Source organism: Cyrtonyx montezumae, unplaced genomic scaffold, assembly GCF_038088225.1.
Source record: "Cyrtonyx montezumae isolate F1298 unplaced genomic scaffold, pur_monq_1.0 scaffold_9, whole genome shotgun sequence".
NCBI classification, from domain to species: Eukaryota; Metazoa; Chordata; class Aves; order Galliformes; family Odontophoridae; genus Cyrtonyx; species Cyrtonyx montezumae.
The window spans coordinates 2,698,820-2,935,531 of record NW_027072100.1 but is presented as its reverse complement, the minus strand read 5'-3'; the positions used below and the strand labels follow the sequence as shown (position 1 = coordinate 2,935,531).

General features: G+C 51.4%; 8 protein-coding genes across 11 annotated transcripts; 4 read left to right on the top strand and 4 right to left on the bottom strand.

Annotated features, from left to right (window-relative positions):
* Positions 1–18,207: 18,207 nt before the first annotated feature.
* SNTA1 (syntrophin alpha 1) lies at positions 18,208–26,084 on the bottom strand. The gene is made up of 8 exons (XM_065754067.1): positions 25,603–26,084; positions 23,894–24,079; positions 20,851–21,040; positions 20,572–20,779; positions 20,377–20,507; positions 19,057–19,253; positions 18,777–18,964; positions 18,208–18,611 (listed from the first exon to the last, which is right to left on the bottom strand). Exons 1-8 carry the CDS (start codon positions 25,862–25,864, stop codon positions 18,519–18,521), a joined length of 1,455 nt encoding a protein of 484 aa, XP_065610139.1. The 5' UTR covers positions 25,865–26,084; the 3' UTR covers positions 18,208–18,518.
* A 15,713-nt stretch (positions 26,085–41,797) lies between these two features.
* On the top strand, positions 41,798–89,199 carry CBFA2T2 (CBFA2/RUNX1 partner transcriptional co-repressor 2). 3 transcript variants are annotated; one of them, XM_065754091.1, is made up of 11 exons: positions 41,798–41,858; positions 78,130–78,273; positions 80,696–80,937; positions 82,476–82,565; positions 83,067–83,245; positions 83,781–84,034; positions 84,603–84,688; positions 85,627–85,819; positions 87,212–87,280; positions 87,429–87,619; positions 88,832–89,199. In XM_065754091.1, the coding sequence occupies exons 1-11, from the start codon at positions 41,831–41,833 to the stop codon at positions 89,096–89,098; spliced, it is 1,743 nt and encodes a 580-aa protein (XP_065610163.1). In that variant the 5' UTR covers positions 41,798–41,830; the 3' UTR covers positions 89,099–89,199. The 3 variants fall into 3 exon arrangements, with proteins under 3 accessions (XP_065610163.1, XP_065610165.1, XP_065610164.1); XM_065754093.1 differs by lacking the exon at positions 41,798–41,858 and adding an exon at positions 60,011–60,039; XM_065754092.1 differs by lacking the exon at positions 41,798–41,858 and adding an exon at positions 66,222–66,466.
* A 1,718-nt stretch (positions 89,200–90,917) lies between these two features.
* NECAB3 (N-terminal EF-hand calcium binding protein 3) lies at positions 90,918–112,849 on the bottom strand. Its single transcript, XM_065754099.1, has 13 exons — positions 112,757–112,849; positions 109,159–109,183; positions 108,045–108,153; positions 100,868–100,893; positions 100,462–100,559; positions 94,636–94,772; positions 94,351–94,472; positions 93,984–94,063; positions 93,618–93,671; positions 93,077–93,189; positions 92,006–92,083; positions 91,582–91,673; positions 90,918–91,112 (listed from the first exon to the last, which is right to left on the bottom strand). Exons 1-13 carry the CDS (start codon positions 112,847–112,849, stop codon positions 91,084–91,086), a joined length of 1,056 nt encoding a protein of 351 aa, XP_065610171.1. The 3' UTR covers positions 90,918–91,083.
* Positions 112,850–115,498: 2,649 nt separating this feature from the next.
* On the bottom strand, positions 115,499–119,202 carry E2F1 (E2F transcription factor 1). The gene is made up of 7 exons (XM_065754098.1): positions 118,872–119,202; positions 118,536–118,626; positions 118,018–118,237; positions 117,718–117,870; positions 117,455–117,569; positions 117,157–117,358; positions 115,499–116,653 (listed from the first exon to the last, which is right to left on the bottom strand). Exons 1-7 carry the CDS (start codon positions 119,061–119,063, stop codon positions 116,406–116,408), a joined length of 1,221 nt encoding a protein of 406 aa, XP_065610170.1. The 5' UTR covers positions 119,064–119,202; the 3' UTR covers positions 115,499–116,405.
* A 6,541-nt stretch (positions 119,203–125,743) lies between these two features.
* On the bottom strand, positions 125,744–129,309 carry PXMP4 (peroxisomal membrane protein 4). The gene is made up of 4 exons (XM_065754012.1): positions 129,204–129,309; positions 128,887–128,949; positions 128,206–128,404; positions 125,744–127,295 (listed from the first exon to the last, which is right to left on the bottom strand). Exons 1-4 carry the CDS (start codon positions 129,302–129,304, stop codon positions 127,032–127,034), a joined length of 627 nt encoding a protein of 208 aa, XP_065610084.1. The 5' UTR covers positions 129,305–129,309; the 3' UTR covers positions 125,744–127,031.
* Positions 129,310–129,806: 497 nt separating this feature from the next.
* On the top strand, positions 129,807–149,644 carry ZNF341 (zinc finger protein 341). 2 transcript variants are annotated; one of them, XM_065754087.1, is made up of 15 exons: positions 129,807–129,883; positions 132,785–132,895; positions 134,198–134,385; positions 135,472–135,624; positions 136,305–136,541; positions 137,891–138,086; positions 139,035–139,119; positions 140,042–140,232; positions 141,172–141,365; positions 142,463–142,671; positions 144,327–144,423; positions 145,901–146,033; positions 146,460–146,571; positions 147,321–147,391; positions 148,038–149,644. In XM_065754087.1, the coding sequence occupies exons 1-15, from the start codon at positions 129,853–129,855 to the stop codon at positions 148,550–148,552; spliced, it is 2,523 nt and encodes an 840-aa protein (XP_065610159.1). In that variant the 5' UTR covers positions 129,807–129,852; the 3' UTR covers positions 148,553–149,644. The 2 variants fall into 2 exon arrangements, with proteins under 2 accessions (XP_065610159.1, XP_065610160.1); XM_065754088.1 differs by lacking the exon at positions 129,807–129,883 and adding an exon at positions 131,956–132,657.
* Positions 149,645–153,429: 3,785 nt separating this feature from the next.
* CHMP4B (charged multivesicular body protein 4B) lies at positions 153,430–170,179 on the top strand. The gene is made up of 5 exons (XM_065754096.1): positions 153,430–153,739; positions 165,709–165,886; positions 166,621–166,735; positions 167,114–167,240; positions 169,355–170,179. The coding sequence occupies exons 1-5, from the start codon at positions 153,544–153,546 to the stop codon at positions 169,420–169,422; spliced, it is 684 nt and encodes a 227-aa protein (XP_065610168.1). The 5' UTR covers positions 153,430–153,543; the 3' UTR covers positions 169,423–170,179.
* A 323-nt stretch (positions 170,180–170,502) lies between these two features.
* LOC136060174 (perilipin-3-like) lies at positions 170,503–212,003 on the top strand. The gene is given in 9 exon segments (XM_065754505.1): positions 170,503–170,607; positions 209,654–209,849; positions 210,348–210,430; positions 210,621–210,682; positions 210,684–210,820; positions 210,823–210,867; positions 211,039–211,238; positions 211,374–211,505; positions 211,630–212,003. Coding segments are annotated over 9 exon segments (1,320 nt in total). The 3' UTR covers positions 211,990–212,003.
* The last annotated feature ends 24,709 nt before the right edge of the window (positions 212,004–236,712 follow it).

The window sequence follows — 236,712 nt, the reverse complement described above, 5'->3', positions numbered from 1 at the left end:
ATAGTTGTAAGTAGTTTACTAAGTGTTTTAGAGCTGTGCTAAAGACATCTTTAAGATTTTTTTGTGAAAAGAATTAGTAGTTTACTTTATAGTAAAAGCATTTTATATTAATTGTAGCACATTTTTTAGTTATACATAGAAGGGAGATGTGTATAAAAAAAAACAACAAAAAAAGCCTGCCAAACTTGTTTCTATTATTTGTACAGCAAGAAATGGACAATTTATATCCATGTTGTATGGCGTTAGTATATTTTTTCTGCCATATGTCCATCTATTTAAAAAATTGCTGACAATGATTTTTGTCTATTTATGAAAAATTAGCATAATTACGGTTTCTCATAAGGTGCATTTTTCTTTTTCTTTTTTTGTTTTTTTTTCTTTTTTTGTTTGTTTGATGGTGCTGTGTTCGCAGCACCTGGCACATTCGGTTCACAATGCTTATCTTACCTTTCTTTATAATAAAATATATGAAAAGTAGAACTGAAGCGGTGTCTCCTTATTCTGGGGTTGTCACTGCTCCTTGTTCTCACTCCTCTTCCACCACATCCTCATTTGCTTTCCTTCTTCCCCTTGCTTTGGGTCAACAGGACTTAAATCAGTTTGTCTGAGACCACCTCTGGCAATTAAAATGATCGCTGAGCAATGATCACCACCCCGACAGACAAGCAGTTTCCATTTGCTTTCTTGAAAAATGCCAACCTCTTCGAGCAGCTGCCCAGCACATTTATCTACAGGAATCATGGAATCATCACAGAATCAGCATCACCATCACCAAGGTTGGGAAAGACCTCTGAGATCATCCAGTCCAACCATCCACCGATGTGTCCCACTAAACCATGTCCCTCAGTACAACATTTAATTGCCTCTTGAACACCTGCAGGGTTGGTGACTCCACCACCTCCCTGGAGTAACCCATGCCCCAGTCCATGGGTCACCAGCTGCCCATGAAAGGTCTTTCCAACTCTTCCTAGGAAACACCAGTGAGAAGGATGAGAACAAACAGCAAGGATGAAAGATTTGAATGGCATAGAAACTAGCATGATGTGAGATTTCACACCCCAGGCCACCTGTCTGGAGGAAACCCGTTAATTAATGTACCATGTTAAGCCCATTTTCAGAGGCAGCCTTGGCAGTAGGAGTCTTGCCATGCTCTGTTAATAGCACACAAGTTGCAGTCCAATATCTTCCAGTGTGCATTTAAATGGAAAAATGGGAAGCAGCAGTGTGGCTGTGTTTCTCGTGCAATCTGGGGCATCAGGTCTTGTTCAGGTCCAAATGTGGTAGTTAAGGTCCTACTATTCCCACTGTTATCTCTTTATGACGAAGGTGGCTTTAACATTTATATCCTCCAATGACTTAAAATAACTTTTTAAGCCTTCAGACCATTTTAACCATCCAGAGGGAGCTCATTCTTCAGGCTTAAGGGTTTCTTTTTATGAGATAAATGATATTTTTTATTGCTCAATGGTTTTATATACTCTTCCAAAATGCTGCTGTGTCCTGTGCCTATTGCATGAAGTCCGTCCAGCTATGGTCTGTCACACAGGGCAAGGAGTTTGTGCTGGGAGTTGTCCTGCTATGTCACGTCCAACAGGAAACACACCAAAATCCCCACTCTTTGCCACTCAGAAGCTGTCAGTGGGGCGGTGAGGTAGCTTGGGACACGCTGGGTTTGGGATCAGCCCACCCTGGATGCTGGGAGAGGTGGAGGCAAAAGCAACATGGCGTGGGGTGGTGAGTCCCTGGGACACCAACTCCTGCAATCAGCCTGACAGGAAGGATGTGCTCTCCTACTCACCCATGGCCATCCCAGTTTTATTGCCAAGTGATTGAGTGGCAGCTCCCTCTGCTGAGAACATTCGCTTTCTCTGCATGAAAGTGAGACGTGAAATCAAGGTGTGACTCTGTGAATCAACTTTCATTAGAGCTGTTACATGTTTTAATGCCAACCTTCCTGCTCTCTGGTAGAAGATAGAAAGCACCAAGTGCCTCTTCCTTGTGCCATTATCCATTCTAGTATAAGCATCAGTGATGCTTGAGTAGAGCTGAGTGACATCAGGGCTCCCACCCACACAGCACAACAGCAGAGGAGATGGGTGTTGCATCTGAAGGTCTCCACCAAGATTTCTTCTGTTCATGAGACCACAGTGCCTGGAGCCAAGGGCTGCTGGCTGTAGCCAAACTGGGAGCAGTGACCCCATCTCTGATGTGGGGCCGTGGGAGCCGTCTTTGGGGCCGAGAGGCAGTGGTTGTATTACAGAACCTGGGACATGAATGTTCCTGGCTGCTTTAGTCCAAAACAGCTCGGTAGTGTTGGCTTGGCCTTGTGACTTCTCCATGGTCCAAAGAGTTCATTTTCTATTAGCTTTAGTAGAAAACACAGTAACTGGCTCTGAGAAGTTACCTGACCTCCCCGGTACACCTTGGCGCAGGGCAGACCTGCCTGAACCCTCCCTGTGCCCCTAACCTCCCACTGAGAACCTTTCAATTCCAGGCAGTTAACCTAAATCCCTACAAAGCAAACCCCTCACATCTGAACATCGCAGAGAACTTACTGCTTTCCTTGTTGCAGGATTTTTTTTTCCATATTTGAAGAAGGATTTCAGCTCCCTCTGTTCTCCTCATGCCTGAGCAGATGCAATTGCTGCTCTCTGCTCATGTTCCGGTGCCAGACCCACTGCAGATCTGCTACTTGTAGACAAGGAGCAGTGCCCTTGTCCTCATAGAATCACTAAGATTGGAAAAGATGTTGAGATAACCAAGTCCAACCGCAGCCCACCTAAGCCAGACCCAGGCAGGTGCTCCCAGGCACAAGGCTAATGATGGAGATGAAAGCCAAGAGGCACTCAGGGAGAAACCTGCTAATTGACTTGGGCTTGTGAGGCCATAATTAGCAACACAGTGAAATGTGATGGGAGTATCTAAGGCTCATCAGCGGGATCTTAGTGGTGTTAACCCTTTGGAGCAGGGATTTGCATGAAGGAAGTTTCCACCCCCTGGTCCAAAACACTCAGCATCACACAGTATTAGGAAGCACACAGCACGGAGTGCAGCAGTCTTCACCCCAGTACATGAGCAGTGCAAAATTATCTGTCTGAACAATGATTGTTGCAGCAGAGAGATGAGAGGAATAACAATTCTCATGGATGAAATGCTGTGCTGTCCAGGAGGGCAATTTGGAGCCTGATTTTAGATCAGATGTTTTATCACTGTATCCTCAACTCTTCTTGACTTTCATCTGCAATTTGGTCAATCAGCATGATACCTGGCACGGTAACTGCTTTAGGCTTTATTCCTAGTGGGGCTACTTTATTACTCTGTGAGCACATTAGAGAGCTTTCTGTTGCTCTGCCAGCGTTATTTGTGGGGACAGGAGGTCAACTAATGCAGAACATATGAGGTGGGTGTTTCTGCAGGTGATACTGGGGAGCTGGTTTGCAGTATGAGTGCAGCTGAAGGACTCAGTGCTCAGAGTGCTCAGCTCTCCACCTCAGCTGCTCCAGAGCTCCTGTTAGCCCTGTTTTGCTCTCCTACCCATGCTCGTGCCCCTGTTGTGCCTAAAAAGCAGCAAAGTTCTGTGAGCCTGTGGCAAGACTCTGCCCAGGACTGGATATAACTTCTCAAGGCAGTGCATTACCCGTTGCCCTCATTTGCTGGAGTGGGATGGTCAGGTTTCCCAAAGCAAAGGAACATTCTGGGGGGCTGTGTGCTCTCCCCTCTCCATGCTGGGTTCCAAGGGAGTCTGCTTACCATCCCCACCCCCCTTCACTGGGAGAGCCTTGAAAAGAGTGGGATCCTGAACACCCTCTAGTCCCTGGCATGTTCCCATCCTCACCTCCCAGAAGCCACACTTAGCAGCAAAAGCAATGCCAGGAGGTGCTGCAGGGCTGTCCCTTGCATGTAAGGTCACCTGCATGGCCTTGGGTCCTGGCAGCACTCAGCCTTGCTGGGAGAATTGAATTCCTCAAGCTGGAATCACACTACAACTTTATTATGAACCAAGCACCTTGCACTGCAAGTCCACAGGAAAGAATAAGACATCTACTGATTTTCAATACGTAATTAACGTACGTCTTGTTGCTTTACAGATGAACTTTGGTCACAGGAGACAAATATAACTACAGAACAGACTACAGAACTGTAGGTCACTGGTTTCTGCGAAGCTGAGTGGCTGCTCTGCATGCTCCCACAGGGAGCCCCAGTGCCACCATGTGCATCCAAGGCAGGACAAGGAAGGAAAGGAGAAGGCTGGCAGGAGCTGTATGGGCATTCAGACCCACATCCTGCTTCAACAACTCTGTGCAACATCCCAAGCACCTCTCATCCCATTGGGGCACTCAGGTAACGTGCACTCCTATCTGTTTCCTGGTTTGGAGCTTGTAACGCCTGCCATGAGAGCAGGGCTGGAAGACATCCCAGGGACTTGGGACTTCTCCAGAAGACAGCATGGCTTGGGGGAAGTTAGCAGAGAAACAGGATAGAGGCATTTCAGAACATATTGAACCTTTTTCTTTTTCTGGAACGCAGACATTTGCTAGATGCTGTCTCCGGAAGCACTACACTGCAAGTAGATTTATTGGCTTGCAGCACAGTTTATACTAATTTTTTATCCTCCAGCAATTTACACAAAATATTTCTGTAGTTATGCGTGGCGTTTTTGTAATTAGATCCTCATTTAACTGCTTTAATCGTGGCTGGTCTTTTGGCAGAGGAGTTGGGTAGTACCACCCATTATAGGACTCATGCAATCTCCCACTCACCTGAGTAACTGTGGGATACAGGGAAAAATAGACTGCAAGCATTTCCCAAGCTGCCCTGCCAAAAGCTTGGAAATGTCACATGGAGAGGCTGTGCCAGCTTCTAAAATTATCTGAGGAAGAAGGTGGGACAGGATGGACGTGAAGGCCATTTCCATCCCCAAAAGGCATTTTCTGAGGGTTCTTCACATCACCTCGGTCACTGAGTGAAGGTGGCAAAGAACCATGGCCTTGCTGCCTTCCCTAGGGACAGCCAGCCTGGAAAGAGAGGCTGAGTTAATAAGACTCAGAGCACATCACGCTAATTGCCCCGAGAATGAGCAAGATGAGTTTCATCCCACCAGGGGTCCCACTGGTAGCTGGGTGGGCAGGTCCTGGCTCCCTCACTCAGGCTTTGGGGAAGTGATCCCCACCCCAAGCTCCAAAATGTGGGCTCAGAGCACATGGGGGAAAACAGCTTCCCCAGAGTTTGGGAACTGTTCAGCCAAAGCTCTGTGGACATTCAGGGCCCCTCTCAGCAGTCAGTAACAGCACTGGGAGCACTTCCAGACCGAAGGCCGAAGCAGGTTTGGGGCTCCGTAAATCATGAGAAGAAATAGCAAATATCTTACTCTGAATAACTGAAAAACAATCTAAATTTATGATGCAATACAAATGCATAGTTTCCATTTGAAAGGTGAGAAAAATCTGGTTTCTCAGACCCCCTCAGCAATGCAAGACTGCCAGTTGGGCCCCATGTTTCTATTCGTTGGGTTTTTCCTTTGACCCTTACATAACACTGAATACATTAAAGAAAGAAACATCCAAGGATTGATTTCCTCTCTTTTCTCTGCCTCGGCACTTCAATTTTGCCTTTTCAAGTTGCAACTTTTACACAGTTGCAGCATTATTTAGTGATGCAGAGCTGAAAAGACTGGAAAACCTGGAGCAAACGTCTTCCCATGAACATCACCCATCCGTTCCTTTGTGTTCTCGTGTTTGGCAGAGGGGGAGAGGGAACGACAGAAGAGAGAGAGGAGGGAGGAACTGAAGACATGAATAATTTCTTCTTTCTCAAACCCAAAATGAAAAGAAAATGTGAATACAGAATGAGACATAAACTTTAATTTCTTTTCTTTCATCTGAAAGTTTTCCACAAGAAGATAAACGTGTGCCTCTACTGTATTCTTTGCAGCCTCCTCCGATCTGTCCACCCTTGGTTCATGCCCACACACACTCCATAGTCAGCCCCAATAATTGCATGGGTTTCCCACAGAACACAAAGCAGCCCTGGTTGAAAATGGGAACAGCTGATCCTGCAGCGTGTTTGGTGAGTTTTAGACTGAGTCTAAATTGGTCTGAAGTCATGGTAACTCCGGGATCTCCACTCAGTTCAGTGCACCACGAAGTGGGGAGCAGGTGTGGGGAATACGAGACCTATCCTGTGCACTTGGAACTGGGCAGCACTCCAACATCATCATGAAGTGGACCAAAATATCATCTATGTCCCAACCCCACTGTCATGGGCAGCACTGAAGCCTTTTCTTGTCTAATCAGGACTGAAGCACTTCCTCTGGTATAACCTCAAAGTACCTCAAGGAAAAACCTGAAGCCTGTCTAGGAACTGGCTCGACATTCCTGAATGCCTCCAACTCTGAGGAACAAGGGAATGGATTAGAAGTGACAAGTAAACCTGAGTGAAGGATTTCCTTAGTGAAGGATTTCCATGTGTGCCTGAAGTGCCAGTGTTCAGCTGGCAGCTCCTGGAGTGTCTGCTAATTCATCTTTCCTTTCTCCTTCCAGTTCTTTCCCAAAGTTCAGCTGCATGGGACTGTCTGCCACCATGTTTTGCGCAGCAGTGGGTCAGCGACTGCTGGTCCTGCTCTGCTCTCCAAGTCCTTAAAAACCCCTTACTATGTTGCCCAAACAGCCACCAGGCAGCTACGCCTGAAAACAAACCTTGGTCCTCACCTGCCCTGGTTCCTCTGGTCTTGTGGTGGTCACTGTCCTGCAGTGGTCCTTGTCCCATGGTGGTCATTTTCACACAGTGGTCATTGTCCTGAGGTGATCATTGTCCCATGGTGCTCATTGTCCTGTGGTGGTCCTTATCCTGCTGTGGTCCTGATCTTGTGGTGGTCACTGTCCTGCAGTGGTTACTGTTCCATGCTAGTCCTTCTGCACCCTGTCCCACGGTGGTCACTGTCCCCCAGTGGTCACTGTCCTTGAGTGGTCGTTGTCCTTCTATGGTCCCAGGTCCTGTGCTGCCCCAATAAGCCAGGGATGGAGGGCAACAGCCACACTGCACAGGACAGCATGCACCCAGCACCGGGGGCCATGCTCAGCACCCAGCCCACCACTGCTGGTGCCTAGAGAGAGGCTCAGATGCACCCACTGTCCAAAGCCACAGTGACTTGAGAGTGCCACAGCAGCTAGTTCTCAGCTGTCCACTCCAAAGGTGCTGGGCATAGGGATGTTCACTTTGGGACTTGTGTTTGAGACATCTTGAGGGTCTGCAAGACTGGCAGCTCCGAGTGCGTCCCTATCTCACGGTGTGTCCATGCTGGGCAGTGGGCTACCAACCTGCTGCTGGGACCAAGCACCTGAATGAGCCCAAATACCTGCTGGTAAGAACCCAGCGAGGAGCCCCTGGGAACAGAGCATGCCACGAGCCCTAGGCTGCCAGCCCAGCCACCAGGCCTGGCCGAGGTCACGATGGCCACAAAGAGCTGGGGAAGGCTGGGGTGTCAGCCAGGCACCATGGCCTTGTTCCTCATTATGCAATAGTCAGGATGGAGGTTTCTGTTGGTATTTGCAGTGGGAGGTGGAGCCCACGAGGCGTGAAGGTCCACCTCCCACCGCAGACCTTTGCACTCAACGTTTGACGGCGTTTGCTTCTCAGTTTATTATCTTGTGGTTTGAAACAATACAGGAAGGATGTAGGTGTTTGCAAGAAGAAAGAGAAGGAGGAGGAGGGCTGGCAGGCCGCTGCCGGGGGGGCTTCTCAGAGGGTGTCACTTGCTGGGAACTGCTCTCCCACGCACGTTATTAAAGGTGATGAAATTAATTTGGGGGAGAATAGACCACAAAAGGGTCGTGTTCCCACCAAGGCTGGGCTGGGAGGGGCAAAGGTGCACTTGTGAGTGTTCCCAGCCACGAGTGAGAGCAAACCTCCATGGGAAGTTCCTCTTGAAACTCAAAAGGAAGCCGACAACCTGAGGTCCTGAAGGAGGCCTGGCAGCATGTGGAGACCATGGGCAAGGCTCTGCTTGGAGCCCAGGGTGCTGTAGGCCCTCATGGCTGTGCACAATGCTGCAAAGCCCACAGAACACCTGATGGCCAAAGGGATGGATGGCTGCAGGCAGGTATTAGCTCCTAACCTGCCCTGGGCAGTACCTCCACTGAAGCTCAGGACCTTCAGAAACAGCTTCTCCACCACCGTCTTCTCTCCAGCACACCCATCTGTGCCATTCACTCCTCTCCCACCCATGGAGCAGGCACAACATCTTTATCTACAGCATTTTATTTTCCCTTAGATAGTATTGAACAAACCACACACCAGCAGCACATTTTGCAGAATCACAGAATCACAGGTTGGAAAAGACCACTAAGATCATCCAGTCCAACCCCAACCCATCACACCCCATCGCCATGCAAAACATCCATAACACCCAGGAATCTCCATAGCACCCAGGGAGCACCTCCAGAAGCAGTGGATTGGGGTCACCCCAGCGCAGAAATGAGCCTGGGTTGTACCTTAGGCTCATGTCTACCTAGTGCAATGAGAAATGAGGAAAGACAACAAGGGCAGGCAGGTTGGGATGCTGCTTGGGTGATCCAATGGGTTCCACCTTCAACACAGCAGAGTCTTTTCACACAGCCTGCAAAGTATGCCCAGTAAGTTAATTCTGCCCCGCACTGACCACTTAGGGAGGAGTAAAAGCAGAGTGAGTGTCACAGTTTGGGAGGTGCTTGCTGGCAGAGCCCTGTGATAATGGGGAGCATCACAGGAATGTGACATCGTGCCTGAACCAGGGCCACTCCCATCAAACCCCTATTTCCACTATGCAGCATTGTCAGCAGAATGAAGACAAACATTTGTGCAAACCTCTTCATGTTACTTAATTTTTAAATTTTCACTGTGGAAAAAGTATTGAATCAGTTTTTGGAGAAGTGTCCTCCTTTCCAGAGCAATGCTGTCGCATTGGCTTTAGGTCAGAGCGCTTCCTCTTTGCATCTGAAGTCAAGAAATGATCAAACCAGGATATTTTGTGCAGGGAGAGTCTCCCTGGGCTGCACAGGTTCTGCTAGTGACCTCCAGGCACTGGGAACCTCACATGGAGTGTCTGCGTGTGGGTTTGCCCCAGCTCTAGAGCAGGAATGGCATCGAATCATACAATCACAGAATCATTTGAGTTGGAGGGGACCATTAAAGGCCGCCTGGTTCAACTCTCCTGCAGTGAACAGGGACACCTTCAGCTCCATCAGGCTGCCATGAGACGTGAGATATGGGACATGGCTCGGCACTGTTGCAGATTCCCTGACACCAATGCCCCATTCCCACAGGGACATGGCACATCGGGAAGGAGCTGGCAGCTCCTGGGGGCTGTGAAAGGTGTATCGCTGCCGCAGTGACAGGGAAGCTGTGCTCTTGAGTGGTGCTATCTCATCTATTTTGCAAATACAAATGTGATAGAAATCTGCAAAATAAGGAATATGCATTAACTTCTGAAAAGTTTTGACTACATATCATTATCCGTAATTTTGCTGCTTTGATTTGCATATTCATAAAAGAAACATACAGCACGGATGTGTCAAAGGCTTTCAGATGAGCATGAACAAAAACCAGCAGACTTGCAATCTCAGTTCTAAAGTGATTGCTAAGAAGATTTTGCTTTCCCTGATGTTTGTTCAATGGTTTGCTCCTGAGCTCACGAAGCTGGGAACAGGAGCATCCCAGGAGCAGGAGCGTCTCAGGATCTGGAGCGAGTCCTTGGGCAGTGCTGTGTGCACAGGACTGACCCATCGTGCAGAACATGGGATGAACCAGCACCAGCAGGACAGCTTGATGGCATTTCAGCTCGGTGCTGTTTCTGTTGGGCTGCCCCAGCCCACTCCAGCAGCACTGAGCATCCTGCAAAGAGCAAGGTGAGCCAGCTGCACTGCTCACATCGAGCTGTAGGAGCTGTGCACTCCCTACCAAGCTCCATCAGCATGCACTACAGGTGCTGCTCAGCCCTTATTTTTCAGCAGTGGGACACGAGCTGATAGACCTCGGGTGGTGGCAATGCCTGCAGTACAGCTGATGCCAAAGTGATAAAAAGAGCACAAAAAACGTCACTTTTAACTTGTTTCCATGCTTTCAAGCTGTGGAAGAGGTGAAACAGCAGCAACTGCCACTCGCAGTGTTATCCCAGATCTGCAATGCTTGCGGTTTGTATCACAGCCTCCCCTTCCTCACAGCACACCTGTGCCAAGCTCCTCCCATCCTGCTCCTCAGCCCTGTGCAGAGGAAGGGCTCGGTGAGACAGGATCCTGTGTTGTCACCCCTGCCCCTGACAAGTGAGCAGAGCAGGGCTCAGGTACACGCTGGCATTCTAAGCCATCCTGGGTGCAGAGTGTGGAATTTTGGTTATGAAACTGACACACTTTTGAAAGCCAAGTGCCCCTTTTTTCCCCACTCCCACCTCGAACCACCTGAAATCTGTGTAGGTAAAATGCAATGAATGTCAGCACCAACCCCAGGCACTGACCCGCCCTGGGGGCAGGACGCCTGCAGGCAGACAGCTCTGTGTGCCAGTAGCAACTGCAATAGTTCCTGACCCAGTGGGTTCTGATGGCATCATGGTACATGAGGACAGATCAGCACCCTGTCCCCTCCTGCTGCAGCACAGAGCAGAGGCCCTCAAAGCACTGAGTGAGCAAGGAACGTTCCCTTCATGGGACATGGCCTTCCCTTTTTCTTTCCACCTTGGTTGCTGGACGGAGACAGAAGAGGGAAATGCCTTGGCTGTCCAAGGAAAGCTTGGAACTGCACCCTGAACACCCAGCACTCTAACTATACTCCTAAAAAAGCAGATTTTGTTAGTGACCCACCCAACAGGGGCCACAGATAATGGGTTTTGAACACTAGGCATTGTTCAGCATCTGCTTGCCACTGCTCATCGGCAGGGCTGGAGGGTACCTTGGTCACCAGCACCATGGGTAGTGCTACTCGAGATGCCCTGCTGGAAGGTGGATATATGGACTTCTTGTGGCCAGGGCAGAGCGAGATGTGCAGATAAGCAGAAGCAGGTACGCACTGAGCTTCTCAGAAAGCTCACCTGGAACTTTCCCTTTTCTCGTGGTGAGCAGCAGCCCAGGAGAGGCTACAGCAAGGCACTGGGCTGAGCAGCAATGGGGGCTGCAAGGTTTAGGTGAAGCCCCCAAGTACAACCAGGAGGTGCTCTCTGGAGAAGGCAGAAAAAGGCAGCCGACCATGCAGTAGATGTGCTACGTGCTCCCCTCCACCCCCACTCCCTCCCAGCTCCCATTCTCTACCTTCCCTCCAGCTCAAGGTCCCCCCTCCCTGCAAGCTGCTGATGGACATGGTGAGGGTGGGTGCACTCAGTGATCACCCATCCCAGAGCCATCCCAGCACAACTCTCCTCTCAATCTGGTACCTCCTTCCCTGTGGTCCCATTTGGACCTCTTTCCTACTCAACAGGACAGGCTGTTGAGACCAGGTTATGTGTTCACCCTTTTCTTTCCTTCCTATGTTCATTCCATCCTGACTCACCTCCATCCTTCTTCCCATAAACATCCCACCATAACTCCTGGCCTGGGACAGGTATTTCTAGCCAGGGCTGCAGTTCTGTGGCAGAAGGAACAAATCCAGCTGGTGATGGGAACGATCAGAATTGTTGTTTTCAAAATCATTCTCAATTTATTCACTTTCTGTGCAACTCAGATGGGAGCTAAATTGATTTTTTACACTGCCTTCATGTAACGTACACAGCTATTTCACTCTCTGCATCACGGGAAGAAACCTATGGCAATCAGCACATCTGTGCTCAGAGCCCTGGGAAGGCAGAGTGGGTATCTTGCTGGGGAGACCAGGGAGGTGTGGACCACCCACCTACATGGGGGCTGCAGAATACCACGTCTGGAGGAAGGTGTGTAGATCAGGGACTCACACTGCGACACGAGCTGGGTGCGAGCCAAGGACATCACAGCAATGAGCAGCCTGGTCTTCTGCTTCAGATGGTGCGTGCCAGCACAGCCACCCTGTATCAGCATATCTGGAAATGTCACCGAGCATCCTGCATGGCCTTTTCTATCACAACATTCAGCCACTGCAGGCCGAGCTGTGCCTCCCTTAGCATCACCCCACAGCCTTCCTGCTAAGCTTTTCTGGGGATGGACAGAGTTAGGTGGCAAGCTCAAGTGCCAATATGATGTCCAGAGAGGTCATTTAGTCCCTGCAGACATGAGGGGATGGGAAACAGGTGCTGAGCAGACATGGTAGAGGCTGGAATTTCCCTAAAACTACCCCTTGGGTGAGATATTTCACCCCAGAAGAATGAAATGACACGGACAGCATTGTTGGGAGCATACTGCTGAGTGAGCATGTACAGCCTCACCATGTCACCATGATGGAGCATCACAAGCTGCTGCCCAGGGGTGAGGAGCCATCGGGGAGCCCAGAGCCAGCAAGGGCTTGCCCCACCCCAGAGCACAGAAGCAAGTTGAGCAGGACAGGATGGATGGCAGGGTCAACCAAAAGCCGGGAGCGATGCAGTACGGTGGTGATGAGGAAGGCCTGGGGCCAACCCTTGGAGCTGAACCCCAGGTGAAGGTCAGGCTCAGCAGTGTCCAGGAAAGTCTCTATTGAGGATGCAGGGTCAAAGCCAAGAGGCCAATCCTTAAGTTGACACCCAGCAAGGAAGAAATGGCACAGGCGTGGATATGAGATCACCACTCCATTAGCACAGCTTAGAACTATGGGCCAAATGCTGAAATGGAGCTCCTGGGGCAGGGGTGTGGGTGGAGGCCCTGGGTGAGGCTGATCAGGGCCTCCAAGGATTTCCTGGGCCCTGACTACCTCCTTGGAAAAGGACGGTGTACTGAGCTGTTCTGGAGATGGAGGTGCCCAAGGACTACGCAGGTTCCACTACCAGAGATGGAAATGAACCCTCGTGTTTGCCCACTCGGGCCTCCACGACTCGTGCACGCAACTGCAGATGGTTCTGAAAGAGTTTGGAAGGGCACAACACTTCTCCTTCAGTGCTTATTTTCTGTCCGGAGCATAAATGATTGTTGGATGGATAAGGCACTCCTGGAGGTATGTACCTAATGGATCTCAAGGAGACCTTCGCTGATGGTTTATAGAGAAGCTCACCTATTCAGCCACCAGAGAAACACGAACAGGGACTTCACAGAGACATATTTCCAATACACAAAAAATTAATGAATTTGTATGGTATCCTGCCTGCAAGATGCATTAATTTAGACAGACAGCACTCAAGGCTCTAAGAGCCAGTACTGCAGGAGATGGACGCAGCGAATGCAAAGGAGAGTAAACAGAGAAGAGATTTCTAAGTGCCTGTGACATTTGTTCAAATACTTTATTTCAATCAGCTTAAAAGGGAAACATAAAGCTCAGGTTGTTCGTAGCAAAGGGGAGGAAATTGAAAACTGAGTAATGCACTCAGAGCAATTCAAAGGGAGCGGAGGGAGCTGCTGCTCTCCTGGTGGGAGTTCTGTGTCCAAACGCTGTCTCACACGGTCTCAAGAGAAGCCACTCCAAAAAACAGGGTGTCTGAATGACACTGGGAGAGCTCCACTTGCACACAGTTCATTTGTTCCACGTTTATTTTGCCAAGGAGCCCCAGCAGTTGGGAGGGGGCCCAGGCTGGGTGGCAGAGCTCGGCCCTCAGGGGTACATCCAGCATTTAAAGCTGATGCTCAGTGTGGCTTAGGAGCACCAGAAATGGTGGCAGGAAAGGGAATAAATAAATAAATAAATAAATAAAACAGAAGGACCTGAAATACGGTCTCAGAAAGAGTGTGAATTTTCACCACAGGGCTAAAATTTTTATTATTTTTCCCCCCCTTTTAGAATATGGAAAGCAGGCAATCTGGAGAAGCAGGAAGGCTCTTTCTGACCCAAGAGGAGTGTGCAGTAAAACGTGTATTTGCTCAGCAGTGTAATTTACCTCTGGAAACAGAAGAGTGAGGTTGCTGGTTTATCATTATTTCATATTTGCTTCCTTCTTTTTTACCTCCATTAGCTCACAGTGTTTCTTTCATCCCAGAGCTGCCTCTGATGGTATATTTCATTTAGCATTTCTATAAATATGTAAATATAAGATCTGTATGTGTAAACACACACACGCATAAATAAAATGGTAATGATGCGTACATCTCTGTTCGTGTATATAGAAAAGCTAAATTACCTCCAATTTATCCAGTGTCCTTTATCTCCCTTCCTAAGCCAAGCTCTGTGATCCAAAGTGCATATGGTCTTCATATTTACGTGAGAAAGGCACATATAGGACTACAAAGCATCTCTGATGGATAAGTAACTGCTAATTCCTGAATTTCTTTCCACGTGCCACCCAGAGCCAGCAGGGAGGGCCTGCACACATGGCTCCTCCTTGCTCTGCTGAGCTCAGGGGGTCTGTGCCACCGGGTTCAGGGGCTAACTTTGTCCCACGCAGTGCCAAGCCTGGAATAGGGGCTGGTCACATCCCCATAGAACCGTCTGAGTTGGAGCAGACCCTTAAAGACCATCTGGTCCAACTCCCCTGCAGTGAACAGGGACACCCACAGCTCCATCAGTGCTCAGAGCCCCATCCCCTGACCTCGGCTGTCTGCAGGGCCGGGGCACCACCGCCTCTCGGAGCACCTCCGCTCCTCTGGGGACAGCCGGCCCCCCATCGCATCACGGCAGCAGCCGCTGAGAGGCCTCGGGGTACCTGGGCTCTGCTACCCCAGCCCAGCACCCCGCTGCATCCCACTCTCCCTACAGATCGATCCCGGTTCAAGCTGAACTCCCACTGATCGCTGGGAGAGAAAACACTGCGGGTGGAACGAGTGCAAGGAGGTGGAAAAGCAGCGGATGTCAGCCGAGGATGCTGTGCCGAGCCGCCGCTGCCTGCGGGGCCGCGTGGGAGCGCACGGAGCTGCGGCACTGCGCGAGCTCCCCCTGCAGCGCCCGCGGGGACGCGGAGCTGGGGATGCTGCCCTCCCCGGGGCAGATGGACGGCGGTGAAACGCCCAAACTCCGCTCTGGGTGATGGATCGCCCGGAGGGGAAGCCCCTCAAGAATCTCTGCGGCCGAAAGGATGCCCGCGCAGGGTTGTGCGGGTGATAGTGCAGGTTTGCTTTTCAGCCCCTTATCAGCGCCGTTGCAGAGGGGCAGCACCCACAGGTGCAGTTCCTTTCTCTCTGCGCCCACTGGGCTCCAGAAGTTTCCCAGTGCTTTGCCGGTGGAGACGTGCTGGGACCAGAGCTGTGGTTTCCTCCAGAGACGGCTGTGGATGTTACCCCACAGGTCCTCCGCCCAGAGCCCTGGCTGCTGGGGCTCAGCAGAGCTCTCCAAACCTCCTGCCTGTCCCCGGGCTCCCCTTACCTGTGGCAGGAGGGGCAGAGGGATGAAATGCCAGAGCTGGTGGGATATGGGCTCGGCTGCCCGTGGGCTGGCTGCCTCTGAGCCACATCTAAAGCACCGAGCACTGCTGCAGTGGGGTGCCCCTGCTTTGCTGCAATCAGCATCGAGGCGAGCGGAGCCCTGCCTGTGGAACCAGCCTGGGTGAGGAGGACCAACAGCAGGAACGTCCCTAACCTGGCTGCTGTCAGCCACCCGCTCCCCTGGGATGAGGGGGTTGAGCCTGGGGACCTGGGGACATCACCGAGCTCCCACGCCAGCCTGGCACAGGGCCACTCCAATTTGCCCATCCACAAAGGGCCCATTTTCCAGAGAGCTCCTACAGCTTGCCTCCGGCCAGCCCATGGCACACTGTGGGTGATCCCCCATCTCAGTGCTGCTGGACAGTGTGGCTGCTGCAGGCTGCCAGACCCAGAACTGCCTGCACTTGCCATCCCATTTGTACTGCCCCAGGGATGCACACTGAGGACATCCTCAGTGGGGTCATTTGCACCCCAGCTCCACAGCCCCCCACTCCTCATCGCCTCTCCCCTCCCTCTGCGTGCTGAAGAACAGCCAGGACCACTTCCCAGGCTCCTCCTCCTCATTCCTCACTCCACCACCCAATATTTCATCACCCACCTCAGTGAAATGTATATTTCCCTTTTAAGAGCTCTCCTAGAATAATATATTTTTTTATTATCGTGACAGTGAGGGCTCCTGTTGCCATGGTTACGTGCCCTTTGCTGGAGCAAAAGCTTTCTGGGTGTTTGAAATTCTGGTATTTCTCCTGACCTAAGAGGTTTGATTCTTTTTTAATTTGGTATTTATTCCCATTATCATCATTTGAAACAACAGGTCATTTATATTGCATATGGATATGTCACCAGCACAGTGAAGCCCTCAGGAATCAGCTTCTGCTGTGAAGTTTTCTTTGGGGGAGGGGGTGGGATGGGGTGGGGAGATTTACTTTGCAGCACTGATAACACACAGTGTAACAAAAACAGAAACTCTGATAGGACCTCATCTGTATTTCTCCACATTATACATCAAATCACCTTCCTGGCTGTAGAGCACACCTCTGTCTTCTGGCTGGCAGCTCAGCTGTTCTCAGCTCCTTGGCCACCTGAGTCCTAATCTGGTTTAGAACATGGAGGGAGAAATGAAATGGATATGTTTAATAGAGATAGGTAGATAGATAGATAGATAGATAGATAGACAGACAGACAGACAGACAGACAGACATGGATAGAAATTGATTGATAGATGGATAGATGGACAGATGGATAGACATACAGACTGATTGGTTAGATGGATAGATTGATTGATCGACTGGTTGATAGATAGATGGATAGGTGGATAGATAAACTGATTGACTGATGAATAGATAGACAGATGACATAGATAAGTGGTAGAGCTGGGATAAAAACATTTGGATTTCCTTGGCCTTCTGATGATTTTTTTTTCCCCAGTAGTTTTAATGGCAGCATCTCTATCAGCTGCTTCATTCTGGGGTGAGGAGGACAGAGGTGTTATCTGTGGACTGGCTTCATTCTGTGTCACCTGGACCAGAGATGCTGCATGAGCCCCATTGGCTTTCCTTTGCTTTAACTGAAAACCCTGAGATAAGGGTGGGTGTGGGGAACGGGGCGTGGGGGGCAGGGTAGGAGGGGACCCAGTGCACACGGTGTGCTCAGCACTCAGCTGAGAGCGACTGCCCAACACCAGCGCTGCAGCACTGACGGCCAGCAGAGCGATGGGATGCTGCGGACACAACGCGACGCGAGGCGGTTCAGGTCCGGCCGACAGGGGCCAGCACACGCGTGCTTGGGCAAATTAGTTGTTGGATCCCCGCTCCCCGCAGTGTCTGCGAGCAGATTTTCATTTGGCCACTCCAGCGCGAGAACCAATCGTAAATGTCAGCGCTAAACGCTCAGATTTAAGCGTTAGGTCGTCTTGTTTGATTACAGCACCGAAAGGTCAGCGCTGACTAACGAGGAGCACGGAGCCTCCTCCACTCCCAGCTGCCATCCCTCTGCTCAGCACTCACTTCACCATCCCCTTCACCTCTGATCCCGTCGTCCTGGTGTCCTCAGCTGCACCACTCCGCCTGGGCCAGGAAGGGCTGGAAAAAACCCATCCCCAGCACCGAACGTGAAAATATCCAAGGAGGTAAAGGTCCACCTCCACACAGAGCGATGGAGCGGGACGGCAGCTGAGCTCTGTGAGGTCAGCAGGTCTGCCCAGGACTGGGAGCAATTCCCTCTTTTGTTGGAGTGAACCCCAAAGAGCAACACCTGCAGGGCAGGAAGGGAATGTGCAATAACTTTTTGCTTCATGCAGACACACTCTGGATCATAAAAAAACGCTCCATCTGTTTCTGAGTCGTGGTAGGGATTTAACAGTCAGTCATGTAGTTGAGGGTTTGGTTTCTTTTCTTTCAGACATGGGACAGCACTGTGCCATATGACACGGGGTCTGCTCACCTGCATCCCATCCCAAGACCCCACCCAGCACCCCCCCCTCCCCCAGAACCAATGCTGGGTGTGAGCTGCGAGTTTATTTGACCGAAATCGGACAAGAAGAGGCATTTCCATGCAGAATCTTTTGGTTCATGACATGTTTCCCAGCAGCCACCTGGCAGCCCCTCTCCCCGTAAACCAAGAGATAAAATGATGTGGAGTCGGCAAAGTAAACCGAAGCACCCAACCATCCCAAAGAAAAGCAGTTCCCATCGCACGCTGCAACGGAACAGTTTGGCAAACGGTGCTGATCTGCAGCTCCCACCCATCCTGCACCCGGAGCCGTGCTGTGCTGGGGGAGGGTGGACCCCCATCCCTGCGCTGGGGGACCCGGATGGATGAGTGCTGCTCCATCAGCATCTGCAACCAGGGACAATATAAATATAAAACTTCCATACAAACGGGTTCTTTGTACAGAAAATATCATCTCAAGGCACTCGAGTGGTGTCCGCGGGGCTGCTCTGGCCGAGCACTGTGAGGAGGGATGGAGAGATTGGGCGCTGCTATCCCTGGGGATGGCTCCAGGACGGCATCACCCTGTGGGGGGGCTGCGTCCCAACCGGGGGCTTCGGGCTGGAGGTGGCCTGAAGGGAGGTGCATAGATGTGCTGGGGGCAGGGGCACTGCTCCGGATTCACGCCAGCAGCCCCAGCCGGGTCACCTTGGCCGAGAGGAAGGAGTGGATGATGAACACGATGGTTTTGGGGCAGGAGTGAAGGTCCAGTTGCTGCAAGAAAGGAGCAGAGGGACGTCTGCAGTGAGAAATGTCGTGCAGGCGGCTTTGTGCTGGTGGAGGGGAGGGCCCTGGAGGAGCCGCGGAGGGTGAGGACCCCCAGAGCTCCCCCCCAGCCCCCCCCAGCCTCCCCGGGGCCGTGGGGCAACGCCCACTCACGATCTCTCCCTCGGGGCCGCCGAAGTCCAGGTAGAGCATCTTGGTGCCGTCGTCCGAGGACATCTGCAGCTTCTCGAAGGGCTGCTGGAGCAGCACGGTCCTACTGAGCCCCGGCTCCGTGGCAGAGAGGGTGAATCCCTTGTCGATGTGGATGGACAGGGTGCACTCCTGCCCCTTCCACGTGCACGCTGCGGACGGGGACGCGCTCAGCGCCGGCATTAAGGGGCGCACCCCTCCATCCCTCTCCCCTCCCGTTCCCCCTCCCCACCCCCCCCCTTACCTGCGGACACCTCCTGGGCGAGCTCGGCGGCGCCGTGGGTGCCGTCCACCAGCAGTCGGGTCCAGAGAGCCAGCTCGCGGGGGCTCTCCAGGCTGAAGAGGTGGCTCTGCACGCCCAGCCGTGTGCCGGCACGCAGCGCGAACGCCAGCTCCGCCTCGAGCAGCGCCGAGCCCTTGGCCGGACCCGAGTGCACCAACCTGCGGCACCGCGCTCAGCACCGCGCGGCCGCCAGGGGGCGCCACGACACCGCCGCTGGGCCCCGCCGCGCCCGCGCACCGAGCGCGCCCCCGCGCCCCCAATAGCGACCGCCGTTGGTGGCTGACGCCGCACCCCACGAAGCCCGGCTGGGACGCCGGGACGCCGCCACCGCTCCCAACGCCCTGCCATCACCATCCCCAGGGCCCTGACACAACTCACAGTCCCTACGACACTGCTGCCCCCCCCCCCCCCCCAGGGCCACCTCACCACCACCCGTGGTCATCATCACCGCAGCTCGGGGTACCACCACCACTCCTGGGATGCCAGTGGCACTCCTTGGCACTGCCATCACCTCTGGGACACCACCACCCCCACTACCTCAGGACACCACCCTTGGGACACCACCTCCACCATCACACTTGGGACATCATCACCCATACCCACCACCAGTACCCCAGGACACCACCATCCCCCTTGGGACACCACCACTCCCCCTTGGGACGCCCCCACCCCCCTTGGGACGCCACCACCCCCCCTTGGGACGCCCCCACCTCTCTTGGGACACCCCCACCCCCCTTGGGACGCCACCACCCCCCCTTGGGACGCCCCCACCCCCCCTTGGGACACCACCACCCCCCTTGGGACGCCCCCACCCCCCCTTGGGACGCCCCCACCTCTCTTGGGACGCCCCCACCCCCCTTGGGACGCCCCCACTCCCCCTTGGGACGCCCCCACTCCCCCTTGGGACGCCCCCACCTCTCTTGGGACACCCCCACCCCCCTTGGGACGCCCCCACTCCCCCTTGGGACGCCCCCACCCCCCCTTGGGACACCACCACCCCCCTTGGGACACCACCACCCCCCTTGGGACGCCCCCACCTCTCTTGGGATGCCCCCACCCCCCTTGGGACGCCACTACTCCCTCTTGGGACGCCCCCACCTCTCTTGGGATGCCCCCACTCCCCCTTGGGACGCCCCCACTCCCCCTTGGGACACCCCACCCCTCCTTGGGACACCCCCACTCCCCCTTGGGACACCCCACCCCCCTTGGGACGCCACCAAACCCCTTGGGACGCCCCCACCCCCCCTCGGGACACCCCCCCCATCCTGCCTGCAGCCCTACCTGGTGGCGATGAGTGGGTAGCTGTGCACCGGCTTGCCCAGCGCCTCGCGGCTCTGCGGCAGGCTGCCGTACAGCAGCAGCTCCTTCTCGGTGAGCACCGCCAGCAGGTTCCTGGTGCCAGCACCGGGCAGCTGCGAGGGGATGGGGTCAGGGCCGGCAGGGACACAAGGCGAGGGGCAACAGGGCCACGGGTACCTGCTCGGTCAGCCAGCCTACGTGCTTGACATCCTTGCCACTCACTGCACCAGCAGCCGCCAGCTGCGCCCGCAGCTCATCCTTCACCCGCGGCAGCAGCGCGCCCGCAGCGCTCTGGACGGCCCCGAGCCACGACTGTGCCGTGGCCTCGTCCTTGGCCCGCAGGAACAGAGCCACGCGCCCGTCTGCCGAGCACACCTCCAGGTACCTGCAGTACACGGCCCCTTTGGGTCCCCGCTGCCCCCCGCGGGGCCGCCCCGCAGCGCCGAGCTGCCCTACCTGTGCTCGGGGTCAGCAGGGAGGCACCTGCGGGACGCGCAGCACATGCGCAGCGGCACGGAGCGGCTCTCGCGGGGCGGCAGCACGGGGGATGAGTGCTTCTGTGGGGCGGCAGGAGAGGGGTCCCAGCTGACTGTCGGCCCCGCCGCCGAGTTCTTGAAGTAGGGTGAGATCTCTTTCATGTATTTCACTGCGAGAGAAGAGCCCGGGCTGCACAGCGTGGCACGGCCACATCCTGCCTGCAGCACCCATCAGCTCAGCATCACCCACAGCACTGCCGTGGGATCTCTGCAGAACCCCACATGTGATCTGGGGCACGGTGCCACGCACCCCAGAGAGCCCAGCTGGCCAAAACCACCCTTTGTCCCCTTTTTCTTATGCCTTTTTTTTTTTAACATGGCTTGGGTCACAGCTCCAGTTCCAGCCCTGACCCCATTGGCCAGGACGGCACACGGAGCCTGGGGTGGGGAATGGGCAGGAGGCCCAGGCCAAAATTACACAGTCCAAACTGTGCTGGTACAGCTGGTCCCGCGGCCAAGTGGGAACAAAGCAGTAATAGCTCTCAAATACCATGGCTTGGCCCCAGGAAAAGCCTGGAGCTGCGTGCGCACAGCTCACATAACCCACCCTGCCTGGTGAGCTATGTAGCAGGGGCAAGAAACCAGTGCTCAGGACCTGGCAAGTCGTGAGCAAACCTCAGAGTGGTCCCCGAGCCTTGGGAGACGAAAAGTGATGGGGCCCTCCAGGCACAGCCACAGAGCCAGGGGTCTCAGGGCTCACCAAAGCCAGGGCTGGGCAGGGCGATGCCCTGCAGAGCTGTGTGGCTCTGGGGAAGGGCTTTCCTTGGGTGGCCTTTGGGAAAGGACCAGGGGACACGTGCCTGGCACCCACCTTGTGCCCACTGGTATAAATAGCAGCCATGCTGCCACAGGCATGCGAGCTGTGCTGCCTGGGCAGCACTCCCAGCAGCGGGGACATGTCACTACCCAGTGCCTGGCAGCTCGTAGCATTTCACAAGTCAATGTTCAGCTGTGGGCACCCGACCCATGCCAAGGGCCAGCTGCAGGGGACAGCACTTACTGCATGGGGACACGCTGCTCACCATGCCCCCACCCCCCCATCTCCTAGCCCACAGTAACTGCAGCATGCCTGCACCACCTGTCCCATGTGTCACCTCGGGGCAGTGGGACACCACAGGCATCAGTGGCCGCACAGCAGCTGGAGCACATCCTAGCAGCAGGGGAAGGAGTAAGAGATGGGCCAAAGGCTGCTGAGCCAGGAGAAATCCCCACAGCCACACAGGAGAGCTGCAGCAGCACCAGCAGCGCTTTGCAGCGCTGGATACAAAGGGATGTGTAAATCAATTAAAAAATAAATTAAAAGTAGGGGGAAAATAAGGTCAGGCAGAGAGCAGCTCTCCCCAAATAACAACGTAACATAAATACAGTCACACTCTGCAGATAGCAGTGAGCAGTTTGGCACAGCTTAGTGCCTGCTGGCAGGGCACACCAGGAGCCTCTGCGTGTCACCACGTCCAGCAATGCCAGCACTGCAGGGCTGGGCTCTGGCACTGGGGTACAGCTCAGCCTGGGGGTGGCACCCCAATTCACTGCCCCCACCAGCCAGGAGCGTGCAAGCTGATGGTTTCTCAGTGACAGCATGGTCAGGGCTCTGTTTCTGCCTGGCATAGTGCTCGTGAGCCGCCCTAAAAGTGCTCCAGTTCTGAACACGATCTTTGCTGGGGAGGAGAAAGGTGGCAAACATATGCTGGCTGTGCTCAATGACTGCACGGTGGTATTTATGGTAAATGGAAGGGATGTCAGAGCTAACCAGGGAGTGCCCGGGGGCTGTGGTTTGCCCTCATTCCCTCCCACCTCAGCACCAACATAACCAAGCTCTGTGCCAGGCTGTGGCACACAGAGCAGCACAGCGCTGACCCAGAGCTGCATGGACAGGGGTCAGCAGGGGACAGCCAGCCCTGCGTGGGGTCCAGGCATGGGGCTCTGGGGGGGAATGTGGTCAGGAGCAGAGGGCACCTGCTGGATGCTAAGGTCATCATGTCACTTGTCACTGAGCCTTGGAGCAAGCCCAAGGATGAGACTGGAGCGGGGTTGTCCCCAGTTCGGTGTAAAGCAGTGCCACCTCCCCAGGCTCTGCCTCACGGGAAATGGAGAGGAAGTGGAGGTGGCAACGGGATGGAGATGCCACACATATATCACTGAACCACAAAGGTTAGAAAAGACCTTTAAGATCATGCACTCCAACCACAACCCATCCCTCAGGGCCAGCTGTATCTCCACAGCTCTTGAACACCTCCAGCAACGGTTACTGAACCTGGGCAGCCAATTCCAACGCCTCACTGTTCTTTTGGATTAGAAATTTTTCCTAATATCCAACCTGAATATTCCCTGTTGGCAAGGCGTCAGTACAAAACCCAAAACATGACAGCGGGAGCCAGCCTAGCTCTCCTCTGAAGCCCAGCCCCACTCCTGCAGAACCATACACAGGGATGGGCAACGGGGCAGTGCCCACCCAGCTCCCTGCAGAGGAAGAGGAGGAGGAAGGTCGCAGGGAGAAGTGCTTCTCTCAAGGAAGGGCAGCTCAGCACCGGCTCCTGCAGCACCTCTAGCAGAAGGGAAGGCCGTGCCAAAGTAAAGGATGAAAAGAAAATAACAGAGAGAGGGTGGTCTGAGTGCGGCGGCTGCGGGGAGGAATTCTGCAGACTCCCAAAGAAAGAGGCTCTTGTATTTCTCTTTGGTCAGGAAAAAAATAAATCAGCCCCTATCTGCGCCCAGCAGCTGTGCAGAGCAGCACATTCCTCAGGCTGCAGCGTGGTTCTGTGGCTCCCAGGAGAGGAGGAACCCACAGCAGAAAAGGGCTGAGCGCAGCGAAAACCAGAAATCTGGAGATGACACAATCGGGGGAAGGCGCGGGAGAGCTCCGGCTAAGGAGGAGGATTTAAAGTTCTGGGAAAAGCAGAGCCCAGGAGCAGAGGACACGAGGGTACCCGCAGGCTCCCAGCACACCCCGGGGTGTCCCCTACCTTCCAGCACCACCTCTTTGCCCGTCTTCTTCAGCGCCTGCACCGCCTCGTCGTGCGTCGCCTCGGACAGGTCGGTGCCATTCACGGACAGGATGGCATCTCCCACGTACAGCGCCTCGGTCTGGTCCGCCGCCAGCCCCTTGAAGATCTTGGAGATGAGGATGGGCATCTTGTTCTCCCTGCCACCTGCGGGCAGAAGGGGCACACAGGCTGCTCGGGGCTGAGTGCTGCCTGCGCAGTGCCCAGACACCGCAGGGCTTCGTCAGGGCGGATAAGCCACCCGAGTGGATGCAGGTTTCCTCGCAGAGCACGCACGTGCCCTGGCTGCCTCCCCATCTCTTCTGGCAGGAAAATGTGTCGCTATTTGCACTATTGAGTGTGCTCAAGACCCTGTGGTCTCAGTGGGGCAGCAGCCGAGTGCTGGAGGGGCGAAAGAGCCACAGAGCAGCAGCCCGGACACAGGGCTACGTGCTCCCCGCTCCCCTGTGGCTCCATTCACCCACTGCTCCCCACACTTCAGCCCACCAGGACGCCGCTCAGGCCTCTGGGCAGCTCGAGGAGATCAATTTGCACGTTAACTTTTGAACCTGCAGTCGGTGCCAGCAGCCTAGCCTGGCGCTGCCCTCACTCAGCACTGGGACAGCGTGTGCCGGGCACCCCCCCCCCCCCCCCCACCTCCCAGCAGGGATGGGCAGTGTGACACCGCTGTGCTGCAGGCACTGCCCCGCTCAGATTTCTGCAGAGCCTCTCCGGGAGCTGAGGGCTCCTCTGGCTATCAGCTGTCAGAGGCCCCTGCGGGGGCTGCTGCTGGCTGCAGTGCCTTGCAGCCACCCGTTCTGAGCTGCTTGCGTGGAGCTGAGCTGTCCGGAGCACCGTGCATTACCCTGACCCTGCAGGAGTAGGATCTTAACCCTAATCATCCTTAACCCCAACCCTGCAGGGCTGGCTGAAGCACTGGAAGACCCAAGCAAAGCACTGCCTGGGGTTAGGATGCAGCTGCAACACCTCAGCCTGAGGGGTCTGCTTTAGGTTCTGACCCACGGGCCATGGACAGGAGCTGGTTGGCACGGGGGTATCCGTCCTTCCACGCCCCGCAGGGACAGCAGGGTTTGGCTCTGAGCTGAGGGCTCTGTTTAACGGGGAATGGTGGTCCCCCCGCAGAGCAGCAGGCACAAGGCAGCCCAGCACTGCCCGCACGCCCGCAGCTCCCCGTTTGGATCACGGCTCCTTGGTTTCCACCTACGTCACTGCAAAAATAAAGTTTAGCTGAACCGAGTAACGTTTCTCCTTTCCTGGGAGAGCCGCGGAGCCGGCAGCGCCTGGCAGCCCACGGCTGGTTACAGAGGGGAGCTGCGCTTCCCCAAAAGCACCCAGAGTGCCACCACCACTGAGGTCTCACCCCGGACCCCACACGGGGACCCGCACCCCACAGACCCCCCTCCCCCCGCGGCGCCCGGGCAAGGAGCGCGGTGCAGGCTGACGCGGCCACGTCAGAAGGCGGCAGCCCCCTCCCCCCCACCGCAAAGTTCCCGGCCCGAAGTTCCCGCAAAGTCCCCAGGAGCGCGTTGGGGGCGGTTGGGGGACACCCGACGTGGGCAGAGCGCTGCGATGGGGGCGGCCCGGAGGGGGCACGGCACCGGGGTCACGCAGGACAGCAAGGACGCGCGAAAAAGCAGCGTGAGTCCCACCTGCCGCCCCCCCCCCCTCACCTTTGATGCTGATGCCGAGCCCCCCCACGTCCTGTTTGACGACGCGCACCGTGCGCCTGATGTTGGCGAGCGCCTCGGGCACTCCGGAGCTCTGCTCCCCTCCGTTGAGCTGCGCCGACGGCTGCTCCCCGGAGCCGGGGCCGTCCGCGGGGCTGACGCTCAGAGTGTCGTCGCTCAGGGTGAGGAGGACGCGGAGCCATTGCCCTCCGGGGCCGCGCAGCTCCAGCAGCCCGCTGCGCGCCCCGCGCCTGCCCGCCGCCATCTTCCGCGCATGCCGAGCCCGGCCCCGCCGCTCCGGCACCTCCGATCCGCGCTGCCCCGCGGAGCTCCGCGCCCCGCGCACCGCCCCCGGCCCGGCCCCCGCCCGCCCCGTCGGGGCAGCGCCGCGGGGCTCCGCGGCCGTGGAAGGGACGGGCGGCGGCCGGGAGGGGTCGGTGCGGAACGTCGGGTGCGCCGAGAGTTTGGGGCGCGGTTCAGGGTACCCGAGTAACTGCTTTCATGGGAGCGAGAAGCGCCGTCGGGCAAACACAAAAGTCGCTCGAAGAGGAGTCAGGGCTTTTTAAGGAAAGTTGCGGTGATGAAAAGCAGTGGCAGCTTCTATTTTTTTTTTGGGGGGGGGGAAGGGGGCCGCTCAGGAGCTCTCCCGCAGACGTCGTGCGACGTCGACGCCCCAAAGATGGGCACAGGCAGCAGAAGGGAGGATTTCTGCAGACGTTCAGGACAGTCTCTCCCTTTCTTTTCCCCGTCCTGCTTCTTGAAAACAGGAACGGTGTTTGTTTCCTTTGGCAGATCCGCATTTCCTTCTGCAACCGAGTGGCGGCAATTAGGGATAAAAACATAGCTCTGGGTACATCGCCTGTCCCCCTTCGGGCAGCTCCAGAGCCCTGGGGTGGGGCTGCGGGTCCCCCAGGCTGTGCGAACGCAGCCTTAAAGGAATTGAATCCCGTCTGCCCACGGGGGGAGAGGTTCAGGGGAGGGGGCTGCAGCCCTCCCCACCCGCTCACAGAGGAAGCTGCGGAATTTCTCCAGACTGCAGCAGAGGAAACCCTGAAGGTTTGATTTTTCCCCTTGCAGAATATGGCTCAAATATTCCAGTTTTCAATCTGCAGTTCGGTTTGGAGCGACTTTTTGGGTCTGTCTGACAGCGCTGCTCCCAGTGGGTGTCACCCCCGCCCCATCCCCTGCACATCCCGCAGGCCCTGAGCGGCTGTGCTCACGGCTGTGCTCACGGCTGTGCTCTGTCCCCTCTCCACCAGTCGGGGTCACTTTGCCCTGTGCCACTCACTCACTGCCTTCACTGTCTCAGTTGCCATCGGCATGGGTCTATGCAGACGCATTATTGCTTCTTTGCAGCGTTATTTCCAGCACAGGTGAAGGCTGTATTCTCATCGGAAGCCACGGTGGAAAGCGGAGACGCTGCTCTTTGTGCTGCAGGATGGCACCGTCGGGGGCTACGTCTGCTTCCCCAGCCCTGGCAGCACTCACTGACACGAGGGAGCAATGGGAAGCAGGGCAGTGCCATGTAGGGGGAGACCTCGTGCCACACCGTGCTGCTGGGACAGCGGGGCCGGGTGTGCGGCCCCACATCATGGAGCAGTGCCCATGGGGGGTGATTTTGGCACGCGGCTGAGCCCGTCCCAGCGCTCTCCGTGCAGAACGTCCCCGCTCCCGGACGTGGTGGGTGAGCTGCTATTATTAGCCTCAGCTCTCGGCACACGCAGGAGCTGTGTCAAAGCCCACCCGTCTATTTATAGAGCGCCGTTAGCTGCGTGAGTTAAATGAATCACTTCTGAAACAGAATAAAAGCTCGTGTTTGGGTCTGGAGTGGCATCCCCAAGACTGATGGCAGCACCTTGGGTGTCAGCAGGGTGGGGGGTGCACAGGGCAGCCTGGGGCAGCAGGTCTGGCTCTGCCCACATGGATTCATGGGAATCAGTGGCTGGAAATGCACTGGAGAGGACAGGCAGGGGAATAAAAGAGATTCAGATGTGCACTGTGTACTTAACTGAGTGATTCATCCTCTGGTATACAGGAAATGCAGTGAAATGGCATTGTCTGCCATGCAGGACAGAACCATGCAGTGTCTGACTCCTCTGGTTGACTTTGAGATGCTTTGCTTTGGGGCACAATCAGTCCTGGCCAAGCTTCTTCCTTCTCATGCTGGGTTCTCCCCTCTGAATCCCCACAGCACAGCCGCACCAGCTGGGCTCTGTGCTGTGAAGACGCTTTGCTGCTGCACAGCAGATGGGTTATCAAGGGTGGATGAGTGCTGTCAAAGAAACGGGAAAAAGAAGCACCTGGGTGCTGAGATAAGTGCAGGGAAAGCAGGAGCTGCGGGATGCAGCAGGGCGGGCAGAGCCCTGCCACCAGTGATGCTCAGCCTGCAAAGGAGAACACCATGCCTGTCCTATGCGGGGTCCTCATGCAGCCCCTCTCCTGCATGGTGCTCGTGGGGAAACTGAGGCCAGGAGCAAGGTGGGCAGGTGCTGTCCCTGCACGGAGCGCAGCCCCGTTGCTGCCGTGCTCCTGGGTTCATGCCATGACAAGGGGGACGTGGCAGCTGTCCCCGCACAGGGTGCTGGCAGTGTCCCCGCACTCACGGCTCCCGTCAGCTTCTATTTGAAGTCGGTGAATGGAGCTCCCATAAATGTCACCGCTTGCCGCTGTCACCTCGTGTCTCCAATGAGCTGTGAATGTGGCAAAGCCGAGGTTGTCCCAAGCAGGAGGAGACCGTGGTGGAGGAGAGCAGCCGACGAGAGCAGGAGGATGGCTGCAGTGCTGCTCCTGAGCTGTTCCTAGTCCGGAGGGGCAGGAGAGGGGCATCTTGGTGGTGGTGGGTGTGCAGAGGCGTGCAACAAGGTCGTGAGGCAACTGAGAGCAGGACTTGAGGAGGGGCTGTAGGAAATGGGGAGAAGAGGAGGCTGAGGGCAGAACCCATCACCCTACAGCTGCCTGCAGGAGGCCGCAGAGAGGAGAGGTCGGTCTCTTTTCTCAGGTGCCAAAGGGACAGAACGTGAGGAGATGGACCCTGTGCCAAGGTGGGGTATTGTGCAGAGGTGGTGGGACGTGGGAATGGGCTGAGTCCCCACCGTGCGGGTATTTGAGACATGAGGACATGGAGCGTGGGGACACGGCTGAGCAGAGCACTGGAGCAGTAGGCAGCGGCTGAATGTGATGTTCACAAAGTTCTGAGCAGGAGGAGTCTGCAAGAAGGCCCCGATATCCCAGAAAAGTTAGCCCAAGGGATGCTCCCACCCCTGGCACGCCTGGAGCTGTGTCTTGTGTCTGTTCCTGTGCCCCTATGTCCCCGTGTCCCCTCTCCCCCACCCCGCAGCTCTCTCCTGCCGCGCGTGGGCTCTCCCCACGCCGCGGCCGCTGCGTTGCCGTGTGCCGGCAGCAGGTGCCAGCAGAGAGCCGTCAGCAGCGTGGGGCAGCCCGGGCCGTGGCGACAGCCGGGCGGGACAGCTGGGTGAGACCCTCCAGGTGGGACCCCCCCATGGGTCAGCCCCATCCGCGTCCCTTCGTCCATCGGACGTGACAGCATCGCTCCACAAAACAAACGTCGCAGAGGTGGCCCCGCAGCACGAAAGGGGACCCAGGGACAGCAGCACGGGTGTCTCCCACCTGGATGCTCCCCCCGGTCTGGGCTGTCTCCCACGGCTCCCTGCTTGCCTCGGGTGCAGCCTTTTGTTCTCTTCCAAACAGAGGTTTTAATTTACCCTCTCGGCTGGCAAATTCCTCTCCAAAGCAATTCCCCAGCCGTTCCTCCAAATCACAGTAATTACCTCATTACTTTGATATTAATAGAATTCATATGGCCTGGAGAAGATAATTGAAATTAGCCCTGCACCGCTGGCAAGGGGGAGGCCAGGCCGGATGTGAGACTGCTGGCACCACCCCAGGGCAGAGCCACTGCTGGGGGTCTGTCCGGGTCACAGCAGCAGGGTGGGCCCATCCCCATCCCCATCCCCATCCTCATCCCCATCCCCATCCCCATCCCCATCCCATCCCCATCCCATTCCTACCCTATCCCATTCCCACCCCCATCCCATTCCCATCCCATCCCATCTCCATCCCATTCCCACCCCATTCCCACCCCACATCCCACCCTATTTGGCTGCCGTGAAGAGCAGGAAGATGCATGCACTGGGCTGGGGCTGGGTTTTTTTCTGAGAAAATAAAAAAAAAAAAAAGGTAGAGGGGGGAGGTGGAAAAGTAGAATTAATGAATTATTCACACAAGCAACAACGCGGCACTCTGTGGTCTCGCAGCCGTTGCTGTGCCCCCCCAGATGCCTGCTGCCCTCTGGCCCCATGGCCCCATCCCAGCTGCTCCCCGCCAGCCACAGTGACCCCAACAAAGAACTCTGCCACCCTCGGGCTGTGCCCTGTGCTCTGTCACCTCTACTGCGGCCAGCTGCCACTGGGACCCTCCTCTGTGGCCCAGTGCAGGAGGTGCAGCAGACGGAGGCCCCCCAGCTGGCCACAAGCCCTTCTGTCAGAGGGCCCTGCCTTGGCTTACAATGGCATTAACACCCCAAGCTGCTCCTAACCCCGCTTCCACCCCTGTGTCAACTGCCACCAAATCCCTGCACCCTGGGGACGTTGGGCTGCTGGTGGCAGGGGTTCATTGCACAGCTCGACCAAGCATTGCTGCTGTCCATGTACAGAGCAGGTCCAGGCTGGGTGCATAACCTGTCCTCCTCTCCTGACACCGTGGCAGACAAACTGTGGAAATGCTGCACGGAAGTGCTGTGCGGTGGAAATGTTGTGTGTTATAAGTACTGCATGGTGTGACTGTTGCATGGAGTGAATGCTGAGTGGTATGAACGCTGCATGATGTGAATGGCGGTGTAAATACTGTCTGGTACGAATGCTGCACACTCATGCTGCTTATTGGTGCTGCAGACAAATGCAGGGAGCCATAGGGGATGGGGAGCAGCCACATTGCACCCCCACCACAATGGGTCTCATGAGTGATGCCTCCTGCCCAGCACTGCTCAGGACAGGCACCAGGCGGGACAAGGGCAGGAGGGAATTTGACCTCAGGGCCATGAGAAGTCCCCACACTTGTTTAGCTGCTTTGGGGCTTCCCTAAAGCTGACCCCAATTCACCATGCTCGTTCCAGGACCCCCAGCAGAGTAGGGAGAGGAGGGGACCCCATCACTGCCTCCTCTGCCAGACACCCATCCCCGCGGAGGGCCTTATCTGCTGCTAATGCTTCACAGCAGCCTCCCAAAAAGCTTGTGGGCTTGGCAAGATGCTCCAAAACTGCATTTGCTCCAAATGGATTGTATCAGAGGGAGAACAAAGCACTGGAGAGTTTTCAAAGCGAAGCCGCAGTGGCAGCCCCACGGCAAGGCCAGCAGTCCCCAGCACGGCGTGGTGCAGTGACTCAGCTGGTGGCCCCCGTCCCACTGTGGAAGTGGCTGCAGTGGGAGCCTTTCAGCAGGAGCTGGCCAGAGAAAAACAACTCCGTTATACCAAAACATAGCATCCTGCTGCAAAACCTGGCCTCGCTCCAGCTGGGAATCAAAAAATATTTTATTTCATTTTTTTAAGTTTTCCTTCCCCAGCGTTTTGTGGAAAGCCCACACGGCACTGTGATGGGATCTGTGCTCCTTGAGAAGCACTGGAGGAGGAGGAACAACCACACGTGGGAAAGGGAGGAATGGGAGCAGAAAGTGACGGTGCCTCAGCTCTCCCTCGGGTACTCAGAGGAGATGGTGTCAGCAGTGAGTCAGCTCCAGGAGAGATGTCAAATCAGAGAGGAACAATGCTGAGAAAGCATCAAGATCTCACAGATTCCCTCTCAGGAAAGAGCTGCAGATCCAGTGCAGGTCCCAGAGCTGAGGGCTGTGTGAGCAATGGGACATCCTTTGACTCACAGAGGGAAAGCTGCAGGATGGCACCGGGCTGGCAAGGAAAGCAGGGCACCAGGGTGCTGCTCAGCACAGGCTGAGGTACCCGCAGTACACCCCCAGGGGGTGTCCCAGCCCTGCTCAGCACACCACAGATGTCACATCTGCCGGTGTACCTTTGACCAAGTGCCATCATGAAGCTGGGAAACAGCAGAAGTGCATGGTGCCAGACCAAGAGAAAGGGCACAAGGCCAGAAATTCAAAGAGAAAGGCATAAAAGGCACAGAAAGGTGTGAAGGGACAGAGTCTGAGCAGAATCGTGGCACTGGAGCATCCCGCAGTGGTGGGATGGGGAGGTGAGGGGCCCAGCACCACATTGCCACCAGCTGCACACACACATCCGGCTAAGCCCTGTGCTGGACAGGGAAGATTAACAAAAGGGTTTTGCATAATCTGATGCAATATGCAAAATGTACTCTGCTCCACATGCAGGCACATGGTTTTCCTCCCTTTTGCACCCTGTTCTGCCTTGTCCATCACTGGATGTGGGGTTTTGCCCAGAGCAGGAGCCAAGCCTCAGGACACAGTGCACATGGCCCCACTCGTTCCTCCTCCTGGCTGCTTCTGGGGATGCTCACAGAGGCACCCACAGCCCAACAAGCATTTTTGCTCTGAAATAGCTCTGTGCAAGCCCAACTCCATCCTCCTCCATCCATGTGGCGGGTGCAGACCCACTGTCTACTCTGATACCACTTCGTTATTTCTATGTAACAGCGTAGAGTTGTCCCTGCTGCTTTCAGCACAGCCCCACACTCAACCAGCACACAGAGGCACATCACACCCAAACCAAACCCCACCCGTCCCAAACTGAACTCCTCCAGTCCCAAACTGAACCTCACCTATCCCTACAGCCGGCTGCTGTGAATGCAGAAGAAACAATGCCTGGTGGCCATGAGCTGATGCACTTGTGCCTCTTTCCCTACAAATCACCCCGAAGGGAGGGGCCGTCCTACTGCAGCAGTGTAGCACTCGTGGGTGCAGCCCAACAGCACCTCCAGGGGCTCCAAAATGTTTGGGAGAAATTAGACAGAGCTCAAAGGAGGTGAAAAGATTGAAGGGAAGTGGCCGTTAGCCACCCTTCATCTGCAGTACGGTCACTGGCCGTGCCCAGCTCTCCAGATCTAATGGGTTTTTAATATTCTTGTGGCATGCATGGTGGTGTGTATGGTAAGAGGCGTGTGCAGCTCCTGCACGAGCACCAGCACTCGGGGGGCTGCTCTCCAAGCCCAGGCTCTTCCTGTCCCCACCAGCTGTCGGGTACATTTCAAGGTTTCAATTATTCCATCAAGCTGTACGTATCAAATTAAGGCCAGAAAATTGTCTCTGCCTTGTATAAAAACATATATGTACATATACCCCTAAAAGGAAAAGAAACAAATTCAGAAATTAATAAGGCTGATTGACAATGCTGTTTTGGAAACCCCAGTACCATATGGCATCCTTGAATGGCTGCAGTGCTGTTCGGCTGGGGCTGACCAGCTGGAGAGTTACTGTGCTTGTTTGTAATTGTAATAATGGATATCAGATGGCTGGTGTGGAGCAGTTTATAAATGAGAACAGACAATGAGCCACACTGTTTGTCAGGAAATCATCTCTGATACGGTCTGTGCATTACCACTGCTCCCCGTTGGAGCTGGCTGCCCCACAGGATGCGGCCCCGGTGTGTGGCAGCACTGGGGCAGAGCTGCCCCTGGGCACCAGGGACGGCCTTGGGCAGAGCTCTGAGCGCTGGGATGGGGCCAAAGCAAAGGGATCGGGAGCAGAGATGCAGCCCTAGGCCCAGTGGGATGGCAGTGAGAGGCTCTTGGGCTTGCAGAGGGTGTGGGGGCTCAGCTGTGGGAATTTTCAGGTGGGTTTTTGCACTGAACAGATGGGAAAATCATGACATTTCAAAATTTGCCATTTAAATGATTTTTTTAAGTCAATAACAGTGAAATTCATTATTTCAACTCCTGATCTCCAGCTCTATGGATTATTGTATGCAACAAAGCTGAGTTTGGAATGAAAATCCACATGCTTGTTCTCTTGTCTTTTCTAAAATGAGATCTTATCCAAATTAACACATGGCAGTGCCCAGCTAAAACCTCCATAGCGGAAGTTATTTGGTGCCATGCATCCCTGAAGCACCAAGGGCAGCCACAGACAGCCTGACTGGAGGACACAGCACAAATCTGAAGGGGCTTTTCTTCCCCACACTCATCCAAAAAGCCACTCTCAAACACCTATGACTGCAAACCCATAGCTGGGTGGGCTGGTGAGCCCTATTTTCAGCTCAGCAGCTCCAGCACAAAGATGGAAGGAGTCCCAGAGATGGGTTTTCTTCCACTTTAGCAGGTCCCAAGACACCGTGCTCCCACCTCTACAGTTCCAGGCATGGAGTAATTGTCCCCAGTGCCCCCAGTGCAGCCAGAGGCATGCAGTGGGTGCCCTGGGAACACTGAGCAGGAGCCAGAGGCACGTGGGCATTGCCAGGAGCAAGTATCTGAGCCCTTCTGCTGTGTCTGTGTTGGCTCAGAAAGAAGGACTGAACTCTCATCTTCCCATCTCCAGCCTAGATTTGCCATGCAAGAAGGAAACTCCCATTTTCTCAAGTGGTTTCCTTATCTGTGTTTCTTCAGGGCTTCAATGCAGTGTATGCTATCATGTTTTAAATCCATCATTACTATTGGGCTTCAGCATACACTGTCAGCACTTTAAAAGTGAAGAGGTTTATTTTTAAGAAGAAAGAGGTATTCAGGCTGAAGACTCACTTAAATGAACTTCTATTCCCAGCACAGCACTCTGGAAATGCTTAGCACCCCAGGCTGGTGCAGTGCTTCCCCAGGTATCCAGCATCCTGTAGACCCTGCAGTTCTTACCGATGGAAATAATTCCCTGTGGTAGTGCTGCTGAATCTCTTTTTGCTGGGGTGACTGCTTGCTTCCCCAGGACAGGACACAAGGGAGAAGCAAAGCTGCACCATGCATTGCTGTGTGTGCTCATGGTATTTCAGCAACATTTTTGGTACACTGCTGGACACTTTTCCTGCCCTCCCCTCCCCCACCCCAGCAATATTTCCTCATTTCTCAGCACAATGAGACCCAAAATTCCCCTGTCCATGCAATCATGCCCTCATCTCTTTCCAAGCTGTTCTAGGAATGCTGTTATTGGTTTGTTTTACTTTTTACAGGGGCAATTGAACCTCTCCACATCCTTCCAGCCCCATCCTGCTCCAGATCCCACCCACACACCTCCTGCATTAATGGGTTTACTTTGTGGGTACCAGCCTCCAAAAGTAACTCTCAGTTTGTCCTCCCAAGCTGGCAGCTGCGCAGCGGGCAAGGAGCAGGTGACAGTCCCATGGCCACTTGGTGTTTTGCTCATGGGACTGGTGCATGCTGGAGGGCCAGTTTTGGGACATGCAGGACCAGCTCTATCCCATTCACCAAGCCCCCCACCTCCAAGCCCTGTGCATCTCTATCTCCACTGAGATAGGGACACTTTGAGTGCAACCCTGTGCAGATAAAACAGCCTGAGCCCCTTGGGCAGCTGTTGGGTGGTAAGGATGTCCCCATGTGTCACGTGGTAGAAGAGGATGAAAGTATAGTGCTGGGGATTAAGGCAAGAATTGGAGCAGAGGAGTGAAACAAAGACAATCCCTGGGTGAGGGCAGCAGTGATGACATGAAGGATGCCCCTAAAATCTCCCAGCCCCAGACACAGGCAGCCATCCCATGGGCTGAGAAATGCCACAAATCCACTGCAGTGAGATCCCAAAAAGGTGAGGTCTGTAGGTGTACATGAGAGAGCCCTTAGAGCTCTTGCAGCTCTTGCAGCACAGGAGCAACAGCAGGCTGGGGAGCTCTGAGGGCTCTGTGCTGAGCTGAAATGGGCTGAAGCTGCAATTTACAAAATGGCCATCCCTTAAAAAAAGAAAAATAGTGAGATTTTCCCCATGGATGCAGGTACCGCTGGTAATGGAGAATGGGACAGCTCTTCTGCCTCCCCCAGAACCCTTCCAGACAAGAGTTTGCTTCGGGCATCCCCAAAGTCTTCATCCATCTGCTGCGTGAATTCCCACTCCTCAGGTCCTGCTTCTCATTAAGGGTTGAGCCCCTGAGCAAAGATTAATCTGGTGTTTGTGAGAATTTATCTGCTTGAAAAGAGAGGTACCGGCTCTGACCTCACAGTCTGGAGGCTGCCAGGGAGTTTACCATCCCTCGAGCTGTCAAGCCAATTCCCTGCAGCACCAAGCTGTTGTTCTTAGCATCTGCTAGGCAGAAAGACTACGAAATACCCCAAATATCTGTTTGCTTTAAAAGGTAAATATTAATTTCAGGATGCTGTTTACATAAGCAGACTCTTCAAGCTTGAAGTCACTGCCTTTTGCTAGTTGTCACATGGTATTAATGTGTATTTAACATTTATTTAACTCTGCTCAGTCCCACTCATGCCAGATGGCAGGCAGCCTGTGCGGCGAGGCACAGGCTCACCATGAGAGCAGGGGGTGTTTGGGGACCGCTGTTAGAAATGTGAGTGGAGCTGCAGCTCTCCAGGTGACATGGATGCTGTGAGCAGGCGCAGTGCACACTGCAGTGCAAAACCTCAGCACACAACCATGGTCATCCCTTGCAAATACTGACACAAGGAAGGAGCTGTGGTCCCAAGTGGTTTCAGAGGTGATGTCCCCCTTTCTGCAGCCTCTTCTGGCAGCCCCACTTGCTGGCAGGGTCTTGGCATCATGGTTCTTGTGCATGGAGAGGGAGAGAGCAGAGCATGCAGATAATGGAAGCCAAACCATGGGGCTCAGCTCACAATCAAAGCAATACAATGACCAGAAAAATGTGATCCTTATAAGAAATCCAGACCATGTATGGGCTTGGCTGTCCTCGGATCTTGCTGCTTGTCACTGGCTGTGCATCACCTACAACTGCTTTGCATCTGTTTGGCCAGATCCTGGTGCTGAATTTGCTCATGCCACATCACTGAGCAGGGCAGTGGAGCTGGGCAGAAAGCTGCCCCTATGGATGGGGCAAGATATCCCAAGATACAGAAATGAGTGCATGGCCAATGGGGACCCAGAGGAGCAGGTGACATGGAGCAGGATCTGCCTGTTGTATCCTGAGATCCTCAATAGCCACAGTAAGCTTCTTCATCTCAGAGAAGAGATGGAAGATCTCATAAGGAGATGTACATCTGGCACTCAGCACTGACAAACTGCAATGCCCCCATATCACTTTTCCATCCCTCCAGTTGTTCATCCTACCACACAGGGCACTTTGGGGTAATGCAGCAGTGCCAAAGTCACTGCTTTCTTGAACAATTAAATATGGCACCACATAGCCTTTGGAAAACAAATGTGATATTAAAGGCACCCTATTTTTATTTCTGCAGCAGGCATACCCACCAGCTTGAATATACAAAAGAGGAAGATCTAGGTTGGCTTCAGGGACAGGATTATAGTTTCTAAGCCAGGCTCTCAGGTTCACATGCTCGCACTTGAGGACCTGTGTCACAACTGATGGTCTCAGATTTCCCTAACTGGAAGTATTTTAGCACAGAACTGTTGCCTCTCCAGGCTCAAAAGCTGCAGTATGCGCTCACTCCCACCTGATCTCATCCCTTCCCCCCTCTTCTCCAGCAGTTCTCTCTCGGTGAGAGCTTATCTTCCTGCAGTCAGCCCCACTGACCGCTCTGGGCAATGCTGCATTTCCTTAGCAAGGAATTCAGGAATTTCCTTAGTGAGGAACTAGGAGATGAGTAAGAATGGGCACACACCTTTGCCCAAGAGAGCTTGTTTCAGTGCAAGGCTGTTGACACTAGGGCCCTCACTGAGAAATGCTGGAAACAAAACACCAGGACTGGCCTTGGGAAACTCCAGCAGGCCGTCCCCTGATGGAGAAGCAGTGCTGGGTGCCTCCAGCATTTGACAAAGCTCAGGAAGAACTCCTGGACAACTGGTCAAGCTCTTGTGACCAAAAATCCAGGCATGACCACAGGAAAACTCAAGCTTTGGACCCTGACACAGTTAAAACATGCACATCAGACGTCTAATGTAGAGCTCTGATGTAGACTCAGGGTTGCTGGTTTTTTTTCCATAAAAGGAAAAAAATTCCATCTAAATGATTTCCTCCTATGGCCAAACTGCCTGAGTTGGGTGTGAGGGAGGGGCTGGGCTGCAGAGAGCACACTGCTGGTGAGGAGGTGGGAGGGAGCCCCTGCGGAAGGATGAAGGAACAAGCAATAAAGTGGATGTTATTGTGGGCCCTCAGAAAGGTCTCACCTATGACAACGCTTTCTGTTTCCTTAACACAGGTGGTTGCAATACCACCAGGGATGCAGAGGCTCTCACACCAACCACAGGCTGCTGGGGCTGCTGAGGCCTTTCTCTTGCCTTGGTGCTGCGCTGCAATGAGAGAATGGGGCACCGCTGCTGCCCTCTGTCCCCCCTCGGCCTTCTGTGCCCGGCACCGAGCACAGGCCGTGCCCGCAGCCTGCCCTGGGCTGTTGTGCCCGGGCCCCTCCCCAGCGCTGAGGCCTGGGCTGGGCCCTCACCCCGCGGGGCAGAGTCGTTCCCACTGGGGACAGCGGGAGGGGACGTGGGAGTCCCCGTGCAGACCCCCAGGTACACAAATGGAGAGGCACGGACTCATTTGTGCTCTTTTTAAAAAGTAATTGCTTATGTTTATTATTTTGTGTTGTCCTTTTAAGTTGGTTATGGCCCAGTGTTGAAACATTAGTCCCAATGGAGTAACTGGAACAGGCCTTCGTGCTGCACTTCATCCCTTCTTCCCATCCAAACCAAAGTCCTCCACTTCTCCAAAGGAACAGCCGCCTTTGTATCTTCTCTGACGGCGCCTGGAGGCCGCAGGGAGCTGGGGGCTGTGCGCTGGACTCGTCCTGCTGTCCTGGTGCAGTGACTCAGAGGATGCTCATCCCAGTCCTGCCCTCTTCTTGAGGCTCACCTGAACGCCGCAGGGAGCCATGTGCTGGATTCCTCCTGCTGTCCCAACACAGCAGCTTGTAGGACAGCAGTTCTGGTCCTTCCCGTATCCTCAGAGCTTGGTGAAGAGGTGAGAGGTGTTGGGGAAGGATGAGGATGGAGGACGGGGAAGAAAGGGCGGCAGGGAGCAGCAGCTGGCGCAGGGGCTCTCTGGCGGATGGTGACTGCTCAACGCCAAGATCGAAATCGAGAGCCCCTGGTGCGCTGCCAATGGATGCAGCAGCGTCTCCAGGCAGACACGATGTCGGGGTGCCTGCCCCGCCTCGATGATGGTGGATCCACCTCCATGGGCTCCTCCTCCTGAGGGACGTCCACCTCCATGGGCTCGACGCTGCTCTCAGGTGGATCAGCATCCATCGGCTCCGGCATGCTGCTGCTCTCCTCAAGCTGTGGCTTCTTTGGATGGATCCTCCTCCTCCACGAAGGACAGCACAAAGTGGGACGGGACTTTATCAATTGCTCCTTGTGTCAGCAAGCTGCCAGCAAGGGGCAGGTTGGTTAATGACTGGTGTTCTGTTGTCAGGGTCATCAGGGAGGTGGCTCATGACATCAGAAAGCCATGGCAGTGTGACTGTTAGAATGTCCCATGATGACCAGAACATGGATGGCTGTGTGACTGGGGTCTGTCACCTGATATTTGCCCTAGTTTTGAAGGGGGAGAAGGGGTGTCTATGATTTGAAGGATGAGAAGGGATAAAATCAGTTTAGCAGTGATATTGTGGCAGAGCATGCCAAACTTTGAGGGACCCTGTGTTATTCAGACCCTTCAGTCTGCTCCATGAGTTGTACAGTATGATGAAGCACATTCAAAGCGTTTGTACACCAGTGCGTGCAGCAGGAGGAAGTAGCAAGTCTTGGCTCAGTCTCAGAGCTACAGCATCACTGACATGAGCAAACCCTGTAGGGAAGAGCCCTGCGCCCGGTGTGTCACAATGAACAGCTATGGGCCCTTCAGCAGTAACAGGTAGGGCAGTTGAGGGAAGAGGAAGTAAAGTGGATATCACTGTGGGCAGGGATGCTTGTGGTCTGAGAGTTGACCTAGTTTTGAAGGTGGAAGAAGAGTACATATGATTTGAAAGGGATAAAACCAGCTCACCGGTGATAAATCTGGCTACCTGGGCACAGTGCTGGCACATGTTCAGCTGGCTGTCAGCTCATGCCCTCAGATCCTCTTCCCCTGCACAGCTTTCCAGCCACCCTGCTCCAAGCCTGCAGTGATGCATGAGGTTGTTCTGTCCAAAGTGCAGGACCTGGCACTTGGCCGTACTGAAGCTTATACAAATGGCCTCAGCCCATCAATCTAGCCTATCCAGATCCCTCTGCAGGGCCTATCCTACCCTCAGGCAGATCAACACTGCCCCCCAAATTGGTGTCATCTGCAATCTTACTGAGGGTGCACTCAATCCCCTCATCCAGATCATCAATAAAGATATGAAACATGGCTGGCACCAACACTGACCCCTGAGGAACACAACTGTCACCATGATGCAGGCTCTGACGGACAGGCTGGCACAGTGGTGCCTCTCAACTGGATGAGACAAAGCTTCCACGTTAAGTTGAGGAGGATGTGACTATAAGCCTGCTCCTGTCCTTAAGTAAGCTTGGATCTGCTTGTGGGACTTCTCAACCCAGGAGATGGCTGCTCCTGGCTAGCAAACTCAAACCAAGCTGCACTCAGTCACTGCACAGCAGCTCACCCGCAGCTGTGCTTTTGACAGGTGCATGACCAGCAGTAACCCGTGCCGAACCACAGGGATTCACACCCAGTTTGCTTCATTCCTGCCCTTTCTTCCCCAGCACTGTGCAGGGCTCACAGCTCTCATCACCTTGCTTATAAAGACAGAAAGTTGATGGTGCTTAGAGCAGCCAGTTTGAGCACTCTGCTGCATCCCAAGAGGTCTTCTCCGCTGGCTATGAACCCTGCAAAGGTGGAGCCACTGGGCTACAGGAAGCAAAGAGCCACAGGCACACTGTTACCAGTGTGATCTGCCAACTGGTGGCAAGGATTTCTGCCCAGGATAGGAGACGTGATCTCAGCCCAGCTCTCAGGACCACATAAGTATTTTGCTTCTGAGAACAGAAACGCCAGCTATAAGTCAGTTTGCAGACACACAGCTACTTTCCTTTAAGACTATTGGCAAGTTCCTGGCCCAGCCAGCCCACCTGCAGTGTCCCTAGGGAGCACCTGTCACAGCAGACTCCTTAGCACAGGGGCACTGCTTGCTCACTGTTTTCAGCTGATGCTGCACATGCAGCTGTGACAGAGCCCAGGCAGAACTTCTGGACACTTGGGTGAAGCTCTTGTGGTCAGAAATCCCAGCACTTTTGGGCTCAGTGGTACCTCCCAGAGGCAAACCCATGCTTTGGACTCTGAAACCAAGCTTTGGACTCCACCGCAGTTAAAACACGCACACTGGAGGTCTGCCGCAGACCTTTGACATAGCAGCAGGTTTTTCCATATTAGGTAAAAATGCCATCTAAATGGATTTGTTTGGCAGGCAGGCTCTGAGGGGCATTTTTCAGAGGCAAGGTGCTGGGGAACCAGGCACAAGGGAGAGCTGTTGGTACATGCAGTTCTCTCACAGAGCTGCCCCAAGCCAGACAGGCTTGTGATGGACTGGGCAGTCAGCTGCAGCCATCCTCACTGAGGAGTGCCATCCTTCATCCCAGTCGTCCTGTGGGTACCACGCAGCTCCTGAAGCACGTTCTGTGGGATCTGAGCAGCGGTGCTCGGGTGCGACAGCATCCATCCTTACAGCCAGGGCTGTGGCACTTGGATGTTGTGTTGAGGAACACGGTTTAGTGGGAACTATTGGTGATAGGTGAACGGTTGGACTGGATGGCCTTTTAGGTCTTTTCCAACCTTGGTGATTCTGTGATTCTATGCATCTCTGAGCTCTCCTCCCCAGAGGTGCGAGGGGCTCAGCGTGGCCAGGAGAGCAGCACAGCTCTGGGCTCATTTTGGAGGCTCCATAAGCCTACAACAGAATACAATCGATGGCTATATCCTCATAACGTCTTCAGCTGCACTAATATCGCCCCACTGCTAATTCTCATTAATTCTGGGTTACCCAGAACAAGCAGAGACCACCGGTAACCATCGGTACAGCGGTGCCAGCGCTTTAATTTTGGAAAGGGGTACCCGGGGTCGGACAACTTCGTTTTTCATTCCCCAAACCGCCCCCTAGGAGGATAGGGGGAATCCGCGGGAGCACAAAACCCGACCGCCCAACCCCCGGCCCGCACGGCCCTCCCTCTGCCGCGTCACCGAGAGGCGGGCAGGGCCGGGCAGGGCCGCGCCGGAGCGGGAGGCGAGGAGCCGGGCGATGGTGGGCATCTCGGGAGGCTGCCGGTGTAAGAGCCGCGGGGCCGGGCGGGGAGCGGGGGGCTCCGGTGGTGGGAGATGGGCCGGGCCTGTGCCGCGCGGGGTGCTGCTCGGCCGCGGTGTGTGCGCTGTGCTCGGTGCGGCCGGCCCCGTGCACGCAGCCGGGCGGCGAGCCGTGCCGCCGTGCGCTGTTTGCGGGCCGGGTTTGCAGCCCTGGGTCGCGGCTCAGCCCGGCGGACGCTCCCCGCTGCGTGCTGACTTTCTGCCCGTGCCGCGGGGGCCGTGGCTGAAGCGCTGCGGCTTTCTGGGGGTGTGTGTGATTGTGAGGTCTGTCTGTGGCAGGGACGCTCCCGGCGTGCCCCGTTGTTGGAGGGGGGGAAGGTGAGTAATTGTAGCTCCGCTTGCGTTAATTTCTCAGAACAGGAGGTTTATTGTGCGCTGGAAGCTGTGAGCCCGGCAGCGGTGCAGGGATGCGGAGCTCTCTGCCGAGGAGCAGCATGTGCCCGGCACAGTTCGGCCTCCTGCTCCTGCTGCCCATCCCCGCATCTGCGCAGCGCTTCTCTGCGTTGGCAGGGAGCTCAGAGCCGCCCCGGGCAGGGCAGAAGGAAACCTAGTGAGATGTGCTGTCTGCTGGCTCTGGTGCACTGCGCTGTGCCCTCAGAATCACCTGTACGTTGTGGTTCAGAAAAGCACTGAGAGCACGTCCCGGGGCTCAGAGGAAAGGAGGGATTTCGCAAACGAAGCGTTGCGGCTTTGCAGGGAAGCAGCACGCGTGGTTACTGATGTTTCAGAAATGGAGCGGTTACTGCAGCTAGGAGGCTTTCCGCCAGGGTGCTGGATTTCACTTTGGGCAACTGAAGGAAGGAGTTCAAAATCACCTGTGGAAGTGACAGTTTCCTGTTCTGAGTGAAGTGCTAATGAATTCTGTTGTGCTAATGAATTCCCTGCCGCTCTTTACTCTGATTTAAGGTTTACTCAGTTGTTCAGTGCGGTGTTAATCCACCTAGTTTCACAGTCAGCCTTCTTGGATTGCTTTAAATGTGTGCAAGCCATGATACTGATCAATTAAATGCATTGGTTCCTAGTGATCTGCACTAAAGAAAACCTTATATCAATTTTTTTTTGCACTTTTTTTATGCACCTGGATGCACGTTTGATTGTTTAAGAAAGGCTTCAACCTCAACGCAATCTCCTTCATGTGAATCTCCTTCATTCAGCCATTCAGTCTCCTTCACTCAGACTTGTTTGTGGTTTTCCAGGTCTGTGTGCAACGTACACCTTTCCATCTGTTTTACTTTGGCATAGCACTGTGTGCACTGCAACCAGTCTGCTGTCTGGGCACTTGTTAAACTACTTCTGCATAGAAAAGCATTTAGAGTGATCCAGAAATGTTTAGATGTTGTACTAATGGGTGTAGTTTAGTGGGGAGGTATCAGTGGTAGGTGGATGGTTGGACTAGATGATCCTGGAGGCCTTTTCCAACCTTGGTGATTCTGTGACTCTGATTTAACACTCCCCTGGGTTTGGAGGTGTGGGCATTTACAAGCTTCAGCTGTAAGTTGGTGGTAAAGAAGCTTGCAAGCTTTGCTTGAACCCCATAAGCACTGAGTGGCTGAGTTCAGAGCTAAGGACATTCACATTGCAGCAGCTCCAGAATCCCTTTATCTTCACAGCAGGAATTCACAGAAGTGTGTTGAAGTCAGGTGTGCTGAATGGAGGCCCTTCAGCCACCTTCTCAGGAATTCAGGGAAATTGGGGTTTAAAGTTTGCGCAGTGTTTGCCTCTGAGTGATGGAGCTGAACTGCTTTGCTTTCAAAGCCAGTGGAACTGAACTCCAGGGAGAAGCTGAGCGTTGGTTATGTTCACGTTCATCCTATCTGAATGAAAAGATTAAGGAGTGTTTTTCAGCATTAGGGAAAGTTTGCTCCTACTCAACTTGGAGATTATTTGGGGTAGGAAGATATCCCAGGTGGCAATTTTGCAGTCCTGCTTCTTCACCTCTGCTCAAGCGAAGGGTTTTTCTGAGCGAATGATTTCCCGGCGTCCATTGTAGCTGTCAGGTGAGGAAATGCAGCTCTCAACCTGTTGTGATGCTTTTCAGCTTTGATCTGATGTGTTAATCTTCTGCCGCGGTAAATACCACCACTTGTTGCCCTCTTTTAGTGGTGCTGGGACACTTGCTCGCTTCACATCCTCCCCATTACCTCTGCCCTGCCGTGACTTTGTGAGACTGCTTCAGATCTAGGGGCAGAAGCCTGCTGAGCAGCAGTTAAGTGGTGTGATTGCAGCAAGCCCTGCCTCTTGTAATCATTAGCCTGTGGATTTGAGGGTGAAAAAAGCCACCAACGTAATACGAAGTTTCTTGGCTTTCTACAGACTATATATATATATATATATATATATATTTGAAGTGATTTCCCTCCCCAGCATCTCTTGCTTCTCTCCCTCGGCAGGAATCTTTCCATGAGCTCACGTTTGTATGTGAGGAGGATGCAAACAGCTGCACGACTCAGGCTCTCTCTCTTTGGATCCCGTAAATCAGTCTTTGCATATGCTTTGCTGTCCTATTTATCAGCCTGCAGCTAATACTGAATTACATGGCAGAATGCAGCTTACAAACCGCTTGTTCCCTCAGCAGGATGCAGACACAAATTAAAATGGAGAAGGGTTCAATTGCTCATTTCTTTAACTTTCTCCTTTCCTTCCTTTATATTATGGCAAATGCTGCTTTTCTTTCTGCTGCTTCTGAGTTCTTGACCTGGCCCCTGTGAGCAGTGCAGACAGTATCTTATTCCCACTTACTCAACATTACAATATTATTCAGGCTTTTATCCCAGACTGCTCACTAAATGTGAGCAATATTTCTCAGTATTTTCCATGCTTTTGAAGCAGAAGTTCTCAATGTAAACACTTAAGTACTTGCTCTTGCATTTTCTTATGCCGTCACTCTTCTACTAAACTTAGTCTGCCACGTACCTTTGCTCCACTTGTCAAGCCTTGCCAAATTATTTACTTTTGATTCCTTATTTTTATATAAATATATATATATAAAATAGGTGACATGGGATTTTGGTGAATTGGTTTTGTGCAAGATGGTTTGTCCATTCAGAGCTCAGCCTGTGGAAAGTTCTGTGATTCCTGCACTCACAAACCCACAGATTCTTTAGGATCTTGTTTGTACACGATATTTTTGTCCCAATTTCCATGTATATATAACACAGAAAGTCCTAGAGCAGTACAGTGCTTTCTCAGTATTATTTTCAGGATACAAAATTGGGGTTATCCACTTGATGCAGGTATGGAATTATGTATTTGAAGCTTCAAGAGTGTGAATCTTGACTTTGTAAGTGTCCTCTGACAGCTGAGTGCTCTGTTTCTTTTCTGCTGCCTGCTAGGAATGGGCAGGAGTACCTTAAAGACTGCGTGGATAGGATGGCACGTGAACGTAGATGAGGCTTTGCTATTGGGAATTGAATTGCACACCAACAGTAATTAGGAAAAATATATGATTTCTCTTCAGTACCTTTTCTCTGCGTTCATGGTCTTCTCAAAAGCTCTGCTGATTGGATATAATTTAGCATTAGTTAACACTGCATTTATTCAAGGAGTCTGAAAAAACTCATTCCATTATAGAATGAGTGTCAAATTTGTTTTAATTCCTTTTTCTGTTTCTTCTGTGGAATCACTTCACTGTTACAATCTCAGCAGAAGGATTATTGGTATCTCCTGGGCAAAATAAATAAAAATAATAAAAACCTTTCTATGCTTCATTAAAGCTGTGAAGGTTTCAGCAGGAGCTAGGCTGTTTTGTGTCCTAAGAATGCCTTTCAACCTAGAGGATCTGAATTTTCCTCGTGCTTCCACTCTAGGTAAAACAGTTGCATAGTCTTAAGAAGGTGTTATAATTTTTCACGTCTTGTGTCACTCAGAGATGTACTGATGGAAAGAAGCAATGTTTAATCTAATTTGACGTCCTATAGTACTATAAGCTGAAGAATGTTCATGTCATTCTTGCATCCTGTGTGATAACGGGTGAATAAAGCAGAATGGTTTTTGAAAGAGATTAATCATGATCAAGTGTTTTTGAATGATAACCATAATATCCACAGGTAAACTGTTTAAATAGTTAGGTATCTTCATTGCTTAGTGGCTGTACCTTATTCTAACTCGTGTTTCCAGCTTCAACAGCTGACTATCACGCCTTATTTAAACAAAAAATGTCAAGGATGGAACGTTTGTCATTGTGGAGATCCTTGTATTGACCGTGAGCATGGCTTTGTTCAGTGTCCTGTGGAAGTGCTGCTGCCTGTGCTGGGGAAATAGCTCAAGACTGGACTTCTGCATATAGTTGTGAAACATTACCTTTTGTTTTCATGATGGATGCCTTCCTTACCATGTCTGTTTTCTTTCTTGAGATGGCAAGGGAAACTCTGAAGCACCATGGTTGTTTTTTTGGTCCCTTTAGAAGCGTCTTGCCTATGACAACGCTTTCTGTTTCCTGAACACAGGTGGTTGCAATACCACCAGGGATGCAGAGGCTCTCACACCAACCACAGGCTGCTGGGGCTGCTGAGGCCTTTCTCTTGCCTTGGTGCTGCGCTGCAATGAGAGAATGGGGCACCGCTGCTGCCCTCTGTCCCCCCTCGGCCTTCTGTGCCCGGCACCGAGCACAGGCCGTGCCCGCAGCCTGCCCTGGGCTGTTGTGCCCGGGCCCCTCCCCAGCGCTGAGGCCTGGGCTGGGCCCTCACCCCGCGGGGCAGAGTCGTTCCCACTGGGGACAGTGGGAGGAGACGTGGGAGTCCCCGTGCAGACCCCCAGGTACACAAATGGAGAGGCACGGACTCATTTGTGCTCTTTTTAAAAAGTAATTGCTTATGTTTATTATTTTGTGTTGTCCTTTTAAGTTGGTTATGGTCCACCAGGACTCCTCCTGCTGTCCCAGCACAGCAGCTTGTAGGACAGCAGTTCTGGTATCCTCAGAGTTTGGGGAAGAAGAGGTGAGAGGTGTTGGGGAAGGATGAGGATGGAGGACGGGGAAGAAAGGGCGGCAGGGAGCAGCAGCTGGCGCAGGGGCTCTCTGGCGGATGGTGACTGCTCTACGCCAAGATCAAAATCGAGAGCCCCTGATGCTCTGCCAACGGATGCAGCAGCGTCTCCAGGCAGACACGATGTCGGGGTGCCTGCCCCGCCTCGATGATGGTGGATCCACCTCCATGGGCTCCTTCTCCTGAGGGACGTCCATCTCCATGGGCTCGACGCTGCTCTCAGGTGGATCAGCATCCATCGGCTCCGGCATGCTGCTGCTCTCCTCAAGCTGTGGCTTCTTTGGATGGATCCTCCTCCGCAAAGGACAGCACAAAGTGGGACAGGACTTCATCATTTGCTCCTTGTGTCAGCAAGCTGCCAGCAAGGGGCAGGTCGGTTAACGACTGGTGTTCTGTTGTCAGGGTCACCACAGAGTTGGTTTGTGACATCGCAATGCCATGGCAACAGTAAAACTTGCAGGGAAGAACCATGTGTCTGGTGTGTCGTCGTGAACAGGAACCCTTCAGGAGTGACAGCTGTAGGACAAAGAGTCTAAGGAGGTATCCTGTTTAATGTTCTCAATTCCTTTTTATCACAAGGTTACCCAAGGGAAGTTCATCAAGGGAAGCCAAGGCAGTCATTTGGGATTTCAGCAAAGCTTTCAATGCTGTTTCTCCCAGTATTCTTCTGGACAAACTGTCCAGCATACAGCAAGACAAAACCAGAATGCCTTGGCTGAAGGGTTGGCTGTTGGGTTTGGCTCAGTGGGTTGTAGTTAATGGGGCAGCCATCAGGCTGGCAGCCAGTCATTAGTGGGGTTCTGCGGAGCTGCATTCCCAAGGCAGTTCTTTTCAGTGTTTTCTTACATGACCTTGATAAAGTTCTTGAGGGTACACTAGGTTTGTGGATGATTATAAATTGGGAAGAGCTGCTGACACGTTTGGGAGTAGAAATTTTTTGCATAGATATCTTGACAAATTAGAGGGCAGTCACCAACTGAAGTTTAAGAAGAGCAAGTGCTGGGTTCTGCTCCTGGGTTGGGGTAATTCTGTCTGTGTGTACAGACTGGGGCATGAGGCACTGGATAGCAACTTCATGGGAAGGGACTTGGGGATTTGCTTGGTGGCCAGTTTTCTGTAAGTCACAGAAGCCAGAAAGGCCAACCATACCCTGGATTCATGGAACAGGCTGCTCAGGGCACCAGGCTGCTAGAGCTCAGGGAGTGTTGGGACTCTGCACTCAGGGTTGTATTTTGGGTTTCCCTGTGTGGATCATGGAATTGGATCCTTGTAGGTCCCTGCCAACTCAGGATGTTCCATTATTCTATGAAGATAGATGCCAGCTGTAATGTGGAAAACACCCTGAGAGCTATGTTCTCTCTAGGAAGAAGGAATTACCCAGTGATGGAAACTGTGGGAGGTGAGTGAATGCTTTATCTCACTGCTTGATGCAGTGTGTGGGGGTGTTCTGAGTGAGGTTGTTATGCCCTAAGGCAGCTAGAAATAGTGTTCTGTCAAAGCAAGCAGGCTGGAAAGAGCCAGCGGTGAAGATGGCTGCTGAGGGAGGAAGGAGTTGCACTGAGCAAGCCGTATCAGCATCAGTGTGGGCTGCAGAAACCTCATACCTGATTCATCCACTCTCTGCAAGGGAGGGCTCTTCTCTTTGTTTTTTTTTGTTTTTTTGTTTTTGTTTTTTTTTTCCAAGACAAACACAAAACTTGAGTGAGATCATCATTCTTTAGCTTCAAAACCCACAAGTCACCCTTGTATAGCTGTTCTCCTTTCTCTAACTTCCCATTGCAGAAGAAGCAGGCACTTGTGAGCGTGATTGATCTCTCCTTCCCTGGACACCAGCTCTCTTTGGATTAGATGAATTATTTGCTTCACAGACTGCAAGGGGAGGCCAGGCTAACTGATTCCAACTGTGGCAGCTCAGAGTTAGATGAAACAAATCTTGCTCAGGGTGCAGCTAGGTGTTGTACATCCCTGTTTCTGTTAGTCTGGCTAAAGTCAGCCCGTTAAAATCCAACTGAAGAACAAAAAAAAACCACTGAAGGACGACAGTGATCTTGTGCTTGATATGTAAACCCAGATCTTGCCTCAGCTATGGTGCTTTCTGCAGCCTTGGATAAGTGGTCTGAATATTTTCTGGCTGAAATGTGTAAGTGCAGCTGTTCGGTTTTGCAGTATGAACTATGTCTGCTAGAAGCACTTCATGTCTGGATCCTTTTGCCAGAACCAGGCTGGAAAGTGACTGCACAGAACCACAAGGCCATAACCTCTGACAGGAGAAGGTGACCAACGCCTGGCATGCCACAGGGAGGGGGTGCTACAGATGGCTCAGGTGCGGCCAAAGCATCGCACTGCGGCTCGGCTTCCACCAGTGAAGTGCTAAGGATAATGCCAATGAGCCATACTGCTGTTTTATAAGGATAAATACGAAAATGTATCGTGTCATTAGCAGCTTTATGGATAGGGAACAGGTAATAGTGTTCACTCAATGTCAGGTATTGAGCAGGCTGGTTGCTAGCACAAGGCATTGCTGGTTCTTGTCACTGGGCTCAGCATGTGCCCAAGGAATGCTGCTGGATTTTATCACTAGTCTCTAGGAAGTGAATAATTAAGATAGACTTGCAATTTGTGCTTAAACAAATTACATTCATTGGCTTTGTTATCAGTCTAGAGATTTCTACTGTATTATGAGTACAGTTGCTAGATCTGTTGGGCAGCTTTTTAATGTCTTTGAGTATTTATTACAGAGAAATACTTCATACTTGTTCTGAAACTAAAGAACCAGAAAGAAAGGAGAAATGTGGGACTGCTTGGAAACTTAGGGATGTTCCAAATTAGTTTAAGGCACAAACTGATATGCGGAAATAAAAATCGGTCTTTGAGGAACTTGATCTCTATCTTTGTATGCTGTAAGCTAACTGGCTTGAGGTGTTGGTTCTTCCTTAAACTAGTGCTAGGGAGAGTGAAAGGAACTCCCTTTATAAAGCTGTCAAAGCAAAGAGGTTTTTTTTCTGACTTGGAAGTGGGGATAAAAAAGAGCGTGTACTTCAGGTAGAGATGTTCCTGACTGTCAAAAGCAAGACTGGAGTATGTGAGCTGAGCTTCCATCAGCCAGCTTCACGTCTGCCTCAAGGTGTTACCACCAAATACACTGTGATAGAAGAAGTCCTGGAGGCAGTGCTTCCACCCAGACAGATGATTTGCCTGGAGCCCTTCCAGACTCAGTGCCACCTTCCTGAGGACTCTTGTCCAGCTGGTGTCAGCAGAAAACTTCTCTGTCACTGTTGCCCTCCCACCCCACGTGCACACTGGGGTTTGATTCAGCTGTGACGGTATCGCTGGATGTAGTTTTGGCCTTATCCGTGGGCTCCACGTTAACCAACCCTGGCCTTTGAGCTCAGCTAAGGCTGTCTTTGCTGTTTCATTCTCTTCTAGCAAGTGAAGCATTAACTTCTAGTGTCTGGTGACTGGGCTTTGAGGCTCAGTCCTGCACAGATGTTTTCTTCAAAGGCATGCTTTGAAGCCTTGGTAGGACATAAAGGATTACAGTATTCAGATGGGGATTTTCTCCAGTGTAGGCTTAGGGTGGAATTTAAGGTGGTATTTGGTAATGGCTCTCAACTTTGAGTTGCAAGGCTATTTTCACAAGATAAATGGCATGCTGTTGTCTTGACTTTGGGTACATAGGTGACACTTGAAAGCTGTACAAAATGTTGCAGAGTTCTCTCATTACCAGGTATGGTTTTGAATGGAAGAGGTAGCAGTAGCTTTTATTTTTCCTGTGGATATCATAAAATATTAACTCGATTGCTTTGTATTGTTTCTGTAAGCATTCACTGCCTTTCTTAAAGCAGATGTAACAGACAATGTTGGTTTGCTAGCATCTTCTCCCTGAGCTAAACGTGGGCTTTTCTGAAACCCTGTGGTCTCTTGGGAGTTATCAGCCACTTCCTAACAGTGCACTCAATTGCTGTAGCAGCAGGTTCCCCTAACTGTTGCCACCAGGAGCAGTCCCACCTGGCTTCTCTGGGTGTGTGCATGGCAACTGCTGAGTCGTGGCCTGATCACTGATGGAGCACCTGGAGAAAAGACCACTCAGCCCTGAGAGCACAGGTGGAGCCAGGGTGCACCCCTCTTAGACCTCATTTAAGAGCTGGCTGCCACTGGAGAAGGATCTCTTGTTGGAGATCCCTCCTTTGTGGAGTTTTTCCCTGTGAGCCTCCATCCTCAGGTACAGTCTTTCATTTTCACCTTTATAGCACCTTTATAGCATCTTCTTGCTGTGCTTGTTCTGTTGCCCTTGTACCACTGCAGTGTTTTATCTAGCCATTTCTGGCATACAGGAGGTGTAGATCTTAGATTTTCCCCAAATCCAGAAGTAGCAGTGTGTAAGGGGTTGGCTGTGCTGTGGCAGAGCAGGTCTGTGACCCCATAGCCTGCTGCCTTCTGTATCTCTGCCCTGCTCCTCAAGGAGCATGGCATGGAGGCTCTGGTCATATTGCCATCAGTATTTCTGCTGCTGCTGCATGATCTGCCTTGACAGTAGTTGGGTTTTTTTTGTTTTTTCTTCATGCTTTGAGATGTGCATGGTACTTACCAGGGTGCCTGGGAGTAACTGTCTCCCTCCATAGTCCCTTCTGTAAGCATCCCACCCCAAAGTTTGGCTGCCTGTGCTGTGAGGATCTGTGGCCTGGCTCTGATACGACACAGCTGTGTAACCTTGACTCAGACTGCTGAGAAAGAGCCACGAGGAAATCTGCGAAGATAAGAGAGATTGAAAGTACAGCCAGAGGTTCTTTAGTCACTCCTGACTTGAGAAGGAAAAGAATTAAAATGGGGTGGTAACAAATCCCAGAGGGAAGAGAAGAAGGGGGCTGTGTGTGCTGATGTACTTGGGGCACGGTGCTCTGCTGGAGCAGTGGTGGGCTCTGGTGGACCTGGCTGGTGGCAGACAGCAGCTGGGCCTGGGACCTTGCCTGTTGACTGCCTGCCTGCCAGCAGAGACTCTTTGGATGCCTTATCAGGAGTGGTGAGCACACAAATGCTTCTCCTAATAACTCATTACATCCCAGTTATCTTCTGTGTGCGTTAGCCAACAAATATTTGCTTTATACTTGTGAGTTCTTGTGTATCCTGCTTGCACGCTCTCTTTGCATCTGGCCAGAGGTGCCTGAATGAGCTGGGCTGGAAGTGCTGGGCCAGCTCCTGCAGCATCTTACAGGCAGCAGCATGGGGGAAGCGTTCAGTCTTTTCTTGCCTCCACACGAAGCGAGGAGGTCAGCAGCTGCTCCTTCGCACCCACGTTCAGGGCCGGCTCGTGTCACTGCAGCCTGCCCCCTCCTCGAGGCCCTTGCTTTGCAGTCAAGTGAGTGTTGCAGGAGATGACGTTGTGTAGTGGTGGTGTGGAAAGCAAAGCTTTCGTTGGCTTTTGGTTTGGCAGAAAATTATTCCAGCACTTTTTTTCAAGGATGTGAACACACTGCATGGCACTTCCAGGTGCAGATGAGGATGCTTTGTCTGGTTTAGGTGATGGCAGGTAATTGCATGTGCACAATGGGCCCTGCAGTGAGATGTTAAAACACAAAGTCATCACGTGGCTCCCATCTTCCTCCCCCTCCGGGCAAGCTCCTTTCCATCAAAACAGCCAGTCAAGCAGATCTGCAGTCAGAGCCCTCCCTCCTGTTCCCTCAGTGGCTCTGGTGGGGGCCAAGGAGCCTCTGATTAATTGTGACTGTAGAGCACTGAACTTGGAGGGGAGATGAAAAACTCTTCAAAATGCCTCCCTGGCAGCGTATATGTGGGTTGGTAATTGGGTTTATCTTGTGACATCATTAGGATCTCTGACATTTCCAGCTTAGAAACAATAACTCTCCTTATCCGTCGTCATGTTTTTCTAATTAAAGACAAAGCTTAGTAAATATTTTTTAAATGATTGAATTTCCCGAGTATGGAAAACACATGTTGGGAGTCGGGCACGCAGAGTGCAGTGTGCCTTTTCCCATAGCATCCCTTTGAGTGTACGAGCACAAATACAGATTTAGAGCTGTGGGTGACAGGTTTATCTGGGATGATTGGCAAGGATTTATAAACCAAGGGGGGATTTACTTAGCTCTCACTCCCTCCTCTTCCCCCCTCACCTCCCCCCACTGCCCCCAGTCTCAGAAATAGGAAATTGGGATCACATTAAACCCTAATTGGTTTGGCTCCAGTAATAGTTCGGGGGCTGCCAAATAGTTAATTTATTATGTGAGAGTTTGGCCATGTGTTGAGAGGCAAATTTGCTTTAAGCAAGGGATCTTTGTGCCTCCATTCATGTGCCAGGTCCTGTTTACAAGGCGGGGAGAGGCCGGGGAGGTGCAGGCGGCAGGAGGCTGCTTTCCATGACAATCAGGGCATGGCGAGGGGGGGACCGAGCAACTGTGCTCTGACATCTCCAACCCCGAAGCTTCTTGTTCTTCTTTCCTTTCTCCCCTCTGACACGCTCTCAGAAATAGCTGCATAAAAGAGCTTAAAGTGGTTTTAGCTGGCCTGTGTGATAGGCGTTTGGAAACTGCCAGCTAGATAAGATGCGGAAGGTTCTCAGGAGAATAAATGCATCTGTGTTGGAGATAACAGCAGGCCTGGGCTGTCACCTCTGAGCAGGGCCAGGTGGGGAGTCCCCGGGGTGGTGAGATTGCTTTTCCTGTACCAGGCGAAGAGGGGCCAGGGGAAGCCCACGTAGCTGGCTGCTTTCCTGCGGCCCCCAGGAGCCCTCTTTGTTCCAGTCCTGCTGGGGCTGGTGGCTGTGTTGCTGCCTGGCTCTGTTGCTGCAAGCTGCTTCTGTTGGACCTGCAGCATCTCCTGTCCTTGGCTCGTGTGTGGCTTTCTGCAAGCTGGGCTCCAGCAGGAAAGCTTGAAGTGCTGGCAGTCCTTTAGACTGACCCCTCTCACTTGAATGGGACTAAATGAGATCAAAGAGGATGGCCGCAGCCTGAGCGGCGGGCCCTTCTCCTAGCGTGGCTCTGGTTTTGTAGTATGCAGGAGGCTGTGTAAGGAATAAATTCGTGGCTGTAACGTGTTCTTTCATTTCTTGCTGTGTTAAATAAGAAAATTCATGGCAGAGAGCTCCTTCCAGCTCCGAGGTGACAAACTTGTTACTGCCGTGCTCAGCAGTGCCCTTTCTCTGTAAGCTGCTGTTTCCATTGTGCACTCGATACCTGAGGCTCAATGTTGTGACCCTTTAATTTTCAGCTGCTAAAATGTGCTAGGCGAGTTGGCTAAAAGGGAAGAGCTCAAAGGGGAATTTGAAATAGTTATGCTGTGGAAGCAGTGTGTTTCTTTGGATATTTAAGTGCTGAGTGTTTAGGAGAAATTGATAGGTAGCAACAGTGCTCTCTTAGCAATACTTCTGTCTGTAACTCTTGCTTCCTGGGATGTAATAAAATCCATTAAGTTCTATTTATGTTCCAAGGCCCAATATAGTAATAGTTTTATTTGGATAATTGTGGCTGTTCTGCTGATAATCAGGAGACTGCAAACTTGCAGCCTGGCTTCTGCAGCAAGGCTGGCTACTTCAGGGGTGCAGTGCTGGCACAGTCCGCCAGTTTCTCCAAGAGAGATTCCAGTTCACCAAATGGAAACGGGATCAAACAGAGCCTCTTTGGGATCCCACACTGCTGCCTGCCCCTCGGACACCGGCTGTCACGGCGGGGCTGTGCTGCCCAGGTCTGGCACCGAGGTGCTGGCGGGGTAAGGCCACTCTGAGTGCTTTATGGAGACAGATTGGACAGGGTCTAAGCAAACAGCAGTTGTTTGTTCTGGAGAACGTCTTTTCATCCCGAGGTCTGAAAGCAGGTTAAACATTTATCAGGGAGCCACTCCCCGCTTTCTCATCTTCTGCTTAGTTTGAAATGCAGCCATTTCTCGTCTGAACTGCTGCAATTACTTTGAAGTACGTGGTACTTCCTCCACTTTTGGCAGGAAGTGAAGAGGAATACTGTACTCTACTGCAAGACAAAATAGAGATCAACAACTGGGATTTTTCTCAGAGAGCAGATCTGTCTTCCCTGCCATTAAACCTGAGTTGGATGGGAGCCTTATGCCCATTTTGCTTTTGGGATGCAGGCGTGGCGGTTCCAGCACACAGCCTATGTTTATGTGATGATTTAAAGCAGCAAGTTCTAGCCAGAAATTCTTTTTAGTTCTTTGCTTTCCTTCTCGTGCTTGCTTTCCTGTTTGCACTGCAGACGCCAGTGGATCACTTGCCCGTGGTGAGTAACGATACAAGCCATACTTGATGTTGGGCTGAAAAACTGTCACCTTCAGGAAGGTTCTTCCAGAGATCTGATCCTGCTCTCAGGTCAGGAAGTGCTGAAAAACCCTGAAGCCTGATTTGCGATCACTTGTATCAGCTTAAATACCCGCTGCCTCTATGAGCACGGACTGCTGCTGGAGGATGTCTCGGTGCTTCTGCCATGGCTGGATGTACGTGCAGGCCGATGCATCCAGGTCTACAGCCTTCTGTGCATTCCCTGTTCCCTCCTTCCTCCTCTGTTGTAGCTGGAAGCTGTTATACTTGATGTTGTTATCACCGAGCCATTCTGGGAGGAAGTCTTGCTGGGTTATCTGCTTAGATACAAAGAGGAAAGGTACCAAAAAGGATGTGGCAACCATGAAGGAGGCTCATTTAGCAGTGTGGGAGAGTGTTCCCAGGGCCATCGTGGGGAGGAAACAGTTCCATGCCATGCAGTGGAGGAGAGGTCTCTCACTTCATGCCAGGTGTGGTGGCTGTTTAAAGGCCCTGGTTAAAGGCCAGCTGCATTCAGCGCTGCGCAGAGGAGGGGAATGCACGTGTCCGTGCTTGTCTTCCTTTTATCTGGTCTTCATTTCTTCAGCCAGGCTAGTCCACACTTCCAAATGTGTGCAGAGAAAGGAAGAATTTGAGCATAGGGATGCTGGCAGTGGCTTGTCCTTAGGGGTTGTAAATCTGACCACAGGATAACAGAGACGGCCAGTCAGCGATGTGCAAAGAGGAATTCTTGGTGAACCACCTGCATCCATTTACCACTGTTCATTTATCCCTCTGCTACAAGATGTCAGACCCTAGATTACAACTCTTAGTCCACAGGAGTCGCCAGCTTTTAGAGCTCACTGACAGGTGCCTTATCCAAAGGTGTGTTTTATGTCTATGGAAGTGCAGCCAGCCCTCTGTATCTAGCTGTGCCTGGCACCGAGGAGTTAACTTGGAGTCTCCTGAGGAAGATTCTGACTGCAGCAGATGCCCCTCTTTTGGAAAACTCGCAGTGCTGTAGCATAGAAACATCACTAAACTACAATCTCCTTGCTCTGAACGTGTACTGATTTCCCACGCTGCAGGGTATGGTTCATGGTTCTCATCGCTTGACAGGATGGATTTTTCAAGTCTTCCTCTGTGTCTTTCTGGTCTTAACTTATTTGAGGATAAACACAAGCCTGCAAAATTTTTCCATCCTCGTGCTTGAAATGCTGTTTGTGTTTTGGTACTCTTTGGGAACTCTCCATACATTTGTGTTTCCAGCAGCTTCGTCTGGCTGAAAGTGAGAGAGGATCCAATGGCAGACACAAATCCTGTCTGTTTAATCTCCTGGCTTTCCATGCCAGCCCTCTTGCTAACCCAGGATGCATCCCAATGTTTTAAATATTTATTTTACAAGGGTTTGTACAGCACTGTGATCACAGACTTGAGCTCTGCTCCTGGGTTTGTATTTGTGGGTTCTCTGTTGCTGAAATGAGAAGTGGAGGCACCAAAGGATTGGATACCAGTTGTGGTACAGCTCAGTGCTGGATCTGAAAAGATGCAGAGGATGCTTACAAGCAGCAGTGGGCTCTCCCAGTGTTGAAGGACCAGACTGGATGCTGTACCAGAAGCACAACTCGTGGCAGAGACAAAACCTATGAACAGGACGAGGCTGGGAGTCCTCTGCAGAATATGAGCAGACTGGGGAGGACCCTGTGCCTCAGCTCAGCTCTTGCCCATATAGAGGCAGCAGCCACAACACCTTGTGCCTGCTCTGATAGCAGTGCTGCCTTCTCTGCCCCTGCATAGAGCAGCACCTGCGTTGCCTAGTGATGGCTGTGTGTTGGGGTGCTCTCTGAAGATGTTCACAGGCATGTCTCCTTCCTTTTTTTATCTTGCATGCACTTGTCTTATTGAACAGCCTTTTTCTTTTGTAGTATTGCTTTTTCAAAGGTATTTTGAAAGAGGAAGAACAACAACTTTATTCTAAGGCATCTTTTTGTGTGCGAGTCGGTACATGAGTGTAGTAACATGGGTAATTTGTACAAGTTTCTTGATTTGCCTTCTCTGTTTTATTTAAATGTTAAGTCTTCAGCCACTGCAGCTGCCATTTCATCAGATTTTATTTTCCATTCAGTAATTGCAGCAGTTTCCCTGGAGCCCTGTATCTCTAATTAAGAGAGTTAAGTTAGCTTAAAGTTATGGGAATAAAATTAGATCTGTTTTTATGATAAAGTGTGCTTGCAAAAACGAAGCTTGTGGGCTTCATCCCTGCTCCTGCATGATGTGTGTGTTGCATCCCTGCCTCTCCTCCACCCTCGGCCAGTGCTGGTGATACCACACAGGCACTGGCAGTGCCATGCTGAGGGCTGAGGCTGCAGAGCTCTGAAGTCCCCAAAGAAAATCACAGCATTCAAGAAGGCTTTGGGTTGGAAGAGACCTCATTGTCTGTCCCCACCAGCCTCTCCTGTGCCATGTGCTGGCTGTTCCCCAGCTCAGGCTGCCCAGGGCCCAGCTGTGGCCTCAGATGCGGATGGGGCACCCACAGCTCTGGGCAGCAGTGCCAGCGCTGCACTGCTCTCTATAAAGAATTTCCTTCTCTCATTGGTCCTAACTCTTCCCTCTTTTTAGCTTAAAGCACTTTTCCCTTGTCATGTTGCTCCCTGCCCATGTAAAAAGCAGCGATGAGCTTGGTTGGGTGAAGCCATGTGGCAGCCAGCACTGTGCTGAATATTCCTGTCTGTGATCTGGAGATCAGGGTGAGGGCAGCACAGAGTGCAGACTGATGGCATGCTCCATGTGGCTGCGCTTCCCAGGGTGGCTGCTCTGTGAATGGAGATGCACCTCTCTGCACCTGTTTTGTAACACTAAGTCAAAATATTCCAGGCATCCGAATAGTTTATACCCTGATAAACATACCCTGGCAGCACGAGCGTGAGTTTCCATCTCATTGAGCTGCTGGCAAAGCCCTGGTAATTCCAGTCCCTGATATGGCACGGGGATGATCCCCAGCACAGTGGTTGTGTCAGGTCACAGCATCACTGCTTTTCCTCAGCTGTGTGTGTGCACTGAAGGGTGCAACAGAGTGCTGAAATGTCCCTTCTCTGCTGCTGGACCAAGGTAGCACAAGGTCAGAGAACAAGTGTCTCGAGTGTTTTTGTACAGTGAGCATAAAGTGGCTTTCTGCTCCTAGCTTGTAAAGAATTGCTTTTGAATATTGTGTTGTTATTTTTATTAATGCAAACCCTGGCCCTGGTTCTCAGTTTTGCAGTGGCTGATAATAGCAGAAGCAAGGATGGTGCTGTGCTGCAGCCCTGCTGCCTCAGCACGAGGGTGGCTGCAGGTTTCACTGTGTCCCCAGTCCCACTCGTGGCACTCTGTGGGGCTGTGCCCTGTGAGGTGGAGCTGGATGGGATGGCCGTGTCCTCGGGCTCCTTTGAGCTGTGTGTTGTGGTGGAGGCAGCATGCTGATATCTGTAGGCATGGGAAACTTGCCTTCAGCATTGTTACGGGTTTTATGGTGTCTTGCATAGGAGAAAGAGAAGCCTGCTCTGCCTGCCTTGTATTACGTTACACGGCTTAAGGCACGCACATAAAACATTCATTTTAGAGGTCCATCGTCCATTTCCAGAGACAAAGGAATGTTTTAGTGGGGCTTTTATAAAATTTGTATGCTTCATCAAAGGTCCCATTGTTCCCTCATTAAAGCAGGATTATCCCTCTGGGGTTACCCATTCTGCATGGGTCAAGCAAGCAGCAGCACTCTGTTTCCACAGCCAGCTTCTGGCCGTGGGGCTCTGCTGGGTCACGCACGAGGGAGCACAGCAGCACAGACCAGTGCTGGCACCTGCAGAGGGTTTGCACTGACATTGGTCATGTTGGGGTTGGCCCCAGAAGTTGTGTGAATGTCAGCCCCAGGGCTCTGATGCTCCCAGGTCCTGCCCCATGCTGTTGAGTGGGGGGGGGGGGGGCTGGAGCTTTTCACTTTTTCTGAGGTGAGCAGTCAGGAAAACCACTTAATCTGCAGAAGGATCTTAGACTCTAAGTTGACCCCTGGGCTTTCTTGAGCTAATTCCCTGAATCTGTCAGCTTCGTCTGTGCAAAATCTAATTTTTGGTCAGATTATCTCTGTTCTTCCAAAATAAATTAAATCTGCTGGACCTTTTTTCCTTAATGACTGTGATTCTGGATTAGGTTCAGTTCATCAAAAAAATCACAGCTAAGGACCAGCCACTCAAGGTGTGGCCTCAGCAGCCCTGAGTACAGGGGGAAGATCACCTCTGGTCCTAACCCTGATGTGCTCACCACGGGACTGGGGCTGGCAGAAGGGTGGGAGCTGGGTGCAGGCTGGGTAGCACAGCCACAGGGCATGATCCTGGCTGACAGCTGCAGCAGCAAACCGTGATGGAGCCGTAATGCTGCCCAGTTCCCTCTCCCACTGGGCAAGCAGTCTGCAGGAGCTGACTGTATGCAGACAACCTCGCTCAGTGCAAAGATCAGCACGGGGGGCTTCAGGTGGCCTGGGCTGCGTGGGGCAGTGCATTGTGCTGGGCACTGGTGTGGCTGCTCTAACCCTGAGCCCCTGCTGCAGCAGGGCCAGGTGTTTGCCTTTAGCTGCAGCTGCTCCATCTGCAGGAACAGGTGGAGTCGTTGGGGATAGTCAGCAAAACACAGCTGGGAAAAGTTAAGAGGAATGATGTGCTGCTTCACCTGGGCAGAGCAGCCTGGGGGCCAAGTGCCTGCAATAAACACTGTGTGGTGACAGCGTGGGCTCTGGGTGGATTAATGAAATGAAGAAGTAAGAGTATGCTGAGCTGATGTTGTTTTTTTTTTTCCTAGGTAGCAGTGCAGCCAGATCAAATCAACTATTTCAGGAATGCGTGCGTTCACATCTAACTTTGCTTCATAGGAGCTTTGCTGGTGAGCATCTCTTTTTCATCTCTTGCTCTGAGCTTTTGCTGCTGATTTTTTTTTTTTGAATTAGGAGGTTTCTTTTCCCTGAGATGTATGGTGGTGGTGGTTTTCTTTAATAACTTGTGGCATACAGAGTGAGGATTTTGATAGCTGTTCAGGTTCCACGTTGAGCCCAGTTCTGGACTGAAGGTCACACTCACAGCCTGTGTGAGTTCACAGACCACGGTCATGTGCTGTGCACTTCTGTCTCCTTTCATGCGATTCTCAAAGCAGCAGTTGACATGAGGCTGTTGAAAGGCCTCTTTGAATGGCCTGAAATGTTTCTGTGCACCTTGCTAGCTTTGTGGGTGCAAGTGGGGACAGGCATCGTGCGGGCAGCGGAGCACTGGGGATGGAGGAGCAGGCACTGCTAACTGCGTGCTGCTCTCTCCATCCCTCTCATCCTGCTGGGAATCTTGTTATGCTGTGGAGGAGTGGGAGCGTGGCCGTGTTGGTGAGGTGGGATGGGCACTACGTTTTTGCTGGGTGGCCCTGGATGGGGCTTTGGGTGCGTGTGTGCCATGCTTGGTGCTGCTCCTCGGTGGGCGTGCATCGAATCCTGTGTGCTTCCGAGGTGGAATTTCCCCTAGGCACTCAGTAGTATTTACTAAACTGTACAGCATGGCCTAAATAAACACACAGTGATGTGAATATGGCTGTTCGGTGTCTTGGTGGAACGTGGGCTGCTTGGGGTCTCCCAGCTTTGTGCCTTACTTCTGTGACAGGGCTGTGGTTCTTAAATATCCATAAGGAAGGGGAGGATGTAATGAGGGGCAGGAGGAGAAAGCTTCGTGCTAATACCTGAATATAAATGTTCACCCTCTTTAAAGTAATCAAAGTGTGATCCCAAGATACTAAAAATTTCCTTCCCGACGTGGTTACGGTATCTCAGTGTGTATTTTCCACTGAACTGCTGAATTTCCTTCTGGCCTTGGCTGTTCTGTAGCTGTATCTCTTGGGCTAGGTGTTTTGGATGGGCAGAGTTCTGCACAGCCCTGGGCTGGGGGCTCCCACGTGAGCAGAGCTCTCACTGCAGGATTACAGAGGACAGGAATGCTGGCTTTTTTTTTTCCTGGAAACTTGTAAACATGAACTTCCTGTTGCTGTGAACTGCAAGTCTGCAAGTAGGCTTTGGCTCTGATAAAAAGGAAGGGAATAAAACTTAAGGTCTTCTTTCACCCTGGACCTCCTAGGGCCGTGCACCAACCTCCTGCAGGCAGCAAAAGCAAGTCAAGGAGCTCTGCAGATAGGTCTTGTTTTATTCTTCATTCCTGCAGGCATCCAAATATGGATGCAGTCCTAATGGAAGCCAGTTGGAGAGTCTCAAAACGTTTGTGACTCTAAAATGGTGTTTCCTGACTTGTTTCATTTCTCCTACCACAGATCTGATCTTTGGTGGCAGGGAGTTAACCCTCCCACATCCAAAGCAGATGTTTTTGTGTGATGAGCCAGCCAAACTGGCAGCTGTTTGGCTTTGCATGTTAGCACCCGTGTCACTTAACCCTGCTTTTGTTCCTGCCTGCATGGGGAGATCTGCTGGTGGACATAAAGCACTTCAGCTGGTGGCTTGCACCTTCTGCACTTAACATCTTAACATCTAGTATCTGCATGACCAACAGCAGTGCAGGTGGATGTTGTCCCAGCTCCCTGTGCCTTTTGGCTTTCAGGTTTGCATCGCTGAGCTGCTGCAGCTGGCGGCAGTGGTTGGGTGCAGGCTGGAGATGTCCTTGGGGCAAGTGTGTGCTGGGGAGATGCTGAAAGCAGGGAGCAGAAATAAGGTGAAAAAAGATGAAAAGCATGGAGTGGAAAGGGGAAGAGGATGTGGAGAGGAAGGGGGAATGGCTACAGGGCACCAAGATGTGAACAGAAAGAGTGGGAGCAAGGAGCATCGGGCAGGATGAAAGACGAGGAGGAGGGTCTGGATGCAGGCTGAGCTCTCTTAATGAGCCTCCTGTTAATTAACATTTCCCTATGCAGTGCTGGGCCGTGGCTGTGATCAGCCGCTCTCCTCCTGCCTTTCTGGCTGCCGCTCCCTGCCTGTGCCCCATGCAGCTCTCCCGTGGGAAGGAAGGGAGCAAAAAATCCCAGCAGTGCCCATATCAGCCTGCATGGAGCCGACATGGGAGCCTGGGACACTGACCAGGCACTGAGAGCTGTGCTGGCTGTTGTGTTTCCCCCCCCCTCAATTGTGGGCTGGCTGACAGCTGTAGAGGAGCTGGTGAGTTGAGGCGTTGGGAAAGAAAATGTTGAAGGAAAAAACGCAACCAAGAAGCTATGAAACCAGAAGGGAAGTTGCCGTTTAAGCCGTGTGGTTTGGGTTGTTCGGTGGGTGGGAAGGGAGGGAGCCCTGCTCAGCTCTAAGCCTGCAGACCAGCAGAGCTCTGGCAGCAGCTGAGCAGCCCGGCATGAAGGCCTCACCCAGGGGCTTTGCTGGGAAAAGGGAACACAACAGAACGGGGGATTGTTTTTGTCAGCCTTGTGGGCAGCAGCACGGTGTGGAGGTGCCACCTCGATGGGATGCATGGTGGCACGGGGACAGTGTGTGCCACGTGCAGATGAGTGCCTGCAGCTGCACTGACCGCAGGGCACAGGGGAGGGAAACGCATGGTAAAGGGGGAGAGGTTCTGTGAAAGTGATGCGAGACAAAGAAAGAAAAACAGCTCCCGGGGGGAGAGCACCCGAGCACCGGCCTGAAGGGGGAAGCTGATGGTAGGAGGGCAGGAAGCGAGCCAGCACGGCCTCTCCATGGGGAAGGGGCTCAGGGTCTGCTGCCCTTGTTTTATTGCTTGTGGTTTTGATTGTAAACGCTGCGCTTCCTGGGACAGGAGTAAAAACATGCGTTGTGTTGCTTGGAGATGTGTTCCCGTGTGCTTGCTTGGCTCGCAGGCCCTGCTGGTCCCAGCACAGACCAGCTGCTGGTCCCTGCGTGGCTGCTGGGCAGCCACTGTCCCCAGAGCTGCCCTTGGAGGGTTGGGTGCGTGCCTTGTGACAGACCTCAGCCATCCAGCAGGGCTGCTGTTGATCTCATACCTTTTGACCTTGCTCTTTGGAAAATATTGTCAGGCTGTGGAGCTGTTGAAGTAGACTTAATCCTCTGGAGGCTCGGTTTTACTCTATCCAAATAGGCTTACTCATTTTTTCCGTATTTCCACGTTTGGTTTTAATACCCGTGACAACTATGGACTGGGATTTCTAATTGTTCAGTTTAGGAACCTGTCTTCTCCTGTTTTTGGTGGTGGTGTTTTTTTTTTTGGATGGGACATCACCTCCTGAGTACTCCCTTCATGTATGGGGTCAGAGGAGCGAGGCAGCCTTTGCCTGAGTCCGCCTCCTTTTTCTCCGTGCCATCAGTCAGCAGCCACTGGTGAGTCTGCAGGAGCTCGATGAGGTTGTGCCTAGCTGGTGAACCTTTGCTCCCATCAGTTGTTCTGTGTTTGATCATAGATGTTGTGGGTATAAATTCAGCTCATCCAGTTAAGGCCAGCCATCAACACGTGCTTGGCCCCTCTCTGGGCAACACTGAGACGATACAAATGCTGAACCCTGCACGTGTTTGCTGTGAGGCAGTGTGATTAGGTTTACTTGACAAATTAAGCTTGTTAATGTAATGTGCCATGTGCTAACTTGATGGAGGCATTGAAAAGGAGGTACTTGTTAAATGTGATAAATTTGGGAGGGATGGAGCCTCTGAGGAAGGCACAGAGGAGGCAATGAGACATCGGACTCACTGCCAAACTTGGGCCTGGGGGAGGAAGAGGTTCCCAATTGGTTTCCATTGGATTCCAGTTAGCATGAATTTACAGTTTCCATATAGCTTGGTAGATGGCTCTGGCCACCTTGGTGTGCTTGGATTTATCTTCTGTGCAAATGGAAAGTGGTCAGCCCAGAACAGCAGAGGTTTCCTGGGCTGCCATGGGTGTGAGCTGGGCTTATTTCCAAGGTAAGAGCACAGTGGGCAGAAAGGAAAGCCTCAGTGGTCCTGAAATACAGCGGCACCAAAGGGGAATCAGGAGAAGTTCAGGTCCCGTGTGCTCTGTGGGAATGGGCTGCAATAGGCATGCAAATTCCACTGCAAACTGGAAAAATTCTTCAGATTTCCCCTCTTTCCTCAGAAACCACAGTGAGCAGCAGGTATCAATAGCTCCCACTGTTCAAACTTCGTTTGCATCGTTCTTTCCATGGAACATTGCCGTGAGAAGAAAGCAGCAGCAGATTGAGTCGGGGAAAGCAATTTCCCTGCTGCAGCTGGATGGCCTCGCTCTTTCCATTGCGCTGTCCACGGGCAGTGGGGTCTGGGCTATGGGATCTGCTGTGATGTGCATTTGGGGGGGCAGCTGCCTGTGTGTTACACAGATTTGCTGCTTGAAGGCAGTGGTTCAGGGCCTCCAAACAGTGCTCCTCCTTCCCCTGCTCCATTAGGGAGGAGTGCTTGCAGGAGGCTCAGTGCAGTGTGGACTTGCTACAGCACCCAGATTCCCCTATCTCTAGGTAATGTGACTTGAGGGCTTGTGCAGCTGGGCACAGCTGTCTGCATCATCCTTACCCTGGGGGAGCAGCCAGGAGCAGTGGGGATGTTGGGTTTGTATACCAGCCAGGATCTGGTAAAGCAAAAAGTGTGTAAATTGTTGTGTCTGTAAACAAGTAATTGTAGCCACACTTAAAATACAGGAAGTGACCTGAGACTTGAAATTTCAAAAACTACTTTAGATTGTGAAAATAGGAAAAGGATTTATTTGGACATGTGGTAGCAAGTGGCTGTTTCAATCCAGATGTTGTCATGCTTGTCTTATGTCCAGGGTCTACACTGAGGACCTTGCATTAAAAGAAGATTAAAGAAGAGGGCTGGGGGTGCCAGTTAACCTGCTCCAATTAGCCCTCCTGGGCCCTGGAGCACTGCCTGCCTCCTCAGAGGGCTTTCTTTGATGGTGCTGACCCAGAGACCCAGCAGCCCCAAACCTGTATCACCTTACAGTGGATGCTCTGTTTGTTGCAGCATCCTCCTCCTCCCCCATGCTCTTGCAGCAGTCTTGTGGTTCCTGGATAGCACTGGAGCAGCAGTGCCTGGTGCTCAGTGCCATCAGCACGGGGCTGCTTCCCTCTGCCTGGAGCCAGTCCTGCAGGGCAAAGCTGCAGTGTGAGCTTGTGCCTTGTAGAGCCCCAGAGCGATGCTGCCAGACACCAAGACATCAGGCGTGGGGCTGTGGAGATCAGCTTAATGAATCCTAGTGCCTGTGGGGCTGTGCTTTTTGCCTTGCTTTGCTGTCTGTGTAACTCAGAGGTGGTTTTTCCATCCTGGCATCAGTATTTCGCACAACCTTCATTGCAAGTGTCAAAGCCCCAGCAAGCCAGGGCACTGAGCTGGAGTGCGTTGGTGACTGGGCTGGGATGCAGTGGGCTGGGATGCAGCTCTGTGGGGCGGCAGGGCTGCAGTGGTGCAGGAGGATGGCAGCAGTGTGGGGATGTGAGTGGCAGGACATGGAAAGGCCCTATTTCTGCAAGCAGAATTCCAACATCACTTCTGCTCTTCAGATGGGACGTGGGTGCCTGTGCTGCTGCTGCTGCTCATGGGGAAGGGGCCGCTCGGAGCTGTGTGTGTGGCAGAGCTGCTGGTGCTGCGTTAGGGCATGGCACGGTCCAGCAGAGCAGTGTCCAGCAGCTTAATCTTACACGCCTGCAGCCCTTGTGGGCTTCGCTCCACCTATAAAACATTTAGGATTTGCTTTAACGCTTCCTCTTCGATCCCGGCTAATACGTTACGCATTTAATTGCTCTTCCTTTGAATTTTCCAGCCCTCATTTGGTACCCTTGCAACATCGGTCTCTTGTTATCTCGCTGCTGCCCCTAATTGCTCCCACATGCTGCCTCGCAGACTCGGCGGCGGGGGCTCGCAGGGGAGCACGCGGCAGAGCTCTGAGTGCGGGGTTACAGACCGCCAGGAAATCGATCGGCAGCTTCACCCACCAGCTCGCCCCTGTGTGAGAAAGGTGACTTACTGTGAATCGCATCCCAGCTTGCTGGGCGCTGTCCCGGGGGCTCAGCCCTGTGTACGGAGGAGCTGCTCCGCGTCCCGCGTGGGGCGGTGCTGGCAGCTGGCGAGGCGCCCGGCAGCGCGGGCAGGAGCGGGTGCTGCGAGGTGGGAGCCGGGCAGCTCGGCGGGACCTCCCCATCTGGGAGCCATCTGTGTTTCCCTGGAACCGGACAGGCAGCTCCAGGCAGTGAGAAATCGCAGATGTGAGGGACCTGACACATGTCCAGCTAATGAAAGGAGAAGGAAGGCTGGGCTCAGCCTGCGCTCCCGGATTAAGAGCAGCAGAGGAAGAGCCTTTTTATTTATATTGCAGCGAAACGAGGTGTGTTCAACAGCAGCTGGATTGCGCTAACCTCGCCGTGTAGGGTAAGCTGTCTGCTTTGGAAGGAGCTGGGGGGGGGGTCGTGGTGCTGGGGAGGCTGTGGGGCACCCCAAGCCCGTGTGCTGGCAGCGGGAGGGGGAGAAACTTGCATGGGGATCCTGCAGCTGAAATAACATGGAGCCAGGGGAGGCTCGCTCTGTGTTGCCGTGGAATGGTTTCAGTTTGATTTTTGTTGTTGTTGTTTTTTCCCCTTACTTTTATTTTTCCTGAGCACGGGGCTGGGATTGGTGCTTTGTGGGGAAATGCAGAGCCGGGGAGGATTTTTGTGTGCTTTAGCGAAGCGCGTTGTTCTGCTGCGCCTGTCTCGCTCTCGTTTGTCCGTGCAAATACTGAAGCTGGGGGAAATCTGCAGAGGCGCGTTCGTTCCGTCAGCCCCCAGCCCTCCTCGGCTCCCTGCGTTTTCGCCTTCCTCTGCATTGTGTCACAATGCTCCTTTTTGTCTCTGCGCTCCTCGTGCAGCAGCCGATGCTCCCAGCATGTCAATCTGCGGATCGATGTGGCACAGGAGCGCGCCTCCCTGCCCTGACGCTTTCACTGCTGGGCTGCAGCTGCTGCATCTCGGTTCCTGCTTTACCCCGTTGCAGTTTGATGTACCCCCTCCTCCAGACCTGTCCTCTCCCCTCGGTTTTGGGAAGGCTCAGCAGTTGCAGACACTCCTGCACTGCAGCCGATGGGAGCACCCCTCCGGGGCACGCTGCGTTCCCACCCCAAGGTTTGCTTTCCCTTGGAGTTTGCAAAGCGCTGGGATATGGTTTTATCTTTGCTGTTTATTTTTTAATACTATTCCGAGTAGCAGACAGCAGCTATATGAGCTGGGTGCCTCGCAGCACAGCAGCACAAAGGAGGAAGCAGGAGCAGAAAAGCTCTGATAAGGCTGTGCCAGGAGCCAGGGGCAGCACCCTGTGCTGCAGCCAGCCTGGGGCAAAGCCCGGCATGTGAGCGCAGTGCTGGCTGCAGGAGCAGCTGCTCTGGGTGCTCGGGAGCAGGAGGAAGTTTTGGTGGTGCAATTGGGTGGTGCAATTGGGCTGTTGGGCAACTTCAAGCCCCAGGTTTGTTGCTGGGGAAAACTTTTCCTTTGTGGGTTCTGTAGAAGGAAAAATGAAGGTAAGGATATGGGGTACGTGAGGAGCTGAGCGTGGTGTTTGGGATGGGGATGGCTTGGAGCTTGGTGGCTGGCCGTAGTACATGGGTGGGAGTGGAATTGCACCTCTGAGCGCAGATGTTTTCAGAGCTGCTCTCTAGAGGATGGTTTTCCGTTTTATATGGAGATGGAGTGATTTTTGGGGGGCTACGGAGGCTTCATCAGAATAATTGCAGGCCCCCTGCCAGGTGCCTGGAGCACTCCCAGTACTAGCAGCCAGCAAACCCTGCAGCCCAGGGACCCTGGGTGGGATGCCAGGTGAAGAGGACAAAGCAGAGCCAGGTTGAGCAAATAATGACTGCCAGAGAGTGCAGTGGGTCTGGAGGGGTCTTCTGCAGGGTCTAGAAGGCCTGAGGGGTCATCGGGGGGAGGAGGGTTGCTAAAAGCAAGGAGAATAAATTGTTAATCTGAGAAGTGTGTTGCACAGAGGCTGCCCCAAGGAAAAGAGCAGAAAGTAAGTTCAGGAGTGAAAAGGCCACGGTGGAGCTGCTATGTGGGGTCCTGCACACTGTGATCTCTGCAGGCTGCCCTGCCTGGGTGGGCAGGGGGTTGTGAAGCTAACAGAGCCCAAGCCCCTTCGGGATGGGGCACTCAGGGGTCCTCTGGCTTGTTTGGCTCTGATTTTTTTTTTTTTTGTTTTTTTAGAGTTTGGAGGAAAAAAAAAACTAAAACTGTGAGTGTACCATGCTTATAGGATGTCTGGGTAGCTGGCTGGAGTCATCTGAGGACGTGTGTGTGTGTGTGTGTAAGAGGTTTCAGGCAGCATTGGCTGGTGTCTTACACCTTGAGGTGGCCGTAATCTGTTGCTGCTCGGGTTTGTTCCCCTTAACAAGCTGACTTAGCAGTACCACGACGTTGCAAGCTTCCCTGTGCGGTGTTCAGTCCTCCCACGTGGGGCTGCAGGCAGCAGCTCACCGTGAGGTGGGCTCAGACACAGCGTGGTCCCTGGGGCAGCACAGGCCCCGCTCTGGGAGCAGGAGGTGCGGGATGGGGGCTTGTGCTCAGCCCCTGAGCCTCGCGCAGCTTTGTCTCCAGACCTCGGCCCCAAGCGTGCACGGGGACAATGGCGATTCCCACCGGTCTCAGAGCGTTTTTAAAGCGTAGCCGCCGTGCCTTGGTTTGGATCTGTAGTGGTGTTTTTATTCCGGAGCTGGAGGTCTGCCCCTTCCGAGGGGCTGCAGAACCACACAGTGCAGCCGTGTGCTGAGCCCGACCTGTTGCCGCGCTCCGCGCTGTGTGGCGCGGGGCGAGCAGATGCCGGGTGCCGCGTGCCCGCCGTGCTGCGGCACCAGGTGCGGCCATTGTTCCCTCCGGGGCCATTCACCGCTCTCAGCGGCTGTGCCCCGCGCGCTCCCGCATTGTTTCCCAAGGAAATTAGCATTAAAAACCCATCCGAAACCCCCGCCATGTCCCTCAACTGCAGGTGACTGTTATTGGCCCCAGCTGCCGCCCTCGTGCTTGATTACTTCCATATGGGGTTGTGGCGAGAAGTAGGATCCACTCATTGATTATTTTATTTCTTTTCTTGCTCCCTCCCGCCCTGCACGCACACTTCAGCACTCCCAAAGAACAATGCCCTGAAATCTATTAAGCCCCCGACGGGCTCTGCATCCCAGCCATCGTTACCCCCACCGTGACCACTTCACAAGTGGAGCTAATGACACCCTCTCCTGCCTCCTTCCCTTCCTCACCCCCACCCCAAGATAAAACAGCCGGAGGGCACTTGGCAGTAAATTAAATCTTTGCAGTGCCCTGAGAGGAGGTTCAGTGCTCGCAGGAAGGAATCTGCTCTCTTTGGATGTTCGTTGGGGTTTTTATTGCTAACCAGAAAATGGGAAAGTCGTCTCCCTGGCACGCTCTTGTGCCACTGCTGTTAAGCAGACAGGGATGGGCTGGGGGGAAGAAAGGACATACAAAAAAAGAACAGGTTGGTTGTTAATTTGTTGTGTGGAGAGGAGCCAGAGGGAAACTGCGTGCAAATATTGGTTTCAGAGTGCACGGAGGGCAGCAGGCTGCACCCAAACCCCAAATCTCTCCTGGGGTTGTAACCAGCAGAGCAGCACAGAGTGCTGCGGGTCTGTGTCTCTCGCTGCCTCCTGGGGATAGATCTGCTCCTGTGGAACATCTCCAGCAAGGGGCAAGGCCCTGAGCTGCCCTGGGACAGGCAGGGATGGGTGGGCACAGCTGGCTGTGTGGCATTGGAGCCGTCAGGTGCAGCATCCCACGTGCTGCCCTGCCCTGGTAATGCAGGTGACCGAGCGTGGTGTCTGTGGAGGGAGGCTGGGCTGTGTGCTTGTATGGAGTGCTGATGGCTTTCCCATAGGATGCACTTCTGGCCTCCCAGATGGAGTTTGAAGAGCTGCTGAGGATGGGCTTTGTGCTGGGGGCTGCTGGCCCAGCAGCTCGTTGATGTAATGATGTACTCACATAGATCTGTGCCCAGCACAGCACTGGGCTGATGTTCCCAGAGCACCCGTGAGTGAAGTGCTATGTTGCCACCCAGGGCTGCAGAAGAAATCTGTCAGCTTCAACCACTGAACCTCAGGAGGCATTTCCAAGATAATCACTGGGTTTCCTGGATAAACCCTGTCTTTGCCTGCTCCAGGTGTACCTGCTTCCTGCTGGTGATGTCCAGAGCAGGGAATTCCTGCAGAGCCCTTGCTGAAACACAGCCTTGTGTGTCTCAGCCTTGGTCTGACAACTGTCTAAGTTAGAGAAAAAAGGACGTACTAGTTTTACTTTCCTTCTCTTTTTGTTCTTCTAGACTACAGCCAGCCCCTGGAGCACAGCCCCAGCAGTGGCAAAACCCCGTCAGGATGCTTGGGATGCTCATGTCTCTAGACTTGCTTTCTTTTCCCAAGTCAGGGAAGGGAAAGCTCGTTTCCCTCATCTGCTCGCTGGAAGACGCGTTACAAACAGAGAAATCCTTTTAGTTGTGCTCACCCTGCCCTGTGGGCAAGGCATCCCCCTCGTGCTGTAGGCTGGGTGCTCCTGCCTGCAGGTGAGGGCTCAGCAGGACGGCTGCAGGATGGCTGAGCAGGACAGCAACCTCACGCTGTACGCTGAGCAATTCTCCTCAGAGTTGTTTTAAACCGTTCAAAGTCAAATCTCAAACTTCAGGGGTTTCTTCTCCCTAATTAAATTAGCAGACCATATGGTGTTTACTGTGCACGCCTGCAATATGGAAGGAGCTGCCTCCTGGATCACTTTCTTTTTCAGAAGCTGCTGCTTTACCTGATGTCACCGTTCTGAAATGTTCTTTTCAGCAGCAGGTAGGAGGGGTCACTTTGGCCCCTCACCTGGCTCCATAGTGTCACCTTTGAAGCAGAGGGTGAGCTGAGCTGGGACCTTCCCTGCACCTGCAGACCCCTTTGTTCACTCCCCGTGCCTGTGCTGCTCGCGGTGGTGTGCAGGACATAGCTGGGTTTTGTGCATTTTCCCATGCAGGTGACAATTGCTTTGATCTCAGCTTAGCAGTGCGGAGAGCAACTCAAGGTTAGGGGGAGACTGACATGGCTTTAGCAAGGATTACTGCTGTTTATTGAGGCTACCATTGCTGTCTCAGAAATACGTAAAACTGGGAGGTTTTGGAGTTCTGCTCTTGGTTAATGGAGTGGTTGAAAGTGGTTATTTTGCTTTTATCCACATGTGAAATCTGGAGGAGGAAATAAAGACTCAAGGAAGCCAATCACTGATCTGTTGTTGGACCCTTGTGTTTAGGTGAGGAGCGGAGTAGGGTAGGACTCTCAAAACCTACAGGGGGAATGAAGGAATGAAATCTGAGTTTGCTGCCGGTGTTCAGCTGCTGCAGCTCCTTCAGTATGGTTTTGGTAAGCGTTATTCCTGTGTTCCAGTGTGCTTTGCCATGAGCAGTGCTGGATGTTAACCTTTCTGTGCTGCCTCACTGATGGGTCTGTCCTGCAGGGCTCGGTGTTAGCTGGGTTACCCTTCAGCTTCAGCCATGCTCGGTTCATTCTGGGGTACCCGTGCCCCCGAGCAGACCTGTGTGCATCTGCTGGGGGCTGCCACGTTAGCATATCCCTGCAACGTGTGCTCCAAGGGTGCTTCTTTGCTGAAGAGCCTCTCTAAAGATAGCATCTCCAAGTTCTGTGTTGTCAACCGGGGACACTTGATCTAAAAAACAACATTTGATACACAGACAAGGTTTGCACAGTGCCATCTGGATGCTGGGAGCTGAGCTAGGTTGTCTCTGTTCTGCAGAAACTCACTGGAGTGGAAAAAAAAAGTCCATGCAGGCAGATGGATTCCTCAGATCACCTGAGCAGGGTGGTCTGTGCCACTCTGTGTCCCTGGGTGCTGCCATGCTCCTGGAGCTCAGCAGCCACGCTGCTCCCCCTCGTGCAGGGAGAAATGCCAGCAGCAGCCTGGTTGTTTTGAGCCAGTAATATTTTGGTCTACTTTGGATAGATTAAAATAATCTGTTCTCCCACTGCAGGGCAGAGCCTGGCAATGATGGGGGCTCGGCAGAAGCAGCTGTGTGATTGAGGAGCGTGCAGGGCACGTGGATGTCCTTGGCCTTGAGCTCTGCGTGCTCGGAAATCCAGCAGCAGGAGCCCAGGGAGCACCCAGCACAGTTCTGCCCTGTGCTCCGGGCTCGCACAGGTTGCAAAGCACATCTTACTTTCTTGACTTTCTAGTTATCCTCTCAGATGCAAATCTCATTTGCCTAATGGGCTGGTGAGTGTAATTGGAAGGCAGGTGCACTTATACGTGGTGAGAAGTCTCACCTGTGCCCAGGCACAGATGGGGCTCTGCCTGCTGCATCGTTAGAGGACATTTACAGGCACTGTGTCACAGCCTGCCCTGTGACCGAGGAAGGAAGGAGAACAGCAGTTTATTTTAAACTTGGGGATTTGCTTGAGGGTTTTTGCTTGGTGGTTTGTGAGGTGGAGCCGCTCATCCCCAGCGTCCGGTGCTGGTGGCCGTGCTTCTCGTTTAACCAGCAGCACTGCAGTGCATGGAGCCCGGGTTTGCTGCGTGCTGGCTGTTGTCTAGATTGGCTTGTAATGATGGGAACCATGTCACTGAGCAGCAGGGCTAGGGAGAGGGGGGAAGGGGAGAGGGATGCAATCCTAAACCGTGCTTTTGAAACTCCTAACTTAAACCATCCTCCTGTATGCCTTTAACAGTAAGGCTTAAAATCCTTAAGTCGTTTGGTTACTGGGTGACTTTAAGTTTGTGGTGGGTTTGAATCTTATCTTATTTGAAATGAGAATTCTTCCTCCTCTAACTCCTTCCAGCCTGCCTCCCTTTTACCTTCTGTTGGATTTGCTTCCCAGGAGCTCCAAGCTGACCCTGCCATACGTGGGCTGTATGTTTCTGTACATGCCTCTTTGCTCAGGCAGAGGAGAGCAGGGCTGAAAACTCCCCAGCTTATTTGAGAGGTGCATATGGAAAATACAGTTATGGAAAATTGTGCCATTGCAAAGGTGCCATCTGATGTCAGGGATGCTCGGGTAAAACGTGTCTGGTGAGGGGTGTCCCTCCTGATCAGGGCTCCTATTTGCCTCCTGCCCTTCCCTCTCTGTTTCTGGGCCTCCTCAGGAGCACAGACCCCGCAGCCCTGCCCTCTGCGTGCCCTGTGGTGTGGGGCAGGGGCTGCAGGGGGTTCTGGATACCCCTCCTGGTTCAGTATGCTCTTAGGAGTGCAGCTGTGAACTTCCAGCTTTGACACCTGAAGCCCTCTTGGCTGCGAGTGAGGTCTCTGTGGCATGCTGGAGGTTGGAGGGGGTTTCCCTGGCAATTTGCAAGCATGAGCATCAGGCTGGGCACGGGGATTTCCTACACGGACGCAGCACCCCAGGCAGCTTGTGTTGTGCTGACGTGCAGGCCAGCTGCTGCTCTGCTCCGTCCCTTGTGATGGGGACACGTGTCGAGGTCCTTTGACCCCGATGCAGTTCCCATGAAGCAGCACGCCTGCAGGTGCTCGAGGTTAAAGCACATTGTGAAGCGTGGCAGGCCCTGCTCGAGGCTTTCCTGAGGGCACTCCCCATGTGGCTGCTCCTCACGGCGGGCACCGGGCTGTGCTGACCTAGAAACAGCAGCTCTGTCAACATCTGCTGCGTTTCGTGCAGAGCTGGCTGGAAAATCACCTCCTCTCCCACGTCCAAACCAAGAGCTGGGCAACAAAACACCGGGTGGGGGAGAGGAAGGGTTGGCAGCCTGCGAGCTCAGCGCGGACCAGCTGGGCTTCGTTCTGCTGCCAGGGATGGCCAGACCGCTGCGTGGAGGCTGCAGGGCAGAGAGATGCCTGTGGGATGCGCGGGCTGTGAGCACTCGCCATCAGCATCTCATCTCTGCTCTGAAGCCTGCTTAAATCAGTGGATGCGTTTCTATTGAGCATTAGGAGCAGAGAGCAGTAAGAGGATGCCAGTGAAGTGGAGCTCCCTGGGCTGTGCTGGCCTTACCCACGGCTGCTGTGCAGCAGAGGAGGGCACTGAGGTGGAGCTGGGCTGATGTGCTCCATCTGGAGGGTAGGAATGGCTGAGCTGATCATAAAGAGGAGTCTTAAAGCCTCTGTGAAGGTAGGAAACACTTGCAGAAGTTAAAGCTTGCTGCAGTTAGTTTTCTCCCTTCTGGGTCGGCGTTTGCAGGTATGGAAAAGTCGCACCTTTACCTGCTCTGCTGCAGGAAGGAAAAAGGATTCTATGTAACATACAGGCTTTTCCATAACACTTGTATTTTTATTTTGCTTTAAACCTCAGCAGATCCTAACTTTGGTTTAAAACCACCCTGTGGTCCACTGGGAGAGCCCTGCTTTTCCTGGGCTGTGCACTCAGTGCTGCTCTCACCCTGTCCCATGGGCTGGTGCTTTTCTGGGGGGGACCGATGCCGGATAAGTTCTGCACGCAGACCTGCACACCCCACACAGAGGCGTCTGGGGGTGTTTCAGACTGCGGATCAGATGGGTGGGGGAGGAGTGGCGGGGAACCGCTGCGGAGCTCAGCAGCTGGCGTGCAGGATGGGAGCACTGGGGGCATCGCAGAAAGCACGGAGGGCCAGGCGGGTGGCGGTCTGACAGGAATCAATCCTTAGTGCGTTTCCCTTGTTAACTGCTTTCTGGGCTGCTTGCGGATGATAACGTGCTTTGCTCTTTCAAGTTCCCCTGTCTGAGCGCGGCGCCGAGTTGCGATTTCAAAGCGAAGCAGCTGTGTGTGGGAGAGGAGGAGATGGCACAGGAGATGCACGCGGTTATTTTTGCTGCACCAAGTGGTGGTCCCGGGCTCGGCAGCTCTGCACGAGCCCTCCCAGCACAGCCAGCAGCACGGGCTAAGAGCTGACTCCAGAGCTCTCTTTCCCCCCTAAGGAGGATTCAGTGCCCCAGCCCCGCGCTTCCTTGGGCTGCTGCATCCTTCCTCGGTTTAGCTGTGAGCAGTAGGAGCTGCTGGGAGCGTTGTGCTGCGTGCAGGTTGCGCTGTGTGCAGCCCCGGGGGATGCAGAGGGGCTCTGCAGACGGCTCAGCGCGAGGGAACGGCGACCTCGGAGGGGAGGGAAGATGTTAATAAAATTTAAATGTAATTCTTCCCGTTTCTCGGTGCCTAAATGTGAAAAATATTAGCGTGGTGGAGACTGGAAACAGATGGTGAGCAGTTGGAGCAGATAAGCATGTTATTCAAAATAAACATTCGGCGGAGCTGGGAGGTGGCGAGCCATATTTCACTTCACCCTATTTACACGAGCAGGTCAGGTTACATGGGTGCTGCCTCACTTTGCATGCAAATTGCCCACCAGAGCTGCAGAGCCAGCTGCAGCACGCTGGGAGCACGCTGCTTGGGCTGGGAGCCCTGCGGCCTTTTCTCTAGGGCAATGCATGGGGCTGTGGGCGCAGGGTCCTGCCTGTCCGTGGCACCGAGGTCCTTTGCTTTGCTCTTTCAGGTGCTCTCCTTTGGCACCTGGGCAGGCTTTGCTTTATCCTTGAAGCTGTGTTGCTGGGGAGGCTTTGCTGGGCTGAGCTGCGGGTGCTCTGTGGTTGTGTTACACGTGAGGTGCTAAGGGCAGAGGAAGGAGCAGTGCCCCTGCAGCATGGCATCCTGGTGGGGTGGAGTGCCTGAGCCCGGCAGCCAGGGCTGCGGCGGAGCGGCTGGGCTCTGTGCAGCTGTCATCAGCTCTGCTGCAGCAGGTTCATCCTGAGCTCCGGCCGAAGGCATCCCACAGCTGCACCAGCACCACCTGGGGCTGCCCCCATCCCTGCTGTGTGTGCTCAGCCACCGGCTGGGGTCTGCTTCCCATCAAGGAGCAGGAAAGGCTTTGCAGTCTGCAGCTGACAGCAGGGCTTAACAGCCTACAGATACTGCCCGTGCTGGTGCGTAGGGTTGGCGGTGTGGCCTTAAGTTGTGCACGTATAAATATGATCACAGAAATGCGTACGGAGCATCCACGTGCTGTGTGCTGTATCAGTGCTGCTGCTCTTTCCCTGTGCCCTTTGCTGTCTGTGGGCTGGTGGCTCAGCACCTCACCCACATTGGGGCTTTGACGCTGCATTGATCTGCACGGCAAAATGCAGTGGGGCAGTGGCTGCCCCAGGATGCGTGGATGGGGAGGCACTGCTCCGTCCTCGCCTTGCAGTGCTTTTCTTTTCACTACTTTGTTCTCTGATGACCAAAGTTGTTTCAGTGCTAATGTCAGTTCTGGGGCGTTGGAGATGCTCCCTGACTTGTGGCTCTTTTTGCTAGTGCCTTTTCTCAACCTCAGGGAGCAGGGAGAGGTAACTGAAGCAGCTTCTTTATACAGTTTACAGCACAAGCAGATGTGAGCCATTCTTCAGAGGTTACCTATCCTGGCAGCACTGTCTTTGCACTAAGCACAGCAGTCGGAGGGCTGCTGTAAGGGAAATCACTGTGTGGTCTGTCCAAGCTGGGACGGGAGCAGCATCGCCGTGCTCAGGTTTCTCTGTGCTCCTGGTGAATCATCCTCTGGTGTGACATCCCAGCATGAGAAAGAGCCCTCCCATGGGACCACGGTGCTGCAGCCCCTCCGTGGTTCGCATTCACTGCTCGTGGGTGCAGAGTCACTGTGTCACCACCAGGCTGGGTTGGTTGGCAGCACAGTGTTGTGCTGTAAACGCGCTCTGTCCTCATCCTGCGGGCACTGCTGGAAAAGCAGACCCGGTGTTTGTAAGCATTTCAAGGAGAGCTGTGTGGGAGCACCCGGGCTGGAACAAGCCTTGCTTATGGAAAGCCTGCCAGTGTCCCGGGGCAGGCAGGTGTCCTGTGCAGGGAGTTTGGCCATCGGCAAGAATGGCCCTTGGAGCATCGTGACCCAGGGAGCTGCTGTGGTGTTCAGCTCTCAGCCACAGTTTCAGCTGTGCTGGGACCTGCAGCATCTTCTGTGCCTCTGGAGGCAGCAGTGCAGTGTTGCTGTTGGTGAGCTGGTAAACATTCCTAAATAGCGAGATGTGTGCGAGGAGGAAGAGGAGGAGGAGGGGAAGGCAGCGTCTCCATGGGACAAATGCTCTGTATTTCAGCCCTGGTCAGCCAGGGGCTGGCTCACATCCTCCTGCACAGCCTGTTTGGCAGGCACGGTTCTCATGAAATGGATGTGGTTAGACTGAAAGTGAGTTTCAGAAGAATGGGTTTGGTCCGGGTTTTAGAGGCCCCAGGCCTTTAGTGGAAAGCTTTATGCTCATCAGCCCTGCCTGCTCCTTGCTGTCTGTTGGAGCACACCTGCAGGTGAGGTGCTGACTCCTCCGGACTGGGTTTTCATAGAGATGGAGAATGGTTTGAGTTAAAAGGGATCTTTAAATTGAATCCCATCGCTCTGTGATGAACAGACATCCGCAGCTCCATCTGCTGCTCAGAGCCCGGCCCAGCCTTGGTGTCACCAGAGATGGGGCACCCAGTCCCAGTGCCTCACCACCCTCGTTGTGAGTAACTCCTTCCTCACTGGGTAGCACAGTGCTAGCTGGTTTTGTTCTGGGGAATCAGAGCTGTGAGGCTCTTTTATCCCCTCTGCAGATGAACCAGGTTAGCCCTGCTTTCTTTGCTGGTGCTTCCACGCTGTGTGCAGTGTGCCCTAGGAGTGCTTTAGGAGAACAGATGAAAACCAATAAGGATTGGTAGCAATACTCAGTTTCTCTCCATGCTGAAGTTGTGGATGCACACAGTGGAAGAGGGGAAGGAGAGGAATCAAAGTGGGCTGGTGGCCACATTCTGGTGTCCAGAGCGTGAGGCTGGGGGCTGAGGACAGGGGGCAGGTGGGTACTGGGGCTGTGCACCAAGCAGCCCCTGTGTGTGTGGCAGTGCTGCTCCTGCAGCAGCAGGCCGTGAGTGGTGTGAAAGAGCAGCCAGGTGTGTGTGAACAGTGTTTATTAGTGTGATTTTAGCATTGTTATTTTATTATGGTTAAAAACAACAGTGGCTTGCTGTGGCTTTGGTATCTCCCCACAGTTTTCATGGAGCTAAAGGCCTCATAGTTCTGCTTCTCCTGCCCAGCAGGTAGGTCCCCACTGAGGACTGTTGGTAACGTGTCCACGTTCTCTTTGTGCAGTTGCTGCTGAGAAGAGGGTGCCAGTGATGCCCGGCTCGCCTGTGGAAGTGAAGATACAGAGCAGGTCCTCTCCTCCCAACATGCCCCCGCTGCCTCCTGTCAACCCCGGCGGCCCCCGGCCTGTCTCCTTCACCCCGACTGCACGTAAGCCCACAGTAAATCACTTTGCCATGGGACTGATCCAGTGAGGAGGAGCTCTGCTTGTGCCAGTGTCTGGCAGGGCTCCCTGTTTGCCAGGCTGCCAGGCAGCACAGTGAGCACTGTGAGCTGGGGTTTTCCTGCTGCTTTGCTGCTTATGTAGGACATGCCATGGGGTCTGCAGTGTCCCCCTGCCCGCTCCTGCTTGTCCCAGTGCTGTCACAGTCTCTTCAAGTCCCTCTCTGTGCAGGTGCAGACGTGATGTCTGCAATAACGTCCTTAAGAAACGGAGGGCTTTTATCAGGTTGGCTTCAAAGCAGCCAGGAGCCGTGCTTTGTGCTGTATCAGGCAGAGTTAATTCCTGCTCTGCTGTATCTCGCTTTGCAGGCAGCATTTCTGCAGCTGAGATTAGAAAGTTTTCCTCTTTTTAATTTCACAGCCTCAGAAATCCCTTGCTGTCTGTCCAAGCTCTCTGTTCTCCATCTTTGCTCCGTAACCTCTCCCATTAAGCTGCAGGGTGCTGCTCGGAGGCAGCTCCCCGGGTCTGGGGGCTGTTCAGCCCCACCTCACAGGAAGAACACAGGCTTTTGCTTTTTCCATTTAGACAACATTTAAGCCATCATCTTATAGTCTCATCACCTAAATATGTTATTCTGGAGCACAGCTGTTTTACTTCACTGTCAGGCATGGCATTGCCTCACCCCACTCGTGGCACGGGGGTGTTTTGTTCTCCCCTCACCCTCATTCCCGTGCTGAGGTCCCCTGGCTGGGTGTGTTTGCTGTGCTATGCACAGCAGTGTCTGGGACACCTCTGTTTTATCCTGTCAGGGGATTTCACAGCTTTACAGATCAGCCTCTTTCAGGACACAGGCTAATGCACTGAGTGATGCTGGCAGCAGAGCTAATCACTGGGTCACCCCACCAGACACGCTTTGTGCACGGAGGGTTTTTTTAATGGCTCTCCTTTTGCTAAGGCAGGAAAAGACTGTGAGCAAAGTGATAGAAATTAATTCCTGCAGCAAGGCTGTGTGGCACACTGTTAACGTCCACGTTGCCTGAATCTGCAGGCTGCAGATGATTTCTCTGCCTCTGCTCAGCAGAGTGAGCACAGTGAGCTGTGATGAGGTTCATTTGTGCTTTCACTTCTCGGCTGTGCCCGGGGCAGTGGTCAGAGCCACCCTGTGTGTGCCCTGCACAGGGCTGGAGAGACAAGGATAGCCTTCATTTGATCCCTAATGCACGGTTTAGTGGTGGCTTGTCTCATGTACCCCTAACACACAAACAGCTGTGATGTCTTTTCCAATTCCTGCTCACCCTGTGCTCCCCTGCAGCCCCCGCTCCTTCCTGCCCGCCCGCAGCAACCTGCACTCCCCTTCTTCCCTTGGTAAGAGGAAGAGAACCAGGGAACGGGGCACAGCTCCTTGGCTGCAGTCTCAGGAGAGCTCGAGGCTGTGCAGCACTGCTCTGCTTGGGAGCAGCTCCTCTGGGGTGGCTTTACTCCCCTTTATTACACATTCACTACAGAACAAATGCTTGCTGTGTTGGTTGTTGCCATTCAGGTGAGCTCAGCGTTTGCTGCTGTGGCAGGTACTGCCGATCCCTCCAGGACATCTCTGTTCCTTCCCTGGCCTGAGAAGGCTCGTTTTGCCTTCACAGCTCTGTCCTCAGTCTTTAGTTTTATTTCATCATTTCTCTGTGCACAAAGGAACATGTCTTTGTGTGCCCCTTTCGCCCTGGTTGTTCTCTTCAGCCTTATCTTTCCTTTGGATCTCAACTGACTGTGCTTCCTCTTTCCGTGCTCGCCCCACAGCTCCAGGTGTGTGGATCCTGCCCTCCTCGCCGTGTCCCCGCGTGCTTTAACTCCTGCAGTGCCCACGTGCTTTTCTGAGAAGCCCTCCCCAGCGTGGTTCTTGGGAAGACCCAAGGAGCGATCCTGGGAAGTGCAGTGGCAGTGTGGGCAGCTTTGTCAGGCTGCGTTCCTTTGAGGCCAGCGTATGACTCTGTTCCTGTGGCAGCTGTGCTGGGGGGGGCTCTGGGGGCTTCTCCCCCCCTGCCCCATGTGCTGGCTGGTACTGGAAGGCCGCAGTGATGTCTCCCTGGGGTTTTCTCTTCTCCAGGCCAGCAGCCCCAGCTCCCTCAGCCCATAGGAGAGGTGCACCATTCAGCTCTGGGCTTTTAAGGCTGATGCAGTGCATCAGCTGCAGCTGTATTTACCGTGGTAAATACATGCTGGGTTTATCTGGAGTTTGGCCCCCCATGCACAGCTGCTCTCACCATTTCCCAGACATGACTTCAGATTGCACAACAGCACTGAGGGGATGTCAACAACTTATCCCCATCTCTTGCGGACTTCCCGAGCTGCAGGCAGGACGCAGCCCTCGGGGCCCTGCCCATCTCATGCCGTAACACTTTTGTCTCCGCTCTGCAGTGCCCAATGGGATGAACCATTCCCCTCCGACTCTCAATGGGGCACCATCCCCACCCCAGCGCTTTGGCAACGGCCCTGCCTCCTCCTCCTCTTCCTCGCTGACCAACCAGCAGCTCCCGGCCACGTGCGGTGTGCGGCAGCTCAGCAAGCTGAAACGTTTCCTCACCACCCTGCAGCAGTTCGGCAACGACATCTCCCCGGAGATCGGGGAGAAGGTGCGGACCCTCGTCCTGGCCCTGGTGGTAAGCTGTGCCCTGGGAAGCACAGGGGACATTTCTTTTTGCAGAAGCGCTGTAGCGTTGGCTCCCAGCACGTGCCTGCATTGCTCAGTACCGTGGCCCTGTGTCCTCGCAGGCAGGGCTGTTGGCTGAGCACAGCTGTGTTGTTTGTGCTTTCTGGTCGACTCACTGGCTTCCCTGCACGAGCACCTCTGCAGGTGCAGACTGGTGGCTCTGGGTGCTGTTTTCTAAGGGGAGCTGCTGGGCCTTGCGTGCAGGGCCACCATCCTTCAGGCACAACTTGCTGGGGGCAGAGAGAGTGGTGCTGAGCAGTGGGGTTTGTGAGAATGCTGTGCAGGGCTGCAGTCTGCGTGTGCTTGTTTTCAAAAGAAGTCCAGTTCAGAGACTCGAGTACACAGAGGATGTCTCGCTGCTTTAAGCAGCTCGTTTGTGACACGCAGCACTGAGCACGGGGTGCATTTTGGGGGCTTTTCCCTCCTGTGTACTGTAGCACAGCCCTGCGGAGGCCTGGGGAAGATACAAAGCCTGACACTGCAGCAGGAGGCCTCGGTGCTGTGCCTGCATCTGCAAGAGGTGGATGGCTGTGCAAACTGTCACTGAGCCGCGTTCGTTTTTACAGCAGTCTGAGCACAGCAGCAGGAGAGGGCTTGGGAAATGTTTGCTCCTTCTGTCCTTGGGCTTGCAAGAGCTGGGCTTGCTGCTGGTGGTGCACACGTGGCCTGCTGCCCCTGTGCGTCTAAGGAGAGCTGGAAACTTCCTTCAGACAAGAAATGAAGGGGGCTTGCAAGTTTGGATCCTGTACCTACAGTGGTACAAGCTGACTGGTAGGAACACTGCCCAGCTGAGGGCCTGGAGCTCAGCCCTGTGCCAGCTGCTGCCTGCTGCACGGCTCTGGGCTGATCTCTGCTTCTTGGCAGCCCCGCTCACAGGCTGAGCACGCAGCAGATGCAGTTGGGCCACGGGCAGCCTGGAGTACTGCTGCTCTGCAGGTTGGTGTGGGCAGAGCAGACACAGATCTGTTCGCAGCCTCGGGTTGTGTCTGTTTCCACGGCCGTGAGGTGGCACGTTAGCTCACCCACTGGTGAAGGACGTCACAGTCTGTTCCTCTGCTCACGTTCTTCCCCCTTACAGCAGTTCTTGCTGCAGGGATGAGCTTTGTGTGTGCAGCTTGTCCCGGCCTAGCAGCCCTGGGCACAGCCAGGGACACCAGTGTGGGAGCAGCAGGCGGATGGGTTGGGTGAGCTGAGCAGAAAGGAGGGAGGGAGCAGCTGGAGCTGCTGCCCACCCCCGGCTTGGCCTGGGCCTGGGCTGGGCTGCAGGAGGTGCCAGCTGTGCCCGCAGCCCCCCATGCCCGGTGCAGTCGTTCTGCTCCGTTGGCCTGGTTCTGTTTGGCTGCGTGAGGCAGGATCTGATGCGAGCGCTGTCAGTGCCGAGTCGTGGCAGATGCGGCCTCCCTTTCAGTTCTGCCCGTTTTTGAGCCGTTTTCCAGTGTTCTAAAAATAAGAACAAATGGTCATTTCACTTCTTAATTCCTTTCTCAGAACTCGACAGTGACGATCGAGGAATTTCACTGCAAGCTGCAAGAGGCGACCAACTTCCCCCTGCGGCCGTTTGTGATCCCCTTCCTGAAGGTGACAGGAGCTGGGGGGCTGGCAGTGCATGCAGGGTGTGCTGCTTGGCAGCCCGGCCCTGCTGGGGAAGCTCTCGTTACAAACACCAGAGCTGTTCTGTCCAAGGCAGACTGCGCAGACCGTGGCCGTTGCCAATGTGCTGCTGGCTCACGGAAAGCTGACATTATAATGAGAGCCACAGACGTCTGCTTGTGTGATAGGGGAAATGAGACAAGCCAATCTCTGTTCTGCAGTTGGGATCTAGAGTGCTTGAGGCGTTGGCTTATAGAGTGTGTGTGGGGCAGCCAGATGCTGGAAGCACTGAGCACTTTTGTGTGTACCAGCCCCAGGCCACGCTCAGCCCCTGCCCAGAACAGGTAGGTCTGCCCAGGGCGGATGTGACAAGGTGGAGAGTGCTGAGTGTGGCCCCAGGCTCCAGCTCTTACTGCTCTGGGGGATTACATGCTCTGAACCTGCTCGTGCCTGTGCAGGCTGTGAAGCAGAGCTGTGTGTGTTTTCCAGGCCAACCTCCCTCTGCTCCAGAGAGAGCTGCTGCACTGTGCCCGAGCTGCCAAGCAGACACCGTCCCAGTACCTGGCACAGCACGAGCACATCCTTCTCAACACCACCTCCTCCCCCAGCGACTCCTCAGAGCTGCTCATCGAGGTCAATGGGAACGGCAAGAGGCACAGCCCCGACAGGTGAGAGGAGCCGTTGCAGCTCCATTTGTTCCCCAGGTCATGTTTTTGGACAGCAAAACTTCTAACAGTGTCCAGGGCCAAACATGGGATCTTAGCACTCCTTACAGCTGCTGATGACTGCTAATTTTGCTGCAGTTCCTCTCCGTGTGCTCCAAGGCAGACCCTGCTCGCAGGGACTCGTTTGGGAGCAGGGCACTGAAGTGCCTGAGCTGGGAAGGTTTTTGTTTTCTCTGCCTTTATTTAAAAGTCGTTACGTAATTATGTGGAGCACACTTCAAATGTACAGAAGCTGTGAAATCTTAATTTGGTCGTGCTGGGAGAGATGAATCACAGCACTTGGGCATTTTGAACCGCTTTTAGCAAGGTCGCTCCGTGCATTTGTTCACAAAGTCGATCCCTTCAGTTTCCTTCTCCTGCCCACCCCCCGCCCCGGTAAAATCGGTAAAATCATCGCCGCCCAAATTCTGCTTCAGTTTCTCCATCTCCCCCTTCCCGCGGCGCTAAGGAAGCCCTGTGTCCGTCGGTGTGGTTACAGGAGGGATGACAACAGCTTCGAGAGGGAACCGCTGCCGCCGGAGCCGCCGGCCAAGCGCGTGTGCACCATCAGCCCCGCGCCCCGGCACAGCCCCGCGCTCAGCGTCCCCCTGCTGACCCCCGGCGGGCAGTTCCACCCCACCCCACCGCCCCTCCAGCACTACACCCTGGAAGACATCGCCACCTCCCACCTGTACCGAGAGCCCGGGAAGATGCTGGAGCACAGGGAGATCCGGGACAGGCACGGCGCTCTCGGTGAGCAGCTCCGGAGGGTTTGGGGTTGTGATTCTGGGTGCGTCCCCGCGAAGAAGGTGAGAGTTTTTGCTGAGAACAAGTTAAATAGCAGGAAGATGGAGAGGGAGGCAGAGCTGCCGCGTCCCTGTGTGTGTGTCAGGTGGCCAGGAGCAGGACCTGGTGGCGGTGCTGACTGTGGCAGAGGTGAAGGCTGTGGAAGTAAATAGGAATTAACTTTTCAGACGTCCTTAGTTCAGTCACCTCTGTGGTGTGTGGGGAGGGCAGTGTGTGACTCTCCACTTCCTGGTGCTGCTAGGGCTGAGTGGAGCTCGGAGCCCCCGTGGCTTTACACACAGGGAGCTGCCCTCTGAGCAAGGCAGGTCCTGACCTGCGAGGAGACCTGAGCACTTGGAGGCTGTGACGTGAGCACGGAGCAGAGCACCCTGTGCAGCTAACCACGCCTTGGAGCTGTGCTTTCAAATGACAGCTGTACGCAGTTAGAAACACTGCTGTGTTATTGCCTGTGGGCCGTGTTCCTCGTGCAGCACTTGCTGCATCTCATCGCCCCTCCGGCTGTGGTTTGTTGCAGGTCTGAATGGAGGTTACCAGGACGAGCTGGTGGACCACCGCCTGACAGAGAGGGAGTGGGCTGACGAGTGGAAGCACCTCGATCATGTAAGGAGGTGGGAGGTGTGGGAAGCTCTGTGGGACACAGCAACCCCTGCTCACCTGCTCCACTCAGTGCTTTTCTCCTGGTTGATATGACACCTTATCCCGGCTTTCCAAGCAATGGGACAGGCTGCCACGAGTAGGTTGACAGGGGGTAGGGCAGACAGGAGCAGGAGCAGTTCGCTGGTGTTTTTCCTCTGCCCATGCTCAGTGGAAACCAAAACCAGTTTGGAAGAAGTGTCTGGAGCTGGAGAGCTGCTCCTGCTGGCTGTCAGAACAGCCTGAACAGGTCGGAGCAACCTGCACTGGTCCCCCAGCAGCTGCTCAGGCCAGTGCTGTGCCAGCAGGCATGCACACATCTTGTGTGCAGCACGGGTATGAAGCTTACAGATTAAAAAATGGCACTGGGGTTGGTTGAAGGCTTTTTCTCCTGGGTTGGCAGCCTGTATGGGGCTCAGCTGGGTGTGGACAGACTTGGTACTTGAGCCTGTTTTTCTGTGCTGAGCAAGGCTGCTGATCCAAGCACTTCTCTGGAGCGCTTCCCCTAAAGAGATGGGATTGAAATTCAGCTTTGATCAGAAACGCAGAGGGGCCCTATGCATGCTTATGCCCTAAAGCTGATGCTTCATGTGGGCGGCTGTGGAGCAGAAGGCCTCATAGGTGAACATTTTAAGTTGGGATGTGCCTATGGAGCGATGGTACCAGGACCAATTCCTCTAGGCTGGAGAGAGAGATGTCATAAAATAATCATAAAAGCACATCCCCAACTCCTGCGTCTGTCTCAGTACCGTTGAGGTCCCACGCTCAGATCCTTTGGCTGTGAAGTAGCGGTGGCTTTCCCTTATTGGGACAGCCCCTGGGGCAACCCCCCCCCCCCGTGGGAAGCTCAGGAGCCAAGCTGGCCTCGCGAGCAGAGGCACAGCTGACAGCCTCCCTCCTTGCAGGCGCTGAACTGCATCATGGAGATGGTGGAGAAGACGCGGCGCTCCATGGCCGTGCTGCGGCGCTGCCAGGAGGCCGACCGCGAGGAGCTCCACTACTGGAAGAGGAGGTGCAGCGAGGCCGAGCCGCGCAAGGCCGGGGCAGAGCTGGGCACGGCACGGCACAGCCCCAGCAGCTCCGACTCCATGGGCAGCGGTGAGCGGCCTGGATGCTGCGTGATGAGAAGTGCTCTGTGTCGAAATGGGTCTTTGAAACGTGGGCGTCCGGTGTATAGCGGAGCTCCTGTAGCCCCCAGCCCAGGGCCGGACACCTCCAGGGATGGGGCTCCCACAGCTCTCTGGGCAGCACTTCCAGTGCCTCACTGCCCTCATCGTGAGCCACGTCTTCCTTACATCCAATCTAAACCTGCCCTCATTTGCTGTCAAACCATTGCCCCTTAGTGCTGATACTCCAGGGCTTGATAAATGTCTTTCTTCATTTCTAAGCCCCTTTTATGTGTGGAAAGTCAAGCTTTCTCCATTCTGGACAGGCCCTTCACTGGCGTGTCATTCATGCCCGCACTGGGCAGTGGTTTCTTCTTCCAGCAGTGACTGACTGCTGACCCTGAAACTCTTCAGGCTGATAATGAGTGCTTAAATAGAACATATTGGAAAGATGAGCTTGACTTCACTTAATGAAGTGATGGGGAGGAAGCTGTTAGTCGCTTTGGAGGATGATCTGTCTGTCGTGGCAGTTCTGAGCAGCGCCTTCCAGGTGGAAAGCCGTCCTCACCTTCCCCAGTTTGAGAGCACATAGCTCTCACTGAAACCCAGGTCATTTCTGACCTTGAAAAGTTAAAGGCATGCCATCTTAAAGCTCAGAGTCCCAGTTTGACCAACATGATGGAGCTGTGTCCCTGCTCATCACAGGGACGGACCCGCTGACCTTTAAAGGTCCCCTCCAACTCAAATGGATTTATGATTCTGTGATAAATGTTTATCTTGTGTGGATTAATACACAGAGTGAATCCTGCATGCCCGAATTGGGCTGGGTCAGGTGTAGCCATTTTTGGACAGGTTTTGGTAGTTCTCGGACAGCAGGAATGAGCATTGCCTGTGGAACATCAGCACGTACCCACACAGCAGGAACGGAAAAGCAACCTGTCATTGAGCATTTGTGATTTGCAGCCTTAAATCCAAATGTACCCCTGGGGCTTTGCCTCAGCTTGATGCCAGTTGTAGCACAGATTCAGTGCATGAGCAGCAGTTGGGATGGAGCGTGTTGAAACCAGGGTGGGAGAACAAACTAAGGACAAAGGTCCTTCTGCTGTAGCTCAGCCGTTGTCCTCCTGTGGGAATCCCACGCAGATTTGAATTCCAGAGCTGAAGGGATCAGTGGCTTTTAAAGTTGCACCCAGAGAGGGTGGGTGAGGTTTCAAAGCAGTAAAAAAAGGGACAGGGATGGAAGACCTCGAAGGTTCTGTAGTGTGGGTGCCCCATGGATGTGTGTTGCTGTCGGAGCGTCCGACGAACGGCCCCGGCTGGAGGGACCCTCTGCTGGGAGCTGTGCCCAGCTATAACCCTCCCTGCCTCGCTCTTCTTCCAACAGATTCACTGCGGGAGTTCAGCAGCAGGTCAGGGACGGGCTACGTCACCGAGGAGATATGGAAGAAAGCAGGTGAGGCGGGAGCTGCAGCATGCTGGCTGCAGGACAGCCCCAGGCTGCACGCTGCTGCCTGGCCGTGGCGCGGGCTCTGCTCCCCATCCCTGCATCCCGCGTGGCTGCAGAGCCCGGGCGGGCTGGTGAGGCTGTGCTTTCCTTCCAGAAGAAGCCGTGAACGAGGTGAAGCGCCAGGCCATGTCGGAGGTGCAGAAGGCCGTGGCAGAGGCGGAGCAGAAGGCGTTCGAGATGATCGCCTCCGAGAGGGCGCGCATGGAGCAGACCATCGCCGACGCCAAGCGCCAGGCCACCGAGGATGCTTTCCTGGTCATCAACGAGCAGGAGGAGTCCACAGAGGTAAAGGCACTGGGCAGGCCCATGAATGGCAAGCCCTGCAGTGCCTGGGTGTCCCCTGCCTTGCGTTCTTCTTTTGTAACGGCTCTGTGTGCTGCCAGAGGGGCGTGGGGAAGCTGTGGGGATTTCTGCAGAGAGAAAAGGGTTTTGCTGGAGAATCTGCTGCTGTGGAGCACTGATGTGTGCAGATAAGGAGGTGCTGTGCATGCGCTTTATGGCCCCATTGGGTCTGGGGGAAACGTGCTGTTCCTGTACTGCAGAGTCTGGGGGCATCCAGTGGGTATGGCAGCTCAGAAAGGAGCGGGTGCCTCCTGGTTTGTCCCAGCAGCGCGTGGGGAGTGAGCGCCAGAGAAGTGCTCTGAGCCCTCAGCCATTAGGTACCACTGCTGCCCTTCGGCTGGGAACACGTTCCTTTTGGTTCTGGAGGTCTCAGTGGGGCTGAGTAGGAACTGCTCTGCGATGTCACAGCCACGTGTGGCTGCCTCGGAGCTGTCGTTTCCCTGCACAAATGCTTTGGGCTTTGCCTGGTGCTGCTCAGCAGAACGGCGAAGGGAGCGGGCAGTTGTGTGGCAGCAGAGCGGTCCTGTGCTGATCCCGAGGGAGCTCTGATCCCCACACGTGGCAGCAGCCACGTGGACACGGGGCGTAGTTGCAGACGTGTGCGCTCTGATACTTCTCCATGAGATCAGTGAAGGATGAACCAACACAGCAGTGGGTAAACAGGCTGTGGGAGCGGGTGGGACTGCTCAGGGAGGAATGAGGTGAGCAGTGGTTTTCTGTAGGGGAATCCTGGGGGAGTATCCCCTCCTCTGCCTGCATCCCTTGCCCTGTGCTGCTGCAGGGAGTGCTGAGAGCAGAGGGGCCTTGGGGAGCTGATGCCATCCCCGATTGACCCTCAGGCACTGAGGGCTCTTCTCTGTGGGTGGGTGTTCACCCAGCTGCAGCCTGGCTGCTGCCCCCTGCCCTGAAGCGGCCGCAGATCCGCACTGGGATCCACACAGTGATCTGGGAACTGGGAGTTGAGAGCAGGACAGGGGAAATGGGAAGACCAGACAGCAGCAGCTGCAGCGTGCGTGCGTCAGTCCTTGCGTGCTGCTTCCTGTGGGAGGGCAGGACCCGATTTGGGGTGAGCACTGCCCTGCGGTGCCGCTGGGGCAGCAGCTGTGCTCTGCTGCTCCGGCCGCGTTTCAGCGCGCTGTGTCCGCTCCCTTTCAGAGCTGCTGGAACTGCGGTCGCAAGGCCAGCGAGACGTGCAGCGGCTGCAACATCGCGCGCTACTGCGGCTCCTTCTGCCAGCACAAGGACTGGGAGCGGCACCACCGCATCTGCGGGCAGAGCCTGCACGGCCACGGCAAAGGGCTGAACCGCGCGGCCAAGGCCACGGACGGCGCGCCCAGCCCCGGCCTGGAGAAGAGCTCGGCCGCCACCTCCCGCTCCTCCACGCCCGCGTCCGTGACAGCGATAGACACGAGCGGGCTCTAATGGGGAAGCCCGGCTTCGGCTCATTGTCCTGGTGGTTGTTTGGTTTGGTTTTTCGAGTCAGGAAATAAAACCCACGGGAACTCGAGGCAGTTGACACGTGGTCGGACGGAGCCGCCGCTCCTGCCTGGCTCTGAGCACACGGAGCCCACGCAGCCGCTGCGGGAGCGGCACTGAGCGCGGTGCTGAGCGGAGCTCCGTACTGCGGCTCACACACTGCCAGCTGCTGCCCTGCGCTGTGTGGAGCGCTCAGTGTCCAGCCCCCGGAGCACGGAGTGCATCTGTCTGTTGTTACCCTGCACCCTGCTGGCTGCGTGCTGCTCTGTCTGACACAGATGCTCTCCCAGCAGCACTGTTGGGTCTGACGTTGGACCTCTGGATGCCCGCAGACCAAACGTGGATCCCTCGTGGGCAGTCATAGCCCTTTCCACCCGGGGCTGCTCTCCCCACGGCCCAACCCAACACCGTGGGGTGCAGGACCCACAGCTCCAGCACCGCTGTGCCACCGTGGGGAGAACTGAGCATACCCGTGCTGAGCTGTGCCCGGCCTGCAGGGAGGGCTGCTGCAGGAGCTGCTCCGTGGCCGCAGGGTGTTCTGGTGCCAACACAGCTCAGGGGTCCCGCGGTGCCAGGGCCGGGAGCTGCACGTCCGTCGTCTTCCGTCATCCTCGTGCAACTTCGGTGGCTGCGTATTAAAATCAACCCCAGTATAAATGAGTACGATACTAACAGTCATGATTAGAATTGTTGTTATTATTTTTTAATGTGCAACGATAAATGTGAACCTGGGACACGGGCAGAGTGAGGCGTTTCAGTTTTCTGTTTCCCCCTTTTTTTTTTTTTGTTTTGTTTCTTTTTGAGGTTTAATTCTGGAATAGGACTTCGTTACTTCATTCCTAACTTATTTAATGTACTGTATAAAGGAACCCAAACTGTTACAGATGTATTTAGTTTGTTCTACCCAAAAGTAGTCAATAAAAAGACTCCGTTCATCGCACAGTGCCTTCCCCAGCTGCTGGGGGGGACAAAACCCATGGCCAGGGGCAGCTCAGGTGCTGTGGCCGTGTGGGGCTGGAGGACAGTGTGCTGCTGTGGGCTGGGAAGTGCTGGTGCTGCCCTGGTTGCTGCTGGCTGCACCCCAGCACCGCTCAGCAGCTGTGACCCCCAGCATCCTGCCCTCCCTGGCATCCCCCACCCTGAGCCATGCAGCAGGCTGCGTGCCGCTGCTGCTCCCCTGCTAAGGAAGTCCTGCCCCCACCTCCGTGGCTGGGGTGAGCTGGGCCCCTAAACACCTCCACATCCCACAGCCCTGCCCAGGGTGGGATGTGCCCCCTTCTGCCACAGGCCACTGGCATTTTAATAACCACAACTGGGGACTGGGGTTAGAAACATTCAAATGAGCATCTCTGGTACAAGCCAGCAGGGAAAAGCAGTGTGGGGTGGGCCAGGCACGGTGCTGAGCAGCACGCTGCCGGCACAGGACAGGCAGTGAGCTGTGACGCTGTCCGTTTCCCTGCAGGGCTGTGGGCACGGTGCCCAGCCCGTGTGCCCACGCTGGCTCACAGCAGCCCGGTTTCCACGGGCTCTGCTGGCAGTGTTGGCTGTGGCAGCACAGTGCTGCCCCCGCTCCCGCCCCGCAGCACGCAGTGACCACACGCTCTCAGTGCCAGCACTCCGGTGCTCTTTATGTTCGTTCAGCAGCAGCGCAGAGCCCTGAGCTGCACTCGGGTGGTGGCACCACAGTGACATGCAGGGACCCGGTGCCGCGCTCACCCGCTCCAGTAGGAACAGATCAATTCATTAATTACACCCAAAAAAAAAAAAAAAGAGCAAAAGGGCAAAAATGACACTGCGGTCACCAGGCGGGCAGCCCCAGGGCTGCAGGAGGTGAGCAGGGAGCAGAGGTGACAAACGTGAGCTCAGGAGGTGGCAGTGCAGGGGCTCCGCGTCCTTCTGCGTGGCAGCGGTGTCTGGAGCGGCTGCCGGGGTCAGTTGTTGTTGGTGATCCACCAGGATGCTGAGGAAGGAACAAGGAGGGCTCAGGGGATGAGGGCAGGGGGGGCAGGACACGGTGCTGAGCAGAGGGAGGGGGATGGATGTGGGGGTCCACAGCCCTGCTCAGCGTGAGCTGATGTTTCCCTGCAGGAATCGGGCTCCAGCACCACCCACATGGTAAAAGGGACAGAGAAATGGAGCACCATTTGGTCCCAGCTGCCTCTGAACTCCCCCAGCTTCTCGCTTCATGGGCAGATTTCTCTGGGCACATGCATTCCCCTCAGCAGGTTTCTCTCTGGGACCTTAAAAATGAAGCTGGGACGCAGCCCCTGGGCCAGTCCAGGAGGGCACGTGCTCTGCAGATAGCTCTGTGGGATGTGGGGAAGCACAGCGGGCAGTCAGTGTGACCTCCAGCCAGGGCAGGACTCTGTGTGCCATCAATGCAGGCTGCACAGCACGTCTGGAAACAGCTGCATCGAGCCCCCACTCACCTGGGAAGAGCATGGTGGTCAGCAGCTCCGGGGACTCCAGCAAGCTGATGGTGGCCCGCTGGAACGCCTTGCTGTGGCTGGACTGCAGGTGGCTGTTGGGCAGTGCACGGGGTCAGGGCCAGGGCCCGTCCTGCTCCAGCCCTGCATGGGGTCTGAGGGTTCCCCTGGGCTGCAGCAGGGCTTCGTGCCAGGAAGGGCACAGGGCTGTGCTGATGCTGCCCGGAGCACTGCTGCTCCCACCCCCCTCTAACACCCGGAGCTGAGTGCTCAGCTCCCCTTGCTGTGTCAGTCCTGGGGCACAAGGGGATGAGGCAGCAGCACGGGTTGGTGGGGGCCCCCTGGAGTCCCGAGAGAATCCCCTTCCACCCCCACCCAGCACGTCCAAGGTGCCTGTCCCACTCCACACGCAGGGAGAGCCCCTGACCTTCTCCATGAAGCTGCGTCCTGCCAGAACTCATAGAGGATGAAGCAGGCCTCGTCCGTCAGCTTGCAGGCAGACACGCTGTGGGGACAGGAGCAACCTGAGCTGGGGACACTTGGGAACAAGGGGAACAGCTCTGCACACAAGCCCCCTCCCCCCCCCCACCCCCCTCCGGCTGTCAGAGGGCAGCAGCAATGCCAGGACACAGACACAACCTGGGGCTGCCAAGGGGAACCTCCACCAGGTCAGCTCCTGCAGCCAGGAGCTGAACAGCCATGGGGTGACCCTTGCTGCTGCCCAGGAGCAGCATGGAGGTGTTTCACTATTTCTCAGGGAGTGGGGCAGAGCCACAGGACAATCTCCACTGTGTCAGCTGCAGGAAAGAAGCTGGGGCAGCAAAGCCAAAGGACACTCCGGGATGCCCAGGCAGCAGCTCGGGGCTCTGTCATGGGCAGGGCTGTACTGCTCTGTGATGTTCCCCATGGTGGAGCACTGAGCGGGGTGTTCTCAAGCTCCACTTCTGCTTCCCACTCACATGGAGAGCCTACAGCACTGCCCCCGTGTCACACTAACAGTTCTTATAATGGAAAAGCCTAAAAAATACACATCATTCTCTCTGCCACACATGTCAAAACAAGCTTCTTCCTTTTGTTTGGACTGAAATGCAGTTCTGTACTGTTGAAACGGAAGAGCTGAAAAATGGCACTTTAAGTGGGAAAGCAGCCTGAAGCCTCCCATGGGAAAAGAGGGATTCTGCCAGCAGCCACAGTCTGCAGGGACACAGTGGCTGTGTCTCCACCTGACCCAGGGCTCTGAACTCTGGTGGAGTGCTGGGGCACAGCCTTGATCTTACACTGTGGGGCAGTTTTAGGAGGTCAGGGTGCTTCCACCAGCACATGCTTTATGTGAAGCAATGCTGTGACATGAGCTCTACCCTGACTCTTCTCCCTTCCTCTCAAGTCTCTCAATGCTGGAATAATGCAGCACTCTTTCAGGTGCACGCCACCGCCATTCGTGTTGGCATAACCCCCCTCACCTCCCAGCACAGCCCTGCTCCTTCCCCACCATACTCACTGCAGGCAGCTGCTCTGTGCCATGGTGACCTCCACGTAGGACCTGAGTGCCTGGCGGAACTCCTCGATGCCACCCTTGGCCACCAAGATCTGCCTCTTGGCCACCAGGATGCTCTGCAGGGAGACAGGCAGTCAGCGGCGGCGCAAGCAGAGCCGTCCTCTTGCTTGCCCTCCTCACTCCCTGCAGCAGGATGGGGCAGTGACAGCAAGCACAGGGCAGCAGGGGAACCAGGCTGGCACCACGACTGCTGCATCTCCCTGTGTGCTTGCTCCAGATGCAAGGGACACCCCAACCACTGGGCATTTCTGTTGGGGCTTGGAGCAAAGCTGGGTGGCTTAGGGGCTCACAAGCAGAGCACTGCCCTCCTTGGGCTGGTCACAGGCACACATGCACCCAGAAGCTGCACATGCCTTGGGCTGCGTGTGCCCTGGGCAACAAACACAGCTCTGGACCAAAGCCAACAATGGTTTCAGTGCACAAGAGAAAATCTGTGCACACATTAGTGTTGCTGCAAGTGACGAGCAGCAGGAGCAGCACTTACTTCATCTCTTCCTTTGCACGTTGCTTCCTCCTTCAGAGGTTCCAGGCGTGGGCTCTGCATTTCACAAAGTCATTGTTAGCTGAGGATTTTGTAATAAAGCAAAACGAGCAGCCACCCACAGCCCAGCACAGCTCCATGTGAGATGAGCACCACCCCAGAGGTGTTCAGGTGCCTGCGGATATGGGGATGTGACACACACACCTGTGGGGCTCTGGGGGTCCAGACTGACTTGCAAGTCAGAGTCTGGTGAACTGGTGCAGCTCTGTAACGAAGCCAGGGCTGAGTACCACAGCCCCTGGCACAGGGAGAGGTCCCAGTGCTGCTCTGGCAGGCACTGAGGTGTGGGGCAGCCCCAACCCCACACACCTTGCACTCCAATTTCTCGATGAGCTGCTGGAGCCTGGAGATCTGTGCCATCCACTGGCTGTCAGCTTCCACACAAACACCTGCACAGTTGAAGGCAAAGAGATGTCACCACAAAACCTTGCTGAAGACTCAAAAAACCATGTGAGTTTCTAAACCTCTGATATAAACCAAGAAACTGCTTTTTGTGCTGAAAGCCTTCCTGCTGCTCAAGAGATAGAAAATCTCACAACAGCCTGGGTTGTAATTTCTGTGTGCAGCAGTCCAGATCCTGCTGCAGACTGCTCTCGTACCCAGGCTGGGCAGAAGCAGGGTGGGGGCAGACCCCCTGATCCACGGACACGCCCCGGGAGGGCTGGGCTGCAGGTACCTGTGTTCAGCATCCCAGAGTAGGGGTCTGTCGGAGACAGGCAGATGTTCTTCTGTCCTCTGTGCCCACATCGCCGCCCTGACCTCAAGCCAACCAAAGTCTCTGATTTCTTTATGTCTTTTCTGAAAGAACAAAATGCAAAGCAGAAGCCGGCGTCACTCCTTCCCAGGGCCAGCTGCATGCTGTGTCACAAAGGGCAGCTCCCACCTCAACAGATCCCTACCAGAAGCAACTCACATCCCAGCACCCCGTGACCCCATGCTGGTCCCAGTGAGCACCCAGTACCTCTCCCGTCCTGCCTGCTCCTCCATGGTGTCCACAGCACACTCGAGTGAGCCCTGCAGGGACTGCAGCTGGTACATGGTCTCCCGCAGCAGGAAGCGTGTCAGGAACTGCTCCATCTTGGAGGAGGTCTCGTAGCTCTGTGGGGAAGGGGAGAGGAACCATAAGATGCCCACGGCTCTGCGTGAGGAAGCAGAGACATCTGAAAGGGGCTCGGCCCTTAAATAAGCTTGAGCTGCTCTACCACAGCTCTCCCGGGCTCCACCTGTTGGCTGGCCTTGCAGAGCCTCTGGAAGGTACCTGAGTACACCAGAAAGGACACAGGGGGTAACACCAAACTGTCAGGGGACCCCTCCATGTTTCCTGGCTTTCCCAAGAGGATGTGCTCAGAGCTGCACACCTCGCTCCAATGCACAGGCTGCCAGCTCCTGGCTACTCCAGACAGAAGCATGGCAGCAAGGGCTGAGGGCTCAGTGGTAGCATTACTCATGTCCTCCCAGCACACAAAGATGGGAAAGGAGAGGTACCTGGAGCATGGCCCCAGTATGCACACAGGACACTCCAGTGGGCAGATGGAGCATCCCAGTATTGCAGAGAAGCCATCACTGCTGCAGGAAGGTGATCGAGTCAGCCCTGTCCTGCTGCAGGAGTCCAAAACAGATCTGAATGCTCCAAAAGAACTGAACTGCTTTCCCTTGTTGCCCCAAGTTGTTCCTGGGCTCATCCAACGTCACTGCAGTACACCCACACTGTGAATCTGGGCGGATTACCTGGCCCAGCTGCTCTGTGGCACAGTACCACAACAGGGCCGGCCTTCCTGGATTCCCTGCCAGCACAACAGGGCCCCACAGATCTGCATGGGGAGCCACATCCACGGGAGGAATGAGATGAGAAGGTCTACACAGTGCTTGCACTGCAGCAACGTTACTGCAAGAGGTGATCTCTGGCCATGGCAACAGAGCAGCCCAGCTCTGGGTACACAGTATAGCTGGGGAAAACTAGAGAACTGAATTCTTTGCAATTCTGGTGTAAAAGTAATGTCATGCTTCAGGGAGCTGAGTGAGCCCTGCTCCGGGCACTGAGCTCAAACTCTCCTCTCCAAAATAGACTCCAGTGATGTGGTTGCATTATTGAGGTCAAATACTTCCAATTCCTATTCTGTTTCTCTCCAACACGCAGAAGAACTGAGGATCCCAGATTCCAAAAGCTCTGCATAAATCCACTTGGATGTAACCCTTCCAAGGCTGCTGCCAAAACGAGGCAAGGCACCGGTCCCGTCCCAGGGCCAGGGAGAGGCACGGAGCCAGCGGTCCCACACAGAAGAAACAAAGTCCCTGAAGTACCCAAACAGACTCACTCATCCTGATGCTGGAAACGGCTCTGCCTGCAGCTGTCACCTTGCAGGGCTGCAGCAATGCCAGCTCCTGGCCTTGAAAGCAGAGCAAGCTCATCTGCAGCGCGGGCACAGACAGCCGCAGCTGCTCTCTGTCCAAGCACACAGCTCTCCCCACAGCAGCTGCACTGTGCATGGGTTTTTCTCTCTCAAAACGAATCTCTCTTTTCTGTCAGAGCGTGGCAGAGGAGCAGGTGATGGTGCTGTGGCCTTGGGAAGCAGAGCTCCAGTTCTGCCCCTCTGTGCTGCCTGCAGTGAGTACCCCATGCACCCTCAGCCACACCCACTTGGAGAGGGGCTGCATAGCTGCACAAAACAGAACCCCCGGCCTCACTGCAAGGCCTGGGTCGGGAAAAGTGATTCTCAATGCCCAGGGCACTGCTGGGTACCTAGTGCTGGGACAGGCTCAGGCTGCCCTGCTGAGCTCATCCCCAGATACACACAAGTTCAGAGAAGAGCACAGGCTCCTGCCACACCTTGCTGGAGGTTGCAATCTGCTCTGCACACAGCAGCTGGGATGAGCCCTCCACTGTGCTGCGACATCCACCTCTCACTGTGTACCTCCAACCTCTCCAAATGGACAAAGCAGGGTCTCCTGCAACTGCAAGCATTTCAGATGTGCATGACAAGCCACATCCCTCCTGTGTCTTACACAGCACGCCCCTTGGAGCATACAGAGAGAAAAAGGGATGCTTCAGAAGCCCTATGGAGCTCCCAGAAATCCAGCAGAAAGCAGAGGAGCCCCCAGGCCTAGGGCACACCTGCAGGCACAGCGAGGAACTGCCAGGCAGCACTGCATCACCAAAGCACTTTTGGGTTCCACAGTGACAAATGCTCCCTCTGCCCAAACACCAAGTGATGGGCATCTTGTGTCTGGGGTCAAAGGAAGCATTTCAGCAGACATCAAACACAATTTCATCCTTCCACACCACCTTGGAAGATTTCATAGCAGGAAGGGAACTGATTGAAAATACACTTCGTCTTTGATTCAGCCACACTGCTCAATTCAGGGTAAATAAAAAGGGAGAACCCTCCTGTGGGTACTGCAGTAAGCACTCCAAACCCCACCATCAACTGAATCTCAGCAAAATACATCTCACTGAGCACACAGCAGCTCAGCACTCCTGGAAAGCAGGAAATAACTCGGTGAGCACAAGACAAGAACTGTGGCTGCAGACTGGTATTCATCTCTGTTGACCCAAATGAAAACCCCAAAGCTGCCAAGAACTACTGCAATTGTGCTTTGAGAGGTTTTATTTGTTTCTTATGATGGCAGTTAAAATTGGGATGCGGAGAGGAATAGGTGAACATGCAGTTCCTGTCCATGGAGACATAAGAACATCTGATTTGGAGGGGTATTTGTAGCTTGGTTTGCAGCATTTGCAGGCTGGAGAAAGAAGATGCTGGCATACAGGATCCCCATCAGAGATATCAGCCTGTTTGCATCTTACTCTGACACTATTATACTGCAAATGCAAAGTTCAGCCACAGAATAAGGTGTACGTAGTACTTCATAGCACAGCCACCAGCAGTTATACTTTAAAAATACATTATTATAATATTTGGAAACAAACAAACAAACAAAAAACCCAACTCTTTCCTTGAACAGGTGTCCTTCTTCACCATGTTTCTACCACAGAGGAAGGATGGGAATGCACGAACCCCAATGATTTCTTTTTTTCTGCCAGCCAAGGATGAAGCAGAACGAGCTCGTGCAGGTTTGCTGCCCACGCAAACGCTATTTCCTACAGTCACTGCTGTCACACAGTGAGGTGGAAGCTGGCTTCCATTTCCCACGCTCCTGCAGCACTTTGCAGCAGCCCACAAGGTGACTGCTGCCCCGGAGCACAGCCTGTCCGAGGCACTGCCAGGAGACACTGCACGGCTGTGCCAGGCATCCTGCCCGCAGTGACAGTGCTGCATGCAGGGCTGGGAGCCAGTGCACTGAGAAGGCTTTCAATGGCACCACTTCAAACCACAGCTTCCAGCACAGCCTCACCATGCTCCCTCTGAGCTTTGATTTCTGTATTCCCTTTCCTCCCCTGCCACTGCCCAGTGCTGTCTGAGTGAGCCAAGCCCATCTCCCATGAGCCATGTTTTTGTAGTGCTCAAGAAGCACCCCGTAATCTGTTTTCCATCTTGAAAAGTGGGCTTGTATTTACCTGAGGTTTTCTGCAGCTGTGGAACATGTGCCTGGAGGATACAGGGGTAGCAATACCCTGTCAGCAGAAGGAAGACAGATGACAGCCACAACCAAGGGATGCTGTGATTCCACTGGTGAGACTCAGGCCAAATTAGAGATGTCCTTCCTTCAGCTGGTCAGGGTATCCTTGAGCATCACGTGAAGCTCTCTTACATAAAGTCTGGGAAAAATCCTCCACCAAGGTGACCCCACAGCCCTTCTCTGGAGGAAGCTTCATAGTGAGGGCCATTTCAACAAGCTGGAACCTTTCATCCTGCACAGCACCCAGCACTGCTGCATCTCCTGCAAACTCCCAGGAGGAAGCTCCATTCAGCTCAGGCAGGATCCTCTGACAAACTGGAACTCCCAGTCCTCAGCAACAGGGGCACTAGGGATGTTTGAGACAACAGAAATGACAGGCAGATGTAATATGGAAACCTCCATCTTCTGCCCATTGTCCTGGCTCAGACAGGTGTGAACTCTGGCTAAGATCTTCCCACCCAATCCTAACAAACCCATTACTCACAGAATAGCCTATCTGGAAATAAAAACATGGGAAGGCATTCAGGTTGCAGCAGATAAGAAAGCAGTGTTTATCATCTCTGCCAGCCTCTAGCTGTGGCACATTTCCCACAGCTCCAGCACCAGCCCGGGCTTCTCCCAGAGCCAGCCAGGGCAGGGCATGGGAGCAGCACCCAGCAGCACCAGCTCTTGCACCAAGGCACAGCCACACACAGCACAGGTTGCTTTATATTTCCTCAAGCTCCAAGAAAAGGGCAAGAGATAAGGAAAACGAGAAGTTAATTTAAGAAAATGAGTGGTTCAAGGTGTGTGCTGAACAGGGCCTCAGAGCAACGTGTAATTATAATGGAACACACTGGGATGTTTACACCAGAAACTATTAAATGAATGAATACATCATGCCAGCACTGTGAAGCAGACAGTAATTGTGCTGTACTTGGGAGAAATACATGAATATACAATGAATTCATTATTAACATTAAATAAATAAATAAATAAGAAGTTAAATAAAGCACAGCTCTCTGCAGATGAATCATTCTTTCCCTCTGGATTTGCACTTAGTAAGCTTGTATGGGGTGACACTGCTGAGGCTGGATGTGCCCAGAGGGAGGCACAGAGAGCAAGATCCTGGGTGAGTTTACAGAGACACAAACACCCTGACAGCTGCCCAGGGGTGCTGGCAGCAGGACCTTTACTTCCCTGACCAGCAGGGAACTGCCTTTTTTTCCCTCCTCACCTTCCCTGCCATGGCTGACTCAGCCTTGCCAAAACCCCCTAGAAGAAGCAGTCCATAGCAGGTATATGAAAAATTCTGATTGAAAATTGCCCAGTACAGCACAAAGAGAGACAGAGATAGGGCACCTAGTTTCTCCTCTGAGACGAGAAGAGCCTGCTGGAGGTTCATGCAGTGCAGAACTGGGGCTCTCACCCATGTCCCTTCTCTCTCAGTCTGCTGAGACAGAGCAACATTGAGCTCCTGGGCTCACTCCCACCTCCACCACACAGAGAGGAGCAGCTCTGGCACATCTCCCTCACACCTCAGCCCTGTCCTCCATGTGTCATAGTGATTGGTGCAAAATCCTGCTCACATCCTTGTTCCCACAAGCATAAGTTCATCCACCTTACATTGGGCATCTGTAACACTGAAGAAAAAGAGAGGGTCAACTCTTCCCACACCCATACAACAGAATCAGCCCCAAGTACAAAGCTAAACCATTTCATACTCCTCAGAGGCAAACGAGATGCTGGGTCCCTTCCACCATGTGCTGCTGCTCTCCTGCAGCTGCACTTCAGCTGCAGTGCTGTGAGCTGCAGACCCCTGCCCTCCAACACGCAGGCAGGAAGGCAGACAAAGCAGGACACTGCTTGGCCTCATTAACAGCCTCAGATCTGCTTCACCTCAGTATAAGCTGCAGGAAGAGGGAAGGCATTCTCAGCAGGGGTGAACTCAGCTGGGAGTCAATGAATTTCACCAGTCTTTTCCTTCTGAACATTTGGCAGTTTCCTGAAGTAGCAGCTTCCCTACATCCACTCCTGTCTCCTCTCCGTGAGCAGAAACTCACATACACCAAAGCTCAAGCTTGAGCTGCCTGGCACAGGATCCACCCTCAAGTAACCAAAAAACCTCTTTGCAGCAACAGGTGACATCTGCAGCCTCTGAAACTCACATTTAATGCTGAACAAGAAGACGAGAACACCACTTCTGCTACCCACCCTCCTGCCTCATCCTTACCAGCTTGGTTTTATCCATAGCTGCCAGGACAGCAGAGTTGAGCGTCTCCAGTGCAGAAAGCACGTTCCTGTACTCTCCAAGATATGCTGAGAAGTAATCTGACATGGGAGAGAAGACACAGTGAGGTCCCAAAGCGTCTCTTTCCTTGCCTCCCCTGTGCCAGCTGCTTCCAGCACTGCATGGGCATTCCCACTCCCACCCAGCAGTCACACCTCCTGCCTGGAACCAGATGGACAGCCCATTCCTGCCCCAGGGACAAATGCCCACCCCTGGAAGAAAGCACAGATACCTTCTGTCACCCTCCCTTGGCCAGCTGGGATTCACACACAGGGACCCACCAGTGCCGCCCAGCCTGCCCAGCCCAGATGCACAAAGCCCCTCCGGAACAGAAGATCAGCCTACTTACCACACAGCTTCTCTGTGTCCACATTGCTGCAAGGAAAACAGTTTTGTTAAATGGTGAGGCTGGTTTGAGAGAAACACTTGTGGTGAATGGGGTCTTGAAGGCTTGTCTGGAGCCCCCAGTGAATTTACTGCTCCTCCAGTGCATTTTAAAGGCTGTATTAGAAAGATAAAAAGCCACACAAACTCAGGAGCTGTGCTCAGCACCTGCCACACCACAAAGGTATAAAGAACACCACCACTGCTCAGGTCCTTCCCGTGCGACCTCAGCCCCCTCCTGTCCTCTCTGCTCTATATGAGCCCTCTGGGGCAGCTCCTGCAAGGCTGACAGGCACAAAGTACCTGCAGACAGCGAACAGATAATGAAGGAAAAAGAAAACCACACTGAAAAGCTTGTTAATTCCCTGGACCTTCTTGACATCAGGTGCCAGACAAGGCAGGAGTCCTGTGGGAAAACCACCACATGCCAAGGTATGCAGGGACAGGGTCCAACTCCTGCAGACAGGATCGTCTGTGCAGAACAGCCCAAGCCCTAAACCCATGGCTGTCACCCTATACGTGTAGCTCTGCACACCCAGCCTCTGTCCCCTGGGCAGAGAGCTCTCAAGCACTGCAAACGAAGGGCAGCCTTCCCTCCTCCTGCTAATAAAGGCACTTCTGGGGTGGAGAGGAAGGAGGACACATCCAGAAGTACCTAGCAGCTTTGGGGAGAGGATGTTGGACACCACCTGGAACTGGCAGATGCACTCAGGCAGCCAAAGCTGCAGAGCAGTTCTGCTTGTGATGCCTCACATCACCTGCATGCCCCCCCAGGGAAAATGCCCCAAGATGTCATTTATTCAAATCAGCCTCCTCAAGAAATTCTGCTGTCTCAAAACCCCCTAAGTGTCTGGAGCCTTTTTTACACCTGACTGGAAAAGTGGAAGACAGTATAAAAATGATCTTTAAATGCCTAAGTGCTGTCACATGTGGAGGAACCGGCGATACCTGGAGCTTGCTGGGCTCCCAGCATGAGAATGGCTGCAGCACGGCTGGTTTCTGCACCTCTCCTTCTGCCAAGCTTCCACTTCATCATCTTTAACAACACATAGTGCCTCCAATGATGAAAATATGCAAACTTCACTGGGAAAGGCCACATCCCAGGCTCTCATTTTTGAGCTGACAGATGTCAATTTTAGGTTTCCCCAATCTACGTGGGAAATGCAGCACCTTGTCGCTGCTCCTGCTCTAAGCAGATCAATCCACATGAACCAGCTATGCCTGCAAAGCTCAGCAGACTGCAGCACATTGCTGTTTCACAGCCAGGAACAAAAAGGCAGCCCATGCAGAGCGCAGGCTGCAGGCTCAGGCATGGGGCAGCTGGTTGGCAAAGTCCCATGACCCTGGCTGCCCAGTCCCCATGGGACCTAAGAACCTGCACAGCCCCAGCAGATCGAAACGAGCAGGGGAATACTGGGACTGGTGGCAGGTGAGCATACCAGGGGGGATGGACTTGAGGACGCTCCTGCACTCGGGGTTTGCTGGAGAACCCAATTTCAGTGTGCAGGAACACTGGGAGGACAAGTACTGAGGTTATGAAACAAAAGTCGCATAACCGAACTCAAATCTCTTTGTGAGTAAGAAGTCCCTGGCAGTGGGACTGCAGCCCTTGCATTCAGTTACTTGCATCAGGCATTGCTTATGCAGCAGAGGCAGTACTGAGATGTGATTCGGTTCATCCACATTACACCACTGCAGGAGCTGATCAAGGCAGAGCTCTGGAGCACTGTCCAGGCAATGCAAATAGCTTTTAAAGTGGATAAAAATAGAGTGTTTCCAGTGCAGAAATAATAATACAGATATAATGATGATACAGATAATCAACAAAACCAATGCCCCTTCACCTGCCAACTCCACTGTGTCAAGTTTTACTGATCCCACCTCTGAGCAGCTCCACGCATACCACCACAGCTTTGCCAAGCTGACTGGGGTTTGAAGCACACATTTAAATTGAAAAACTTATTTTTTTCTGCAAGTTTCTGAAAGCTGTCTGGAACCTGCAGAGCTGCAGGAATTGCCTTGCTGCTGCACTGGCACAGAGATCTGGCACTGCAGCATCCATGGCACAGCTTGCATAACCTGTGCTCCAGGAGAATAACTGCAGCCACTGATTCCCACCTAAGAGAGGGGCAATGCTCACAAAAGGGGAGATGTGGACTCAAGCTAATAAAACCAAGTGGCAAACTCTGCATGGCCATTGCTTCCCAGATCCCGCATCTGTGCTGCCCTGCCTCACAAAAGTGCAAAATCACACTTAGTTCTTTCTATGTCAGCCCTGAAACGTCAGCTGCCAGGGCACAGAAACAGACTGCATTAAGAAGAGAGTAAGAAAAGACAGAGTGCAGTATCAACAGCTCTTCCCTCTGCTCCTCTCTCTGACATCCCTTCTTATCACTGCAGGACAGCCATCCTCTGACTGAAGCACTTTTTCTGAGGCTTTCTGCATTTCCACGTAGCTGTGTTTTGACTACTTTCAAACCTCTGATTAACTGTAATTAAGCTTGAACTGATGATGGAGGATCTTGTCATCATTATGTTTTCAGGATTTTGTCAGAATGTGCCTGGAACCGATGCAAGAAAACATCAATCAGCTTCAGCAAAGCAGATGGGCATTTTTTTTTTTTTTTTTTCACCATTTAATGTTCACATTGGAAACCTCTGCTGTGATCATAGATCTGGTTCCAAACCCTTACGCTGCACTCTTTAGAGTTGCAGTCACTCTCCAGAGTTGAAAGACTGGCTGATGCTGTGACTCTGAGCATTGGAGCAAAGACAGAAGGCAAAGTGACACAACCAGTTCTTCCACAGCACCAGAGGCTGGAGGGAATTCCATGAGAGATTTTATAAGGTCAGCAGACCTTCAGAGATCCCAAAGCACTCACGGCTCAAGATCAGAACTCTCAGCAGACTGCATCCAAGATGCCATCAGCCTGATTTGACAGCTACCTCCCACACAAAGGAGGATGTGCTGGATCTTTTTTTACTTTCCTACATTTTCCCAACTGATGCAGAACAGAAAGGTACATGAGGTACACCTGACACTTCCTGGGGCAGACTGCATCAGTCCACACACGGAGCAGTGAGCACACAGCACACACTCCTCAGTGCTCTGTCCAAACCCCTCCCTAGCTGGGTATCAGCCATGCTGCCCCTCATCCCACCCGTGCTGAGCAACCCATGCAGAAGCGCTCAGGAGAGGACGAGGCCAGGGCTGGGGATGCTGCAGGGGCACCTCAGAAGCAGCTGCCACCCAGGCTGCACACAGACACAGGGCTGCTCCGCCAGTAACCTCCATGCTGGTTCTTCCAGGGCACTTCTGCAGCAATGGAGCTTTTCCACTCCTTTCAAAAACATTTGGCTTTTCCTCTAGAAGTTTTGGTGGATGAAAACAGAACTCAGGGAGATGCAGTCTGTTCTGCTCCAGTGCCAGCTTTGGTGCTGCACTCTGACAAGCGAAACACAGCAGTGAACCTAGCTGTTGGACTGAGTTACTGCCAAAAACTACATTCAGTTTCACTGCAAAACATTTTTTTAAATGCCAAAGAATTAGAATGAGGAGATATTTTAAAACCAAAACGCAGTATTTATGAGAAATGCAGAATAAAAACTGCATTTAGAGGATAGGGAAATAGAAAAATCTTCAATCACTCCAACATGTCTGAATTAGAAGTTTTTTGTGAAGAATATTCTGATGGGGTTCCTCCATCCAAATCAGCAAAGACGCACTGGGTTACACCTCAGCCCTTATTCCACCAGCTCAGAACTGAGCTGAACCTTACAGAGGCAGCTATAACAAAAGCCAGCAGCATCCTGCCTGAGCACCGGGTGACACCGGAGGTGGAGCACAGGCAGACAGGAAGGATGGAGAGGAGGGGAGGACAGGAGGGTGTGCTGCTGTTGGCTCTCTGGAAGGAGAACGAATAATGCATGAGACCTCTAAAATATTAATCTTCCCAGATGTCAGCTTTGTGAGCCAGGGGAGCAGATGCAGGCTGGCAGTGATGAAAGAGAGCCAGTATGTGTCTGGGCAGCACTCCATTACCCAGACACAGATAACGTCTGGGTATAAAAAAATCTCTGTTGCTGTGTTTCCTTGGGTCAGGCTGTCACTGAAAATGAAACAATCTTTTCAACACAGACCCAGTGAACACAGCGCCCTCATGATCAAATCCACCCACTGGATTGAGTGAAACTTTCCCACTGTCAGAAAAGCTACAGAATGCAGAAAGAGAAAGCCAGGTGTGCCAGCAGAGCTGACCACGCTTACGCTGAATTCATGTGCAAGAAGCACACCAGCAGCAGGTTCACCTCTGAAGGCCCCTGCCCACCACTGCTCTGCAAGCCTTTCATTTCAGATACAAGCAGACAGTGCTGAGTGTATCTTTGAACAGGGAGAAGGCTTCACCGACAGCCTTGCAATACCTCTCACAGTGACCTGCAGAATATCACACAAAGTTGGCAGACATCGGGATTAAAAGAAGCTGGAGTTTTACACTATACAGCCCAACTGTGGAACTAACTTTCAGCCTGTGTGGCTGAAGCTGAAAGTCTAAACAGTTTCAAAACAAAGTTCAATTTGTGGAGGACAAAAGGCTCTGGTGATGATGTAAGCAAGTCCTAAACTAGTGATCACTGGAAGGGTGCTTTCCACACAGTCTTGTTAAGCACTTTCTGTTGACACCAGTGGCAGAAAGATACTGGGAGAGACAGAGTCCTAGTCCGGCCCAGTCTGGCTCTTCTCCAGGGGACGGCAGGGCTATGAGCACAGACCTTATGAGGCACCAGAAGTTCCATGAGGTGAAAGTCTCCCTGAACACCCCAAGAACACATTGCAGGAAGTCCAACTCTAGATGCAGAGCTATGGGAGGCTTTCCTTGGTCCAGCACATCGAATTTTGACTGACTACTCCATTACCTGCGTTGTAGAGTGGGTAAGTAGATCTGTGCACAGCCCAGTGCATATTTATTGGTTCCATTTTAAGCAAACCCTGTTTCATCTCTGAACTGAAGTCTCTGGCAAGGTCAGTGAAGTGATAAACTATCTAATGCATCCTGAAGCTGCCCAGAGCCAAGCCTGCTTGCCTGCCCTGGACAAGGTTTCTGTGTGGCAGCAAACACCACGGTTCACTGCCAGGCCAAATCCAGCCTGGAGTGGAACCAAGTGAAAGCTGACACTGCCTCGTGGAAGGCAGTGCATGAAGCCAGCCACAGTGGAGCAGGCCCCAGGGACAGGCCTCATCCCAGAGGAGGTGGCAGTCCCTGGGTAATTTCTCTGTGGGGACGGGGTTCAGCCCAGTGAGCACACAGCTCCAGGCCAGGATCAGGGCACTCTGACAAACACATTGTTTGCAGGGGACTGGATGCTTCCTACCAGGTGATTAGCTGAGTGCCAGGATCCCACTCCTGGAGATGCCACCTCCTCCTTCACCAGCTAGCCATCAGGTTGGAGACATCAAGCACAGCTCCCTTGCTGCCACAATCCCAAATGAATCCTTCTCCCACCTGCTCACTATCCCAGAACTAACCCTGTGCACGTGCACAAGGCTCATGTCCCAGCCAGGGACAGAAACAGGAAGTGTTCCTGAAACATCCTCACAGCTGGGCCTTCCCATCTGCTCTCGGAGGACTGAGGGCATCCTTGTAGGAACAGGGGTCTCCTGTGCTTCCTTGAAGTTACTGAATACAAAAATCTGGAAACTAACTTTGTCTGCAAGGACCCTTCTGCTCAGCATGGTGAACCAAGATCAGAAACGCAATGGTCATGCCCTGCTAATAGATGTCACCAGCTCAGTGCTGCAGAGGTTGTGTTGTCATAGCTACCATGCCGTCATTACAGGTGACAGCGCCTCAGCAGCCAGGCCACTTATGACTCTCAGAGTGAGCAGTGTGGCTCAGGCAGATTGAAGGGGCTCAGCACAGCACCCTGCTTCCTCCACAGGCAGAAGGGCTGAGGGTTGGTGGAACTGCTGCACAGGGACATCGGCAGCTCAGGGTCTGGGGACTTACAAGGCAACACGGTGCCACCCATGTGACTGCTGCCAGTGCAGAAAAAAAACTCATTTTAAAAGCAATGTTAGACCAGGAAATCGCTGCCAGTCAGATAAAACCTTCTGCTTTGCTCCAGTCTGTTTTCCAGTGGTACTGTACTGGTGATGACTCCAAGATCACCCCAAACTGAAGCTCAATGGAAGGAGCACAGAAAGGCAACAGCTCCCTGCTATGTCTCTGGGTTCCCAAAGAGATTAAGGAGGTATCTGCTGGTCAACTCCTGCTGCATTCATCCAGTGAGCCCACCCAATTGTGCATACACAGCAAGCAGTCACTGGAGGAAGATGCCCTCCAGCCCTCACAGAAGTGGTAACGACACCTCCTCTGCAGCTGCCTGGCCTGGCTGGTACGATACAAACCATGGAAAGAGGCATGGGGGCTGCAGAGGCACCAGCTCACTTCTTTGGCCCATCACTAGATCAAGAGCATCACCTAACCCACCAACCCAGCACTTGGTCAGAATCAGTCACTCCACTCATGCAGCTCCGGGTGGATGGCTCAGGGACTTGTGGGCAGGGACTGCTCAGGATTTGCAGTCAGTGGCACAACAAACCCAGCAAAGCCCAGCTGATCTCCTGAGGTAGCTCCAACCTACCAGAGCCCAGAGTTAAGTGCAATTAAAAAAAAAAAAAAAAGAAGCTGACCTAAATTCACAGTTCCACTGACACTCATAAGGCTCATTTCTGGTAGAAAGTTCTTACATAAGTGAAAACCAGTTCCCTGTGTCAGCAGTCACAAAGACAACTGCTCATCATCCTCACATCACCACATGCTCCTCCTGCAGATACACAACCTGCTCTGTAAAGCTGTGTATTTCTGGAAGGCATTTTTCAAACCAACATAATGTATTTTTAAATGGATGCCTGCTCTTATGGTGCAAAAGTAAATCCGATAGTGCCTGTTCTCAGAAAATCTGGTTTCTCTCATCACCAGTACTCATAGTCAGTGTTTAATGGATTTTAACATCTGCGTGTTACAAGAGCTAGGTTTATCTCACCCTATTTATTGCACCCGCCTCCAAATGTCCTCCATCTACAGCCAAGCAGTTTTATATCCTCCTTCATCTCCTCTCCTCTGCACCACCACGGTACTTACTCCGAATGACGCCTGTCAATGCCACTGAACAACTCCCACAGCTCCTCTGAGCTGAGGATTCCATCAGCAAAATAGTTCTTGAACTCCTCAAATGACAGTTTCCCATCATCTGCATTTAAACAAAAGGGAAGAATAATTATATATCTGCAGAAAGAAGCATACGAGCCCCAGCAATCCTCTCAGCAGCCTCTCTACCAGAAGCGTGGGATAGTTGGGCGTGTTGTGCATGATAATTAGAGTGGAGATCTCATTGAAAGCACATCCCACCACCCAGAGCAACCCCATCAAATACCTAGCAGGGTTGGCAAGCAGAGCAAGTACTGCTAGGTGGGAATTTCAGCTACCCTGATCCTTCCAAAAGACCTTCTGTAACATTTTCAGAAATGTATTTCAATCTGTACTTAAATAACTTCCCAGACTGGCTTTCCATTCAGTTCTCCTCAGCACAGAGCCCATTATAAGCATCACAATGAGGATAGTATCAGGTTTTTATGGAAAGAAAATCTTTAACTCAGGAGCTCTTTCTTTTCCATCTGTAGAGAACTTCAGCTCCTGAGCTGCATTTTGATCTGCAACAAAGGTGGCTTCTGGAACCTGCAATCTACCATGACAGAGAAGAGCAAAGATGATGGAAGGAAGACTCGGAGAAACCCCTCGTGGCATTGGACTTCTTGGTTTAAGTATGCCAAATATAACTCCAGCCTAACAGACAACAGGGGCTCAGTGGGATCAAAGGGCAGAATCACACAGAGGGCGGAGTCAGTGCTGCAAGGTACAGAGTAAAAGCCCCATGGATCCCAACCAGCCCTGCTCTGCCTCCCATCCCACTGCCATTGAGCAGTGAGTGGTGTGGATGGTGACACAGCTGGGTGAGAGCCCGGTGCTCACAGTCTCTGTGCTGTGTGACACACAGGGCACAGTGAGTTTAGGAAAGCTGCTTTCCCAGCCCCTGGCCAGTGCCTTCACCTCCTGGCAAAGCAGAAAAGCAGTTTTCTTCCAGGCAGAGAGCTGCTCGTCCTCATCCTTCACTCTTCTAGTGAACTTCTCAGTGAGGAAGGGTTACAGCATTACCCAGGGCTGAGAGGGGGAGGAGGCAGCAGAACAAAGCACTCACCATTCTTGTCAGCTCGCCGGAAAATCTGAAAGGGAAAACAAGACAAGGTAGAGAGTGGTGGCAAGGAGAGCATCGAGCACAGTGGCTGCCAGCCCTCCCTAGCCACCATGGGGGAACCTCTGGCCCTGCATGAGCCATGGGGGAGCACATACCACCAGGGCTCAGGACAGTGTGCACAGGCAGCTTGGTGGGAAATTTCCCTTTGCAAATGCTTGGAACCATTTCTGTCAGTTGCACAAAGCTCTCAGCGCTCCTGCTGATGCCTGAGCAAGCCCAGCACTAGCACAGAGCATCTTTTAGAGAACGCAGGGGGAGACAAGGTAGAAAAGGCATTACTGCAGCTTTGCTACAGCCTTGAGATGGAAAGTGTTTAATTTTTTAAATCCCTTAAATGAAAGAACATTGAGCAAAAAACACTCCATAATGTGAGTGCTTTGCACATCATCACCAACATTTCAGCCATCTGCAGCTCTCACCCTGTATGTTGTAATCACCCTTCACAATTCTTCTGTTTAGGACACCTGGACATGTGAACCCCTGCAATGTAACTAATAATTAATTCATTCATCTGTAACTAATTTTGTCCCAGAGCACAGTTTGAGCACTGCTCTGGTTAAGCATCTTGACTCAAACCACGGGACCCAGGAGAAAGCCAGGTTTTTTCACTGCTTCCTCTCACCCTTTTCACCAACAACTGTCTGAAGGTCTTGAGCTGATTCTGGTGAGGAACAGCACAATTTCACAATTTCTGAAGGCTGAGAACATCTTGCTAGACAGAACAGTACAGGCTTTTGGCCAGCACATCCTAGCAGAGCTGACAACAGCAAGCTGCATCTGTCATAACTTTCCTCTTTTTAACCGTGTCTTTCAGGTCTGAAGAAAGATCAAGAATGGAAAAGGGCAGGGCAAGGGGAAAGCAGGCTTTGTTATGCTCTTTTCCAAGCACCAGCAAAATAGAACCCGCAGATAAACCAGCCCCGGGGCAGCTCTGCTCCTCACTGCAGGAAGATGCATCCTTGAAAGCCGCTCTTACAACCCCAGCTCCGTCCCGCGCTGCTTGCTGGAGGCTCTGTTACACAGCCCATAGCCAGCCCTGCATGCACAGCCACAGAAGACGTTCCTGAAATTTGCTTAGACAGAAAGACAGCTGGAACAGTTAAGCGGGGAAATCTCATTCTCGAAGCTGCCGTCTTTCAACTGGGCAGAAGCTCTTCTGATGCTGGTCCCTGCAGGGAACCCATCTGTCTGCCCCATGTCTGAAAACAGAAGCAGGGACACCTTGCAGGAGAATGCCCTTCTGAGCACAACCAGCTCCCTTTGCAGCACTGCCCTGAGCTGCCCGGCATTAGGTAACGGTGCCTATGGGATGCCGCTCCCAGCCAGGCCAGGCTGCTTTCCACACATGAATATAGGGCAGGGCACTCTGAGCACACATTAGGACTCTCAAAGCTTTCTTGCTACCAACTAAGTACAGAAACTTGCAGTTTGCACACACTAGGGATTTCTCTGGGTTTTAAAGCAAAACTTTCTCCAGGCAAAAGGGTCTGCTTATGTATCTGCTTTCACTCAGACTTCCAGGGCTGAACTTCAGTCATGGAGGCCAGCTAGCTCACCCCACCTGCACCCCCCAAAACATTGCCAGCGTCACCCAGGCATTACTGAACTCAGAATCAAGTGAGGCCAAACATTTCCCCTCTCAGGCTGGCCTGATTCATCATGGTAGGAGGGATCATGCACGCTAGGAGGGATGCCATGGGGCTGGGAAGGCTGCAGATCCCTAATCTGGGGTGTTCATCCTGGATTCAGCACTCATCACAGCAAGGAGGTGCTCTTCATGCACATACAGAAAGCTCTTCAGCAATGTTTGAGAAGTCCTGCCTGTGTACGCAGCAGAACTGTCTGAAGTTCATCTTAGCAAAGAAATGGAGCCATAAGAGCCCTGTGAAGGAAAGGCAACATCCCCTGAGGTCGTGTGATGCTGGGGACAGCAAGGTTCCCCATCCCAGCTGTTCTCAGCCCGGGAAGAGAAAAATAGATCTGGGTCGGCAATTGCAGAGCCCTACCTCCATTATCACATGTATTCAAGTTGCTGGGCAGTTACAGAAACGCAGGGACACTGCCTCAAGCCTGAGAGAGACATGCCCCTTCACCCAGGGCCTTGGGCTTAAGCCCAAGGGGCCACGGCCCTGCTCAGTGCCCGCAGTGACAGATAAAACAATGGAAGAAGCTCTGAGCCTACTTTTATTTTGGGATTAAGCCCTCTGAGCCCTGGAGAAGGGCATTACAGGGCTCCTCCTGCATGCAGGACTAGAAGCAATCTCTGCTCCCAGAGGTTCAGCAGGGGACATCCTGATTGTGAGGTGAGGACAGTCACTCAGGGAACTAACCTGCAGGTTAACGCAGCCTACAACCAGGCAGGCTATGCAAACAGCTCTTCTGAATCTCTGGTATACAGAGGGGAAAGCAAACAAGCCCGGGGCTCCAGTGTGGGAGGCAAGCACCCTGAGGCTTGAGATGTCTATGCAGAGTAATAATTGCAACAGCAGTGCTGCAGTTGACACAGCACCCACACTGAAGCATCACAGGCAAAGTCCTCCTTCTCATCTTACAAAAACATCAGTGACTTCCAACAGGGGTGAACACAGGCCAGTAGAGGTGACTTGGCTCATCAGGGTGAGCCTTGCACAACCTGCCACATGCAGACAGGCAGATCCCACTGTTCTCCCTCTCAGCTGGTCTCCCCTGTCCCTCCCTGCTTTCCTTATCATCTTTTCCACTCCAACTCCCACTAGTGAATGCACCTGAGCTGCCAGGAGCCCCCTCCATCATACACGTCAGAGGGGGATACACCAGCGCTGCTCTCACCCTGCTGCCAGCCTTCCCTCCAGCCCAGGGCTCTCAGCTCCCTGGCACTGCCACCACATCCAGGTGTGCCCATAGAGTCACAGTCCCCTGACAGCATCTCCACCTTGGGGGAAAAAGCAGGCACACATCCTTCCAGAACTTGGAAGTGCCTAAGGCAGTGAAGATGTCAGTAACAGAGGCAATGCCCAGGGTCCGCGCTGTGCTCACACGGCACTGCGGTGCATGGGACCAGCTGGGAGCCTGCCTGGCTGCGGGAGGAGGGAGGCACGCTGCTGGGCCCCATGAACCCGGCTGGGAGCTGGCCTGACGTGCAGAGCTAGCACAGGAGGCATTCAAACCATCCTGACGAGCTGCAGAGTCGAGGCAGGAGCACGGCAAAAGAGAGAGAAGCCGAGAGAGCCGGGAAAGCGGCTGGCGTGCCACGAGAGCCGCCGGTAGCACTGTTAACACTCCATATTTTAATTGCCTTAATGACACTCCGAAGGATAGATCTGGGACAAAGCGACCGCCCGGAGGAGCCGAGCTGTCACCACCACACCCCTCCTCCAAGCCGCGTGCCCTCGGCCAAGCAATCAGCACAGTGAGCGATGCCGGCTGGAGAGCCGTGCAGCCAGAGCCCCTGCGGCAGGAGGGGGACCCGCACCTCCACCTCCCACCTCCCGCGTCCCACCGAGGAGGAGCCGGGCCCGGTCCTCGCCACCCCCCTCAGCTCCAGGCCCCGCGCGGCACTCACGTCGTGGAAGATGGGCAGCGGCTCGCGGCGCGGCTCAGGGCCGGGCTTGGCCGGCAGCAGGCACACGGCCAACAGCTCGGCGCACGCCATCATGGCCGGCCCGCTGCGTGCCCGCGAGGTGCGGGGCGCTGCCGGCGCGGTGCCCGTACCACAGTTACCGCAGGAGCGGCGCGGTCCCACCTGCCCTCAGCGAGCGGTCCCGCGGCCGCCCGGCAACTTTGCCTCAGCGCAGGGCCCGCCCCCGCGGCGCTCCGGTTGGTCGCGCTTGGTGATTGGCAGCTCGGAATCGCGCCTGTGATTGGTGGAGAGGAACGAGGCGGGGTGGGGCGGTGCTGTGAGGAGCGCGGGGGCAGCTGTCGCCTCAGTGTTGGCGGCCGCGGGGAGGCCGGGACGTGGTCTCGGTCGGTTCGGTGCGTCCACAGTGCCGTTCCAGTTGGCCTAGTGAAGCCCCAGTTGGCTCCGTGTGTCCCTGTTGCAGGCCCAGTTGGCTCAGCGTGGCCCCGGTGTCGGCTCAGGGCACCCCCGGTCACCCAAGTGCAGCCCCAGTTAGCTCAGTACAATCCCAGTATGGTCCCAGTGAGTCCTTAAAGCAGCCCCAGTTAGCTCAGTACAATCCCTGTACGGTTCCATTAAGGCCCTAACGCAGCCCCAGTTAGCTCAGTACAGTCCCGGTGTGATCCCAATGAAGCCCTAATGCAGCCCCAGTTGCCTCAGTATAGCTCCCGTATGGTCCCAGCGAGGCCCTAACACAGCCCCAGTTGGCTCAGTATGATCCCAGTGAAGCCCCAGTTGGCTCAAGGTAACCCCAGTATGGTCCCAGTGAGTCCTCAAAGCAGCCCGTTAGCTCTGTACAATCCCAGTGTCGTCCCAGTAAGGCCCCAGTTCAGCCTCAGTTAGCTCAGCACAATCCTAGTGTGATCCCATTGAAGTTCTAATGCAGCCCCAGTTGGGTTAGTATAACCCCAGTGTGATCCCAGTGAGGCCCTAATGCAGCCCCAGTTGGCTCAGCATAATCCCAGTGTGATCCCGATGAAGCCCTGATGCAGCCCCTGTTGGGTCAGTGTAACCTCAGTATGGTCCCAGTGAGGCCTTAAATTGGCCCCAGTTAGCTCAGTGCAATCCCAGTGTGGTCCCAGTGCAGCCCGTTGCCCCGCAGCAGCTCTGGGGGCCATGGGCACAGCCCGGGACATCTTCAGAGGTGGCAGCTCTGAGAAGGGCTGCAGGGGTTCAGCACTGCCCCACAAAGCCTCTCCTGAATGTGGGGTCCCCTGAGAGCACACACTGCATTGCATAGGCAAAGCAGGGCACAAGTTGGTGCCTCCTGCGTCAGTGATGCCGTGCTTCACCTCCCCACGTGGTTTGCCTTCTGCAGAAATTCAAATGGGCTTCAGAAGGTGAAGAGCTGCACCGTGGCATGACGCAGAGCGTGCAGCACTGGGCCCTGCTCCTCGGCTGCCCCGAGCTGGGGCAGAGAGCCAGGCTGCCTCCCACCCACCCTGCGGAGCTGGGGGCTGCAGGGCCATGCTCAGCGAGTCCCCTATGCTTGTCAGAAGTGAGAACTCCTACACGAGCTCTCAGCTCCTTCCCCAGCAATCCAAACTAGAAGCAGGGAAGCCCTTCAGCTGCACCGTGACTCATCCCTGGGACACAGACAGTTCCTTTTGTAGCACAGAGCAGCTGATATACTGCTCTGGAGATGGGCTGTATGGCACATGGGGACGTGCCCTGTCCCCACCGGGGCTCATGCTCTGCATGACCCCAGTGCTCAGCTCCGTGCTGGTGGTGGGTTTGCCCTTGCTGTGTGATGGAGGAGCAGTGCTGTTGCTGTGGGTCAGCTGCTGCAGGGAAAAGCAGTGCTGCCCCACCCGCTGCAGCCAGCAGGAAGGCAGGAGAGAGCCCTTCACGGTGCCTCAAAGAAAGCAGGGAGCCAGCACTGGGAGGGGATAAATATTCACTCTGCATGTCATGTGTCCGCCCAGGCTGGGCTTGGCAGCCAGGCACTCCCAGCTGGGGCTGGTTTGTCAGCAACCATCCCTGAACCTCCACAAGGAATTCCTATCTGTGCAACCTGCCCCCTTCCCAGGGCTCAGCCAGCACCCTGTGGCTGCCCGCTCTGCAAGCAGGAGGGGAGCTGGCTGAGGATGCTCCATGGCCACCAGCTTTTCCAGAACCACCTCCACAGGGCAAGGGATGGACCAGTGCACCCTCAGAGGCAAAGCACCCCTCCAGCCCTCACCCAGCTCGTGGGTCAGCCCCAGGAGCCATGAGGATGCTGCACCTACCCCAGCGGGGCTGCATGTGGCACAGCCCCAAACTGGGCTCCCAATGGCTCTGAAGCCTGAGCAGTAACAGAGGGGTTATGCAACTCAGGCTGGAGTGAAATATTTATCAGAATTTAAATAAGGAAGCCAGGCAGAAAGAAAGAGGAGTGACGGACAAAGAGGGGAAGGAAGTGGCTCATCCCTTCCCACCACCAAAATGGGGCACAGCTGCCTGCAGCCCTGCTCCAGGGCTGTCCCCACTGTTCTTAACACGTGCAGATGTCCCCAGCCCCACAGGGACGCCCTCCCATCTCCCTAGGATGCTGTCACTGCCCTGGGAGAGGAACACCAAAGTGCTTCCTGCAGGTTCTGACACCACAGCATTTCAAGTTAAAAAAAGTTAAGTCCAAAGGCCTTATTTGTTTGCCTGTGGGCACTATCTCAGCTCCCCACTGCTCGCAGTCCCAAAGTGAAGGCCACAGTCAGTAGAAACCTTTATTAAACAATGAAGCTCAGCGGAACACAAGCTTGTTAAAGGCAGTAAGTGAAAGTGCGGCTCCAACCTGGCCCCGGGGCCCCTCCATCCTCCCCACAGCCCCTTGGAGCCAGGGAGGAGGAAACAAACCCAAAACGCACTCAGCCTGAAGGGCTGCAAAGGAAATTAAAGAGAAAGCCTGGAGACAACATTTGGTCCTCACTGGGGCCTGGGGGTGCAGATATTTCCTGTCCTCACACACCCTGGGGCACCCCCAGCCCTCCCCATTGCCCTTCCCGCAGCCATCAGCTCTGGGGCCAGCACATCCTGCTGGGAACCTCCTCCTGCACCATCTCCCCCTGCACCCACTCCCGCTGTCCTGGGAGAGCCCCCCCAATGGCATAAATAATAAATAAATACCCCACGCTCTGCCGGCGTGGTGCCACCCCACAGAGCCGGCCCCTCCCAGCACAAGGAAACCTCCCGGCACTCCCACAACACCACATACCCCCCAACCCCTCCCGGGAAACTAAACGCTGTCCCCAGGAAACAATAATAAATTAATCCAATCTATACACAGGACTGCTTAAAGCTCTGCCACGGGCACCCTGTGGCTGCCCGCAGTGGGGGGCACCCATTGGGGACCCCATGCCCCTCAGCATCCTCCTCCCGAGACAGGCGCAGCCCCCAAGCACCAAGCTGGGCTCTGACCCTTTGCGGTGCAGAGATGCCAGAGGGGAAGGAAGAAAGTTTTGCAGAAGGGACGGATGGAGGGGGACCCAGGGCTGCTGCAGCACAGGGACCCCAGGAAAGGCACCGGAGCCACGCCGGGGCACAGGGCACCACATGGCCGCCCTCAGCCCTGCCCACGTCCCCTTGGCAGTGGGGCAGCTTCAGAAATCAGGACAGAGCCTCAGAAGTCCAAGTGCGTGAAGTCCCCAAAGTCACAGTCAAAGAGCTCGCTGATGCCCTCACCCTCCTCCAGGCCGAAGTGGTAATCCTGTGGCTGTGGTGGCGACAGTGCAATGAACTCATCTGCCAGGAAGCCTGGGAAATCGTCCTTGCCTTGCTCCAGGAGTGTGTCCATGGAGGCCAGCGGCGACAGGCTCACGTCCTCCGTGGGGCACTTGGTGGGCAGCGCCGTGCCTGGCAGCAGTGCCTCTGTGGAGACAAAGCATGGCTGTCAGCCCCAGAGTGCACACCACAACAGCGGCATTGCTGCGTTCTGTGCCACTGAGGCCATGCAGATGGCATATGCAGCACTGGGAGAGCTCAAAAACATCCAGGTGAACTGCAGAGCACAACCCAGAACACTTGATGGGTGGTGGGATGGAGAGGGACAGTGTACTTTCCTAAGCAGAAAGCTCCAGGGCTGCCTCTACTGAGCTCAGGTAAGAGCAGAGCCCACTGCTGGACAGATCAATGAATATCCCAACTTGTAAGGGGCTCACTCATAAGGATCACTGAGTCTAACTGCTTGGCACTGCATGATGTGAGTGTGGGCCATGCTGCCCCTAACACACAGCCAAGAGCTCAGCCCCACGCTGCACGCAGACCCATGCCCTCGTGCTCCTGGGACTGGAACAACGGTGATGACACTATCCCCACACCACAGAGCCCAAGCATTGCTCCCATCACGTCCCCATTCCCATCCCTATCCCCACCTTTCTCACCAGGCAGCAGCATGTTCACATCCTGGGCAGGATGCAGGAGTGGGGAGGCTCTGTGCTGTGATGAGTCGGGGGACAGCTCCTCGCCAGGTGCCTTGAAGGGGCTCTTGACGGGGCTGCAGACTCCCGAGCTGTCCTCCGGGCAGAGGAACACATCGATGGGGCCCTGAGTGCTTTTCACAGAGACCTGGAAAGCCTGGGTGCAGGGAGAACAAGTGGGACACAGAGCCCCAAGGAGGAGCTGTACCGAGGGCTCTGCAGACCCGTGGGGGGAAACAGACCCCTCACTCACCTCTGCCGGGTCTGAGACTTGCAGCTGAGTCTCTGGGGGTGCTTTTATAACCATCACCATTTGCTCAGAAGGGTCCACAATGCTCCGGAGGTCCTGGCAGGTGACGTAGGCTGCGGTGTGGTGGGTCAAGGAGCAGACACAGGGACACATTCACACACAAAACCCCACACGGTGATGCAAGGTGCTGGGGGGAGGGGAGGCCCTCCATTCCCCGCAGCTCTCCAGCCCAGCCAGCCCCACCCCGGCCCCGCACCGAAGGATATTGCTGGTTGGCAGGATCCTCGGTGAGCAGCCGCAGCTGCACCGTGCACGTCTGGATGAGGTCGTCCAGCTGCCGCTCAGCCGCCTGCAGCTCCCGCAGCTCCTTCTCCAGCAGCCGCTGTCGGCTGGAAGCCCCCGCGGCCACCTGGCTGCCCCTGGGGTACACAGCTCTGTCACCCCCAGCACCAACATCCCACTGCTGCCATCACTGCCCAGCCTTGGGGCCACCAACACTACTCTGAGCTTTGCCCTCCCTACCCCACCCGGTGGCTCTGGCGTTCCCCCCCGCCCTGGGGACGTACAGCCACTGGATGTTGTTCTTGGACTTCTTGGTGATGAGCTGGATGCCCTCCAGGACATTGGTGATGTCGTAGATGCGCCTCTTCTGCACCTTCAGCACCTCGGCCGCCCAGTTGAGGTCCACCACGCCATCGGGCGACTGGCTGAGCAGCTCCAGGAAGCGCTTGGTGGTGAGGTTCAGCGAGGTTTCATAACGGGACTTCTCCCCAGGAGACTTTGCCCCTGTCAGGGACAGGTGCAAGGATTCAGCCTCACCGTGCAGGTAAGCAGTGCCCCAGCAGCTGCTGGCTGGGGGGCAACGGCCGCCGCAAGGCCCTGCAGCTGAGATCTGACAGCGAGCAGCCAGGCAGGGCCGGCACTCCCATGGGGACGGCAGATGGCAAATGGCAGAGGTGGAGCGGGAAGTGACACGGCCCGTTCTGAACGAAGGGACCGATCCCGCACAGCACCCGCGGCCGGGCGGGGACAGCCGTGCCCCCCAGCGCTAAGCTGGCAGCTTAGGGGAGGGCCGCGGCCGTACCTCTGCCGGGGATCCGGGCCCTGCCGCGGGCCGCGGGCAGGCTCTCGGCTATGTACTGGTGATCCGTCTCCAAGTTCAGCTTCCGCTTCACCTGCGGGACAGGGCCTCCTCAGCGCGGGGACCCGGAACGCAGCGCGGCGGCAAACCCGGCCCTGCGCAGCGGCGCGGGCAGGCGGAAGGCGGCCACGGCTTCCGGAGCGGCGGCGGCGGCGCCCCGCGGGGCCGGGCTCTAACGGATGGCAGCGGGGCCGCCGCGAGACCCGGCCCCGCCCGGCGGCCCGCACCACCCCGCGAGGCCCCGCCGTTCCCCCCCCAAACCCCCGTCCCGCGGGTTACCGGCGGGCGGCCCAGCGCGGGGCGGCGCGGCGCGGGGCCGGGGCGGGAGGGCTGCGGCGTGGCGAAGAGCAGGAGGTCGGCGTCGGGGCGGCAGCCGCCCGCGGGCTCCTCGGAGGCCGACACGATGAGGAGGTGCGGGGAGGCGCCGCCCAGCAGCGCCGCCAGCCCCGCCGCGCCGCCCGCCGTAGCCATGGCTCAGGTGACGGGCGGCGCGGGGCGCGGGGCCGCGGCCGGGGCGGGGGCGCGGCCCATGTCGGGCGCGGGGCCGCTCCGCGCCGCGCCGCCGCCGGGCTGTCCCGCGCTCCGGCCCCGCGCGCCTTTGCGCGCCAAATCCTTTTTGCCGCGAAAGCGGCGCCTGCCTCCCCGCGCCCGCCCATTGGCTGCGCCCTCTGCAGAGCGCCGAGGCGGGGGGCCGGGGGCGCCGTCTGATTGGTCGAGTCCGCCGGAGGGTGGGGCGGTGCCGGTCGCCCATTGGTCAGGGGCGGCGGCGGCGGACGCGCTGACAGGCGGCCAATCGGAACGGCCGCGCCGAGGCAGGGGCCAATCAGAAGGCGGCTCGGGGACGCGGCCGTGGCGCCGCGTGGGTGAGAAGCGCGGCGGGCCTTAAAGGGGCCGAGGGAATCACGGAGCTGCCCCGCGTGGGGTTACTCTAACCGGGGGTCTGCAGCGCTGGACGCTTCCCACGTTTGCGGCCTTTAGTCGGCCGCGCAGCCGGGTGGGTCAGCGTGGCTGCGCTTCGTGTCCGTGGCGGTGCCGGCAGTGCAGGGCGGCCGATTGCTCCCCCACTGCGGGACGTGGCGTGGGCGTCTCCCGCCGTCGCATCCCCGCGTGCGGGGCGCTGATAACCTGCTCTGCGTGAGGAGTCGGAATTATACTGAGCCCAAAGGGATGTAATGACGGCCTTCCCCCCCGCACCGCTGGTCTGGAGGAAGCGCCGCGGTCGGTGGGCACAGGGGAGGGCCGGGTTAGTGCTGGGCGCGGGCGGACCCCTTCTCTAAGGGATGTTCCGGGCTCTCAGGGATGTTTTGCCGCTCGTTCCGCCCGTGGCTGCCGCGGGGCAGTGCTGAGCACGGCCGAGCTGTGCTGCCCCAGTGCCTTGCTCCTTCGCGGCCCTCGTGATAACCCACCCCGGACACTGCTATATCCCCGTCCCTGAGCAGCACGAGCAACAGTCACACTCCAGATGAGGGCCCGTCGGTGTCTCCCCCGCCCGGAGGCGCGGAGCCCACCCGCGCCGGGTGCGGGGCCGTTGCGGGGCCGCCACGGGCTGTGGGCTGCAGCTGCCGCACCAGCTGCTCCCAACGCGCTCACAAAGGCCGGGGCAGCTGGGGGCACGCGGCCTGCAGCCCGGGGTTTGTTTTATTCGCCTCTCCCTCATTCATGCGGCAGTTTACGCAGGGGGAGCGGGCTCCCCCCCCCACCCCCCCGGCTCACCCTCCCCTCCCCCCGCACAGCTCACACGGCCGCGGTGCCAATTCTACGAGGTATTCAGTGCTCGTGGTGCTGGAAAAGGGCAGATGCAAAGACAAATGAAAGGCAAAACCGTCACTGCAACAAATGCTGGGGGGGATCGGGGGCTTTTCCCTCGCGTGGATGAATCCCACTTGGGACAGCTGCGGGGCTGTGATAAGCTGCTGCTGGGTGCTGGGCACTGATAGCTGCCAACACTGCACTGCAGCTTCCTTCTGGGCTGGGCAGGCAGAGGGCTTTGCACATCCTGGACCTGGACAAAGTTATGCTGCCGAAGTCATGATTATGAGCAACCTGTGGGTTTCTGAGGCCACACATGGTCACCTTCTGGTGATGGGAGCATGCAGGGGAGCTGGGAGGATGCCAATCTGCTCATGGAACAGGGCTGGACTCGAATCAGCACTGCCCCAACATTGGGAAGGGTTTCATCACAGTACTGCCCCTGGCTTGCAGTTGGGACTCATTTGGGGTCCCCAGACTACTGCTTTAGATTCTCCCAAAGGGACCCAACCCCTGATCCCAGTCCTGGTTTCTTTCTTGCTGGAACAAGGTCTTGTGTTTAGTGATCTTCTCACTCATTGCTACCATTTTTGGTTGGGGTCAAACCAGCTTCCTGCACTGCTGCAGGACCAGCACCTGGTGCTGGGGGAGGCTAGAGGGGCTGTCCAGACGTGGGAAGTGCTCTCAAGGCTTACACATCCCTCATGTGTGCAGCTCAATGGAGATGTAGGTTCTGCGCATGGGATTCAGGCTGCAGCATCCCTGTGCTGTTAGCATGTAGCAGCCCCAGGAGCACATTTACAGTCCTGGTCATCTGCAGCTCGGTCTGCCTTCCAGCAGTTCACCATACAGACTGTGCTGAGCTGTTGGTCCACGTTGGCCGCATCCACGTGGGAGATGTCACAACTGCATCCTGCTTCCCAGGAGTCAGGAGCTGCTCCTTTCCTTGCATCATTATACAGAACCCTACAGCTGCAGTTTTGACCCTAGGACACCAGCCATTGTCTTGGACACCAGACACAGCAAGTTCAGCTGCATTACTTCCTCCTCTCTTACAGTGCTATCCAACACTGGAGCTCAGTGTTAACCTGCTGGGTCCCACAGTGAGGGCAGCAGGGGCTCACCCACCAAACCAAGGCAGTCTGATCCCTCCTCTGTAAGCCAATGCCTGCCTCCAAAGTGAGATGCTGAAAGCTGCTCCATCCCACCAGGCTCTTGGGCTGCCTTCAGCCCTGGGGCACTGGCTTACAGGGGAAGAAGAGGTTGGGATGTATTCTGCAGAGACCCAGAGCCATCCAGGAGTGTGTCTGGGGAATAACCTCTTCTCCTGAGCTTAAAGCTTCACACAGTGGTGTGCTCGGACTCTGTGACTTTGCCCAGCCCAGGCTCACTTCCCAGCAGGTGCACAGTGCAGCCCCTGGCACTGCAAAGCCAGAGGGTGGGCGAGGCACCAGCTCAGAACCTCACCTGGGAAGGAAGTATGGCTTGGTACAACATGAAGGGAAAAACAAACATTTGAAGATAAGGCTGAAATCAGCTCACAGGTGTTAGTCTGGCTTCTGCCAGCTCTGGGCTGGAGGCTTCATGCAGCAGCAGTCATACAGCAGCAGGCTCTTTGCTGGGGCTGCTCAGTGCTCCTCACCCTGAGGGGCTCCCAGACCTCGCTGTGCCTCAAGGAGCTCCTCGCTCAGGGCTGCCTTTATCTCCAGGGCCACAGCTCTTACCTCTACCACGTACCTCCTCTGTAGCGCTCAGCTTTGAAGTGGCACCCAAATCCTTTGTGTACTTCTGTTCCTCAGCTAATGGGAGAGGCACACGCGGGCTCGTGTTCCTTTGAACAGTTGCACGCACTCTGAAAGCACCTGCACGTGTTGATGATAGGCTGCCAGGCACTGGGGAGCAGCCTGCCCTCTCACTGACTTCTCAGGCTGCAATACAAGAACCACTCGTGTTCATTCACCCAGAGCGCATCCACGTTGCACATGTTGCCAGCTGTCAGTTTGACCAGCTGAGATGCAGGTCACGGGTAATGCAGCAATTATGGATCCAAAGTAGATACAGTGAGGCCAAAAGCAGAGGCAACATTCCCTGCATTATAATGCATGTTTTCCCCCTCTTCATCACCAGACTCACGAGGAAATGAGAGAGGTGAAAATTCTAAGTAAAGAGAAGTGACCTCCTCCAGCAATCTGGTGGGAACGTAACAGGTTGAAAGTTCAAGATTAGCACCCCTAAAACACTAACAGCAGCAGACAGACACTATGCCACACGGCATCGTGCCTGGCTTTCTCTTCTCCTTATCTGCCAGGTTGCAAAACCACCATCGAAAATGGAACCGTCTGCTCAGGTTGGTGTGATCCAAACACCACCTGACAAACGGGAAACAGCACACGACTTGGGATATCATCCAAAGGTCAGATTTGCGCTGATGCAGTGAAAATAGGCTTCCTCATACCAGTTTCTTCTCAGAGAGGGTATCTGTAGTGGTTACCAGGACCCCACTGGCACCAGCCAGCCATGAAGGCTCCAGCAGGATGCATGGGACATCCTTGAGCACCTGCTCCCTGTCTGCTTTGGAGGCAGACACCGTCCCCCCACTTCTGCTTCCACCAGGCTCAGTGTAGAGCTCCTACCAGGGCGAGGAAGTCCTGCAGCACTGACTCCGAAGTTCTGCAGTTTTCCTTTCAGAGTTGCCCAGCACCTTAGCCAAACCAAATACTGCACACTCATTGGGCTTTCACCTTTGTTAAATAATAAAGTTGTCCCAGAGATGGTTTTTCAGCAACCCTGAAAGAACAGCAGTAACATAAGAGCTGCAAATAACCCTGAGCTTACTTTGTTCACTGGTAAAATAAATGATTAATAGCTCAGGACAGTCAGCCTGTTCTTCGAGGCTCAGTGAAAACTTGGTAAGTTCAATTCATTAACCTTTAGAATTGCCTCTGTAAAAGAGACCTGAAAAATTCAGGAGGAGCACCACTTTAAAACGAACGCTCCACTTTAATCCAGGACTGTCAGTTCTTGATGACATGAGCTGAACGCCGAGATGCTCTGCCCCTCTTTAGAGGCACTCGGCATCTCAGTCCCAGGAAGAAATAACAGCAGAAAAGAAGGCCAATGTAGACAAAAGCATGTTCATCTTAAAATTCAAAACCATTGGTGTTGGGGGGGAAAAATGGCACTCCCTTTGTGATTCATAAGCACTTGGCCGATTTGCAGGTGGCTTCCCAACTGCCTCTCTGTTCCTTTTGGTTTCAGTACTAATAAGAAAGGAACACAAACGGGGGCTTCAGCTCCTCACACAATGCGCTGGGGGAGGGCAGGGAGTGTCCCTAATGGATCCAAAAGTCTGACTCAGACAAATTACTTCTAGTTCACTTCTTTACTACACGCCGGCATTGTTCGAACACATCGGCAACATAAGGGGTCCATCCCCAGCTATCTGGTCACAGGAACAGCAATGCGCACTAACGCTGTTAGAGAACCGTTCCAATTACTTCCCTGGGGAAAGAAGTGACTTGCAACTTAACGTCCTGCCCGCTCGCAGCAGGAACACAAACCGCCCCATAGTGCAGCTAATGACTGCTGCTGCACAGGCCCTGCTCCTGGGATGAGCTGCAGTTTGTTTTCCAGGGACAGCAGCTGGGTCCTGGGTCAGAAGTACAGATGGTTGGAGTCTCAGGCGCAATTTACTTTGAAAGTGACGTCTGGAGGAGAAGGGCACTCTGAAGCAAGGACGGCTGACGGCCGCCGTTGCCAGCCTGATCCTGGAGCGCTGCTCTTGGCTTCATTCTGCCATCTAGAGAGCACGGAGATACTGTGGCGGCACTGAAGGGGGACAACAGGTCCTGACCCCTCAGAGCTGGAGCAGTACTGCACGAGCGCTGAGTGACTGCAGCCATAACACAACCACCAGCAGAAGCACAACCAGTCCACGTTTAAGAGAATCTGAAGTCTTTCTCCAGAAGGGAATGCCAGCAGTAAGGCCGAAAGGTTGGAAACCTTTCACAGCCAGCAGTCCACAGGGCCAGCCTGCACCGTGCCTCAATCTAACTACACGCAGCCAAGGATTTGTTAGCCTCATGGTTCCAGGAAGAAATTCTCAACTCACAGTCTTGAATTCTGGAATGGTCTTCTTGCATCCAATCAAAGGTTATAGCAATATTAGCTGAATATTAATTCTTCTTTTATCCGACTCAAAGATTGTGTACAGTGCTCTCCTGCCAGAACACTGCTCCAGGCCTCCACCAGTGGAGCTAAAGCATATTTATGAAGAAACCAGAACTGAGCTACAGTTCCATCTTTGTTTTTTTCTGTACTTTGACCTTTAAGTTCATCTACACCAAAGAAAATGTTTAACTACAAAAAACAAAGCAAGAGCAATTCCTAATTTCTACAGGCTCCGGAAAAACTGATGAAATACTGATCCGTCTTCCAATTCAAATACTGCACACAGAGCATAATAGCAGGTGAAGGTACCACAGCCAATCACAAGGGCAAAACAAAACCTTCTTTTGAGCAAAAGACAATAGGTGATGGGTTTGCATAAGCTGAGCATGAAGAAGCCTCCATCTCTGTGCTGTGAGACATCTCAGTGCCTCTAGTGCTCTCCAGTGCCAGGTTCACATCAAGGGCTTAAAAAACAGCCTGGGCCTCTCTGGGTGGGAACTGATCCTGCCCCACAGAGCAGCAGACAGTCCGTGAGGAGGGGAACATTTCACTCTCCCCCTTGTTGACACTGTATGGTATATGAATAATGCCAAATAGTATTGTATCTATTTTACAGACGGCAGTTAGAAAGTTTATCATGATGTAAAGAGACAACTGAAATAAAGGAAAGTGCTCACCCATGTCCTAGGCTCAAAGTAAGAAACTACAAAGGTGTGATCTCCAACAAGAGGTCCTTCCCCAGCGGTGGTCAACCCTTACATGGGGTCTGGGAGAGGTGCTGACTCCACTCCTTCTGGTCACACAGTGCATTGCCTTCACCTGTGCTCCCACAGCTGACTCAGGCCGTGATTCAGCAGATCCCATACAGACGTGGAGTATGAAAACACAAAGGGAAAAGCAGCACTGAGATGATGCATAGTAAAAGAGCTTCAGATGTGAGTGAAAAATGCCTCAAGATGGAAGGAACCACAACAAACATGCTACTCTGGTCACACTGTTGAAGATGACAAACTGCTGGAGCTTGGAGTGCAGAGGAGAGACTGCAGAAGACGAAGAGGAGCCCCAGTGGGATTATGAAATGACAAAGTTGGGTCGAGACAGAAAAGTGGGTGCATCATATATGGAGAGCTAAAACAGGAAGTAGAAGAGGAGGAAACAAAGCAGTCATCCTCGAGACAAAAGGGGAAAACTAGTTGCCTAATGACTCTTATGGCATCACCACACAGAACTAGTACATCAGGAGTTATTTTAATTCATATCACTATGTGAATGGTATAGTGTCATACAGCAGTATCAGTAATCAACAGTATGAAAAGTTTGACTGTATTAATTTTAAAACAGCTTTTGTTTCTGATGAAATGGGATACTTCTCAGCTGCCCAGTCAGCCCTCTGAAAACCCAGCGAGTGCTGTTCCTGGGACTCAGCAGTGCAGTTTTAAAAGGGAGATCCATTGGTATTTCCATGCTCCATGGCCCAGCAACAAGACTGCACTAACAACAGGGGCATCCAAGATTGCTTACAGTTAACACACCCCACTGCTGCGGTGGGGGAATTCCAAACCTCAGAGAACCCAGCACTGATCTTCCACCAAACTGGAAGTGCTTGTGAAAGAGTTGCTCACTGCTACGTATAAAGTACCCAGTGTAACATCTGAGGGCACCCAATGTGCCTCAGCCTGTTTTCAAACGAGTCTAAGTTGCACAAGCAGTTTAGGTGTTTAGTTCAATCAGCTTTTAAAAGCCTCATCAAAGTTTTAAATAATTGCAGGGTATTAATTAGTGCACTGTGCAGAGGGATAATTTATCCCAAGCACATGAGAAGAACTCAGCAAAAATATTCCTTCCAAGCCTGATTTATAGGGCTTGCATCAGAGAGACTTCATAGTTTTATTCTCAGACACTCTCGTCCCCCTGAGAGAAAACTGCAGAGGATCTCTTTAAGGGAGTATGCAACTATCCCTGTACTGGTTTATACTGGATTTCATGTCTGCCATGGAAATCAAGAAATCACATCCCTGCTTTCAGAACTGAACAGGTCCCCAACTCCTATCTCACCACTGCAGCGAAAGCAGCAGCACAGAAGCAACCCTTCCTTCCACCTTGCAAGCATTCAGATAATCCCCAGAACATTGCTTCCATGATTACATCTATTCCCCACTTGCTGTCAAGCTGTCAAAGTGCTTTTTTTTCCTTAAGAAGTAAAATAAACAAACAAAACCAAAGAACATTCAGAGGAAAAAAAATAAGGTCTCTTTACAAGAAGACTGATTTTACTGAAGGCTCCCAAGGCATTTTACTCTCCTTGAGGCACTGTATTAAGTTTCCATGGGGCATTTACTAGCTCTAAACAGAGCCAATAGAGGACTAATCAGAATATTTTGGCGAGGGCAACAGAGGCAACTCTCCTTGATAGGTGTTAATTTAAAAACATTCATCAGTCAAGAGCAAGAGAACCACCTTTTTTTCCCCTTAGCTGCTGGAAGGTACCATCTGTTCCATAGGTGTTCCACGAAGAGCTGACTATTTGCTCTCAGGCTTTTTGTTATAAATGAGGAAGTCAGAAATGTCATGCCACACATTGCTGTCGTCATACAGGTAGGTCATGGAGGCCTGCAGAGATGGCTGCAGTGTCTGCCGGTGGTATTCAAAGAGCCAGAGAACCGTTCCCCACACGAGGGCAGCAACAAGTGGAAAGGGATCCTGCTTGGGCTGGGGGACGTAGCCCTTCTCCACCGCCAGCCGAGACAGCCCAAACAGGATTCGAGACAGCAGGTACATCACGATCTGCATGAAGAGAAAGCCCAGAGAACATCAGGAAAAGAGCCTGGCTGGTAAATCTGATCAGAGTAAGTGATTTAGCTGTGATAAGCTGTGCAAGAGAGAGAGACAGTTCATCCAGTGTAACAGCAAACACACTGTGGGTTCACATATCAAGCCATCTCCAACTGGAGATATTTGTGCCCTCCCTATGTTCTCAAAGTCCTACAGCCATGGAAGTGCTCTAGTTTAGTAAGCAAGAAATTACACTTGATGCAATAAATCTTTGCAGTTGCAGATCAGTTGCACAATTTTCTCCTCAGATGCTGCTGCTGATAGCCACAGAGCAACCTTGTTTACCTGCCAAGGCATAAACTCTGGGCAACTCCTAGAACTGGACTGAAGGTATGGTCTTGCAACAGGTTGTGCAACTAGAACACTTTTGATTCACCTGTGTCTACATGTTTTATTAACCTAAATTGAAGTTGGTAACAAGCAGCTTCAAACCAAGCTTTCCCTGAGCAGTTTTTGTCAGTTTACCCAATTTAGTCAAGCATAGCTCTGCAACCAACCATTCTCCACACACAACAAAGCTCAAGCTTGTGGGCTGAGCTCTGCAAGCAGGCACACCGAGCAGTTAGCACAGTGCAGAGGATGGGTGGGGTGACCCCTCGGCTTTGGGTTGCCAACATTTCTTCCTAGATACAACTCTGGAGGTTCACCAGGATGTTTAGCTCTCAAACCATGCACAGCACCATGGGGGCACACAACCAGCTCTCACATCAACAGTCAAAAAGAGAACTTTGTACAAAGAGCTATACTGTAAAAGTCACACTGCACAGTGAGAAATGGGGCAGGCTATACCAACCACTTCCCGGCACACAACCACCCATCTGTCTGTCTTTTTGTCAAGCAAACATTTAGCAGACACATTTACCTGGCTGTTGATGGGATTGTTCTCACCGAACACTAGCCAACCCCCAATGCAGGCTGCAAAGAAAGAATGAAATGGAATTTTTTTCCCCTGTAGTCGGGACTGCAACGCCATCAGCCCCTTGTAGGTGAACACAAAATATGCCAAGTTCCGGGAATGAGTGTACGTGGCCTGAGCAATCGATTTCAATTTCTCTCTTAAACTGAACAAAAGAAACAGAAAATTAGGAGAGCAAAAACTCAGTATCGCTGGCAACCAGCCCAGACCTTACAGCCCTCTGTCTGACCCACCCAGACCAACAGCTCTGGTACTCCAAAAACATCTCCTGCTTTGTGACGAGGAGGAATTGCTATAACTCCAGCTCACTCACTGGAGTTCTAACTGGGAAGAGCTGCAATGGGCACTGGTGCACCTTAACCTCCTGTACGTAAGCACAGAGGGCAGCAGGCAGCTGCTGTTTGTGTCTGCTAATTTCTCATCAGTCTACAGCTCCTCAACAACCACCGCGTGAGGGATTGGTCCCCAGGTACGTACAGGTTACCCTGCTTATTGCAACAGTGGGCTCTGAACGCATCTCACATTTTTCAGCGTTTAAAACCTGGGCCCTATGGGAGCAAGGAACAACTAACACTTGGATGGAAGCGTCCCAGGGAGCAGCACAGAAACGGACAAGCAGGGCGGTACCTTCCAGTCCTGAACAGGAAAGTCATCACCAGGGCATGCGGAGCGCGAATTTTCGCTCCGTACCTGCAAAAGTCAAGAAACGCCTCACAGTTTTTAAACCACGCTATCAAACGAGCACGGGTCCGCCCTGCCAACACCCTACAGAAGCGATCCGGCCGTGCCCTCGGGAAGGCCCAGCACCGCACCAGGAAGGCGCACAGCCCCGGCAGAACAGCCCGCCCCGACCCCGCGCAGCGAGGCGGCGCCGCGGGGCCTTTCCCTCCCGGCCCCCACGTGCGGGCCCGGTCCTCGCCGCGCCCGTCGCCGCCCGCACTCACACGGCCCCGTTGCGGAAGCCCTTAAGGACGGCGAGCGCGGCGCGGTAGCGGCGCTGCAGGAGGAGCGCGTTGATGGCGCGGAGCAGCGCACCGCCCGCCATGGCGCCGCCCGGCCCTCCACGGCACGCAGCGCACCCGCTTCCGGGGGGAGGGACCGAGCCCCAGTCCGCTGCGCGCGTAGGTTCACCCCGCTGTCCATCAGCGCTCTCGGCCAACAGGAGGCGACATCCTCCTCTCCCATTGGCGGGAAGGCGTGCCGGCAGCCAACCGGAGGCGCCGCTGCCCTCGGGGAGAGGTCGGGACCGCGCTCGGCACGGCCGACCCCGAGGGGGTCCCGAGGCTCTCCCGACCCTCGGTGCGGCGCCGGCCGCTGGGATGCCGCCGCTGCCGCCGTCCCCGGTGCCATGCTAAAGCTCCGCCGGCCGCTCCGCGAGCGGCGCCGCCCGCCTCGGGCCGCCCCCGGCCGCGCCCCGCCCGGGAAGGGCACCCCAGCGCCCGGCGCTGCCCCGCCGCCGGCCCGGGCTCACGCGGCGTGCGGAGGCCGCCCCCTGGCGGCGGGTGGTGCCGCCCCTCCCTCCTCCTCCTCCTCCCCTCCCTCCTCCCTCCATGCCCGCTCCGGCTGTCGGGTCGCGGCCGCCCCGGTTCCAAGATGGCGCAGGCGATCTTCGAGGCGCTGGAAGGTAACGGCGGCGCCGCGCCCGCCCGGCCCGGGGTCCCACGGTGTGAGGCCGCCTCCCCCCTCCCCCATCCCCGCGGACGGGCGGTGCGAGCGGCCCCGTGCGGCGGCGGCGGCGGCAGGGGCGGGACCGCGGCGCGGGCACATTCGGGCCCCTCCGTCACCTCCGCGCGGCCGTGGCACCGCGGTGTCCATCCTTCCTCGGGGCACGCCCCGTCGCTCCCCGTCCCCGTGCCCTTTCTTTTCAGGGCCCTCCCCGTGCCCCCCCTGCGTTCTGGGGTACCCCTGCCAGCTCGCTGCTGAGGGCGAGCACCTCCTGTCCCTGCTTGCAGCGTCCCCTGCCATCACCTCCCATCCCCGGTCCCCGCGTTTTGGGGCCTCCGCATCTCCTCGCTGGCCCTCGTGCACGATACGCAGGCTCACACCGAGCCCCGCGGCACCCTGTCACTGTGTGCCATCCCAGCACGCTGGCACACCATCAGTGCCCCACTGCCGGCATGCTGGGTGCTCCCACATCCCACAGGCTCACGCTGCAGGATCCAGCACTGCTGTTCACACCCTCCACCTGCCCGCAGCCCTGCCAGGTGCCAGCCCGTGTGTGTGTGCATGCATGTGGGACCTGTGCAGGGCTGTGTACTGAGGCTCAGCCCGCTGGAGAAAAGCTGTTCGATGAGGCATCTTTTTTCTCAATTGGATGATGTGTTTCCCTTGACACGAGGGGACACTGCTGTCTGAGAGGCCTTGTGCTGGCACCGGAATGCTGCTCTGCAAACAGCGCCCGTGAGCGGAGTGGCAGAAGGATGAGCAAGAATAAATATTTCCCTCTGCTTTGTCAGGTCTTGGTGTGTTTGACAGCGCTTTGTGTGTGGCCAGGTGCCCTGTTTCCTCTCTGCCATCAGCTCGGTGTTGTGTGGCTTTCCTTGCAGAATTCAAGATGCCAAAGCATCCTTACAAATTGTAGGTGTTTGGGTTTTTTTTCTTCATTTCTAGTAAATGACAGCTCTTGGTAGCTGAACCCATTTGCTTTGTTTTGCTGCCTGGATTGATCACAAGCTGATGGTGACTCAGTGTCTGTGTGGTGCTCGAGGAAGTCGTACCTTCAGCAAATTGCATCTGCAGTGCTGCTACAGCCCTGGGAGCTGTGTTGGCAGGAGCGAACTGAAGGGCTTACTGTGTGAAATTTGGGGCTTGAGGCGACAGGAGCTCCTGGGTGAAGTGGACAGTCTTGTTATGCCCTCTAAACTGAGAGAGATTGGAAAGGAGGGGAAATAAAAGCCCAAATGATCGATGTTGGTGGTATTTTTCTGGCTTCTCTGTCAGGCATGTGCTGGCTGTTATCAGTGCAGAACTGCTCCTTGGCTGTCTTGTGGAGCTGCATCAGTATCCCCAAGAAGCTGCGCCTGCCTGGCTTTGTTGGTTCCTAAACCTTAGATGTTTCCCTCTGTGCTGAGTCTGTCACTGTGCATTTGACTTGTGAAACACAGGGACGCCCTGTGCATCAGTGCAAATTGACAAAAGAGCCAAGAGCAGCTCTTTCTGTTGTCTGCTTTGCTCTGGCTGTTCCTGCAAGCAGGGTTGAGTCCACCGTGCGTTTTTTTCACTCTGAACTCCTGTCATTGAGCCAGGAAGAAAGCCAGCAGCCCAGGGCTGGGCACGCCAAGTGCGGCGTTCCTGCTGCTAACAGTGGGAATAATTCTTCATTTCCACTCTTTGCTCATCCCTGAAATACACTAAAACTGAGCATTTGATCCCCAGTTTTTCTTGTGTCCTGGCTTACCCTCTCTGCAAAAGGGCTGCTCCACTCCCCTCTCTGCTTTGGATGTGCCAACCGGTGCCTGCAGTGTGCCTTTGCAGTTGCCCAGGAGATGCTGTTTGGAGCAGGAGGTGTGTTTTCAAGCCAGCATGAGAGGATCCAGCAGCATGGATGGTGCCTGCAGGATGGGATGCAGCACTGCAGAGCCAAGGCTTGCAAAACTGGCCCTGCAGCTCTGCTGTGCCTGGCTGTGATTTATGTGACAGGGCTCCCATTGGCACGGCAGCGTGGTCTGCTGCTTTCCAGTAGCTGCTAGTGCCCTCTGCCCCCTGGCAGCTGCAGAACGGTGCTCTGCTGTATGCCAAGGGCACGTGCAGCATTGTGACCTCTCCTTGGTGCAAGATGATTGATGGAAGTGGTGCTCACGGGATCTCACTGTTGTCGGCTTCATGCTGGAGGTGCAGGAGAAATGGGTATTTAGAACATGGTTAAAATGTATGACCTCTTGCTGGGGACTCTGATCTGTTTGAAAATGATTGGAAGGATGAATTTTCTTTTTAGTGCAGGACATAATGCCAAGGTCCAACGAGGTGAAGCTTTGTAGGTTTCTTTGGCAAAGATCTTGAAGAAAATGTGTGTGCTGGGCTCCATGCAGCAGCTGAGTCCTCAGGCCACGTTTCCTCCCTTTGTGAGCAGTCCCCATCTCCTGTATTTAGCAGGAGCATTTTAGAGCATTTTAGCTCTAATGAAAAATATTTGTGCCAGGACAAGTGAATTGGAGCTGGCAGCAAACAGTCCAGGTGTGCATGCACTCATGGAGCCCCATGGGAGGTGGAAATGGCAGTGAGTGAGGGAGTGGCACTCACAGTCTGCCTTCCTTGCTGCAGCAGGCATCTGAAAACAAACCCTTTTTCAGCTTTCCTTGCCCTTCTTCCTTTTCCTCTGCTCGTATCAAAGTTGCATACAGAGACAAGTGGGAGTGTTGCTTTAGCATGAGCCTTGATGCTGTGGGGCAGGGTGAGAAGGTGAGGATGGCTCTGCAGCACAGAGCTTCCCTCCACGACTTGCTGTGAGCGAGCTCTTGGCCCCCAGGTGCTTCATCCATGTTCGTGCCATGCTTGATTTACCACCGGTGCTTGTGTCTTCTTCCAGGAATGGATAATCAGACGGTGCTGGCTGTGCAGTCCTTGCTGGATGGTCAAGGAGGTGTAACAGATCCATCTGCTCAAAATGTCAATGCAGCTGCCCCCATTCAGCCCATGGGTGAGTCCAGGGGAACGGAGAGTGAGGCTGTGGGCTGCAGGTCTGTCCCTGCAGTGTGCTCTTGTGACTGTCAGAACAGCCAGCCTGTCCATGCTGGGTGCTGCTGCGTCGGGACCCCTCAGCAAGGCTGGGCAGAGCAGGAGGAAGAGGCAGAATGAGTGCTGAAGTGAGCTGAGGTGCCTTTGGGTATTTTGTGACAACGGAGTGGCCTATGTGGTTTGGATAAAGGTGGAGAGGGAGGGAACAGCTGCTCCCTGCCCCTACCTGTATTCATATATTTGTATTTAATGAGGCATTCTTTATCCTCTGGGGATGTGTTACTGGTGCAGTCACTGGGTACCTCATCCATGTGGATGGATAAGAGAACAAGTGGTTCCTGTGCATGCAGAAACCCACAGTGTTCAACCAAGGATGCTGTGAGTCAGGTACTGAGTTAGTGCTGGGCTCCACACATGCTGCAGCAAGTGCATTGGGGTGATGCTGCAAGTCATTCCCATGACAGTATTCCTCCAGCTTTTTCCCCTTGTGTCTGGCAAGGGCCATCCAATCAGATTAAATGAGACAGTGAGTTACCATGTTACCCTGTGAGAGAGGAAGCCTTTTGAGGTGTCCAGGATCTGAGCTGTGCCACTGGGAAAGTTATGGTCTGTGTCCCCAAAGCAGATGGGAGCTACAGCTCTGTGAGCTTCAGAATATTATTTTCCAGAGGTTTGAGTCCAGCTTTCTCAGGTGAAATCTGCCGTGTGCTTGTGTGATTTGCTAGTGCTATGAATTTCACCTAGACCAGTGATGACTGTGTTCTTGTCTTCTGCCTCTAACATCAAGCAGAGGCACCAAAGACAGCAGTGTTCCTGGGGATGAGGCTCAGGCAGAAGTTGCAGTTGACTCTGTGCTTTGATACGTCTTACTTCTCGTCCTTTGTGCAAGTTGAGGAATAAAGTCTGCCTCAGCTGGGATAATGCTTTGGAAGAAGCTATTTAGACTTAGAACAGGTGTTACAGGAGTGAGGCTGGGTTGGTTGATCATGTAACTGGGATGAGAGGGCTGATGATGGGATATAGCTCACCTCAAGGAGAGACAGCAGGTTTTGTGTTTGGAAGCACAACTGAGACAAGCCCTATTCACATTAGTTGGATTTAGGGAGAATTTAGGATTAAGGAAGGATGGTTGCACCTGATATCTCCTGATGATATCCTCGAGCTGCTAAGGTACATTAAGTGTCTGTTTTCTTGCTTTTACTGGCCGTAGCACTGGGGAATACTGAAGAAGGCCTGCTGCAGTGATCTGGTTCTCTAATTGCAGATGATGAAGATGTCTTCCTGTGTGGGAAATGCAAGAAGCAGTTCAACTCCTTGCCTGCCTTCATGACACACAAGAGAGAGCAGTGCCAGGGAAACACTCCTTCCCTCTCCACTGTCTCACTGGCCACCAACAGCGTGTACACCCCCTCCATCACGTCAGTGCAGCAGGCTCCAAGCACGAGCCGACAGGTACTGTGCTGTGAACCAGCAGGCTCTTCCACCATCATTTTGAGAGTGGAGAGACCCCTGGGTGATGCTTTTAGGCCCAAGGATGCCTCATAAGTCACCTCTCTCAGTTGCGGTCCTCTTAGCTTTTGACCTTGCATTAAGTTTGCCTGGTCCTCACAGCAAGGTGTCCTTCAGAATGAGCATCTGATGCACCTTTCTCAGGCTGGAAGAGCTTTCCTGTTGTGTCTGTGTTACAGCCAGACTTCAGTTCTGCTCAGGAGCACCAGGTCTGCAGCGTTCTTGGGTAATCACCATGAACTCAGTAGGGAGAGGCTCATGGTCAGAAGAGGAAGCCAGGTGTCTGTGGCAGCCTCATCTGTGTGTCCCTTCTTTCGTCTCCTGCAGCTAACTCCTTATCACGTGGTGTGTTGTGCAGAAAGGGAGTATCTTGTCTCAGTAGCCTTCCTTCCCAGCAGACTTATCCAGGAGCAAGTCCCTTGTGCATGACACATGCTGTGCTTGCAGCCATGGTGGTTTCTGAAGTTCTTCATTTTCCAAGTTGTCTTGGTGCCTGTGAATGGTGCTTCCCAGGAGTGAAATGGAAGCTCCCAGACAGCAAATGCTGTTTTGTTTTCATCTGTAAAATAAGGACATCCACCCTTCCCTCCTATAATCCTGCTCGAGGCTGAAAAGATGAGCCCAGCGTACACCATCTGCAGCCAGAGCAGGTCTGTCCTCCACCTATCCTGGCTGGCAGAAAATATTCAGTAAAGGCATGAACTTGTCTGTGACTTGTTTGTCCTGTGGAGCAGGTTGATAACCACTGATTTGCACTGCAGCCAGGACCTCTTCCTTGAGCCACTGTCATCTTTTACACCATTTTCTGAAGAACATTTCTGGATCTTCTTTATTGTTACAGCTAGAAACTGCCGTGGACTCGGCAGGAAGCTGTAGGTAATTGCTGTGGCTTCTCACAGTAACTCTCTGCTCGGCAGATAGTAGAGACTCAGAGGCTCAGCAGTAAGCTGTGTCCTTGTGTTTCTGAGCCTGTTGTTTTGTCTTGTTTCTGGTCAACAGTGCCTCATTTATTTATTTTTTTTCTTTTAGCAAATTTCTACATACATCACTGTTCCTCCATCGCCTTTGATTCAGACCCTGGTGCAGGGGAACATCTTGGTTAGTGATGAGGTGCTGATGTCAGCCATGTCTGCTTTTACATCCTTGGACCAAACCATGCCAGCGGTGCAGCCCCCAGTGCAGGTAAGGGGCATGTGTGGGCTCAAGGGCCTTCACTTCCTGGGGATGTGGTTGTTTGGCAGGAGAATCCAGGTGGTTGATCAGAGCCTAAGGATCTGCTTTGATGCAGAGTGCTGGGCACCTTCCCAGGGGACAGCCAGGCTTGGGAAGGGGTGTTGGATAAATGACAGGGTAACTCAGGCCTGCTTTCTGCTTGTGTCCTTGTTGCTGGATGCTCAGATCTTTGTAATGAAGTACCCCCAGCTTTCTGTTTCACTCCTGTGTAGTGGTTGGTTTCCAGAGCCCTTATCAGTTTGCCTCATGCATCCCTCTCTTCCTGGCATGGTTGTTCTGGGCTTTCCCTAAGGCTGTCCATGCTGGATACACTCCCCTTGCCCTGAAGATATCCTCAATAACCATAGGGTTTAAAAACAGAGCAAAAAAGCAGTGGGGCTCAAATGCTTGGGTTCTGGAGGAGACAGTGTCTGCTGCCAGTCCAAATGAACCCTCTGTAAGTCAGCACAGTCCGATCCAACCTGATGTTTGGACAGTGCTGCTTTGTGTCAAGACACTATCACTGTTGCAGGTGCTCTTTTGGTCTGGGACTTGGGAGTATGTGTGAAGGAGCAGCCTCTCAGCTTTTTGCTGCTAGAGCAGTGCTGTGTACTCAACATCTTGTCTGTCTTCCCCTCTTCTGGTTTTAGAGCAGCTTGAGTATGCACGCAGGGGCTGGTTACCTCTCACAGCCCCCTCCACCTCCTCCTCCCCCACCACCACCTCCTCCCCAGCCCCCACCGCCACCCCCACCAAGCCTGGGGGCTCCGGGGCAGCCCAACACCGGCAGCGGCGTGGTCGAAGTGTACAGTGCTCCTGCACCCATGGCAGCAAACAGCTCGGTGGAGATCCAGGCACTGGGGATGCAGCCCTATCCAGCCATGGAGGTAAGGCTGTCCCCGGGCTCTCTGTACCCCTGGGTCATCTTCTAGCAAGCGAGACAGCTTGGGTATCACCTGGACTAGAAATGCTGAATTAGAGACTGGGGAGTTATGTTAGATTATTGGAGGGATTATTTCCTCTGGGGAAAATGTACTGATCTGAAAAGATGTCAGCAAGATGAAGGGGATTCTGAGAACTCAAGAGGGCTCTGGCACGGGCTGCCCAAAGAATTTGTGGATGCCCCATGCCTGGAGGTAATGAAGGCCAGGCTTAGTGTGGCCCTGAGCAGCCTGATCTAGTGCATGGTTTAGTGGCTGGCAACCCTATTCACAACAGGGTGTGTTGGAACTAGATTATCTTTAGGGTCCTTTCCAACCCAAGTCACTCTGAGATTCTATGAACAAGCAATAAAGAAAGCTGGAGGGCAGATGGGGGCTTCCTGCAGGTGTTACAAGCAAGAGCTGTGGTGAAGGAGTTGTCTCAGAGGGGTGTAGAGCACATTGTGCATTGCAGGCTTAAGTGGAAAGAGGAATTAATCTGAATCTCAGCTTGACAAAGGCAGCTTCTAAAGAGAGGCACAGGCAGGAGTGAATTTACTGGTGAATCAACTGTGCACAGCTTCCAAGTTTGCACTGACATTCACGGTGGAAACTACTGAGTGTGATAGAGGTTTGCCAGCCTTACCTTTCTTAGCTGGCTTCTGATCTGCAAGTGACAGTGTTCAGCAATGGATTGGCATGTTGGATACCTGGTGACTCCTTGCTAAGAGGGTTTTTTTTTTTACCAGGGTGGGAAATAGAAATGCCCTTAAATCATATTACCCTCGGTTGGTCTCTGTCTTTTTCTCTAAACATCCATTTCTGATGTGCTGAAGTAAACAGCTCTGCTTTGCCACCTGAAGTTGTCTTGTGTTTTTCCTTCCCACTGCAGTCCTGCTGGGACAGGCAGCAGGGCCTGGACGTCCCAGCCTTCAGGGTGCTGTGGGCCTGCAGGCTCAGCAGTGATGGTGCTGGTCACCTGCCATGGAGGAATGAGAAACTATTCCATGCAGTAGACATGGATGGGGTACCAGAGGTCTCCTTCAGTGTTTCTTTTCTGTTCTTTTCCTGCTGTAATAAATCCTGGATACTTTGTGATGTTCAGCAAGAGTTTCACAAGGTGCATGGTGTTAGAGAAACACTGCTGAATTGGTGTAGCAGAGATTTATTCAGTATGGCAGGAAGTAGAAAACTCAGCCAGACCAATAACCTGGCGTGGCAAGTGTTGGTAGAGATGGAGGATAGTAGGAACTGTGCTTAGCACAGTGTTGTGCTGTGTAGCAAACCTCTTTCCACTGGTAATGGAACTCTTGCAGGTACCAAGCCAGTGTGTGGAAAATCCTGTGTACCCCTCTCCCCCTGTGTACAGCCCTGGGAAGCAGGGGTTCAAGCCCAAGAGTGCCAGCGTTCCCACACCTTTGACCAGTGCAGGAGGAGGCAACGTGGTTGGGTTTGATTCCACCTCAGCTGTCAAAAGTAGGCGTTCCAAAAGTGAGAGTGGGCTGCAGGAAGGTAAGTGTCCTTATGGCAGATACCCTGTGCTAACCTGCAGGCCACCCTGCTTACCCTGTGCCACAGGCCTTCCAGATCCTGTGGGTGGCACTGACTGCGTGCAGTTCCCTGGGAGGAGCACCACGTCCTGCTCAAGGTTATCAAGAGCAGGTGGAAGTGTGGGCATGCTTTTTGTCTGCCCCCTCTTTGTGCACAGTCACTCTGCTGCTGCATGGGCAAACTTGTGCTAAATCTCTGCAGCTGTGTGCTGATTGGATCACACTTGAAAATGGGATTCCTGCAAAATAAGGTGTTAGAGCTCAGTCTGTGTTACCCAAAGCAGTAACACTTAGCTGCCATGACTGTGGGCTAGGTGAGAGAGGCCTGATTTCAAAGGCTGTAATATCAAGGGTGCAGGCAATCCAAGCCTGTGTTTCAGTGCCTGTGAATGACACAGGTGAGGCAGGACAGCCCAGTCACAGGACAGAGGAGCACTAGATCCTCTGCTGGCTGAGCCTGCTTGCTGCTGGTGTGGTGAATGTGTGTCTAGCTAAGTGACAAGGGAGGTCCCAGGCGAGAGGTGGAGGAAAGCCACATGGCCAAGGTTGGACCCATGAAATTAAAATATTATTTGCAGAGGTACAAATGATCAGGCAGCTCTCAGTCCGGAATTTCCCAGAGCAGCCCATGGTTCTGCTGTTTTCCATTTGTAGTATGGCTGGAAGGGTCCCTGGAGTGGTTAATGCCCAAAGGGAATATCCTGCCTCCCAACTCCTGCTCTCCTCAGCACTTATTAAGTTAGCTAAGGCTACCTTAAACACATGCTTGTTCCTTAACTTCTCCCTGATCTGTTCAAGCAGTCCTTTGTTCTTGGTTCTGAAATGTCTTTGGTTGAGGGCCCTGAAATCAAGGAGGGTAATGAGATTGTGTCAAATCATGTCATTCTTGTGTACACTCTTACTCTTTCAGGGAAACCCAAGTCCCCAAAGCTGAAATGCACTTACTGTGACAAGGCCTTTACCAAAAACTTTGACCTGCAACAGCACATCAGAAGGTAAGGGCACAGCTGAGTGGTTGGAGTGGGTCTGGGCCCTGCTGAGGGATTCTGCATAGCCCAGTATACCTCATGTTTGTCATGTCTCCCAGTATCCGTGCTGCACTGGAAGGTCATCCTTCATCCCTCACCCTCTAGGGCTGCTCTTCAGGAGAGTAGTTTAGTGGCTGAGGTGAAGGCTGCATTGTCGACATAATCTTCCTGCTGATGGGCTGAGATTGGAGACCTTTCCTTACTGACTCGACCCTCAAAGCCACCTGTTTTCTGGAGCAGTGATGTTTCCACTGCTTCCCTCAATCCTTTTTCTGTCTCCTTAGTAAGTTGCAGCCTTCAAGTTTGCAGGAGGGCTGGTGTTAGCAAACCATAAGCCAAGCTCGGTGTCTACACAGGAGGCTTTTATGAGAGCTGCAGCTCTGAGAGGAGGCAGTTGAGGTCTTCAGCATTTTCTCTAGTGGGGTATGCTGAGCTGGGGACAGATGAGGAGCAAGTGGTGGTTTGCCTGCCTTCCCATCCTGGACTCTTTACCTTACATACTCCATCTGTCAGAGCCAGCTTTTTCCTCTGGCAGCAAAGGAGAAAAGTTAGAAGAACATTTCTGCTGTGGACAGGGGAGAGAAGTTTGGGGAGATCAGGGGACTGGAAGGTAGAAGCTGCATGTGTGCAGGGGAGGGTACGTGGCAGGGAGTCTTTGCTCCTGAGAAAAACAATGGGGTCTCAGAAGTCCATGCAATAACTCTAGCAGTGAATGGCCTGATGTTGCTACAGAGCTTTTTACCTCTCTGACTTCTTCCTTTGATCCCATGTAATTCCCAGACAGAACACAGTGTTCTGTCTGTGTGCCAGGCTTGTTTCCCCAGGCTTTTACCATTCCTTTACTGTTAGGGTCCGAAAGGGCCACAGATACAGTGCTCTCTGCATTCAGTCACACAGGTGAGAAGCCCTTCCAGTGCATCGTGTGTGGCCGAGCCTTTGCCCAGAAGTCCAATGTGAAGAAACACATGCAAACCCATAAAGTGTGGCCTCCAGGACTAGGATGCACCATCTCCCGCAGCTCCATCACAGTGCAGGTCATGGCCTTGAACCCCAACCAGGCGGAGGATGAGGAGAGCACAGGTTTGCTGCCTGGGGGTGCTGTGTGCTAGGGGCAGAGCAGATGCACATTCCTGCATCTCCTGGTCCTCCACAGGGAAATGGGGAAGGTGGGAGCTGTATGTGCTGCTTGCAGCTCTGCTGTGATATTTAATAGCATGCACTGGGGAAACGCAGCAGGTGCTTGAGTTGTGTTTGCTCCACTCTTGCTGGTATCTGCATCCATGGGTGTTCCCAGCCACTGTTGATTCAGGTGCTGATGGAGACAGTGGCTCTCTGTCAGGATGTGCGTAGGAATGGGGGGAGACATCTTTCCCTTTCTCACTCCCTGGCAGGGGCAGCTACCAAGAACCAGGCTTGGTAGCTCTGGTCTAGGCTGGTGATTTAGCACAGCCTGCTGCTCTGACCTGCTGGCAGTGTGCAGATCATGCCTGCACAAGGTTTGGCCCCAACTGAAAATACTTGAGGCAGGGGAGAGCTCCTTGCTGGTAGGTGGTGTCTGCCCTTTCTGCTCATAAACTTGGTTGTGGGTAGAAGCAGAAGGAACAGCACTGTGGCAATGTCATACCTAGGACAAGGTTCAGCTGGAGCTTGTCTGCAGGCAGCAGGGCTGCTACTGGTTGGATCTCACCCCCTGTCTCCTGCTGGAGATTGGAATAAATTTGGCACTGTTTCCCTCTTGGCGGCCTGCCATACTGACAGCACAATTATGTCCCTGGAAGCACAGTGGTAAAGGGAATGGGTCAAGGTGGGGAAGATGGAGTAGTCAGAGCTTTAGGTAATCTGTAGACAAGCTTGAAACTATGCCTTTAGAGAGTGAGATTCTGATCTGAAGGTCTTCCTTTGAAAGGAAGAGCCTGGATTCAGACCAAGCCTGGGCATTTCTCAGCAGCATAAAGCTTGCAGAGCAGCTTTCAGGCTATCTTGTGGCAGGCTGTGACTTTCTCTCTCCCTTTTCTCCAGGTTTGACTCAGCCCTCTAGGAACCTTGCACAACCTCCCCAAGACATGAGCCCCATGGAAGAGAGTGAGGCTGGCAAGATGGAGGCCAAACAGGTTGTCTTGATTGACAGCTCTTATCAGTGCCAGTTCTGTCCCAGCAAATTCAACACCTATTTCCAGCTCAAATCACACATGACACAGCACAAGAATGAACAGGTAGGGACAGAGAGTGCCCTGTGTCTGTGATGAGATTGAGAGAGGCTCACAGGGTCTGTCTGAAGCATGGTAAATGCTTGTCATTCAGCTTAGCTCTTCGCATGTCTTGGTTGCAGCTGTGTGGTCTGGGTGGCTTTGAAAAGCTCTGCTGCCCCTGTCCTGCTGAGCCACTGGCTGAGAAATCCGTCAAGCAAGTTTGGGTGGCTGAAGAAAAAGAAAAAAGGCAAAATCCAAAGTTTTCAGTGTAGGTGGCAGCTCTTGGGTTGTAGGAAGGTCACTGCTGGGGCATTGTGGTCTCACTCAGGTGATTTCGTGTGCTCACAGCAGCATTTCCTTCTCCCAGCTTGCTTTCTTGCTTGTTCTCTAAGGGGGGTGCTCTGGAAATTTGTGTGGGCAGAGCAACTGTCATGTGGAAGTTGGATATATTTAGCCCAGCCCTCAAGAAGTGAGAGAGCTGAAGTCTAGAAGGGTTCACTTTTTGTAGCTGATCTTACCCCAGGGATAGAGACGGAAAGAGCAAGACCTGCCTGGGGACTGTGCTGAACTTGCATGTCCTCTGCAGCTGTTGACCAGCAGCTGATGTGGTTGTGAGGGTCGGGGAAGGAGTCTGGCTGTGTGGGGCTAGCTGTGTGTGGTGGGTCTTCCTTGAGCTGGGTGATGTTTGGATATCAGTGCAATGGCTGTTGTGCTGCTGCAGATCTGGTTCCTGTTTAGCTCCCAGCAGGTTCTGCCATTGTCTTCACCTACAGTTGTCGGCTACATTTTGATGCTGAGCTGTCTTGCACTGTTATTCCCAGTAGGAAAGTGTTTTGCTTTGTTTATCACCATGTTGTGTTCTTGCTGCAGGGTGGGGTTTTCTTGCTGTGCCCCTACTAAGCACTCTTGGCCTCATGGGCAGTGTGTGGGCATGGTCCATGCTCTGGGAACCCTGATTCAACCCAGTGCAGGGAACTCAGTGGCAGCAGCTGTGTTCTGTGAAGTACCCAGCTACTATGATTTCCAAAAAGTGAGGTCAGGTTGCTCTGTCTGTTGGCAGAGGACTTTCCCTGTATGTTTCCATGGCATGTATTTCCCATCCCTCTCACTTCTTCATCCAGGTGTACAAATGTGTGGTGAAAAGCTGCGCTCAGACCTTCCAGAAGCTGGAGTCTTTCCTCGACCATATCAAGAGCCACCAGGAAGAGCTGAGTTATCGCTGCCACCTCTGCAGCAAGGACTTCCCCTCCCTGTATGAGCTGGGCATCCACCAGTACTCGCACAGCCTGCTGCCCCAGCACAGCCCCAAGAAGGACGTGGCCGTGTACAAGTACAGTAGCAATCAGTGCTCACAAGGCTTGTAGGAGTGAGTGTGTGCAGAGTGTGTCTGGTTGAGAGTGGGGAGAACACAGGAAGGGTGGGGAGGCCACCTGCTCACCAGCCATAGTTCTGCACACACAAATGGTAGAGGGGGGCCTGTCCACCAGGCTATTAGAGCCAAGCACTATGAATGCAAAGACCCTTTCAGAAGGGCTGTGATTAGTTATTTAGGAAGAACCCATCACTGCAAGAGCTCTTATCACCAGGCAGAAGTGAGATGAGTGTCGCTGAGTCTGCCTCAGGCTAGGGAAGCTGCCCCTTTCAGCTTGATTCTCTAAATACCTGCAGCAAGGGGAGTGCGGGCTGCAGAAGCTGTGCCTGTGTAAAATGAGTTATTATTTCTATTATATTGCTGTGAAAGGGCCTACTGCCTGGAGAAGTCTTTCTATAAGTATAGGGGGAAAGGGTGAGGGAGTTCACAGCTCTCTGGGGATGTTGAAATGTCTGTAGGGATATACAGGAAGAATAGGAAGCCCAGAGGATACTGAAAGTCACCTAGGAGCCTAGTGGAATAAATTGCTGCTGCACCATAATTTTAGCACCTCCTTGTGCCTGGAGCTTCAACCTAAAGCTTACTGGCAGAGATCTTTGAGGTCAGAGCTCTGTTTATGTTTGAAGAGGTTTTAGTCTGCTATAGCAAGCAAAAGTGTCACTGCAGATGCATGGTGTGAATGTGTTTGTTCCTCATCGATGATGCATGCCCCCATTGCCCATTACCACTCAGCATTGGCACAGCTCTCAGAAATACTGCCAGGGTTTGTGACAATTGGTGGGTCAGGTGAGGTGTACCCAGGTATTGCAGGAGAGGAGTCAGTGTGAGCTGAAACTCTGTTAGTCAGTGGGGACCCTGCAGTGAAGCGTTTCACGCTGTGTGTGCCCCAGCCATGGGAAATAGCACTCCATGCTCAGCTCCTTCACTTGCATGAAGGTGGGAAGAGATGTTTGGTGTTAGGTGAGATCTTGGTTGTCTCCGTGAACAGATGATGTGGATCCGTGCTCTGGTCCCTGGGAGTTTGTGTGGAAGAACTCTGGTGATTGAAAGGCTTTTTCACCCAGTTTTCCAGCATCTTCTCCTGGGGGTTGCTCTCTGTCATTCCCTGAAGGGAGGTTGTAGTGAGCTGGGGAGGTCAGATTCTTCTTTTGTGTAACTAGAGATAGGATGAGAGGGAATGGCCTCCAGTTGCACCAGGGGAGATTCAAACCAGATCTTAGGAAATTCTGCTTTTCTGAAAGAGTGGTCAGGCACTGGAATGGGCTGCCCAGGGAGGAGGTGGAGTCGCCAACCCTGGAGGTGTTCAAGGAACTTTTGGACATGGTTTAGTGAGAACTGTTGGTGATGGCTGGACAGTTGGACTGGATGATCTTTTAGGTCTTTTCCAACCTTGTTTTTTCTATGATTCCATGTCAAATGTGTGTGTGAGATCTGGCCATTTGGGTTGCTGAGGTTTCAGACACCTAGGTGATGGTGTTAATATCTGCACCAAACTGATCCTGCCAAAAAAATCTATATGGAAAGTAGCAGGTGAAGGGCTGGGCTGCCCTGCATGGGGTCTGCATGTGGTGGTAGTCCTGTTCACGAGCTCTGTCCTTTCTCTCTGCATTCAGATGTGTAAAGTGTGTAAATAAGTACTCCACCCCGGAAGCCCTGGAGCACCATCTGCAGACAGCAACGCACAACTTCCCCTGTCCTCACTGCCAGAAGGTGAGTGTGCAACTGCTGTATGAGCCAGTCCTGGCTCTGATGGGACAAGACCGCTTTGCTCCTTTTCCTCTCCCTTCTACCTCAGTACAGACTGGCAGGCTCACCAGGTGCTTTTCAGAGAGGTTACATCCCTGACCTTGTGCAGGGTGCATTCCTCCCCACAGTGCTGGCTTTTCTTCCAGGTCCTCGTTTGCTGACCTAACGAACAGAATTGGAAAGGGGAGCTCCCTTATTCCCATGCAGACCAGAACTGCATGCTCTAGGCTGCTATCTTCGTTTCTTAAAAGCAAGAGTGTCAGTGGTGAGGTTTTGGGAAGTCTCAGAGTAGTGGTGGTGCCTTTGAGTTGTGAATAGAAATCTGTGGGTCCTGGGGGAGCTCTGACACCTACGTTGCTGCCCTCATCTCTTGTTGCAACAGAAATCTCTGGGTTCCCCCTTGGTCCCATCTTTTGGATGAGTGCTCTGTGTCCTGGCAAAGAGAAACCTTTCAGAATGATGTGACTGGGACTGGCGTGATGCACGGGTAGGTTTGGGCTGGAAATACCCATTTCAGCATGGCCCTGAAGGAGCCTGAGGGGACGATTTTTGTGGTGTTTGAATTTTAATAAATTACTTTTGAAATCAGATTAAAGTGTTCCTTCAGTTTAAAACAGAGGAAATGAAAATTCTGCAGGGGGGACAATCTCAAAGGAGTGACCACTCTGTACTGAGGTAGCTCAGGAAGGGAATAGGCACTCCTGGCATGGTTGGTAACCCGGCTTTCTTCACCTGTCTTCTCTCCAAGTGACAGATGCTTTTCTGAGCCTGGAGAAGACTTTAGCATGCAGCATGCATGTTTGAAAGCCCATTATCTGCAGCATTATTTTTAACTTCTGATTGTATTTTTGCTAATATTGCTGTTTTCTGGAGCACTACATACTGAGTACTGGGTAACAAAAGTCTAGGCTCTCCCTTGCTCCCCCTGGATGTGTTCTTGCAGAGTCCTCGTTAGGAACTCAGCTTGGATGTTTCCAGTGTCCTCATCACACAATGGGAAATATTCGTACTGATTTTATAAAGACCACAAGTGGGAGCTCTTGGTAAAAGATAATCAGGGAGCACAAACTAAAATCAACAGCATGGGAAGGTAGTCACTGCTGGGCAGGACAGTGTCATTCCCAGCTGGTCCTGCTGCTGGCGCTGGCAGGAAGCTGAGCATCTGTGCTCAGGGTGCTGGTCCTCAGCAGTATGGCAGTAGAAAATCTAGCAGTAATGTTTCAGCTCATATGTTTCTTAAGGATAAGGGTTTGTTTTGTTGTTTGCTTTATAAGCTCTGTGTGTATTTTCCTTACACAAAACTAAAGGTGCCCTCAGTGCTTCCTTCCCGAGCAAGGAGTCGCTGTGAGCTTGTGCTTCTCATGCAGGCTACAACTCCTTTGTTCAGCTCAGCGATGTCCCTTAGTGCAGCTGGCTCAGCCTGGTTTCTGTGTGCTAACAGGTGTTCCCCTGTGAGAGGTACCTGCGCCGCCACATCCCCACCCACGGCGGAGGCAGCAAGTTCAAGTGCCAGATCTGCAAGAAGTTCTTTCGCCGGGAGCACTACCTGAAGCTCCACGCCCACATCCACTCGGGTACGGGGCTGTGCCAGCGCTGCAGTGCTCAGTGACTCCGCGTCGTGCTCCCCGCTGAGCCCTGTGATGCTCTGGCTATTTTGCTGATAACCAGAGGAGCAGAGTATGACTTCTTTGTGGTAATGTGGCTTTTAGGAAATGTGTGCTTTTCATTCGGGCTTGTGCCCAGTCCTGCAGCAGTTGGAAGGGGAATGCAGAACTAGCTTCCCCACTGCCCAGGGCTGCAGAATTAAGGGAGCTGCCCTGGAGAGCAGGAGCAGCACACGGTGGGGATAGCATCCATCCATTTACCCACAGGGCAAGGAGTCCTGGAGAGTTTCTAAAGTAGAGCGGCACCGCTGCCAGTGTGAATCCTGTATGTGACGAGAGCAGCCCTGTGTGATTGTGCTTTCCTTCTCTTCATTCCTTCTTCTTTTTTTACTTCAGGTGAAAAGCCCTTTAAATGCTCAGTGTGTGATGCAGCTTTCAATCGGAAAGACAAACTCAAGAGGCACATGCTGATCCACGAACCTTTCAAGAAATATAAATGTCCTTTCTCGTACGTAGTGTCTCCAGCATTGCAGCTTGTCTTGATGGCTTGTGTTGTGGTTTGGAAAGGAAGGATTGTCCCTTGCATATAACCTAGGGTACATGTGGCATCTGACAGTTCTCTGCTTGAGGAGGCGAGAATGCTGGGAGCCAGGAAGTCTTGGTTGTAACTGGCTTTCTGTGGGGCAGCATCATTTCATCTCAGTTCATGGAGTCCTCTAAAATAATGCCTGCCTACATGGGAGGCTCGGGAGATTGCACTTGCAGAGCACTAAGGAAGGGAAAGAATATTCTTTGAGCACGAAGCACAGGATTGCCTGAGTGTTGGGGTCTCCCCAGCTGTGCTTAGAAGCGGAGGAACTAATGTACAAGCCAAAGAAATGTAGATTTAGGAGGTGCATCCCCAAATCTTTGTCACTTCTTCTGAGATGGTCAAGACCCTTCCCTGCTCCAACCACCCTGTGGCTCCTTCCAAAATATTTCAGACCCCCATAGGAACCTGGAGCCTGCTGTTGTTAGCAGCATTTATGGTGATGCAGAGGTGATGTGTGGCCCAGAAGCCACGTGTCCTGGTAGCAACCTGTTTGTTTCTTGCCCCCTGTGGGAAGGCTGGAATAGTGGGGCTCCAACTGTAACCATACTCAGGGATCCAGTTTCTGATAAGGAGAAGGGTTATGGATCTCTCTCCATTATGAGATCTGTTCATGCATCAGTCCTCAGCTGCTTCATGCTGTTCACCAGCATTTGTTGTTCTTACAGAAACCACACAGGCTGCAATAAAGAGTTCAACAGGCCTGACAAGCTGAAAGCTCACATACTGTCCCATTCAGGTAAGTGCAAGAGTGATGCTCCTGCTCGTAACAAAGACAACTCGTTTATTACTGTGCCCTAGGGAACCTTTTCTGTTGTTTTTGTTTTGTTTTAGGTTTTTCTTTTTTTGCTTTGTTTTCCATCAAGGTAAAACTGAGAAGACCTGCAGCACAGGAAGTGTTTTCTTGTGTCTTCCCCATCCAAAGCCCTGCAAACTGTGATCAGATGACACTGTGCTGACAGTGCAGTATATGATGTTCTTAGATTACATTTAAGAGAGAAAAAAATAAGTCTGAGTTTAAGGCTGTTCTGCATTTTCATCACAATCACCTGACACATTTTTTTTCCTAGTGGTGTTTTAAACCTCTTACTTGAGGCAAGAACCATTACTGTAAACATTCCTGAACAGTGACGTTTGAAGTGTAGCACTTCGTCCTTTTCTGACTGCAAATTGGCCTGGCACCATGTCTCCTTAGACCACAGATATTTCAGTTGTTTTAATAAGCAAGCTGAAAAGAATGGTGCTTGTTGAATGAGAAAGGTGGTTGTTTCAAACCTTTATCAGAGAACAGCTGCGTGGAGGAGGAGGTGAAGCTGTTATCCACCTCTGCGGTGCGGTTTTCCTGCGCTCTCTAACCGAGCTCTCTCCTCCCGTGCTGTGTGCAGGGATGAAGATCCACAAGTGCCAGTACTGTAACAAGTCCTTCAGCCGACGAGCCCACATGGTGGAGCACCAGCGCTCGCACACCGGCAACTACAAATACCGCTGCCCCACCTGCAGCAAAGGCTTCACGCGCCACAAGTACATGAAGGACCACAAGTGCCGCCTGGGCTCACCCAAGGACAAAGACCTGCAGCTCAGGAAGCCCCAGAAGAAACGGGTGGTGCGGGGACGCAAGGCCGGCCTTTCCCTTCCCAACCAGCTGGCTCTGGCAGAGCTGAAGGACAGTGGTGCTGGGGAAAGCCCGCAGGAAGATGTCCCTAACAAAGAGCCATTCCCGGGCTCGGATGCCGTCCTGTCCATTGTGGTTGGTGGGTCAGGAGCTGCTGACTCGGACCTTGTCGTTCCTGGGCAGCCCAGCAGTATCGCATCCAATTTGTCCTTGGCAGAACTGCAGGCTGCCCCGGATGGCCCCTGCACCATGCTGGCTGTCCCCGTTTACATCCAGACGACCGAGTGACCATGCGTAGAGCCACTGTGTGGCTCGGGGCTGCTGCTGGGATTGTCGGACTCGGTGCTGAAATTTATCCTGGTGAAAAAGACCAAAGCTCTTGTGGGGAGTAGATGGATATGGGAGAGAATCTCTTTCATTTCCACTTGTTACTTCCATCCATGGGCGAAGGACTTCTTGGAAGCCACTGATGGCTACGAGGCACTGAAGAGAATGGCTCCATTTTTTTTCTTGTCCCTCTGCACCGGTTAAGGGCAAGAAGGACTAAGATCCCTGAATCAGGGTCAGAAGGAGGAGCATATAAACTCACAACAAACAGAGCTGCTGAAATCAGGTGGCTTTGCAAATCACAGCCTGCCCCATCTGTGGTTTTTCTGGCCTAAAAGCTGTATTGCCCAGTATTTGGGTGCCCTTTCCAAGAGCAAACAAATGATGCTTCCTAGTGGAAGCAAGTTCATTGTGAGATCCTTTGGGAACACTGTTCAGAAATACTCTGGTAGATTTATCTGGTATCTTTCTCTGCTCTTATCAGTAAAAAGAACACCTTGTCTATACTACATGTGTTGTAAACACCGTGGACCTGTACACCATGTGGAGTCAGTGGGTGGGAGCAGCCGTGTGTGGTGCTGGGCCTGAGCACACGTGCATTAGCTGCTTTCTGCTTGATGTTCCTTCCATGGTGTTCTCACAGTGCCAAGTGCCTTAGGTATCAATGAATCAGTCCTTTTAATTGTTAAATGTGACACTTCCTATGTACAAGAGAAGCAAGGCCTGGGTGAGGTCTCCTGCCCAGGGTCACACAGGAAACCTGTGGTATGTCTAGGGCCTGATTTTCTTGCATCTTCTCTGGATTAATTGCTGCAGGGTTGTTCTGTGCAATTCTCCTGCTAGATGCTTCCCAATCTGTATGTGCCCTTAGCTCAGTTTTATGGGCCAGTTAATAGTTTCAGTGGATCACTGACAGGTGGAAAGTCAGTGTGATCAGGGAGCAAGGAAATCCTGCAACTAAAGTGTTTTCTGTTGTCCACTTGGATTCTCCTGTCTGATTTCCCAAGTGGGAGATTCTGATATGAAATGGGAGCACCAAACCAGGAAACCTAATGGGAGGGAACTGAAAATTAGCATTGTGTAATGTGAGAGGAGCTGTGTGGGCAGATGTGGAGCCCCAAGTAGGTAGGAGAGAAGTCAAGTGTGCTCCTGCCTTCTGCTCTGGCTTGTTAGGCTCCCTCTTCCTTCCCAGACCACACAGCCTTCAGCTTTGTGCTGCCATCCAATGGCCCTTCTTGTTGAAGGGGGGAACTTGAATCTGTGCTGCCTCCGGGTTCACCAGAGGCACACTGTCTCCATGCTTTGCTCTCCACTGTTTTTGTTTGTTTGTTCTTTCTCTTTGTATGGGTAAGCTGAGCTTCCCTTGGTAAAAGTTCTGTGAAGAACTGCTACTCTGTAGGTGTGAAAACACTGCATTTCCAGCCTGAGGGTGATGCGGGGCAGAGCATGAATTCACTGGGAGCTGACAGCCTGACTGTGAAGTCCCTGCCTCTCCTCCTGCTGCCACGTGGGTTCCCTAGCCACCAGAGCGGTCAACCCAGTGTCACTGGTTTGACTGGTCTCACCCTGGTGCCTGGCTGCTGCCTGCATGAGCTCCAGGTGCTCCTGTTGTCTCCTTGCAGAGACTCTGAAAATAGGAATTTGCAGGAGGGTGCAGAGGAGATGGAGCTGCACTCTTAAGGGGTGCACAGCAGCAGGGCAGGAAGCAACAGAGGCATGCTGGAACATGGCAAATTCTGCCTCAGTGCAAAGAGATTTCATCCAGGAGGGTGGTCTGGCACTGGACCAAGGTTTGGAGAGGCAGCAAGTGTCAGTACTGGGTCATACTCAAAGCTCAGCAAGGCCCTTAGCATCCTGCTTTGCATGGGCATGCTTGGGAGCTAGGGCAAGTGCTTCTGTGCTTCTGGGACATCTCTCTTCTGTTGCAAAGGGTTATTTACCCACAGCATTTTAAAGACAGCTCTTGCAGAACAGGAATAAGATTGCTAAATATACTGTTCCTATTTTGCTGCCCTCTTTACCCGCAGTGTATAGTGTCATTATGTGGCTCCGGGTGCTGGCTGCAGCACTGCACTCAGACCTATTTTGAGGTAACGTGTGGTGCAGCTCTCCTCCAGCTCAGAGGATGGTCTGGAGGAATGGCCGCTCCTTTCTGGGACCTGCTTTCCTCCCACTCTGCTCACAGGTCAGTCAGTGGCAGTGAGGTGCTTGAGCTGGTTTCCACTTGCTACACTGGATGTAATTCAACTTCAGCAGGACCACAGTACAGCTCCACGTGTGACTGTGGGTATGTGGGCTGAAGTACACTGTCCCATTTGTGTGTGTGTGGTGCTGTTACACAGTTAGCGTTTCACATCAGCACACAGTTTTACCTTTACCATAACCATCATCCTGTTAGAGTAAATCTCACAGTAATCACATGTAAGATAATGTAACAGAGGTCCCTGATCGGAAGAGAGGCTGGGCTGGGTGATTGTGCAGCTCTTGCCTTCAAAACCTCCATGGCTGAAAGCCTTGTCCATGCTTGATGAATGCCCCAGAAGGAAGGCTGCAGGTGTGGCACAGGGGCAGTGGCAGCCCTGGCTCTGCCCTTTGAGAAGGGGAAAAATAAAGAAGCAGTTATTAAAAAAAAATAAAAAATCTAGAGGAACAAAAGTCTAAATTTTGACATAGTAGAAAAATCTCTTGGAAAAGAGAACTGAATCAGGAAAAGGTAGCTGCTACCACTGACATTGTGAGTGATTTGCACTGCTGCTCTGTGTGTGTAGAACAGCTGTGCAGGGAAGGTGGTTTCTCAAAGCAAGCCACAAACTCTGGAAACCCCATTTCTTGCTACCCTGTCCAGCTATATAAGCTTCTCTGAAACCTAGGGTCAGTTAAGATGTGCACAAGCTGTTCTATTTCCTGTGTGCCAAACTGCAAGTATTTTACCCAGAAACTGCATCTCTGCTTCTGCAGCATGTGCTGGGGAGGAGCAGAGCTGCTGGGCTGTCAGTCTGTGTGCTCTGAGCACCGACAGCCAGACCCCTTTCCACAGGGCTGGCTGTGTTGCAGGCACGGATATGCTGTCAGAACCTCTTGGTGTTTTCTGGAGGTTTCCTGGAGTACCTCAGGCTGGATGCCTGCTCTGGAAGATCTGCAGCTGATGCTGGATCAGAAGTGTCTCTGGTGCTCAGCATCCACCTCTGGCAGCAGATCATAGAGTCATAAAGGCTGCTAGGACACTGTGTCTACACTTTGAGACCCTGAAGTCTCCCTCTGAGGGCCTTCCTACCCTGAAGTGGGTTCTGTAAGCCTCTCTGCATTTTTCTTCTCCCTATTTCTTTGCCTTTCTTCCATGCTTGCCATGACAAAGCTAACGAGCTAGAGTGAGGCAGGGTCTGCCAGGAAGCATTGTTGTTGACCTCTTGCAGATGGATTTTTCTCGTTGAGCTGCTCCTGTCCTGCAGCCTGTGCAGGAGGCAGTTAGCTGTGTCCATGCCTGGGGGCAGCCAGCTGTGAGCCTGGGGTGGGGTGTATGCTTTGAACAAACCCAATGCTGCCCTTCATCCTGCCTCTAGAGCTGCTGGGCTGCAAATCGTGGAGGTGGGCATAAAAATGATCTGAGGGATGGCACTCCTCCCCTGGGAGGACAGGCTGAGAGAGCTGGGGCTGCACAGCCTGGAAAGGGCTCTGGGGGGGGCTGAGAGTGGCCTTCATATCTAAAGGGGCAGTAAGAATGAAGGGGGCAGACTCTTGAGGAGGGCCCGTTGTGACAGGACAAGGGAAAGTGGCTTCAAACTACATGAGGGGAGATTTGGATTGGATATAAAGAAGTTGTTTAGAACAGGGTGTATGGGAACCGTTGAATCACACGGCCTGAACCACTGATGGATCACCTGAGGTGAGCACTGAGTCACAGGGGCACAGGTGAAGGCAATGCACTGTGTGACCAGAAGGGGAGGAGTCTGAGTGCACCTCTCCCAGACCCCATTTAAGGGCTGACCACCACTGGGAAAGGATCTCTTGCTGGAGATCCCTCCCGTGTGGAGTTATTGGTGAGCCTCAACCACCTGCAAAAGGTGAGCCTTTCTTTATTTACTGGTTGTTCGTTTACCACCCAGTTAAGCCAAGCAAAATATACCATCCACCTCATTATTTTCTGTGGATACTATTCTTTCGGGTTATTCACACTGCACAAGGGTGGTGAGGCACTGGCACGGGTTGCCCAGAGAGCCCTGCAGACAGCCAAAGTCAGGCTGGACGGGGCTCAGGGCGCTGACGGAGCTGCGGGTGCCCCACTTCATCGCGGGGCTGTGCCGGGGGGGGTGGGGGTCTTTAAGTGCTCAACTCCAATGACTCCGTGGCTCTGTCCCGTGGCTCTGCGCCACACCAACAGCGCGCTTACGGGCCGCCTTCTGCATTTTTCTTCAGTTATGCTACAAAATCGGTAGCAGAAGTATAATAAAAAGAGATCTGAGAGCTCTCGCGGCTCTGGCCGCTCGCACGTCACGAGCCCGTTAATTGCTGGCCGCTTCCCCCCGCTCGCCTGGCTCCGGCCGCGCTCTCGCTGCCCGCCCCACCCCGCCGCTCGGTGCAGCCCTTCCGTTCCGGCACCGCTCGCACCACGTGACTCTCGCACTCACCGGGCGCCGCAGTGGCGACCGCTCTTCCGCCGGCGTCACCCGCCGTATGACGCTACTTCCCACTTCCGCCCGCCGCTCCGTACTACGTTTCCCAGCGTGCCCCTCGCGCGGCCGCCGCTCGGCGGAGCGGGGTGCGCCGGGAGCCGTGTGCGGCACGGGGGCGGGGAGCCGGGGCGGGGTGCGGGCCCGAGCGAGCGGCTGGAGGCGGCGGAGCAGCGCGGGAGGAGCGGAGTTGTTCGGCCGGACGGAGACCCGAGCGGGGAGGGGAGCGCCGTTCGCGCTCCGCAGCCGCCATCGCTTCCTAACGCGGCCCGGCGCAGCGCGGCCATGTCGGGGCTCCTGGGGAAGCTGTTCGGGTCCGGCGCCGGCGGGAAGGGCGCCGGGAAGGGCCCGTCCCCGCAGGAGGCCATCCAGCGGCTGCGGGACACGGAGGAGATGCTGAGCAAGAAGCAGGAGTTCCTGGAGAAGAAGATCGAGCAGGAGCTGGCGGCCGCCCGCAAGCACGGCACCAAGAACAAGCGCGGTGAGGGCGGGGCGGCGGCACCCCGGGATGGAGCCGGGCCTGGGGGGGGGGAGGAGGGGGTCACCATCCCCGGAGGTGTTGAGAGCCGTGGGGATGTGACATTGAGGGTCGGTGAGTACGGAGGGGTTGGGGTCGGTGCTCTTCGGGGCCTTTTGCGGTTGGGCGCTGCCTCCGCTTTGGGTGTTGACGTTGCCCGTCTGGGCGGTGTCAGGATGAGGGCAGCAGGACTCGCTCCGCGCGGGGTTAACCCCCGCAGTGCCGCCCAGCAGGGTCTCCGTGGCCGCTCCTTCCTTTGCTCGGTCGGCAGCCGGGCCTACCCCGGACATGCGGGGCCTCTCGGGGCTGGCACAGGAGCGGTGCTCCCAGCCCGGCCTGCTTCCACATCCGCTCCTCCTCAGGGGGCACAGTGAACTTCACCATCAGTTTGTAACTGGTTGCCACAGTTGTAATAAGACAAAGTTTCTTGTGCTGCTTTATTTTTAATTTTTCCTCAGCGAAAGCATGCATCCTTTGTAGTTGTCCCACTCTACGGTTCCTTCGTCTGCTTTCAGTGACCCCTTGTGATGTGTGTTGTTCTGTTTGTGCTGTTGCTTGCTGAGGTCCTCAGTCGCTGTCCCCGCAGCTCTGTCCGTGCCCGTTCTGTGCTGTGGGTGCAGGAGGCACAGGATGGACAAACTGCACATTGACTGCGGGGCTCCAGCTCAGGTGAACTGACATCCCCAGCAGAACAGGATCCCAATGAGTAACGAGTAATTAAGGAGCTGTGAAATCAAGAAGGGCTGGGGTGGTGTTCTGGTGGAAAGCAAAATCCTATCTGTCCATGTATCTATCTGCTTCCTCCCTCCCTCCCCCATCTTTTAATTTTTCAAGAGGCTTTCTGGGCAGCTTTGTGCTTGGGAAGGGCAGCTGGTATCTGCTGGGGCAGTGTGCTCTGCTCAGAGTGTTGTTCATCACGTGGATGGCACGAGTTGTGGTGGTGTTTTGGTTTTTTTATATCCAGTTGTGTGAACTTGTCCTTCTCTGACAGCAGTCGTGATGTTTTGTTTCAAAGCCAGTTGTAATGTAGGGGGAAAATAAAAAGACATTGCTTTTTGTGTGTGTACGGTATCTTCTGAATTGAAATATTTTGATATCGTTGAAACATGCTAAGGGAAACCAATTGAAAGCTAGCTTAATGAGTCCATTGGTTCAACATTTAGAAAATGCAGCTCTGAAACTTCCCGAGTTCTGTTCTGGTTCTCGGGTGTGCCCCAAGCACGTGGTGGGTTTTAGTGACTGATGAACTGCTGTGTATACTTCTTGTCATTTAGGATACGTAGCTGTGCAGCCAGACAGCTGCTTAAGAGATGCTGAAGTTGAAAAGGGTAACTAAGTGGTGTAAGTCCCCTCAGCCTGCTCTGTCACTTGGCACGGTGGCTTTCACCTTGCATTAAAATGTTTTTATCTGCCTGCGCAGTTGTGGCAGCAAAGTGCTCTGAGCAGTCCGGAGGGTCTCTAATGTTGGTGCTTTAAGCAGCAGTCCGTGCATTCGCTGCCAGCTGTCGTTAGGCCGCAGTACCCAGCAGCTCCCAGGAGGAGGAGAAGGCAGCTGGGCAGAGCAGTGCTTACAGCTGTGGGCTGAGGATGGTGAAAAGCAGGGCTGTGCTTGTGCTTTGTGTTATCTCCTGTGAGCAGTCAGCCTGCTCTTTTGGAAACTGTACGGCTTTGGGTGTTTACTTTTCTCGGGAGACTTTTGATGTTGCTTGTAGGTGAGGGACCTAAATCATGCGGTGAACTGAATGAGCAGCAGCGTGGTGTGGTTTGGGTGTCTTACAAGATGTAAATCTGTGCTGAAAGTAAGTCCTGCGTTAGCACGAAGTGCAGCTGTGAGCACGGTGGTTGGGTCAGGCACTCCAGCTTCCTGAAACGAAGCAAACCGCTGACTCCAAGGGTTGTCAAGTTCTGGTGCTCGGTGTTTGGTTTCAGGATAGCTCAGGGTGATCTTAATCACTGCTTTTCCAGTTCTACTCCTTTCCTTGTGGCCAACATCTAAAAAGCTGCCAGGGAAACAGCACCTGTAAGTAAAAGCAGTGGATTAGCTCTGGAAGTCCAATCTCTTTGGTCTGAAACTTCATTATCTCTTCTAGTTATATCTCTGTGTGAAGATTCCAGCAGGAAGGGAAACCTGTTCCCTCCTTCAGTGCCACCCTGTAGTCATGCCACTCAGGTCCAGAGTAACAGTGACGTCATGTTCCTGCCTGCCACAAACAAAAAAATGAATACTGGGCTAACATGCAGGAGATGGATGTGTTATGGATTTCCTATCTGCTCTGATTTCTGTTAGGTAATGTTTTCTTTTTCTCTGAGGTGAAAGTTTTTTTCCATCACTGTAAAAGAACACATTACTTTTTTTGTTTTCTTTTTTTGGCATTGGTGAATGAGTGCAGAACGGATTCAAAAGCACAGCTAAATTCCTGCTGTGTAATTCAGGCTTTTCCTGGAAAGAGAACACTGCTGTTTTCCACCCCACACCAGAAATAAGAAAGCAAACACGCAAGCTGGATGTAAGCTGAAGCCACAAGTCCAGGTTTTCTGCCCACCTCTGTCTTTTGGCAGGTCTTGGTGCTGCCCAGCTGCCTGACTAGCAGGAACGTGACCTCTTTGCCACCCTCCTCCATGTGCTGTCCCCAAGAGGCCCCGGTTTTGTTTTTGGAAATCACAAGAAGCTGTTTGAGAGGTAGCAGCAGCCCTATAGCAAACCCTACCCAGCCCTTCTTGTCACACTGCAGCCTGCCAGACCCGTGCTTTCAGTCACAGGCTGAGTTAAAATGCATCCCCCCCTTCCAGGTGCTTACCTGTGGCAGTGTGAGCACTGATGGAAGCCAAGGGCAGGCAGAGTCCTTTGTCTTGCCCTGAGATTCATGAATTGAGTGCTTAAACATCTGGCTCTGGAAAATAGTAATAACTCTTTTTAATTTAGCTAATAACTCTTTTTAAGGTGTTTGCAATTCTGCTCACCCTCGCTGAACAGAGGCTTTTTGAGTCAGGTTGCTGTAGTGCAGAACAGTTGGGGAGTACTCACAAAAAGAACTTCAACAGGTCACACAAATGAAAGCAAAAAGCCTGTAGTTCTGCCAGGTGCATTTTGGTGACTGCAATACATCCTTTCTCTGTTCCTTTCCTGGTTCATGCAGTGTCAGAGACAACACCTGGTATGTCTGCAGCCACCCAGCTTGTTGTGATTGCTGTTTCTATCCCATTGCATTGGATTGTTGGACTCCAGTACCGATGAAGCCTCAACCCTAATTGTTGAAACCTGCTTAAGGGCTCCCTTTGCCAGTTCACAGCTACAATCTGAAGCTCATGTGAAGTGCAGATTTGGTTTAAACCTCCTTTTAGGTCCTCAGATCATTCAGCAAACTGCCTGCTTGTTCCTGCCCGGCAGAATGCACGTGGAGCTGTGTTTCTGGGCTTCATGCTTGTTCCCTTGAGGTCTCCTTGCCAAGCTCTCCCAGCCTCCTGCTGTGCCCCCCTCCAGCAGCACTTGCTGGTCAGGGGAGTCTCCCTGCTGCTGGGATGCACGCTGGATTTTGGTTTGGATTGGAGGATGTGGAGCTTGCTCTGACGTGACTCCAGCAGCCCTCTGCAGGACGGCATGTGGTGTGGCTGTGATGCTTCCCAGTGCACAGAGCACTGTGGTGTTCTTGACTTCAACAAAACCTCGGGAGCAAAAGTGAGGGCTGCTTTTTCTGGAGAAATTGCAGTGCTTTCAGGCATAAAGTAATAGTGAAGGACATGGCTGTGCTTCATTGATGAGCAGGAGATTAACTTAAAATACAGAAGGGAGGGGCAGCCTCCTGTCAGGAGTGGTCTGCAGCCCCAGTGCTGTTGGGGACAAGAGTTTTTGTTTGCTGGGTTTCTCTGCAGTTTCTCTTCACCATTCATTAGACCTGAATAAGAAGAGTACCATCCCCTCTGAGCTTTTATAGGGCTGGTGCACACTGTGCTGCCTGTCTGGTAGAACTGAGCAGTCCCCCATGCAGGAGGACTGCCCAGCTGGGTGCCTGTGTGTCCCAGTGTCCCCAGCCTGCCTCTGCATTGCTGCAGGGCTTGGAGGAAGCAGCAGTGAGCTGGAGTGAGCACTGCTGGCAAGATGCTCATGGTTTTGCTCTCACCAGTGGAGTCCTCATCTGTTTGGGATCTGCGAGTGGTGAGGCTCTGAGATGGTTTGTGTGGGGAGAGCGGAGTGTAAAGTAAAACCTTGCCTCCTATGCTCACCACCTAAAAATGGATGACTTTGTAAAACTAAACACTAAAGGAGCTCAGGCTCTGGGACATGCTCTCTGTGAAATTCACAGCCAGGCATCCAGCAAAGCAGGATGCCTGTTACAGAGTCTGAGACAAAAAGGAGGCAGTTGGAGGATGGCACAGCATAACATCCTTCTCTCCAAATGAGAAATACCTGGACTTGATGGAGTGCATTGTTTGATGGATAAGGAGCTGGTTAGGAGGCTGTAGCCAGAGATAGTGGTCAGTGGCTCAGTGTCTAGATGGAGATGAGTGACAAGTGGTGTCCATTACAGGTCAGTACTGGGACCAGTGCTCTTTAACATCTTTACCAACAACATTAACATTGGAAGAGTGCACTCAATCCCACTGTAAACAGTCCTGTGATGCTGGAGGTGCCCAAGGCCGGGTTGGATGGGGCTGTGGGCAGCCTCATCTGGGGGGCTGGGTGTGCTTGAAGGTCCTCTCCAACTCAGACTATTCCGTGACTCGGGAGGGTTATGGTAACAGTCTGTGTTGCTGACCCTGGATTCTGCAGTTGATTACTGCCCAACCATGTGGCTTTGTCTTTAGAAATGTAATTAAGTCCTGGCCTCCAGAGGCATTCTGCAGCACTGCCAGTTAAGTGTTTATGGGCTGAGTCAAGAAGTACAAGGCATTTTAGTAAATATGGTTCCGATTATTTGCTTTATAGTTTTGGGGTTTACAAAGACTTACAGTTTTAACATTTTCCCCTCTCTCCATCATCCATTAGCACTGGAATCAGAGTTCTCACGGAAAAGAGAGTTTTCACATTGCAAAACTGTGGCTTCACCAGGTGAGATGTCAGCAGAATGTCAGGTGTTATGACAGGCTCAGGAAGATCCTGTGTTGTAATAATAGCTACAAAAGCTGGAGAATGAGTGAGAGTTTGCCCAGTTGGTAATGTGCTTTGTTCCCAGGAAGAGCAGGTCTCAGTGTGGGCCATGCAGGGCCAGGATCTCCTGGGTTTTGTGCCTTGTTTGCAGAAATATTGTTTAAACATAAGGATTATTTTTTCCTGTCAGATCATTCCTAGATGTTAAGAAGATCCTGAGGTGCTTAAGAAGAGCTACTTCTGTTCACAGAATTGCAGAACTGCAGGGGTTGGAAGGGACCTCAAGAGAGCATCGAGTCCACCCCCCCTGCTTCAACAGGTCCCTGCAGTGTCACACAGGTGGGCGTTCAGCCAGGTCTTGTATGTCTCCATAGGAGACTCTCTGGACAGCCATGCTCCATCACCCTGACAAGCTGGGAAAGGTAAAGCTGAACCTCTCCCTGATGCACTTTTTGGCAGAAGGATTCAGAGGAAGAGAAGGGTTTCTCCCTGGGATTCCCTTTAGCAAGGCATCCTTCAGTAGGTGCAGCATGAAAATGAAGAGCCATGAGGATCCCAAAGGGCCTTTAAGGAGCATGCTTTATTTCATCCAAAACCCCTCAACGTTTGCTGACCTCTGAATAATCTCTCCTTTGAGTGTAAGCATCAAATTGGGATGTGAAGAAGGTGCAGATTTTTAATAGCAGCATTTTTGGAGCAGTTTGAAAGGGTGGGGGAGGATAACTTACCACAGTCTTAGGGGGAGAGAAGACAAAACTGTCCTGGGGCTTATCTTAGTGGGGATTGTTGACCAGAGGAGTGCTGCCTTAGCGTTCAAGGGGCCGGGTCTCTGTAATGCTGACCCTGAGTTTCAGCCCTGTCTCAGTCACATATCACACTGCAGTCATGGGTTCTGACCTTCAGAAGTGCCCTCTCTGCACTCGGTGACTCACAGGTGATAAGGAAGTGGTGAGGAGGTGTGACACTGTGGGGCTGCGTGCTGCTGGGACACGGGGACAGCCAGGTGTGTGCTGGTGGCACCGGGCTGCTGGCCCCTTTGTGTCGGAGGCACACAGCTCAGAGCATGCGTTGCACAGGGATGGCTTTTCCTCCACCTTCCCCCCCCTTTCTTATTTGTAGATTTGTAAACCTTTACTGTTTAGTTTAATCTCCAGCAGAATGGACTAAATGTTCTCACAGTACTTTCTGCAGAGGAAAGTTGTAATCTTGTTTGAAATGCTGAGAGGACAGAAACCTTTCATTCTCTGCCTGGATTTAGATGCTTTGTTAAAGTAGTTTTAGACAGGTGCTTAATCTCCGAGCTGGAGAAGGCTGAGAAAAGCTGCCTGCCTTTTGAGGAGAGGGTTTGGGAGCTCAGTTAATGCTCACAGAAGGGTGAGTGGGGACCAAGGCCTGAGCTTCAGGCACTTCGGGTAAAATGTTCCTGCAGAGGAGGGGATGGAGGCTGCTGGCAGCAATGCGAACTCCGTGGGAGATGTTGTCTGTGGTAATGGGGTGATAATGGCTGCAGGCTTTCAGCATGAAGCAGCTTTTAGGAGTGGGTATATCCACCAGACATCACAGGTCTCAGGGGTTGGCCTTCCTAGGAAAAGCAATTGTGCTGCTTTGCCCTCTGTTAGCCGTGGAGGTGCTGTGAATTTATGTGTCCATGCTTCACTGCTTCCTTCTCCAACCACTGTCACACCACGATGCTTAAAGTCCAGACTGTCTTCCTGGTCCTCCAACACTTGGTGCTGTGCAGTCACCTTGGTGACAGGCAGCTTAGAAACTAATGGGCACTCAGTTAGCAATAGGCTTGGGTAGCAACTCGCTGGCTGTCCTTGTTTCTTCCTCTGTGTGAGGTCTGCTTGGCCTTCACTTTCTCCTCTTGTAGAGAAATCTTGCTGTGTATTTATTCAAGGTTAAACTCACAGGTAGGAAGGAATTGTGTGAGACTGTGGCAGGATCCATCTCTATTGGATTTACACCTGCCTCTCTGTAGCACTGGGGGTTACCTGGTGAATTAAGTTAGCTTCTGGGGATACCATGGGCAGTTTGCTCATTGTCAGCATCTGCAAAGCCATGGCATGCAAGGAGCAAATTGCTTCTGCTTACTGGTGCCTCTAGTTTATCCCATTTCAAGGACAGCAGGGGTGTTGGTGGTGATAACGTTTTCTGCAGTGCCATGAAGATGGAATTGCATTTTCAGGAGCAGCAAAAGTAGTGATGCATGTCCTGTTCCCACTCAGGTGTGCGGTGCAGGGAGCAGGATGCTGACCCAGTGCTGAGCAGTGGTCTCCTGTTCCTCCCAATGGCAGTGAGCAGATGCTTGGTGTGCACCTACCTGTGAGAGGAGTTCCCATGCTCACAGCTGCCTCTGGGAAAGCACAGTTTAATTTCAGCACAGCTCCCAAATGCTTTCCCCACTGCTGAAGGAATCAGTCCTCCTGCCCTGCCCCAAGCTCAGATGTGTTGCTGCTAGCAGAGCCTGTGGTTGCATGTAGGTGAAGAGGTGTCTTGAGTTCTTTGTTTTTTCTATATTTTTCTGCTCTCACTATAGAAAAGCATTAGTTCAGTAGGGTTTCTAAGGGCATAAATTTCCCTTTAACTGCTTGTCCAGCACATGTACCAGCAGCACTAATTTGCAGCAGGGCTGATGGTGTTTATTGAAATTACTGACCCTTTCAGTCAACTGCTTCTCTCTGAGTGCAGTGCAGTGTGGCAAAAACTGTATTGTCTCGCTGCCTTCAGATAACTGTGCACTGTCTTCTACCAAAGTGCTGTATATGTATATATTTTGGGGCAGATTTTAGACATATGTCAGCACTGTTAACAGTTACTAATGTCCAGGTTGAAAAAACTTAAAATTTGCATAAAATTCTTCCAGACTGACTGTGTTTTTAGAGAAGTGAGATTATTTGGTGAACTGTAGTGTTCTGTCAGGTGGTGAGTCTGGGTGAGGCAGCTGGAACCTCAGCATTTCCCCTTCTCACTTGGGAGCATTCATTTCTCAGGGGTGACACGGGTCCTTGCTCATCAGCTGTACACAAACTAATACTTCAGGGCTGTAAGAATGGACAGAGGAATGCCTTTTTATATATCAAGAAGTCTGAGTTTCTAAGAAGGACTTAAAATTTCTGTAAATTTACTTTCTAGATTCAGGTAATTGAAGCAGGCAGTTGGGCCTGATGGCAGCTTGCACTCTGATCATTTAGGTCCTTATCAGTGCAGGTTGGGTCCCATGTCCCACCCGTAGCAAACTTCCTGTAATGATCCAATATTTTTGCTGTGATGGGGTTTGCTTTGATTTGTGAAGTGAAGATTATCTTAAGTGTTGATCTTCTGTTTTTTTTTAACAGTGAATTCAATGTCTGCTAACGAGTTTTGCTTCTCTCATCAGCTCAGCTCATCTGTTTAGCAGGCAGGGAGAGTGATCCATCAGTTGTGGGTCAGTGGTTACTGTCTCTTCCTCGAGTGCAACCTGCGAGAGGTTTGAGCTGGGAAAGGAAAAAAGAAAATGAGGCAAGTGTAAATCCTCCCCTTCTTCATTTGAAGAGGTACTGCTGTTTTTCTATAGAAATAGGAATAATCCAGGAATGAGTTAACCCACCCAAAGCCTTGCTGCTTCTGAGAGGAGAAATACCCAGTGCCAACACTCACTCAGCACGAAGGCGTGTGTTCTCCTGAGAAACACTCAGCACACAGCATGGAGGGAACAGCTCGCAGTGCTTATTTCTTTCTGAACGTATCTGGCCCTTCACAGAAGCTGCTGGCAGATGCTGCTCAGGTGATCCTGTAATCTCACACAGCTTGTTTTATTCTAAGGTAAGGAAATCGGGGTGCACGGAAAATGCAGGTCAGCTCCTGCCAGCAAAAGGTGCTGAGCTGTTTGGCAGCAGGCTGCGTGCGGGTGGTGAGTGCAGGGAGCCTGCCTGGGCCAGGGGACAGTGCTCTGAGCAGAACAAATGCTGGTGTGTCCTGCTGGAGCAGCTCCACAGCCAGTATGGCTGGGGGTGGAGTTACAGTACCTGCTGATGTCATGCGATCTTGGAAGTACTAAAGGTGTAATTTGTGGTGCTGACCCAGAGCCCTTCAGTTTTGTGGCCAGTAAATGCAATTGCTGTCCTTGGGAAGAGGAGAGATGGGCTGTGTTATACTTGGGCTTCGGAGGCACACCCACTGCTTGCATATATGTGAAATACCATGATGCTGGAGGGTGCAGCAGTGGCTGACTGACTCTCCTTCAGATTTATTTGAAGTTCAGGAAATGGATTTTGTGGGGAGAAAAGATTGAATGCAGTTCCTTTCAGCTTTAATTGCTCTGACTTCATTGAAAATGTAATAAAAATGTGTGACTCTGGCAGTATGGAGGATTTCAGTGGGTATTTATGCAGATGGTAAAGACTGCTTTGCCAGGTAAAAGTAGCAGAACTACTCACTGTCTTCAGAAATCAAAGCTGAAATAGGAGAGCAGAGAGGACCAGTCTTTGGTGCTCACCACTCTGCGCTGGTTATCCATCCCAGTGTGCCCAGGCACAGCAGCATTATGCACGCCCTGCATCTCTGTGCTCCCTTCAGGCAGCTGAAACATGGGCAGCCCCTGCTCCTCAGCTGGGTGCAGGCAGGCACTAAGGTTGTGGGAAGCTTTGTCCTTGCATTGCCCTGACTGCTGAGCAGGGAAGCAGAAGTGTCTGCTGATGCTTCTTGGCCTCCCTTGATTGCGTGCCCTTACGTAATGATGCTTGTTGTGTTTGGGTGCCTGAGCAGCTTGCTCTGAAAGTGCAAGCAGGAACTGTACTTATTTCCCTGTTTTTAGGGAAAGTTATGGTGGGGAACTGTGCATAAATTGTTGTACTTGGGTTTGTGTGGTGGTTATAAAGTCTGATTGTGCCTATAATTCTCCACGATGCACAAAATACTCAATAAAAGGATGTTTGGTCTCTGATGCTTCCCAGCATCTGCCAGTGTGTAAATGTTGCTGACAGCTTTTTCTTTGTAAGATAACTTTACCTATCCTTAATTCAGCAATGAGTTCCAAGTTAACCAGACCGAGTGTACCAGGGATGCATTGCTCCTCACTCTGTGCCTGGCATCAAGCTGCAGTGTTCCACACGATATCTGTGTTATGTCCCATTCTGGAGAGCAAATGCTGGCCTTTGTGTGACGTGAAAACTCAATCCTGGCCTCCTGCTGGTGCTGAATGAAAGCTGCTGGGGCTGTGAGGTTGGCCCCGGAGTAGTGGGGGATTTATACCTCATGGGGGGCGGGGGAGCACTGCAGTGCCTTGTGTTGGGCTTATGTTGGACTCACCTTTGTTTGTCCTTCTGGTCATATCTGCTAAATCAGCCCATGGCCCTCGTAGGTGCTTGGCAACCTCAGCTGTAGCTGCACAGTGTGGTTCTCTGTCTGGTGTTGCTGTTCCAGCACACTGGAGGAATTGGAAACTAAACCAATAGAGCATATTCATGGCCACTTTGAGAACCAGCTGAAGGAGTGTATTCCTCTTCAGGGTGCCTGGGTGTTGTCAGGATGGGATCTAACAACACATGGGGTGTCTGCCAGCTTTATCTGCAGACTTAATCCTCTTTCAGGAGCTGAGATGCTTTATTTCTGCTGCAGGGTGTGCTCACCCTGTCACAGCTGTCCTTGCTCTGGGAGAGGGTTCAGGGGAGCTCTCTGATGTGGGATTCCTCCTGGTGGGAATCTCTGGTGGGATTTCCTCCTCCTTGCTGCCCCAGCCCTCCAGGTTCTGTTAGGGAATCACACCAGGGACAGGGAAGGGTTTGGAGTTGTGCTGTGACATTATGAAGCCTGTATTGCCACCACTCCTTGTGCATGGTGCTGGGCTGTGCGGAGACCCAGGGAGCTGGTGGTCAGCAGCACTGAGCTCTGCTCTCTGTGACACAACAGGGCCTGGGGGGGCAGCAAGGAGCCGTGTTAGGGGAAGCTCAGGTGGGGGTCAGGGAAAGGCTGTGCCCCAGAGGGCAGTGGGCACAACCCCGAGCTCTGGGAGCACTGGGACACTGCTCTCAGCCATAGGGTTTGGATGGAGCTGTGTGGATCTGTAAATTGGACTCAGTGCCCCTCATCGGTTCCATCCAAGTTGGGATACTCTGTGATTCCCTGCCTGTATGCTGACCATTTAAACAGGGTGGCCATGGGTAAGTCTGTCTGTGTCAGAAGTGCTGTGGAGGAAGCTGTAGTTGTATGCTTTGCATGATGTTGCACTCCATTGTTGCTCATCAGACGGTGGAGCTCCGTGCTTGGTTAACACTGCCCACAGTGCTGCTCCTACTGAACCTTTACCCACTTACAGGCAGGATTACTGGTAAATCCAGCTTGTGTGCACTGTGAGCATTTCAAGAAGGAGCATGCAGCAGGCTGCAGTGCGGGCAGTACCTTGTAGCAGGAGTAAGGTGAAATGCACACGAAGTTTGTGTGTGTATACATCACAGCATTCAGCAGCAAAACAAAGAGAGCTTTGTCTCGTTTCCTATTTGACTGAGCTTCTACTGCCAGCAGCTGCACAGCATAACCTCAACTGCACTCACTGCACCAGCAACCATGCTGGGATGTTTCTGTGTGCATCAGCTTGTGTATTGAAGCCTGATGTTTGCTGCAGCCAGGTCTCTGTGCTGTGACTTGTTACAGCTGGCTGAGCTGCCAGTCCTCCAGTCACTTCTTGACATGCATCCTTCTGGCAGCTGCAGGTGGTCAGTGCTTACTTGGCCACCTTTAGGCAAGTAGGCAACCATAAGACAAACAGTACAGCATGCTGAATGTTGCTGTGTTCTGAGTAGCATTGGTACAAAACAAGAGTGGCTGGAACACAGATCTCACATGTCCTACTTTTCTTTCCTTTGCTCAGCTGCTCTTCAGGCCCTAAAGCGTAAGAAGAGGTATGAGAAGCAGCTTGCACAGATAGATGGCACCTTGTCCACAATTGAATTTCAGAGGGAGGCCCTGGAGAATGCCAACACCAACACTGAAGTGCTTAAGAACATGGGTTTTGCTGCTAAAGCCATGAAAGCTGCTCATGACAACATGTAAGTTATTCCCCTCTGTCTCCTTCTGTAGGACCCTTAGTTTGACATTTGATGTGCTAGATACCACTTATTTCATAACAAGTAATAGAGCCAGTGTAGTAAAATCTTCTTTTTAAGTCTGTAACTTAAATGCAGGTAAAACATTAGGTGTATTTGGGTATTGACCAAGATAGGAAGGATCAACTCTTTCTCAGCTTGGCACTGTTTCACGTGACACGACACCGCTCCTGGCAGATGCACAGTGTTTGTCCAGCAGAAGGTTCCCACCAGCGGAGTGTGAAGCAGACAGGAGAGCACACCACGACTGATCTGCCTGCAGACAGCAAGTTTCCAGCCTCCAGGGCAGAGTGAAACTTCTTTGCTGTGGAATGATGTACTTCTACCAAAAGCAAATATTGTAGATGTAATGTAATAATGCTGGAACAAGGAACAGAGCAAATGATTATTCATTTCAGAAATACAGAACAGAACCTTTCCACGTGAGGTCTCTGTATGTAAGTGCTGTGAGCTAAGCTTTTAGGAAGAGGAACAAAAATTGATGCATAACTTTATTGAGACCAGGGTGTGAGGTGCAGGGGGATAGAACTTAGATGCTCATACAGAGTATTTCTTTTAGGAACAACCTTGTAAAACGTTGCTGTGGTGTGGCATTATTACAAAAAACCCAAAAACTACATTCTTAAGCACTGCTTGAGATCGTGCCTGACTGACCTGCTCTTTCCTTTGTTTTATAGGGATATTGACAAAGTAGATGAATTAATGCAGGACATTGCAGAACAGCAAGAGCTGGCAGATGAGATTTCAACAGCCATCTCAAAGCCAGTAGGATTTGGGGAGGAATTTGATGAGGTATGCTTTGGATTTTCCTGTTTAAATGAAATCTTTCTTTTAAGATCTGCATGTCATGTGTTTCTAGGTATGACAAAATCTCTCCTGGAATTTGTTACTTGCTATTTCTGCCAGCACATACAGCAGCTGTGAACCTGACTTTATGCTGAGGATGGTCTGGATGGCCTGATCTGATAATACTTAGACTCACATAGCTTTGCTGCCTCCTCCAAGAGCAGAATAGAAGAATTAACATGAAGATTCAGGCCCTTTATATCCTCAGTTTGCACTGATCCTGTGCATTTTAGTTACTCTGCAATAACTTGGCTAGCTAAGTCTGTTAAGATAGTAAATATGATCTAAAATTTTGTTCTTATTTCTTCGTCTTTTCAAAACTAGGATGAGCTGATGGCAGAACTAGAGGAACTAGAACAAGAAGAATTAGACAAAAACTTGCTGGAAATAAGTGGTCCCGAAACAGTACCACTACCAAATGTGCCCTCGATATCGATACCATCGAAGCCAGGTATGTATGGATTAGAAACATCTTGGATTTATTTAACTTCCAGTTCCCCCAGTTTGAAGCCTAGTCCACTGTTGTCTCCTTTGTCTCTGTGGTTTGCATGTATTCAAGCCAGGCAGTAGCAGACTTGTGATCATGCCAGTTTTACAGCACACGTATCTAGCAAAAACTAGCATGATGATGTAATGTGCAGAGTGGCCAAGAAGTGTTGGTATTTACACAGACAGTTTAAAGCTGCTTTTCCAGCAGCACCAATTGCTTCTGTGAACTAGAAACGATACCTCATGAAATATAGTTGATTTGGATTACCTCTGACGTGCATTAACAGGAAATTTTGCAATCTGTTTTGCTAAATTTGCCATAAGGTATTACAAGGAAGTTGTAGACTTTGCAGCTCTTTTGTGTGCTGTCTTAGAGGGAAAAGAGGTCCAAAAAGCTTGAGGGAGGGAATATTCCCAACTGCTTGTCAGTGTATCTGTAATTATCTTGCTGTCTGTGGACTAATCAAAGACCTGGGAAGCAGCATGTAATGCCAAACAACAAGGTTCTGCTTCAGGTGGCTTGGTGAGAAGTTTTCTTTGTGTATGCTGTTTGTTTCTTTTGGATGTAACTGATTTTGTGTTTGTTTCTAGTTCTGTTTTATGAGGCAGAATGGCTGACAAATTCTGATGAGAGAGCAGCAAGTTACATTAAAGTATCTTGAATCAGTGCCTTAATCCAAATTCAGATTCAAGAGCAAGAGAAATAATTATTAGATAAATGTGGGTGTTGTCTTTTTTCTGCACTGCTGTTTTCATGAGGTTTGTTGCCATGAACACATACCAACCTGAAACTAAATTTACCTTCTGCACTGTATTAGGATTAAAAGTACTTTGGGTCATTACTGAGCAGACTTCCAGTGGGACTGCTTTACCTGACTGCTGTGGTAGAGCTGACTCCATTACCTCCTTTTTATTCATTGGGTGGAAAGCAATCATGAACTTTCTTGCCTTTCCAGTTCTCAGGAGCTGCCTGGATTTTGATGTAATCAGTGTAAATGAGGAAGGTTTTTGTTGCCTGCCACCTGTACTGATGTCTGGAGGAATTCAGGCAAAAGCTGTTTCTGTTTAGCTGAGACTGGATGAGCTTAATTTAGAAAGAGGAATTCCAAACTTGTACAAGCAGTACGTTTTGAGTTCGACTTAAAGCTAACTCTGTTCCCTTTTATGTGAATGTATCATTAAGATGACACAAGCTATTCTGAGCATGAATTATTTGACTTTTTTCCCCCCTATTAGAAACAGGACAGTTCTGAAGCTGGAACACTGTCTGAGGAAGAGCTTTTTCCTTTTTCCCTTTCCCTTCCCCTGTTTGTATTTTCCCAAGTTGCTGTAGTGATTTTTAGCTTACAGTGTTTTGCTGAGTTAATGGTTTTCATTCCAGGAATTGGACTTAATATATTAGAACAAACATCATGGTTAGCTCCCCTAGAGGGACCAAAACCAACTGCATGGCAGCATGTGCAGGCTGCTGCTTCATATGTGCACCAAGCCAGCTAGTGCTCATGGCAAGAGAGGACGTGCAGCACGTGGCTGGTTGGCTCCTCAGCCCCTCAGAGAGCAGAACAGGCACAGGAGTTGGGAGTCTCCCAGTTCTGTACTTAGCTGTACCAAAACCTGGTACCCTCTGTGTGTTTCTTTGAGGACTTACTGATGCAGTAAGGAATGTATTTGTGATCCAGTGATACTGGAGACAAGCTGCTGTAAGAAATGGTGTCCTACTGGGAGGGACTCAAGCTGAAGGCTCAGGGTGTCCTGCTGCATGGCATGGTGCTTGTAGCAAACAGTAGATACCACTCGTGTGCGCGTACTCCCCTCCATTCAAGTTTGCATTCTTCCTGTTAATTTTCCTCATTTAAAGTGGTGCCTTCAGAAGGTGCAGCTCGTGGTGGATTTTCAGAAGGTGCCTTTTAGTTCAGTTGATGAAGGCCTGGTGTAACATTTCATGCATCCTCAGCTGGTGTTTGGTGTCTCACTGGTTGGGTTGGTGGCATGGAGGCTGCTCTCCTGTTCTTGAGTGACTGCAGGGTTCTGTCGAGATTCCAACTCAAAACTCACTGATGTTTTAATCTTTTGCAGCCAAGAAGAAAGAGGAAGAAGAGGATGATGACATGAAAGAGCTGGAAGCTTGGGCAGGAAACATGTAACCACAGCAGTAATCAGCTGGAGAAAAAAGACTTTGATTACCTATTCTGGGTGCAAATATGTTGTGTTGAGGAGAAAGTATAAGTAAAATGTCTTTATCTTTAATTTTAACCTGAAGCAGTGGGAACTGCATTGCTGTTTTCTGCATAGCGTGGTCTGCACAAAGGAAAGAGAGGGGAGCAGGGGGAATTGCCTGCTGTTTGTGCAGCTGACTTTCTGTAAAAAGGTGTTTGCAAAATTAAACATGCAGCTTTTGGACTGTGCTAATGCCACTGCTGGATCTCTGTCTTCAAACGTTTGGGCCGTACTGAATTGAAACGAGCTGAAAAACTCTCTGTAATTTTAAGTCAGTTTAAGTGTGTTTAGAAGTCTTGTAAGGCATTAAAAAAAAAAAACAAAAAGGAAAAGTTGTGAGCCACCACTGGCTTCTTATTGTGTTTAGGTACAGGAATACTTTAGGTTTTTAGTTCTTTGCAAGTTATATTTATACCCTTGACTGATGTGTGGCCAGCCTCGTGTTTGTCACCACTACAACGTGGTCTCTGTTCCCATTTAATCGGTGATAATGATTTGCAATTGACAGATGCTATCTTGGAAGTAGGGAAGATTTAAATTTCAGTTGTACATTTTTCTACATAGCACTACGATGTTTATTGCTTTTTGTGATAATTGATAACCCATTCAGATACATGCACACAATTATTTTAATTAAGAAACTACTATGGATTGCACTGTATTAAATATCTCGATTAATTTTCATCTGTGGCTGCTGTCATCAGTTCCTTATGAATTTAAGTAACCTTCAAAGCTAGTTGAATTGTGGTGATCTGGCTTTCATTTCTTTGTATAAAACTCGAGTCTGAGCTGATGCCCGAGGACTCCTATAGCTTTTCACTTCTGCTAATATCTTCTGGGGCACAGCATCAGAAGCCATGCTAAGAAGTGAAAGCTGGGTTGATGTTGGAAGCAACAGGTTTTAGGACAGCAGAGAGCCTTGCCTTCAGCATTTCTTGTTAGAATGACCTCCACTGTGTGCTGTGCTGGCATCATGTGTTGTAAAGCCCTGGTGTCTTATAGGAGTTATGGCTGACCATCTCAAGTGCAGCGAGGTGTCTGAGCTGGAACGCTGGGGTTGGCTGGAAGAGGAGAAAGCTCACTCAGCTGCTCATGCTGTGAAGGGCTCTGAGGTAGAAGCTCAGAAATGGTAAGCAATGGAGGCACCACCTGCTAGCCCAGCCTGCTCACCATGCCCAGGCTCTCTCCCTTCTAGGAGGGGCAGTCCCTTTCTGGCTATCCAAACTCGCTCTCGTTGAGCACCTCCATTTGCAGCTGTATCAGTGTTCTGCAGATCTGCTGTTAAGGATGAGAAGCAGAAAGCTGGGATCCTGATAGTTCCAGTATTCTTTGATTAACCTTGCTGTTGTTGTTTTTTTTCCCACCCAGCTTGGAGGAGCTCTCTTGCTGTTGCGTGTGGATATGGTTCTGGCACGTGGGGTGGAATTGTAGTCCAGATGGATGGGCCTCATTGCAGCTTTGTCCTTACAGTGTTCTTGACCTTTTGCAGGGGAGGTTGTTGTCACCTGTGTTGTGCAGGAAGAGAAGGCAGCACGTTGTGTTTGCACCCTGGGGACACAGGCTGCTTCCTCCAGCAGTGGCAGGGAAGTGTTTCTCTTCATGTTGTGTGCTCAGGTTGGGGGAGTCAGGAAAGAAATTGTGGCATGGTGGCTGCGCAAAGGCTCAGGAGCTCATCACACCAGGTGGTGGCTTTCTGCTTTTAGAGCCAGGTGAGCAGTGCAGAGAGTCATGCAGAAGCTTCAAGGGAGTGGCAGAGAGGGCTTTGCTCTCAGTTCTGGCAGTAAAGCTCAGCACGTGTCCTCCCCAGGGCTGGAGGCCGCTGGGGTTGGTGTAGCAGGAGGGTCTCTCCTCCCAGGAGCAGTGGAAATCCATCGCTGTTCCCAATACTGCTTTACGTGAATGGAATCAGATGTAATAGTTTAAACCCTCTTATTATGGTTGTGCTGAGAGGATCTGAAGTTTGACATTGGTATGCTGCACTCACGGCTCCCTTTCTCCTGTGCTAGTTATTTTTATCATTATTTTGGCTCTTATGACAAAATTGCACTCTGCTCATCTGGAAAGCTCTTCCGCCTCTAATTCCCGTGCGCTCGGCTTGTGCTCAGCCCTGTAGCAAATACAAGAGCTCTCTTGATTTAATTTTCAAACACAAAGGTCCATTAAGTCAAAGTAATGCTTCCCAGACTCCCTGGCTCTCAGCAGCCCATCCAGGCCTCCATCTCTCCCCGTGGGTGTTTCAGCTCTGTCTGATGTCTCCTGAGCCTCGGAGGTTCCTCCTTCTGTTGCCTTTGGGAACCCCGTGATGTTCTTCCACGTGTCATCTCATAGCTGCAGCCATGTGTGAGGAGGGTGGCTGCTTCCAGCTGCTCTGGGTCACACCAGCCTGCTGTTCCTGGGCTTTTCCTGTGCTTTGCTATGTTCTTGCACTTGTGCTTCTGTTCCTGCTGCCTACTGCGACGTCCACCATCCTTCTCCATGACCATGGGTGAACGAGCTTTGCTGTCCAGCAGCAGGAGGGATTGAAGGGCCAAGCAGAGGGGGCAGCGCTGAGCTCTGCTGTCTGCGACAAAGACGGGGCCTAAGGGGACAGCACGGAGCTGTGTCGGGAGCATCGGGGGGGGCCAGGGAAAGGCTGTGCCCCAGAGGGCGGTGGGCACAGCCCCGAGCTGCCGGAGCTCAGGGCGCACTGGGACACTGCTCTCAGCTGTAGGGTCGGGCTTGGGGTGGAGTCAGGGGTTGGATTCAGTGACGTGGGTCCATTCTAACCTGAGATGTTCTGTTTTCTCTAAATTTGCTCCAAACGTTTACTAACTTGCTGGTGATCAACTAATGGTGTTGTAAGGAAGAGAGAAACGCCAGGACGAAGGTATAAAATCTTTATTTTAGGAGTGCGGGGTCAGTAGCTACAGAACACCAGCGGCCGGTGGGCATCGCATCCCTCCGGAGTGCAATATCGGGTACGGACGCTGGGGGGCAGCGCTGCATTTCTGGACACCGCGGCGGTCCCGCGTGGCTCGGGATGCTCTCGGTGCCCGGGGCTGCTGTGAGCCGGGGCAGCCTAACACCTGGCCTGCATTTGAGCACGTCTGAAATGTCACGGCTCCTCCCATGCCCGTGTTTCTGAGATGAGACATCTGCTGTTTCAAAGCAGCTGCGACTGAACAGGCTGCGAACGACCAGCTCGTGGCGTCGGAGCCATGGAGATGGAGGAACTGAGCATCCCAGGCTTTCTGTAGTGGAGAGGAGCAGCAAGGTGCCGTTCCTGATGGTTCCCGTGGTGGGGACATCAGTCATGGAAAGTCACCTCCTTGGGCCCCCTCTGGCTGTGCTTCATTGCTGCTGTCCCCCATCCTGTCCCCTTGGGTGTGTCTGGGCTTTACTGACCCTCCGTGGGACCGTCCCTCCCTGGGAAGGACCTGGCCTGCTTCATCCCTCTGCTGCGGGGGGAACACTGTGGGTCCCTGGGCAGCTCTGTACAAGGGTGCTGCCCTTCCCTTGTTAGCATGGAACAAGCTGTGGATTAGCTCACCCTGCAGAGCATCTTTTCCTGTTGCTGTGTTCTGCACCAGCTGGCTCTGTGGCTGCACACTGTGTAGCCAGTGATCAATTTTCTTTGAGTTTAAAATACAAGGGAAGGGAGGAAAAGGGGGAAAAGGGTCTTTCCAGCTTAGCAGCTGGTACTGCCTTGATAGTTGCCACTGTGGGTGATCAACTACACTTCACAATCTGACATTATTTCTTAGCCTCACTCGGTTCAGTTTCACCTCCATCCTGGACAAATATTGACAAAGCTCTCATAATCCCACTGGTGCTGTTACGGAGAACTCTTATTTTGCTTGCAGCACACTTGGTGCTATCTCAATATCCCCACTGGGAGCCAAGAGAGGAACGTGAATTTAAATTCAAAGGGGATGAGTGGCAGCTTACAGTCCCCCTGCAACCGGCTGTCCCCCACGAGCAGAGCTGAGGGCTTGGGGTGAGACAAGGAAGGCTCCACTTGTTGCTGCTTATGCACAAGCTAGCTGCGGATGCGTGGTGCTTGTGCTGAGCTGCTGTCTTGTTCAGCTGTGTTCATCACTACACAGTGTTCAGAATGGGCCGGGTGTCCCTTGAGTACCTGGAGTGCCATGGTTGGCTGTGTCTGCACCCCAATGAGTAGAGCTGGGCCAGAACATGGGTCCTGGAGATAAAATCCCAGCACCCAGGGAGAGCTGGTCCCCGAGTGCTGCAGCAATGCTCCAGGCAAACATGGGAACAGAATGGTTGGGTTAGGAGAGACTTCAAAGACCACCTGGTTCCAACCCCGTGCCTTGGGCAGGAGTGCAGAGGGCCCTTCCCACTCAGAGCAGTCACCGTGGTGTCACCCACTGCCCTCCCCCCCCCCATGTCCCGTGCAGCATGGGGGGCATTGACCTCCATGCCCTCACCCACCTCCATCCCAAACAGAGGTTCTCCTGCAACGAGGCAGCTGGGTTTCACATTGACCACGTGGATGGCACTGTCACCCAGCACCTGGGGACGTGGATGTGCTGGGCTGGGAGTGACGGATGGGTGTGTGGATGGCAGCAGGGTGAGGGGAAAGCAGATCAGGCTGGCTGCTTGGTGGCTTCATAGCATCAGGGACTTGTTGGCAGCACCTGGCAGCTCATTTTTAACCGCAGCACTCCTGAGCTCAGCCCCAGCACAGCTGCCTGGGAAGTCTGAAACTCAGAGAGTGGCTCTGAGGATGGAAGCAAGCTGGTGTGAATCAACAGCACTCGCTTTTTGTGGCATGACACAGATTGGGCCCCATGGAGAGAGACCCCATCCACACCTGTCCTGCCCCAATGGGTCCTTTCCCTCACTGCTTATCAGCTCCACTCCTTTCAGTGCTGCAGGAGAGCTCTCCGTTGCTCTTTCTAAGGCCGGCAGCACGGTGCTGGCCGCAGGGAAGCCTTCAGCATGGTGGTGTGTGGCAATCCATACTAATTAAGACAAATCTAATTACCCAGGCTGCAACTCATGCTTAACGAATTAGAACGGGAACATGGCAAACACAGTGAGCGTGCTGCCAAGGTGGAGTGGAGTGCCCAGGAGCCTGCTTGGAGGAGGAGGAGGGTTCTGGGGGAACGGGGCTCGGTGGCACTGTCCTGTTGGGTGTCAGCATCAGAGGAACCTCTGATTTGTGGGATGGAGTTGTGACTAAAAATGTGTTCAGTAAGGAGAGCTGGTGCCAAGCGGTGCTCCCAGGGCAGGGAATGTCTCTTCCCCCTTAAGTTCTTAATAAACCTGTTATGATTAATACCGTGACTGAGGAAATGCTCTTATGAGAAATAGACAGTGATGGCAGAGCTGCAGAATTAAGTGGTGCTGGGCATCGCTTAACGGATGAGCAGAGTGTTGCAGCTCCATCACAGCGTGCTCGGGCTGGCTGCATGCGGGGGTGAGCGAGAAGCGTTGGGCACAACCTTTGTCCCACGGAGAACTCCATCTCCCATTGCTCCGTGGGGCGGGGAGCTCAGTGAGAGCCCCCCAGCACTGAGTGAGGACCCGGTGGGGTGAGGACCCACCTGCAGCTGCCACAGGGCAGCACTGAGTCCGTGCCACTGCTGCACCGATGGGCACATCCTGCTCAAACAGCACCATTGGCCACACTGGGGTGTGTTGGGTGACACTGCTGTCCCTCCCCCCCCCCCCCTCACCCCAGCCCCTCCTGTCCCACCCCCTCCTCCGCTGCTCCTCGTGGTGCTGCCACCACTGGAGGGCTCCTCGCAGCGGCTCCCAATTAAGGCCTACTTAAAATTCAAATGCAAATAAATTTTTAATTACCTTAATTAAAATTATTATCTCGTTAGAAGCTGAAGGATGGGATTTGAAGAACAAAACCACGGGATGTGCCTGGCCACGTGGTCGGGGAGGGGGGGTCAAGGCACTGGGGCAGTGCTGGTGGGTTCAGAGGCAGAGCTCAGCATCCCTCCCACCTCGGGGGGCAAAATCCACGCTCGTGGTGGCTACAAATACCACAGCCCCAGGAATGGCTGAGGCTGGATGCATGGAACATCACTGCTGTGCCCTCCGTGTCTCTCCTCTCTGCTCCCAGCATCACCCTGCACTGCTGAGTTCAGAATCTCTAAATTAAAAAGGAAACGATTTACCCTTTAAAATCAGCGGGTGAATGCAGAGCCCACCGTGAGCAGCCCTGGAGGATTTACTGCCCTGTGCACCCGTGTGTGTCAGATGCTGTGCACGGGATGACTTCTGGGGTCGCTGCCACTTGTAGCAATCCAACCCCGAATAACGAACCAGCAACGGCGCCCGTGATTTATTAATTAGTGCCAAAGGATTTACGTGGGTAAGGGCTGCCTTCATGAGAATGGTTGCTATGTTTTTAACTGCGTTTCCTGCGCTGACAGAAGGGATGGGCCAACGTGCCTGGCTCAGCATCCCTACCGCTGTGGCCCAGACCCCGTGGACCTGCTGGATGTCCCCAATTAGAGACGCCCCGGGGTCCCCATCCACCCCGCTGAGCTCTGGGTGCAGAGCCCCACACGGTGCTCCAGGGTGGAATCCCAGTGAGTCCCCGTTTGCAGGCAGCTGGGAAAGGGCTGGGGAGGAAAAGGGCTGGAGATCCACATGGCCCCACACAGCCCCCACCCTCTGTGCTCAAATGGGGATCCAAGAGGGGCTGTGCTGTGGGGCTGCTGGGGACACCCACCTGCATGAGGTGGCATTGGCTGCATCCTTATGGGGATGTCTGTCCTGTGCAAGCAAAATGGGAGCTGGGAAAAGGGAAGTCATGCCTGCTGAAGGGGTTTTGCAGCTCATAAATGGGGTGAAGGGGAACTCCCTTCAGATAGAAAAATGTGGAAACAGCCAGAAGTAGTAAAGGAAAAGCAGCAAAAAATGAAGCTGGGTTAAAGAGAGGATTGAGATTTCGCTGCTTCCCTTAAAACAAACGGCTCGCTGCCTTGTTCGGGTAGTCAACTTTTCCTTCAACCTCTGGCTTGGTGAGCACTGAGGATGCTTTAATGGCAGCCAGTAGCAAGCACTGGGCCAGGAATGAGGGGGAAGACAATGCTGGGAGTGGGTGCAGGGTGGTGGCTCACCCGAGGACACTTCTGCTTTTGGTGACTATTGTGCTTCTGCAGGGAAGTGGATTTGGATATCTCTGAGGTCAACTCCATCCCTGTGCATTAAGCCATCCCACCCTTCCACCCTTTTCACCCCAAAACGCTTCAAGGTCTTTGCTGAAAAAAAAAATTGTTGTCATCTGTTCAGCCTTTGTGAACTTTTGTTTTCATTTCCACATCCTCCACAATAACCATCTCTTCTGGGATGCCATATGCCCAGAGTTGTCCCCATTGTAGTTCCCCAAAAGGACTGACAGTCTCTTATGCAACCTCTCTTACCCTGGGTACCAACCTTCGTTCATCAATAGAGAATGAATCGTTTGCATCCATTCCCAACAAGCAGCTGTGCTTTTGGGAAGCCAGTGAGATGAATGGGACCAAACCACAAGTGTTGTGGTTGGCCACTGTGGTCATAGAAACGTCTCCTCTTTCTGCTTGAAAGCAGAAGGCAATTTATTCCGTAGTCATGCTGGAGTAATGCGTGCTTCTGTGCCTCTGTGTCTGGATGGCCAATAGGGAGCAGTCCATCTTCGTGTAATTTTTGGTATCTTTGAGGATCTGAATGCAAAACCCTGTGCATGGGGATTTGGTGTAGATTTGTGACCCTCTCTGGAAGAGCTGGGATCATAAAGCAGTGACTGGAATTCAGGAGGACATAAATATCATATTTTCATCTGTGGCAGCTATAAGCTTGCTTTAATATTGTTTGTGTTATTTAGAGGGAATATGGACCCATTTGGCTTATTTCATCAGTCTGAGAGTTGCCAGAAAGGATGGAGGAAGGAGCTCTGATAACAGAATAAACTGTACAGAAGATGTGAAAAGGCAGCTGCACTCCCTCTGGCAGCACAAATATTTGTTTCAGGCCTGGCCAGCAGGTTATGAGTGGAGACACGGGTGCTCCTGCACTCTTTGCAGTACTGCTGGTGGGAAGAGCCATCCTTTTGCCTCCATCAGAAAGCATTTATGGACCTCTAGCACGGCCACATGGCACCGTGAGCATCCAGTTCTGGGTTGCCTTGTCAGTGATCATCCTGTTTCCCATAGTCCAAAGCAACCACGATGGTGTCAGGCACAAGGAAGGTCTAAGACAGGTGCAGTACCGACCATCCTCTGCTTCAAGGTCAGCCCCCATCCCTTTGGGGTTTTTAGGGAGTCAAATCGCACTTATGAATAATTCATCCCACAAACTTTTCAACCTTCAACAAAATGATTTGTGAATAAATGTTTTCATTACTTGGCTGGCTCCGTGGATGGATGAATAATATCCATCAAATAAATTATTCATATTTTTCTCCTTGCCATTGTCAGATAAATTCTTCGTGATTTATATTTGTGCATTTTTCTTCTGACTACAAGAAACAGACATATTAGAGGTGGGTTAAGGGCTGAATCTGCATTGTTGAAACCAACAGCAAAGCCCTGGCTGATATTGAAAGCATCCCAGATAGTCCAGGTGCCCTCCAAGCAGTGATGCTCAGAGTTCCTCCATTGGCAAAGCCAAGCTCTCCTGCTCAGGTACTCAATCCTCAGCTCCTTCCTTGGGTAAGTCTGAGGGTTTCTTGGGCTACTTCTTGCTACAGACTATAGTCTGGGGATGCTACCTTGAATGGATGGTAAGTTGTGTCCTTTGGCCAGGCCACAGCTGCAGCAAATAGATATGTGCACTCCTGGGGAGAGGTTCCTCAAAGTCATCTGGTGCTTTTGATGACCAGTGAAGATGATGCTGGTTACCAGCTCTTCTATCAGCTTTTGCCATGCTTTACATAACCCAGAGGTCTGAGGGTGTGCTCCTTCCTTCCCCAGCTCCCACCTTGCTGCCCGTTCAAGCTGTATTTGCCCTGATGAAGCTATGCCAGCAGACTGCTCAGCATAGGAGGTTTGTGCCTGGTATCATGTCTTGCAGGTCAGGATACTTCTGGGTGAGGTGGATTATTGAGTGAGGGTGGTGAGAGTCGAGTTTGGTTCATCTTCTGTCACTTGGAGTTGGTGGGGCTCCATGGGAAATGGGCCACCAGGGCTGCGCCTGTAGGGGTCAAGAGTGGAAACTCCATAGGGCTGCACTCTCTGGTGTCTTTGCTCTCGGCTCCAACGTCTTTTAAAAGAAGTCAGTGAGTAGTAGAGGGAAGACAGACTCTTTTGAACCCCCTGACCAAAGGGGCAGTGTTTGAAACACCTGAGACCTCACTGCTTCTGAGCAGCACCTTATTCAAAACTCCCAAGCAACAGAGATGCAGGAAGGTTTTCCTTAGATGCCAGGAGGAGGGAGGGTTCTTCATTTGTATTCCCTGGAAAAAATGAGTGAATAAAACCATCACAAAAGCTGTCTGGATGGACAGACATAGGCGATATCAGCTGCTCCAGCTCAGAGGTGACCATTTGCTTGCTCTCCTGATTCACAGATGTTCTGTTGTTCTATAGTCAGCTCCAAGAAGTGAGAGGGAGCGCACAGTGAGCACGCAAGCGCAAAGCTCCTGTCCCAGCAGGGAAACTGGTGTGCTGGGTGGTGGTGCCCAGCAATGCACACCCAGCTGCTGCAAGCACTGGACTTCTTCTTGGAACTTGATTTGTGGAATCGTTTATTTTTTTCCCCTTTTTCCACCCTCCTGCCAGCTGTCTGGTCCAGGGGACACATCCATCTTCATGAGCCCTTCTGAGCTCAGTAATGGATTTCAGCAGAAATCGTTTGTCTTGTGCACCTGAGTGGGATGGGAAGGGAACGGAGTGGGGCTCTGCTCTGCAGGGAGTGCTGCAGGGGGATATTCTCCTCCTCCCTGTCTGCCTTTGGCTCAGCAGCCCTCACCCGTTGCTTTCCTGAATGCGCAGGGGCCCTCACACAGCACAAGAGCCCATCCTTTAGGAGATGGTGCTGTAGAGGCCGTGAGTTTTGGCACAAAATAAGACTATTTCAGTCTCCTCTTGAAACATCAGTGGGTTCTTCCAGCAGCCGTGGGGTGTCCCAAGCCTCAGGTGAGGAGCTCACCTCTTTGTTAGGTCCCCTCATGCTGGCATCTGTGACGTGGTCACGGAAGCTGCTTTTTTTCCTGATTCTCCTCCTCTAGGAATAAGAAGGAAAGATCCTTGTGACCAACTTCTCCATTTGTAGCTCTGTGTGGAGCTTATGGGTGTGGTGCAGCTACACAACAGGAGCTAGAGCTGACCTGGGGACAAGGGGTTGGCTTTATGTCTTGGTTGGCTCCTGTGAGGTGTAAATGTTAGGCTGGTGAATGGGGGTCACAGCACAGCCTGGGAGCTGCAAGCCTCAGTTCTATTCAGTCAACAGGACTTAGAGAAGATGATGTCTCCCATACCCGTGCAACCAAGGAGTCTGTTCATTTAGACCAGGCTCCCAGCATCTCAAGAGAAGACAAGCTTATGTCTGTTGGGACCACGTTATATGGGAATGTGTGAAAAAGCCAAAGTTGTTCTGCAGAGCTTTTTTTGTCAGAGAGGATACTAGGTTCACTGAGCTGCTGTCCTCTGCTAACAGAAACCATGGGGAGCTGTGGCTTAAAATAAATAAAAAAAAAAGAGTTGGGCAAAATGAATTGTATTTAATATCAAGTTAAGTAGTCCAATGAAACAGCATGGATGTTAATCAGGATTTTCATATTTTATTTAATAAATCCTTCTATGATAATATATCTGAAACTGTAGGTAGTTTCTTTCCAGCAATGCAAACCCGCATAGAGCTGAGCAGTCTCGTCCCAGCATTTAGACCAAGCTTGCTGCAGAGTGGAGGGGAGCTGCTCTCTGTTTGTGGGTCCCCTCCCCTCCCCTCCCCTCCCCTCCCCTCCCCTCCCCTCCCCTCCCCTCCCCTCCCCTCCCCTCCCCTCCCCTCCCCTCCCTTCATTGGTGGGACCAGGAGATGACTAACTGGGATCACAAGTATGTATAAAGGTGCTTGATGGAAAACAGCCCGATGGAGACCAGATATTAACAAGCCTTATAAATAGGTAAGACAGAAAACTATATCCTAGAAACCAAGCGAGGGCTCTTGTAGTTTCTGCAGGAGGACAAGTGTTTGGCCAACTGGATCACCTTTACTCTTCAGCCATGGTCACTGCCAGCATCGCTTTTTTAAAGACAAGCAGACATATTCTCTCTCTCTCTCTCTTTCTACTCTCCAAAGTCATGTCACTAAGAAATGGTGCCTTGGAGCATGGGGCTTCTGTGAGCCTCCAAGAGGAGATTCTGGGCTCCAGGAGCATGGGATAAGCCTTATCCCTCTCACAGCCTCTCAATTGCTCTCCATTTTTCTAAGCCTCCTTCATCCATCAATAAGCACCACTGAAGAGCTATTTATAAGGGGCAATTTTACTCAAGAGCTGAAGCTAAACATCCTGCAAGCAATACAGCCAAGTTCACAGCCTGTGTCATTGCTAAATCCTTTACACTAGCCTATAGCTGCTGTTGAAAAGCCAAAGAGCTTTGTAGGCCAGACTTTTGCCTCGATGTTTCCAGCTCTCCTTGCTGGGGTGATCCTGCTTCCTCCTGGCCCTACCAGCTGCCCCAGTTCTGGGAGCAACAGCAAGTTCTTCTCAAGATCACTTTTACTTTCAGTGATGCTTAGGTTATTTGAGCCAGCACCACTTTGATTTCAAGACCAAGAAAGACCTGAACTGGCCTTTCCCATGCCCAGGAGAGCCTCCCTGTGGCTTCCATCCCCAGCCCATCATTATCTTTGGATGAGCTACCAAACGCAGGGCAACCTTGAGCTGAAGACCTTAGATGCAGAGAGCTCTCCTTGCCTACAGGAAGGGTTTTCTGTGGGGGATTTCCACTGGAAACTGAGTTGTGACTTACATGTGGTTGATCTCAGTCCAGAAGGGGTAAAGATTTGACCATCCCACGTGTGTGTGTAAAACCTCCTGTCCATGGTTGCCATGCTCTTGGTTACCAGGAGAATCAGCAGCCTGTCTCTCACTGAACAGGACAGCTGGATGGCAAGTCTTCAAGCCATGCTGGTCTGACTCATGTCCAGTCACACTTGGTGGCCCACCCCGGGGCTTGCCTGCATGGGGGCTGTGCCCACGTCCATGCCAGAGCACAGCGACAGCTTTGCAATGGGTTTTCTGCTCTTGTAGCTACCTGGGTGTCCATATGGAGAAAAACAGATGGCTAAGTGTAAGGTGCAAATGCATACATTTGGGGAAAGTTAGGGCAACTTAAACAGCTTGCCCGTATTCAGCTGCACCAGGAGCCCTCCCACACAGTTCAGCATGCTTCAATGGAGGAGCTGTGATCTGCTGATGGGTGGCAATTAGCAGCTCCTGGGAAGAGTGGAGGGCACTCCTTCCTGAACCTGCTCAGATTCGATCCATAGATGCCCATCTGTTCAAACTCTTAATTAACGTGCTGTGTCTGAGTACTTGACAAACATTAGAAGATAACCAAAAGTGGCTCATGGTCCTGTTTGGATGGGACTACAGAGCCTAAGCACTGCTACATATGTTGGAAGGGATTCAGTAAGCAATTTATTTCTGGAGTTATCTGGACAGTACTGAATGTGACAGGCTAATTCTTGGCTTTCACTGCTTGATTACTGTATTCATGCCCTTTCTCTTGTCATTCCCAGTTGCTTTTTCTTCCCCTGTGTTTTACCTTTGACTGTGCATCTTATTCTAGAGGTATGGGGGAAAATGCTCTTTTTGGAGCTTTAATAGAAGCAATCAGATCTGACTGAGCACACAGCTCCATGGTCTTGCAGCAAGCCAACAGATTGGTCACTTAATTGGAGGGTGGAGGAGAGTAAATGAGAGCATGGGCTGTGTCAGCCTGCAGAGCCCCTTTGTGCTGACCTTGCTTTGCACCCACCTGTTCCCTATGCATAAGCTGAGCTGCAGTGTGGTCAGCATGCTCTGCCTCTGGTTTGGGGGCACAAGCCTACATCACACCTGCTCCTTCTGGGTGCCACACATCAGGGCTTCAAGAAGGCAGATGGCCTCTTCCAGGCTCACGGAGGAGACTTTGCTCCAAAGAAGAACATAAAACGAGCAGTGTAAGACCATTCTTTCAGGTGTGGAATGAAGTGCTTAAAAGTCAGAAATGCTGATGCTGTATGTGTTTGTTAAAGCATTTTCTTTAATCACACCCTTCCTTTGCTACTGCTGCAGCATCCTCTGCCCCCTCTAATAACAAGAAGCAGCTCCCAACAGCCCTGGAGAGCAACCAAGAATTAATCAGGCTGTGCTCTGACTTGCTTTATTTGCAGATAGAGCCCGGTGCTCCCTCATCCCTGTGAGCACTGGGAGTGCCAGGGGAAGATGTGGAGCCCTATGGGCTGCCTGAAGTGGTGGCATCCCTTCAGAGCTGATTGCTGTGGCTGTTCAGGCAAGACAACAGAGAGAGGCAGTCACCCAAAGCAGCAGCTCTTTGGGAACGTCCCCACAATTTCTAGGAGCCCAAGGGGACTGAATGTGCTTGGGAATTTGCATCATCCACTTCTATGTCTCCAGTGCAAGTAGCTGCACCTTTCAAGTGCGGTCAGCACTGAGTGTTCCTATCTAAACATGGACACATTTCTTACCAAATACTGTCAGCCTCTGCCCCTAGCTGGGAGCAAGCTGCACCACCTGCCTACACAGGTCCAACTTCTCTGCTCTTTCTGCCCCCCCCATCATACGAAATGCTATTTGAAAATGTTTCACTCTGTAAAACAACATATTTCACCGTTCCCCATTCACTTCCAATTTTGTGTAACTTTCTTCACTGAAATGGTCTCAGTGATCTCAGGGAATAATTGGTGAGCTTGTTAGACTAATGGGATTTTTATTTCCAAGGCTATAGATCAAACAAGTATGCCTGAAAATTCATTATACATGCGGTGTGCGCTAAATAATTATTCCTGCCCATGAAAGTGCTGGAGGAGAGACTATGACAAGGTATAGCTTTAAAAAAGCTGCTTGATTTATAAATGATAAAGCAAAGTTCATATTAGATGTGCTAGTTAAATATACAGCAAATAATCAGTCACTTGATTAGCCAAGATGTGGGAGGAAAGCCCAGCGAGGACAGTGCCTTTCCTTATTCAACTTCTTCTGATCTGGGTCCAAATGATGTGCCCCTCCTCCCTGGGTTCATCCCAACCCTGCTGGCAAGGACAGCCCTCAACAGAGCTGCAAACAGCAGCTTGGGGGTGGCAAAGGGCAGTGCTAAACTCCCTCCCAGGCTTGGAGCCCCATCCCTCTTCCCTGTGCTCTGATTTGGGCAAAGCAAAAACAAATCTCAGCATGCAGCCAGGATGAAAGTGCCATGCCCATCTCTGTGTGTAGACAGGTGGTAAATAGGGACCAGGAACAGGGGAGCTGGTTTGTCACAAACCAATGGCTGTTGGCAACTGTGAGACATCAGCTTCACAAGGACCACACTCAGCATTCTGCATCTGAAAACTGTGACTTTCCTAAGGATAATTCTTGTGCTTGTGTCAGGTGGAGTTCTGTTCTAGTGTACATCTATCATGTATTTAGTATTTTCAATTTCATAGCATCATGCACCATTAAGGTTGGTAAGACCACTACATTCGCCCAGTCCAACCAGCAGCCCATGCCTGTGACTCCAGCCCCTCCACGGGCAGCCTGATGCCAAAGAGAGTTGAGATTCACTGAGATTTTCCTAGTACACCTTTTCTATAAAGCAATAAATGGTTTTGTAGAAAAGCTGACAGATGTCACAAGTATGACAGAAGAGAGGGAGGAAAATGAAGAAGGATGAAGGAAAATAAAGGATGAGCTGTGAAATCCTTTGAATGAAAATGCTTGGAAAATATTGGGAAAACTTGAACACAAATCCCTAACATAACTTGAAATTAAGAAAGGGGAAAAAGAGTAATTCCTGCAGGCACAAAGATGAACTGAAGTTCATCTTTTTTTTCCCCCTCCTAGCTTGTTCTATCTGCCTCCCCTGTATTTAGCACAGGGCACCTGAGATGGTGGAGGAGTCACTGTCCCTGGAGGCGTTGAAGAAAAGGGGAGACGTTGCACATAGTGACACAGCCTAGAGCAGTCACAGGTATGGGTCAGCAGGTGGACTGGATGACCTTAGTGGTCTTTCCAAACTTAATGAACTTATAATTTGCCTTCTGGCTGCCCCACATGTGACTGGTGGGGTCACTGAGCAGGAGGAGGACAGGACCTCATGGGGTGCTGCTCCAGGTACTCTGCTCTTCTGGATATACAGATACTGACCCCCAAGTATGCTGACATCACACACAAAGTGCCAAGTGAGAACTTGAACTTGTTTCCCTATCTTAGAGTCCAAACCAATAAACCACTTTGCACATGTGCTATTGAATTAATAAATGACTTAATCACTAGTCAGAGCACCTGGACATAGCCCATGCCTGGCTTGGATGCTCTGCTGGGAGCAGGAAGGGCTGTAGCCATTGCTGTCCATGGTGAATCATTGCTCTGTCTGATGGGATGCCTGCTGGCTGGACTGTGATGAAGGCAATGTCACCATGAACATCACGACCCAGCAGGAATCTTCTTGCTGATTAATCCAACATTCAGGGTACCACACTTCATCAATCACATTAACCATGGGTGGACTCGGAGAGGGAAGGGAGTGGGTTTGATGGATCGCTCATCACGCTGCACTGAGTATGTGGATAACTAAAGTAAGCACTACAATTTTGTCCAGAGCATTCCTAGGGTGGGGGAGTGGCTGCACCCATCTGTCCAGGAAATACCTTGGCACCTCATGGTGTCAAGCATTCAGACACATACTTCTGCTGAATGGTTTCAACTGTGTGCAAATGCTTACTGGGCAGACCACCTGGGACAGACTTCAAAAGGCCATATCCTGTTTGATTTCCTCTTAGGAAACCACCCTCTGTAGCACATCATTTAACACGATGCACACAGTTACTCTGCATGCATGTAAGAAAAAAGCATGCAAGCATGCCAGCAACCAGCATCATTAATTACTGTCCATTTGCTTCAGACCTTCGGTCAGAACTGCAAACACAGTTCACATTATGCAAAAGTTGCACTTGGAGGACCAGAACATTCCCATCCTTTAATTTTTTGGATAAAAGGGAGACAGTGATCCTAGAATCACTCAGATCAGAAAAGACCTTCAAGGTCATCAAGTCCAACCACAGCCTAACCATACTACCCTGACTGTAACAAACCACCACTAAGTCACATCCATGAGCACAACATCCACATGGTTTTTAAACACATTCAGGGCTGGTGATTCAGCCACCTCCCTGGGGAGCCTGTAACGTGAAATTGTAAAGCTTTACTAATTAATTATAAGTAGCCATGAAAGTCACAGCTGCAAGGTGCTCTACAATGTGACGTGCTGCTTACAATGCTTTAAGACTGATGTTGGGTTGTAAGATGTGAGGTTAACAGAACAGAGAATACCGATTGGCATATATCCAAGACATTTTACAGATGGTATAGTTAGAAAGATTAGCACGATGGAAAAGAGACAATTGAAATAAAGAGGAAATACTCACCCAGGTCTCAGGCTTACAAAAGGATACTACAAAGGAGCAATCTCCAGAAAGTGATCCTTTCCCAGTGGTGGTCAGCCCTTAAATGGGGTCTGGGAGAGGTGGATTCAGACTCCACCTCTTCTGGTCACAGTGCATTGCCTTCACCTGTGCCCCTGTGGCTGACTCAGTGCTCACCTCAGGTGATCCATCAGTGGTTCAGGCCGTGATTCAGCAGTTCCCATACATAGTTTTATACGTGAAGGAATCTAGCCTCCCACAGTTTCCTCTGAAGGTCCAATAGTGAAAAGTGTTTAGTTGTTGAGCTTCAGTTACAAACAAAGCCCAGAATAACCAGAGCTCCTGATGAAGATGGCCAGGAGGGAACATCCACCTCCTGCATCCATCTATTGGGCAAGTATTACAATGCAGAATGTTCACACAACTAAACATCTATTTGAACTTGGCTTTTCATGTACTTATGGGTGACAAATTAATTTAATGTTATTTATTCTGTGACTTTCAATAATTCATTGGGGTGTGTTCATATCAGTAATTAGAACAAGTAAAGTAAGAAACAGCTCACATAAATTATTCCACGGCATTAATTATTTATTTGCACATTTATAGCTGTGCAAAATTTACTGAGAAAATATGTACATTAATTAAAACATACATTACAGTTTCATTAGTCCTACTACATTCTTTTTTCAATAGATAAAGAGACGTTGGGTGTATGAACAGCTAGGAAGGTCTAGCTCACGTCTTTTAAATAATTTAAATCTAACAAAGAGTCCTCTGGGACCCAGAAGAGCTGCTCGTGGGCAGCCTTCAGCTGGCCTACACTGCAATGGCAATGATGTTTTATCAAAAGCTGCTGGGTTTTCTAAGCCTGCATTTACTTGGCTGTGTTGTATAATTACTGATACTGGAACGTCCTAGATGCTTTGTTTTGACTTCCTAACACAGAAAGGTCTACGGAGGACGTGGTGGCCCCATTGCTCTTGCTTGGCCAATCTGCCGTTGGTGGTTGAGGCCCAGGCAATGGCCCTGGAGAACACTGCCTGGGACATCACTGTCTCCTGCTCCCGGCCCTGCAGACTTTGCTTGGGGGTGCAGAACTCGCTCTGCTTTCAGTAACGTCTGACTGGAAAACGTCACGTCCATCAACAGCAATGCACAACTCAAACGATGGGGAATTTACTCATGACAAGTGGATTAAAAAAAATAACGAAATAACATAGAAATTATTTTGTCGTGAGGAAGATACACGTTTTTAATCATTGCCATAAAACTGATGCCTGCTTGCCTTTTTTACGCCACTGATGCATGCACCAGAGGATGCACTAGGAAATTTCCGCATGAGCAAACTCTACCCAGTGTAAGAAGGCTTAGATTCACCACTGTAATTTAACGGCTCAGTTTGCACATGAAAGCTGTTATTTAGGGTTTTAGTTGTTTAAGCAAAAATAGAATTTCAGCTTTTGAAGCAAGGAGCTCCCTCCCTCCGCAGATCCCAACGGAATGCTTCTTTGCTAGGCAACATTGAAGAGGATTTCGGTACGTGAGCAACCAAAGCTTGTACCACTGGGAGTCCCACAGATAGTCTTACGTGAAGATATTGCTATCTCAGAGAAAGACAATGCACAATTCATGAAGAGTAATTCATCTCATGAATTCTAAGTGTGTGTTTTTCATTATGAGTTACCAACAGAACTTGTGACAAAGGCTGGCTGCTAGCTTCCTCATCATTACTGCTAGCCAAAAAGCCTGGGAAGCTCCTAGTCAGTGAGGAACCTTTGGGGACACTGTCAGCCTGCTCTGTGCCGTTGGGTCATTATTTGTGGTTCTGCATCCCCATGCATGTCCCCCATTACCACCGACACTAGATATCCTGTCTCTAATTACCTTAATCAGGTTTGACTATGTACTATTCCTGTTCCTGCTAAAAAAAAACTTTGACAAGTGGGTGATGGTTATGAGCTAGAAGTAAGGAAAAGTAGTGAACCTCCATGTCTCCCTGGCTCCACCCTACAGAGGGACAGCAACCAGAACCCTCATAGCCTTCCCCAAATACCTGCAGTCAAGGGTTTTAGGAACTTATCTCCCAGAAAAAACAAAGGAGGGCTGAAGTTGTGGAATTTATGTGGATTTTTGTTTGTTTGTTTTTGTTTACAGCTGCCACCATGCAAAGATAAATTGGATTAGCAACAATTCCATTTCTTCTCACCACAGTGAAACTCTGAACCATTTCCCATTCGACCCAGCACTCAGTTCTTTCGCTAGCATCCAGTACTGAGTGCAGCCAAAGGTGGGAATCACAAGGCTGCCAGGAAGGGGCTCCTCTCTTCCTCTCCCTCCTCGTGGCTCTCAGCCCAGGTAACTCAAGGGCCAGGGTGCTTTGCTGGGTGAGGGAAACCCAGTTCTGCTTCTGCCTGCTCTCGGTGCCCAGGCGCTGGCAGTGGGCATTCCTTCTCTATCAGGCTGCCATTTATAAATGCTGCATGGGTGCAGCTAGTACAATGCCTCCATTTGGAGTCCCTGTCTCAGCTGCTGAGTTAGGAAACAGGCTCCTTACTTACGTGTTAACGATACTAACATTGCAGACATGCATTCCTGAGGAGCCTGTGGCTTCTCATGGCAGACGGTGGAGGGGATGGAAGTCCTCTCAAGCAAAAACTGACTCTGCTTTGCCAGCATCCTTAGTGAAAAACTTTAGCCAACATTTTACTCTGTATTCTGAAATTCACATCCAGAGTTGAGGCTGGTTTTGAAAAATGTGGATTTAGTTCTTTATAGAGGAGCATTTATTTTTCACAGAAGAGGGACTCTCATGAATGTCATGCTTGAGACAGAGCCTGAAAAATACAGTGCCTTGTCTTTCAAAAATGTTCTGAGGAGCTGCTGAATGGTTTCAGAGGGGGGCCCGATGATGCTCCGGAGGATGTTATGGGGTAGGATGCTGTTCAGTGTTTCTTTTCTTTTTGCTGGTGTTGGCATGAAAATGGATTAACCGTCTCCCTGTCTTGCTGTCCCGTTCATCAGGTTCCTGCAGTCACATTCCCTGCTTGATGTTTTCATAAACTGTGCTCCTTTTCCTTGGGTTCTGGTGATTAATTGCGATGACAAATAGAAATATTCCAAAATAAATCTATCCTCGTGGCCCTCTGCAACGTCCGCTGATAGAGTGCTCTGCAGACTTGCCGACTCAGAGAGAGGTGGGGAAGCACAAGATTTATGTCGGAGCAGCTTTCACGTGGTGCCCCTTAGCACTGCAGTGGTTTTGATAGGGACTGTATTTTCCCCTAAGGAACAAATAATTTTCATTCAATCAAGGAAACTAAAAGAAAAGAAGCCAAAGTCCTGCTTGTCAGGAGCTCCATGGATGTGGAGAGGCCAGCAACATCTCCAAAGCTGGGCAGATGTTTAGGTCAGAGTCAGTGCTGCATGTGGTAGTTCTTTGCAATGACTTCCCCCCTCTCATGTTCTCCTTTCTCAATGCAAAACCTTGTTTTGCCTAGAAACATGCCTTTCCTGCCCTGAATCTGCCTCTCTGCCTGGAACATGGAACCCTGCTCTGGACAAGGATGGTCTGCAGACACGTTCAGATCCACCCGTGGGGTAGGTGGGAGGCTGGCTGTGGTGGGTTGTGGCAGTAAGGAAGCACACATAATGCCCTGGAAGCTTTCAAGCTGTTTTGGTTTCACCCCAGCAGTGTGAAAGATGAAAGCAAACTCCCAGGACTTCTCTCTGTTGGAAGATGCAGATGGGCAGGTCCTTCTGCTGAGCTGCCCTCCAGCCCAGCTCCTGAGGTGCTGCACTGCTGAGCTGTGCTGATTTTTCTCTCTCCAAGAAAAGAAAAAGGGAGATAAACTAAGACAAAACTACAAAGAGCGATGAAGAGAGACTAAGTCTGAACTGCAATAAAACCCAGGAGCTGGCATGCAGCCCAGTAAATATTGGAACGACATTACCTGAGCTTAAAAAAAAAAAGACAAATTGTTAGGCATAATTTATATCTGTAGTCGAACTGGGGAGCAGACACCATGGAAATATCATTATTTCTTTTAATCATTTTCTTTGGTAACAGAATCAGAAGGAAACAGCTCTGGAGGGACTCTTATTATATTTTCCCTCCCTCTGTCTTTTCCTTCTGATCCCCTTTGCTGTTCCCAGCTCTGTCAAGACTATGACAAACTTAATTACCAGCAAGCAGTAGGAAATCCAGATGACATATCACTCTTCAAAAAAAAACCTGACTTCATAAAAGCTTTCTAATCTTTAATCTAAAGTGAGTAAGGACAGGGGCCAGATGGTGCTGGTCTCCAATAGCAGCAGCATCTGAGTCCTTGAAATCTTCCGTGTCAAAAAGCCAAAGATGTGGATAACTAAAACTTCCAGGGGCTGTGTGTCTCAGGGACGGAGTTTCAGAAAACCCAGATGTGGTTACGGGCAATCTGCTCTAGGTGGCTCTGCTCGAGCAGAGGTTGGGGCCAGGTGTTCTCGAAAGCACCTTCCATCCTCAGCCATCCCCTGACTGCGAGTGCCAGATTTGCAGAACTCCTCCACTCCTCTTCTGGGGTTCATCACCTGGGTGATATACAGAGCAGCCAGCTCTGCACTGAAGGCAGCCTCTTCTGGGGTCAGCTGTGTCACGGCGTGCTGAATTCCTGCTATGAGCCAACAAAGGCAGTGATCTCTGAAGATCTGTAGGTGCTGAATACGTCTGTGGGAGCACTAGAAAACTTAGCAGGAATTGAAGCACGTGGTGGAGACCTTGACAAGAGATGTTCAGAATAGTTGTCTGCTCTTGATGGTAAGCACCGACAGCACATGGCACGTTAATGGAGCCACCTGGATGGGCATTAGGAAAGCAGCTCTGAAGGCTGGCAGTATCCTTGCCATTACTTCTTCCCCTTGTGCCTCTGTTCCCAGGTGCCTTCCAGGTGTCCGTGTCTCGTGCCCCTGGGATCACTTGCTCCTGCCTGGCTCAAGCATGGGCCCACAGAGTGGTGGAAAGACAGGCCAGCTCTCCCTTCTCATTCCACGTTGTTCCAGTGCCTTTGAGCTCTGCAATATAAGAGGGGCAGCTGGACTCTGACTTTCAGTATTTCAGCCTTGGGACAACTGTTCATCACATTGCCCAACACAGCCACTTCCCTCCCTGCTTCTACCAGGATCAGACTTGGCTTCTCGTCCCCCCCTGCACTTGCAGACCTCTCACCTTTCAAACACGTAGCCCAGTGTTCTGGCCATCTAAACACAGGTGTTTGCACAGCAAAGGTGCAAATTCACACAGTTGTTATTTCAGTTTAGGGAAGTAATCTAGGTGATTCTTAACTTATTTTGTTCCAGGATCACTGACAAAGCAGTGCCATGCTCTTCTAAAGGAGGCAATCGTTTACGTCTATAAGTGCTTACTTACACCTTCCTAAAGTTCATGGAGGTACAGGTGGGCTCTTCTGCAACTCTCATCTCCCACTGTGAATTATCATGTAGTTTTATGACTTTCAGAAGTGGTGACGTGGCTGAGTCGGGAGTTTCTGGTGATTCCCTGCCCCCTCATATGAGATATCCTTGCAGAAGCATCTCACAACAGATTAAGGTGGGCATTCCAACACAAACAAAGCATACGTTTTTTTCTTCATCTAGCAAAGCCCAAACTGTGAAACTGCACATCAGTGTCGGCCTGGGAGGGGCCAGGTCCTGGCAGGTGGAAGCCAGCAGCTGGGTATTAGAGAAAGGCTGTGCCCCAGAGGGCAGTGTGCATGGCCCCGAGCTGCCTGAGCACAGGGAGCACTGAGACACAGCATAGGGTGGAGCTGTGTGGGGTTGGGCTCTGCGATCCTTGTGAGCCTCTGCCAACTTGGGATATATTTTATTATTCTATGGCGTGTTCTCAGCCAAGAGAGGTGCTTTTGCTCCAAAATGGTGGTTCTGGGGGTGTAGCACAACACCAGTAATTGTTTTTTTTTTTTTTTTGCTCAGTAATTGGGTTTTGAATGATTAAGAAAAATTCAAAGAAAACCGCCTCAGAATACTTTGAAAGAGCAACACAGTAAAGCTTCCATTGAAAACCTCAGAGGGAACATCTTCCCTCAAAACATCCTCAAAGACATTTTTTCTTTAATATGTTTCAAGCTTCGAAGAGAAATAAGTGAAAGGGGAATAAAAAATGGGAAAGGGTTAATGAAAAACGTAACATGCCAACTGGGCCAAAATGCTGACATTTTTCTGCGGTCTCGAGGAAGATAATCTTCATTTCCTCTTAGCAGACTCCATGGGAGCTGGGATGCAGCACTGCGCTGAGTTGTGAGCTCTGTGATGCTGTGCTGGGCCCCAGCTGCCGTACAACCATGCAGATTTGTGCTCCAGTGAATCACAGTTCAGTGGGATACGTCCGACTCCATTTGCTGCATGACACTTGGTTTTCCCTGCTCTCCGTTCCCATATTAAAGAAGAAAGCAATCTGTGCACAGAGGGCTGTCATTCGGTGGCTTTGGCAGAGGCTTTGGCAGATCCAGGGTGTCCTGGGGGTCCCTCCTCCATCCCACTGTGGGCATCCCACGTGAGCTTTGTGCCAAAATGCTGCTCTGTTTTTCAAGAGGGATTAAGCAAAACAGAATTTAATTCCCAACCTCGAGGCAACTTTCTCTTTTTCTCTCCTCTTCTCTAAATCACTAATGAAGCGGAGCAGCTCAGAGAGAACCATTTCTCTTTGCTGTAAACTAGACCACACAGAAATCACTAAACATCTCATTTCCCTGTCAGTGTGGAACAAAAAGCAGAGCACGGTGCTAATGGCTGTCACTATGCCAGTGGCTTTCCCAGGGGGGCATAAGCTGCTGGGGGGTGTCCAAGCTGTAGGGACTTTTAAGGAGACCCCTGGGGAGGCCACAGAGGAGTAATAAGGCATGTGACTGCTGAGGGATTGTCTGCGAAAGGAAAATAGGGGGATAAGGAATCTTGGAGGCTTGCTGCAGCTTTGGAAAAGCCATGGGAAGGAGCATTACCATCAGTAGAACAGGTCTGAGTTGGCTGGAGTTTTTACTTGGAGAAGATTGCAGAAGGGAGGCTGCAGGTCTCACTGCTTTGGGCTGCAGGGGGGACATAGGGTGTGGCGGAAAGCCTAGAATCCTGGAATCGTAAAGATCGGAAAAGACCCTTAAGATCACTAAGTCCAACAGTCAACCCATCCCCACCATGCCCACTAAACCATATCCCTCAAAACCGTGTCCCACTAAATATGTCCCTGGTAGCTGCTGAACTTCAGCCTTTGGCTCGCCACAGTGGGCAGCCACAGCAACTCCAGGGGCACCTTCCCCTTGAGATGTGAAGTTTGCAGCCCTGCAGGAGTCATCTTCATCCACTCAAAAGGTTCAAAAGGTTCAAAGCTGGCAGGATTGCTAAAATACAGGAAAACTTTAAACCAAGCAGGGTGCAAAACTTCATCACTAGCCTTGCATGTACCTCTGGTCTGAGTGATGATGATGATGATGAGAGCTGTCCTGCAATGAAAGGTAGAGAGTGAAGTGCATGGTCATGACCAAGGACACTGGCCAACTGCAGGAGTGGGCAGGAGGCACCAGAGCTATGCGGGAGGTTGGACTAAGTGACCTCTCTTCCAACCCGAACTTTACAAACAATGCTTGTTATTGCTTTTTTAGCACCCATTTCTCTGCAGCCACCAATTCCATGTTTAGCAGGGACTGTGGGTACTTCCAGACACTGGGAGAGGTCCAGTGGAGCTCAGCCCTGCTGAGAGAGGTAGAAGGGAGAAAGACAGCTTGTGTGTGTATCTCAATCGTATTTCCTTCAAAGAGAATTTCTGGTAACAGCTTTGGGGAAGAGGTGCGTACATTTGTACGCGTGTGTGTCAAATTTTGCTGCTTTGAATGGAAATATTTACTCCAGCCAAAGGGAAAAGCTGAATCCAAATGCTGCAGGTGTGTGAAGAGTCTATGAGAGCCATAGTAGGGGCATTAGGTCCATTGATGTGTGTGTCCCAGTGACCCAGCAGTTTTCCCCTCTTCATTGTGATGCAGCTTGAAATGTAGTACAGTTTTCCTGCACTGGGTAGTCACTTCTGGAAGCTGCTGCCACACACACGGAGAGCCATGGAGAACTTTGCTGGTGGAAGATGTGTCCTTGCCTGTTGTGGTGTAGGTTGGGAGCATTCCTGTGGCATTAGATGCACACTGTGTGGGGTAGACTTGGAAATCATAAACAAATCTCCAAAGGTGCTAAATTGCAACAGTGCCAAGAAGCTGAGCATCTCCTGCTCAGGTCTCTGTATTCAGGACTCTGAGCTGCTCATAACCTGTGCATTCTCACCTGAAATGCAGGGAGAGGAGCAACCAGCAGCCACAGCACTGGGGAGAGCAGTGGCTAAGTGGCTTGCAAAATGCTTGAAAATAAAGGAGGTTTTCTGACAAATTTACAATGTTTCCCCCTGTTTGGGGACTGCTTCTTGTCAGGAGAGCACTCTTGTAAGCAAAGTGATACCTGTCTACACACAACCTGCACGGTTATAGCTCGCAGCCAACAGCGTTGTTTTGTTACTATGATTATTTTCATAATACTGTCAGACAACCCAGTTCTGTGCAAGTAGTGCAAGGATGTGTCTTCTAGCACCTCCTTCCCTCATGATAGATGGACAGCCATCACTGGGCAGAGCTGTCCATCCTTCTGCAGGTTGCTACCAACACTTGGACCGTGCCATGGGCCACCCTCTGCAAACATGCACCAAGCACTGCAGGGTGTATAAAACACTAAACTGAACAACTACACTCTTTTCTGCAGTATTTCCCCAAGCTGACTGCCTGCAGAGCTCCAGTCTTGCAGAGCAGCCTGTCTTTGTGACTTATGGGCTAGCATCCTTCTCCTCCAGCAAATCCATTTTCTGCCAGTATTTGTTTTCCTGGGTAGTGGCATAGCTCAGAGCATGGCTTGGGCCGTGTGCTGGCTGTCTCTCAGTAAATCATGCCACTAAGTAGGTGAGGCAAAGAGCTGGGACAAGAAGACCATGGGCATTTTGGGGCTGTTGATCTGAGAACTCTCTTAGGCAAACACAAATCATGGGCTCCTGTACGATAAAGGGGCGTCCTGAGGGTGAGCACTTAGCAGGACTCTGTGTTTCACTGCCAATTGCTCAGGGCACTGCAACACCTAGAGAAACACACTGCAGAGATGTTTGTCAAGACTGGGACACGTGCCACACCTCCAGCCTTCAATCTTATTACTTATAATTGATGACATGAGGCAGCAGATGTGCAAAAGGAGAAAAAAGAACCTAAAATTCTCTTCAAAGCGAAGGAATTACACTTTATTTTTTAATCTCAGCAGACACACTCTGGCTAGCTGTCTATTTATTCCATTCCCTCCCTCTCTGTTCCACCTCGGTGGCCCTTCTGCAGCCCACGGGACTGCCTTTCCCACTCCAGTACCTTCTAGAAGAGGTCTGTATGTCAAGGACCAGACACACATGCACCGTAGGCAGGATCAGGGTGGGTACTTCAGGAACTGCCCATTTCTTGAGATAAGGGACACCAATTTGCAGAATGAGACAAAATTTTCTTTTCAGTTATGTTTCCTGCGGAGTCATGCACAATTTTTTTTCTTCATTGAGGCTGATGGCAAAATTTCTTTGTATTTGGAGAATGAGTTTGCAAGGAGCCCAGCTACTTGCTCTGGTGCATGGTGGTCTGTACGATGTGGTAGCTGACAGACAGCATCCATCCCATCCCACGTTTCAAGCTCTTGCTGATGGAGATTCCACTCTTCTCTACATTTTGCTGTCCCATTGCCAGTGGTCCCATCTACCACCTGTCTCATTCCTTGCTCACCTCGAGCTGAGCCCATTGCCTTTCTCTCCAGCTCTTGCAGGAGAACTTGTTATTCCCTTGCAAGCTGAAGCTGTGTCTGGTTTTGATCTCTCATTTACACTACACAGCCTTCAAAACTCTCCTGGCAGGTGATGCTCTTCCGTGCTGGATTTCTAAACAACCTGAAGCATTCTTGAGCAGGCACTGGGGTTTGTTTGGAGAAGACACCTCACTTCTTCCCATATAGGAACATGGAAGAGCTGGAGTCCATCCATCCTCAGGGCTGCTCACAGGTATCCTGGGAGGGGAAGAGATGCTCCCAGCACTGCCAACATCTACTGAGTGAGATGGAGCAGCACCCATCCCTGAACTGGGGCACCAGCAGCACAGGGGGGTGTTTGCACCAGGGCAGAATCCCAACCTCATGAAGGACTAAGCTGGGCTCACTATGTACCTGCAAATGGCATCTTCTGGAAGATATCGCTGTCTTATACATTCCTGCAATTTATTCCTTTGTGACAACCCCAAAAGATGAGTTATAAGGCTCTTAAAACATGCCCATAGTTGAAAAAGTAAGAAATGGATCTAAAGTGTTCCTGATCAATAGCAAGCATTACTTGGTAGCAGTGGTTCTTGGAAACATAGAAAGACCTCACAATGTTCCTGCTCTTTGGGGAACAATTTCTTCATGGCTAGTTTGGTTTTCTTGCACAGAAAACATATTGCTTGTAAAAGGTCATATTGCTACTCCGTTTTACAGTTGGGCCCACGGGGTTTTCCCCCTTCCTACAACCAGAGCTTTGAATCATTTAAAATGAGCAGCTCTGGAGCCAGAGAGGCTCTGGAGAGATAGTGGTGAGGTCTGGCTTTTCTAATCCCTTCAAAAAGGAAGTTCAGTATTTTTGGGAAAAAAAAAAATAAGAAAAGAAGAAAAAAAATGTGCACAGCTTTTCTGGCTGTCATTAGTGGGTTTTTCATTTTCTTTTTAATAACTCTACAGCTAGCATGTGCAGACAGACCTGAATTCATCTCTTTCCTGGGCTGTCCCTTTGCTGTCACCTCACCCTGCACCTCTTGTCTGTTGGATGGGACATGCTGCTGTCCCCAGCCATGGCCCTCCACTTGAATGAGTGATGTCAAAGTCCCCACCACTCAGCAACAACTCAGGCTTTTGCTAGTTCTATTTACAATATCTCACGGCTTTCTGTTTGCTGCCCACCCTGCCCTAGGTGCAGGTATTTGCAGCAGTATCTCTCTTCTTGATTTGGGTTGAGTGTATGATGACCATAACTCTCAGCTAGACCTCAACATTATTGCAATGAGCCTCGTGTGTTGAATAGTGGAGAAATGGCTTGTGAGAGCATGCATCTTTGGTTGCTCCTGGGCTGTATGGTGGCATCAAGAAGCACAGAGAAAAAAAAAGAGAATATAAGACATTGAATAAATGAGCAGAGCATGAGAAACAGCAACAGCTGGGAACAACTAATTCCAGCCTTCCTCAGAAGCTGGGTATGTTTTTCCAAAATGCCTGTTAATTTTTCACATCACCGTTCAATTATTGCATTACTGTGCTTGGATTTTCACCCTGGTGTATAGCAAGCTGGTGAAAGTCAGTCTGCTTCTTCTCCTGGACAAGATCTGCTTCCTGAAGCAAATGTTAGTTTATGTTCCCATGCTGGCTTGGCTGGATCCACAGCTTGGTGCTGTTCTGTGGAAGTCACTTATGTTTGTCAGATGTATTATTTTTCCATTACAGAAAGCCACCAGCCTGCTCCACTGGCAGTGCAAGAGATGATTTTCCCCTCTTTGAGGCCCTTGCTCTCACCCATAGAAAGGAGCAGCCTCTATTTCCCAGGTTGATCTTTGAGGACGGCTAGAAATACACCACTGCTCCTCTGCAGGGTACACACAGCCTGCATTTTAGTTCAGCTTTAAAAAGAAGAGACTTTTGGGGCCATCTTGCTCTAAATCCTCTGCTGCACCATGTCTGGCATCAGCTATTCCAGAAGACAGCATGAAAACACCATGACTGTGGTGGGCCTTCGAAGTGATCCTTTCTGAGCCCTAACCTTAAGAGCTCCCAGGAGCTGTGCTGCCTCTCTCAGTCTGTATCATTTGTTTCTGTCTCATTAGGCTGGCAAGCTAGCATGCAGTCAATAATATTTCCTACGCTTTCCTTCTGTGACAACAGTACTTAAAGAAAAGAACATCATCTGGAAATTAAAGAAATTTAGTTAGAAAGCTTGTAGGAAGGAACCAACAGAAAAGATCACATAAAGCAGAGAATAAAGGCAACAGAAATCAAATTGTCTGACAAACATTAGAATTCATATTACGAGTAGAGAAAAGTACAAAAGCCTTAAAAAAACCCACCAAAAAACAAAACAACAATATAAAAAGCAATGCCTGACTTCAGAAATAAAAAATATAAGGAACATAACAGGTGATTTCAGATTTGATCCTGTCTGAAAGAAATCTGATTTCAAAAGGGAGAATGAAGCAATTATGAAGAGACTTCCACAAAAGGCTGCACGATAAAAGATTTGAAATGTGTATCCTCCAAACTACTTTAAACGACAGCAAAAGAATGGGATACGTATTGCAGTACACTAACGCTGCAATGTGTAATACAAAATGTTCTGACAGTGAAAAAAAGTATTTTGACAGGTATATCAAGCTCTGACACCCGTTTCAGTGACCCCATAAAAAAAAAGAAGGGTAAAAAAGAATCATTTTAAAATAGCTATAGGAACCAGCTAGGAAGGTCCTGGATGCAAAGCAGCTCACAATTATCTCAGTGGTTGGAAAGAGATCAAACCTTAAATCTGTGCTATTTTTACGAGAAGCAAAGTAGGACAGTCATAGCACGCTGCTCCAGATAATAATGCAAACAAAGGCTACTTGAGAGCACACTGTCAGATACAACACCAGCAAGCCGTGAGCTGTGAGTGGAGCTGCAGAGATTTCTGGAAAACTTTCCCAAGAACCAGCTATCTCATGGATGCAAGAAGAGGAGCTCTCAGCCCTGGCCCACCAGGACCACTGCTGGAGCTCTGAGCACTGAGTGTTGCACAGGACGTGGGGCTCGGGCTGCACTGACGGCTCCAAAGGGACTTTCAGCAGCAGGAGGAAAGGCATCATCTGCTTTCATAGACAGAGCTGAGCCACATGTCCCCCAGGCCTGTGGTGCAGGGATGGCCACGGGGGCTCAGGATGTTGGTTCTGAGGGCTGCTGGAAAACATACTGCTGTTAATCATGGCATGGTAGAACGGAATCATAGCATGGAATCATAGAATGGCTTGGGCTGGAAGGGACCACAAAGGATCATCAAGTTCCAACCCCCTGCCATAGGCAGGACTGCCTGCTGCTAGATCAAATGCTAGATTAGGTTGCCCAGGATCATCCAGCCTGACCTTGAGCATCTCCAGGGATGGGGCACACACAGCCTCTGGGCAACCTGTTCCAGCCCCACATAGCCCTCTCAGTGAAAAACTTCCCCCAACATATAATCTAAATCTACCTTCTTTTAGTTTAAAATCATTCCTCCTTGTCCTATCATTATCTACTCACTTTTCTAAACTCTCTTTAAATACTGGAAGGCCACAGTGAGGCCTCCCTGCAGCCTTCTCTTTTCCAGACTGAACAACCCCAGTTCCTTCAGCCTGCCCTCATAGTAGAGCTGCTGTGGCCCTTGGATCACCCTCATGGCCCTCCTCTGGACCCCATCCAAAAGCTCAACATCCTTCCTGGGTTGGGGGCCCCACATCTGGATGCAGTCCTCCATCTGGGCCTCATGAGGGCAAAACAAGGGGCAGATCACCTCCCTTGCTCTGCTGGCCATCCCTCTTCCGATGGAAGCCAGCATGCCATTGGCCATCTGGGCTGCAAGTGTACACTGCTGGTTCATGTTAAGTTTTTCACCAACCAGAACTGTGGCCTTAAGTAGGTACATATTTCTCCCATAACTCCTTTACAATTAACATCCCAAAATATAATAAAAATTAATAAAAAGCTGGTGGCAGATGAGGAAAACAATATGTAGATGTTACAGTCAAGTTGCTTTTGATAGCATTGGTGTCATCCCATAATATGTGTACCTTTACGAGCAATCCTGATTGCCTGGCATCATGTAGCCACATAAGGCTGGATGTTTATTTGCAAAAACTATTTGCCCCTGAGGCCCCTAGTTCTGAAATTCAAAGGCAAAATAACTGGGACAGTCCATAGGCTGCTGTTTGCATACCAGTGATATGCCTGAAATGTTTGTGAAATGCAGTGAACAACACCCTGTGCTGCAGTTAAAGCTGGAGGCCAAATGAGATGGCTGTAATCCACTCTAACCTTGATGTCATTAAACTGCAAATCGAACCACAGTGAGATTAATCTACCAACTGCACCTATCTGGTGGCAGGGCTTTGCAAGTTCTCTGTGATAGTCCAAAGCCTCAGCATTTGTGTTTGGCAGCTACAATTCAACTGAGTGTGGACGACCTCCATTCAGAAAGCATCTATGGATTATAACACCTGCCCTGCAGCCCTCCTGCCAAGAAGTATGACACAGATTCTCCTGCCGAAAATGAAATCTGTTCCCATCAGACACTAAAGATGTGGTGCTTTGGTGCTTTCCAAGAAGGTGAATAAACAGGATGGTTGATAACATCAGATGACCCCAACTAGGCATCTTAATTAATTTCAGCCTCGAGTTACTGGAGGCTTTTCTATCAGAAATAAAAGCTTCCACTCTGTGTCCTGTGTTGGATGGATGGAAGGAAGTTTCTCCTCACCATTCTCTGGGCCTGTGGCTGTGGGTGAAGCGACCAAGGGACCCTGCGGGGATCATCACAATTCATATGACTCAAGTCAGCAAGACGAGACCCAAACCTTAGACAAAATGGGGAGATCAGATTGCATGGAAGATGAAGAAGTCCTGAAAAAGATCATTATGTTTGTGTTGCTCATTTACCTCTATGTCCATGCTTTGGGGTTCAGATGCATCGTTTAACTATTAAGGCATTAAATATCCACACGCACAAAAAGATTAGTCAGCACGAGTTTTCTGTTTTCTGACCTTTTTTTTCCCTCATTTTTATTGCATTTTCTGCCTTTGCAAGATGTGGGTGGAGGCTGTGCTCTGCTTGCCATGGGGTCCTTGGCAGGTCTTTAGGGGAGCAGCTCCAGGGGCTGCTAGGAACCTCAGGCAGCAAAAGAGAAAAAGGGGGGACATGCAGACTGGGAATTAATTTCTCAAAATTATATCAGATAACATATAGGAGAAAATGTTAAGTGCTATGGATAAATTAAACTCAAATGGATTGTGGATTAGTTCACATCATGGTGTAACTATCTCCTTGGGTTTTTAAATTATCCCTACACAATAGTTTCTGAATCCATTGGCTAAATTTCAATCAGATCTTACATTGCAGGGAAGAGATTTCAAAGGTAATTACATTCCCACAAAGTGTAAAAAAATAGGCAACTGAAGAAGAAAAATGTAGCAAAAGTATCCCCATAGAGAGAGAGATCATTGTGTGAGCTCAAAGTCTAGCGGGCACCAGAGAATTGGATGGAGACGGAGCGCCTTTATTGATGTATACATTTAAGATAAAGCTCAGCCAGGATCTGCAGTCAGTTGTGAGACATAAACCCCCTCCATCAGCTCCGCTGTTTGGGTACCACATGTGTTCAAGGGAGACACACAACTGTCTTCCTCCTTACACTGCGCTGGGTGAGTCCTCTCCGGGCCCTAAACACAGACAGAGCAGCTCCAACCACCCCAGCCCCAAACAACATCCTGCACCATGCTGATGGGAGCACCTGCAAGGGAGGACGAGCACAAGAAGCCATCACCCCACTCAAGTGCCCTGCAGGAAGAGGCCCATGCCTTGATGATGGAATGATGGAGAGCTGTTGGCCTCAAACTACTTTCTGCAAGAGTCTGGCGTGGTGTTTTCTGTTACTTGGGACTAAGAAAGTAGATGTGTGCAGTCAACATAGGAAGATTGATCTAGCAATGTAAGTTAATTCACTTTTGAGCACTGAAGATTCATTCTCTTCCACTCATTTCAACGTGTTTCTTTTATTTTTTTTAATAGTGATTTCTGAGACCTTTTCCCCGCCATTCATTGCTAAAATTCAACATGGAGTTCAAAATATGTATCTGGGAAAGTGAACGTATGCAGGCCTTTCCTGAGTATTCAAATTGCCTTAACCTGGGTTGCAAGGATTTTGTTGGAAATAAACCAACGATTTCAAGGTAGAAGAGTAAAATATGGTTGTCACCTCCCCAGTATGATATTACATCTTTAAAATCAAAGGAGAAAACCCCTCACCGGAGAGCTGCTGGGTGGGAGGCAGAGGCCCTCATGTCCTTTCTGTCCTGCTTTATCTATGCCATCCCCAAGGCTGCTGCCAGCAAGAAAGCCTTTCCTGGTGGATCTTTCAGGTACAAGGACAATCATCCTGAGCACAGGGCCATCTGAAGGACTTGTTAGCTCCCACAGCTCACTGCTAAACCAGTCCCCACTGCATCATGTGTGCTAACCACCTCTCTGCTCAAAGGAATATCTTGCCATCGCTTTCACTGCCAGCATGACAGCCACAGACCCCACCCTGGCAGAGTCTAGCTGCTCTGCAACTCTCCTGGGGCCACCAGACCACTTGGCAGGGCAGTAAATCATACAGGTATGTACTGATTCCCTTATTATGCTTCTTCATGCTTATGCCTAACACCTCCTCCTGGGATGGCAGGGAGCGCTCAGCCATGCTAATGAGAAGGTATCACAGCTCAGCAGGTGCCTGACTTGCTAAGACAAACAAGGTATAGGCTGGAACTAATGCAGAAAAAAGATGTCTCTGGTGCTGGGCTTTTCCTCTTTTTGTGTTTTTTTTTTCTTTTTTTTCCCCAGCCAAACCAGCAGTACTATGGGTTTTGGGTTCCTTCAGCAGCATAGAAGAGCACATGATTTACTGAACGTGAAAAGCTACAGAGGGAAAAAAGGCCATGAGATTATTTTGTATCTGACATAATCATTAGTAGTATTATTTCTTCTGCAGCTGAAAAGGGACACTTATAAAACATCTAACAAGCTGCTAAGGAGATTGCCTAAAGCACTGATTTTTAAAATCTGCTGCTAGTGCCTGTTCCTTTGTGCTCTGTACATATTTCAAGCTTCAGTTTCTTTACATGAGAGAGACTTCAAATGAAATTTCTGAAGGGTGTTTCTGACAGTCCAGTGGGTGTTCTCTTCAAATATCGGGCCCAAGTTACATGCTGATGGTGTGACATAAGCAAGCACGATACGCGTGTTTGGTGTGCCCAGACCTCCTGCTTTACATCACAGAAAAGCAATAACCCCCTCTGTGCACACACATCATGCAGGTCCTCCAGATCTATTTCCAATATTGAAACTAAGCACAGTTATCCAAGCGTTAGCCTCCAAGCTAACTAGAGGGTTGGTGGGTTCTCCTATGGGTAACCCTGTTGCCTGCCTCAGCCTGGAACTGCACTGTGGCTCAGCCTGCCTGGCAGTGCTGGTCCAGGGATGGTGGTGGAAGGCAGCTGGTGGCACTTCCTCAGGAGTCAGGCTGCCATTTCCTGCAGTTGTCTCAGTTCACACAGGGTCTAGCAGGAGTGAGATTTGATGAGCAGAGAAGTCCAGCTTGTTCTGACAGCTCATGCGCTTGAGTTTAGCACTGGCAGAAGCACTTCCCTGCATCAGAGACACAGCATGCCTCCTCCTCCTAGAGGGAAGCAAAGCCAGGGGCTTGGAAACTGGTGCTGGCTGGCTGCATTCATTTGGTGCAAGTGCTATTGGTTGCTTCAAAAGTAATGCCTCCTATTTCTTTCTAAAGAGATTAGAACAAAGATAACTATTTGATAGAGCAAATTCTCAAGCTTGCATGCTGCACCCATAAACATCTGCATCAGCAGAGATAACCCACTGTCCCTGTCACCACTGCTGAAACGCAGCACCCGCTGCCATATAGACAAACCTATTCTTGGCCCAGTGTGGTTTAGATGAATACAAGCAGGAAAAGGAAAAAATAAATACAACAACAGATTTCTGCCTTGACCATCAGGGCCAAGCAGCAAAAGTTTCTCTGGTTCACCACCATCAGCTCTCCAAGTTGTTCTGCATTCACTCTGCTGTCTGCGAGCAAAAGGTCTGGGCAATGCCAGTCCTGGCAGCTTCCTCTTGCTCCCCTGTGATTTCTGATTCTGACTGTTCATCTGTTGTACAGACACAGGTGCACTGCAGCTTTGGCCAAGGCAGTGGGGGGCAGTTATCACCATAACTACCCAGCTGCTGGAACCCATCTGCACAGCAATTATGCTAAACTCTGCAGCACACAGGCAGCTATCACCCTCACTACATCTTTCAAAAAAAAAAAAAAAAAAAAAAAAAAGAAAAGAAAAAGAAAAAGAAAAGCCTCGGCCAATACTGAGAAGGATCTGAGCAGTGGTTTCCTGGCAGAGAGACTCTGTTCACGCTGTGACACAGAGCACGAGGACATGCCTTTTAGTCTTACCAGCGACAGATGTAACATGAAATTGCTTGCTGCCTCTGTAGGAGGGTTGATTTTTTTTTTTTAAGGGGCTTAACAAAGCAGCTTGCTTTCTGGAAGAGCTAAATAGGAAAGAGAGGGTGTAAGAGAGGACAGGAGCAATGTCTTGAAAGTCATTGTGGTTTTGAAGGGTTTTCTGCAGGAGTTCTGGAACTGAGTCAAGTTGATGCACCTGCCTCTCTGTTATCAGTGCTTCTCTCCTCCAACATTAGCCAAAGGGAGTCCAAATGCTTGACTTTCTACTTCATGGCAGCTCAAGCTCAGCATAGGTGCAAAAACATCATTTTTTATTGTTGATGTTGTTCTGGGAAAGCTTTAGGGTTATAGGATGCACCCTTCACTGCCTCAGAGCACTGGTGGGCATGGGACAGCAGGAGCTTCCCTCCTCCATCAGACAGCCTGGGGCCCTCTGAAGGCTGTTGGTGTTCTCATCTTCTAGGGAACAGATGAAAGCAGTGGCAGCATCAGTTTTTTTCCAAATCTTTGGATGCCCCATCCCTAGAGGTCTTCAACGCCAGGCTGGATGGGGCACTGGGCAATCTGATCTGGAGCCTGATTTAGTGGCTGGCAGCCTTACCCACATCAGCAGGGCTGGAACTAGATGATCTCTGAAGTTCCTTCCAACCCAAGCCATTTTATGATTCTATGATTTTGAAGGGTTCAAAATGCAATTTATCCTACAAATATCTTCAGAAGTCTCACTCCAGGCAGAGAAAGCCGCATGAACAGCTCAAGAAATCAAAGGCCTTTCTGTTCTTACACGAGAGAGAAAACTCCGTTATGAGTCTGATCATCCAAAGCCTTACTGTCAGTTCTGGCAGGACCTCAACCAACTCAACCAACTCCTCAGCTCAGCACCACAGTCCAGCCTGGGCTCTCCTGTTTGTATAAAGTCACTGTTGCACACATGGCATCCATGGCTGAGGACACAAGGAGCTGGGTGGTGGGAGCCCTGCATGCTCCTCGTGCAGGTAGATGATACACTGCTGTCTCATCCCAAAACAGAAAGTGGAAAGTAGACTGTAAGGCAAATGGCACAAACACTGCTCCTTCAAAGAGGCTCTTCCTTTTTCTAACACTGAGTTTGCCATTAAACGCACTTGAGAAACTACAATTACAATGCCTTGCATTTAGCATAAAATTAAGATCTACGGTGCTTAGGGTCCATCATCACAGCAGTTAATTTCTAATAATCTTCATCACCCAGAGACATAAGGAGATCCATAGATAAGTGGTACAGAGGCACATGCAGCCAGAGCTACAGAGGGCAGTGGCAACTCTGACAGTTAGGTGGAAGTGAAGAGACTTTTAAAAGACCTCAAGTCTTACAGTACTTTGATGATATTATATGGGAACACAAAACTCTGCTATTACATGTCTATGAACATCATTATGAAACAGAAGCAACCAAATCAGCATCTCTGTAGGATCACTGAGCTAAACATTTTTTCCTGTGCATCTTTAAGTTTTCATCGTGCTGAAACTCAGTAGTGCTGCTACCTTCATGCAGAAATACGTGTGATGGTACCAAGTACCCACTGGTGCTAAAGCATTGGGGTGGGGTGGTCCCGAGAAATGTGGCTCAGTCCTCGTGATCAACTGCTTTGAAGTCGGCACAGCCGGAGCTGCAGTGGCTGACTGAGGTACAGGGTGGGTTTTCGGGAGGCTCCAGTCTCTCGGGAACCGAGTGAGAGCAGCGAGTCCCGGCAGACCCCGGCAGCTCTCTCTCGCGAGAGGCTGACGTGGCGTAGGCGTTGCCAGGACAACGGCGGGGGATTTAAAACGATCAGAACCCGGAAGTACCGCTCAGTCCTCGTGATCAACGGCTTTGAAGTCGGCACAGCCGGAGCTGCAGTGGCTGACTGAGGTACAGGGCGGGTTTTCGGGAGGTTCCAGTCTCTCGGGAACCGAGTGAGAGCAGGCAGTCCCAACGGCTGTTCTCGCGAGAGGTTAACGAAGCGTGAACGAGGTAGGCGTTAACGAGGCATAGGTGTTGCCAGGGTTCCAGCGCCCTCGCCCACACCCCTCAGCTGATTAGGGCTGAAGGGGTATATCCCTGAAGGGCTCAGGGAGGGCAGCGAATTATCACATTACAATTCATATCTATATGTATATTATTATAAACTATTATTTATTTATTTACTTTCAATTTTTTTCATTCCTTTGTTTTTATTTTTTTTTTTTGTGCCATGGTCTCTACAAGACAGAGGGCTTGCCTTAAGAAGGCTGTGGCGACCCAGACAGAAGGTCTGCCTAGAAGTGTGGCTACACAGGTCTCTGGTTGCAAGGAGTGCCAGAGCCTGCTACTACTAGATGAGGGTGCTAAGCAGTTCTCCTGTGCAAGGTGTGAGCAGGTGGAAGATCTGCTTAACATGGTGGTTGAATTGAAAGAGGAGGTTGAGAGACTGAGGGCCATCAGGGACTGTGAGCGGGAGATTGACTGGTGGAGTAACTCCCTAGAGAGCCAGAGAGAAAGGTACCAGGGAGATCCCCCACAGTTGGTGGTGGACTCCCTGACCTGTCCCCGTAGGGCAGAAGGGGGATATCTGAGGGATAGGGAGGGCTGGCAGAGAGTCCCTGCTCGGTACCGTGGGTGATCTCCCCCTCTGCCTCCCCAGTGTCCCCAGATACCCCTAAGCAATAGATTTGCAGCATTGGAAGTTGAAGAGGTGATAAGGGGTGAAGTGCAGGAAGATTCCCGCAGGAGGTCACCAATGGCAAGGCAGTCACCTCCGTGCATTGAGACTGCTGCTGCCAAGAAAGAAAGGAAGGTGATCGTAGTGGGTGGCTCCCTTCTAAAGGGAACTGAGGGCCCCATTTGCAGACCAGACCCAAACCACAGGGAAGTGTGCTGTCTCCCTGGGGCTCGGATCAGGGACATTGCTAGAAGACTCCCGGACTTGATACGCCCCACCGACTACTACCCATTACTCGTAGTTCAGGCAGACTGCAATGAAATATCTCAGAGAAGCCTGTGAACTATGAAAAGAGATTTCAGGGGATTAGGGCAATTAGTTCAAGGGGTGGGAGCACAAGTGGTGTTTGCTTCCATGCCTTCTGGGGTGGTGAAAGACACAGAATGGGCTAGGAAAACACAGGTGATGAATAACTGGCTGAGAGGTTGGTGTAGAGATAGACACTTTGGGTTTTTTGACCATGGGACAGTTTACTCGGCTCCTGGCCTGTTATCTGTTGATGGGACACACCTATCCCAAAGGGGGAAACGAATCCTAGCACAGGAGCTAGCTGGACTCATTGAGAGAGCTTTAAACTAGCTGTGACGGGGAAGGGGATAAAACAGGGCTCACCAGTAAAGAGCCTAAGGAGGCTGTGCTGGAGAAAGGGGCGAGGCAGATATCTCAGCTGAAGTGCATCTATACCAATGCACGCAGCATGGGCAATAAACAAGAAGAGCTTGAAGCCATTGTGAGGCAGGCTAACTATGACCTTGTAGCTATTACAGAAACATGGTGGGACCTCTCCCATGACTGGAATACTGGGATTGATGGCTACAAGCTCTTCAGAAGGGATAGACAGGGAAGAAAGGGTGGTGGCATAGCTCTCTATATCAAAGAGTGTTTTGATGTTGAAGAACTAGTGGTTGGAAATGACAAAGTAGAGTGTCTATGGATAAGGATCAGGGGGATAGTCTTTAGGAGTGACATCGTGGTGGGGGTCTGTTATAGACCACCTAGTCAGGATGAAGAAATAGATGAGATGTTCTATAAACAACTCGTAGATGTTGCACGATGGCCAGCACTCGTTCTCATGGGGGACTTCAACTTCCCTGATATATGCTGGAAATACAATACTGCGCAGAGGAAGCAGTCCTTGAGATTTCTAGAATGTGTGGATGATTGCTTCCTGACTCAGCTGGTTCAAGAGCCTACCAGGGGAGATGCCTTGCTTGACCTGCTTTTCACTAACAGGGAAGGACTAGTAGGGGATGTGAAGGTTGGAGATTGTCTTGGCCGGAGTGACCATGAAATGGTGGAGTTTGCTATTCTGGGTGCCGTCAAGAGGGTGACTAGCAAAACTATTACCTTGGACTTCCAGAGGGCAGACTTTGACCTGTTCAGGACGCTTGTTGCAAGGGTCCCTTGGGACTCGCTCCTGAGGGGTAAAGGGGCCCAGGAAGCCTGGATGCTCCTCAAGATGGAAATCTTAAAGGCACAGGAGCAGGCAGTCCCGGAGTCCCGTAAGTCATGCCGGAGGAGCAAAAGACCAGTGTGGATGAACCGGGATCTTTTGTTGAGACTCCGAGAGAAAAAGAGAGTCTATGTCCTCTGGAAGATGGGTCAGGCTACTTGGGGTGACTACAGAGAACTGGCCAAGATCTGCAGGCAGAAAATTAGAAATGCTAAAGCCCAGCTTGAAATTAGGCTGGCTACTGCTGTAAAGGAGAACAGGAAACCCTTTTACAAATATATTAACAGCAGGAGAAAAACTAAGGAAAATTTCCCTCCTTTACTCAACGAGGCAGGCAATATAACCAGAGATGATAAGGAAAAGGCTGAGGTTCTCAATGCCTTCTTCACATCTGTCTTTAATAGACAGGACAGTTATCCACATGGTACTTGCCCTGACCTGGAAGTCCGGGACGGGGTGCATAATGCACCCCCTGTGATTCAAGCAGAGACGGTCAGAGATCTTCTCCTCCATCTGAACTGCCACAAGTCCATGGGGCCAGATGGGATCCACCCAAGGGTGCTGAGGGAGCTAGCAGAGGTGATTGCCGAGCCACTTTCTGCCATCTATCAGCATTCCTGGTTATCTGGAGAGGTCCCACAAGATTGGAGGCTTGCCGATGTGACTCCCATCTACAAGGAATTTCAAGAAAGAAAAAAACATCTTCAAGTTGCGCCGGGGAAGATTTAGATTAGACCTGAGGAAGCATTTCTTTTCTGAAAGAGTGGTCAGGCACTGGAATGGCCTGCCTAGGGAGGTGGTTGAGGCACCATCCCTAGCGCTGTTTAAGAAGCGTTTAGATGAGGTGCTAAAGGACTTAATTTAGTAGTTGGGTAGAGATAGTGATAGGAGGATGGTTGGACTAGATGATCTTATAGGTCCTTTCCAACCTTATGAACTTATGAACTTATGAACATGCCTTGGTTTCGCAGATAGGTGTTTCAAATGGGTAACTGGAAGAAGCTTTGTCACTGCACTGAAAGCTTAGCGTTGTTTTCATGCTTAATGGTGGTTTTTTTTCCCCACCTAGGATATAGTAAATCAGTTGACTGACCTGACAATGAGCAGCTCTGCCTGTGATGTGGCTTCTACAGCTTATGCCTCCGCTAAGGAGAGCCACCCCTACATCAGAACAATGTGTGATGCAACAGAGAAAGGAGTGAAGAGTTTGACTGAAGCCACAGCCAGCTGTGTGCAGCCAGTTCTGGTTTCTCTGGAGCCTCAAGGTAATTCCTGGTGTGCGTGCCCCTCTGAAGGGCTTCCTTCCTGAACTGAAAGGGATCAGTGTGGAAATGCACAATTACCACACTAAAATAACAAGTGTCTGATGCAAGTCTGGGTGACCAGCCTAAGTTCGGTCCAAGTCCAGGGCAGGCATCTCTTTTGTTGGTAACTACTTGATCTGGAACCTTCAGCATGTGGATGTTTGAGCAGAAAGGGTGGCTATGCATCTGTTTCATCAAGAACTCAAGAAACCTGGAGGGGGTGGGAAAACACCATGTAGATGGCTATGGTCCATGTCAGTTAAAGCTTGCTGTAATCAAAGTGAACAGGTCTGTGTGATGAAGGCAAACTGCTGTGAATTCATCTTGCAGTGGAACATGCCTGGCCTGGTGGTCTGGATGGGGACCTTCACCTAGGTTCTTGCAGAACAACATACTCGGTCTCATAAATCTTGAGTGTCAGGAAAAACAAGCTTGAATTTTTTTCTTGTTTCTTAACAGTGGCTGCAGCAAATGAGTATGCCTCCAAGGGTTTGGATAAACTGGGGGAAAAGCTTCCACTTCTTCAAAAGCTAGTGGACCAGGTGAGAATTAAAGGCTGCTTTATTCTTCCTAGGCTTTCTAACCTTGGGAGTGAGGCAAGCTCTCAAGGGATGAAATACTCCTGAGGCACAATGTAAGCTCTTACAGGAGCAGGTAACATGCAATTGCTGTGCAGAGAACTTTCAGTGCGCTGTATATTCCAGTCCCTTACCTGGCATCTCTCTTTTGCAGGTTATCTCTGAAACAAAAGAGATGGTGTCATCCACAGTGGCTGATGCAAAGGATTTTGTGAGCGGCAGAGTTGGTAGATGCAACAAAAGAGGCCCTTCACAGTGGTGTGGAGGCTGCCAGATCCCCAGCAACTAGCAGCGTGGGGATGGTTATGGACTCCAAAGTGGACCAGATGGATGTAAACAGAGCAGGAGCTATGCTGGGAGAACAGGAGATGACTCTCTCCCCATTGGAAATGAAGAATTAGGTCAGGAAACGTCTGAAATGGGATCATAAAATTTGAGACAGTTGGCCCCATTCCTTGCTCTGCTGGTTTGGACTGGGGCTAGTGGGAAGTGCCATGCTGGAGGCCACCTGGCTCCTGACACCTCTTTGCTCTGCCTGGTATGAACCATTGATTTACTGTCTCTTTCCTCAGCCAAACTTGCAGCAGCTGGGGAGGGTGCAGATGTAATATCTCTGGAGCAGCAGTTGGAGAAGAGGAGGTATTTTGTGCGGCTGGGGTCTCTCTCTGAAAAACTTGACCAGTTTGTCTACCTGCACTCAAAGGATAAAATGAAGCAGGCCTGGCAGGGCATGCAGGAGGCTTTTGGACATCTTCACAGCATCATTGAGCTGGTAGGTAGAGCTTGGTGTTCCTGCTGGAGGGCAGGACTTGACTGAAAACTAGGCTTGGTCTCACTTTCATTGTTTTGATAAGCACCTGTGTTGATTGCCAAGACAGATCAGCTGGTATCTTTTTATCTCCCTCAGATTAAGGTGTTTAAGCAAGGATTTCCTCAAAAGCTTCAGGAGGAGTTGCAAGAGCAGCTATGCCAGATGTGGCTGGATTGGACTAGGAAGCTTTCTGAAGAGAGTGGAGATAGGAGCTATGCAAAGCCAGAGGTATTTACCTGGGAAGGAAAGCAAAGAGTGCTGGGAATTTCCCTGACAAAAGTTTTTAGTTCTTTCTATTTTTTTTTCCTTGAAGTAACTCACTTCTCATATTCTTCCTGCCTCCTCCTCGGAGATGGAATCTCTGGCCCTGCTCCTGGCACGTAGCATCACACAGCAGCTGCAAATCACCTGCTCTAAAGTTGTGTCTACAATCAAAGGCCTTCCCTCAAGCCTTCAGGATAGGTTGAGATGCTCTTTTAATATTGTAGAGGAGCTTCATGCTTCTTTCTTGGCAGCAAATTCCCCCCAAGACTTGTCCAGCACTGTCTTGGGCCAGAGCCAGGAGAGGCTGGCTGTGATCTATGAATACATGGAGGAGCTGCTGGACTACCTCTCACATAATAAGCCTTTGTCCTGGCTAGTGGGACCATTTCCTCCTTGGGAGGAGCAGGAGGAAGTCTTGCAGGAGAAAGAAGCGGTCAAAGGTTGCTGAGGATCTTGAAGCGAAGCTCTACATGCTGCTGTAATTGCTTGGTCTTGGCCTTCTAACTGAAGGTGCAGTTGCCATAACTTGGATGACTTTTTGGTACTAGTGGTTAAGTTTTTAATAGCTTTAAAGGGAGGTGATGATTTTAGCAGTGTTGCTACCTGGTGTTTGAGGCTGGAAGAATGGTCTGGAAGGTCTCCTGTGCTTCCACCTCCTTAGGAAGCTGTTTGTGCATGTCTCCATCAGTGTATCTAGTTAATGCTTGTATCCAAAGCAATAATTGTAGTTGGTTTTAGTCCTTCAAATGGTACGCTGTTTAAAGAATTCTTCCTAAAAGCTGCTTGTACTATGTACCCTACATAAAATAGAACTATAGCATGCAGGAACTTATGCTGTATCTATTCTATTGTGAAGAGACCCTGCAAGAGTGAGTGCAAACGTGATCTACTTTTCCTTCCCTCAAGAGTTCTTGCATGCAACTAAGCAGTAATGCTTTTATTTAAGTTAATGGGAGGGGGGAGGGCTGGGTTCTGGGAACTCACTTCAAATGCTCTATGCAGTGGTGTTCAGACTTGTAGGAACTGCAGCTTGGGGCACTGAGAGCAGATACCCATCTTTCTACTACTTGTTTCCAGGTATCAGAAGATTAGCTTGTATTTGATCTCTTTGGGAGGGCAGGAAGAGGTAAAGTAAGAATAAAAAAGGTCTAGTACTGGACTGGAATGTACTAAGCCCTAGCTCCCTCTTGCTTAGAGGTCTGAGCGCCCTCTTGGCATGTCCCCAAGCTCAGGGGAACTGTAGGAAGCTGTCAGGTTTCAGCATCCTTCTAGGTCTAATTGTCTCAGTGCAGTTGTCTGCTGCTATCTGGTGATGACTTCCCTACTCAGAGTGTTTTTATTCTTCTGATTTTGAGTGAAAGCAATGTCATACAGTGTATTTGTGGAGCTGAGGCCGTAACACAACTGCTTTTTGTGTTCTTCCTACAAATTAAACAAAGTCATGTCAGCTCTGATCCTACAAAGTTTCAGAACTGAACACTCACTCCTCAAAACATTGCTGAAAAGCTGAGCAATGGCAATGCATGCATAGAAGTAAAGCAGGGACCCACTGTGAGATTGAGGTACAATAATGACACCTGAAACACAGAAGTCCCACTCCACTGCAACCTTCCTGCTATGGTTCTGTGTCAGGTGGAGGCTGTGGTGGGAGCTCTTTGTGCCCTTTACCTCCTTCGGCCTTCTGTGCCCGGCACCGAGCACAGGCCGTGCCCGCAGCCTGCCCTGGGCTGTTGTGCCCGGGCCCCTCCCCAGCGCTGAGGCCTGGGCTGGGCCCTCACCCCGTGGGGCAGAGTCGTTCCCACTGGGGACAATGGGAGGGGATGTGGGCGTTCCCAGATACCCAAATGGAGAGGCACGGACTCATTTGTGCTTTAAAAATAATAATAAAAAAAATGCTTAGGCTTTTATTGTTGTTAATTCACGCTGCCCATTTAATTTGTTTATGGCCCAGTGTTGAAACAGAAGTCCCAGTGGAGTAACTGGAACAGGCCTTCGTGCTGCACTTCATCCCTTCTTCCCGTCCAGACCAAAGTCCTCCACTTCTCCAAAGGAACAGCTGCCTCTGTATCTTCTCTGACGGCGCCTGGAGGCCGCAGGGAGCTGGGGGCCATCTGCTGGACTCCACCTGCTGTCCCAGCACAGCAGCTTGTAGGACAGCAGTTCTGGTCCTTCCTGTATCCTCAGAGATCAGGGAAGAAGAGGTGAGAGGTGTTGGGGAAGGATGAGGATGGAGGACGGGGAAGAAAGGGCGGCAGGGAGCAGCAGCTGGCGCAGGGGCTCTCTGGTGGATGGTGACTGCTCTACGCCAAGATTGAAATTGAGAGCCCCTGGTGCTCTGCCAACGGATGCAGCAGCGTCTCCAGGCAGACACGATGTCGGGGTGCCTGCCCCGCCTCGATGGAGGTGGATCCACCTCCATGGGCTCCTCCTCCTGAGGGACGTCCACCTCCATGGGCTCAACGCTGCTCTCAGGTGGATCAACATCCATCGGCTCCGGCGTGCTGCTGCTCTCCTCAAGCTGTGGCTTCTTTGGTGGAGGAGGATGGATCCTCCTCCACCAAGGACAGCACAAAGTGGTGTCACAAATTGACTTCATCAATTGCTCCTTGTGTCAGCAAGCTGCCAGCAAGGTGCAGGTTGGTTAATGACTGGTGTTCTGTTGTCAGGGTCATCAGGGAGGTGGCTCATGACATCAGAAAGCCATGGCAGTGTGACTGTTAGAATGTCCTATGATGATCAGAACATGGATGGCTGTGTGACTGGGGTCTGTCACCTGATATTTGCCCTAGTTTTGAAGGGGGAGAAGGGGTGTCTATGACTTGAAGGATGAGAAGGGATAAAATCAGTTTAGCAGTGATATCGTGGCAGAGCATGCCAAACTTTGAGGGACCCTGTGTTATTCAGACCCTTCAGTCTGCTCCATGAGTTGTAAGGTATGATGAAGCACATTCAAAGCGTTTGTACACCAGTGCGTGCAGCAGGAAGAGCTAGCAAGAGAAGCCAGAAGTCTTGGCTCAGTCCCAGAGCTTCAGCATCATTGACATGAGCAAACCCTGTAGGGAAGAGCTCTGTGCCTGGTGTGTCATGATGAATGGCAGGGATAGGCAGGGCAGGTGGGGGATGAGGCAGATGTTTCTGTGGGCTTCTCCTGTAGGCCGCTCTGCCAGGTTGGTGGCATGGATTATTTATTCTTTAAAGAACTGTCTCTAGGCCAGGTGCTCCTGTCCTTATGTTGGCTTCTGTTTGCCAGACATTAACTGTAAATACTACACAGCTGATAGAAACAGGTCCAGGAGATTCCTGAAGTACCTTGATGATAACAAGTTCTTTGGTACATGTACTAGGGGCACTGACTAGGAATGGTGCTTGTAGATTTGACGTGTTTAAAAAGAGAGAGTCTTGTGGGTGATGTGGTGCTTGGTGACTGTCTTGGACATAGTGGGCATGAAGAAGTTTAAAATGTTTGTTCTGCAGCTACCTGGTGAGCACTTCTCAGCCTGTAGTGGGACAGTGGTTTGCGGGAGTGGCTTCACAGATGAGGCATGGATATCTAGGTGGCCAGTCCATAGGGGTAGCTGTCAGAATGTTACTGGTTCTGGTCTTGCCAATTCTGATCTGTCCTGGTCAAGAGATGCTTCAGTTGAGCTAGGAGCTCTTGGCACACTGCATGTGACTCTCTTTCAAAGAGGCAGAACAACACACTGCTTTCAGACTTGCTAGAGAGTTACGTCAATGAGGTTGATCTTCCAAAAGCCTATGGAATAGGAAGCCCTGCTTCTTACTTCTTGTATTCCCCATTCTGTTCTCCTTGAATAGGAATCGGTTCACACTGAAAACAGAAGAGTAAGCCCATCTAAACTGACAGGCCAAGCTATTGCTGCAATCAGAGATGCGTTGCAGGTATCATTTCTCCAATGTATGTTCTTTGATTATTGCTGACTGGTTTCTCCCTTGTGAAGAGGTCTAGGGAAGGCACACTCAGTCTGTGTAATTAAATTACAGCTAAACTGGTAGGGAGGTGGGCTGCTGATTGTAGGTAGCATTAAGAGCTAGCCCTAGCACTTGGTAGGAAGTATGCTCTACGTTGTCTCCTTCAGTATCAAAGCTATGTCTAACTACCTAGGTGCTAAACTTACCTGGAGGAAAGTAAATTACTTTTGTACTCCACATTAATTTATCAGCACAACAGTTCAGAGCTATTTTAATTTAGTGCTTACCCTATCAAATCATGCACGTTCTGCTCATGGTATGCTGGGGCATATTCTTGCTTATTGCTTAAATCCACTTAAAGTCACTATTGGCAGCTCTTGCCTTGGGATCCTGGTGTACAGTGGGAGGAGGAGGCAAATCACTCAGAGGTTCCCTTGAAAAGTTGCTTCCAAATGTTTTGTTTTCTAAGGGGAAGTTATGGGCCATCAGCCTGCTCAGGGCTATAAATGTCATGAACTATCCTCTCTCTTGCTTAGTAGAGCAACTCCTTCCCTTCAGCAGACTCCAGAAAAATCTCTCAGGCACGTCTTAAATATACTAACTGTTCAAAATTCAAGGGCTAGAAAGAAAACCAATTTGTGACTTATTTTAGGGTTCTACAATTCTAGTTCCTACTAGCTAGGGGTTTCACTGAATGGAGAGAATTCCTCTGGCTGTGTTTTGAGAGCCAGTGGCTGCTGGCTAGCCCTGAAATGAATGGGCTTCCTGCAAATGGTTGAAGTGTAAATTACTGTGAGATCCAGGAGAGTAACCAGGTCATTCTCAATTTTATCCAGACCAGTTTGTCTATCTATGCTTACTTTTGAATCCCTCTGGATAGAAATAAGAGACGTTAGTAATCTGAAAATCTTAGACAAACACCTTAGCAAGGAGAGACGTGCCTTGAGATGTCTTTTCTGGCTCTCAGTAGGCCTTGGGAATGATGTGGTATTCCTTGATTCAGATAATTATAGCCCAAGTGATTATGTTTTACCCTCCCCTACTGCTGTTCTTGCCTGCTTAGGCTCTGGCCACATGTGATAACTCAGTTGTCTGCTGATTTGAATTTTAAATGCAATCACAGGGGCACTTGCTCCTTGTTCCCCTCTTGCTAGATGCCACCTCATTTCCCTCTGCGAGTTTGCTTAACGTATTAATTATTTAATTCTCCACTCATATTCATGTGCTTGTGCCTCTTTCTATTCAGTCCCTGCTGTTCATTGTTTGATGCCTGACTTCTAGGTCAGTGAATATGCTGGTTGCTGGGTGAAGGCTACCTTGGGCATCCCTCCAAAAAGCTGTCATCCTCCTCAGGTTAAGAGGCATTAACCAACATGCTGCTGTGACCTCTAGCTGGCAAGGGTAACTGGTGATGGAGGGTTTCCCAAGCAGATTTGTTGTAAAGGAAATAGATCGGGAAACTAAAATTCTTAGCAAGTGCTAAAAGGCAAAACCTTCCTAGTTGCTTGCAAGAAGCCTGATTTCTCTTTACATTTCCACATTTCTTGACATATTAGTACACTGACAGCCTTTACACAATATCTCCATTTACTGCCTGCTGTAAAATAGTGTATATATATGTATATTTTTAAGTTTGTGACAGCCTGGAAAGGCTGCTTGTGTAGCTAGGGTCCTCAGAGGTGAAAATTCTTAATTGCCATTTTTCTGTGATCTTAAGTCTCAACTTGGAGAAATGTAAGAACCTCAAAGCTCACTGGGATTAATCTACAGTGGAAACTGGACGAAGCCTTTTCTGTCAGTGCTGGAAAATGCCTGGCCAGTGTTGGAGCAGAGTTGGGTAGTGGGAACTATTCTGCTCTCCCTGCTACTGCTGCATGATGTAGGCAGGGGCTGTATTTTGTAGCTTAGTGCTTTGCACTGTGCTTTCTAGCCACGTCCCGCTGGTCCTCCTTTTCTCCTGTTACATCTTTGCTTGCCGCAGAGGAGGAAACCAAGGACTTCAGAGCTGGGGAGAGGGAAACCTGGAGGGAGTTTGCTGTGCTCCGAGCTGGGTGCTGTGCTGCTCAAGGTGGGTACAGGAGCAGCTGAAGAAGGACAATGCTGCTTTTAGCAGCACTTTGCAGAGCTCCCACGAGGAGCACAGCATGAGGGTGCTTTCCTGCCTGAAATCTTTGTAGAAGTCAGCACTCAGCTCTTCCTCTGTTCCCAGGTTTCTGCCTGGGGCCTCTTCTGGCAGCTCCTGGCGAGGCTTGGATAGCTCTGCTTCCCTCCACCCCCTGCAGGTGGCAGGGTAGGGAGTCAATAAATCCGTTTCAAATTGCCTTACAAACGAAGCATGAACTTGTGACAATTCCAATACTGCCTTTACGTGCCTTGTTAAAGCCCCTGGTGCCTTCAGGAGTGACAGGAGCTGACCTGATCGATAGCTCCACTGCCCTTCACTGCTGCAAAGCAGCTCCTGTGAATACAGAGCGCTGCCAGCACATAATTGCCTGCATTGTGGTGCTTTCTGGACACCAATGCCTGCCCCTATGGTAATGAAAACCCGTTTGCAGAAGGAGTTGGTTTGTGGTATTGACTCCCCCGTCTCCCTCTGATTCTCATTTTTATTTACATTCAACGTGAGATATTCCAGCAGCGGATCTAGGAGGTGATCTGGAGGATAATTAATGAGCTGAGTGCTGACAGATTTGGATTTCAGGCTATCCTGAGGACTGATCCTTTCTTCTTGTCCATTTGCATTAAGCTCATTTTGTAAACTCTGACAGAGCTCAGTGTGGGTGGGTGTGCTCCTGCTCAGCTCTCACCATCTCTCCCCATGGGCATCTCCACAAGCCCACCCTGCCTCTCTTCATTGTGGATTGCTTTAAATGCTTGTTTGTCCCAACTCTTTGGCCCCTTGAGGAGAGTGAGGGTCTCTGGCATCTAGGAGCAGACTCCACCCTTGTTGCTCCAAAGCAGCATCTCCTTGATGATCTGAGTTGGAGCAGAAGTACTTCTGGAGTTCAGCAAATCAGCAGCTTGAGATGGCCCATCAGGAGCCCTGCAGCTGCTTGTGTTCCCTGTAGTGCTTGTGGGCAGTAGATGGGATGGGGGCTGCTCAGCTCTGCCAGCCCATGTGCTCCCTCTGGCAGGAGAGAGAGTTGGCATGGGGTGTTTCCCAATAGGAAAGTCAAGCAGGGGCAAGGAAGTGTGGGAAGGATGTGGAGGGGACTGAGGCTATGGCAGGAGAGAGCTGGAATGGGGAAACACAAGGGATGTGAGAGCTGGGGGCAGCTGGAGAGCAGGGGAGAGGCTGGATTGAGAGCAGCAAATCGGGATTGATAATGAGAATTCAGTACACGTGGGGGAGGAAGGATAGATGGAGCATCCTTAAACTTCAGAAAAGCAGGAGTGCTTCACAGGGAGAGAGGTTCAGCTCAGACAGCACTTAGGCAAGGCAGAGAGAGGGACTGAGAACTGGGGAGGAGCCAGGTCAGCAGGAAGAGGGGCTGGGGACAGACATAGGTGTGGGATGAGCTCCACAAGCCTGGGAACTGAGCAGGGGGAAGAGGTTGTGGTGTGCTCTTAAGGTCTGGGACCTGCAGGAGAAGGGACAGACCTGTGGCAGGGAAATCCAGTGGTTCATCCTCATGTGTGCTGTGCTTGCTGGAGCAGTGCTCCAGACCTGGAGCACATCTGTCAGTGCCTTTGCTGCACCCCTCCCATGGGATGGTTACCACAGCTGCAAGCTGAAGGTCACCATAAATGTCATCTTTATTTGGCTGCCTTCATAGGGTAATCACAGCTGCAGATACAAGGTTTACCAACCAAATTACAAACTAGGTGGGTGTTTACCCTGTAAGAGGCTGATTGGAAACACCTGCCATTGTGTGGAAGGGAGAAAAGAGATTTTGTGAGGTGCTTCTGGTCCCATTACCTACTGTTGTGTGTCTCTGCCCCTCTTGCTGGCCTGTGGCAGAGGGTAGGACAGCTGGTGTTCCCTGCTTGGGTTCCTCAAACCCTCACCGTGTGGCTGAGCAGTGCCTGTGGGGCAGGTGGGCCTCAGCTGCAGCCTCTGAATGGTTTGGCCATGGGAGGAGTGGTTGGAAAGGCAATCAGGCTGGAGGTGGTCCCAGCATCTCTGAGCAATCTGAGGTGAGCACTAGTTCAGGGCTGGGCTGGCAGATGTGCTTTGTCCATGCAGAACTGCTCTGGTGGTATAACGTGAGGAGCACGTGGGGCAATACAGGCAGGGCACTGGGAATGCTGCTCCTGAACAGCAGTGATAGTCCTGGTGATGGTAAAGCTAAACCAGTGTTTATATTGCTGGTCTCAGACTTCCAGGAATTCCCTTTATTGCAGCTCTGATGTACAGTGACAACCCAAGAATCTCAGTCACACGTAGGCAGCTTGGGTGTACCTCTACATCCCAGGCTTGGGAGATGGGAAATGGAGCAGTGCAGAAGGTGGGGAGAGCTCCTGCAAACAGCACCCAGTGCTTCCAGGCCTGCTGGCTCTACAGGGCTCGGCTCAGTTCTTCAGCCTCCCTGCTGTCAGCATTGCTTGGCTCAAATAAGGGACTGCACCAAATGAGGGAGTGAAGGATGAAAGCCTTAAAAAGGTGCTTTAATCCCCCCAGGTTTGAACTGTCTGTTTCTGTTTTCCCCTAGGAATCCCATTCACTGAAGTATCTAAATGACAGAAAAAAAAAATAGAGCAGGGAAAGCAGATTCTAAGATCTGATTTGGTGCAGGTTTTATTATTTGGTTGAGCACCATGCCTTGTGATGGCCCATGGAGTGTATCTGCTGGGACAAGCCCTCAGTGCTGATTATTTACCCTGCTGTGAGATGGGTTGGGGAAGCCAGCACAGTGCCAGGTGTAATCAGCACAGTCCTCACCTGCACAGCTTGTGAGCACAGTGCTGCTTCCAGCTGCACTTTCTAATACTTGTTGCTGCTGGTGGGTAGGAGATGCAGTGCAAAACCACCGTGCTGTTTTTTTCTGCCTGTTGCTGGCTTTGCTTTTGCACACTGTGTGCTGTTACCGTTGTGGCTGGGATGCTGTGCTTGGCCAGCTCGTGCTCCAGGAGGAAGTCTGCGGTACTGAATGTTGAGCATGCGTGGATGGCCTGTAGCACAAAAGCATCATGAGATAACAATGAAGTTTTCTGTATGAAATTGGTGCCATTGCACTCGTTTAATTTCTGGATTTATTTCATAGGAGATTCTGTGCTGAGCAGAGGAGGATGGGCTCATCAGGACAAGAGGGATCTGCAAATCACCCACCTGGGCACTGCTTCCTTCCCTTCAATAATTATGGGCTTGGAGCCAGGGGGAAAAAAAAACAACAAACTAGAAGCCTTGATATATCGGATGATGTTCTGTGCATTGAACACTGGGAAATGTGGGGCAGATCCAGAGAGAAGCTCCCAGGCCAGCCTTCCTGCTCACTGTATCTCAGGTGTGTATGTAGTGAACAAAGCACTGGTGTCACCTCACTGCTTGGTTTGGAGAGAAACCACAGTGATGCTTTTGTTTTGTTTTCCTTTTTGTTCTTCTGCTTGGACGTTTTGGGAAAGGAGAGATACTGGAGTGAGAAAATGAAGCTGCTTATGTTGGAAATGGCTTCTGGCCTTGCAGGGACAGATTGCTGCAGTTCTGGTGATTTCAGGAGGTGCTCAGCAGCTGTTATGGGAAATCCTGGAGTTTTTGTTTCTTTGCCCTCATTACAGGTTTATCTCCAGCACCCACTCGCAGGCAGTGGCTACAACAAACTGGCTTGTGCTACAAGCTCATAAAAGGGAGCTCCACACTGATGGAGCGAAATGCAAATGGCAGCATGAGCTGGCGTGGGACTGGGGCTGGCACTCCGGGGACAGTCAGGTGAGGGGTCCCTGTCCCAGCTGGTGTTTTGTCTGTCTTTTTCCTTGTTCTTCTTGCTTTGGGTTCACAAAATACTATTCCTGGCACTGTGTGCCCTAGCTGGTGTCATTTTGTTCCCACGGGGCTGCAGTGTCCCTCCATGCCCATGGAACTGTGGACAGATGGAGAAGCTCAACCTTTCTTCTGTATCCCCCTAACACAGACAAGTCTCTCAGCTCATTTCCTTGGGAAACTCTTACAATGGCATCCAGAGATCCATATTAATACAAGAAAAGGATTCTCTGAACATTTCATTTTTTCATCTTGCTTTCTCTGAGGTGTCTAATGAGTGCTGCAGGAAATGCATCTTGGTAGGTTTGCAGACAAGCCATACCATGCTTTGCTTTTTCTCATTTGATTGCAGGTTGAACACTGCACTGTTGGAAGGAGGAAGGATACACCCAGGCTCTGTTTCTGCTCAGTCAGGATCCCAGGCTCCTTTCCTACTCAGGTGCTCACCACAGTCTCATTAGTAAAGCAATAGGAGCCCCAGGGCTGTGAGCTTTGTCCTGGGAAGCACAGACTCAGACGATCCAAATCATTTATTACAGGTTCTAACATCTCTTTTATACGTTCACGAGTTTTCTCTTGTAACTTTCCCACCCACCTTTACATGTCAACAAGATATTCCACGAGCACTCCTTAATCATGTGTGCAGGTGCTTATCCAGTCAGGGTCATGAGTTGTTCCAAGACACATGCTCTTCCTCCATCATCACATGGCCATCATGCAGCTTGCTTGAATTTGTTTTACTTTTCTTCTTTACTTCTTCTTGGTTCTCAGCATTCCTTTCTTGTTCTGTTTATCTTCTCCATAGCTTCTGCTCTGAACGTACTCTCTTGTATTCCCACAGTTGCTCCCAAATATTCAGCCACCACCTCCATCCCTCTGGCCATAGCGGTGATAACTGATGTCTCAGCATCTTGCTTTTAATTAGGAGAGAGCTGGCAAGTGTGCAGCCTGGATGGTTATCATCTCTTGTCCATATCCCTGGGAGGAGGTTCCAGCATTTCATAGTGGTTGGCAGAAAACTGCTCTGGTAAAGGCCCACCTATGGGCAGAGGCTTGAAGTCGGTCTGTGCCTTGGTGCAATGCCTGATGCACACTGCATGCACAGTAAGTGCTGGAGATGTCCTCTCACCTGCCAGGACAGCCTTTGTGTACCAGGGCTCCTCACGTGCCCCGTGCTGTGCCACAGTTCCCAGGAGCCCGAGGATGTAGGAGATGATCCAGATATGTCCAACCTGCTAGTTTTCCTTTTTGTTGCCTTCTTTTTTTTAATATATTTTAAGTTTATATTAAATAAATAAATGTATAAAGTTTTGTTTCCTACGTACACTAAACATGCTTCTTTTATATGCAGCCTGTGACAATTCCTATCCACTTAATGTGGCCCAGGCAAACCAGCAGGTTGGACAGCCGTGGCACTGTGAATGATTAAGGCCTATAGTACTGATAACCGTAACCATATTTTCTTACATCTCAGTGCACCTCTGCTCTGCACTGGGGAGACCACACCTGGAGCACTGGGCCCAGTTCTGGTCTCTCCAGTTCCAGGCAGGTGGAACTGCTGGAGGGAGTCCAGTGGAGGTTGCAAAGAACATAATGAAACATCTCCCTCATGGGGAAAGGCTGAGAGCTCTTCGAACCCCTCTGGTTCTGCAATTCTGTGACTTACTCTGTTCAAACAGGCTGCTATTTCCATCCTTTTTCTCCCAAGTTTCGCCAGGCCTTTCTTTCATTGAACAGGCACGTGCCGGTAGTGCTCCAGCTCCGCTTTGCAGCGTATGATAAATGGATGAACTGAGAGGGAGATGATTTCTGAAATGAGAATGGATTTTTCAAACTGAAAAATCTTTGCCACGAGTCCATCGGTCACGGTTAGGGCTGCAGTGGGGAAACAACAACTTAAACATCAGCCGGATGGTGCCACGTGGGCGTTCATTTGTGCTGCCAGTGTCAGCACTGGGCTCAGAAGGATGAGTGAACCCCCAGAATTGCTCTTGGAGAAACCAGCCCTGCTGCCAGCATGGCCCCAGCAAATGAGGCATCTTGAGAGGGTCTGGTAGGTCCGAGGTGAAGGCAAGGGCTCGGGCATTTGTGAAGCTGTTTGGCGACGTGCTATTTGCTGTTGGTTCCCACGTAACTCAGCTCCCTTCCTGCAAGCCAGAAGAGTCATGCTGTGCTAGATGTGGTGCAGATGAGCATGCTCACTTTGAGCATAAAGTGAGTATCCTCACTGCTTTTACTCTTCTAAGGCTCTTTTTGGTGTTCTGAATAGCTTTCATTATCTTGTAACTCATCGGTGAGATGTTTTTGTGCTCATATGAGGAGACTTTAGTGTTTTGCTGAAAATCCAAGGCAGCAATTTGGTGCATAGAGGATAACCAGAACGTGCAGTATTCTGGACCCCAGTGGCTGTAATTTGGTATGAGTAATCACTATTCTGCTGTTCCTCTACTAGCTCAGAAAGTGCTATGAATTTAGAGTAGGAATCAATTAAACAGCAAATAGTTTTTTTTTTTTTTCTTGGTCAAAATCAATTAAGTCCTTCTCCCAGCCACTGCAGTGGTCTCCCTGGAATTTCATATTCTGCTTGGCTACCATTTCTTTGCAGCTTTTGCTGGATAATGTTGATGCTTTATGGCTTGATTTAAATCATGTGGATCAATGCACATGCATACCTTATTTGGATTTTCAATTACAACCATATATTTAGCCTAAATGAATTATCCAGGTTATAGTTTCAGCTACACAGAAAATTTTTCATAATACCCAATTCAATTTATACTTTCTCTGTAAGCACAAATGATTTCTTTGGAGACCGAGGTCATTACACTTGTTTTGCCCTTCTTGCTGCAATATTTGTCTTCAGAATAGTCCAGACTAGAACTTTTTTAAGTGTCTTCAACCTGTAGATTCTGCTTGTGCTCTGGATGAAGAGGTGGCCATGTTGGATGTATCAGCAGTGCAAACTGCATTATGGTGTGGATGAAGGTCCTTCTCCATATTGCCTCTTATGGTCTGTCTGGCTGCTCTCAGCTTCTTGTACAGCACTTGTGCTCCTGCAGCCCTTGCATCTGCATGAAAGATCATTTCTCCTGCAGGTGTCTAAGGTAGCCATTATGCATCAGGCTGCCTGCATCTGTGTGCATCTCTAAACCCCCAGACACCTTTGGCAATCTGACCCTTGGTTCCCAAGTCACTGCTGAAAGTGACCCCTAAATCACCAAAGTGTTTTCTGGTCATTTTCCACAGATAATATATCCCCAGTCAGTGCCTATGAGAGTGAAACAATCCCAAATTTTAAGCCAAGCTGTGGTTTGCTTTCAAATCAGAAGAAATAAGCCTAAACTCTATGTGTTTATTTATTTGGAGATGTGCTCTATTCTCAACAGCAGTTTTCATGCTTTCTTCCACAGCCTGTGCTGCACTGCAGCTCTGCCATACTGGCTGCTGAGGAGCAGATTGCTGTGCCTACAAAGATGTTTCTCCTTGCTCTTTTCAGACGGAACTGGATTCGGACTGACACCTGTGTGAAATACCCCTGAAAACGATGATGCCTTTCCAGGGCACTTCTGAGCTGTCTGATGAACACCAGCCAGACCCCGACGTTGTACCTGCAGTCTGTGGGTGAGACAGAGCCTGACCCATCAGCCACCCGCTGCCTGTGTAAGTCTCAATGATAAATGGCTACTGGAGGTGACTGATATACTTCCCCAGATGACAACTGGGAACAACGTGTGCAGACCTGACCTTGCCCACAGTGAAAACACCACTGCAAGAATGGGAAATTTCACTTGTATTTGATTGTGTTGGGAATTATGAGATGCCAAGAGGCCCAGAATAATAAGACAGCTATCTTGGATTTGCTTTTACTCCAGGGTTCCAATTTAGATAAATTAAATCTGAAAAGGGGGTAATTGCTAAAATACTGTGAATGATTGATTGATTTTTTTTTCCTGCATGACAGTCAGACAAAAAAAAAAAAGAATAACACTTGAGCTTCAGAGAACTGAAGCAAAACTGCACCCTCCATCTCCCACAAAATGCAGACCTCAGACACTGCATGTAGACTGATGCACGGTTTTGCTTTTAATGCAAAACTTTTCATGCTGATAATGAGAGCCCGAGGTTACTGCTGCTCAGGAAGTCGGTGCTGTCTGAATTTTCTCTTTGCTTGAGGGGGTTTGAGGGATCAGTCATCTGCCCAGGGAAGTGTTCTGACCATTGCCAGCCCAAGGAGAAAAACTGCCTGCTGTGTTGTACATCTCACTTTTCAGCACTGTGAAGCTTTGTATAAACAATTAAATGCTCCCTGGAGCAAACCTACTTCCCAAGTGACTGCTCCTGCCTCCAGGCTAACGAGCTTTTGCAAGCTTTCACTCTTGGATTCAAACTAAAACATCCTCACAGACAATAAAACTGTCAGCGGTGAGGAGCAAGGGACACAGCCCTGAAGAAGCCCTTTCCCAGAGGGGACTGCCAGGAGTCAAAATCAAACTCATCCTCATCAATGCCCGGAGCACAGACTTGAAGTGTCTCATGTGTCACAGGACTCTCCAATCACCCCATCCCAGACAGGTTCAACCCACCCACTCTGGTAGGGTCACTGTGTGCCTCATCCTGTTTTGTGAGTTAGCGTTCCTCTCATTGTCCCACATTATTTTTCCTCTAGCAGTTCTGCTGCGAGTTGGGGAACAGTACAGATCAGGTTTTGGGGACTAATTTGATATTAACCACGGGCAGAAGGAGACACATGGGTTTTCCATTGCTATGTAAGTTACTCTGTTATTGCCACCATTTTCACCTCCTGGAAGCCCAAGTGATTATGACTGAATGTGGTATTCAGGCTGCAGTCGAAAGATGTTCCCTTTGTCACTTGGATGCTGCTAGGATCCATTTTTACAGAGCTCTGAGAAGTCTCTGCCATCTGTTAATTTAATAATTGCTTAATATTGTAATACATGCATGCTTTAATTGAGCAATTTCCTAATTCCCGTCCTACAATCTATTTAATCTGTCAATATTTCTCTAAAATGCCTATTTTTTTTCCAGATCCTTTTAAAAATAGTGGCAATATTACAATAACTTCACTTAACCCTGGCACTTTAACAGGGTGCCTTCTAATGCACGGTGAATACTGTGAAGTCCACGTATGTCTCTGAAACAATTTTGAAACTTTTTAAGTATTAAAGGAGTATATCCTCCTTCTTACGAGGCAGCAGGCTTGATTGGTGCAATTATCTAGTGCATTAGTTACTATCTGACCTACTTAAAGTGTGACTATCATTCTTCCAGCGGTGTGAAATGATGTCAGTATAAGTTAAGAAGGGTAATGTTTATTTTATGTCCACTGCAATGCTGGAAAAAAAAAAGTTCAGAGGGCCAAATGTTGGGAATGCTAAATGAAAAGTGGATTTAACACAGTGCTGTGCTCGTGCCCTTCTTCCTTTCACATGAAACTTATAGTCAGATGAGAAAATAAATAAAAATACAACTCCTTATTCATTCCAGACATACTGAATGTATTTATTGTATGGGGAATACATCCCCCAGTTTGACTTTAGTGTGAAAGCCCCTCAGCCTTAGTGTGATTTTTAATGCAATCTCTGCCTGCCACAGTGCCAGGAAGAGGGTGATAATTACATGCACAGGCTCCTTAAAGCCTCTTGCAGTATGTCTTTCCCTTTTAAAGGTTTTGCCTTTGGGTAACTTAAGAGCTTTGCAAAATAATTGCATAAAGTTTCTCACAAACGCACCAATAGTCACTACTGAACTGCCAAGAAGGAGCTGTGCTTCAGCCTCTGAGGCAGAGCTGGCCCTTGGCTGCCATGCTTTTGCTTCTTTGCACGGTGCTCTGGGAGGTGCCTACGCCCTCCCCAAAACATTCACACCTCAGCCTCATCACTGTTGTTACTCTTACAGTCACCACGTGTCTTTTTGCACCGAAAACCTTAATTGCACATAGCTCTGAACTAATTAATGGGACTTCTGTGATGTAGTGGAGAGGATTCATTTAACAGTGAAAAAATGCTGCAAGTCTGCATCTATACTTTTGAGCCTCAGATTGCTTTTAATGCCCGTAGGGAGAAGTGGGCACTGTGTGGCAGGGACTGCCTCCCCATTCCAGGCATGCAAATGGGAGGGCTGTGTTCTCTAGGACTCCTTCATCCTAAGAGCTCATCTTGATCTATTGGATTTCTTCCACCTCGCTTTGTACTTCCTTTGCTTTACTAGTCCTTACACTGTGTCTGCTCTGGTTTCCCTGCAGGAAATGCATGCATTTTGCTCATTTTCTAGCTTGATTTTGAAGACTTGTTAAGGGTTGTGCTTAGAAGGCTGTGGGGAGAGGGAATAAAATGCAGATTTCCCATGCAAAAGACAAATGGGCACTGGGCCATGCTTACTCTTTAGAGATGCGTGTTCAGGATTTGCAAAGTGGTTTGAAGTCCCCTGGGATGAAAGCTAATGTAAAACGTGACAGTTATTACTACAAACTCACTCAGCAAACTTGAACTCGCCCAAATATCTATTCATAAGCTTATTAGAAATCAATTCCAAATAATTGCATTATGCCCTTTGTATTAGTGGATTTTCTGCCAGTAAATGACTTTATAGAAAAAGACATCTATCAGCTTAACAAGGAGTTACACCCAGCCCACTGCTAGGGAAATTACAGGACTCTGTGCGAAAGCATCTTTAACAGAATGGTTTTACATGGAAAGCAACCCTAACAATGCTCTAATTATGAGCATCCCCTCTGTCTAATCCAGCTAACAAAGTGTTTAATGCTGAATGAGTTTTCATCTAGGATTCAGAAATGTCCTAGAGGAAACTGAAGCGAGGATGTGCAGGTTTGCTTAGGATTAGATCTGTGAAGCTGTGTTGGCGTTTGCTGTTTTAGAGCTGGAATGGCTGTCTCACGTCCCCAGTGCATGCTGGGGGTGCACAGCTCCATGGAGCATCACTATTCACATCACTGAAATCCCCAAAGTGCTGAACCTTCTGCCTGCAGACATGCACATATACCTGCTGAAGTCCAAATGGCTGCGAGCAGCTCAGAGTCTATGAGAGCTCAGCTCAGGGCTGCTTTTGCTCGGTGCCATGTGTTGCAGGGCATATGGAAGACTCAGGGTTCCATCCCTTCCTCGTGCCTCTTACATCTGCACAATAGTACTGTGAAGATATGTTGGCTGAGGAATCATGCTCACTATCTCTGTTAGCAGAGAGAAAGTAGCAAGGAGGTGGCCTCCAGTCTATGGCAATGACACGTGGCCATGTGTAACCAGAGGAGAGCTTGGAGGGGCCCCTGGCCTCCACACCCCTGTCTGTGCACATCTACTGCTGGACCTGGGAAGCTCATGCAGGATCTTTCCAGAAACACTTTAATTTAATCTATGTTCCTTAAACCTTTTGAATCAAACCTCACTGAAATGTGTAGTTCCAGGCCCTTCTGGGAAGATGATGTTTAAGCCACTAAGTGATCACCCCCAGGGGAAAGCCTGCTCCAGTTTCATCCATCGCCCTTCTGTCAGCAAACAAGGAAATAGTGAAGTTGTGCTGGACATAAACATGATGAAAACTGAAAGATCAACTTTGGTAGTTAGGGAGAATCTTTCCTGTGTTCACAACAAAGCCAAGATTAATTGGAGAATACCGTTTGTTAAGGAACAAAGCAACAAGCCTTTCCATGGTTTTCATAATTAACATTCTGTCTCAGTAAATCAATAAATCCAAGCTAATTAAGAGGTACTTCCTCTAGGACTATTTTACCACCTGGGATTGAGCAGCTGCTCAAGGGATTGTCCCAGAGGTCTCTGGGTGACTTCTGCATCTCATTCTGGAGTACCACGACCCTGTTTAGGTTTCCAGTGCCTTTCCATCTTGAGGATTTGCAGCGTTGCAATAGTATAACCTCAACTTCTGCTTTTTAAATTCTTTTCCCATTCTAAGCACCAGAGCAGGGCATGCAATAGGCTGAGTTAGGCGGAGGTGTGAAATATGCTTCTAGATACCAAACGCCTCAGTTCTCACAAAGGTTTCCAGTAAGAGATGATTCTTCTGCTTCACAACTAGTGCAAATTGATCACAAAGAGACAAACGTGCTCAGTGCTAAAGCTAGGCTCGTTTCTGAGCATATTTAAAGCACTTACACATTTAACCACACCTGATCATTCATTCATCTGTACAAGTATATCAAAGGTATCACACACTGAAACAGGAATGCAAGTAGTGTCAAAACATGGGCAAACCTCCCAAGCTCAGGGATACGAAATGAGATGAAAATCTAGAGGAAGTTGTAATCAATGTGAAAGAACTTTGCTTGCAGTGTTGTAATTTCACCTCTAGTTTCTGCAAATATGTAATTTGCAAAGTACAGTCATTGTAAAATCAGAGCATCTCAACATTATAATATGTCAAAATTGCCCCTCTGAGACCTCACCTGTATCCTTTTCCAATTCTTTCCCATGCTCCTCTCAGCAGAAAATACAATTAGGAAAAGGCTGTGAGTCTGAAAAGGTGTTGCAATAAAATAATAATAAAAAAAAGACCTCAGGAAGGCTTTGGAAGCTTGATAGTAATCAAATCTACTGCAGAAAAGAAAATCAATGTTGCTATCTTTATATATCAACATAAACATTTATATTTCATTACACCAATGAGAAGGACACACTGTAATGAATCAAGAGGGATTTCAGGAGTGGAATGAAGACAAAAAGGCCCAGCTTGTCAACGTTCCTGTCTAGTGAAGGATAACCCTGTCTCTCCAAAACGCTGTAAATCCTTCACCCTAAGAGCCTTTGCAGCCAGAGGCAGGATGAAGAACAGACCTCCAGCAACGACACATGGCCAAATTGCTTCCACTCCAGTAGCCCTCTAATGGAGAATATCGATTGGGTTTTCTTTAGTGGAGTGGGCAGGGCTGTGGGGGAAGTTCCAGGACCTTGTTGCCACCGCCACGTGTTCTTTGGGAGAATGCATCAGGATGGGGCTGCCTTGCTACCCAGCGGGTGCCAGTAGGGCACCCAGCACTCAGAGACCCTGCAGGCCCCCAGTCCAGCCCTGCCAGCACCCCCTGCACACGCATGTATAGGCAGCAAAGACTCAGGCCATGCTTAGGAGCTCCTGAGGGCTCAGCTCCACCACGGGGTCACACCAGGACAGGATTTTACTCAGAGCATGTTTCAGGGCTGTCATGAGCAAAGTAACTGCAATTTTACACTCTTATTCTCTAGGGTATGCCTTGGACACTCCTCCAATGTGAGATACCCCATAATGTGAGAGGTTTTCCAACTACCCACAGTGCGAGCACCACCTGAATAACAAGCATCTTCATAAAGGGTCTTTGTGAAATGAAGGCATCTTCATAAAGTTTCCACTTGGTGTGGGGTTTCCTGTGATCCCACAGCCCTCTTTTTAGACATTTGCCATGGACATCAGGGGCAATCCAGGGTGCTCATCTCCACAGCCCTTCCTTTGGGACAAGCTCAACCTCGCCCCAGAAAAGAAAACTAACCTGATATTTATGTGTCAGTGAGGATTTTTTGAACTGAAAGTAGGACTTACTACTCAATATTCTGTAGCTATTACTTGGTATTAAGTATCTGCATTTGTAATTCACTAATCCTTCATTTAAAAAGATTTGGGCAGTGAGAACAATACTTTGGGACTCCAATGACCTCCCCACCACGGATAACATTCTGCAAACAAAGCAAAATGTTCCCAAATGCTCTGTATAGGCTGAATGTCCTTCACATAACAAGTCAACAAACACGAGGAAGCAATGAATATATTTGCAGAAAATAGGTTTGGATCGTGGATGGAAGGACTAAATCACTGAATAATGTATTAATTCTACCAGCTCTAATATGAATGAGGAAAGAGAAATTTAGATATATGAGCAGGTCAGGCACCAGAAATTTTAGTTTGTGCAAAGTTTGAAGCGCGGGATATAGACTCCACTACATTTCAATTAAAAATAATCTCATTAATTTACGTTTTTAATTGCACAGAACCAAATCAAGGTTATTGCAGGGATTGCAGAATAAGATTGCTCTTGTTGACAGCACAGACATTGGAGTGCCTCCCCCATAAATTTGGGGGGACGATTGCTATTCTGGAGAAGCGGGCTTTAGAAGTGCATTGAGTTCAACCGAGGCAAAAAGCAATGGGCACTGCACGGGATGGGGCTGCACTTGTCCAGACATCAGTGTACCAGGAAGTACAGTTCTGAGTGAAAGCACAGTGACTAATGCTGTTGAATAATCTTGTTGAGGCTTTCTAAGAGCTGCAGCAGTTTGTTGTATAAAATTGTACATGTCTGGGGGCAGACCGTGGATCCCTTCCTTTCTGCTGAAGGGATATTCATGGCAGCTCCCAGGAGCAAAGTGCTTATGAAAACTTGCCAAGTGCAGCTGACTAGCCTGCCCTCTTTCTCTGGAAAGAAAAAGGAAATATGGAAAGTCTGTTTTCTCGAGGTATTAAGGAAATTATGGTCATATTCTAAAGCACTTTAATCTCAGTTCCCTTCCATAAGCTGTCCCGTGGACAAGTGCACCTTGCAGGCACCTGGTGACCAAGTGACCTTCCTCCTCCTCCTCAGGCTGCTGCTCCTGCCTACCTCATCCTCTGAGCAATGCATTTTCTCCTCTTTTTCCTCTGTTTCTATGAGCAGCACAGTGCTTTGCACACTGCGTTGCACTCCGGAGCTGCCAAGAGCGAAGCAGGAAGGTTTCTGATTTCTGATGGCTGGGAGCTGCTGTTCCAACTCTTGCTTTACATTTGGATCAACGATAGCTGCAAGGCTCTTCCTACCACTGCCATCATGCACAGCTCTCAGCCAGTGTTATCAGAACTGTTTCAGAGAACCTGAAGCTCTGACAACATACGCTTATCTGTCAGGATCTGCGTGGCAGTGCTTGAAGACACCCAAGATTGCCTTCTCTGTCACTGTTCCCTGTCCCTTTTAAAATAAATGTGACATACCCTTTGCTGCTCTGGGCTGGAAACTCTTTTTTCTTCTCTGGGCAGCTGCTTTCTTTTACTCCAAGGTCTCAGGAGGCTTTGGGAATAAAGAACCCAACAAATTAGATTGGTTTCACCTAGTGGATGAGCCTGCAGCTGGGATATTGGGTTTTTGTATGCTGCAGTTTAATTTCTTTCTCATCCTGTAAGCTGTACAATTTTTCCCAGTTCTTATCCCTGAGAGCAATGTCAGGATGTCTTCCTCTTCTCTGATACGTTAACCTCTGTAAGTCCAAGCGGGAAAGAAAACAAACAGAAGATTGCCTGCTAAAATACCTGGGAGTCCAACAACCAGCATTAATCTTCTCTTTGGGGGATGTGCACGCATTCCTACTGTTGTGCAGGGGAGCAAATTCTTAGGGTCTGCAAAACCCCAGTTTCTTTTCTGCAGCAAATTAAGAGGTGGCAGCTTCCTACTTCTAGAACAAGCATCCTTTGTCCCCATTTATCTTGACTGAAAGTGATCCAGGCTGCACAGCAATGACCTTTCCTCTCCTCCAAACCAATGTGAAGTCTCAGTGCTGTGATGGAGGCTGATATGCACAGCAGCAGCTCCATTCTGCACCCCCTCCAGCAATGTTGTAATTATCTTATTAATACTTCTTGCAGCCTCCCAAGATGGAGACATTGCTGTTGCACTAGAAACCTATTCCAGTGCTCTACAATCCACAATTTATTTATTTAAGTTTCTAAATGAGTTAAGTTATATTTTATACTTCATTTTACATGAATGAATTCCTGTCTTCCACATATGTGGAAGATAATCAGTCTCTCTCTTTGCAGCACTCATTTCTTTAAAGAATGCAATCACATCATTCCCCTTCTCCTACCCATTCCATTTGATACTGAAAATCCCCAGTTTTTTTCTTCTTTCTTCATAGATCCTATTAGCCATTTCCAAATGACACACAAGCGTTAGGAATGCACTTAGCAACTTTGGTTCAGCAGAAAAATAAGCTTTTATGTAAGGGCATAATACATATCTACCTTGATGGTATCACTAAAAAATAAACTGTGAAAGTTTCTGAAAAGAGATGCAACGATTATTAGCAGCGTTGCCTAAACTAACCACATTTCTTCAGCTATAGCATATTAAGTCTACTCCATCAACATCTAACTAGAGAGGAAGGTTTCACAGCTTGAGTTATTCTGCTTCTGAGTTTTATAAGCACAACAGAGTTAACACAGAACCATTGCACAATATGCTAAAGGATCTACCCACTGCTCGTTCTGCACTGCAAAACTATGCACAGATACAGTGAATGATGGAGATGATATTCTTCGCAGGATTAGGAGAATCACCCTCCAAGGAAAAGCTCAGCTAGGAGCCTCAGCTGTGATTGCTGCTGCAGGGTCCTGCAGAGGGTCTGCTGCTTGGGGGGCTTGTCTCATTTCTGCTCCTGAAGTGCTAATTAACAGGAAGGCTGGAATGGACCCTGGGTACAAAAGCAAGTCTAGAGACATTGTAGAAATAATCAGCTTGAAGATCGTTTTGGGCCCGTAATCCTAGAGGCAAATAGACACAGCACAGACCAATTGCCTTGCTAAGGAGCAAAAATTGTAAACAATATACTTTTAGAGTTAAAAATTATTCTAATTTAATGATATCTGTTCAGTCAGTGTTTGGAAGTAAATCAGTGTGTGAGTAGTAAAACAATAATGTACTTTAAACTAAATTATTAGTAAACAAATCAGTCTGGTAGGCAACGAATGTCTGATACATTATTCATTTCTATTATCCAAAACACTTCACTAGCTCTCAGAGTCTGGCGATAAAGTATTCAGAATACAGTATCCACCATCCCAGGGAACAGTCTCTAATGTGATATTAAAGTTAAAAGAGAAGTGAAGTATATTCCCCCAAAGCAAGGTATTTGAATAATCCTGGAATGAATCCATCTCATGCTTCTTTTTAAAGCTGGCTTTATTTTTTTTTTTAACTAAAGTGCTTTCATTACAGCCCGAATGACAAACGTTCCCTGCGTGGGTCTCCTACCAACCCGTGAATTTGTCCCAGGGGCTCTCAGCAATGCATGAGCTGTTTGTGCTGCCAGCCCGGTCCCACTGCCTCCTGCTGTCCCAGAGAGAACCCAGTTCCCTCCCCATCCCATCCACTGGGGCTGTGGTCAGCCATCTCTAGAGAAAAAAAGCCATGTGAGGCAGAAGGAGGAAGCAACAACATTTTCTCTAGTCAAATTTTGATCTCATTGCTGTTGCAGCCTAGTATGCAATGCAGGAACTGGACAGACCAGGGCACTGGCAATTCCCTGGCAAGACCCCATGGCAAATGGGCTATTCCAGAATGCTGTTTTTAAAAAATACCTGCTTCCTTTTAAAAAATGTTTTGGTTTCATAGTGAAGACAGACTGAATGACTGATGCTGGGAGATTAACCCAGCAGAACCTCTTCTCCATTGCTCCATTGCTGTGGGCTTTAATGCTCTGCAGAGGAGGAGGCCAGTGGGACTCCTGGGGCTGCTGGTGTGTCTCTGGCTCTTAATCCATTGTAAAAGTTTGCCTGCCATTTTAGGTTTGCAATTAAGCTCACGACAGGTAGTGAAAGCATGGGAGGACACAACAGAACACAAGAAGCATACCCCCTTTCTTGTCTCACTTGTCCCTAGACACCCAGTGATGAGGATGGCGGTTATGGTTCCCTTGGTTTTGTGGTGAGAAGGAAACTCATGAACGACAAATGGGAGAGCAGATTGGACAGGTGAGTGCTGGGCAGCAGTGCTGCAGACAGTCCCTGGGGCAGGCCAGGGCATTGCTGATGAGTGAGCAACCACAGCAACCAGAAGGACTGAAGATGAAGAAGGCAGTTATGGTTATGTGGAGAAACACAGAAGACAGCCAGAATGAAAAGTCTGGAGGAACAGCTTGCCAAAAGTCCCAAAGCTTGTAATCAGTGCATTACACAACCCAAATCCAGTACTCAAAGAAGGGAAGGCCATAGCAAGCAAATGCATCCTCCGAGGCTCGGATGTCTCCATCTCTAGAGTGTCCTTTTGCAGGACAGTTTTGTTGAACCGAAGCACTGCAAGAGGAGGTTACAGGGAAAAATAGCAAGATAGACAGCAAAGGACTGCCAGGACCAGGCGGTGACAGCTACACGCTCTTAAGATGAAGAATGAAGAAATGGATCTGCTCATTGTGCAGTGCAATCTTGGCTCTCCAGGCTGTCCCAACACCAGAGGACTGAAAAGTGGCCAGTATTATACTGTTTTCAAAAAAGGACTGGAAATGTCCGTGGAGTTACTTGTGGCAGCCTGCCATGCCTAGCAGGTAACCTGCTGGAAGCCACGACTAACAAGCAGTGAGTGGACATGTGGTTAGGAATTCCTTTTTTTCCAAGAAAAGAGATCTACAAATGGCTGAAAAATCTTAGCTGATATATAGAAGCTGAATAGGGAACACACTTAAATGTTTTCCAATGCAGGGTCTCTTGCTACCAGGTGAAACCTGAAGGTAACAGGCTCAAGACCAAGTGAGGGCAGCTCCTCTTCTTGCCTCAGCATACAGTTAACCTGTGGAAATCCTTGGTGCAGAAGCAGCAGATGCTGAAAGTTTACCCGGGCTGAAAAATTACATAAATTCATTGACATGTGTTTGGAGAATCTGGGGAGGGCTGTTAAGCACAGAAATATAAAAATATACTGTTAAGTATATCAGTAAAAAATGCATCGTCTGTCTGAAACCTGCAGATCTTGGGTGCACAAACTATGGCATGTCTCAAACATATTCATGAAAGAAACAAATGAGCAAAGTATTTAATGTGGCTTGTGGAATAAGTACCAAACAAATCCAGCAATAATAGTTGAAATATTTTGTCAGTTGAGCTCAATGAATTATTATTGATTCTTGGCTTATTTTAAATAGCCAATTGTGAGTGTTTGCTATTAGACTGTTATATTAAGTTTTTCATTGTAATTATGCAGTAAAATTACATATTTACAGAAGACTTCCACTGGTTGACTGCTCATAGGATGTTTACATATTTTTGCTTATTTTTGACAGATATTTATAATTCAACCTTATCCTCTGACTAAAGCTGCATAATCTTTAATAGAGCTGAGGGTGGAATAAAATGTAATGTATAATTTATGCAATGAATTTGGCGACTTTTCCTGCTCATAAGTTGTTTGTCAGCAGTTTATTAGTGTCTTGTGTTCATTTGTTATTCAAAAAAGAACTTCTGGAATAATTGTTAATGTTCCTTCCTGCTCTGTTAATTGTTTGTGAGCAGTTTGCTCAGAGTGCTGGGGAGGACAGTCTCAGCTGTGATGCTGACTCACATGCTTCTGCTGAG

Coding starts and splice junctions, on each gene's coding strand:
- SNTA1 (XM_065754067.1), bottom strand. CDS start 25,864: ATGGCGGCGGGCAGGCGCGGGGCGCGCAGCGGGCTGCTGGAGCTGCGC. Junction 20,780..20,850: donor CCTGCTGACCCCGAGCACAG/GTAGGGCAGCTC, acceptor CGTGTACTGCAG/GTACCTGGAGGTGTGCTCGG. Junction 20,508..20,571: donor TAGGCTGGCTGACCGAGCAG/GTACCCGTGGCC, acceptor ATCCCCTCGCAG/CTGCCCGGTGCTGGCACCAG.
- E2F1 (XM_065754098.1), bottom strand. CDS start 119,063: ATGGCTACGGCGGGCGGCGCGGCGGGGCTGGCGGCGCTGCTGGGCGGC. Junction 118,627..118,871: donor CCGCGCTGGGCCGCCCGCCG/GTAACCCGCGGG, acceptor CCTGTCCCGCAG/GTGAAGCGGAAGCTGAACTT. Junction 117,871..118,017: donor AAGAACAACATCCAGTGGCT/GTACGTCCCCAG, acceptor TGTGTACCCCAG/GGGCAGCCAGGTGGCCGCGG.
- ZNF341 (XM_065754087.1), top strand. CDS start 129,853: ATGGCGCAGGCGATCTTCGAGGCGCTGGAAG. Junction 134,386..135,471: donor CTCCAAGCACGAGCCGACAG/GTACTGTGCTGT, acceptor TTTTTCTTTTAG/CAAATTTCTACATACATCAC. Junction 141,366..142,462: donor CACAGCACAAGAATGAACAG/GTAGGGACAGAG, acceptor TTCTTCATCCAG/GTGTACAAATGTGTGGTGAA.
- CHMP4B (XM_065754096.1), top strand. CDS start 153,544: ATGTCGGGGCTCCTGGGGAAGCTGTTCGGGTCCGGCGCCGGCGGGAAG. Junction 153,740..165,708: donor CGGCACCAAGAACAAGCGCG/GTGAGGGCGGGG, acceptor TCCTTTGCTCAG/CTGCTCTTCAGGCCCTAAAG. Junction 165,887..166,620: donor AAAGCTGCTCATGACAACAT/GTAAGTTATTCC, acceptor TTTGTTTTATAG/GGATATTGACAAAGTAGATG.
- CBFA2T2 (XM_065754091.1), top strand. CDS start 41,831: ATGGTGGGCATCTCGGGAGGCTGCCGGT. Junction 78,274..80,695: donor CTCCTTCACCCCGACTGCAC/GTAAGCCCACAG, acceptor TCCGCTCTGCAG/TGCCCAATGGGATGAACCAT. Junction 80,938..82,475: donor CCCTCGTCCTGGCCCTGGTG/GTAAGCTGTGCC, acceptor TTCCTTTCTCAG/AACTCGACAGTGACGATCGA.
- NECAB3 (XM_065754099.1), bottom strand. CDS start 112,849: ATGATGGCGTGCGCCGAGCTGTTGGCCGTGTGCCTGCTGCCGGCCAAG. Junction 109,184..112,756: donor CGCTGCCCATCTTCCACGAC/GTGAGTGCCGCG, acceptor TTTCCCTTTCAG/ATTTTCCGGCGAGCTGACAA. Junction 94,473..94,635: donor GAGCAGGCAGGACGGGAGAG/GTACTGGGTGCT, acceptor TTGTTCTTTCAG/AAAAGACATAAAGAAATCAG.
- PXMP4 (XM_065754012.1), bottom strand. CDS start 129,304: ATGGCGGGCGGTGCGCTGCTCCGCGCCATCAACGCGCTCCTCCTGCAG. Junction 128,405..128,886: donor TTCCTGTTCAGGACTGGAAG/GTACCGCCCTGC, acceptor TCTTTTGTTCAG/TTTAAGAGAGAAATTGAAAT. Junction 127,296..128,205: donor ACAATCCCATCAACAGCCAG/GTAAATGTGTCT, acceptor CTCTTCATGCAG/ATCGTGATGTACCTGCTGTC.